Source organism: Desmodus rotundus, chromosome 6, assembly GCF_022682495.2.
Source record: "Desmodus rotundus isolate HL8 chromosome 6, HLdesRot8A.1, whole genome shotgun sequence".
Lineage (NCBI taxonomy): Eukaryota > Metazoa > Chordata > Mammalia > Chiroptera > Phyllostomidae > Desmodus > Desmodus rotundus.
This window is the reverse complement of record NC_071392.1, coordinates 103,212,860-103,501,217: the sequence shown is the minus strand read 5'-3', so window position 1 is coordinate 103,501,217 and position 288,358 is coordinate 103,212,860. Positions and strand designations below refer to the sequence as shown.

The 288,358-nt window shown below is 46.0% G+C and overlaps 2 protein-coding genes across 19 annotated transcripts; one reads left to right on the top strand and one right to left on the bottom strand.

Annotated features, from left to right (window-relative positions):
- The first annotated feature begins 69,959 nt into the window (after nt 1–69,959).
- On the top strand, nt 69,960–165,147 carry NCOA3 (nuclear receptor coactivator 3). Of its 16 annotated transcripts, XM_053927163.1 has the most exons (25): nt 69,960–70,090; nt 96,116–96,220; nt 116,112–116,221; nt 119,710–119,788; nt 136,731–136,835; nt 137,648–137,820; nt 138,333–138,433; nt 140,593–140,767; nt 141,872–142,060; nt 142,233–142,334; nt 145,314–145,454; nt 145,730–145,877; nt 146,583–146,974; nt 147,138–148,003; nt 148,878–149,013; nt 149,962–150,159; nt 150,531–150,788; nt 150,887–151,013; nt 152,283–152,454; nt 158,977–159,270; nt 160,577–160,681; nt 161,986–162,220; nt 163,005–163,179; nt 163,528–163,669; nt 163,965–165,147. In XM_053927163.1, the coding sequence occupies exons 5-25, from the start codon at nt 136,750–136,752 to the stop codon at nt 163,974–163,976; spliced, it is 4,227 nt and encodes a 1,408-aa protein (XP_053783138.1). In that variant the 5' UTR covers nt 69,960–70,090; nt 96,116–96,220; nt 116,112–116,221; nt 119,710–119,788; nt 136,731–136,749; the 3' UTR covers nt 163,977–165,147. The 16 variants fall into 16 exon arrangements, with proteins under 16 accessions (XP_053783138.1, XP_053783139.1, XP_053783137.1 ...); XM_053927164.1 differs by lacking the exon at nt 96,116–96,220; XM_053927162.1 differs by lacking the exon at nt 116,112–116,221.
- Nucleotides 165,148–168,001: 2,854 nt separating this feature from the next.
- Nucleotides 168,002–272,881, bottom strand: SULF2 (sulfatase 2). 3 transcript variants are annotated; one of them, XM_024559772.4, is made up of 21 exons: nt 272,656–272,881; nt 240,881–241,139; nt 225,319–225,558; nt 195,332–195,483; nt 192,140–192,309; nt 187,459–187,609; nt 186,189–186,364; nt 183,736–183,864; nt 182,256–182,312; nt 181,488–181,614; nt 179,902–180,097; nt 174,947–175,175; nt 174,718–174,814; nt 174,147–174,241; nt 173,219–173,278; nt 172,619–172,788; nt 172,236–172,378; nt 171,029–171,152; nt 170,312–170,345; nt 170,007–170,060; nt 168,002–169,039 (listed from the first exon to the last, which is right to left on the bottom strand). In XM_024559772.4, the coding sequence occupies exons 2-21, from the start codon at nt 241,053–241,055 to the stop codon at nt 169,009–169,011; spliced, it is 2,610 nt and encodes an 869-aa protein (XP_024415540.2). In that variant the 5' UTR covers nt 241,056–241,139; nt 272,656–272,881; the 3' UTR covers nt 168,002–169,008. The 3 variants fall into 3 exon arrangements, with proteins under 3 accessions (XP_024415540.2, XP_053783154.1, XP_053783155.1); XM_053927179.2 differs by lacking the exon at nt 272,656–272,881 and adding an exon at nt 272,109–272,236; XM_053927180.2 differs by lacking the exons at nt 170,007–170,060; nt 272,656–272,881 and adding an exon at nt 272,109–272,236.
- Nucleotides 272,882–288,358: the final 15,477 nt, after the last annotated feature.

Genomic DNA, 288,358 nt, shown 5'->3' with positions numbered 1-288,358 from the left:
GTGTTGTGGGCCAAGGTCCCCAGTAGGGGGTGCTTCAGAGGCAACAACACATTGATGTATCTCTCCTCTTTCTCCCTCCCCATCTCTCTAAAAATAAATAAATAAAATCTTTAAAAAAAGAGTAAGATTTTGAACCAAGGGTGGATGACTTTTTGCATAATCTGCAGCGCCGTGGAAGAGGTTGAAAGCATCTCACAACTACCAGTGGGGCTGTGCATATCCCTACAGAATTCAGGGATCTCTTGATAGTCCTGGATACAGGAGAAGAAAGCCACCTGCATAATACTGGTGTCATCGTCCCCCCTGGCACTTAGGCCATCCCTTTGAAGATCAGCCTTCATGATGGGGGAGGGTCTGATTTGTTTTTATCTCTATTTTTAGAGATAAAATTCATTTTAAAAAATCCTGGGGGTACCAACTCTCAAGGAACCCATTAAGAGTTGACTTTGGGGAATGGGTTTTGAATTGCCAAGCAAAATGAAATCATAGCTATAATTATGACATTGTGCTGTTGTGTTTAAGTAGCATAAGAAATGAATCACTGAGGAATGTTTGGGGGCTATAAACAGCAGAAAGTTTGATTAAGAGTGGCTTACATTTTTTCGCCAAACAAGGAATCTGGAAGCAGGTAGCTGCTGTTGCTGGGTGAGTGTGTGAGAGAGCCAGCTGCTTGGTAATCATCCTGGCCTTTTCCTCGTGGAGCAGGAAGAAGGCTGCTGCGGCTCCAGGCATCGCTGCAGTGTTCAGGGCAGGAAGAGGCAGGGGAAGGGCTGGAACCAGTTCTGTTTGTCCCTTTTATCAGAAAAGCAAACATATTCCTGGAAATCCAGCAGCATAGTTGGCAACCACAACTTCGTAGAAGCTTCCCAGCTTTTAAAACACGAGGAAGACGAGAGTCAGAGGCTGGGAACAGTAGCTGGCTCAGCCAAGGGGCTCTATCTGCCGGAGAACATCGAAACAGCCGTAGTGTTTTGGAATAGCGAAACCTCTCATCCTTCAGTTCTTGACCCTGAATGGTGGACGCGGCCATAATTTTTCATGTCTGGATACATCCACAGGAGACTCAATAGTCATTCACTATGTGAGCTAGTAAGGGTTATTAAAATGAGGTATTCATGATCTAAAATTAGCCAGCTTATCCACGGCGGTGTTCTGCCAAGTCCATCTGGCTGCCACTCAATGCTCCATGGCCTTGCCTTTGCACAAATAGCTGAAATTCCTACAATTTAGGAAAAGACACTGTGTTATCGGTGTTATCTTGAATTAGTTATGCTTCTCCATAGCTGCTTCTATTTCCTGTGTACAAAAAAGATATTACACCCTGTTGTGAGTTGAACTGTGTCTTCCAAAAAGATAAGTCCTAACCCCTGTACCTGTAAACGTGGCCTCCTTGGGAAACAGGGTCTGTGCAGATGTAATTCGTGAAATGCAGATGAGGTCGTGTTGGAAGAGGGTGGGTCCTAGCCCAATGACTGGTAGCTGTGGAAGAGAACAGACCTTTGTGCCCTGTCGGTGGGGATGTAAAATGGTACAGCCGCTGTGGGAAACAGTTTGGCGCTTCCTCAAAAAGTTAAGCACACGAAATTATCTTATGATTGAGCAATCCACTCGTAGGTATATACCCAAAATAACTGAAAATAGGTATTCACACAGATTCTTGTACGTGAACGTTCATAGCAGCACTATTCACAAAAGCCAACAAAGTCGATACAGCCCAAAGGCCCACGGCTAGTGGGGGGGTAAACAAATGAGGCGCACCCGCACAATGGAGTTTGTCCAGGCACAAAGAGGAATGAAATACTGGCACGTGCCGCAACACGGGCGAACCTTGGAAACACTATGCTGAGTGATAGAAGTGTACCATGTACTGGTATATGAAAGGCCACATATTGGATGATTCCATTTATACGAAATGCCCAGAAGAGGTAAGTCCATAGAGACAGAAAGTAGATTAATGATTGGCAGGAGCTAGGGGCAAAAAATTAGGGAATCACTGCTAATTGGTAAGGGGGATTTCCTTTTTAGGTGATGAACATGTTTTAGAACTAGACAGAGGTGGTGGTTACATAGCATTGTGACTGCTCAATACCACTCATGGTTAATTTTGTGTTATGTGAATTTCACTTCAATTGGAGGAGTAGGAGGAGGAGGAGGGAGAGGAGGAGGAGAATGAGAAGGAAGAAAAAACAAAGAATGAGCCTTAACAGTTATTGCTGGTGGCCATATGGAGGAAATCCTTCTACATTTGCACGTGGTTACGGCCTTTGGGAAATACGTTTAAAAAAATATCTATTGGTTTCAGAGAGAGAGGGGGAAGGACAGAAAGAGAGAGAGAGACATCAACTTGTTCCACTTGTTTATGCATTCACTGATTGATTCTTACATGTGCCCTGACTGGGGATCGAACCCGCACCATTGGCATATCAGAACAACATTGGCATATCAGAACAACGCTCTAACCAACTGAGCTGTCCAGCCAGAGCTGGGCAATATCTTTTAACACTTGATGGGATGGGTTCCACTCTAAGGGAGTGATATGTAAGAATATGTGTGCAAAAATACTTATATAGTATTGCGCCCTGGTTGGTGTGGCTCAGTGGATTGAGTGTCAGCCTGTGAACTGAAAGGTTGACAGTTCAATTCCCAGTCAGGGCACATGCCTGGGTTGCTGGCCAGGTCCCCAGTAGGGGGCGCACATGAGAGGCAACCACACATTGATGTTTCCCTCTCTTTCTCCCTCCCTTACCCTCTCTCTAAAAATAAATAAATAGCATCTTTAAAAAATATATTTTTAAGAAAAAGAAAGAAGTAAGAAAAGGAGAAAAGGGGAGGGAGTAGCCAACTGGAAAAAAGAAGAGAAAATAAAAAAGATTTCATTAGAAAAGGCACCCCCAACCCATATATGAGGTATGGTCACCCTGATGATTTTATGTAAAATTACAGACATGAGCACGTACACGTAGAAAGACTTTGAGGGCGGGGGGAGAGGAAACTGGAGGAAGGCGGTCAAAGGTGCAAACGTCAAGGTAAATACTCGGGACGTGACGTACAATATGACGACTCCGCTAACACTGCTGTGTGATATACAGGGAAGCTTTTAAGACACCAAATCCTGTGAGTTCTCATCACAAGGAGAACAATTTTTTCTTTTCTTATTTTTTCTTTCTTTTTAGTATATCTGTATGAGATGATGGATGCTAACGGAATCTATTGTGGTAACCATTTCACCCTATGTGTAAATCACACCACCCTGCCGTATGCCTTAAACTTATTCAGTGATGGATGTCAATTATTTTTCAATAAAACTGGAAAAATAACCTTTAAATCATAAATGTATTTGAATGCATTATAACCAATTAAACACAACTTAATGAAGAATTAAATGGAATTGTAATTACTGTCTCTTTGGCTTCATTGTTATCAGTAAAGCCGTGGCACCTTCTTTATGCACAGTGTATAAAGATGCATATTTGCGTGAACAGTATTTCTGGTGCATAATTTTCCACTTATCTGGCATTAGAATATGTATGTATGCATTACGAGTCAAATACGAATTATTCAGACTCTCCCCTAAAGTGTATCCAGAATGACCCATATTAACTTACGTGATTAAATAATTAATATACATCTTTACAGCACCCCCGCCCCCAAAGAAAAGGGCATTCAGTCTTTGCCTGTTCAGCAGCGAGGCCCGCCAAGAAGACTGCTTTTGCCCAATAGTTTCCCTGGACTTTTGTGATCCCGAGAATGAACTAGGAGACAGATGGTGAGGGAGTCAGGGAGCAGGTCTGTATTTTTCACCTGCTGAGCATTGCTTTGGAGGGTGCTTCCGCCCTCATTGCCATTCCCTGGTTCCTCTATTCCACATCTGGGTCCCTCAATTTCTTGTGTGCACGTGTGCCCCAGGTCTAGCCAATCGGAGGACATCATTCATCTGGCCACTGTGATTGGTTCGGGGTTGAACACATGATCCGGTCTGAACCAATCAGAGAATTCACTTCCTGCCTGCACTGCTGAAACTGTCAGAGACGCTCCTGGCTTGGAACTCCCCGCAGCTGTCCTGGCCATCACACGGAGAAAGTGAAGCCCGCACAGAGCACGAGGGAGTAAGAGATTCTGATGGCATCTTTGAGCAGCTGGATCTGCAGTGCTGGAAGATAGAAGTGCTTTGGACATTTTATATCAGTTCTACAAGTCATAACATTTCCAACTTTTTTTTTCTTTAGCCAGTTCGAGTTTGATTGGCTCATGGATCTGAGAAAGAGTCCTAAGAGAAGGGAGGAAAGGAGGATGAGCTAAATCCTAGTCTAGCAGTTTTTAAATCTGGCTGCATAATGCTGGCGCTCGCATGCCTCAATCACAGATTCTGACTTCACTGGCCTGTGGAGTGGCATGGGCATCCAGATTTCTTGCCTAACACGATTCTAACGAGCAGCCCAAGTTGAGAATCACGGACCCAGGTCAGGAGCTTCTTAAACTTTAGCGTGCATGAAGGTCACCTGGGCCGCCTTCAGAGATTCCCATTGAATAGGGCTGGGTGGAGCCCAAGAATGTACATTTCTATCAAGCTGCCAGAAAATCTAACACTGCTGGTCCGTGGATCACACTTTGAGACCCTCTCCTCTAAAGGACTGGGGGGAGAGGGTCTAAGGAGGACAAATGCATGGGCTAGGGGCTGAATGAGGGGCTTGGCAAGGCAGAGCCCGGGAGGGGTGTGGCCTGAAAAGGACAGGGACTTATTTAGTATTTCGGTGAATTTCTTTGAATGTTCTTGAGAGATGTGAGGGGGAAATGTGATTCCTTTTTAATTACTTTTGGCTGTTGAACTGTGTTTCTTGAATGTGACATATCACCAAGACTAAACCTACATAGGTCTCTGAGTTCATCAGGGTTACAATTGTCCAGTTACTGACCATTGTAGTCATTATTTTGTCCGCTAGAAAGTGGATACAGGCAAAGGGATGAGCCACAGAGATTTTGCCCCATAGAGTGGTCACATTCTAGAGGGTTAGCTCCTTTGGAAATGTGGAGGTTGAGGGATCTTGTGGGGCCAGGCAAAATGATCTATCCCACAGAGGCAACGTTAATTGGTTTAACACACCCCCAAGTATTGTTTTGTGTTGTTTGTGGTTTATTAGCTCTTCATCCGGGTTCTCTTTGTTGCTCCTGATGAGTGGTACATCCATCATGGGCAGGAATCTTGAGTTCTGTATTTTTCTCCATTGTTCTTTGTTTCATTGAACATTTCCTCAGCATTTACTATTGCCTTGTCCTGTTTTAGACAAATCAAACCAAGTACTATGGCCGAGAGAGCTGGTTTACCACTAATATCTCTTCTTCCCTCTTTCTTTAATAGTGGAACTTGTTGATAACTACATTTTATGAGCCTCTTTTGGATCTAAGTGTTCTGTGACTAAATTGTGAGATGCCATGTGAGTTTATGTGAGAGGTGAACAGAAATGATGCATGCCCCTTCCAGGCAATTCCATGGAAAGGGAAGGATATGTTTTCTCTTTTCCCTTTCTCCTGTCCTTTCACTCTGGCCAGAATACAGATATGATGGCAGGTGCTGGAGCAGCTACCTTGGACCCAGAGACTGAAGCTGTGTATTAAGGTAGTCAATGCTACTACGCTAGAACCACCTGAGTCTGGATTGTTATATGAGAGAGAAGTAAACTTGATTTTTTTTTTTAGCCAATAAAGAGGCAGTTACAAAAAAATAATAAAGAGTGACAAGTGCTGAAACAGAGATAACCCCCACGGTGTTGTGAGTCTAGAAATTAGGGCTTGCTCAGCATAGGCTGGGATGCCGATTGATGGAAGGCTTACTGGAGAGGATCCCTGAAAGGGATACCCACAGATGGAAACTGGAATAGTATTGGACACTTAGGATTCTTTGACTTTAATAACAACAACTTACACCTACAAGGATTATCTTTAAGGAGTCATTAATTTATTTAACAAACATTTACCTATCATCTATGTTCCCAGAGCTATTTCTGCTGCCAGTGATATGACATTAATTAAAACAGACCCAAACCATGAAAAACTGAAACAAAATTCTACCTTTGTGGATCTTATGTTCTCATGAAGAGAGATTTATCATCTCACAAAACAAGAAATTCAAAGATAGGTGGTCCTAAGCTGGTAGCTACAGAGGTTCAACACTGCCTTCAGGGACCTATATTCTTCCCATCCCTTCACTTTACCATCCTCAGTGTGCAGACTTTGTCCTCAGGCTTGTAACTTCATAGTTGCAAAATGGCTGCCACTGTTCCAGGCATCACATCGCATGATGTTAACTCAGTGGGGTAGAAGAAGCACAGGGACTGCTTCCTCACATGCAGCTCCTTTTTCTTTTTCTTTTTTTCCTAAAAGGAAAAGTTTCTCAGAAGGCCTGAGCAGACTTCAAGTTGCATTTTTCTGGAATTGTATCACATTCTTAATAAATATCACTGGCAATGGAAGAAAACAACCATGAGTGGCTTAAGTCAGTGGTTCTCAAACTCTTAAACGTTGTTAATGACCCCAAAGAGCTTTGGTTTGCATGATTAGAGCAATTGATATTTGCTGTGTTAGAAGTTAAAACTAAAAATTTCAAATATATATATTCATTCATTCATTCATTCACTTAAAGTTACCCTTTACATGTTAACATAAAAAACAATTTTTATGAAAAATAGGTATATTTTCCAAAACAAAAACCAATTAGTGAAAAGTGTGGCACTGTTTTGCATTTTTCTTGATCTCTTTAATGTCTGGATTAATAGAAGAAGCTGGATTCTAGTTTCTGCTTCTACATTCAATCCATTATGATGTGTTGTTTTGCTTGAAATATATGAAGAAATTCTGGCCTCACATAGATATGTTGTTGCAAAAAGGAGGGCCTCATAGTCCCACTGGATGAGTCTCAGGGACCCTCAGGGGTTCTGGGGCCTACTTGGAAAACCACTGGCTTAGATCAATCAAAACCCCTAACGCTACACAGCTCAACTTCCCTATAAACATGTGGTTGCTTCTGCTCCTTTTTTTTTTTTTTTTTAAACATTTTATTTGTTTATTTTTTAGAGAGGAGAAGGGAGGGAGAAAGAGAGAGACAGAAACATCAATGTGTGGTTGCCTCTCACGTGCCCCCTACAGGGGACCTGGCCTTCAACCCAGGCATGTGCCCTAGACTGGGAATTGAACCTGCGACCCTTTGATTCCCAGGCCGGCACTCAGTCCACTGAGCCACACCAGCCAGGGTTGCTTCTGCTCCTGAACAAATTCATAGTTCCCTTAGAAGGAGAAAGAGGGCGGTGCTATTGGGCACTATAGCCAGCCTCAGTGTTTGCCACAAATTGCTCTACAGTGGCGGTTTTCAAACTTACTTGGCCCTATCTCACAGGAAGAAATACATTTTACATACACTGCTCACATGCATACAACAGAAAGAAAAGTTTCGTAAGCAACACTTAGACTTACAACATACAATACACTCTGATATTTTCTGTTCCTTCTATTTTATTTCATTAAAAAAAAAAAAGTGCGGCCATAACCCATTAAATGCGTTTCATGATTCACTAGTGGGTCGTTATCACCGGTGTGAAAAATACTGCTCTCCGAGGGCTTGTTGACAGACCGAAGGGAGGGGCAGGCCCGATGCATCCAAGAGAAGGGAGCTTGGTAAGAATTGTCTCAAAAGTCAGCCAGGGACATTCCCTGAGGAGCCTCTGTTGACCCTGCCTTTTTTTTATCGCCTATATTAATTTCTTTATGTTCGTCAGGGGGGAAGTAGGCTCAACTTAACTGGTCTTAAGTGAAAAAAAAAAAATACTATTGAGTCAGAATAGGAAAGCCCAGGAGTTTTATAAGCTTCAGGCACAGAGGGAACCAGCTGCTCCAATGATGGGCATCTGTCTCTTCCCTATAAACTCTGATATTGGTATCATTCTCAGGCAATAGTAGCCCTCTTCAGTTCCCCGACTTCAAAAGCCACAGAAAACAAGAAAACTAATTTTCCAAGTAGTTCTAGAAAAATGTCCCAGTGCTGATGCTCATTGGCCAAGCCTGGATTACATGCCTACCTTCAAAAGGGCTATGTGTCCACCTGAGGAAGGGGATGTTGCGGTCAGCCTCATCTGAACCACACGGGATAAAAATGCACGGGCAGTGGCTCCCCAATGGAGAATTAAGAAGAAGCTGTTGCTTAGCCCTGGCTGGTGTGACTCAGTGGATTGAGTGCTGGCCTGTGAATCAAAGGGTTGCTGGTTTGATTCCCAGTCAGGGCACATGTCTGGGTTACTTACAAAAAAAAGAAAAGGAAAAGGCAAGTCATAGGCTTAGAGAAAATATTCATAATACATATATATGACAATTGTATCTTGAATATATAAAGAACTCTTGCAATTCAATAACACAACAATAAACAACCCAACAAAAAATTGGGTTAGTTTTGAGCAGACACTTCACAGAAAAAGGTACCTGAATATCCAATAAGCATATGAAAAGATATTTAACATCATTAGTCATCAGACAAATGCAAACTAAAGCCACAAGTAAAGACCATCACATACCTATTAGAATGACTTCTTATTTTTTATTTTTTAAAAAAGATTTTATGTATTTATTTCTAGAGAAGGGAAGGGAGGGAGAAAGAGAAACATTAATGTGTGGTTGCCTCTCTTGCGCCCCCTACTGGGGACCTGGCTGGCAACCCAGACATGTGCCCTGACTGGGAATCAAACCGATGACCCTTTGGTTCATGGGCTGGCATTCAATCCACTGAGCCACACCAGCCACAGCAGAATGACTTTTTAAAAAACAAACAATACCAAGTGGTGTCAAGGATGTGGAGCAGCTGGAATCCTCATTCGTCGTTGTAGGAATGCAAAATGGTACAACCATTTTGGAAAAGACTGGCATTTTCTTACCAAGTTAAACACACAGTTATTATATAAGAACTTCTAGGTACCCTCAGTAAGCCTACCTAGAGGCTCTGTATCTTGACTGTGTTACGTGACCGTATATACAGGGTTGGGCAAAACCAGGTTTACAGTTGTGAGTATGCAAAACAGAGTTATTCTTGTATTATTATTTATTACTTATTGTATTCTTTCTTTGTGCTACAACTTTAAACCTACTTTTGCCCAACTCTGTATTTGTCAAAACACACAGAACTAAACAGGATGAGTCCTACTATATGTAAAACTTCTACAGACCTGACAACTTCAGAATAAACAAACAGGAAACAACTCAACTGACAATAAGAAGTAACGGTGAGGATGTGGAGCAAGCAGAACCCTCCTGTGTTACTGGTGGGAGTAGAAACGGGTGCCCCCACTTTCGAAAACTGTTTGGTGATTTCTTGTTAAACTTGAACACACGTCTAACATACAACACAGCAATTCCACTCCTAAGTATGTCCCCAAAATCAACGAGTGCGGATGACCGCACAGGCTTCTACAACGATGTTTATAGCAACCCTCTTCATCACAGCCCCAAACTGGAAACGACCCAAATGCCCATCAGTTGGTGAGTGGATGAACAAATTGTGATATATTAATTAAGGGACTTTATTTTGTTCACTTCTGTATTCCTTGTACCTAGAATAATCATCTGCTTGGCACACAGTAGGGTTCTTAATATGATTGCATTGTGATGGTTGTTGACTTCAAACAATTCGTATCTGTATTATTATAGATACTGTTAGATTATTATAGATAATAATAATCTATAGATTACGTTAGATTATTATAGATACCATTTTGTTCTATTCAAAACAGTATCTATAATAATACAATTGTGTAAATATTTTCCACTGTAGCATAACACTGTTATTGGACCAACAGAAAGGAAAACGAGACTTCCTCTATGGTCCCATCTCCTACCAAGTGGCCCTGGTTCCAGGGCTCTAGTAACATCTTCTTCTGTTGTCCCAAAGTGTGGTGGCACCTTGCTACCAGTGCTGGGGCTGGCATGGACCAGCTCACACCAATTGGACACATCTCTTCCCAACTCCATGCTCGGTGACCTCATGTTGGTAGCTTGAATGGGCCATGGTAGTAGTATTTACAGCCCACAGTTGAAAAATATAACAAGTCAGGGGTTCTTCCCAAGATCCAGGCATTGGGCATTTATCAGCACGTCACTGTTTACTGTTGCGTCGAATCCCTGGCTGCCTCTCGGTCTCCAGTTGGCTTCTCGAACCTCCCCTCACCTGTGTGACCAATTCTGCGCACCAGATTCCCACCGGGAGTATTTATTCTGCCTTCACTAACAAGACATTAAACTTGTTGACACAAGAGGCGCATTCCTTTTACCTTTTGCTTTTAGAACATTCTAAATCTTTAAGAATCTAATTTGTGTGAAAAAAATCGACTTCCTTCTTTACAACTTTTTTCATAGAGCTCGTTGCTTTCATGTTCCAATTTCTGGTTCGTATGTCTGACCGGGCCTGCCGCCCAAAGGTCATACATTCTTTGGCTAATTCCATCATTTCTTGCATACCGAGTCTTCTGCTTGTTTTTGGTTTCCATTTGTATTTTTCTGGCATACATCTTGAATTCATTTTTGTTACAAGAGTTATGCTTGTTTGATATGGAAATGTAGGTCGAAAGCAGTATTTGCTGAAAAATTGTAGCTCCATATTCTGAAGGATTTCCTTGTGCTGATATTCCCAAACACTAATTTGGTCTTTGGCCATTAATTCAATTTTTGAGCCTATTTATGGACATAAATGTTTTCCAGTAACTATATTTCCAAGAACCATTTCCTGTTCTCTTTCTGATTGCTTCTCTTTAATTACAGCCTGTTCTTGTTCTGTGGTAACACCTTTTTTTTTTTTTTTCTGAAAGAGGTTAAATTTTATAAGCTCTGTTTCTCAACTTTGGCTAATTTTTTGTCCTGAGGTGCCTTCTTTAAATAAAGTTGGAGATGATGAATATCAATAGACAAAATATGTGCAAAAAAGGTTTTTGCACAAGTAATAGTGCAACAACAATCACCAAAATAGTAACCATCTTTCAGACATACTGTGTTGCTGAGGCTGCAGGAAACCAGCCATGGACATCATTTCTAGTGTAAAATCATACGACTTTATGGGGATAATTTACCAATATGTGTCCAAAGTACACTGGCATTTTCCCTTTGACCCAGCAAGTCCACCCTCAGGTGTTTCTATCACAGATACGCCTGCACGCATCCAGAAGAAATAAGTACTAGGGTTTCCATTGCAGCATTCATTGCTGGTTCTCATCTGCGGGGATGACGCAGCCACACAAGGAATAGTATGTAGAAGTAAAGGATGAGGGAGCTCTCTTTTTACCGATAGGGGATAATCTCTAGGATATATTGTTAAATTTTAAAAAGTGATGTGCAGAAAAAATTTATACAGGATGTCACCTTTTGTATGAGGGAGATAAATATTTATGTTTGCTTAAAGAAATACAGGAAGTGTGCACAAGAAACTAACAAAAATGTTTACTAATGGTGGGGGAGAGGGAGGAACTGGGTGGATAAGGATGGGTGAAAGTCAGTTGTCTTGATGTGTTCTTTTTTATATTATTTTTATTTTTGAATGTTATGAATATATTTTCTCTTAAAATTAAATAGAAAAATATTTAAAAATTTTTAATTTATTGATTTTAGAGAGATGAAGGGAAAGAGAGAGAGAGAGAAACATTGATTTGTTGTTTCACTTATTTATGCATTCATGGGTTGCTTCTTGTCTTTGCCCTGACCTGGGATCGAACCCATAACCTTGGCTTATTGGGATGGTGCTCTAACCAACTGAACTACCTGGCCAGGGATATACTGAGGGTGTTCCATGTATCATCTCATTTAAGCGTGATGCTGAAAAGCAGGAGTAAAAACCTCAATTTACAGAGTAGACTGACACTTGGAGAAGTTAAGTTACGCTGGTGAGTTGCAACTGATTTGAACATGGGAATGGCCAATGCGAGACCTTTGCTCTTAACCACCAGGCTGGCTGCAGCAGGAGCACTTCCCAACACCCACAGTTCACCTCCCTCTTGTATATTTTATTTCATTTTCCTGTGTCCCTACCCTGTCCCGCCCAAATGAAGACATAATTGCCATGTACTTGTCACTATAGGGTAGATTCGATTTCATATTTTATAGGTGTTATTTCTGACCATGGCAAAGAGAGCAGAGGAGAGGGGTGGAATTTGCACTCAAAGGCTTGTCACTTAGGCCAGCAAAGAGAGTTGCAGTGATAGATGGCAAATTAAGAAGATACCTCCAGCTCTGGCTGGTGTAGCTCAGTGGGTTGAGTGTGGGCTTGCAAACCAAAGGGCCGCAGGTTAGATTCCCAGTCAGGGCACATGCCTGGGTTGCAGTCCATGTCCCCAGTATGGGGTGTGCTAGAGGCAACCACACATTGATGTTTCACTCCCTCTCTCTCTCCCCATTCCCCTCTTTCTAAAAATAAATAAATAAAGTCTTTTTTTTTAAAAAAGACTCTATTTTAAAAAAAGAAGAAAAAGATGCCTCCAAAGTAGCGATTGGGAAAAAAGTGACAGATCTTGATTCAACTTCAGTTTGAATTGATATTTGAAAAATCAATTCAATAAAGTTTTTGAAAGAAATTGTCTTTTCGTGAACATAAAAAAAAGTGACTGAATTCATCATTCCCTCTTTAGAAATTGTAACGTGTATCAGTTTCCTGTGGCTGCTATAACAAAAATCCACTGTAAACCTGGAGGCTTCAAATGACAGAAATTCATTCTTTCGCACTTCTGGAGGCTAGAAGTCCAAAATTAAGGTGTCTGCAGTTGGTTCCTTCCGGAGACTCCGAGGGAGAATCCACTCCATGCCTCACCTCCTGACTTCCAGTAGTTGCCAGCAATGCTTGGTGTTCCTTGGCTTGTGGCTGCATCACTCCAGTCTCTGCTTCCATTGTCACATGACCTTCTGTATGCTTGTGTCTCCGCTGTTCTCAGGACGCCAGTCTTTGGATTAGGGCCCCCTCTAATCCAGTATGACCTCATCTTTTTAAAAATTATTTTAAAAATAATCTTTATCCTCACCCAAGGATATGTTTATTGATTTTAGAAAGATAGGAAGGGAGGACAGACAAAGAGAGAGAGAGAGAGAGAGAGAAATATCGATGTTCGAGGGAAACATCGACCAGTTGCCTCCCATATATGCCCTGACCGGGGATCGAACCTGCAGCCTAGGTAGGTGCCCCGACCGAGAATTGATCCTGCAACCCTCTGATGCACAGGATGATGCTCCAACCAAGTGAGCCGCCCACCCAGGGCCAGTATGAGCTCATTTATATTTTTTAATTTTAAATATTTTATTTATTTATTTTTAGAAAGAGGGGAAAGGAAGGAGTAAGAGAGGGAGAGAAACATCAATGTGTGGCTGCCTCTCATGCGCCCCGCACTGGGGACCCAGCCTGCAACTCAGGCATGTGCTCTGACTGGGAATTGAACCAGTGACCCCTCGGTTTGCAGGTCAGCACTCAATCCACTGAGCCACACCAGCCAGGGCTGAGCTCATCTTAGTGGTGAGATTTGACTCAAAATTTGGCACTTTGGCGTATTGAATGTCTTAAACTGAAGGAATATTTTAAACTACAGGAAGGACTTTCTAATTTTTCTCTGAAGCAGGTCCTAAGACCCTCATGCGACAGGTGCCCTCCCTGTATTAGAGATAAGGAGCATCCTTACCTCTGAAGATAGAGGGTCACTGAGAGGAATCCGAAGGAACGGGCCTTGCTAAGTTTTCCCCTGGTTACTACTCTTAGCTCATATCGCTTTTTATCCTATCGTATTTCCTCACAACTCTTCAAGCATCATCAAATCTAGTGTAAAAACACACAAGGGTAACTGTTTCTTTGGGCCTCTTCATTTCCTTATAAGGGTTCCCATGTCACGTAAGACTTACATTACTAAATAAATTTGTATGCTTTTCTCTTGTTAATCTTTCTTTTGTTGCAGGGGCCCCAGCTAAAAATTTGGAAGGTAGAATGAGAAGAGATTTTTTCCTCTTCTGCATTAACTTGATTAGGTCAGCAAAGATCCTATTTCTAAATAAGGTCACATTCTGAGGTTCTGAATGGACATTTATTTGGGGAGACACTGTTCAGCCCAGGACAGGGTGTGGCAGTGTTAATATGCTTTCTGTTTTCCCAAAATTCCAGCGTCTGCTCCATGGTGTGTGTGGAGGGGCAGAGGGGTGGGGTAGTCCAATTCTAGTTCTTTCTCTCCCCAAGCACCAAAAATAGTTGCCTGCTGGGTCTTAATAAGATTATGTTGTGATGGCTCTTGATTCTGAAATTTGAGTTATCTACAATGCAATTATGTCCGTTCAGCAGGACCCTGATTTCTCTGGGGAACATGCAGTTAGGAGGAGCTGAGCGAGCTTTTTGGCTCTAGGTGTGGGCCTGGTCAATCGGAACATTCTGTTATCCTGGCCACACTGATTGGTTCCAGAGATGAGCCCATGACCGAGATAGAGCCTATCAGAGCCACTGAACTTCAGTCCTGGGCTTTTTCTGGAGCCATTAGCACTGAGTCCCCCTTGCAGGGGTTACCAAACTGAATATAAAGCTGGAACTCCAAGGCGCCCCGAAGAGAAGAGAGTCTTCCTGAGCATGAAGTCAAAACAAAGGAAAATTTGCCCTGGCTGAGTAGCTCCGTTGTGAGGGCGTCATCTGGATGCACCAAGGTTGAGGGTTTGATCCCCAGCCAGGGCAAATACAAGAATCAGGCAATGTATATATTAATACGTGGAACAACAAGTTGAAGTTTCTCTCCCTCTCTAAAATCAATAAATGACAATATTAAAAAGAATTAGAAAAAATTGGGTCCAAGAGATGGAGAACACAGATTCCTAGTGACATTATTTGAGCTCCTGGATCCAGCTACATCTGAATTCAGCATGTCACCTGGACTAACCAAGGATAAGCCCAGAACTCTCTTTTATGCTTAAGCCAGTATGAGCTGGGTTCTGTTATTTGCAGCTCAAAGAGTCCTAATTGAACACCCTTGTGTTTTCCTTGGATTTCCAGTTTATGTCTTGATGGTGGGTAAGTAGAGAGGGTATGCTAGTGAAGTACGGAAAAGGAAATTTCTTTCCCTTAAAAAAGAGCAATACAGAGATTAATGAATTGGATGGAACTCTGCATAAACTATACATCAGGCTCAAGATGTAGAGTCCTGAGCAAGACAAAATATTGTCACACCTACAGAGCACAAGAGTGTGGGGGAATTACCACAGTTTTTCTGACTTTCATCTTCTCCTCTGTAAGATAGGTATAAACACAGTGCCAGATTCTCCTGTTTGCTGTAAGTGGGAGTTAAGGAGAATTCCATGCGATCAAGAATCCTTATAGAAGCCCTGGCTGGTGTAGCTCAGTGGATTGAGTGTGGGCTGTGAACCAAAGGGTCGCTGGGTTGATTCCCAATCAGTGCACATGCCTGGGTTGTGGGTCAGGTCCCCAGTAGGGGGGCGTGCGAGAGGCAATCACACATTGATATTTCTCTCCCTCTCTCCTTCCCTTCCCCTCTCTCTAAAAATAAATAAATAAAATCTTAAAAAAAAAGAATCCTTACAGATTTTGGTTCCCTTCTTGTAATCTGGAGCTTGCTTTATTTATTTATACACAATACTTATTTATCACCCACTACGTGCCTGTAAACCTGGAGGAAAGGGGGCTCAGGTTCAAATCCCAGCTCTGCCACTGCTCGGTCTTGGTCAAGTGGTGTAACCCTCTGAAGCTGCGTGTCAGTAAAGAGGATGCTAAAACCTGCTTTAAAGTGCGAATGGAAGGAGAGAAAAGAAGCACAAGAAACATTTAAAACATAAGAAGGCGAAAGACGACAACCATACAAGCATACACTGACCAGAACCACACTTTGTGTTTGAGATATTCTTCCTGTTACTTGGCTGAGCTGAACACACGCTGCTTCCTTTCTCCTTAAATATCCTTTCCTCTGGACAGGATGTTCCTGAAGGAGGCCCCAAGGCAGAACATCACAGCTAACTTTAGTTTGCTATTTTCAGCCAGAATTTGTCCCCAGGTTGGATGATTCTTGCACGAAGGGCCAGGGTTTTGTGGGACACAAAAGCTTAGACCTGAGCCTTAAAACCAAGGATGCGTCTGGGTTACAGCACCGTCTACAAAACCCTGAACTGCAGAAGGTAGGGTGTGATGCATGGGTTCCCCACGTTCTTTTTTTGATGCAAGTAGGAAAAGAAAAAACCCTCCTCAGGATCATGCTTCTAGGGAACTAAGGAGCCGGGGTACTTACCCAATGATAGCTTTAATCCCTCTGGTGACGTCAAGTCCCTGGCACTTTTTCCGGGCTGCCCTGGAGACCCCCAGCCTAAGACACCCAGGTGTGTGAGGTAGGAGGCTGAGAACATCTAGCACTGTGCTAGTTGTAGCTGACCTCCGAGGTGCGTCAAGGGGACTCGGGGTGGAACACCGAGAGCATTGACTACAAAAAGAATACATATATAGCTTGTAGCACTGGGCATACAGGGAAAATTCTCTTTTTGGGCAGCGCTGGATCAAGGACCTCGAACAATGCCAATAGGACTTGGGTTCTCACCAACTCTTATTTCTTATTACAAAGGCTTTACTCTCTGCAGGTGGCTCCTGGAAGCTCCAGGCGTAACCTTTCCTGTGCAAGAGCCTCAGTAGCACATCACGCCTTTTTTTCTAATACCTGAGCTGACTCTCAAGGCCTCCTCACGTTACATGCTCAGTCCTCCTCTACGGCCAGGACGTGGTGGCCCTCTGACTGACCAGTTCTGAGTCACATGCCATGGTGTGCTGATAAATGTCTAACAACTGGCCTTTGGGGAAAATTAGCACTTTTATTTCTAGTGTATGCCAATTTCTGTGGTGTAAATACTCTCAGCATAGTCAAGTCAAGTTACAAATACGATATTAACTTCCTTACAAAACTCCTATAATTTCACCATCAGCTCTGGTGAGCCTGTTTGAGCCAGCTGAAACTCACCGCTGGCTCACATGCTGCCCCTGTAGCCCAGGCTGTTGAGCCACTCCACACAATCCACATGGACAGAGAATGGGAAAGGGGTGGTACCTAAAAGGAAAACCAGGGCGCTGGAGCAGCAAAACAACAGATGTCCATCACTTATACTGTAGCCTTAATGGTGCACAAGAAAAGACCTCAAAATCCTATAATATCCTCATGCTCATGAGTCAGCAGGTCTTGGCTGGGCTCGGCCGGGCAGTTTTGCTTTGGGCCGTGGGTGCGCTGAGCTGGGTCTGCTCCACATGTTCTTCATCTTCCTTGGGCCAGTGGTTACTTGGGACATGTTCAACTTGAGGCACCCGTGGGAGATCCAGAGGCCAAGTCAAACTGTGCAAGTGCAGGGAAGGCTCTGCTCACAGGACCTTTGCTAACATTCCATTGGCCAAAGCCAGTCACATGGCCGAGTTCAACAATGAGACTGAGGAGTGCATTCCACCCTCAGTGGGAGCCCTGCAGAGTTACTTGGTGCTCACAGGTTAGTGAAAAGCTACTGTACATATTGATTGTATTATTCTGCAAATCTCTTTGTTCACTTAATGCCTTATACCATTCATCCTGGCCAATAGGTGTAGATCTAAGTGTTCTTATTAATATTTGCATCTAATTCCATAAAATAAACACACCACCAATGCAGCAATTTTCAGCCAGTGCGCCACAAGAAATTTTAAAACATGCACTACCTGACTATTTAGTCAGGGGCACTGACCTCTTTTCCCTTACACTGTCAAATTAAAAAAAAAAAAAGGCAACAGTCAACACAACAATAGCTGTCTGGTGTGAAAGAATCCAAATTATACTTATTTTTTGGCAGGTCAGCAAAAACCACATTTTTTGGTGTGCCACAGAATTTTAGTAATTAGTTTGTGTGCCATGAGATGAAAAAGGTTGAAAATCGCTGTACTAATGAATGGATGTTTATACCAGGTCTTTTGCCTTTTTTTTCCTTCAAACATTTCTGCAATAAAAATCCCAGTGCTTATATCCTTATGTGCTCTCTTTTCTATAGCAGGGGTTAGCAAACCATATTTCACAGACCAAATCTAGCTCAGCACCTATTTTTGTAAACAAAGTTTTATTGGAACACAGCCAAACTCATTCCTTTACATAATGTTGATAGCTACTTTCCCATATCACTGAGACGGAGGCCGGATGGCACATTCAGGATCTGGCCCTTCACAGAGAGTTTGCTAACCTCTGTTGCATAACTGGGATCCCCACTATGGAAGCACTGCTTAAAAGGAAAAGGGTATGCCTGTCAAAAACATTTTAATAGATATTGACGTAATTATCTCCCAGCAGTTAGAATATTTCTTCTTTATTAATTTTAAAAGTTATCATGCTTGTTATAAAGTGTATGAAGAAGAAAGCCCATTCCTTCATTGTAATCACTGTTATTGGTCTGATGTAGTCTTTCCAATCGAGCAATGCAATCAATGCAGACACATAGTTCCTAGCTTCTGAAGAAAGAAAGAGAGAGAGAGAGAGAGAGAGAGAGAGAGAGAGAGAGAAGGGGGAAGGGAGGGAGGAGGGAAGGGAAGAGAGGAGGAAGAAAGAAAGCAAGCGAGGGATCATTTTATTCCTGTAGCTATTATCCCACAAACACTTTTGCATTATCCAACCCTCTCTCCAATGGCCCGTATCCAGACAGGTCACCGCAGGTGTGTGGACACAGACATTCTAGCAGCCAGTGCCCTGAATGACAGAGTTTCATTCAAGTCACCACATTGAAACCTAACATATTTGTTGACTCCGAGAAGCTAGTGACACATTTTGATGCTCTATGTCCCTGAAGAAGCCATTTTCATGTGACTCTTGTGCTTCAGACCATCCAGTGGCTTCCCAGTTCACTGAGTCAAAAATTCAAGACTTATCGTAGCCCATAGGCCGACTGTACCCTGGCCCCTGGCCCTTAGTTATTCCTCTAGGTCTCTGTGCTTTCTTTCACTTCCTCAAAGTTGCATCAAGCCCTTTCCGGTCTTGTCCTGGGTTAGTCAGAACTTTTAGTTATGACAGACGGAAACCAAATTCAACGTGGCATGAGCCCAGAAGAGAGTGTATTGGCTCACGCAGTGAAAAAGCACCAGAGAAGGCTGGATTCGGGAGTGGAGGGCTCTAGTCTCCATCAGTTGCTTTTAGTCTCTGCTGTATAACCTTCATTCTCAGTCTCCCCCAAAGGAATGTGAAGCTGTGTCTAAGCTTGCATCCTCATTAGCTACCCTGGTGGAAGGAATGCTCTCACTTCCTCCCAATTGCAAAGGTCCTGTGGATAACACTCACTGAATCAGTGTGGCCCATCGCTCCCATGGCTTCTGTAGCAGTCACTGCAGAGGGCCTCTCTCAGCTTCTACTCTTCGAACTCTTCTCCTAGCCCTGACCAGTGTGGCTCATTTGGGCATCGTCCTACAAAGTGAAAGGTCGCTGGTTCGATTCCCAGTCAGGGCAGATGCCTGGGTTGTGGGTTTGGTCCCCATTTGGGGCGCTCCTTGCAAGAAGCAACCAATTGATGTTTCTCTCCCTCTCCCTTCCCACCTCTCTAAAAATAAATGAATAAAGTCTGAAATAGCTGAGCTCCTTTTTTCACACAGTGAGTGTGCTTTTCAGGATGACTGTAGGGCATCTTCTCTAGGGTTTCATAACATTTATTGTACTTTAAGCCAAGTAAATATCCAAGCTCCTAAGATGAGAAAACTTTGCCAAAATGAGCATTTGGAGGAGGTAGACTGAGTATATATTTTATTGATTATTAAAATAAAATACATTTTATTGATTGTGCTATTTACACTTGTCCCAAGTGTTCCCCCTTTGCTGCCCTCCACCCAGTAACCCCATTCCCCCCGGCAATCCCCCCCTTAGTTCATGTCCATGGGTCATGTGTGTGAGTTCTTTGGTTTCTCCATTTCCTATACTGTTCTTGACATCCCCCTGTCTATTTTCTACCTACCATTTATGCTTCTTATTCCCTGTACCTTTTTCCCCCATTCTCCCTCTTCCGCCTCCCAGCTGATGACCCTCCAAATGATCTCCATATCTATGATTCTGTTCCTGTTCTGGTTGTTGGTTTAGTTTGTTTTTTTAGATTCAGATAGTTGTGAATCTGTTACCATTTTAATATTCATGGTTTTGATTTTCCTCTTTTTCTTAAATATTTAACATTTCATGTAATAATGGCTTGGTGATGATGAACTCCTTTAGCTTTACCTTGTCTGGGAAGCACTTTATCTGCCCTTCCATTCTAAATGATAGCTTTGCTGGATAGAATAATCCAGGTTGTAGGTCCTTTCTTTTCATCACTTTGATACTTCTTGCCAGTCCCTTCTTGCCTGCAAAGTTTCTTTTGAGAAACCAGTGGACGCCTCTCTGCTTCTCAGCCCCTCCTACCCGTCTGGATGAATGTGGCTTCTTTAAATCCCTGGTTGCCAGACTTCCATACAGCTCGATTTTCTGACAGTTCTGGGTGTTATTTGATTTGAGGTCTAGTTGTAATTCTTTCTGTGGTTGCACGAGGAGGCGAGGCGTATTTACCTACGTCTCCATCTTGATTGGATAAATAGCTTTTTTGTTTAAAACCTCAACCCTCCCAGGGAAGACACTGTGAATAGTCCCCAGTATAGTTCACGCCTTCTTCCACATTATTCAGGTCTCTGTGATTTGTCATTGCTTTCAGTTATGGTCACAATGAATTTAAACTGATTGGTAGCTCTATTTAATTTTTTAAAAATGTGTGCAGTGAGCCCTGGCCAGGGACTCAGCTGGTTGCAGCGTCATCCTGATGCACCGGGGCTGCAGGTTCGCTCCCTGGTCTGGGCACCTGCTGGAGTCAACCAACCAATGCTCGGGTGGGAAGAGCAACAAATTAATGTTTCTCTCTCTCTCCCTTCCCCCCTCTCTCTAAAAATCAATTAACAAAGTTAAAAAATATGCCTATGAAAAAATATTAAAATAATTTTATTAATTATTTTAATTAATAAAATAATAATAATAATGTATTAAGTCACCTCAATACATTCAATTAAAAAAACAAACAAAAAATATTTTATTGAAGGTGTTGATGGTTACACACTTGGACTATAATTACCCAAACATCTAGAAAGATGTACTCTTAAAATGGGTGGTTTTATTGTGTGGAAAGTATGTGTCAAATAAAGCTGGGGAAAGAAGGAAAAAAAAATTAAATGTAAAGAAAAACTATCTATAAGTTAGGATTCTCTAAAGAAACACAACTAGTAGAAGATGTATGTACGGATTTATTGCAAGTAATTGGCTCACGTGGTAACGGCGGCCGGCAAGCCCAAAGTCTGCAGAGCTGATGTATGTCGGTTCAAGTCCCCTCGCGGGAACATGATTTAGAAGACCAGGGTTCAAACCTGGGTGCAGGCCCCCTTAAGAGCCGCGAAGAGAGTTTAGGGAATCAGTTTATATTCCTCAACCTCCCTTCGTCCCTTTCTCACCAGCCTTACTTTCTTGCCGCTCCGTGCACAATGGCCCCTGTCCGCCCTCACAAAGGAAAGTCACACATCCGGTTCCTGACTTTTCCTGGGGTTCACTGCCCCAAGGAGAAAAGCTTCCAGGGCGCTGCACAGAAGGGCAATCCGAGGTCTCACTGGCCATGATTCTCCTTTAATCTGCCCAGAAGAGAATTTGGAAAACTGCTCCATGTCAACACTTTATGGTCTCAGGAAATTAAAAAAAATTTTTAATTTAATTTTAATCCTTAAACATAGTATTATTTCCAAGAAGTACACAAGAGTGATCACAAAAAGACTTTAACACATGCATATGTAATACATTAGGGTAAAAGTGTGAGGCAGGGGAGTGGAATGTACATTAAAGAACCGAAGGGGACAAAGTAAAAGTTCCATTTTGTTCGCAGCTTCTTTTCAACGGGTGATGGCGGAAGTCAAATGATTATCGTACTGATATTCTTTTGGGGTGATTTCAGTGTGATGAAACTGTTTTCGGATGTCAGTATTTACAGTATGCCAACACTACATCCTTTTCATCTATTTAATGTTTTGACTTTTAAGAAATGTGCACGTATTTACATGGTTTTTGAAAATACCTCGAGACCATAAGTGACCGAAGAGCTTGCAGACAAGTAGGAGAGGGGAGGAGGAGGCCAGAAGGCCCCATTTTCTGGCTTGGTGGGTGGTGATGGGGGACTCAACCGTCAGAGGGCTGAAGGCCGGAGGGGACACAGTGTGTGCTGGAGGGGATGGAGGGAGGAGGGCCTTAGCCCATGACGGGTTCCGACTCTGAGAGCAGCGGGGCTCTGAATAGCTGCCCCCGTGACGACAATACAGAGGCAAGACCGGCAGAGAGTGGGCCCAGCTGGCACCCCCAAGACCTTCCTACATGCTCCTGCATGGGGCGGATTGGCCAGCCTCACCCTGCAGTGAGGCTGTGGGGATGGGCAGACTTAACAGGGCCTGGGGTGGAGGTACAGAAACTTAGGGAGGCCCCCAGCCCTGGGCCAAGGTGGGGTGCAGTCCACTTCTTGGACTTAGGCAGCAGGGGGAGAAGGCCCTAGGATGGGCCCCAACCACACTCCTTGGAGGATACCCATCAGCACCCAGCAAAAGACTAGCAGAGGTTGAGTGCTCCCTTTGTCCGCCAGAAAGGACAGATACAGGGCCCTAACTAGTGTGGCTCAATTGGTTGGGCATCATCCCACAAAACCAAAGGTCACGAAAGGGTCAGGGCACATGATTGGGTTGTAGGTTCTTCCCTGGTTGGGGGCTTGTGAGAGGTAACCAACTGATGTTTCTCTCTCTGTTTACATTTTTAAAAAAATTATTTGTTTATTTATTTTTAGAAAGGGGAAGAGAGGGAGAAAGACAGGGCAACATCAATGTGTGGTTGCCTCTCGAGCACCCCCTACTGGGGACCTGGCCTGCAACCCAGGCATGTGCCCTAGATTGGGAATTGAACTGTTGACTCTTTGGTTCACAGGCCAGCATTCAATCCACTGAGCCAGGGCTGATGTTTCTCTCTCACACTGATGTTTCCTTCCCTCTCTTTCTCTTTCCTTTACCCTCTCTCTAAAAATAAATAAATAAAATTTAAAAAATAGCAGTAAATTAAAAAGAAGAAAGAAAAGGAACAAGAAAAGGACAGATACAGGACTTGGAAAAACAGAAAGTCCCCACGGATGTTGACGATGGGACTTGCGGAGGTTAAAGAGGCAGTGTGGCCTCACCTGACCGTGAACTTGGTTCTTTTCGCAGCAGGAATAATCATTCTCATCTTGAGTGCCGTGCACACCCGCTATGAAAATCCAGAAGCAAAATGTTTCTGATTCAAGATGCTCTTTTCTCCTGAGATCTCAGTGGCTTTCCATCCAATTCCCTACGCCCTCCCTCCTTAGACCTGAGGACATGCAGACTGGAATTCCTCCCTCTTTCTCCCCAGATTCCTTCCTGCATAGTCCCCAGCCCGGCTCTGTTCAGTGCCAGTTGCTCTTTCTTAAGGTGCGAATTGTCCCCACATAGTAGGGGCTGGAGAGGAAGGCCGTGCTGGGGGAGAAAGCAGGCATTGGTTTAGGCAGCCCTGAAACCTGAGCCATAAAACCAAACCACTGTGCTCTACTACCACCTGGAGGGAGGGGCTGCTTCTGGGGCAGCCGGAAGTCAGTGGTAAGCTGGGTTTTCCAAGTGTGAGTTCAAGGAGGGTTAAGATGTCCTCTCACATTATGAGATGTAGGGGGGGTGTTGTTCCTGACCAAGGAGGCCATTCAAGACGGATGTCTTTGCTGGTCCACGTAACCACCGCTGTGAGCATTGCTTCCTTCCTGTCAACCCAAGGAAGGTTCGTGCTGGGAGACCAGAGGCAGGAAGCAAGGGGCGCCCTAACTCCATTACCCTGCAGAGATTAGGTTAAAATGCTCAACTAGAGGGGCCTAGGAGCCGAGGGAAGGAGGAGTGGTTTCCAGGCAGCCCCGTCCAGCTTACCTTCCCCGTCCCTGTCCCCCCTCCTTCTCCAGAGCTCAGACCAAATCCTCTGCTTGGAAACTGGAAATGTGAACCCTGGGTGCTTAGCACAGGGCAGGCCCCTGGCCCACCGAGACTTCACCTCACCTCTGACAGGCCTGGGCCCCGAAAGTCAGCTGCAATGCTGGTAACCCTGTGTCGGTAGTTTTTGCTTTTTCTTTTTCGTAATTTGAAAGTGGAAGTGGCTTGTGCTGCTCTCAACCTCCGAGAGATGAGGTTTTTAGCTGGGAAGGCCTCGCCTACTTCCCACTCCACAGCCTTGCTCTGGCTCCTGTCCTCAGCCCCCCAGCGAGGTCGGAGGGGGGACCTTCAGAAAGATGGTGTCCAGGCTTGGGTTCCTCCAGAAGCCGACCACGGACAAAGATTCCGGTGCAACAGTTCATTTGGGAGGTAGTCCTGGGAGGCAGAGAAAGGAAGAAAGCCTTCACAGGTGACCTCTGTGAGCAAGTGGGGTTTCTCTGGGGGCTTTTGGAAGATTCCAAGGCACACAGAACACAGCTCAGGTTTGTTCCCCTTGAGGGGTGAGCACCATCATTGTTGCCGAGAGCTGCTCCTGGGACAGTCCCCAGCACTCCGGCTTGCCCTGAGCGAGGTCCATACATGCCAGAGACCGTTCTCAGGTGCAGAGCCACAGGGGTGTGCAGTAGAAACCCCCGAATCTCGATGGCTCATTTCTGGCTTAGGAGGGGCTCTGGAAACTGCAGTCACTCATGGACCTGGACGAATCACGAAGCGGCCACCACCTTGAACACTGCTGGTGACCCGACCAGAGGAACAGAAAGCTGTTTTGGAGAGTCCTAAATTGGCAATTAATGCTCCAGCCAGAGGTGACCCGTCTTTTCCACTCACAGCTCATTGGCCAGAACTCCTCCTGTGGCCCCACCCAACTGCAAGCAGGGAGGATGTGCCCACCTACCTGAGCCTGGATGGCAGTGAGGGGGCTGCTCTAAGTACTCTGGCCAAAGAGTCCGTAGGATTTTTTTCCGTAAAATAAAAGACACATTTTTCATTTTCACCAATAGCTTTATTGATGTGGATATTCTGAGTATGTTGGCTATTTCCTGTTATTGGCTTTTTGTGAGTAGAGGCCAGGGGTGCTGCTAAACATCTTCTAATGCATAAGACAGCCCCACAGCAAAGAATAATTTGGCCAAAATGTCAGTAGTACCAAGAAACATCCCAAACCACTTTTGACACGTTTGATCAGTCACAACACCTTCTCCATACACTGCACAAATCTTTTTTTGCATTTCAGTTGTGATTTTACCTTCCTTGAAATAATAAAGCATAATATGCCGGAAATGTTGCGCATCTTTCCCCCATCTTCAGTATTAAAATGGCTATACAACAATTCACCAATTTTGAGTTTTTTTAATTTTTAAAAAGATTTTATTTATTTATTTTTAGAGAGAGGAAGCAAGGGAGGGAAACATCAATGTGTTGTTGCCTCTCCCGTGTCCCCTGCAACTGGGGACCTGGCCCACACAGCCAGACATGTGCCCTGACTGGGAACCGAACCGGCGACCCATTGGTTCACAGGCTGGCACTCCATCCACTGAGCCACACCAGCCAGGGCTGATAAATAGTTTTTTAAGGCATGCTGATATGAGAGCTGTCACAATACAATCTAACAAAATTGTTCAGAATGAAGTGAAAGACAACCAGGCACTACTAGAGCGATCCTACAGTAACAGTGTAGTGGACTTTTTGGCCACCCTGATATTATAACTTCCACAGGCTTCAGCAATTACAAGGTAAAGCACAAGCCCGTGAGCGTTGTATACATCAGACCTTCTGAGACCGTCCCCTCCCAGCACCTATTCTTTAAGCAATCAGGTGAACTGGTCGTATTGGGCCCGCATTCCTGCTTTTCAACTCTTGGTTGAGCTGAGCAGTGAGGGCCTCCTATGGGAGTCATGCCTCACCCAGTGCCCTCGTGACCTGCTTCATTCCTTTATGTTTATTGTTCAGTGCCTTCCCTCACCTCTAGAGGGGTCAGGGGGCATGTCTGTCTTATTGCTTAATGTTTCCTGAAACTTTTTACCACTCTCCTGCTCACCTCCACTCCTACACCCCCGCTGTCCCCTTGCTCACATGCCAGGGCTGTTGCACCTGTAGTCCCCTCTGCCAAGAGCACTCTCCCTCCAGAGCTCCTGACTTGGTGCAGATGTGCATCCTTGTGTTGAAGACGACGGAGCCACAAAATGGAAATCCAGGAACGTGGATTCCCTAACCTTCAGTTGGAGGAGAGAGGAGATGCTCCACTGGTCAGGAATTTATGGGAGCATGAATCAAGCTCCTATGGTGCCAAACCACCCAGATGTGGGGCTCATCTATCAATGACAGTGCTGGTACCCTAACTAATAACTGAGCACACTCACATTCAGGGGCGAAGTGTTCGCAAGCCCCCTTGTCCGCACAAGGGAAACCAGGATCTTCAATCAGCTTTATCAGGGATGGCGGTGATCCTTTGTTCTCCCTCGGACACCAGCATTGTCTTTCAGTTCATTCTGAATTTGGGTGAGGGAAGAGGTTGCTTAGTAAGAGCCCTAAGATCCCAACAGCAAGGCCTGACTAAGTGTTGCTAAGGAGAAGGGAGCAACAGGTTCCAAACCCACCAGAGGACATCAGCGCGACTGCACAGTTGTTTCCAGACAAGAGCAAATTGAACTATTTTTTAATGTCAAGAGCTAAATAGCCTGGAGAAAATGTAATATATTTTAAGCAATAAGCAACAGCCCTAGACATAACGTCAATCCCTTTCAATATAAGGGCATGGAGAGTCCTGGAGTAATATTCCTGTAGTATTGTGATTTATAAGAAATATATATTTGATTATTCAGATGACCGGAGTATGTTTCTCATATGTACTTGGTCTTCATCAATGCTTCCTGGCTCACAGCTTGGAATTTCTTCAGTGTTGAGAGCGAAAAGGTGTCTGTTGTTATGTGAATGAGGTGACCAGGAGGGCTGGGAAGGATGAGGGCAGGTTTCCAGTGAAGTCAAGCGTGTGATTAGAGGGTTGTAACTTTCCACCCCCCAACCCCACCTCTGGGGAGGGAGAGGGGGTGGAGGTTAAATCAACTGCCACTGGCCGATGGTTTAGTCAATCATGCCAATGTAATGAAGCTTCCAAAAAACCCCAAGGGGACAGGGTTCGGAGAACTTCCGGTTTGAACACGTGGAGACGTGGAGAGAGTGTTCCATCTGGAGGAGGTGGGGCGGGGAATCTCCACGCTTCTTCCCACTTACCTTGCCCTATGCATTCCCTTCCATCCAGCTGTTCCTGAGTTATGTCCTTTTACAATAACTCAGTGATCCAGTAAGTAACATGTTCCTCTGAGTTCTGTGAGCTGTTCTAGCAAAAATAATCAAACCCAAGGAGGGGGTTTGGGGAACCTCTGATTTATAGCCAGTTGGTCACAAGTACGGGGGACCACCTGGACTTGTCATTGGCTTTCTGAGTTGGAGGGGCTCGTTCAGACCTCCAATCTGTGGCCAGTTAGCCGGAAAAGCACAGGTCACCTGGGCTTGCAGCTGGGCTATGCAAGTGTGTATGTGTGTTTGAGGGGAAGGTAGTCTTGTGGGACTGAACCCTTAACCTATGGAATCCGATATTATCTCCGAGTAGATGAATTATGTCAGTGGAATTGGGTCTAGAAACCCAATTTAATTTCTCACTTCTAAACTAGTACCTTCGTCAAGTTACTGCTCTCCTACCATCTTAAACAGAGTGATGGCTATGCGTTTTTAGGGACTGGAGCCTCTGATTTGAAAGCTTTTCACTAAACTCGTTTCAATCTCTCTTGACTCAGAAATGCTCCAATTGCATTTCCATAGTGGCTGTGTTAATTAATGGCATTGCTCAGACTTAATGGAGGAGGGAATTGGTAGGCCATCCCTGGCCTTTTCTTAAAGAGGAAGCGTGCTTAACAAGTGCTGGTGGCTTGATGTGCAGACCTCACCTCCTTGGGAGCTTTCAACCTGTAGTCACGTCCTGAAACACTACCCCGGAGGCTGCTCTAAGCCCTGGACATTTGATCTTTCTCCGGTAAGGAGGGACATACACACTCAGATTTCTCAGCTGAATTCCTGGAAAACAGAGCCTTTAAGCTGCATGAAGCTTGGGCACACGACTAGGAAAACCCAAGCACTCAGCTCATAGACTCTCATAGTTGCGTTATCATGTAATAGGGGTTGTTGTCTTCTGTGATGCTACATTCTGTTATTTTATATTATATTTTATTTATTTGTTATCCGCCATACAAGAATTAAAACTCTCTGAGTATGAGTGTACAGTAAATATTTGTAATATGTTTTTGGAAGGGAAAAGTGAGTGACGTGCTTATCATTCAAATTCAAAGCCAGAATTCAAAAGGATGTTGTTAAGGTGAATCATTGGAGACAATTTAAAGGTCCATTAACAGGGGAATGATTATACTAGTTATGGTATATCCACGTTTTGCATTAGGGATCATTTAGAATATGTCAGTTTGAAGGAAACAGAAAATCTAATCCCCTGGTTGAGGGGGTCACGGGAAGCAATTTCTTATAGTCCTGGAAAAGTCTCAGAACCGTGGGCCTCGGGCTGGGTTTGGTTCAGTGGCTTGATGATCTCAGGGGAGGGCCTAAGACTGATGATTGTAGTAAAGGACTATTTTAAATGTACCGAGAACAGTGGTCTTCAATCAGAGGCAATTCTGCCCTCCAGGATACGTTAGTCACTGTCCTCAGATATTTTTGGTTGTCACAACTCGGGGGTGGGGGAAGTGCTGCTGGCATCGAGTGGGTGGAGGCCAGGGATGCTGCTGAACGCCCTCCAATGCACAGAGCAGCCCTCACTGCAGACTTATCTAGCCTAAAATACCAATAGTGCTGAGGCTGAGAAACCCTGATTTAGAACATTTTAATTATGGTAAGGGGATGGGACTCAAGAGTTACTTGCACAGTTAAAAGCTGATTTTTTAAAGAAGGATATCGTGGACACTGTGGCCCACTGTCCACATCCCTCAGAACCCAGTCACTTACCCCCCTGGCTGCCGGGACTGTGGGTTGCTATGACTCACATTTCTGATGAGTTCCTCTTCAGAAATTGCCCTTTGCTGAAAGAAGCTGCCTTGGCCAAAATTACGAGTCCTCTCCAAGGGCAGCCTTTACCCTTGAGACATTTCAGCCCCCCACCCTTTTTTAAAGATTTTATTTATTTGGCTTTAGAAAGAAGGGAAGGGAGGGAGAAAGAAAGGGAGAGAAACATCAGTGTGTGGTTGCCTCTCATGTGTCCCCCACTGGGGACCTGGCCTGCAACTCAGGCATGTGCCCTGACTGGGAATTGAACCGGTGACCCTTTGCTTCACAGGCCCATGCTCAATCCACTGAGCTACACCAGCCAGGGCCATTTCAGCCCTTTGACATTGTGGGGTGACACCTCTCTGTTAGGGAGGCCGTCCTGTGCACTGTCGGATGGCTAGAAGCATCTCTGGCCTGCACCCACTAGATGCCAGGAGCAGCCCTCCTCCAGTTGCACCGACCAAAAATGTCCCCGGACATTGCCAAGTGTTCTCTGGGGACAAAACTGGTCCTCCTCCCTGAATTAAGGACCACTGGTAGATGCAGCGGTAGAAAGCCGATTCTAGCCTCAATTGGGATGATCATCTCTATGGCCATCCCAGCTTTAGAGCTCTGCATGGGATGGGCTGAGACTTTCATTGCAATTGCGTCATCGTTCAATTCTCCTTCCACCCAATACTTCTTCCCTAACCTCTGTATAGGTGTCGTTTTCAGGAGCCCTCCCCAATAAATATTCTATCTGCAAATCTCCCTCCCAGAGTCTGTTCCTTGGGGCAATGGCTATAAGACCAAGATTACCCTCAGAGGGGTTAAGTGCCTTCTCAAAGGTCCCACAGCAGATGAGGAGTAGAGCCAAGACTATACCCTGTCTCTTTACACCAGAAATGGTGCTCATAAGCATCCAACTTCGTGGCCTTGTTGATACTGGGCTCGGAGGACACAACCGTTCAGTGAGCTCTGACTTTCCCATCCCCACGCCTACCCCATGGGTTTCTATAACTGAAAGAGCAGGAGAAGAATGCACAGAACGTGAAACCTAATGGCATTAACTCAGTGCGTTTCTCTTTGTGGTTCCTGAGCTACAAACCTTATATGTGTGCTCGTCTGCGGGCTCTTTCAACTGGTTGACGGGCAGCAAGTCCAAACATGGAAACATTTCCGCCACAAGTACGTAACTGCATAGAGGCTTTCTGTTCAGAAGACTTGTTTCTTTGGGTAAAAATATGGATGTGAGATTAAAGGTCCATGGAAAGATCATGGTTGGGACAAGGTCATTCCTCAGTGTGATGGTCTCTTTCTGACAACATGGGACAGTTAGGGAGGTTAGTGTGCCCTGGTCTGGCATGACAGCTCTTACCATAAGAATAATTAACAATAAAATACATTATTATAATTATTGTATAGCATACATTACCATCAATTATTATTGTATGCATACAATTATTATTATTATATAATTGTTATATAACATATAATAGTGATACATTAATTGAGATATTGCTATATGCCAGGTACGATGTGTTTTATATACATATTTATGTATTATATATTTATGTAGTATATATTACTAAATATATTAGTAATTATTTCACAGCATGTACTTTACATATAATATATAATAATTATATATGACATAACATTATACGTCACATATCTCTGAGAGAGTTTTATTTTGCCTACTTACTGATAAGAGACCTCAGGCACAGAGAAGCTAAGTAACTTGTTCAAAGTCACACAGTAAATGGCAGCTATACTTCCAACTTGGAGCACATTTGGTCAATTGAATCCACTTATTAGAAAGACGTAAATAAAAAACCTTGTCTTCTTCCCTTCCTTCCAGTATATAACAGTTCTGGAAAAAAATTGAATGTACAAAAAACCAAAACAAAACAGTCTCTAAGCTGGTCAACCAGGCAACCAGGTTCAGTTAAGGAGCATGTATAAATGCAGAAACCTTACTGCTGTCCTTTGTACCTTAAAAGGAAAATACAATTATGGATTTGGCATATATTTTCTTTTTTTTTAAAGATTTTATTTATCTATTTCTAGACAAAGGGGAAGGGAGGGAGAAAGAGAGGGAAAGAAACATCGCTGTGTGGTTGCCTCTTACACACCCCCTACTGGGGACCTGGCCCACAACCCAGGCATGTCCCCTGACTGGGAATCAAACCCGTGTACCCTTGTTTTACAGTCCGGTGCTCAATCCATTGAGCTACACCAGCCAGGGCTGTTTTCAAGCATTGAAACTGGAAACTCTCTTATAACGCCTAAGTACATTATTCAACTTCTGATCCTTGTTTCTCCAGTAGAGCATTATATGCAAAAAGTGGGGGAGCTGATTAATTACTCAGTGGTGGACCCATTTTTTCTGCTTAGTGTCTCTCTGTCGAAGGAGTGTTTCAAGAACTGGAACTGACTCTGTCACTCATCTTTGTGCTCAGGAGCTCTGACGGGGTTCTGTATTGGTTGTTCTTGCTTTACGACTGACAAGCAGGCTTGATCAGGTTGAACTTCCTGTAGAATATTTCATAGAAAAGTTATTTATTCTTCTTCATCTTCCTGATCTGAAATTAGCAACTTAGGTTAAAGGAAGAGTGTTGAGGAAGTGGAACATAGCAAAAAAAAAAAAAAAAGAAAAAAAAGATCACGATGATAACCAACCTAGATGTCCTTTCTAAGAAGAAACTGTTTGAAATTACTGGCTGAGGAATATATTGTATTTCATGTCTCATAGTTTAAAATATAACAACGAAAAAGAAACAAACAAACAAACAAAAGCTCAACTCTCGGTTCTAGGTTTGAAAACCTCCTCCCTTCCTTTTAGGTTTATTCAAGAAGTCTAGCTGAGGAGCCCGAGGCAGATTATCTGGGTCCACATCTTGCTTCTGCCACTTCCTAATTGGATATCCTTGAGCCCCAGTTTAACTGTGAAGAGTTAACTAAATTCATGTATATAAAGGGCTTAGAAAAGTGGCAGGCTCTTAGTAAACATCGATACCTGTTATGTAATAATAATATGTTAATAGATAATAATTTTAGCTATTATTGTTGTAAAGGGAAACTTGTTTTCCTCACACCTCAACTCAATTCATCAAATATTGGTTTAGTCCTTTCTCGGTGCCTGAGCTTGCTTTTGGCTGGAGGAAACTCAGTTGTGGATAACGTCAGGCTACACAAGTGCTTGGGGTCAAACTGGCTGAGCCGCCGTTTTTATCTGAGTTGTATGTTGGCCTGGGAGAGAAAGGAGATGCGAGGGATGAAGACTTCTGATGATTGGATGAGTCTATGGTGGCTAAATAGCGATGGGTTGCTCTGACAGGTGCAGCTCAGTTTGCTGACCATCGTCCCTCAAAGTGAAAGGTCACCAGTTCGATTCCCAGTCAGGGCACATGCCTGGGTTGTGGGCCTTGCACGTGACCCCGAGAGGCAACTGATCATGTTTCTCTCTCTCTCTTTCTCCCTCTCTTGCCCTCTGTCAAAAAATAAATAAATAAAATATTTTTAACAGATAAAAATAAATAGCAATGGGTCGTTTGCAATGGAAACATGGCTCGTTTGCCATGGAAAATGTGAACAGATTCCAAATTCACTACTTTACTGGGTTGAATAGAGTTCCTCAAATATTCTTGTCCAGCCCTGGCTGGTGTGGCTTAGTGGTTTGAGTGCCGGCTTGCAAACCAGGGGGTTGCCAGTTCAATTCCTATACAGGGCACATGCCTGGGTTGCGGGCCAGGTCCCCAGTGGGGGGTGCGTGGGAGGTAATTACACAATGATGTTTTTCTCCCTTTCTCTTTCTCCATCTCTCCCCCTCTCTCTAAAAAATAAATAAATAAAATCTTAGAAAAAAATTCTTGTCCCCCCAGAACCTGTGAATATGACCTTCTTTGGAAATAGGGTCTTTGCGGATGTAACCGAGTAAAAATGAGGTCATATTGGAATGGGGGTCCCTAAATAGAAGATGACTGGTGTGTTTATAAGAGAGAAATTCAGGCATAGAGGCACAGACTCCCAGGGAAGACGGCCTTGTGAAGATGGAGGCAAAGATTGGAGGGATTCATCTACAAGCCAAGGAACAGCGAGTATAGAAGTGGGACAACCAGAGGCTAGAAGTGGCAAGAAGGCTTCTTCTTAGGGACTTGGAAGGGAGTGCAGCCCTGCCGCCGCCTTGATTTCGGTCCCTAGCTTCCAGAATGATGAAAGAATGGATTTCTATAGTTCAAAGCCACCAGGTTGGTGCTGATCTGTCATTGCAGCCCTAGGAAACTCACACTCACAATGAGAGAAACTAAAATTAAAATTGCACTGATGTGCCCTTTGTAACCTGCTGATGTGTTAAAGACCAAAAGGTCTGGTAACACGCTAAGTCAGCAGGTGTGTTGGGAAATGGATTGCTTTCATTTATTGCTGGTGGGAGCGTATGTAAATTGAAATATATATATATATATATATATATATATAATCTCTTTAGAGATGATTTGGCAATTTCTATCAAAATTACAAATGCGCATACCTTTTGACCCGGCAGTTTCACTTCTAGAATTTATCCCACGTGTGACAAATGAGTGTGGAAAACCACACAGAGGTAGGTTATATACTGCAGTATTATTTGTAATCACAGACATTCATCATCAAGCGGTGGTCAGACTATAGAGCATCTACACCAGGAGTCAAGCTCCTTGTGAAAAGGGTTAGAGAGTAAATAACCCAGGCTTTGCAGGTCAGGAAGTCTGGTGAAGCCACTCAACTCTGCAGTGGTAGCTCAAGAGCAGTCACGGATGATACATAAACAAATGAGCGTGGCTCTGTTCCAAAACAATTTTATTTGCAAAAACAGGCAATGGCCAGATTTGGCCCTTGGGCCTTCGTTTGCCAGCCCCTGACCATGCAATAGAACACTATGAGCTGAAAATTGAGACTGTTTTCTATATCCTGCTGTTCAGTGACTTCCAAGATTAAGTGAAGAAAGCAAAGTTCATAACAGTGTGGATTTGTAAGAAAAAAATGTACTTGTCTTAAAAAATTTCTTTATATATTCATGGGCACTCTCTTTAAGGAACTACGAGAAATTGGAGCCAAGAAACTGTGGCACAAAGACAGGGTTGGGGAGATATTTTTCTGTGTACCTTTTGAATTCTGGACCATGGTAAATGACCTACTCGGAAAACTAAATAAAAATAAAAGTAAAAATATAAAAAAGTGAACAAATGTCTTTCACTACTACAAACATATTCATTGCACAGCCAATCAGCTAAGAATGTTTTGTTTTTAATTTTTTAATTGATTTTTTTTTTGAGAGAGAAAGACATTGATCTGTTATTCCACTTTTTTATGCATTCATTAGTTGACTCTTGCACGTGGCGTGACTGAGGATCGAACTTGCAACCTTGGCGTATCGAGGACAGTGCTGTAACCAACTGCGCTACCCAACCAGGGCTGGTTTTTATTTTAATACGGTTGGGGAAAAAAATCTAAAGAAGAATAATTTTTTCTGACACATGAAAATTATAAAGAATTCAAGTTTCAATGTCCAGAAAGAAAGTGAATCAAAAGTCAGCCATGCTCGTTCATTTATGTTGTGTCTACGGCTACTTCGGGTCACTGAAGTAGAGAACTCACAAAGCCTGAAATATTTTTTCTCTGGCCCCTTCCGCGAACAGTTTGTATTGGTACACCCCTGTTCTAGATCAAAAATCCAAGCAATCTTTCGCATGCTTACAGAAATAGAAAGTTCTTATCTAACATTAAATGACCATTTCATGAGGCCTTTTTAAAAATTAAATGGCTAATAAGAATTCAGAAGTAAATTAGAAATTGTCTTGCTTTTTATAGAAGGTTAAAACATCAGGGCCTCTGTAAACTTAAACAAGGTATCACCCCACCCATCTGGGGCTCCCTGTTCTCTCAGCTGGAGAAGTCATCAGAATGAAAAAGTATACCAACCTCCTTTCCTCTATCTTACTGAGAATTCAAAATGCTTGACGTTCACAACAACAACGAAATAACAAAATGACCCACAATTTCTTACTAAGACTGCATAAAAGCTTTTTGTTGTTGTTTGGATGGTGGGAAGGGCATTTTATCACCGATAAAATAAGTATAAAAGGATACCTGACCCTCTGAAAGGGTAGTTCTTGCTTTATGAGAGAAAATGAACCCGTATAAAAAGTTAGGTAATGATAGGGCAGTCAATAGCTGTGTTTGTCCAACTTTTGGGCAATGATCCATGGAAAAATACATGTTATACTATGACCCAGCGTACACACATGTACACGTGTACTGAAATAAAAAGATTGGTTTCAATATATGTCATTTAGTGCAGTCTGATGTTTTGTATTGTGTTCCATTATTTTCTCATTCCATTTTAGTCTAGACTAGTCCAATAATAAATACAATATAAGTCATAACCAAGAAAATTAATGTTACAACCTACTAATGGATCGAGACCTGAGGTTTGACAGACACTGGTCTATACTCGCTGGGATCACGGTCAAGAGGAATGGCACAAGGAAACTGTTCAAACAGAGTATGGACAGTTTGGCCACATGATCATTAAAATAAATGTGATCGGGAACACAGCTCTCTGAGAGGGGCGAGCGGTGGCCAGCAGTCTGCGTGGCCCTGAGGCCGGAGGGTGGGTGCATTCTGGACGCTGCCCACTGGCCCCATTCTGCTCCAGTGCGTAAATTCACAGAGAAACTCGAATGGATAACAACAGAAAATGATGTTGGAACAGTGGGAATCAGCAATTTTGTGCAGGGAGCTTTGGGAGATGTTTCCTGTCCTCTGCCTGAAACTGGGACAAAATTGAACAAACAAGATGAGTTTGGTGCTCTGGAACGTGTGAAAGCTGCTTGTGAACTCTATTGTCTTCGATCGGAGGAAATAACTGGGAGTAATGAAGCTCTTGCAGAAAATCCAAGGCTTGTCAACAAATCTTGTTATGAAGAGGGTTGGCTGATCAAGATGACCCCCAGTAACCCTGCAGAACTAGATGGACTAATGAGTGAAGAAGCATATGGAAAATGCGGGAAGTCTATCGAGGAGTGACCGCGGAACCTCCCTAAACAAAGTAGTGTGAAACAAACAGAAAAGTGCCACTAAGGTCTAAGTGCCAATGCAGAAAGTTGTCCCCAAACTGTATCTGCAAATTTAAAAAGCTTGCCGGTGACCCCCCCCACACCCCCGCTTTCCCACCTTCCCATGGCTTCAGCAAAAAGGAAGTGATTGGCCATTCTTTCATTTTTTAAAACCATTAAAAAAAAAGGTTTTATTTATTTATCTTAAGAGAGAGGGGAGGGAGGGAGAAAGAGAGGGAGAGAAACATCAATTGGTTGCCTCTTGCACGCCCCCAACTGGGGACCTGGCCAGCAACCCAGGTAGGTGCCCTGACTGGGAATCGAACCAGTGACCCTTCAGCTCGCAGGCCGACACTCAAGCCCCTGAGTCACACCAGTCAGGGCTGATTGGTTATTCTTGAGTCACAGGTCCTTCATCTGGAGTCAGTCTATAAGGATTGAAGGTGGGTGAGAGACACTTGACACAAGAAAGTATGAGTAGTGCTACCCGGAAAAGGGGGAAACCGATGCTACCTAACGTACAGTGTAAATATACACAATATGATCTAAATGATGTTTAAAATAACAAAGGCAAGGCCTGGCTGGTGTGGCTCAGTGGATTGAGCACCAGAGTATGAACCAAAGAGTCACCGGTTCAATTCCCAGTCAGGGCACATGCCTGGTTTGGGGGTCTGGTTCCCAGTAGTGGGGTGCTCGAGAGGCAACTGCACATTGATGTTTCTCTCCCTCTCTTTCTCCCTCCCTTCCCCTCTCTAAATATAAATAAATAAAATCTTTTTTAAAAAGTTAGAAAATAAAATAATATAGGCAAAAATACTAGGAATTAAATATATATATAATGAATGGTTAACGATAAATATCAAAAGGGCAGGAATACCAGGAGAATTTTCACCTGTACAATTTGTGCTTTTTACCACAAATATTTTGCTTTTAGGGCCAATAAAAACAGTGAAAATATTTCCATCAAAAGAAAAGAAGAAATGTCTAGAAAAAGAAACTCTATAAAGGCAAAAAGGAGATTCATGGCTGCTTGGGGCTGGGGGTGGGGTGGGAAATAAAGGGAACTAGATAAGGGTTTTACTGGGATGGTGAAAAAACCGAATTGTATTAAAAATTACTAAAAATCATTGAACTGTACACTTGAAAGAAGTGAATTTTATGGCATGTAAATTATATTGCAATAAAATTGTCTGGGGAAAAAACAAAAGAAAAAGGGAGAGAAAGAAGGAGAGGAAGCAGGAGGAAAGAGGAGGAAGAGGAAGATTCAGAGGCCAACCAATCAGTCCGTAGGATTTGGGATTCAGTATTTAAAACCTGGGTACATTTGCTGGACTCCAGGCTTCCGGCTGTTCTCACTCCACAATTTCCCAAGGATGACTGACAGCGTTTCCTCAATCACATCTGCAAATTATTTCAGTCCCTTGGAATGTAATTCATCAGGTTTAAAAACTTTTTGACAAGGTGAACATGGTAACTAAATCCAAAAGGTGAACGGTTTCCTGGGGCCTCCTGAACCTCTCCCCTTCGTGTTGGATTCTCCTCTGATTACTTCTCCTTCAGCCCGTGTTTACGTTTTGTGATTTCTTAAAAGTGAGTTCCTAGGCAACAGAAAGAGCTGGGGTAGTTGTGCACAGTGAACTAGGAATTGGGAAGCTGGGTTCCCAGTGTGGCACAGCCCACATTCACCATGTGACTGCAGTTGTTTGCAGTTTGGTCAACCTAGCAATCCTGCCTCCCTCTTCTGGTAACTGCACTCCAGGTCTTTTGGGAGGAATTCCCCCTCCCCCACTCTCTGTGATTCTGGTGGGACTGACCCCCCCCACCCTCAGGCTCTGGGAATAAGCAAGTGACTCAGGTCTGGCCCCCATGATTGGCTCAGAGATGGCCGTGTGACCCAAGGCAGTCCAGGGAAGGTCAGTTCGGGGATGTTTACTGGGAGTCCTGGAAAAGAAGTGCTGGTTTTCTACCATGACTGACGGGACGGGACGGGAGGTGGGGTTCTATCTGCCCTGGGCCACCGTAGAGAGAACGCCTAGTGAGAATGAAGCCAACACAAAAGAAAGGGAGCAAGAGAAGGGGAGAGGGCTCTGATCTCACTGTATGAGCCTCTGGATCCCCCCATGACTGATGCCATTACTACCTGAGACCTTTGCAATCAGGTGAGCTGTGATTTCTCTTTTTATAAGCTAATTCGATTCAGGGTTCTGTTACCTGCTCTCAAGAATCCTGATTAATACAGTGTCCTTGGGTGAGTTATTTCATCTGTTGTCGCCTCAGTTTCCTTATTTGGAAAAGAAAGTCCTGATAATGAAATATGGAGAGAATGAAACAATTTATTGAAAAGAACTGGGAAGAATATAAAGCTTATACCAATGCATATAACTCTCAATTATATATGAGAATACCGAGTAACGTCCTTTTTTTGGCCTTTCTTCATATTAACAGAACTCCAATTTCTATTCTAATATACTGTCACTTAGAATAAATGTAAAAATTCCCGGCTTCCCTTGCAGTTAGGTATAGTCACATGATTAATGTCTAGCCAATGAGATATAAGTGCAAGTGAGTGGGGCTCCCTGCTACCTGCTGCCTGGGAGGCAGGTATGATAAATGGTGGTCCAGCCATACCTGTGAGACGTGTGGCTTTAAGAATAGAGTGCTAATGAAGCAGGTCAACAGACAGAAGCCAGGTCCCTGAGGAAAACGCACGCACCGTACCAGCCCTGGACAGCTGACCTACGGATTTCTTTTTTTTCCTTAAAGATTTTATTTCCTTCTTTTTAGAGAAAGGAGAAGGGAAAGAGAAAGAGAAGGAGAGAAACATCAATGTGTGGATGCCTCTTGTGCACCCCCTACTGGGGACCTGGCCTTCAACCTAGGCATGTGCCCTGACTGGGAATCGAACCTGCGACCCTTTGGTTCAGCAGGCCCTCGCTCAATCCACTGAGCCACACCAGCCAGGGCCCTATAGACTTCTTAAGTCACCAATTTCTCATGTCTCTGTTACTTGTTGTAACTTGTTTCTCGGGTGGAATGTACCAAGCGTGATCCCTAGTGTCAGCTATGGACTTTGTTTGATGATGGTGTGTCAGTGTGGGTTCATTGATTATAACAAATGTACCGTCCTGGTGGGGGGCGTTTGTTGATGGTGAGGGAAATGTGTGTGTGTGTGCTGGGAGTGGGGGATTAATATGGGAACTCTGAACTTTCCACTTAATTTTTCTGAGAATCTACAACGGCTCTAAAAAAAAAAAGTCTATTAAAAATAAGAGGGGGTACTGGTCCTGAGTGGATCAGCCGGGTCAGTGGCCCTTTCCGATGTAATGAGGGTAGTTAGGAGAATCGAGATTGTTGATTGATTGGGCCCGCCTCTGGAGTCTTGAGTGGGATCAGCCCTCTAAAATCACTTGGAGTGGGGTGAAGAGGCATAGAACTCTGGAAAGAAAATAAGTGCTTGTTAGAGAAGAGGAGAATGGGTACTGGGAGGTTAAATCAATAGACTTTGACTATCGGACACGGAGGAGAATCAGATTCTGTGATGAGCAGAGCAGCAAGGTCGGAGGCCTGGAGGTGATCAAAGAGAGGGAGCTCGTTCACAGACCAAGTGACGCTTTTCCTTTTAGGTGTCTATTTAACTCCCGTTCACGTCAACAACTTTATTAATTTATTGAGCACCAAATATGGGCCAGATCCTGTGCTTGGAGCTAAACTTCTGTGAATAATAACACAGTGGTCAAGTCCATTAATTTTCAAAGACGTCATGTTTATTCAGCCAACATTTAGAAGACCACGCACGTTTCACCACTCCAAAATTAAATTACATATGGCCTCATTAGCATATCCATAATCCTTCTAAAGTGTTGCAATTTCAGGACTGGAGAATTGGAGGATTCAGAGGAAGCCAGAGCAGTCACCTGACTCACCATGACCCCCCAGGCTCCCAGGACACATGGTAACTTTTGACCTTGACTAACCAGAGTGACCACTTAAAGGGAAGAAAGTGCCCCCCAAGAGCTGCCCATGGTTCCTCTTGAGTAACGGGCCCCCAAACCGTGTGCGTCAATCTGGAGATTTTGTAATTGTTCAAAAGAGTGAAATGCAAACCATAAATTGTTTTTTAACATAGCCTTCTAAAGACAACAAAACCAAGCTTTTAGTACAATGCAAAAGATGAAATACAAACCCTTTTTATTCTGAATTTTAGTCTCTGGACACTTTTGAAGTGGTTTTGTTCGTTTTCTAGGTTTTTCTTCAATAAGCCTGCATTGCTCCACTTCTGTTTGTGACAAAAAGAAGTGAACATCAATTTCTCCGCTCCCTCCACCCCCATGGTTCCTGTTTCTGTATTAAAGAGGAATGTACCTGAATTAGACACAGGCATCCACATCACGAACACTTTCCATCCACTTGCATTTATTAAACACTTAGTGTGCGCTTGGTAGTGTGGAAAACGTGAAACTTGGACACGAGAGCCTGTTCATTAAGGAACCAAGAGTCAGTCTCTAGCTGTGTAATCTTAAACTAGTTACTTAACATCTCTGAGCTTCAGTTTCCTGACCTATAAAATAGATGCAATATCGCTCTTGCAAAGGTCTTATTTACTCATTTATTCCACAAATATAGTTTGGATTTCTGCTCTGTGCCCCATACTCCTCCAGAAAGGAGGGACGTAGAATAGTGCGTGGGGTGGTAGAGGGCTGTTTTGCTGGAGATGGAGGCTGGGCTGCAAGCAGGAAGCATTTGTATGCGAGATTTCTGGTATATGAACTACAGAGAACTCAGAAGAAAAGAATGTGATTCTCCTAAGGCCACTGCATTAGTTGTCTATTGCTACGTAACAAGTCACCTCTAAATTTAGCAGCTGAGAGCAATAAACATTTATCTCACAGTTTCTGTGGGTTAGGGCGCCAGCAGGGTTTGGCTGGGTGGTTCTGGCTCAGGCCCTCATCTGCTCTCAGCCACACTGTCGCAGCCACACTGTCACGGCTGCAGCCACCTGAAGCTCCACGAGGGCCAGTGGAGCTGTTGCTGAGCTGACTCACGTGGTCGTGGGCAGGAAGTTTCCATCCCTCACCACCTGGGCCTCTCCATTGGGCTCCTCCTGACATGGCAGCTGGCTTCCCCTTTAAGCAAGTGATTTAAGAAAGAGAAAGAGAGAGAAACCAAGACAGAAGCTTCAGTCTTCTATAAGTAATCTCCAAAGTGATGCTGTATCATCACTTCTGCCCAACCCTTTTGGTCATACACACCACCCTGCTGCAGTGTATTGTGGGGGGCTGGGGGGGGGCGCTGCACAAGGGAGTGATGGCTGGGAGGCAAAGGATCCTTGGGGCCATGTTTTCAAATCTACATTTAATTTTATTTTTTATTTCTTAGTGATTAGAGAGAGAAAGAGAAACATCGATTTGTTTTCCACTTATTTATGCATTCATTGGTTGATTCTTGTACGTGCCCTGACTGGGGATCCAACCCGCAGCCTTAGCCTATCGGGATGATGCTCTTCACCAACCGAACTACCCACCTGGCCAGGCCACTGGGGCCATTTTGAAGTCTGGCTACCAAAGCCCTCCACAAATTTTTGTGATTTCTCATTTCAAATCAATATTCACCTCTATACTTAATTTTGTACTCAGAATTTTATGCTTTTAAGAAGAAGGCTCCCCTAGATTGTATAAACTTCAGATCCCGCTGAACCTGGACTCCTGTCTGGTCCTGAAACAAGATTCCTTTTCGCCACACTGGTTGTGGAAGCAGCACCCAGTCCCTGGGGGGGGGGAATGTTTGCTGAGGACCTGCCCTGCCTGGGGAAGGTGTAGATTTCAGCTCCTCCCTCCCTGTCTTGGCTCAACATTCCTTTGGAAGTTGAAGCTGCTGGAATTAAACCAGAGGTTTCAATAAATGGCAACGAGATAAAGTCCTGTTTGCACTTTGTAATGGTGTATTTAAACATTTTGACAATGATCAGGTGAAGCCCTTCCCTGGTACTGACTCCGCTCGTTCTGTAAGTGATCCTGCCTGGAGCAGGGCCCCTCTGCCACCACTCACGGTTAATTGACTTGTTTGGTCTCTTTCTGCTTAAGCCACACATGGGAGGGAATGCAATTTTTTTCTTCTTTGTTTCCTTTCTTAATGCACCAAGAAAAAACAAAGCTGGCTTTTAAACTCTACTGCATCTATTAACTTTTGAGGCTCTAGCTATGAATCAACAAAAACAAAACAGAGAAACCAAAAAGAAAAAACCCCCCAAAAAACCCTCTTTTGGTCATTACTTAAATTTTGGTGATCTGAGATCAATCGGGTCTCCTCCTGCCCCACACCCAAGTTGACACTGAATAGCGTGCTGGGATTTGTCTTATAAAAGAAATGCCACCTTTTATTGAATACTTATTTTGTCTCATGGTGTCTCCATATATTATCTCATTTATTACTTATTTAACAGAGTAAGTTTGATGATCCCATTTTGCAAATGAGGTTCAGAGAGGCTATATGACTTGCCTAAGGTCACACAGCACAGAAACAATGACAGTGGGCTTAAATGAATGCCTGGTTTAGGAACTCAGTTCTTTCTACTATGGGGCCCTTCTCCACCCCCAGATTAGGTTGGATTCTTGCATCACATGATTTTATAGCATCTAGTAGCTTTGCTGCACAGTACTTACTAAATTTCATTGTTATATGATAACAGTTGCCTATTTCTGTGTAACAAACTATCCCAAACCATAGTTGCTTAAAACAATTATTTATTATTTCTTATGAGTCTTTGGGTTGGTGAGTGGACATGGGTTTGCTCCTGCGGCTGCAGAATTCAGTGGGAGGGTCGGCTGGGACAGCCCAACAGCTGGGTCTCTCTCACTGTGGTCTTTCATCTGGGGCTTCTCTAACATCATAGACTCAGGGCAGTGTTCCAAGAGAGCGAAAATGGGAGCTGTGAGGCCTTTCCAGGTCCAGACTCTTGAACTTGTGTATTGTCCCATGTAGCCCATTATATTGGTCAAGGCAAGTTCCAATCATCTTCATATAGGTTTAAACCAGGATGGTCTTTTCACAGCTCTCTCCCTAGTGCCTAGAACAGAGCCTGGTACACGGAATATTTCTTGACCTGAGTGAGATTTACACAGTGTGTTTTTCTCTTAGCACAGTGGTGGTAGGCATCCCTCAACGGTGGTTATCGTTTTATAGCTTTCCCAGGAGAGAGAAACACGGATGGTCTGTTCTTTCCAGGGACACCTCAGATTTCCACAGAATGATCTTCACTGTTCTCCCAGCCTATTCCTCATCCCTTCTTATCTGATACTCAGTAAACTGCCAGAGATACATTACCAAATTAATAGAGAGGCGGTAGAAAATAAGGAGGGAGTGTGGTCATGGAGTTCCAACCCTGGCCCCACTTCTTACTAGCCACCAGACCTTGGACCAGTCATTTAAACGCTGTGCTTTTTCCCTGACTGGTGTGGCTCAGTGAGTTGAGTATCATCCTGCAAACCTAAAGGTCATCAGTTCAATTCCCAGTCAGGGCACATCCCTGGGTTGCGGGCCAGGTCCCCTAGCTGGGGACGTGTGGGAGGCAACTGATCGATGTCTCTCTGGCACGTTGATGTTTCTCTTCCTCTCTCTCTACCTCCCTTCCCTTCTCTCTAAAAATAAATAAATAAAACCTTTAAACAAACTCTCTGTGCTATTGATTTTTCTTCTGGAAAATGTAACAACAGTAACCATTTATTGAGATCAATGAAAAAATTAAATGGATTAGTAATTGCGTAAAGTACTAACAGGAGGAGTTGGCATGCAGTTTTTATTGCATAAGAGTTAACTATTACTGAATTATAAGTAAATTATAAGTAACCCACGGGGTCTGACTTCAAGTTTCCAATGAGTCATTTTCTTAAGATACCACATTGATTTTTCAGAGCTGTTGTTCTCTGTCTCATCCAACAATCTTCAGAGAATCAGGAAGCTATCAAGGAGGGCCCTGAACAAGAGGGAAAGCAATCTCGCCCTGTTCATGGTTGGGTAGTTTTAATTTGCCAATTTCTAATTTTGTATGTAGGGTTTAGATTGTTAACTGGTTTTCTATGGGTATGAAAGAAGATGCCTGTGATAGGGAAGGCAGCTTTACGGGCTTAAATAGAAACATTATATTACACTATGGAGCTTTCCTTTACTGTATTATTATTATTTTAGTATGGAGAATTTCTAACATTCAAAAGGAGAGGAAAGAGTATAATCAGCCCCTGTATCCATCATCTGGTGGTTTGAGGAACACCTCGTCAAATATATTGTGGTCTGTCTAGAAAAAGGCACACTGCAGACTTTAGAAAGAAAAAGGTCTATTGTGATGGAAATGATGACGGAGAAAGTTAAGTGAAAAAAAGAAATTGCAAAACACTCTAACATTGTGTTTCCATTTGGTATAAAAACAATATATTTTACCGGCACATATTTGTAACCTTACATTTATTCTTACAGAGCCTGTCGGAACTGGCAGGGGCAGCCCCTTCCCAGCAAGCAGGCAAGTGAGCAAGCTCGCTGCTACCCAAGCCAACACAGGCAGCGAACGGAGGGGGAAAATGGTATCCTCACGGATTCATTTTGCAGTGAATGGGATCAGGGAGGTGGGTTCCTCTTCTCTATGCTCTGTCCTGACTCCAACTCAGGCCTGGGAGGGCCTTGCAAACTTGGGGTTCCCCGGATTTTGTGGTTTGAACCGACAGCACTCTTTTTCTTTTTTTTTCTTTTTTTAAATCCTTATCTGAGGACATCTTTTCATTGCCTCCAGAGAGAGAGGAAGGGGTGGGGGAGAGAGAGAGAAATATTGATGTGAGAGAGAAACATCCGTTTGAGAGAGAAGCATGGATTGGTTGCCTCCCAGAGGCACCTAGACCGGGAATTGAACCCACAACACTTCTTCCGTTTGGTTGTAGGAAGGTGCTCCAACCAACTGAGCCACTCTGGCCAGGGGAACTGGCAACAGTCTTGACTGCCTTGGGAGCTGTTTTAGCAGGAGGCTCCAGACTTCTGAAGTTCTTGGAGTGGAACATTTGTCAGACACACACCTCCTTTCTCTTGCTAATGTTGAGTGCCTCCCCAGGCTGCCCTGTGGTGTGTTATTGTTCTGGACTCAGGTGGGGAGGGAAGGAGGTGTGACAAGGAGAGAGAAATCGTTTTTTTGCTTCCTAGGGACTTGGAGACATTGGAAGTTAACATCTTTGGAGCTGTCACCTTGAGCCAGACACTCTGCTTAGTGCTTTATACTTAAAAACTCTTTGGGTAAGCCCTGGCTGGTGTGGCTCAGTGGATTGAGCGCCAGCCTGCGAACCCGAAAGGTCGCTGGTTTGATTCCCAGTCAGAGCACATGCCTGGGTTGCAGGCAGGTCCCCAGTAAGGAGTGTGCTAGAGGCAACCACACATTGATGTTTCTGTCCCTCTCTTTCTCCCTCCCTTCCCCCCTGCCCCAAAACTAAATTTTAAAAAAATCTAAAAAAAAAACAACCTCTTTGGGTTGTTACAACCATGGTGGGGGATGGTACTATTACTATGCCCATTTTAGGGATGAGGGAGATGCAGAAAGTTCAGGGATGTGCCCAAGGTCACACTGCTGACTGTGGGCTGCCTTTGAACCTCTACCTCTTACCCACTATAAACCATCTGCTTAAACACAAAGAATGTTCTAGAAAGACAACAGGAAAAAAGCCCACAGTAGTTGCCTTTAGGGATTGAGCCTAGCTGGTCCAAGGAGGCTTTTATTTTCCACCTAATAGTTTGGACAGACAAGTGATAGAGCTAACTTGTAGCTAAGATTAGAGCAAAATTCAGGAGCCAGGGGCCTTCATTCAAATGTAGCTTGACCCCTGACTGGCTGTGTGAATGCAGCACTCTGTAGTTCCGTTGTCCCACCGTTTGAGTGGAGATGGCGAAGATCATAACGCCACTGCGTGGGACTGCTGTGAAAATTAAGTGAGCTGACATAGTCTTAAAACATTTAAAACAGTGCCCTGTCACATAGTAAATAACAAACAAATTTTAACTGTTATTATTCTGAGCATTATTGATTGACACTTTGCCACAAATATGTATTACTTTTAAAATAAAAAATAAAGTAGTTCTTTTTTCAAACGATTTTATTTATTTATTTTTAGAGAGAGGGGAAAGGAGGGTGAAAGAAAAGGAGAGAAACATAATGTGAGAGAGAAACAGCAATTGGGATGCCTCTCTCACGCCCCCTACTGAGGACCTGGCTTGCAACCCAGGCCTGTGCCCTTCCTGGGAATTGAACTGGCAACCTTTCTGTCTGCAGTCTGGCACTCAGTCCACTGAGCCACACCAGCCAGGGATAAAGTAGTTCTTTTGAAAGGCCAAGTACAATGTCTAATAAAGTTAGACATGCACCTATCCTATGACCCAGTAATTTCACTCTTGGGTTAAGAGAAATGAGTACACATGGCCACAAAAATACTTGTTCAAGAAGATTCATAACAGCTTTTTTTTTCATAATAGTCCAAACTGGAAACAAGAGGACAAATAAATAAATTGTAGTATAGTCAGACAATGGAATAGTCAACCATAAAAAAGAATGGACTACTGGTGCTTCCAACAGCCGACATGACTGAATCTGAAAAAAAAACCCAACCACCACCATAATTTGAGTTGGAAGCAATCAGATACAAAAGAGATCATTCTGCATGGTTCCATTTATATGAAGTCCGAGAACAGGCAAAAAATTAATGGTGGTAGAGGTCAAAATAGTGGTTTACAAGGCTTGGGAGGGGGCAGGAGGAAACTTTCTGAGGGATGGAAATGCTTTATGCCCCAGGGGACATGTGGTAAAGTCTGGAGACATTCGTGGTCGCCACAACTGGCGGGAAAGGTGAGTACGGCTGGCGTCTGGCGGGCAGAGACCAGAGATGCTGCCAAACATCCTACAGCACTCGGGACAGCCCCACAATGTATGATCTGTCCCCAGCTGTCAGTGGGGTCGAGACTGAGAAACCTTGGTTAAAGTCCATGGTTGAAATTGCTTAAACATGATCAAGCAATATCTGCATCCGTGTGGATACCTGCTGTTATTAGCGGCAAAATCTGAGTGGCAGAGATGGCTGGTGACCCTTAGGATAGAATTGTCACTGGAAAACAGCTGCACAGCCAGGGACATTTCCCAACCCCCTTTGCATCTAGGTATAGCCATGTGATTCTTTCTTGCAAACAGAATGTGAGCAAAAACAATGTATCTTAGCTCAGGGCAAGGCAGCCAAGAAATGCGTCTTCTCCATTCTCCCCGCCCCCCGCCCCCTTCCCGCCACCACGATGCAGACAATGGAGAGCTGTCAATCAACTGGCAAGACAGCACTGGACAGCATTGTGAACAGGAGATAAACTTCTGTGATGCAGACCCTGAAATGTTGGGGTTCATTGTTGCAGCGGCTAGTGTTACTCTGATAGTGTTCAACCAAAAAGTATAGTCTCTGAAGGGCAGATCTTCCAAGCTGATCTATTAAGAGGCAGTTAATCTCGCTTGTAAATTCTCTACAAGCAGGGATCATATGGTACACATTTTCTTAATCCCCCATAATGCTAAGCGCCATGTGTGTGTGTGTGTGTGTGTGTGTTCCAAAGTCATATGACTCTTGAATGGAAGAGAACTGTGTCCTTTTTGTAATCCTTCCAAGGCACTGTTTATTGGACTGCAAACACCCACTTGCACATTCTCATCCCATATGTTTTGGGGTCAGCATTACCTTACCAGTGTTGGCTTCTGATTGGCTTCAGTTAAGCCATGGGCTTTCCCTAGCATCAGTGTTTGGTTCACAGACCAGCACAGAACCAAGCTAGAGCCAATAAGATACAAAAAATTAGCTGGGGCTCCTGAAGGGAAACTGTTTCTTCTTTTTCAAGAGAGAACCCTAAATACACTTTCTTCTCCTAGGTGGTAGTGTAGGTATGTGAGGCTTCCGGCTACTGCAGTGACAATGCCACTAAGAGGGCAATGCTTGGAGCTGTCATGGGTTGAGATGGGGCCCAAACAGCAGCAGATGTAAGTTCTTTCTGCATTTCTTCTCTGCCCCTCTCAGCATGTTGCTTTTGTTGACTTGCAGTGGCAAAATAATACCCATGATCCCAGACATTGAGATTGCACTATCATATATCTCTGTTAATGAGAAAAACCTTTCCCAGAAGCACGCGGCAGGTTTTTCCTCTAGTCTTGTTGCTTGAAAGGACATCACACGGCAATGCCCAAAGCAGTCACTGGAAAGTGTCCAGCTCACCATGGTTGGCTCCTATCTATCGTGATTCTCTTCTTGAGGCTGAATCTGGGACTGAGACCCATCCCCCTGGAAGTACATGGTCACCAGGAGGAAGGTAAAATCCTGGTCATGACCAGAATTCTGATTAAAAAGGGAGAATGTTTCTTTGAGTAGGCTAACAATGGTGACTGCAATGTATCTTGCCATTTATTATAGATATTTACATATGTGGTAGATCAGTCAACTCTAAATAATAGAAAACAGAAAAAAGTTAGGGAGAAATTTATTGGCTTGCACATCTTGAAAGTTCAGAGATGGCAGCTTCAGGCATGGCTGGATCCAGGCAACAACAACATCAATACTTGGTCTCTCTTTTCATCTCTTGCCTGCTTTCCTGATTGCTCACTTTATTCTTAGGGTGAAGCTCCCTAACTGGTAGTCCTAGAAGCTACAAGCTTATTCTCTACTTAGCATCTTCAAAGGAAAAAGTATTTCTTAGGTGACTGTTCCAACAGAAGTTTAAGAATTGAGCCTCAACGACTTGGTTTGGGTCACACCTCTGTCCTTGAAAGCTCTCATTGGCCAAGTCTAAATCTTGTGCTCACGTCTCAAACCAGAAAATAAGGTCATCACCATATGCAAAAAGATTGAGAATGTGGGCAAAGAAACCAGAATGCTACCAAAGTGGACTTTGAGTGACAGGTGACTCTGAGGGTCCCTCCCAGTCCCCAAGGCAGCATTTGGTGCAAACACTTTGCACCAAAGGCACACTTGAAAATTCATCAAGTTCCTTCACTGACTCCTAACTGTGACTGAGACTTGTTCTCCCTCCAAACTTAGTCCCTTAGGCCAGTGCTTCTCAAAGACTAATGTGCCTGTGAGCCAGCTGAGGGGAGCGTTTTCAAATGCAGATTCTGATTCATCGTGTCTGAGTTGGGGCCTAAGGTTCTATATTTCCAGGGACCACACTTTGAGTAACACGGGGTCAGAGTGCTTCCTGGATATTATCTCAGCTTTGCAGAGAACACCACAATTGTTAGGAAGAAAGCATACCACACAAATAATCCTTTTTTTAAAAAAAATTTAAATTAAAAGGTGAGTCTATTTAAAGAAAAAATATTAAATAAGTAATAATAAGGTAGTTTGTGGTTGTGGCAAAAAACCCAAAGGCGTTACGCGAGTAAATGAAAGTTGGCAAACTCTGATACAGCCAGACACCCTTCTGGACTTACTTTGGTTGAACCAGGCTGGACAAAAATTCCTTACTTGAAAACTGGTTCTAGAGAAATCTTTCAAAACACAGACAGTGGCCGCTACCTCCACATAGACCTTCCAAGTCCAAATGGCCTTTATTTGTGACCTTTTTAAACCTGGTGGTGTGGGGGGGAGACTATTTTTTTGAAATGAGGCCTTCATTTCTGGGAGAGGAGGCATTGCGTATACTAATTGCCAGTTGCAAGAACCAAGTGGCCAGGGTGTCTGGCTTTTGAAGTCTTGCAAAACAGACTTATAAAAGTTGGCAGCCCAGCCATCCAGAATCCAAGGCCTTGAAAGATCCCAGCTTGTTTATTTACAGAAAGCTTGCTTTTGCTGACCAGGCCGATTTAAAACTTGCTCAGTGGTGGAAAGATGTGTGTGTGTGTGTGTGTGTGTGTTTCCTCTTCTTTTACCTTGTATAATTATAAACAGCTAATGCCAAGGAACTGTGGCTCATGTCACCTTGAACTTAATTTTTGTTTACCCTGAGCATCAAATATTCATTTCAGAGGGGTGCACAAGGCAGAGAGAGCACTGCTGAGTCCCTAGAGGGGAAGTTTCAGTAGGTTTTTTGCCACACTATTTGCACCAGTGACTTCCCCAAATCATGCCTCATTGGCCTTAATTCAGTAAAAAGTGATAAAGAAAAAAAAAATGCATGTTTTGATTAATTTAAAAAATCTGTATCTGACAACATAGATACTAAATCTGATTAACAGTGACATGCTGCTAAATCTGCATAACGGGGTTGTGGGGTTTTTTTTTTTCCTTCTAGAAAATGGCCTCACTCTATCTTCTGTATCTAGAGAAGAAGGATTAAGAGACCCATGTTAATCCTTTGGCTGGCTCTGACTAAGTAAGTCTTTGGTAGGCTGGCATTCTCTCTCTCGCTTTCTCTGTCACCCTCCCTGTCCCTTCCTTCCTTCCTTTCTAAACATTATGGAATACTTCCTATTGTAGAGCTATCTGTTTGCGATATAATAAAAAAACAAAACAAAAATAATATCAGCTCGGATGGAGTTCAGTTTCTGGGCTGGAGGGACAAACTTAAATGCACAACAGGAGCCAGGGATGTAGTGAATAGAGCCAGCTTGTGTAAGACAAGAGGTGATAACCGTCACTCAGCCTCAGTGTCTGGGAGACATCAGGGAATGGTGGGGACTCCGGTAAACTGGAGAACTCATGCTCCCCTCCAGGTCCTTATAAAAGCTATGCAGGGAAGCAGACCCTGTTTTTCCACACTTTCAGGTGCCTATTTCCAGAAATTGGCAGAAATTCAGATCCTTAGAGGAGATCTACCAATATTCAAATACTGGCAACTAATTTAGACTTTTAAAACATTGTATGGGCCAAATCTGTACCCTGGATTTGACACAATGTAAAAGAGTAGCTTTCAAACAGTTTTTATCTTGATTCACAGTTGAAATCCATTTTATATTGTGATGGCACCCACATACTCCTGAAATGTAAGTTTCCAGGATACTATGTGTGATGCTGTGTCCTATCCCTACCTACTCTTTAGATGATTGGACCATTTAAATGATCTAATGATTGTTTTCGGGACTCCATTGCCAGGTGGCTCAGTTGGTTAGAGCATCATCCCCACATACCAAGGTCCAGGTTTGATTCCCGGTCACGGCACACCCAGGAATCAACCAATGAATGATTAGATGAGTGGAGTAACAAATGGATGTTTCTCTCTCTCTCTCTCAAATCAATCAATAATTTTTTAAAAAAAAAAGACCCATTCATGGATCACTGCATGAATTATGGAAACCTGACTCAGAACAGAAGTAGCAGTTCTCAGCACTGGCTACACACAAAATCAATCAACTGAAGAACTTTAAAGAAATGCGAACACCTGGTCCCTATCCCAACCAATTACATCAGACTGTCTGGGCCTGGGTCCGGGCGTTGGAAGGCTTCCAATTCTCCTGGTGACTCTAATGTGCAGCCAGTGCTGAGAACCCTGTCTCAATTTCACAGTCAGGAGCTCTTAGCGACCTGAATTCTCAGGCCTGGTATTTTCTGGCTGTGCATCCTTAGGCAATTTGCTTAACCAGAGGCTCTCTTTCCCCAGCTGCAAATTGTGTGCAGTAAATGGTACTCAACTTGTTGCATTGCTCAAAGATGAAATGAGATAAGATATGTAAATATTTTTTCCCTGGAACCTAGTCCTATACTCTATACAGGGTGGGCCAAACATAGGTTTACAGTTGTGAGTATGCAAAACACAGTTTATTCTTGTACTATTATTTATTAATCGTTGTATTATTTTCCATACGAACAGCTGTAAACCTACTCTTGCCTCCCTGTATACATGGCAGGTGTTCAATAACTAGGGACTCGTGTTCTGCGTGGGAAAGACAAACTTAAACAAATGAGTTATTCAGGGCTCGGGCAGCCCTTTTATTTAAAGATAGCCCTGGTTTGCTGTTCGTACCTGCTGCCTCGGGCTGCATGGGGAAGTGTTAGCGCTTTGCTAGAGTTACTTACTGGAATTAGTACGAAAGATGCTGGCAGAGCTGCGAGTTCATTTACATGTTGCAGCTGTGTGAGTCTTGTTAAAATAATAGCAGCAGTAATTATAGTAACACTTATGTGTGGAGCCATCCACTGTCCTGGTTTCCCGGGGGCTGCAGGGGTCCAACGTGAGCCTTATATAAGTAGGTGTCCCACTCGTTTCATTTGCCTAAAAACTCCCAGAATTTAGCACTGCAGCCCTTAGGCCGTAGCCAGCCCACCGCCAGTCTTTTGTTTTGTTTTGTTTTTTAATTGAATTTTTTTTGAGTTGAAACTTGAATTGGAATTTAATTGCCATTTTTATTGAGGTAATTGGAGATTCACATGCAGTTGTAAGAAATAATACGGACATCTCTTGTACCCTTTGCCCATCTCCCCCCAACGCTATTGTTATGCAATACTGTAGTACAATATCACATTCCGCTTATTGACATTAATACAATCCACCACCTTGTTCAGATTTTCCTAGTATTACTTGCACTCGTGTGTGTGTGTGTGTGTGTGTATTAGTTCTACACAAATGTATCACCTGTGGTTTGTGTATCTATCACCACAGCCAAGATACCGAAGGGTTTCAACACCACAGGGCTCCCTCACTTTGCCCTTTTATAACCATGCTCACCTCTCTCCCAGGTTCCCCCCTCGGTCTTCATCCCTAACCCCTGGCGACCACCCATCTGTCCTCTGTTCCTAAAATGTTGTCCTTTCAAAAATGCTACACAATGAGAACCATATTGTATGTAATTTTTGCAGATGTTTTTCCCTGCTCAGCATCGTTCCTTGGAGATTCATCCAAATTATTGTATCAATAGTTGGTTCCTTTTTATCGCTACATAATATTCCACTGTAAGGATGTGCTGCAGTGCAACTGTTTACCTATTGAACCTCATCTGGGCTGGTTCCAATCTTTGGCTCCACTTCCTATTTTTGTGTAAAGTTTTACTGCAACACAGCCATGCCCACTTGTTTACGTACTGCCTAGAGCTGCTTTCCAGCGGCTGTTTCCAGTGGCTAGTTGTGCCCTATACACCATATCCATGGCCCACAGTCTAAAATATTTACTATCTGGCTCTTTACAGAAAAAGTTTTCCGACCTCTATCCTAAGCACTTAACATTAATCTACTGAACTGTTCCGTAGATTAATATTGATCTACTGAACTGTTACAATATCCCCGTTATCATTATGATCATTCTCCTCATTTTGCAAAGGAGGAAATTGAGGCATAGAGAAGGTGAGTAATCTGCTCAAGGTCACACAGCAGAGCTAGGATTTGAACCCAGGCAGTCTGGCTCTTGGGCCGCCGCTTAACCAATCCTGCTCTCAGTCAACTCGAAAGAGGGGAACTCAAAACAGGAAAAGCAGGAAAGAGTCTGCAGCTTGAGGTGCAAGGGTTCTCTCTGTGGGCTGAAGGGAGAAGACGGTTTAGCTTGTGGTCATTGTTTTTTTTTATGAGACTAATGTTTGGAATGGAAATAAAACTACTCGCTAATTTGAACTAATTTAATATAATATAGGGCTTCTTACATTTTTCCAGGATTTAACTAAGGCTTGCTGGTCAGCTGGTTTCCACAGCTACATTGGCAATTGGAAAGTTAGCATAGCCTTTGTGGTCTTTCGTTCATATCCCGGGGGTTTTCAGATACGTGGGGTCCCGATCCTAGAGAGATCTCTTTGGAGCAGGGAGGGGCTCAAGGATGGTTTTTAAAAGAAACGCCTTACTCTCCTTTTAGATGAGACTTATTATGTCATGTTGAGAAGATTCGGGTCTCCTTTAGGGCAATCAACTGTTCTGATTTTCCCAGGATTGAGTGGGGTTTCTGGGATGCAGGAGTAGGAAAGACCTGGCCAAACCGGGGTGAGCTGGTCACCCTACTCCCAGCCCAGGTTTGCAGGGGGAGGGGACTTCAGAACACAAAGATTAAAGACAGGAGCATTCCTATTCCTTCAGATGCTTTTGGTTTGTTCATTTTTTTCTGAACAATTTGAGAGCTCCTTGCAAACAGAAGGGCTCTTCTTCACCTGTAAGTAACCCAGCGTCTATTACCTGAGAACACGGGCTCCACCCTACCTGATCGAATGCAGCCATCGAGCTTAGGGAGACTAGTGTTAACACACACTATTTTGTACTGTATCCTCTCAGGCTCAAGTTTTCCCCAGTACCCCAATAAAATTCTTGATAGCTGCTTTTGAAAAATTCTATTTGTTTATTCATTTTAGAGAGAGAGAAAGGAAAAGGGAGAGGAATAGAGAGAAATACCAATTTGTTAACCCACTTATGTATATACTCATCAGTTGATTCTTATATGTGCCCTGACCAGGGATCGAACCCACAACCTTGGCATATTGGGATAACGCTCTAACCAACTAAGCTACCCAGCCAGGGATGTAAATGTTCAAAAAAATAAATTCAGGATACAGCCCTGGCTGGGTAGCTCAGTTGGTTAGCGTATTGTCCCATAAGCCAAGGTTGTGGGGGTCAATGTTTCTCTTTCTCTTTCTTTCTCTTCCTCTGTATCTCTAAAATCAATAAATAAAAATTTAAAAACAATTAAAAGAATAAAAAAAATTGTCTCCTTCCTTTGTGTCTCTTTTAATCCAGATGTAGAACAGCTCCCTAGCCTTTGTCTGTTTTTTTCAGAGTTTAGGCCAGTTCTACACAATGTCCATTAATTTGGATTTGTCTGATTGTTTCCATGGGTTTAGATTCAGGTTGAACATTTTTGACAAAACACTGCAAAGGTGAGGGAGTGTGTGTCCTTCTCAGGGAGTGACTTTTACATTCATAACAGCTGACAGTCTGACTCCTCAGAGGGGGGAAATATTGACATCTCTAAGGGAGAAGTACCTTGCCCAAGGTCATTTCTGCGTCTTGGTTGGTGACCCCAGACTCTAATTCTGGTCTCCATGTCCCTCCACACCTATGGAATTCGTCTGTCTTCTGTGTTCTCAGAAATGGACTTTTTTCCCCCCATAGTCTGTTTGTGTTGGGTGAGAACTCTGCTGAAAAAATCCCTTTTTCCTCATTTCTTTTGCACACCACACGTTTCTCTCCAACAAGGCCCCAACTGCTATTGTTTGCTGCCTGACTTCTTTGCATCCAGTCCTTCCTCTTTTCAAGATAAGGCCTGTTTTTTTTCCCAGGGTTCAGGGAACCCCACCTACCAGAGCTGTTCCAGGCACGTAGAACATTGTTTTCCTTTCTCTGATAAGGCCCCTTTGCTGAGAACACTCCTTTGTCTCTCACCTGTCCCCATTGCACTCGAGACTCACGTCTAGGTTAGCCTGATGGTGTGGCTGTTTGTTTCTGTTGGGATGCTGTTTCCTTGGCTGTGTTGTGCGCTCCTGACGGCCAGTTAGCTGACCATCTCCAGAATCAGGGCTGAAATCAAAGGTTCTAAAACTGGAACCTGCATTCAAATCACCTGGAGGGCTTGTTAAATCACCGATGGCCGGCCCCACCTCCACGATTTCTGTTCAGGTAGCTCTGTGAAGGGGCTGAGGATTTGCATTTCTTACCTGCTTAGAAATGCAAATGCTGTGGGTCCAGGAAGCTATACCTTGAGAATCACTAGCTTAAGCGGGACATTTGTATTATATCAAACTGATGGTGTTGAAATATTTTTAAGTAAATTACAAACATTGTAACATCTACCAAACCTGGCAGCCCTCCATTCCCAGGCGCTCAGACCTTTTCTTGCCCTGTTCCCACATCCAATCTGTCAGTTTTCTCTGTTCTGGCTTCAGTATATACCCCAGATCTGTCCTTTTCTCCTGTACCATCCTAGTCCCAGCTCACATCCCCCCTCACCGGGGACATTGCAGCCACTTTCTATCTGGTGTCCTCTCCTACTCCTGCCTACCCCCTCTCCCCGTCCCCGCCAACGCAATCACCTGAGCAATCTTTGAAAAATGCAAGTCAGATCAAGTCACTCTGCTGAAAACACATCCAGTGGCTATTGCTATTAGAATAAATTACAAACTTCTTTTATGACTGACAGGAGCCGACAGGCCCCCACCTGCCCTTGCCTCGCTTCCTGGCATTATTGCTACTTCTCCCGCTTTACTCGTCACTCCAGGTGCATGGCGCCTGCAGGTCCTGCAGACACCAAGGCTTTTGCATTTGTGATTGGTTGGACTGCCACCTCTCCCCAGTCGCGTGGTGACCAAAGGCTACCTTCTCTATCCACCTATCTGAAGAAAAAGGGAAGTGATGTCCCAGATGTGCTATTAGGTGAGGAAGTGTGTATTGCATGTATGTTACCATTTAAGTAAAGAGCGGAGGATACTTGCCTCTTTGCTTGGGCACGATTAGAATACTTCTGAAAGGATACACAATAAACTGGTAACTGGGTTGCCTCCAGGAAGAGAAACTGGGCAGCTGGGGAAAGTGGGAGGAAGAAGATGTTCACCCTCAGCCTTTTGTACCTTTTGAATTTTGAACCTCGTTAATGTATTGTCTAGTCAAAGTAAACAATCAAACCTGACTACTTCAATAAGCAGTTCTGTGGCTAGCCTAACAAGCTATGTATTTCTTTTATTGCACTGATCACAATCTGTAATTGTCTTGCTTGTGTCTTTCTTTTATTTTCTAGGTCACGAGATTACAAACTCCTTGAGAGCAGGAGTGTCACTGTCCGGCTCGCCGTTATATTCCCAGGAGTGCCTGGTAAGTGGCAGTAAATCTATCCATATTTGTGGAACGAGTGAATCCTGTACCACGGGGACGTGATGTGGGGAACATGCAATAAAATCACCTGGGGGTGCAGACTCAGTGTATACTTGAACCCTACACTGGCTGGAAAGGAACCTCCGAGGGTTCATCACTGTCTAATGCTCTTAGGATGCACCACCATCCTCCGTAAGTCCTGTGCCAAGAGGTCATGTCTGCTGGGACATGTCAGCACAACAATGCTGGACTCATGTTAGCTGTGTCAGGTCTCAGCTATTCTGCCTGAAAAAAATGGGCAGAGTGAATTATAGTCATTCCTATTTTATCTTTATGATACTTGTGATATTCTTGTGCCACTTATATTATTATCATTTTAAGCTATTTATTTATTTATTTTTTTAGAGAGAAGGGAAGGGAGGGAGAAAGAGAGGGAGAGGGACATCGATGCAAGGGAGAAACTTCGATCAGTTGCCTCACATACGCCTGCCCTGACTGGGGACCGAATCTGCAATCCAACATGTGCCCTGACTGGGAATGGAACCAACGACCTTTTGCTTTGTGGGATGACACCTGACCAACTGAGCCACACCAGTCAGGGCTCCACCTTTATTACATTACCTTACATTACCTTATGGTACATTACATCACATTTAAAGTACATTATTTTTCTGGAAATCAACTCACTTATTTTAGTTATAGAAATTTCATTTTGAAGGGAAATGTTATATCAACATGTGAGCAGAAAACCTGTGTCCTTTGTCATTGGCGGGAGGTAGAGGAAAAATAAAGACAGGCAAAACACAATGTGATTACATTTTGGCTAGATCCTGTCCCTTGCTAGAAGCTTTAGGATTCGGGATGGCTTGCCCTTGGTTCAAAAAGGAAATGGAGACTTCCTGCTGAAGGTAGACGAATTAGAGAGTAATTGGAAAAGGGGTGATGTTCTCACAGTGTTGTTTAAAGCTGTACCCAAAACGTCTCACCTTCCTATGGGGTCACATTGCATTCAAGCAGCTCATTTCACAAGTGGGGAAACTGAGGCCCAGGATGGGGAATAGAATTTCCCCAGGATGCTCATTTGGGAATTTAATCAAGCCATCTGGCGTGTAAGCTTTGACGATGGGAGCTGCCCCGGCGCGTGCCTGGGACGTGGTCTGCCACACGGTGCCACGCGAGAAATGCGACCTGACACGACTGCTGACATTTCTCTTGTTGCTTATTTTATGTCACATCTCTGTGGGGCAACTGACTTTTGCTCTCTTTTTGTCCATAACTGAACCTTCAGTTCCGTGAGGACAGGGACTGTACGTCACCCCCCGTTTTAAGTAACAGCTTTTACCGCGATACTGTTCACACACCACACCATTCATCTATTTAAAGTGTACGGTTCAAGTAAATCTTGTTCAAAAAGTTAAAAATATGCAATTCAGTGGTTTTTAGTATATTTACAGAGTTGTGCAACTGTCGTCATAATCAGTGTTGTAACATTTTCATCACCTCAGAAAGAAACCCTGTACCTTTTAGTGGTCACTCTGCACCCCTCCTTCCCCCCATTCGATATAGCCTTCTGTTTTTATAGTTTTGCCTGTCTGGACATTTCATGTAAATGGAATCATACAATATGTGGTCTTTTGTGACTGGCGTCTTTCACTTAGCATACCGTTTCAAGGTTCATCCGTGTCGTGGCATGTGTTATTAATTCATTCCTTACTGTGACTAGATAATATTCCATTGATGGATGCAGCACAATTTTTTTAATCCTCACCTGAGGACATTTTTTTCATTGCTTTTAGAGAGAGAGGAAAGAAGAGAGAGAAACGTTGACACAAGAGAGAAGCATCCGTTAGCTGTTTCCCCTATGTGCCTGGGAGAATCACACATGCCCGGACCAGGGATCGAACCCGCAACCCATGCATGTGCCCCAGTTGGGAATGGAACCCACCAGTCCGTGGTTACAGGACAACGCCCCAACCAACTGAGCCACACCAGGCAGGGAGGATACGCCCCGTTGTGTGTACCCACACGTGACGCAGTGAACACTCAGTTGTTTCCACTTTGGGGCCCTTACGAACAGTGCTGCTGTGAACACTCACGTGCGAGTTTGTGTGTGGTTACATGTTTCCTGTTCTCTCGGGTATCTCTCTACTGAGGAGTGGAAGTACTGAGTCATGTAGCACCTCCAGGGTGAACCTTTTCAGGAGCTAGATTGTTTTCCACAGCGGCCGCACCGTTTTACATGGTATCTCATGTATTTCGTGTCCCATGTTTGTTTGGAGATTTTGGTTGCAAGATATGAAGACTCACTCCATCTACTTTAGGAAAGGGTTTGCAGCAAAGGTATTTGTCGGACTTTACCTGGGGCATCATCCTTATGGAAAGCCAGCAAGACACAATAAAGAGGCTTTGTGGGCGGACCAGAATCAGGGTCATCAGGTTCCTGCCTTCCTGCCGCACCTGGCATGCCCCAGGTGAATCCCCATCTTTGTTCCCTCTGCCCCTTCCTCAGACATTTGGAGGGCTGCTGGTTTGTGTCACCTTGGATGCCATCTCCCTTCGGGAGGCTGACCTGACACTGTCGTAGCCAGCCTCATCAGTCTCTGTTCTTCTACCCTGTTTGGTTTCTCATAGCACTGACCACTTTCTGATATCATTGTGTTTATTTGTGTGTTTACTTTGAGATCACTCATTCCCCTTCTTTGCTCTCCAGCCTGTCGAATGGGAGCTTTGTGGGAATAGGTCTGTATTATTTTACCCTAGGAGTAGTTCCTGTGGGTATGCCACCTCACTTGGTCAAAGGGACTTTGCAGGTGTGATTAAGTTAAGGATTTTGAGATGGAGAGATTGTCTGGAATTATCTGAGTGGGCCCAGTGTAGCCACAAGAGTCCTTATAAAGAGGGAAGCGGGAGGGTCAGAGTCAGAGGTAGATGTGGCAGCAGAAGCAGAGGCCGGAGTGATGTGAGTGCCAGCTTTGAAGATAGAAGGGGCCAGGAGCCAAGGACTGTGGGCAGCCTTTAGAAATTGAAAAGACAAGGAAATGGATTTCCCCCAGAGCCCCCAGAAGAAACACAGTCTTTGACTTTAGCCCCTGTAAGATGCATTCCAAACTTCTGACATCCCACACTGTAACAGTAAATTTGCGTTGTTTTAAGCTACTGCATTTGTGGCAATTTGTTATAGCAGCAATAGGAAATAAATGCAGCACTCCGTAAGTACTTGGCAGAAAGATGAATGAATGAGGAAGGCCTCACAGGCACTCGAAAGTCAGGAGAGAGCTCAGCAGGCCCTGACGCAGGCTTGCTGCATACCGCTCTGCCGCTAGCCAAGTCAGAGCCCAGGTCCTTTCTCTATTTTGGGGTTTGTATGGGCCGTCTTCTTTCCCTTCCTGCTGCCACCCACCAGCTGCCCTTGCCCTGTACTCTGCTTGGTTCTTGGTCAGACTTGCTTGGTCTTTATATATAGGTGATATACAAGGTCTGTCCAGAAAGTATCCGACCATGTACTGTGAAAAATAGAGACGTTTACTGAAGAAGATACAAGATACAAGAAATATTGTATATCTGAAAGTGATGCCTCAGTCCCCTTCAAAGTAGGCACCTTGGGACCTCACACAGTTCTCCCAGTGTCTCTTCCACTGTTGAAAACACTCTGCAAAATCTTTTGTTGGAATCGCCATCAGCTACCTTCTCATATTTTCCTGAATCTCATCAACAGTCTGAAATCTCTTCCCTTTCAAATTTGATTTTAGTTTTGGAAAAAGCCAGAAGTTGCAGGGTGCTAAATCTGGGCTGTAAGGGGACTGAGTCACCCGGGTGATTTAATGTTTTGCCAAAATATTCTGTATGAGACGTGATGCACGAGCAGGTACGTTATCTTGATGAAGCTGCCCATCACCAGTTGCCCATAGCTGTGGCTGTTTTCCTTGTATTGCCTCTCTCAACCAACAAAGAACACTGAGGTAGTACTCCTTATTAATTGTGTGGCTCGGAGGGGCAGGTACTACAGTAGATGGACAATACCTCCCCAGTCAAAAAACACAGTTATCACGATCTTGATCTCGCTGTGAATTTGCCTCGCCTTCGCTGCGCCTTCTTCCAGCAAGGAGAACCAGGCAACTTCTGTGGGGACAGCGGGGCCTTTGTTTCCAGATCGTAGCCATAGACCCACCATTCATCTCTGGTTATGACCTTCTTGAGGAAATCTGGTTCATTGGTAGTAGTTTGAATCAGGTCCTTAGCAACTGCAGCACAGCGTTCCTCCTGCTCTGTTAGCAGAAGCCACAGAATGAATTTGGCCACGACACGTTTCATGCCAAGATCCTGAGTCAAAATCTTGGACACGGTAGTTTTTGGAGTCCCCAGATCAGCGTCTAGTTCTCGCGCTGTCAGGTGCTGATCTTTGTTGAGACTGCACACATTTAACATTCTCAGGGGTTCTGCTGGTCGCAGGCCTCCCAGAACGTGGATCCCTTTCAGTAGGTTCTCAACCATCTTTTTGAAGTGTTTGTGCCGCACTTCGAATTTGCGCTGCACTCATTGCATCGTCCCCGAAAGCCTTCTGAATCATCCGAATAGTTTTCATGAAGGAATGTCCAAGCTTAACACAAAGTTTTTGATGTTCCACTTGCTCAGTCATTTTGAATGTGACAGTGACACAGTACACATGCTCACTCAATGGCTTCGACCACGCCCACTAACTAGTACAGTGAAGTTGTCATTATTCACGCTTGTGCATTCCAGTCCGCTCTCCTTGGCTGCCAGGTTACATCGATGTCATGCAGACCTTTCTCGTTATATTAACAATAGCTGGACTTTTTCTGGACAGACCTCATTATTGTATATATTTGTGTATATTTACACACACATATCACATCTCTCTCATAGTTTTTGTCCTAGTATCTTATCTGCTGAAGTTCCAGGGGTCTAATCCCATCCTTATTTTGTCCACTGACTCCTAGCTGAAGGAGGATTGTGTCTTTGTGTTGCAATTTTCGATTTTATGAGTTCAAGGCCTCATTTCCTGTCCTTGCATTTGCCCTTCAACCCAAGACCCTTGCTTTCTGAGACCCACGGCGCCTCCCCCTTGGCAGTTACAGTGTCAGTTCACACTTGCTGGTTTGGTTTTCGGTTCCATTTTCGTTTTTTGGCTGCTGGGGATTTCCCTTACTTTCTTGTGAACTCGGTTACTGGTTTGAAAGAATATTTATCTTTTACCCAGAAATTTCAGATGTTTTGGTAGTGAAGGGTAGGATGTTTCAGGTTAACTAAATCTGCAATTGCCGGGAATAAACTGCTTTCCCTGTTCTTTTTTTAGTATCTTTTCTCTACCTCCTAGCTCTGAATATTCAGAGATTCTATTCTTCCTGTCCCATCCTAGTCCTTCCTGTCTCACGTGTCCTTTATCCCTGCAGTTTCAAATCCTTTTATTAATCAGCTGATGTACTCTATAGGTTTCAATTTAAATTCACCCCAAATGGAAATCTGGCAAGTCAGCCTGTTTCCTGCCTGGCCCAATATATTCGTGTCCGGCCACCTCAGAAATCACTCTCTAGCCCTTGCATTGGCTGCCCTTGGAGCTGATGCCCATATCTGACCCAACCAGCTGTGGTATGAGCAGAAGTGGCTAGTTACAAGGTACCAAAAACCTCTGCCCATCCTTTAGAAGGGCATGTGGGTGCGGCAGACATCATGATTGACATGTTCAGTGACCTATCCTGAACTGACTCTTCAATTCAGTTGACTGATAATAGCCAGGGGGTGTTTGTTTGTGATTTTCTCTCTCTCTTTCTCTCTTTCTCTTTCTTTCTTTCTTTCTTTCTTTCTTTCTTTCTTTCTTTCTTTCTTTCTTTCTTTCTTTCTTTCTTTCTTTCTTTCTTTCTCTCTCTCTCTCTCTCTCTCTCTCTCTCTCTCTCTCTCTCTCTCTCTTTCTTTCTTTCTTTCTTTCTTTCTTTCTTTCTTTCTTTCTTTCTCTCTTCCTTCCTCCCTTCCTTCCTCCCTTCCTTCCTTCCTTCCTTCCTTCCTTCCTTCCTTCCTTCCTTCTTTCATTTTTTAATCCTAGAATCTTGGCTGTTATATTCATCCCTGGCATAAATATTGTTTTCATGCCTCATGCATCCATTCCTCCGATGTCCCTACTCTGTAATTACTAAATAATTAGAAGAGGGGTTATCCTTTTGAATAAGCTCACTGTCATCACTTTGAAACCTAACTTCATTTAAAAAAGAAACTGTAATCCCAGGGCTGGGGTCAGCCTACCTGTACCCGCCCTGAGACTCCTTGTGATGGGGCTCCACGCAGCCAGCAAAACACAATGAAACTGCTCCGCACGTTCCAGTGTGAAGAGATCTCCCAGATCCACAAGAAACAAAAGTCGGGGACAAAGCAGTGTGTACGGTGTGCCATTATTTGTGTTTCAAAGTTTATGTATATGTTTATATGTGTGTTTATTTGTAAATGCCTCTCTTGAATGACCCTTAAGAAATTGGTAATAGTGGTTGCCTCTAGGAGAGGACTTGGGTGGCTGAGGGACTTTACCTTGTATTGCTTTTGTAGAATTTAAAAAGAAAGAAGAAAGGGAGGAAGAAAAGGAAATGGAATAAAAGTCCCAGGCCAAGGTGGGAAGATTTTGCTGAAGAGTAGCTAGTCTTCAAATGTATCCCTCTCTAGAGGAGAAGAGGTGGGGATTAAACGGGTTCCTCAAAGCTGCCATCCCAGAAACCAGCAACTTCCCACTGGCGGCATGTCCCACTTCACACTTGAATTTGTATTTGCGGGGGAGGGGTGGATATTTGGTTCTCAGTTCTATATAGTAAGCGTGGAAAAAAAGGTTTGAGGTTATGAAATAGAACGTAGAAGCCAAACAAGTCACCTTCCTTGCTTCGTGCCTTCAAGCATTTGACTGTGAATCACGGTGACAAATATATTTCATATTGTGATTCAGTCTTCACACTTCTATATATACTTGAGATAAAAAATTTAAGAAACAATATATACGATGTGAGATCCACTTGGATATCTGCTGAAATTCCATTATAGTTTTTAAAAATAGTGGGCAAATCCCATGACATTGGTTTCTAGACCACGACTGGGTACTGGCCCACCATCTGGAAAGGAGCACTGTCTCATGAAGCCAATGCCGGGATTCCCTTCTGGAGACACACGCTTGGGCCGTAGCAAAGGATGTCCATTCACATCTGAACCAAAAAACTCCATCCGGCCTTGGAGATCTTTCCATTTTGAGACTCTGAGCTACCTTGATCCAAAATACTGCCATTGTTAGACAACTTCTTTGTCCCCTCCCCATGGTCCCCTCTCGTCTGTCCCTCTGCTACTGCTGGGCAGGTCCTCAGCTTGACCTCTCTGAGCTCCTTTAGAAAGAGTTTGTTAAAGAGATCTCTACTTCCTTCTTCATATTTTGTGATTACTAGTACCTGTTAACACATCACTTTTAAGAAAGAGGTATAAGGGCCCTGGCTGGTGTGGCTCAGTGGATTGAGCTTTGGCTTGCGTACCAAAGGGCTGCTGGTTCAATTCCCAGTCAGGGCACATGCCTGAGTTGTGGGCTAGGTCCCCAGTGTGGGGGACGTGTGAGAGGCAACCACACATTGATGTTTCTCTCCCTCTCATTTTCCCTCCCTTCCCCTCTCTCTCTATAAAATCTTAAAAAAAGAGAGAGGTATAAGGAATTCATTGTAATAGTAAAGACAGGAAACAACCTGAGTGTCTACTAATGACATCCACGGACTTCCAACAGTTGTTTAAGTACAGCTTTCTATGGACCTTATCATAAGGCCCTTGTGGGCAGTTTCCATGGTACATAATTAAGTGATAAAACAAGGGGCGAAACATTGTGGACGGGACGCTCTTGTCTGTACAAGAAGCAACACACGTATAAGGTTGTATAGGCATAAAATATCCCTGGGAGACAAGTAAGAAAATAATGACAGTAGTGTCCCTGGAAACAGGAGGATTGGGGAACAGGGGTGGGGGGGAGACTTACTTTTCACTGTTTGCTTTTTAAAATTTCTACCATTACTTTAAAAATTGTCCTTTTCATATCTGTTAAGATACGAAAATTATAATTTCACAATTGTATTAACTGTAATGAACACATAAAAGTAACAGTTTTATTGAGATATGATTCACAAATCATAAAACGTATCCTTTCAAAGTGTACATTTTGAAAACACAAAACAAAGTGTTTTTCAGCATATCTGCAGTCACACAACCATCATCACTGTCTAATTTCAGAATATTTTCAACATCCTGTAAAGAAACCCTGAACACCCGCATGGCCAACATTCTCAAACCCTGATCCTCCCAGCCCTCAGCAACCACGAATCTATTTTCTCTTTCTATAGGCGTGCCTATTCGGGACACTTCATATTCGGTAAATGGAATTCTATAATACGTGACTGGCTTCTCTGACCTCGCCTGATGTTTTCACAGTTCACCCATGTCATAGTATGTATCAGTACTTCGCTCCTTTTTATTGTGTAATAATATTCCATTGTATGGCTAGACCACATCTGTCCAATCATTCATTAGTTGATAGTCATTTGGGTTGTTTCCACTTTTTGGAAATTATGAATAATGTTGCTATGAACGTTTCTGTGCAGGTTTTTGTTTTGACGTATGCATTATTGACATATGGTTTAAATTAGCTTGGGTATATACCTAGGATCGAAAATGCTGGGTCATGTGGCAACGCTATGTTTAACATTTTGAAGACCTGCCGGAGTTTTCAAAAATGGCTGCACCATTTTACATTGTTTCCAGCAATGTGTACAAGTTCCATTTTCCCCTCATCCTTGCTTACACCTTAAAAAAATTGTTTTTTAGCCTTCCTGCAATGGGTACTTTTTAAGCATTTGGTAACAAATTATTATTTTTTTTCCCCAAAGCAAATGCATTTAGTAAGTCAGTCTCAGGAATTTAAAAAAGAAGTGAGCTGGGCTTAAAATTCTTCCAGCTGTGGAGAGTCATTTGCAGGTTGTGAGGCTGGGCAAGTCTGTTGCAGCCAGACCAGGTGCCAATTTCGGCTGGCTTGTGTGCCACATGTGGTATGAAAATGACAGGTCGCCAACCATGATCTAGGTTTAAAGTGAAAGGCATGAACACAGTTACCCTGAGCTGAAAAGCTCAGGCTGCTTTTTAGGACTCCAAATTTGCCTTAAATGTGATTCTTTGCAGAGGCGTTTCCCACCTTTAAGCAAACCAACAAATAAAGCTCTGGTTGGCTCTAACTCTCTTCTGTCTGTGTGTCTGCCACCCTGTCAGGTGTGTGTCCTGCCCGGGGAGTGGAATGGTTCAGAGTACAGTCTGGGGGTGTAGCCGGGACCAGTGCCAGGTCATTTTCAGATTAGGTATTTTGAAACAGAGTCTTAGCCACGTGCAGGGGTGAGGTATCTGCCTGAGCAATCTATTTTCACTTGCAGGAAAATTTCAGACTGTAATAACTATAATGAGGCAAAATGGAGGGAAAAGGAGGAAATCGTCTCTAACCTTTGGATATTAATTCCTACAAACCCCAAGTTTGAAACTGCCATACATAATCATTATTAACATTTATTGTGGGTATACTTTGTGCTTGACACCGCTCTTAGGGCTATCAGTATTGTTTTATTTAATCCTCATTATAGCCCTGTGAAATAGGTATTATCATTGTGGTTCCCCTGTTAGGAAATGGAGGCACGCAAAGTTTAAGTAACCAGCCATTATCACACAGGTTTATAAGGAGCAGAACCAGCTGAGCGAGTCAGGTTGTGAGTGCCAAAGCCCACACTCTTAGCCACTAGGGGATATTGTCATACAATAAAAGAGAGAAGAATGCAGGGGACTGTGAGAGGGGCAGGGACAGAAGCAGATCCTCTGGGCTGGACCAGATAACTGAGAAGCATTTACTTATCCATTCATGGCTGAAATACTAAATGCTTGGCTTTCCAGATTTCCTTGCAGCTAGGGGTAACAATGCATGCCTTACCTTCACTCTAATGAGAAGTACCGGGGCATTTGCCTTGGGGGTGGGGAGCAATGAGGGGAAAGGAGAAACTTTGGGAAACAGTTTTATATATGAAAGAAAAAGGGAGAGAGACAATGTCTTTCTCAACATCTATTCACTCTTCTGCTTCCTGCATTTGGATTTGATTTGTGAGTTGATGTGATGCTTCAGCTCTGGCAGCCATCTTGTGCCCATGAGGCTATAAACTGAGGACATAACGTCAATGTGCTAAAGATGGTGGAGCTGAAGGTCTTTGATGAACACACTCTGAAACTGCTTACCTCTAGACTTGTTAGGTGCAACAGTTAAATGTCTATTGTTTTTGTGTCTATGGAGAGGCAATAAAGAATAATAGTTAAGAATATGAGCTTGTGAGCCTGGGTTTATATCCTGACTTTAGCACTTAGTAGCTCATACCCTTGGGCAAATTACTTGTTCAATGCCTCCATTTACTCAGTTGTCAAATGGAGATAATGAAAGACCGAGAACAGAAAACTTGCAAGAATAATTCAAGAAACACCTGTGTACCTTGAACCTAGATATACTAATTGATAAAAGTTTGCCACATTTACTTACATGCACATGTGTGTATTTTTTTCCCACCTGAATTATTTTAGAGTAAATGGTCGGCAGGCTGGTTGACGTTATTTTCAGTCCGGTAGCCTGTAGTTGCATGTACAACATGTGACCTAAACTAGACCTTTTGGACAAGTTCCTTTTTTGAATTTAAATCTTGGGGTAGGGTGATAGAATTAATAAATTGATTTCCTTTCTTTTTTCTTTCCTTCTTTCCCCCCCCACTCCTTTTCCCCCTTCTTCTTTCTTCCCCAAGTATTTATTAAGTGCCTACTACAGGCCAGCCACTAATCTAGTGCTGGAGACACTGCTGTGAACTAAACAAATTCCCTGCCCTCTTGCAGCTTATGGTTTAGAGAGGGAGATGGACAATTCAAAAAATTCAGATAGGGTTAATCATTCTGAAGAAAGTAAGGCAGGGTAATGTGAATGTGTGTGTGGGCGGAGTGCTTAGATCTACCTGAGGAAGAGACTTTTCAGAAGAGATCTTAATGATAACAATGAGGAGCAAACCAGAAAGGAAAATTTCAGACAGCAAAGAGAACAGCAAAGTGAAAGGTCCCGCAGCAGGAGCATGCTTGGTATGTTCAGGAAACATCAGGAATGTTGGTATCCGGCACGGGGTAAGAAATGAGAAGAGATATATTACTTGAGATCAGATAAGAAAGCAGAGACAAGATCAGTTAGGGTCTGGGTTTTATCTCAAATGCAATGGGATGCCATTGGAACATGTTCAGGTTGGAAGTGACACACGGTAATTTATGATTTTTCAAAGCTCCCTCTAGCTACTGTGTAGGGAGTGGCTTATAGGAAGACTAATGGGAGAAGCAAGGTGTAGTTCAGGTGAAAGGTCATGCAGGATCTTAACATTCCAGTTCTGGATTCTCAACATCTAACAGAGTATCAGTATCTGTTGTTTGGAGGAGTGAATTCATCCTTGCAGCAAATATTGAATGAGTGCATTCTATCGCTAAGCTCTGTAGTGGTTGCTAAGACTACATTTGAGAACAAAATAGACAACCCCACCTTCATGGAGCTTTCATTCTAGTGAGAAAAAGAGATAATAAATACCATAAGCAAACAAAAAATGCGGTGTTTCCAATGATAAAAAGTGCTATGAAGAGAAATGAAACAGAGAAGAGTGGTAGGGAAAGCTGGGACCGGAGTGGGTGGAAACATAAAATAGAGAAATTAGGGAAGCCCTCACTGAAGAAGTGACATTTGGATGATGACCAAGGAGAGATGAGGAAGTGAGAGACTTGGATTTTCTGGAAAAAAAGTGAACTAGGCAGAGGAAATAGCAAATGCCAGCTCTCTGAGGCTAGAGTATGCTAGGCATGTTGGAGAGACCCCAAGGAGTCACTAGTGGGTGGACGAGTAATGACTGATGAATTTAGAAAGGGAAAGGGAGGGGAGACACAGGATGTGTGAGGCTTAACTACAAAGATTTTGGAGGAGAGACAGTAAATGACTTGGTTTTCACCAAGATCATTCTAGCTGCTATGTTGAGAATAGACTCCAAGAGGAAAAGGGGGAATGGAAGCAGGGAGCGGTGAGGAAGCTACTGCAATAGCGCAGGTGGGAAGTGACAGCGGTGGAGCTAGTAAGTGGGTATTTATTGTATTCTATTATACTGAAGCCATTTAATATTGATTCAGTATTATTGTCTAATATATAGTCCATATAAAAATTTCCTCCAAAGTCCTTTCTACATAAAAAAAAACCGACGACAACTTGGATCCAATCAAGGCTCACATATTGCATTTGGTTTCCACCTCTTTCAAGCTGGATGTTTTGCAGCATACACTGCATTCTGGATTTGTCTGAATGTTTTTTCATAGTTAGGTTCAGTTTAGCGCCTTAAAAAAAAACCAAACAAAAAACAAGAGTACTACAAGGGTGGCATTTTGACTTTCCCATTGCATCATACCAGGAGTCACATAATGTCAGTTTGATCTATTGTTGGTGATGTTAAGTGTGGTGATTGGTGGTTGATTACTTGGTTCAGGTTGTGTTTGCAGATCTCTCCAGAAAAGCAAGCTGTTTCCCCGTTGTAAATAAGTACTCAGTGGCATGATACTTTAAGATTGAATATATCGTGACTATTCTACAGCCCAGCAAGCTTTTACCCAGTGACTTGAACATCTAATAATCAGCCCCGACGCTTCTGACCTTGTGCCTCAGTTTGCTCCTCTGAACAATGAGGATAATAGTGGTCCCTAAAGGATGCTCGTTTTGAGGATCAGTTCTACCACACAATAAACAATCCTTAAGTATTAGATATGACTGGACCAATATAAATATGAAAAAATTAAGGATAGAGGTGCATTCCAGTTCTCCCCAGCCCGCAGCAGCTCCCAAGTGGTAAGTGCGCCAGATCCCGAGGAGGGTCTACCAAGCCACGCCCTCGCGTCGCGGAAGCCTTGCCCGGCAGGGGCACCCAGCGCCCAGGCCGCGCAAGGCCCCCTGGGACCGGTAGTGCTGGGCGTGGCCCGGGGACTACATATCCCGGCGGTCCCCGGGGCGCGGCTCCAGCCGCTGGCTGCTCAGCCCTTCTACAGCGACGGCGGCAGCCGCGGTGGCTGGGTCGGTGGCGGACGCGGCGGCGGCTGTGGCGGCTGCGGGCTGAGCAGCGAGTTTCCGATTTAAAGCTGAGCTGCGAGGAAAATGGCGGCGGGCGGTGAGTGCAGATAAAGGAGGAGCAGCAGTGGGCGAGGGAGTGGGTGCGAGGCGGAGGGGAGAGGACGAGTCTCCGGGGCTGCCGCCAGCCGGTGGCTTGGGCTCCGCGGAGGCGCTGAGGGGCGCGCCGAGTGGGGGGGCGCGCTGAGAGAGTTTCGGGGTGCCGGGGCCGCGCCGCTTCCCCGCAGCCGGGAGGCAGCCCAAGCTGGGCGGCAGCCGACTTGGGGCTTCGAGGGGTTCCCGCAGGGAGGGGTCACCTCGAGGAGTTTGGGGGATCGCGGGGGCCCACTTCCCTCTCCTGCCTTTAAAGTTTTATCTTCCTCCCGCCTCTCCAGCCCTTGAGGGCGGCTTTGGGAAGCTGCCCGCGTCCCCCTCTGCCCGCTGCCGTGGCTCCTTCGCAGTTATTCGGAGGAGTTAGGGGGCGGGGGAAGCCGCACAGACCCCCGCCGACCCCCACCCTGCCTCCCGGTCGTATTCAGGCTGGGGTGGGATTTTGCAGTGTTTACTCCTGCACTCGGGCATTTTAAATATTTTTCACACCAATTATCTGCGGAATTTCCATTTTGGGCACGGGTGGGTTCTCAGCAGCTTACTGAAAAGGCATTCTGCTACCTCTGGTGTGAAGGCGGGGATATGGCAAGTGGGAAGTTGGTGGGTACATTTCGGGTTTGGCTGTCTGTATTACGACCACTCCCTCCCCCCTCCCCCCTCTAATCTTCTTACGTACATAGATGCAGTTTGTAGTGATTTAAAGAAACTGTTTGTCTTGCATATGTCTTAAAAAAAACAACACAACAGTCCGAGTCTTCGGAAGGCTCGGTCGCTTCCCCGGCAGCTCGAGGGCGCTCGGGGTGGAAAGTTAACCCGGAGAGCAGTTGTCAGAGGGACCGAGCATCGGCTCCGGATCTCCCTCCGCAGGGAGGTCGGGATTCCCACCCGGACCGGCGCGGAAGGTTGAGATTCTCTGCGAGTCAGAACTTTGTTTTTTACCCCCCTGCCGCACGCGAAGACTTCCTATTTGCAGTTTTCGAGTAGCGCTTCAAAGCCAAGCCGTTTTTGTTATTACGCCTGCCCCGTGAAGAAACAGGAAGGCGAGGACCAGCTGGCGCGCCGCGCCGCGGAGCAGCGGGGCTGAGCGGGAGTGCTGCCTCGCCGGGGTTTAAATGCCTGGCCGTGGAGCGGGCCCCGGGCCGCGGGAGCGCGGCGCTGTTGGTGGCAGCAGGTTGTTGGGAGGATAACGGGGGCAAGAAATCCCAGGTCTCCGGGAAATGCCGCAGAAACTGAAATGTTAAACGGAAATTCGCAAGTTTGTGAACTGCTTGCTCTAATTTAATTATTGCTTATTTAGAATAGGTTACATCAGATACGCTACCCACCTGGAAAGGTACACAATCGTTGGCAAATGAGTCTGTCTCCTCCTCCGACCCCTCCAGTTCCCTTCCCGTAGGAGGCAGCGACTATGACTGGTTTCTAGAGTATCCTTGGTCTTTGGGATAATTATTTTATTAAGCGTTTCATCCGATACACACCCCTGTTGAATACCAAAAGCAGGGAATGAGATGAACAGAAGAAAGGGAAAATGGGTGGGAATACTGTTTTCTTTTTAGTGTCTTAAAAAAATGTTTAGCTATTAAAACTTGACTGCTTATGTTGCCTTATCTACGAACACCCTTAAAGAAATAACAATCTTGGAGGCTCGAGGATGAAGAACCCTGCTGGGTTCATTGTTTGTATGTAAGACGAAGCCTCTCGAACATGTAAAATGATATTGAACACTATAGCTCCTGTCACGGAGGTTGCTTCAGGTTCTGCATTTAAATGAGCAGCAGTCTAGATTGCCAGTGATCCTAAATTATAGACGTGTTTTATGTATGGATAGAAGTGACTTAACTGTTCAATCAGCATTTAAAAAAAGCGTATGGCAGCTTCTGGCATATAAAAAGTAAATTTTGGATGTGAGGGTCATGGACTAAGTGGGAAGCTGTAATGTTTCTAGAGCAGTTATAGGAAATGTTTGTACCATGAAATATTCCTTAACTACAGAGGCTTTGAAAATGCAGAACAACTCCAGCCCAGTTAACAGGGTTTCCTTTTTTATGCTTTAGAATGGTGGTTTTGAGTTGACCGAGATTAACAAATTCATTAAAAGATTCAATGGTATTAGAGCTTTGGGTATTAGGATTATATTAAATAATTTCACTGTCTTGTGCATTTTTCCTCCTGTATAAGGACTTTTTCTATAGATCACCTCCTACCCTCTAAGCAAATAAGTTAGAATTCAGGAAGGACTTAATGTACTGTTGGGCCCTGGACCCCTTTTCTAGGAGACATGTAAATAAAAAATAGTTCTGAAATGGTTACTTACTAATGCTTTCTTGACTGGTCTTTTGAAATAAACTTCCTTACTATGTCAGGGACATATTAAAGAATTTACAAATACATAAAAAAATACAGTCTTTTGTGTATTAACAGTATGATTTTAGAATGGCTCTTTTTTAACTTGAAGACTATTTTGTTTTTGAGAAGTCTTTGAAAAGAATGATTAAACATTCTTATTTTGGTAAGATAACAAGCTATTATTATCCTGTCCTTAATTGGTATTAAAATAAATGGCTGTAGGGTTTTTGTTCGTTTTGCATTTTTTAACCTGTATGATTTCAAGCCTTGGCCAGAGGATGTAGACTACTTTTGAAAACTTAATTTGTTGCAAGTTTGGAATGAATGTAGCCTGCAGTTATTATTTGTCTACACAGCAAAGGGACCACAATTTAACGCAGTTGTTACTCTCTTAATCATGATTGAAGAGGTACTGCGGTTTCTCATAGGTTAAACCAGAGAGAACCTGACCCGGTTTGGTTTGAATTTATTATACTTTGTAGTGAAGAATATTCCCTATTTGCATTGCTGAGTGGTTATGGCTTTGGGAGCAGAAAATTAGTGTTGAAATGTATGTTAACTTTTTCCTCATAGTTCAGATGAAAGAAAGGGATGACTGTATTAGTTTAGATCCTCAGGGATAGCATTGAGGTTGAACGCTGCAGTAAAATGTAGGCATTTTCTTCCATTTTGAGTGCTTTTTGGGGGGTGGGTGGGGTGGTTACAAAATGAACATTTCACAGTTGAAGTGAAGGAGGTGCTGTATTGTGAGAGGCTTATTTCTTCACTTTGTTAATGTTTTCGAGGTAAATTAATTTGGCCCACTTGGTTTTCTGACAGGGTTTGGGAGATTATTTTGGGTTAAGGACGCAATTTATCCAGAACCTAACCTTATTTTCAGCCCCCTGACAAACAATGGGATTGACTTAAATTGAACCGCCTCTCCCTTTCCAACTTCTGGTGGAGAGTTGTTAAATGAACAGGAAAATGGCCAGAAGATACACAGCAGGAGTAGAAGGGAAGGCTGCCAGAGTCCAGGAGGCTGGTTTATCCACACACTGGATAATCTTCTTAGACTACGTGCTGCCACTTCCCCACTTCGTCAGCACTAATAACTCAGTTTGGTAGGCTCTGCTGACCTAGGCCAATGACAGGGGACGGTAATAAAGGTTTACTTTAACTGACTGTAGTGAACTTTGTGGCCTAGAGGTAAAGGGAAGAAGTCTGACCCAGGAGGCACACGGGCTTCACCTATTCAAAGAATATTCTACAGAGCAAATGAACTAGTCTTTTCTCTTCGTCCTTTTCCTTTTTTTCATTAGGAACACCTGTATCCTACTTTTTTTGTTAATTTTTTTATTGCTAAATTGTAGGAAAGAGTGTAACTTTTTTTTGCCTGCTGTTCACCTATGAAGGTATTCTTCTGAAATGTTTGATTTCCCTAGTTAGAGGCTCAGAGGATGACGAAGTGTGACTTTCTGGACAACAGACTGATTTAGATTCCTGATTTTAACCCATCATCGTCCACATCATGATGGGAAGGGAATATTGGCCTGGGTGTTACCTAGTAATGGATAATCCACTGCTCCCTATGGCTTTGCTGTTGGTAGGTAGCCATGGCAGCAGAGTTGGGTTGAGTAACTTGGAAAGTGGTGGATGGATAGATGGGAAATGACTGCAGAAGTCACCGTAATCCTCAATTAGGATAAGCCTCATGGCTAATTTAATGTTGAGTATACAGGTTAAATCCCATTATAACAAACTCCAGGGAAGTAGCTAAATTATTATGTTGTGCTGGGATTGAGCTTCATTGAATGCTGTTTAAAATAAATTAGTCTTTTTGTTAGGTTTGTTAGGATGTGGGAAAATTTTTATTTATTGTAGCAATTTGACAAGTTGTTATTCATGAACCAGTATGTTTCACCTTCATTTTTAATGCTTTTGCCTTTAAAAAGGAAAGAACCCATGATGAGCTGGGTGGATAGTTTATATACCCCCTCCCTCCAGTCGAATAACTTCATTGGTTTATCTTAACAACCAAATAAGTTTATTAGAATAAGTACTACTGCCACCATCAAAGTGGTCAGAGGAAATGGGAATTTCCCCAGGTTTCCAGGTAACTGCTGCTGGTAGTTTTTTCTGCCCTGACAACTTTTTAAAATAAATGAATGCACTTCATTTTGGTGTGAACTCTCCTTCATCAATAATAATTATTGGGCTGAATAATTTCTATTCAACCGATGTAGTTTGAGACCTTTAGATTGTTTTTAAAAAAAGTGGTGGTACTATTATAATCTTCAAGATACCTCCATATAAAAAAGAAAATTTTCAGAAACAGGATTGATATACATACGAGAAAATGCTATTTTTATGCTTGGCCAGAAATATATTCTTTCTGTTTTGTACTTTTAGATTGGTTTTGCCAGACTTGAGACATTTACATCCCACCTTTCGAAGGCTAGCGTTTTATTTTGGGTAGAGAGTTCTGATTGGGTGTATGCAGCAAGACATTTTCAAAGTCATCCTTTTAAATATATGTTCCATGAAGGAGGGAGAAATCTGAAAGAGGGAATTTCAAACAACCCAAGCAATGTTTTGAAGGTTCTCAAGCCTTCAGAATAATGACTGAAGAGTAGGCAGGAAGCCTGCAGTTGCATTGTGGTATTGTCCTCCATCTCACGCGTTTGAGAGCATGCCCACAAAAGAGAAGAAAGCCTGGGGAGGGGGGAGAAAGGGTTTTAACAAAAAAAGGTGGGGGGGGGGACTTTCAGAGTCAATATTCTTTGCTTTTCTGTTTAAGTGAAATCTGAAACCAAATTATTTTTGTTTTGAGAGGAAATTTAGAAGTGTTTATCATAATCTAAATGTCTTAAAGTGACATTTTTACAAACGAGTTAATTGTTACTGCTGTTGGTGGAAAGAGCAGCATGGTCACATACTCAGTTTTAAAACAGAACTTAAAAAAATATCCACACGTGAGAACCTTTAAATATTTGCCTCCTTTGTTAATCGGTATTGTTTGTTAACTTGTTATTTTGAAAAGAATACTTACCAGTGGAGAGTCGAGAATCGTCTGTGAGTTTGTACTGTAAGGCTTGTGCAAATTGCTCTTCTCTTAGATTTATCAAACAAGAGGGATGGAATATGCTGTCTTCCAAGGTTCCTTATATTAGCTGTGCAGAATTTTTGTTTACATTTTATTGGTCAAACAATACGTGGATTAAGCTTTTTATACCAGATAATGGTGTGAAGATGCAGGTTTCTGTGCTGACTCATGAGTGTGGGGACTGGATAACTTGGAGCTCCTGACCTCATCCTATTATGTTCTGTGAGCTGCAGAAGTGAGAGAGAGAGAGAGAGAGAGAGAGAGAGGGAGAGAGGGAGAGAGGGAGAGAGGGAGAGGGAGAGAGTGTGTGTGTGTGTGTGAGAGAGAGAGAGAGAGAAAGAGAGAGAGAGAGAGAGAGAGAGAGAATGAGAATATTAAACCACCTCCTCTGGTTTTAAGAAAATGAAGTGATATTTTCTTTACTCTCAGTAAAGCTGTCATCAGTGAAATTATTTCTAAATTTAAGTCACTTTATAGAGTAGCTATACCAGCTTGATTTTGTTTCCAGATTGAAATTTGGCAACTTTATTTGAAAATGTCTTAAGTATTACCCAATGTTCTCTTCACCAAATTGTGTCTTTAGTTCTACACACTCTCTGCCCTATCCAGGCTCATCTTTCTCATCTTTTTCCTTTTTTACCTGCCTGGTGGTCGTGTTTTCTGACCATACTTTTATCTCAGCCAGCGTGGTTGTCTCCCTTGCTGCCAGAGCAAGTATTTGACTGCATCTAGGAAAACCTAACTTCACCAGTGAGAAAAGTAATTCCACATGCATGTTGCATACATTGGAGGGTCAGTGGTATCTTCTTCCTATAAGACAGAACTTATTACTATATTAAGTTTTGAACTTATTACTATATTAAGTTTTAAAAATCATTTCAGGAATCAGTAAAATGAATTCAGGAAGCCACTTTTCGAAGTGCACAACCACATCTAGAATGGTGGAAGCCTTAGGTGTATTGATTCCAAATTAGGTAAATCTGAGATCGTGAACTTTCACTAGTAACCTTCAGTCCCCCTCTTTTTTTCTCCCAGGGTACAAAATAGCTCCCATATGTGACTTTTTTTTTTTTAAACTGACTTTTCATACCACCATTCTCTTAGCCGTGGGTCTTAAGCTTCAGTCCTCTTTAATTTGTTACTGCTTGGCTGCTGGCCCACTCCCCCATACATAGACATATTTAATGTTTATGAAGCTTTTGCTCTGCAAAGCACTGTGAGAGTTAAAAAGGTTTTGACCTTCAAGTGTGCACAAGTGCTTACATCACTTTAGTCCAAGGCAATCTGTTTTGCCAATTAAAGATCGTGGAGAAGTTCAGAGGAGTAAAGGGAATACCTGTGACCAGGCGATCAGGATGCAGGACTTTGAAAAATAAGTGAGATTTTAATGTGGAGAGAGCACAGTCCTGTTGGTGAGAAATCATTAGCAACAGCTCAGAGGTAAGACATTTCAAGACTTGATTATTTAAATATTCAATTAATGTTGAGTGAGTGATGGTACTGAATAAAATGGTTTTGTTTTTGCAGAATCCTATTGATACGTTTTTCCCAAATGCTCTATACTTCTGCCAATTTAATCTTACTAAGCATCATGTGATCACATATTTCTGCCTAAAAATCTTCAGAGTACAACCCAGATTCCTTAATCTAATATCAGCTGTTTTCACAGGTTTTTTTAAATCAGACTTTTCCATTTTTGTTGCCTTGTTTCAGTCAAGCTGATTTTTTCTGCTGCTTCTCCCTCGTTATCTTGTCTAGTTGTTAAGGTCCAGCTCAGATCTTGTTTCATTTAAGTAAATTTCCCAGACCACAACTGAAAATATACCGTAATTCTTGCTGCCTGGTATGCATTGTAATTATCTCTCTACATAGGAGTCAGTATTTATTGATTGGTAGGACAGATGCAAATTGTCTATTCTTTGAGGTAGAGACCATTTCTTTTATAAGCTTTAAAAACCCTATATGTATTTATATATTACATATATTTTTTGAATTATATTCATTTTAGGTATCCTAATACTTGGTGTTTGGATATGAAAATTTCTGGAGTTCAACTCTCAAGTTAATTTTTCTACCTGGAAATTGAGATAAAATTAGAGCCCTAAGGATTCGCTTGGGACCTGTGTCTCCCTCATAGTCATCCCAGATAAAGCATGCCTGGGCCTTAGAGTACATTCATGTTTCCCAATTGTCTTAGGACTGGACAGTTGTGTAAATTCTGTAAGTTGTGTAAATGTTTTTATTCATTATCACTATTCTTCAAGGAATTGTGCTAAGCATTGTGGGCATAAAAATTCCTTTGTGTTCTAGGAGTTTATAATTTAGTTGAGAAATAAGTATAATTGAAAAACAAAGTTGTAGCAACATAAGTGGTTTGGAAGTTCAGAGGCATAAAAGGTCGTTTTAAACTGGGATTGTTAAGGAAAATTTAATGGAGGAGATGGAATAGATCTAAAGGGAATTAATTGCTGCTCTCATCTTCTCTTTCCCACATCTTTTATTCTGTAGGACTTACAGTAAAAAGAATTTTTAATGGGTTTAAATTGAAAAGAAGGCACAGACATGGTAGAGTCACAGCAGTACAAAAAGGCACACTGTGAAAAAGGAAGGCTCCTGGCACCCTAGCTCTTTGGTCTTTACAGCTACCCTTCCCAAAGGCTGTTACTGTTAGAGAATATATTTTTTAAATTAATTAATTAATTTTTAGAGAGAGGGTAAAGGAGAAAGAGAGGGAGAAACATCAGTGTGTGGTTGCCTCTCGTGTGCCCCCCAGAAGGGACCTGACTTGCAACCCAGGTGTGTACCCTGACTGGGAGTCAAACTGCTGACCCTTTGCTTCGCAGGCCCGTGCTCAATCCACTGAGCCACAGCAGCCAGGGCTGTTAGAGGATGTTCTTTACATCTGATCGTCTCTGTCTTCAGTTTCTTTCTCGAGCGCTCTCTCTCTCTCTTTTTTTTTATTCTCTCTCCCTCCTTCTTTTTCTTTTAAATTAACAAATAGGATCACAGTGGGCTCCCACTATTTTCACTTAACAAAAGAACTTTGGAGAGCCTTCTATACCTTGTATTTTTAAAAGTCTATATAATATTCCACTGTATGAATAAATATGATAAAACTCACTAACTGGTTTCTCATTGCTGCTTTCAGTTCTGAATGATGCTGCAGCAAACTGGCTGTAGTTCTGTGTGCTGGAAGGAGGAGATCTTAGTACAGAAATCTTGGAAGTAAAATTTCTATACCAGAGAAAATGTATGTTTAAAAATTTTAATGGTTCCCTGGCTGGTGTGGCTCAGTGGATTGAATACCAGCCTGTGCACCAGAAGGTTGCTGGTTCAATTCCCAGTCCGGGCATGCCTGGGTTTGTGGGCCAGATTCCCAGTTGGGGGCATGTGAGAGGCAATTGATGATCAGTGTTTCTCTCACACATCAATGTTTTTAAAAAAAGAAAAATTAATGGCTCTATAGTTCTCAAGCCTTTCATAATCTGACTTTAATCCACATTTCCAACATTGTCTCCTTTAATTCTATTAATCTGATACTTAAGTTGCTGTTAAGTCTCCCTTGCCTCTGCCCTCCATTCTCTTACCCCAATAAATTCTCTTTTCTGTGTTCTGATTTATATTCTTTGATGTAAAAGAAAAAAGCTACCATTTGTCAAGTGCCTGGACAATGTTGTGTGCTTAATATACATCATCTCATTTAATAGTCTGAGTTTTTTGTTGTGGAACCCACCACTTTTCCCCCCAGTTGTTGTCTTATTCAAAACCCTGTTCAAAACACAAAAAGGTGATTCTATTACAATTTGCTTTTTAAGGTGAAATTTAAACTGTTTACTCATTATAAAGGCAGCAAAATGAGGCTCATGAATGTAAAATTTGAAAGTGGGCTATGAAGAACTATTATGGACCTAATCTATCTCCGCTTCCAGGTTATTTCTGTAATATTAAGAAAATCCCGACTTGTACGGAAATGAAATGGTCTCAGTTCAAAAATATATTTTGAAATAAGTAACAGGTACACATGGGCCAGATTCAAAAGGTACCAAAGAGAAGTAAGACACCGCCCTCAGTTGTGTCTCAGCCACCTTCTGAGCCCCTGCCTACAGGCAATCATCGTTACTTTAAGTCTAGGTGTATAAATGCATGTACTTAACAGTTTTTAAGGTTAATGAATTTCCACCACATTTTTGGGTAAACTTATATCGATGTGTAACATACACTCAGGAAAGTGCACAGCTATAGTCTGATAAACTTTCATAATGAACACACCTATCTGACTGGACTCAGGAGCCCTACTCTGGACTTTATGTACTTTTTAAATAAACTTGGAGAAGTACTACGTTCTTTCTAATACTCAGTACTCAATTGTATGGGTATATTATAATTTATCCAGTTTCATATTACAAACAAAGCCGTAAGTGAATATCCTTATACATATTTTTTGTTTAAAAAGTTTTGTTAAAAAGCATATAGAAATTTCTAGAAGTGGAATGCTAGGTTAAAGAGTATGAATTAAAAAATTCTGTAGATAATGCAGCTTGCTTCTTGTAGAAATTATATTAATTTACAAATCCAGTAGCCGTGTGTGGCAGTTGCCTGTACCCTCATCTCTGAGTAACATATTGTGGTATCAAATTAAAAAAAAATGATTTTACTTATTTTTTAGACAGGGGAAGGGAGAGAGACAGAGAGGGACAGAAACATCAGTCGGTTGCCTCTCGAACACCCTCAACTGAGGACCTGGCCCATAACCCAGGCATGTGCCCTGACTGGGCTTGGGAATCGAACCAGTGACCTTTCCAGTTTGCTGTATGATGCCCAACCCACTGAGTCCCACCAGTCAGAGAGGGCTGCATGCAGTCTCCTTCTGAGTTTTGTATTCAGCCAACCACTGATCTACTTTCTGTCACTATAGTTTGCTTTCTTCCTTTCCCCCCAACCTTTTCTAGGTATAATTGACGCTTGATTAATTGTATATAGTTAAACTGTATGGTTTGTTTTGACATGTGTCTACCTGTGAATCTATCACCACAGTTACAATAATGGGAACATTACCTCCGAAAGTTCTTTATATCCTTTTGTAATCCATCCCACCCTCCTGTACAGGTAGTTACTGATCTGCCTCGTGTCAATAAAGATTAGTTTGTATTTTTGAGAATTGTATATAAGTGGAATTAACAATATTGGGGCTGGCTGTTTTTTCACTTAGTGTAGTTATTTTGAGATTCATCCATGTTGCATATGGCAACAGTCTTTTTATTGCTTTTAAGGAATATTGATTGCAATGTATGGATATATCACAGTTTATCCATTCACCTATTGATGAACATTCAGGTTGGGTCCTGTTTTTGGTTATCAAAGATAGAGTTTCTGTGATGTTTGTGTACGAGGCTTTGTGTGGACATACACTTTATTTCTTTTGAGTAAATACCTGGGGATGGACTTGATGGGTTATATGCGTAGTGTATGTTCAATATTTAAAACTTTAAGAAACTGACACCTGTTTCTCAAAGTGGTTGTACCATTTTATGTTTCTCCCAGCAATGTGTGACAATCCTGGCTCTTTACCACACTTGATACAGCCAGGCTTCTTAATGTTAGCCATTCCAGTGGGCGTATGGTGGTATCTCATTGTGGCTTCATTTGATTTTACCTATTGACCAGCGATGTTGAGCATGATTGCATGTACTTATGTGCCATCGGTGTATCTTTTTTGGTGAGGTGTCTGTTCATATCTTTAACTCCTTTTTAAGTTGGCTTGTTTATCTTATTTAGATGTAAGTGTTCTTCATGTATGCTAGACATAAAACCTTTCTGAATATATGTTTTAGAAATATTTACTGAGCCTGTGGCCTGTCTTTTCATTTTCATAATAGTGTTTTGAATGAGCAAAAGTTTTTATTGTTAGAGTTCACTTTATTTTTGTAGTTTCTGTTACAATTCATGCTTTTTGTGTTGCATTTAAGAAGTCTTCCTTGCCCTGGCTGGTGTGGCTCAGTTGGTTGGAGCATCGTCCTGTAAACCTAAAGGTTGTGGGTTCAATTCCTGGTCAGGGTGCATGCCTGGGTTGCAGACTTGGTCCCTGGATGGAACATATATGAGAGGCCCAACTGATCGATGTTTCTCTCCTTCTCTTTTTTCTCTCCCTTTGCCTTTCTCTAAGATTAAAAAAAAAAAAGTAATGTTCTTTGCACTTGCATACTTTTGCATATTTTAAAACTGTTTAAGAGAACTGAGGTTCTAGTGATTGTATATATTGTTCTAAAAACCAAATAAAACTACTTAAGAAAATGAAAGAACAAAAAGAAGTCTTCGCCAGACCCAAAGTTACTAAGATTTTCTCTCGTTTCTTAAAGAAGTTTCATGGTTTTAGTTCTTAAATTTAGGTTTATGGCTTATTTCAGTTAATTTTGTATATGGGATGGGCTAAGGGTTGAGGTTCATATTTAGGTATATGGCAATATTTCTAGCATCATTTGTTGAAAAGATTGCACATTTTCCATTGAATTGACTTGGCACCTTTGTTGAAAATCAACCAAATATATGAAGGTCTAATTTTGGAGTTCCTCCCTCCCCGACTTCTTCCTCCTTCTCCTCTTCCTCCCCCTCTCCCCTCTTCCATCTCGTTCTTTCTTCTTCTCCTTCTTCCTCCTTTTCTTTTCCCCTTGCCTCTGTTTCCCCACCTTCCCCTACTCCCGAAATCAGGTAGGATCAGTCCTCCAACTTTGTTCTTTTTTTGAAATTGTTTTGGCTATTCCAGGTCCTTTGTATGTCCATATAATTCATCTTGTTTATTTCTGTAAAATTCCTGTTGTAATTTTGATTGTGACTGCACTGAATTGGTTGATCAATTTGGGGAGAATTGATTTCTTAAAAATACTCTTCTGTTCCATGAACGTAATATATCTCTCTCCATTTATTTAGGTTTTCTTTAATTTCTCTTGGCAGTGTTTTGTTGTTACCAGTGTACAGCTCCTATAAAGCTTTTGTCCAAACAGTAGTTCCCTATTTTTAAAAGTGATTGTAAATAGTATTTTTAAATTTCTATTTCCAATAATTTAATATATAGAAACATAATTATATATACTTAATATATAGAAGCATAATTGAGTATACAATAATTGATTATTGTATACTCACCTGCTACATTGTACCTTGCTAAACTCATTTATTTTTGTAGCTTTTATGTAGTTTGCATAGGATTGTATACGTAGATGACCATATTGTTTTTGAATAAGACAATTTTATTTTATTATATTTTCTTTGTTGTTATGGCTGGTACTTCCAGTGCAGCGTTGGGATTATTTAATTGTGATTGCATTGAATCGATTGATTAATTTGGAGAGACAGATAATCTGTCTTGTTTTCAATCTTAGGGGGTAAGCGTTCGACCTTGTTAGTTATAGGTCTGCTGATCTGCTTCGTATCATAGAGCTTCCTTTCCCCCTTCCATTAGTTATTGAGTTGTAAGAGGTTTTATTTGTTTTTAAGTGTGTGGTATGGAGATATATATATACATATTTAGCAATATGTTTTGCAAATACTTTCTCCCAGTCTTTGGTGGTACATAATCTTTATTTTTTGGTCAGAGATGTCTCTACTAATTTTCAAGTTCTTGCTCATATGTATATTTTGGGGAACAAATGTTTTAAAGCTTGAATAACAGTTAAGTGCCAACACATATTATAGACCCCATTCCTTAATTTGGATAAATGGAAAGAAAAACTAAAATTGTTTATGTGTAACATATCAGTTCTTAAACATAGTTAATTATTTCCTACTTTATTAAACTGTTAAAAGTCATTTTCCATTTCAAATAGTCTTTTGATCTTTTTCTCTTTTTAGTAAGAATGAATCAGGCCCTGGCTGGTGTGGCTTAGTTGGTTGGAGTGTCCTGTGACTGAAGGGTTGCAGGTTTGATTCTCAGTTGGGGTGTGTGCTTGGGTTGCGGGTTCAGTTCTGGTTCCCCATAAGGGTATGTAAGATCCCCCTTGCGAATGGGAGGCGGTGGTTTATGCTTCTTTCTCACATCGATGTTTCTCTCCCTTTTCCCTCTGTAAAAGCAATGAAAATATGTCCTCAGGTGAGGATAAAAAAAAATGAATCAGTAAGTCTTTGTCTATTTCCACATTTATTATTACAAATTAAGATTGAAAACATCAATTATATGGGGCTGATACAATCCTAATGAAAAGATGTGGAAGATCTTCCTAAGAGCTCTGATCCTTTCTTGTGAGGTTTCGTCATTGTTCTCTCTTTAACCCTCACTAAAAACCCCAATCTTTATGGTTTACTTCTATGAGTATAGAATACATTTCTTTTTTTACCAAGTTATATTTTACCATCTTCCCTTTTCACGGTTCTCTATGCTTAACTGTTCTGCTGAGTTGTATTAGCTTTTTAATGCCTCCACATTTGTGCTGTTTTGACATGTGTGATACTAGTCACATTTAGTATTTATATTAAATTATTGTAACCTTAAATCACCTGAGTATCTCCCTGGATACTTTTTTCCCCCTGCTCGAAAGAAGTGATACCTCAATTTATTTACCAGTCTTCTCACCTAATTTGAAGATACATATTTTGATTCTGTTCTGTCTGACTTCTTCTTTCATGCTGGAATTTTGGAACATTTTACAATTTACATTTAAGAAGGCTTGTTTAAAAAAAAAAAAAAAAAGCAGTGGAAATTTCCAGCTTAAAAAAGCCCGACTACTGGTCTAATAACTGCTTTGCAGGAAGAAAGAAATATGAAAAAGAACCGCAGACGTTCTGGATGTCAGCCTGTGAAATTTTCCACTATTTCCCATAATAACATGCAGGCCCGCTTGTACTGCTGGATTCAGTGCAACCACAGTTGCACTCTATCAGTGACAGAATGGCATCTGGCTAGCTTTTAGTGAGCAGTTCATAAATTCACACATTTAAAGCATTATATGTTTGTTTTATCTCTGCCTGAAGTGTGGCCATAACACTGAACTTACAAAATTATTTAAGAGTCTTCTGATTCCAAAATTTCTGTTTCAAGTGAATTTTGGTTTTTTAATTTCAGTAGAGTTACGCATTTGAGGATATAGACATATCAGATCATTCTTTTAGTGATGGTGCTGTATACATTTTTATCTTATAGGATTTTATACTATCTTGAATGCTCAGAAAATTAAAACAAAGTTTTAAGAAGATTTGCATAAGATTTTCACTATTTGTTTGATGTGATTTAAGAAACATTTTAGCCCTGGCTGGTGTGGGTCAGTGGATTGAGTATCAGCCTGTGAACCGAAGCATTGCCGGTTCGATTCCCAGGCAGGACACCTGCCTGGGTTGTGGGCTGGGTCCCCACTTGCGGTCTGGAGAGGCAACTGATCAATGTATCTCTCATACATGATGTTTCTCCCCCTCTCTTTCTCCCTCCCTTAAAAAAAAAAAGAAACATTTTAACGTCTTTTAGGTTCCTGTTAGTTTTTCAAAGGGTTAGTAGATTATAAATACACTGTAACCACCACTTCTGCCATGTTTCATCTCTTTCACAGCAAATGCCTAACAGTGATGTTAAGGAATGAAATTGAGAAATTCATGTTTTATGAATTAACCTTTTAAACTCATGCATTTCTGCAGTGAAGAATTTGAGTGTTTATAGTGATGCAAAAGATGTGCATACATATCTTTGTATGTTTTAACACTCATAAATCACATTTTGGAAATAAAGGCATATTAATGCATAAGTATACCTTTTCCAGTACTGTTAAGTCTTAGATCTGAACGAGAATGGCATTGTGACGTAACAATGGCCTCCACCCCTTCCCTGCAATCCACTCTTTCCTTGTGCAGCCTCATCCTTCCTCTTGACCTTTCCTGTATCTATAACTCTTCTCCTGTCCTCTTCATGCACTTCCTCTTTTCAGCCCTCATTCTATCTTCAACTATTTTATCCCTTTCCTCTCAGCATAAATTTCCTCTGGGTTATAGCCGCCCCCCACCCCCCCAACTTTCTGTCCTTCAAGTCTCTGTTTCTAGCTGCTCAATCTTAACCAAGTCTCTTCTTTACCTTCAGAAGGTTTCTTTGCTCCAAGTGTTCTCTGCTCCTGGCAGATTGATTTTCTTTTAGTCTTTGATCCCTCAAACACATACATCCTTGCACCTTAAATCCTCCAATTTTCATTTTTGTCTCCATGTTTTCATTTGTTCCACAGAGATTTATTGAGTCCTAGCCATGTATCAGGGGATATAACAGTGACTAGAATGGCTATGGAATAAAAAACTGCATAAGGGGACTGGAAACTGGTGTGTGTATGCCTGTATTGTGGAGTTTACATTTTAAATGAGTAGTCATGGTAACCTCTGAGAAAATAACATTTGAGCAAAGAGTCCAGGAAGTAAGCCTAGTGAACATTGGAGAGTTGGGAACGTTCTGTGTAGAGAGAGCAGCCAGTGCAAAGGCCCTTTGGTGGGAGCATTCTTAGAGTGTGTAAAGACCGGCAAGGTGGCCGGTGTGCCGGAGTGCAGTGAAAGGGCTAAGCAGCAAAAGAAGAAACCTGCGAGTTAACAGTGGAGCCTTGTAGGGAGTTGTAATGTCTTTAGCTTTTACTTTGAGCAAGGTGGGGAGCCACTGTAGGTTTTCAACTTCCGGTTATTCCAGAAAGATCTTAGGATTATTGATTTCCTCCCCTCCAATGAAAGCATTTCATTTTATTATAAAAGTAATTAATTTAGGTTCATTTGGAAAATACAGAAAAGTACAAAGAAAATAAAGAACAAATAGATTACTAGTAACCTCATCGTCCATGATTGAAGATTTTGTGTGTATATATGTTCCCACTTGCTTTCCTTTGGGCTTTTATGCATGTGTGGGCGTGCATGTGCACACATGCACACGCACTGTAGGGTTTGGCAGGCAGCAAAGAAACTGACTTAGGCTCTAAAGAGATGCCTCCAGCTGCTTTGTGAAAAGTAGCCTGTCCAAGCAGGGAGGCCTATTAGGAGGCTATTACAGTAATCCAGGTATGAGATAATAATGTTGGCTTAGGCTGTGGTAGCAGCAGAGGTGATAAGAAGTGGTCATAATTCTGTGAATACAGGGTCCAGCACAAATAACACCCCTTTTTTATTACAAAATCTTTCATTACAAAGTCGTAAGCATGTAATTCTGTAACATAAGAATATCACACTCAAGCACACCATGTGACATTTTAGGTGAAATGTTCAAATTGCTGTCCATCTCTTGTGACATTCACATACCCTACCAACCACACTCAAGCAAACCTTACTTCTGCCGGACCCTGTATTTTGAGAGTAGAGCCAAGAGAATTTTGTGATGGATTCAGTGGGGTTGTGTTGTGTGGGGTGGACCAAGAGAGGAGGGAAACATCAAGGGTGACTCAAAAGTTTTTGGCTTGAGTAACCAGAAACCTTTGATTTCATTTTTCATTCCTGTTAAACTGTCCATCCAAGATTTAATTCTGCCTCTCTCTCTTATGATGTGTTTTCCTTGTTCTTTTGAACTTGTGATTATTTCTTTCACCAAACTTCTAGTCTGTTTTGCCTAGCTTGACACTTGGTACCCACCACAAGATGCTATATAACGAATTGTTTCACTAGTATTAGTCTTTTCAACTAGGTAGCGAGCATCCTTTTACTGATCATGCTGGATTTACTTACCTGCTCAAGAACTAATAACTTTCTGAGTACATTTTGGGCATTCAGTAAGTGTTTAATTGTATACTCCTCTGGCTTGAGAATAAGATATGAGGAAACCTTAAAGTAAATGCCTGTTCTAGCTTTACTTTGGCTTACTGGCATCTTTTGAGGATGAATTGTTTTGGATACTTTCCTCAGTTATTTTGGGTCTAAAAAGCCATGAAATACTTCTTCTTTCCATAAAATATTATGTATTATCTTGAATTCTGCAGCATTAAGAAGACTTAAAAAAAAAAAAAAAGACTATTGCTTCCCTGAAACATGGAAAGCATTCTAGGAGATAGAAAGATGAGTGAGAGGACTTCTGGCCAAGATGGAGGCGTAGGTAGATGCACTGTGCCTCCTCTCACAACCAAAGGAAGGACAACAACAATTTAAAAACAAAAACCAACCAGAACTGACAGAAAATTGAACTGTATGGAAGTCCGACAGCGAAGGAGATAAAGAGGAAACATTCATCCAGACCAGTAGGAGGGGCAGAGACAGGCGGCTGGGTGTAGAGGACTCAAGGTGAGGCAGCAGCTGGTGGACCAGGTGACAGAGCCCACATCTCCGGGTTTCAGTACCAGGAAATAAAGCCTCAAACCACTGATTGAAAACACCCATGGGGGTTGAGGCGGCAGCAGGAGAAACTCCCAACCTCACAGGAGAGTTCGTTGGAGAGACCCACAGGGGCCTAGAGTGTACACAAACCCACCCACCCAGGAATCAGCACCAGAGGGTCCCAATTTGATTGTGGGTAGCGGAGGGGGTAACTGAAATCTGTCAGAGAGTGGGGCAAGCACCATTGCTCCTTCTCGGATCCTTCCCCATGTACAGCGTCACAGCACAGCAACCAGCGTTACCCCGCCCCGGTGAACACCGAAGGCTCCACCCCTTTATGTAACAGGCATGCCAAGACAAAAAAAAATGGCCCAAATGAAAGAACAGATCAAAGCTCCAGAAAAATAAAACTAAGCCACGAAGAGATAGCCAACCTATCAGATGCACAGTTCAAAACACTGGTAATCAGGAAGCTCACAGAATTGGCTGAATTTGGTCACAAATTAGATAAAAAATGAAGGCTATGCTAAGAGAAACAAAGGAAAATGTACAGGGAACCAATAGTGATGAGAAGGAAACTGGAACTCAAATCAGTGGTGTGGACCAGAAGGAAGAACATCTAACCAGCAAAGAATGAAGAAAGAAGAATTCAGAAAAATGAGGAGAGGCTTAGGAACCTCCAGGACATCTTTAAATGTTCCAACATCCGAATTATAGGGGTGCCAGAAGGAGAAGAGGAAGAACAAAACATTGAAAACTTATTTGAACAAATAATGAAGGAGAACTTCCCTAATCTGGGAAAGGAAATAGACTTCCAGGAAGTCCAGGAAGCTCAGGAGGTCCCAAAGAAGTTGGACCCAAGGAGGAACACACCAAGGCACATCATAATTACATTAGCCAAGATTAAAGATAAGGAGAGAATCTTAGAAGCAGCAAGAGAAAAGGAGACAGTTACCTACAAAGGAGTTCCCATAAGACTGTCAGCTGATTTCTCAAAAGAGACCTTATAGGCAAGAATGGGCTGGCAAGAAGTATTCCAAGTCATGAAAGGCAAGGACATACATCAAGATTGCTCTATCCAGCAAAGCTTTCATTTAGAACGGAAGGGCAGATAAAGTGCTTCTCAGATAAGGTCAAGTTAAAGGAGTTCATCATCACCAAGCCCTTATTATATGAAATGTTAAAGGGATTTGTCTAAGAAAAAGAAGATAAAAAATATGAACAGTAAAGATGACAGCAAACTCAGTTATTAACAACCACACCTAAAACAAAAACAAAAGCAAACTAAGCAAACAACTAGACCAGGAACAGAATCACAGAAATGGAGATCACATGGAGGGTTATCAACAGGGGAGTGGGAGGGGAAGAGAGGGGGGAAGGTACAGAGAATAAGTAGCATAAATGGTAGGTAGAAAATAGACAGGGGGAGGGCAAGAATAGTGTAGGAAATGTAGAAGCCAAAGAACTTATATGTGTGACCCATGGACATGAACTACAGGGGGGGAATAATGTAGGAGGGAGGGGGGTGCAGGATGGAGTGGAGTGAAGGTGGGGAAATGGGACAACTATAATAGCATAATCAATAAAATATATTAAAAAAAATTTAAAAAAGAAAGATGAGTGAGAAAAGGTCCCTGCCCAGAAAGGAACTTCTGTTATTGTGCAGACAGTGGAACATGTCCAGGTATGTCTCCTTTATGAGCATAACATTGTATTATGATTTAGTGCAGAAAATCAATAATACCTTTAGCATTCTAAAGGTTGTAGAGGTTCTTTGCCTCTTTATACAATTGTGTTACACTTTTGTGTTTTGGGTTCTTATTTATTAAAAAAATTTTTTTAACTTCATCTGAGGACATTTTTTCATTGCTTTGAGAGAGGGAGAGGGAGAGAGAGAGAGAGAGAAACATTGATGTAAGGAGAGAAACATTGGTTGCCTCTTGTACATCCACGACCAGGAATCAAACCTGCAACCTAGGTATGTGCCGTGAATGGGAATTGAACCCGCAGCCTTTCTGTGTACGGGACAATGCTCCAACCAACTGAGCCACACCAGCCAGGCCTGGGTTCTTATTTGTTAAAATAGTTTCTCAGACCTTATTCCTAGCTGTTTCTACTTGCTGATGGGAAGTGTGCTGTCGCCCCCCCCCCCCCCCCAGCCCCTTTCCTTTATTTGCATTATATTTCCTTGTAGCCTTATTTAACATCAGTATTTTTTTAAATCTCCTGTGCAACTTACACTTTTACTATCTTGTATAGGAGCACTTGCTTTCCTATTTATTTGAGAGAGAGACAGACAGGTAGACATCACTTTGTTGTTCTACTTACTTATGTGTTCATTGGTGGTTTCTTGTATGTGCCCTGCCTGGGATCAAGCCCACAACCTTGGCGTATAGGAGCGAAGTTCTAACCAACTGAGTTACTGGCCAGGGCCTGCTTTCCTCATCTTCCATCTTTGTTTTACTTTTACCTGTTAACCTTTCTACCTTTAAAATAATTTCTGTAATACATTCTGGATTCCAGAACACACACACGATCTTCAAGGAATTTTCACATAGAAACTCTGTTCTACTATTGTAAGCAAAGAATAAGTTCTTCAAATGGTCGTCACTTACTAGATACTGTCCGAATTAGGGGATGTGCTATCTACAATTGAGTTCTCTTAAATTTCCCCTGTTTGGAAGGGATTAAATCTTCCAGACAAAGGAGGATAGGAAAGTTGGTAAAAAGCAGTCCTTTCACTTATGTGAGTTGTGGCCATCAACTTAGTTTTGTCTGTGATCATCATTTCTACTTGGTAATGGAATATTTTTCTTTAGAAAGATGGTAGAATATAATTCATATTTTAATGATAATCTAGTTCAACAAACGTTACATATAAAAACCAAGGAGATAAGCCCTGGCTGGTGTGGCTCAGTGGATTGAGTGCCGGCCTGCAAACCAAAGAGTTGTGGGTTTGATTCCCAGTCAGGGCACATGTCTGGGTTGTGGGCTAGGTCCCCAGTAGGGGGCTTGTGAAGGGCAACCACACATTGATGTTTCTTTTCCTATCTTTTCTCCTTCCCTTCCCCTCTCTCTAAAAATAAATAAAATCTTTAAAAGAAGCAAACAAAAAAACCCCAAGGAGATTAAAATGTCCTATTTAGATGACCTTTAGTTGATTTGCTACAAGTTTTTGGGTCTGGGAATACTGTAGTAATTCATGATGTGATTTTTAGGCACGTCATTAGAACCAAAGAAAATATGTAATTTATTTTGGTTGGAGAGTAATGGTGAACTTAAGCTTTAAACATTCTGTCCAAGAGAGGCTGATGTTCAAATCTTCACCTACAATAAGCCACAAATCTTTAACTGCAAGCTTTGGAAAAATGACTTGTTGACACACATTGTTAGATGATTTTTAAAAACATAATAATTTGCTTGGAAAAATGATTCGCTGACACATTTCATATGATTTTTAAAAATATAATTTGTGTTGTCTCTTAAGTTGTTTCATAAACTAAAATTATTAATCCCCTCTTTTAAATGCATCAGTGTTTTATTTTGAGAATCTAGAGATGATGATATATTCCCCCTTTTTCTTTTCTTTTTAAAAAACCTTCAGCATCTGGTTTGGCTGTTCTATTGTACTTTTCTCCAAACCTTCACTTAGAGCAAAAAAAGCTTGGATGCCCTACTTTGTTTCCAGTACTTCACTTTGTATTTGGTAAGATGTTCTCTAAAGAAAATATAGATGATGTTGCCTAGGTAATGTTGTGTTTTTAGTATCTTTTGTGGGTGGCTCAGCTTTGCAATCCTTGGGATGATTTGTTGACTCAGTTTTGATTTTTGACACTTCCTTTTTTGTGCCATGGAAAGTATATATGTCAATAGTACATAAACTCTGTTTACTGCAATATCCTTAGTACCCAGAATAGTGGCAGGTGCATGGTGAGTACTCAAGTACTTGTTGAATGATTATAGAGTAGCAGTAGTAACAATCCCTATTTATTGAGCATATACTATAGGCCGAAGTGCTAAATACTTTGAATGGATTTGGTAGTATTTCCATTTTTTTGTTGAATGTTTTCCAACCCATATGATGTATATGAATAGGTGTGAGGGAGGAAGGAGGAGATGAAGCTGGTATTTATTGAGGATGCTGTTACCAAATTTAATGAAGCCTAAGATGCTGTCAGTTATGCAATGCATTGTTCTATGTACCACTAGGAAAGAAATGTAAAACTGCCAATGAAACTATGGGATATCATCAATAATGTGATACATTGTGATTTCAAAGATATAAAAACATGAAAAAAAAATCTAAGAACTTTTAAGAAATACCAGCAGTTTTACCTAATTCTGTCATTTAATGATCATTAAGTCTTCTACAGGTATTACTACCCTTATTTTAGAGATGAAGAAAATTAAAGTTTTGGGTTAAGTTCATAGGCTCTCAAGATTGAGGATCCAAATTGAGGTCTCTTAGACTTCAGAGACCATGCTTTTTTCCCCATCTCATACTGCTTCAGGGGACAGGGAGCAAAATAGTACATTGGCCTGTCCACTCTGGCTTGAAGATTCTTAGCTGGCATGGCTTTAAACATTTTCTTAATGTAGCTGTTTTTGTCTTTTTTAAAAATCAACAAAATCTCTCTATTTATTGTGTACTAGCTACCCAGTGTTTTTGTGTGGATACAAAACAATATAAGGCCTTATCTCTCTCTGAAGGAATTTACTGTCTATTTAGGGAGATGAGAGAAATAAACATGAAAGATAACTAGAGAAGATTTAAATAACATTTCAGAGAATAATGAAAGAGGTTTAACAAGGCAACGCAGGATTAATTACGAAATAAATTGTACAAATAATTGCTTTTGGAGTTTAGAGGAAGGAGAGATTGCTTGAGGCTGAAGTAATCCAGGAAAGGATTTAAATGAATTCCGGGGAGATAGTTTCAGTTAGTGAGATTATTTACTTACTCTCAAATCATATTAGTGTTTGTTACAAATGGAACTGCAAACTCTTGCAGAACTGTAGTACATTAAGTTTTTTCTCTGTGCACGAGAGCAGGGGATCTTCCTGCCATAGAAAAAAGTAGAAACAATCATGCGGTATCAAGAAGATGGGGGGAAAGTACTCACTTTTAGAAGAAAGACCTTAGGCTGAAAATGAAGGGGGAGCCCCCTGTCCCCCTTCTTAAATGCCTTGAGTGCCACTCTTGCCACATTTACAATCGGTTGCATTTTTTGAACCATTGCCAAGGTTACTTTCTGTGGCTCTTGAAAGCTCATGATGGACTTTGGAAGGTTGGAAGCAAGCATTAACTATGCTACTAGTGTTTTTCTCTATTTTGAAATAGGACCTCTTTTAATTAGGGATGCATAACAAAAAACAATAGTCCACCATGTGTTTCAGACTACATTCCTGAGTCAGACCCTCAGACCTCAACATTGGGTGACAAGGTGGGTTACTTGTCTACAGGCAAGTTGAAAGCAAAATAGTAAAGGCTTGGAAAGCAAGAGAACTGCGTTTTGGACTTTGTTGGATAATCTTGGGCATGTTATTTAACCCGTGGAGACATCTGAGTTGGATCACATCAGAGGTTCTTTCCCTGTTTTTTTGTTTTTTTTTTTTTTAAACATTTTTCTTTCTTATTTAAAAGCAGTACCAATAGGTGTCCATGGCTAACAGTTCAAACTCTACAAAAGGCTGCGAAGTGGTTTCCCTCCCTCTTTCTTCTGTTCCCTAGTTCATTCCTCAGAGGCAATCACTGTTACCCTGTGTGTGTGTGTATTGACAAATATATTTATGTCTTTTTAAAAATAATCATTTTACTGTTGTTCAATTACAGTTGTCTGCATTCCCCGCCCCCACTCCCACCCCACCTCAGCCAAACCCACCTCCTCCCCTTGCTACTATCCTCCCCCCTGGTTTTGTCCATGTGTCCCTCATAGTAGTTCCTGAATATTTATATGTCTTTATATCTTTATATTCCATATATCTCCTTTTTATATTTACAAATTATAGTATATTAAAAACATTGCATCTGGTTACATTTAACACTGTATTTTGAAAATGGTCCTATCAATAAATACAGATCTAACTTTTTTAGCAGATTGTCATTTTATTAATATGCCTTTATAAGATTTTATTCATTTATTTTTAGAGAGAGGGAAGGGAGGGAGAAAAGAGAGGGAGAGAGACATCAGTGTGCCTGACATACCCATTGCCTCTCGCACACCCCCAGTTGGACCTGGCCTGTGACCCAGACATGTGCCTTGACTGGGAATTGAACCAGTGACCTTTCAGTTTGCAGGCCGGCACTCAGTTCACTGAGCCATAGCAGCCAGGGCCCTTTGCCTTTTATGTAATATTCTGTCTTGTCTGTTTTCGGTTTAAAAAAAAACGAGAGGTTTACACTTTTGTTTTAGCTATTGCCTTTATATTAAAACTTCAGTGTAATATCCTTAGTATCTCTTATCCTTCCTGTTTTTGATTATTGTCTGTTGGTTTCTTGCTTTGAGTGCTACTGAAATTACCTAGTAACCCCTTATATCTCTTCCCCACATCGATTTAAACTACTGTTTTACTTTCAATTAATATCCATAAGACAATCAGCATGTTTATTCTAATTTTTATCTCCTTTCCCTTCATTTTTGATAGATATGTTGTATGTACATTGTCAAGCACATAGCCATTATATATTATAACATGCCCTTAGCAGTTTTCAGTTTTTAGCTATATATTTATTTTTCACTGTTTTAATGATGTGGACTTTCTAGTTATTTTGGTTGTCTGAAATTCATTCTTTAATAGATTTCTCAGGAAGAGCTAATGGGAACAATATTCTTTAGCTCCACTGTGTTTAAAAGTTTGTCTGTAGCTTTAACATTTGAAAGCTGGTTTGGCTGATCGTAAAACTTTTTTCTACTGTGTGTGTCATTCCATTGTCTTCTGGTGTAGAGTATTGCTGTTACAATCCGGTTTTCTTAACCAGTGACTTAGACTTTCTGTCTTTGCCTGAATGTTCAGAGGAGTGTTTTTCGTAGTCCCTTTATGTACTGGTGTTGGCCATTCTGATTCATTTTTCCTCGGGCAGGTATGTAGTCAAGTCCTTTCAGTATGTGGTTCCAAGTCCTCTGCTCACCCTCCCCTGCCGACATGAGGAAGGTTTGCTTGACTGGTAGTGTTTTTTGTTTGTTTGATTTCTTTTTGATTTTGTTGTTCCATTGGTTCGGTTTTCTTCTTTGGAACATTTGTATTCTATACATATGTTGGATCTTTGCATATTGTGTTTAGTAGAGAGAGAAAACTCTTTACTGTGTTCAGACCTGTATACCCACCTGTCTTCTCAGCCTATTCATTTGGATTTCCAGCAGGCCTCTCGAGGGCAACGTGTCCGAAACTGACACGTGGATTTTCCAGAACTGAACTCCCTGCTAAATCTTCTTCAAGAAGCCTTCCTTGTCTCATTTGCTGGTACCTTTCATTCTTTTTCTCTATTCCTCACTCGTGATCCTGTGCTGTTCGTCATCTCATGTGGCCGAGCTCCTGCCTTTGGGTGTGCCCTCTCTGCGGGGTGTTTTTCATCGTATGTCTGTCTGACTGACTTCCTCACCACTCTTAACTCATCAAATCTCACCCTCTTAGTAAGGCCCATTTTGATCACTTTATTTAGTACTGGAACCTCTCTCCTCATGAAACTAACCCTCTAATATACCATATAACTTACTGTATTTAATTATGTTTTTTGCTGATAAAATATAAGCTCCATAAGGACAGGAGTCTTGGTCCCTGTTGCTCACTGATACATCTCAAATGCTTAGGTAAAAGCCTGACATATTAGGTAAATAAATATCAATTGTTCATGTGAATAAATATGTCCTTCTCAAACTATTCTGCTACCTCTGCCTGTGGAATTAAGATGTTTTTTTCTGGGGCATAGCTATCTTTTATCTTCAAACTCCATGGGACTGCATTAAGGAAGTTTCTGGTCTCTGTTTTATTTTAGTTTCTGGTTTATTTAGGCTGGAACTGTTTCTAGAAATGCAGCCAAGATGGAAATTGACTCTGAAAATAGGGTATTATTAATATGAAGAAACTGTGAGTAGCAGTTAACCATTTATCACATATACAAGGGAAGTCCTTTTTTATTTTCTTATTCTGCCAGCCTAATAATAAAAGGTTTCTTTCTTTTACTGAATTTTCAATGGCAGTTTGAGGAGAGGGGATGGTAAGTATAGGCATTACTTTGTAATTGAAAGCTGCATAAATAAAAGCATATATGCATATCGTTGTCTCACTGTCCCTGTAATTTTGTTTCAGGAAATTGGGAGAGTTGCAATAGTCCAGAACAGATTGTGTCCTGACAGTTCATGAGTCGTCCCTCCAGGAAAGGCTACTGTATTCTGTACTGCTGTCAGGTACAAGGTGCGGGATTTAACAGTAGGCCTTTCAATTGGAGAACATAATAAAATTAATTGATGTTATAATAGGTCCCAAAAAATACCATGTAGTGAGATTTAAAAAAATTGTTAGTGAGTTGTTATTGAGAACATTTGTTAAATAAGTATTACTTTTCTCTGTTTGAGTTGGATGTGATGCATAAAAAACTTTTCTTCTTACAAAATTAATACATGTTCTGTATAGGTGATAGAAAATTATGATGTTAAAAAAACCCACCCAGGAAGGATCATTTTGGTGTGTTCCTTTTCAGTCTTCATCTGTGTATAAACATACTGTATGATACACACATTACATAAGAAATGTGATAATGATACCACATTTCCAGTATGTTATGAACATTTTTAGAGGCTGTATAGTATTTTATTGTATGAAGAAACCAATTTATTTAATTTTTCAGATGCGCATTGAGGTTTATTTTCCCGGTGCTGGAACCCTGGCTGGGTTGCTTGGTCTTTATCATTCCCCAGTTGTTTCTCCAGTTTTTACCCACATGTGAACGTGGGACTGCCCACGCAGCCTTACCACGTGTCCTCTCCCCTCCAGGCTGCCTGTCTGCACCCCTCCCACTAGGCTGGGAGAATGTTTCTTCTTTAACTCCTTGATTGTTGGACCTCCACGCAGTTCAGTTTTCTGGCAGTTGTGAATGTTTTTTGATTTTAAATTGGTTGTTATCCTTCTTTTGGTTGTATGAGAAGATGAAGTGTATCTACCTACACCTCCATTTGGCCAGAAGTCTGAGTTAAAATTCTTTAGAAGTTTAATTTAGCATTTACAGTTATGAGTTCTTACTGTACGTACTGTAGTTTCATTTTTGATCTGTAAAACATGGGAATGAAGGTATGCTTTAGGTGAATAATCAACACGTTCTCAACCAGCTACAGGGCTTTTTTAAAAAAGTACTTGAGACAGTGCTGGAATAACGAATGAAAGTAAGAAATACTTGTATAATAGAATAATGCATTGTTATTTTAGTCAAGAATTTGTACTGTGTCCCTGTCTCTTATATATTTTAAAACTCTCATTTGGTACCATAAAGAGATGATTATTTTTGTTTTAAAATTTTAATAATAGTATAGAAGTTTATTTTTGGAAAGAGGTTCAAAAGTTTCCATCCAATCTCATTTACATGTTTATTTTATACATGCTATTTATTAAGCACAGTTAAGGAAAAGTGATTTGTTCTTTTCTGATTTTATAAAAAGTAGTAAAATGATGGATGCACATTTAAAAAAGAGGCTCAAGCAATGTAGAAAAGTGTATCTAGAGATAGCTGGCGCCAAGAGTTTTGTGCGCGTATTTCTACGTTTCTCTGGATGGTAACATACGTTAGACAAGAGGGGTTTTTTACTTGCTGTCCTGTAGTCTTTTAGTGCTCAGTCTTATGTGAGGGATATCTTTCTAGGTTAATACCATAAGTTGAAATCGATAATATTTTTATGGTTTCTACTGTGCATGTGACATCTGTTTTCTTCTGTGTGTGCGTCATCTTTTAAATAATTTGTGCTCTATCGATAAAATGTTAGGTTGTTTCCAATTAGAAGCCTTATGCTTTAAATGCCTCACTAACTTTAAAAAAAAAAAGTCCTCCCCGGAGATATGTTTGTTGATTTTAGAGAGAGGAAGAGGGAAGGAGAGAGAGGGAGAAACACTGATAGGAGAGAAGCATCAATTGGGTTGTCTCTCGTGGGATCAAACCAGCAGTGCTTTGGTGTATGGGACAACGCTCCTACCTGCTGAACCACCCAGCCGGGGCCAATCTTACTTTTATTTATTTATACTTTCTCTTTCCCATATTATATCTTGAAGCAAGTCCCAGATAATATCCTATTATAATTGTAAAAGTTTTAGTAAGTACAGTAGTGTCCCTTGTTTGCAGTTTTTCTTTGTGTGGTTAGTTACCTGTGGTCATGTACGGTTTGAAAATATTAAATGGAAAATTCCAGAAATAAACAATTCATAAGTTTCAGATTTCCTGCCACCTGAGTAATGTGATGAAATTTTGCATAGTCCTTCTGTGTCCTACCTGGGACATGAATCATCTCGTTGTCCAGTATGTCCATACTGCATATGCTGTCTGGCTGTTGGTCACTGAGTAGCCCTCTTGGTTGTGAGAGAGAGACAGACACAGAGAGAGAGACCACATTCACGTACTTTTTAATACAGTATAGTGTTGTAATTGCTCTGTTTTATTATTAGTTATTATTGTTAATCTTTCACTGTGCCTTACAGATTTATAAACTTTATCATAAGTATGTATGTATAGGAAGAAACATAGCGTTTGCTACTGTCTGTGATTTCAGGCATCTGTGTTGTGGGGGTGTGTCTTGGAACTTATCACCCTCAGATAAGGGAGGAATACTGTATCTTTAACAGTAAGGATTATTAAAAACATATTACCTCACCTTAAGAAATTCCTTAATATAAAGTATCCAGGCATGTTCAATTTTTCAGTTGCTTGAAACATAACTGTGTTTATAGTCAGTTTGAATTAGATGCCCATATTGTAATTTGTTGTCTTTTATACATGTATTTTTATTTAGGTTCCTACTGCTTCACTTTTTCCCCTTGCATTTTATTTATTGGGGAAAATGGGGTCATGTCCTGCAGAATTTTCCAGACTGGATTTTGCATCTGAATAGTGTCATTTAGCACATTCTTCTGCCCTCTGTATTTTCTGTAAATTGGTCATTGGATATATAGTCTTTAACACATATCATTTAAAGAGAATCAGTTTCTAGATTCATAAACTTTCATTCTTTTAAATTCTTAAGTTGGTCTGCCTGAGAAAGCTTCGCAGAGTCTTCCTCTCCAGATGTCTTCTTTCATGGTGGTTCTTCTAACTGCCAAGAGAGAGGAGCAACTCTTTTTTTACTGTGTTGCATTTACACTGGGTGTTTAAAAAAAAAAGATCAGGTTTGAGACACACGGGCAATTACTATTATTGGTGTCACGGTTTAAAAAGTGAATGACTCTTATGGCTGGGTAACAAATGGTCCGGTGCTTCTGAGTCTGTTTTCATCAAAATCAAAATTGAAGGAAGAGTTAATCAAATTGCTCTCTGAGAGATAATGAAAAGTAATTTTTGATGATAGTTCACTGAGATTTTTGTCATGTAATATAACTGAGATTGCATTGAAAGAATTGAGTGACATTTCTTTCACGTAACTCCTTTTACTTACCTACTTATGTCAGCAAGTTTTACTTATAATTTTACAAACAAAATATGAATTGATGGACTGTTGCATTTTAGCAGTATTATTTATTGTGGGTACCTGGGTGCAAGGGTTCGTGTATCTTGAACAGATTCACTTAGATGAAAAATGTACTTTTTACACAAATTTTATCAAAATGTGTTATTCACTTACATTTTGAACAATTACATCCTAATATCAATTAATTCAGAATAAAATGTATTTTCAACACTTAAGAGCCTATGATCAGATGGTATTTAATTATTATTTCAATTTATATACCCCTTTGTTGCAGAGATAGGATGATCAATAAAATACTTTCAAGCATAAAATGATATTCATTATCAAATACTTTGGGAGAATAGAAATTTGTCTTCTGGGAAAAAGGAACAGTTCCAGAATTTCTGGTGGTTAGGATGATGATAATTCATGTTTCTTTGAATACTTAAGAATATAACTTTATTAAAAATTCTAATACTTGATAATACCTTGGAAATTACTGCTTTGTAACTAGTTAAGTTTTAATTTAAATGCCAGTTTACAAATATTCCAGGGTACATATTTTTTTAAAGATTTTTTTGGCAGGTATGTGAGCAAAAGTTTGAAGTCCTTTGGTACCCACTGAGTTCAGGCTCTGTACTCAGTTGCTGATAAAGGACTACAGTGTTACATTTGTGGCTTTTAAGGAGTAGGTTTTCGAGAAAAAACTACAAAAAATACTACGTCTGTGTCTGAAACAAAGACACGCAACTTTATAAAAACAAGAAATGTAAAGAAGCTTGTTTACCTCCCCTGCCCATTCTTGGGATACAAGCAACTGATCTTTTGTGTATATAAGCAAAATTATAAATCCATATTTTGTATTTTCAATTTTAAGTAAACCTTCCCTCCCTTGTGTTTTCTTTATTAAAGTGCAGGCTGGAAAACAAATGTTCTCGTTGAAATGAAAAAAAACTTACCAGTGATTAAAAGAAAATTTTAATAGTGTGATTCTGTCGAAAAATTTCAAACATGCATTTTTATTTTAATTTGCTAAAAAAGAAAAGGAAAAAAAGAATTTTGTAGGCTTAATATTTCATCATTAAGATAATGTGTGTATCCCTTCCATGAAGAATAAATAAGACTAAAATAGAAAGGATAAAGTAAACAATTCTTAAAACTAAATTTTTATTTATTTTTTTGGCTTTAAGAAAGCACTGTTTCCCTTGGTTTTTAAATTCTCATGTGCCAGGTTGGTTCTTTTGCTGAGGATGAGGCACTTTTGTGGTAGTGTTGCCATGGTGACTGCCTTCCAAGTGCTGCCTCAAGGTCACTCATCACTCATAGCCCTGAATACTTGGATTTTGTTAAAGAAAAATATCAACACTGAGTGGATAAAATGAAGTTAATTATCACATTGCATTACTCAATCAAATCTAGCACAATTATATTTAAAAACAGTATAAGTGTTGACAGTATTGATAAACTATATTTTCTTTGAATATTGAATTTTAATTTGTCAGATTAGAAGGCTAATAGCATACCTATAAATTATCCTTAGCCACATATTGTAATAATTTGACTTTATTCTATTTGTGACCTTTTAAAAAATATAGCAGATTTATCGCCTTTGTATTTGTGTCTAAACATACTTGCCTCAGTATTTGTTTTTTTGATGAGACAAGGGCACAAATTCCTTAACATTCTCTTTCTTTTCAGTAAATTTAGCTTGAAGCTGCCAGTTTTATCAGTCTTCATTCATATTAGAATGATCATTTTCCCTCCAAACTAGATTTCAGAGATCTATTGTCTACCTGGCTTCTATTTCATGCACTCTTTGTTTCACACTGTTGTTAGTTTTCCTTATTGTTACTTTCTGGATTGTTATCTTTTAGTTAAATTTAAGGTGGTATACCACCAGAGGTTTTTTATGTATTATCATCAAACTGGTTTTCATTGAAGGAAAATACGAGAAGTGCCTCCTTGCAATGTTCTTTATTTTCCTCTGAATCTTGTCCTGAGGACAGAGGAGTCAGAGCTGTGTGCTTCCGTTAAGCTAGAAGGTGACTTTGAAATCAGAGATGAGAAACATTACTTTAAGAAGGAAAGTGCCACCAAAACAAACACAAAATTGCTATTCAAACATACATAGCTAGAAAATTTGGTCTGTCAGCTAATTAGAGTCTAACTAGTTGCTGGACCTCCAGGGGAATTGGATAAATTGGTTCTCATAAAGCATTTTCGTCTCTGCTTCTGTAGAGCAGCCACCTTTGCAATGTCTGATCAAGATATTGTTTTACATGCTTGAAATTTTAATGAATGCAGAGCTCTATACATAGTATTGGAAATCTGCCAGGTGGTATATGCCATCTAATGTTTGTTTCACTTATGCATATTTATGAAACCAAGTATGTTATCTGATGCTATTTTTGCTAATTTACTCGGAAAAAGGAATTGATTTAAAATTGTAAGCTATGATGTAAGGCGGTACAATCTAGAGACAAGAGTGTTAAGACAAGGCGGTCGGGGCCACGCACTGATCTTTCTCGGTCTTACTGTGTGAGCTTGGTCAAGTCATTTTTGTGCTTCATTTTCCTCATCTATGTAAAACAGGGTGGTTCCATTTCCATTGTGACCTTTCATGACTCCAGTCTATTGTTTTGTGTATTAAATTTGAATTATCTTCCAAAATGGAGAATTGCAGTTCCTACTTACTAAAATACTGAATCTTTCCAAGTAATCTGTTGGATTTTGGATGGAGATATATTTTGTTTCCTGAGGTAAGCTTAAAGCAATTGTGTTGTAGATGCATTTTTAGCTTATTTTGAAAGGAGGGGAGAAAGTTTTGAGTAGTACTGGTTATGTGGCAGATAATTAGCAGTTTTTAAAGTGTTTGCAACTGTACACAGGTAGAATTGACTGTAGAAATAGGATCTGAAAAATATCAAATGGAAATTGATTTTGAAAATCTTGAACATGGGCTTAATATAACTTTTAGACTTTTTCAGTGAAGAGGAAGGGTTCAAATGCAATATACTTTTCTTTGAAGTTTTCCTCCACATATCTCATTTGATAGCACAGGGAGGCCTTAGTCTCAAAAGATGGTACACATCCATGTTTCTTTTGTAGTAGAAAAAAGTTATTATTACGAGTTTTTTTAATCCTGTTTTTTTAAAAAAAGATTTTATTTATTTATTTTTAGAGAGAGGGGAAGGGAAGGAGAAAGACAGGGAGAGAAATAGCAATGTGTGGTTGCCTCTCACACACCCCATACTGGGGACCTGGTCCACAAGCCCAGGCGTGTGCCCAGACTGGGAATCGAACCAGCGACCCTTTGGTTCACAGTTTGGTGCTCGGTTCACTGTGCCACACCAGTCAGGGCTATAAAAACAGTTTTTACTTTACTGTATCATGTAGTACTTATTCTGCCATTGTCATCTTTTTGTCAGTGCACAGAGATCTACTTCATTTAAAAAATGACAAATAATGGATCTAGTGGAGTCTAATATTAAACCAGACCTGGTTTATATTGGTTGGTATATTGATTGACTAGTAAAACAGTGTCACAAAGAACATCCTTCTACTTCCATTTTTACCTATGTGGGCAAATATTTCCATAAAACACATTCATTAGGTTGAATTTCTGGGTCAAGGGATATCATTAATGTTTGGATAGATATTTCAAAATTGCCTTCCAGAAAGGTTTAAAAGTTTACAGTTCTGTTAACAGTGACACCTACTTTTCCTGCACATTTTCATTGGATGATGGTCTTATCATAGCTACTATTCATTTAGTTACCCACTTGTGTTAGGAATTGTGTCAGGTGCTTTAATTGGTCATTTGGGAAGATGATGTTTTTGTCCCCATTTACAGTTGAAGAATTTGAGAGTCAGAGGGGTGAAATAACTTCCTTAAGGCCACATAACTATTAAATGGCAACACTGGGGGTTAATTCCCTATCTCTGTGACTCCAAAGTATATTTCTTTTACCCCAAAACAGTGTTTCTGATTTTGCTTAGGCTGAGAAAACTCTTTCACGGGTGCACATAAAGTTCACAATGTGTATTTTTCCTCAAAACCAGTGATATAGTCACATAATACATTACATGTTAATAGTGCTTTTAGATCATCCATAGCTTAAATGTCATAGCTAGTGCACTTTATTTAAAAAAAAGCATGTGTGATATATAATTTCTGATTCTGACTTTAGGTGTTTGATTTTTATTTTTATTTTTTTTGACTTTCGAAATGTGTCTAATTCTAAGTGGTATTGAGATTAGCTTGAGGAACCAATGACTACAACTATAAATATATTGCCAGTTTATAAACCCAGTCTAGTTTGAGGAAGACTAGACTATTAGTTTGCTAGGGTTGCTATTACGAAGTACCACAGACCAGGTGGCTTAAACAACAGATTTATTTTTTCACTGTTCAGGAAGCCAGAAGTGCAGGGTGAAGCATTGATTTCTGCTTAGGCCTGTCTCCTTGGCTTGTTGATGGCCATCTTCTGTCTGCGTCGCAAGGGGTCTTTCCTCTGTGTGTGTCTATATGCTAATCTTTTTTTTATAAAGATACTAGTCATACTAATTTAGGGCCCACCCTAATTATCTTATTTTAACTTAATTACCCCTTTAAAGACCCTGTCTCCAAATACATTCACATTCTGAGGTGCTGGGGGTTAGGACTTCAACATGTGAACTTTTTTGGGGGTGGGGCGGGAGGATGGGCATGATTCAGTTCATAACATAGGCCATATTATTTCTGTCTTCCATATTTTAAGGATTTTGTAATCTTTATGTTTATAATGTTTAAGGATATGATTTTTAAGTGTTCCTTATACATTTGAAATGACTGCTTTAGTATTATGAAAATGCTAAATCCTTTAAATTTTCTGCTCTACTAAATGTAAACATAGTTTATTTAGCTAATAATTAAAAATTAATAACAAATTTTTATAAGAAAATTATTATTTTGGGGAGTGGCAATTTAGAAGAAATAAAGTGTATTTATTGTTAGAAAAGAAGCTAAGGTCAGTGATGGGAAACACCTTAACTCTCAGAATGTAACTTGCTACCCGGACCTTTGCTCGTCTGAGATTCTTTAGTACTAATACCCGAAGTTACCATTTATTGATCACTTGATACATGTATCAGAATCTGAGTATTTTAAGTTCTTTATGTAATTCCCATATAATTCTCACAACCACATACGGTATTTTTTATGTTCATTTTAGGATGGGGCCTTCAGTTGGGTGGACTAGTCTGTCTGTATCCAAAGTTGTAATATTTACTGTACTGCCTTCTCATTTTGTACTTACTTGAAATTCGTCATTTTATAACAGATTTCTTTACCATATTATACATGATTTCATCTTTTCTGGTCAGGAGCCAGAGGTTTTCTCCTCTGTGTTGGGCAGAGTTCCAAAAATCATTCCTGGAACAGAAAATTGAAGGCATTTGGTGTTTTATAGCACGGCATTAAGTCTTAAGAGTGTGTGTATGTTTTAAATTCCCGAAAATTGTAGTAGCTGTGTTCACTTCCTTTTTTCTTTTCTTTTTAAAAGATTTTATTTATTTTAGAGAGAGGAAGAGAGGAAGAAAGGGAGAGAAACATCTATGTGCCAGAGATACATCAATCGGTTGCCTCTTACACGTCCCCAACCCAGCCATGTGCCCTGATTGGGAGTCAAACCCCTGGCAACCTTTCAATTTGCAGGCTGGTGCTCAGTCCGCTGAGCCACACCAGCCAGGACTGTGTTGGCATCTTTTAATTATTGGGTCGGTCAAAAAGTGCATTGTTTCTTCTGTAAAATTACATTTTTCATTTTCACCAATAACTTTATTGATTTGGATATTCTGAGTATGTGGGCTGTCTCCCTCTATTGGCTTCTAGTGGGTAGAGGCCAGGGGTGCTGCTAAACATCTTCCAATGCATAAGACAGCCCCATAGCAAAGAATAATTTGGCCAAAATGTCAGTAGTACCAAGAAACATCCCAAACCACTTTTGACACGTTTGATCAGTCACAACACCTTCTCCATACACTGCACAAATCTTTTTTTGCATTTCAGTTGCATTTTTACCTTTCTTGAAATAATAAAGCATAGTATGCCGGAAATGTTGCATATCTTATTCTACCTTCAATATGAAAATGGCCGCACAGAAATTCACCAGTTTTGGTAAGTGTTTAAAAAAATGCACACTGATTTTTTTTAATGCATGCTGATGTGACAGCTGTCACAGTTTAATCTAACAAAAATTGTTTCGAATGAAGTTAAAAACAAGCGTACTACTAGAGCCATTGTATAGGAAAAAAACAATGAACTTTTTGGCCAACCCTATATATTTTAACCTCTTGAGTTGAGCAGATTTTATATTAATGCCACAAATAATTTGATCTTACACTTACTCTTATTTTTATAGTGTTCCACTTTATTTTCTTTTGCGCTTGTAACCAAAAAGATTATCTATGTCTAATAATAGAATATCATCTTCAGAGAATTTTTAAAATATGGGATTTTATGTAAAACCTTGTTATATACAGGCATACCCCAGAGATATTCCAAATTTGGTTCCAGACCACCATAATAAAGCAAATTGTAATCTTTTTGCTGGTAGAGAGTCCCGCCTTCAATTTGTAAAAAATTCAGCATTGGTGAAATGCAATAAAGCAAAGTGCAAGCAAACAGGGCCTGTATTGGTAAGCAACTTTCAGATGTTTTCACCTCTTTTTGGGGAATGATTCTCTCCTTTAAGATCTCTGAGCGTCTTATGCATATTCACCTGTATGAATCTTTCCGCTCCTTACTTAATCTGTGAAAATTTTGTGTGACTGCTATGAGCTAACTGTTAGTGCGGTTAAAACGATACAGAGCCTTGTACTCTCCCTTCAAGAGGGGGAAGAAGGAGAAGCACTTACCAGGCGATAAGCACAATAGGGATGTTCAAATGTGTTAGTTGTCCACCTTCTTGGAGGAATGTATAACCTAAATTGGGATGGGGAGGGTGGACTGTAAGGACAAAGTTGAAGCATCTGGGAAATCTTTCAGGAGAAGGAGTGTTATAAGGTATAAATTGGAGGTGAATGGTGGGTCGATAGAATAGCATTCTGACCAAGAGTAGCTTGTGTGAAAGACTTGAGCAATTGAGGTGTTCTCTGGGAAATGTAAATTATTTAATGTGGACCCTTAGGTACAAGGATAGGTCTTTAGAAATGAGCCAAGAAGGGAATTTGAACTTTATAGGCAAGAAAGAGTGTAAGTAGGGATATGGGAAGATTGCCCTGATTCATTTGAGGATTAAGTGGAGAATAAAGGTAGACTTTTGGAGTAATCCAGGGGAAACATACTACCTGAACTGCTGCTAAAGGATAGTAGTAACAAAGTTAGAAAGAAATGGATAGATTTGAGAGATACTAAAAACTAATGATGCCATGGTACAGGACATAAACTCTTAAGAGCATCTTTTGTCTCCAGGTTTTGAGTTTACTTATCATACAGATTATACTAGGCATTTAGTAACCATTTTTTGAATGAATAAATGGACAGGATAGGTAATTTTGCTGATGATCAGAGTCTGTAAGTCTAACCTTCTCTCAGTTCTGCATTTTTTTAGACACCTGGGTGTTGCCATTATGGGAATGTAGTGGTGGAATTTTCACATAAGTCTATATAAAAAGCAGTTGAAAGACAAATTGTCAAATTACTTCCCCCTAAGGTCACATAAGCGGCAGACTTCCTGATAGAACTCAGGTCCGAGTCTCAGTTCAGGTGTTCTTCGTGGTGTTTCATGGGATACTTTTTCTTGTGGCCACATAATGCTTAATTGAATCATATTAAAATTTCGTTCAACTCCTTTTGAAGGCTTTATTGGTATATTTTGTTCTAAAGGTAATTAGCCATACTTTGATGTCATAGGAAATATTTGAATATTTATTTTGTTAAAGAGTAATTGTTTTTAAGAGAGTAATTTGTGAACTTAAGTCTGTGAGGTACTCTGACAGAGCAAGAAGACATGCAGGCCAGAATTTTGTTTGCTTTTATTTTACAGTCAGTATTTCCTTTTAGCTTGTTGTTTTGGCATGGAAGTTGCATTGGTACAGGAGGACCAGGCAACTAGCTAGCTGGCTCTAGTTTAGTTTGCCCTGTTGTCAAGTGAGGGACAGGTTGGGTACCTGGATAAAACCAGGGGAGAGAATGATTTAGTTGGAGATGTAATGAATGATCGTACCTCCCAAGCCCTGGTCCATGACAAGAACCTAGCTAACAACTACTTACCCTGTGCTTTGTTCTGATTTACTTTTGGATTAATTCATGTGATAGGAAAAAAAATATAGAGAGGCTAAGAGAAATTGAGGAACATTTTATACCTCTGCCAGTGCCTCACAGTGTTTCCTGGGGAGAAGGAGTATGAATAACTAATTTAATTTTATCCTTTGTCCATTTTTAGATTTTGTCCCAACTCAAAGGCAGGTAAAAGGTCTTGCTGAATTCTTTTGAATGCCTTCCTTTGTTATACCAGCCACTAGATTCTCTAAATTTAGGGACTTCTCACAGTACTTTCTGTTTGGTTGCCTTCCTTTTCCTAAAAGGATTTTTTTTTTCTTTCAGCATGCATTTATTTATTTTTATTTATTTTTAAAATATAATTTGTTGATTATGCTGTTATAGTTGTTCCAATTTTTCCCCCTTTGGCTCCTTCTTCCCAGTACCCCCATTCCCTCCAGCAATCTTTCCCCCCACTTAGGTCCTGTCCATGGGTCATGCATATAAGTTCTTTGGCTACCCCATTACTTATACTGTTCTTAAAATCTCCCTGTCTATTTTGTATTTACCAATTTGAGCTTCTTAATCTCTGCACCTTTCTCCCCATTTTTTCCCTTCTCCCTCCCAGCTGATAACACTCCAAATGATCTCCATATCTATGATTCTGTTCCTGTTCTGGTTGTTTGCTTAGTTTGTTATTTGGATTCAGTTATTGATAGTTGTGAATTCATTGCCATTTTAATGTTCATCGTTTTGGTCTTCGTTTTCTTACATAAGTCCCTTTAGCATTTCATATAATAATGGCTTGGTGATGATGAACTCCTTTACTTTACCTTGTCTGGGAAGCACTTTATCTGCCCTTCCATTCTAAATGATAGCTTTTCGGGGTAGAATAATCTAGGTTGGTAGGTCCTTGCTTTTCATCACTTTGAATACTTCTCGCCAGTCCCTTCTTGGCTGCAAAGTTTCTTTTGAGAAATCAGCTGATGGTCTTATGGGAACTCCTTTGTAGGTAACTGTCTCCTTTTCTCTTGCTGCTTTTAAGGTTCTCTTTATCTTTACCTTTGTCATTTTAATCATGGTGTGCCTTAGTGTGGCCCTCTTTGGGTCCATCTTGTTTGGGACTCTGTGCTTTCTGGACTTGTATGTCTATTTCCTTCACCAAATTAGGGAAGTTTTCTTTCATTATTTTTTCAAATAAATTTTCAATTTCTTGCTCTTCCTCTTCTGGCACCCCTGTGATTTGGATGTTGGTACATTTAAAGATGTCCCAGAGGTTCCTAAGCCTGTCCTTGTCTTTTTGAATTCTTTTTCTTCCTGCCGTTCTGATTGAATGCTTTTTCTTTCCTTATTTTTCAAATTGTTGATTTGATTCTTGGCTTTATCCCCTTTACTGTTGGTTCCTTGTAGATTTTTCCCTTACTTTACTTAATGCAATCTTCATTTCTGCCTGGGTCTTTTTTATGCTGTTGAAGTACCCAGTGAGTTTCTGGAGCATCCTGATAACCAGTGTTTTGAACTGTGCATCTGATTGGTTGCTCATCTCCATTTTATTTAGTTCTTCTGGGGTTTTGTTCTGTTCTTTTATTTGGACCATATTTCTTTGTCTCCTCAATGTGGCAGCCTCCCTGTGTTTGTTTCTGTATGTTGGGTAGAGCTGCATTGACTCTCTGTCTTAGAAGTGGGGCCTATTGTAGAAAAGTGCACCTGTTAAGTCGTATGGGGCAGAGTCTTAGGTATTGGCCAGGGCGGTGCAACTGCTCTGTTGCTCTGTACGGGGGAGGGTTTGGAGAGTGGACAGTGCCTCTGCCTGGCCTCTGGCATTTTGCCCAGGAGGAAGCCGTCTCCCAGCACTTGCCCTGATACTGGTCACTTCCCTTTCTCCCCATATGCCACTGGTGCCCTTCCAGCTGTTGCCCTGGTGCTGAATCCCTGAGGGGGGTGGGTCCACATGAGTCCTGAGTTGACTTACATTGTAGTCCCTTTTGAGAATCCCACAGTTTCTTCTGCTGCTCCACCCCCCATTGGTTTTTACAGACAGAAGTTATGGGGACTTATCTTCCTGACCCTGGAATCCTGGGCTGGGTGGTTTGCTCTGGGGCTAGGATCCCTCGCTCCTGAGGTACCCCTCCCATTTTTTATCCACCACATGTGAATGTGGGACCACCTGTTCCCATCTCCGCCCCTCCTACCTGTTTGGATTAATGTGACTTCTTTAAGTCCTTGCTTGTCAGACTTCCACACAGCTCAATTTTCTGAGTTCTGGGTGATACTTGTTTTGTAGTCTACTTGTATTTTTTTGCTATAGTTGTGCATAGAGGCCGGGAATGTTTACCTATGTCTCCATCTTGACTGGAAACCTCTCATTCAGCATCCTGAAATGATTTTTTAAAAAGCCCTTTAATCCTGGCTGGTGTGGCTCAGTGGATTTAGCACTGGCCTGTGAACTGTAAGGTTGCTGGTTCAATTCTCAGGGCACATGCCTGGGTTCCAGGCCAGGTCCCCCCACATGGGGACATGTGAAGGTGATGAATCAATGTTTCTCTTGCACATTGATGTTTCTCTCCCTCTTCTCTTCTCTTCCCTCTCTCTAAAAATAATTTTTAAAAACCCCTAAAACAAACCCCCCAGCCCTTTACATATACAGAAAACTATGTGCCCATTAAATAATAGCTCTTTCCTGCCATTCATTGGAGTATAAAATGCTTAAAAGACATTAAGCAGTAGCAATTTGTTTGAACTTGAGTATCCAGTATTCAGTTTTTTTTCTGTTGAATTTATTGAACCCTCAAACTTCAATAAAAGGATGGGAGCATAAGGGAGGAACAAATTATATACTTAATTTATGTACAAAAGAGAAATACAATGGCTTTGAACATGCTGACAATTTAAAAAGAAAGACCTCAAGTTTTGCATTTTTTTAATACAACCATTAAAAACATGGAGGTGCTTTGCTCATTCTATATCTCTGTGGAATATCATGTTTTAAGAATAACTCCAATCTGGTAGGTAGGAAAAAAATGAGGCACACAAATCAGTCTGATTTATCCAAGGTTACATATAGAAAATTATAAGGAGCATGTAGATTTTACGATTCTACCTAATATTTTATCCAGTTAGTTGAACTATAAACAGAACCTTAAAGAGAATAGGCCAAGTACGTAATAGGGTTTTCTAGCTGTCCCTAGTAACTGCTCAGTTAAATCTTGCTAATAGTCATTATTTAGGGAAGGGTTTGTTTTGGTCACTGTTACAGTGTATTTTGATGATGTTCGGTGTTTGAGCGCAGAGATGTAGTTAATGATGGTGAGAGGAAAATTGAATTTCAGTGCACAGCTTTTACAAACATTTTGCAGTGTAGGCTTTTGTGTTTTGAATTCTACTTTCATGACTTTTACCCCACTCTTGGTTTTAGCTGAGAGAAATTCGAATCTCTGATTCAGTTTTCTTCAAGGGCCTGTATCTTCCTTTGTAGGCGTTTTGCATAGCAAGTACAGGTCGTACGTATAGTGTTGAATACTAAGTTTACTTCCGTGTTGGCATTAGACGATTTGTATAGTATTAAGTAAAATGTTCTAATGCACTGTAGCAGTGAAGATAGCTGATATAATTTTGACATGAGTATTATACTGACTAAAATTTGTCTTTAAATATTGAGGGGAAATATTTTAATCTTTATATGACAGGAATTCTGGGATCTTCCTGTTCTCCCCTTCCTACATAGCTGCCGGTGGAGATGGAAGCCTACCTCAGTGTTAATAAGTGCCAGCACCCATTCCCTCCCCCCAGCCTCGTGCGGAGTCTAGTTTGCCTGCAGCTGCAGTGGTAGGCATCTTTCAGGAAGTGACCTTGGCTTGTATTAATCAAATTCAGAACACACAAAAAAGCTGCTTGCTAACATGCTGACTTGATGTAAAATTTTATTGCATCCATTTTCTTTCAAAATGAAGCCATCTTGTAAAAAAGAAGATACACAGAAGACGCCTCTAATTTAATGTGTTTTATTAGAAACGCTTCTGCAGGCCATTAAAAAAAACTCCTGCATTTTAAAAGGATAGACTTTTTATTGACAAATAATGCATAAACTTAAATCATGAAGGTTTGGGAGTTTGTTTTTCTTTCCTTTAACCAGAAATTTAATGTTGAATTAAAAAAATCCTATATCAGCATCAAGTTTTAAATTTGCTATCTTAACAACTGATGTTAAATTGCTATGGATACTTTATACACTATGAATTTTGGAGGGACCCTGTAGCAATGTGTATTAAGTAAGGCACATTGGTATATAGTTTACCTTTGGGTGTTCAGAAATAACTGTGGCGTCTTACTTTGCTGGTTTGGATAACAAAATGAATTTCCTACATGAAGGAATTTTCTTAGGCTGAAGTAGTGCCTGCAGCAGCTTCTAAACACAACCTTAAATTTAAGCCAGTAAGCCTGCTAAAATATGACCACTTGTTGTGTTAATGAGAAATACTGCTAACTACAAGTTCACACATCTGCTTATTTAGAATTTAACTGATCATTTTGATAGGGTAGTTAATGCAGATATTTCACTTTTATCATGTAAGAAATTTCGTTTTTAAATGTAGGATAGTTAAAGTGTATATAGTACTGACCTTCATTTTAACCTTAGTCAACATTAAGTATAAAATGTTGGCAAGAGTATTTAATGGATTAGTTTACTGATGTTTTGTGCATTTCGAAGAAATTTACATAAAAAATGAATCAGAGAGCAGTTGTGTCTATTTCCGAAGGGCTCCTCTTGAGTTTAATGTGTAGGGGGTCACTCCTGGGTACTGGTGTTTGGAGAGGAGAGAGAGGAGGAGAAAGCTGAAACCTTAGGAGGTATATCTGCATTTTGGTAGATGTGCAGTAAGAAAAGGACAGACATGTTGTTGCATTTTATGTTAAATGGTTTAGAGAGGAGGTGGGGAATCCATGCAAATAAAAATTTGGGGTGTAGATAAATACTTTAATTAAATGTCTCCATTTTTTGAAGACATTTTTTAAAGCATTTACTGGAAACACAACCAGCTATTACCTTTCATCATATTGTAAATTATTTTTAGAATTACAGCTTCATGGAGATAAATCTGTTGTTTTAACCTGTCTAAATTCACTCTGTCTTGATACTAGCATTACTGGTTGGTTTGTTAGGTACTACAGGATAAAGAAACTAATTTCAAGGAGAAAGATAATTACTCAGTTATTTCTCCCCTCAAATACCAGTTCAGTGTACATGGTCTTAAATAAGATTGTTGCCTTGAACTAAAAATATTCTTTGCCTTCTGCTTCTCCCCTCCCACCCCTCGCCCCCCAATAAAAAAAAAAAGGAAAAAGGAAAAGCTGGATAAGAAAAGGAATATATATAATCCTGGTAGCCAATGAGTTAATGTTCATTTGCAGCCTGAGGGGTCAGCGTGCAGTCTCTGTTTCCTGATTGGCTGCTAAAAGGTGAAATTGAAACCACTGTAAACTTTTGACCCTGTAGCAATTCTTGTGGAACGCCTTCCACTGGTGGAGCCCAGAGCTTTGCTAACCTCCCCACCCAGGCTTCCCACCCCCTTTCCTGTATTTATTTTGTGTGATCGTGCAGCAGTGCATGCAGTTTTTCCAAGAGAGGGGCGAGAGAGAAACCGAACAAGCACCGGCAAGCGGCTCGCCTGCCTGCCTGTGTTAGTAACCATGTCATTACTAACTACAACTCAGCCAAAGATGTGGGGCCTGTTAATAAACTGGTCTGCCAACTGGAGTTTTTAGTTTTCTCCTTAATCTCCAGGTAATTTTAAAACTACCGAATGGTTGTATTTACTGCCATTGTTCATCAGTGGATAGTGTCGTTGTGTGAGCAAATTTCCTGAGTATGTTGAGTTAAAAATAGCTTTCATTTTCAGCAGCCGTTGTATACACCCCATTAATGTTTTCTGTGTCTCATGTAATTTTACACAACTGGATAACATTTTTACAAGAGTTTTTTTCCTTTGCCTTTGCCTTCTATTAGAAAGAAATTCAAATGGCATTTTGGATATGATAACTATGGATAATAATTGCAGAAATTATCTGTACATGCAAATATTATCAGTAATTCTGTTTCTTTGTTTTGTTGAGGTAAATGGTTTTGGATTTGTCTTGCATTCACATTTAAATAGTGCTTTACAGTAAATTTATCACAGCAAGTCTGTGAAAAAGGCAGGACAATTCTTCTCTCATCTCTCCTTTAATATTACTGCTGGATTCTGTGTCTTCAGTTTTTGGTTCCTGTGTCTGTCCCTGGTGTCTGGTGCAGTGTAACACATAGGTGCTCAGCAAATGCTAGCTGAATGAACCTAGTTTTCATTTTGGGAACTATAGTGGCTATTTATACCTGCTGCTTTCCCAGCTAATGACAAGAACCATATTTTGCTTATAACTTCTGAGTGCCACTGCAGCTGCTGGCATTTAATAGGTACACAGTGAACTCACACAAGGTCACTTCAAGAAGGTGGACTTCCAAAACGGAGGTTTTCTGAAACCAAGACTTCTGTTTTTACTGCATCATTTAAATTTTCAGGGTGACTCCATATAGGACTAATTAAGCATTTATTATAATTTATTAAATGACTGTGTGAAGTATTATAAATCAGCTTTGGCCCTTTACAGTATATACCATAGTAGACGTGGTAACACATTTCAGTTTTTTGACCCTGTCCTTCCTTTACTAGACATGCATATACTGTAAATTGAAATAATTCCTACCCGCTTTGTCAAAAAGAAAGCTTCTCATCAGTGTTTTACTAACATCCTCAGTGCACTAAGTAATAAATAGTGTTAAAAAAATCTTTTTACTGAGGTAAGTTTATTCAGTTTCAAAAAAGTGGTGCCTTTCTCTATAGTATTAAATCTTCGTATGATATTAACTTGGATTTGTTTCCCCCTTTCAGTGTAGCTACAGATTGGTTGCAGTTGCAAGTAAAATTGTTGTTACTGTTTTGATAAAGGATATGTTTATATCTCTTGATAAATCTCTACTACTAAAGAATGTTAAATTTAATTTACACCAATATCAGGTAGCCCTTAAGTAACTTGAAATTTACTTGGTGCACAAACTTATTCTGTAGCGCTTTGGAGATGGGTGGGCAACCACGGGCTTTTCCCAAAGATGGTGACTCCCTGTCTCTCTGGTTTTAGGGCGCTGAGGAAGGAGTCCCTAGGAGGAGCACTGCCCACAGCAGCATGGAAAGGACAGTGAGTTTAGGATGACTAGTTGTAGAGTCCTTGCCTCCTTTCATGTTCAGCAGCAAAAGACAAGACATGCTCATAACACTCAGTGGCCTCTTCTTGTTCATGTGGTGCTTCCGAGCATTGGCATTGTATAGTTTGGGTTGTCCTCTGTTAATTCCCTCCCCCAGTCTGAGTCTTTGTCTGGCTCTGAGGAGCATCTTCTCAGACAAAGCTCAGTTTGATGCCCCCTCTGCCCCCCCACCATTAGCTTTCTAGTGATACAGGTTTTGATAATGTGGATCTCATCAGTAACCTTTTTGTTAATTCTAGTAGAAAAATTAATGCCCCACCCTTCTCAGATATCTAGTATTTTGGGATGTGTCATTCAGTTTTTATGTCAGTGTGATTTGATTTTTGTATGTGTAATTGACTAAAGTCCAAATAATGGCAGGTGGTAAGAATAAGCTTATTTTTGATAAAACTAAGAAATACAGTTTCAGGAAGTCTTCTAGGACGATGCCTTTGCAGAATCTTGCTTTCTAGACACACTAACTGCAGTTTTCATAACAGTGTTTTCATACTTCACGGGATCATAGTATATATACTTTGTAGACAGTATCTACCCTCTTGCAGGTTACTGGTAGGCAAGCCAATCATCGATGTATGATTTGGGGACCTCTCTAGTTCAACTACACACTTCCGGGAGTGGAGAGTTTTGTAGATGGTGTTTCTTTGGATCCTGGGGAGAAATGGGGTACAAATTGGGTGGGTCAGCACTCCTTTTTTAAGTAGGTCTCAACCGCAGTACAATAATACTTGAGTATTAATGCAGGCTCTGTTTGCCAACATTCCATACTAGGCAGCAATACTTGTTCCTGGGCCAGTTGTTAGGGTACTAGGTACATTGTGAATCAAATTCATTTGTCTTCCCACTGCTGCTGTTCTCCAGGCACTTGCCCACCCCAAACCCTCACCTGCCCCTCCTGTAAAGGACCATCACCAGAAGAAGCATTTCTGAAGTGAAACTGGATTTAGAACCAGGGCCAGAAAACCTCGGATTTACCTTCCCCCCCTTCATCTTCTAATTAAATTGGATACCAGAAAAATTAAAGCCATAAAGCATTGAATTTATTTAAAAACTAAAACTAATGATTGTTTTTTCCCTATTTTTCATTGTGTTTGGAAATTCTTTTAAAGGTTTTTATTTATTCATTTTTAGGAGGGGGCAGGGGGTAGAAAAAGAGGGAGAGAAACGTCGATGTGAGAGAGAAACTTTCATCAGTTGGCCCTTGTACATGGCCCTGACCGGGGAGCAAAGCTGGAACCCAGGTGTGTGCCCTGACTGAAGGGAGCCGGCGACCTTTCACTTCGTGGACAGTGCTCAGCCCACTGAGCCACCCTGGTCAGGGCGGAAGTTCTTACCTGTCAAGTAGTCTTTTGTTTGGCTGGTAATATTTTTTATTTACTGAGCATTTATATATTAGGTACTTTAATAAGGAATGTAACCATTTTCAGTCTATTTTTTTAAAAATATATTTTGTTGATTATGCTATTACAGTTGTCCCATTTCCCCCCTTACTTCCCCTCTGCCCTGCATCCCCTTCCCACCCGCATCCCCCACCCTTAGTTCATGTCCATGGGTCATGCATATAAGTTCTTAGGCTTCTCCATTTCCTATACTGTTGTTAACCTCCCCCTGTCTACTTTGTACCTGCCATTTATGCTTCTATTCCCTGTACTCTTCCGCCGTTCTCCCCCTGCCCCCTCTCTGCTGATAACCTTACATGTGATCTCCATTTCTGTGATTCTGTTCCTGTTCTAGTTGTTTGCATAGTTTGCTTTGCTTTTGTTTTTTCTTTAGGTTTAGTTGTTGATAGTTGTGAGTTTGTTGTTATTTTACTGTTCATGTTTTTGATCATCTTCTATTTCTTAGATAAGTCCCTTTAATATTTCATATAAAGGCTTGGCGAGGATGAACTCCTTTAACTTGATCTTATCTGGGAAGCACTTTATCTGCCCTTCCATTCTAAATGATAGCTTTGCTGGATAGAGTCATCTTGGATGTAGGTCTTGCCTTTCATGATGGAATACTTCTTTCCAGCCCCTTCTTGCCTGCAAGGTTTCTTTTGAGAAACCAGCTGATGGATGGTCTTATGGGAACTCCTTTGTAGGTAACTGTCTCCTTTTCTCTTGCTGTTTTTAAGATTCTCTCTTTATGTTTAATATTTGGCATTTTATTTATGAAGTGACTTGGTGTTGGCCCTCTTTGGGTCCAACTTCTTTGGGACTCTCTGAGCTTCTTGGACTTCCTGGAAGTCTATTTCCTTGGCCAGATTGGGGAAGTTCTCCATTATTTTTTTCAATAAGTTTTCAATTTCTTGCTCTTCTTCTCCTTTTGGCAGCCCTGATTCAGATAATTTGGATGTTGTAACTTTTAAAGATGTAAAGGAGGTTCCTAAGCCTCTCCTCAAGTTTTTTGATTTGTTTCTTCATTCCATTCTGGTTGAATGTTTATTTGGTCCAAATCAATGATTTGAGTCCTGGTTTCCTTCCTGTCACTGTTGGTTCCCTGTACATTTTCCTTTATTTCCCTTCTCATTGCCTTCACATTTTCCTCCATTTTGTGACCATACTGAACTGTTCTGCGAGCATTCAGATTACCAGTGTTTTGAACTCTACACCTGATAGGTTGGCTATCTTTTCATCGATTAGCTGTATTTTTTTTGGAGCTTTGATCTGTCCTTTCATTAGGGTCATATTTTTTTTGTCTGGGCACAGCTGGTATGTTGTAAGGGGCTGAGAGTCTTAGGTATTCACCAGGGTGGGGCAACCCACTTTGCTCCTTTGTGGCACTGTGGGGGGGAGGGGTCAGAGAGGGAACAATGCTGCTTGTTTGGCTTTCAGCTGGCTTTCAGGCACTTCCCCCGATGCCCACAAGCAAATTGGGCCCTTCTAGTGCTGATTCCCAGGTGGGTGGGTTTGTGTACGTTCTAGGACCATGTGGTTCTCCAATGAACTCCTGTGAGGCTGGGAGTTCTCCCACCACCGCAACCCCCACAGGTTTTTACCACCAGAGATTTTAAGGCTTTATTTCCCCATGCTGGAGCCCTGGGTTGCGCAGTCTGTCTCGCTCCCCAGTTGTTCCTCCCGGTTATGGTTATCTGTATGCAAATATAGGACCTCCCACTCTGCCAGCTGCAGTCTTGCCTAGACTCCTCTCCGCCCCTGCTGCCAGTCTCTGCCCCTCCTACCTGTCTGAATGAACGTTTCTTCTTTAACCCCATGGTTGTTGAACTTCCATACAGTTAGATTTTCTGGCAGTTCCGGTTATTTTTTGTTTTGAAATTTGTTGTTGTCCTTTGGTTGTATGAGGAGGCAAAAGTGTATCTACCTATGCTTCCATCTTGGCCAGATGTCCCATTTTCACTCATTCTTTACAAGAGCCTTCTGAGGTGTGATTCCCACTTTAAGATGAGAACTCCTGGTCTTTAAGAAGTCTTAGGTTGACTCAGGGGTACCTAGCAAGTAACTGGAACAACTGGGGAGTGAGACAGACTGCGCAACCCAGGGCTCCAGCGTGGTGGACTTCAAAGCTTCTGATCTTTATCCATTGTGCTAAGAAGAACTAGTTAGGCTATTGTGGATGGGAAGATGTATTCCAAGAACCAGCTTATTTTTGGCATATGTCTCAATTATAAGCAAGAGATTATACTGTGACTATAAATAGTCATGTTAGTAGATACATCAGCTGTTTATAACTAATTGCCTGGCATTGATAGACTACCTGGATTTTCTTCTTTTGCATTTGTCTGCCACATATGATGTGCTTTCTCCCCCGACCCCCAATTTTCTTACCTTTAATGTGGGTTTCAAAAGTAAAACAAAGACCCCTTACATCATATAGCTATATTGTGGTGGTTGGGGGTTTGCTGTGGCCGTGACATATTCATTACTTGGAATTTAGGAATATCTTATTTTTTTCTTCTACCTCTCCCCAACAGACCTGCCAATTCCACCATGAACGCTGTTAACTTTGGGCTTAGTTGTAGTTGTTGTCTTGCTATAGATGCTACTAGAGTTAGTGAGAGTCAGATTGCTGCTTTATTGTTGCATTTAGAAACTCATGAGGTGAAGGTGAGTATTTTTATTGGCTTGCTTTGTTGTTGCACCAGAGCCGCTCCCACATTCCCCTCAGTGCAAACGTCTGCCATTTAGATGCTCGTGCATTTTATTACAGATTAATTTGAAGAACTGCCCCCTCCTCTCCCTGTTTTCATTTAAAATTATTTCTTCTTGGTGACTTAAATCTTGTCTTTCCTAGGAGGGGGAAAAGTACAGGTTTGTTTTTATTTTTTTCTTGCTTGCTTACTGTCCATTCATCCATCCTATGGATATTTACGCTTTAGCTTGTGCCATAAGGATACTAATACTGTCTTTAATTGTTATTTGTCAAACACTCCTTTTGGACAGATGGGGATGTCCCAAGTTCAGATTACCCATCTGGTTTGATCACGTTTCAGGACTTGGAGCCGATTTCCTCCATCTCATTTTGTGTGATCCATTTTTATAAACTGTGACAAAACAATGTATATGCCATGCCTGAGTTTTTAAGCAGAGCAGTAATATATGGCAAAATAAGGCATCAGCTCAAATTTCTAGAAGAGGCTTCTTATTTGCTAGCCTTTTTTGTTTGTTTGTTTCATATGTCTAGGGAAAGATAAATGGGAAAAGTTAATTTGTGTGTGACTAATACTAATATTAAGAAAGGGCAATGAAATTCAACACCCTTTTTTTTTTTTTTTTTTTTAAATCTTCAGGATCAAAATACTTGCTGAACAGTGGAGTCAGAGACCGATAAAAATAAACTACTTGAACATCCTTTGACTGGTTAGCCAGGTAATTCAGGGTTTTTTTTTTTTTTTTTTTTGACTCGATCTTTTGTAATTTTTTGATTTCACCCTCTGAAGATACTGCCCTCTTTAATTTATGATTTGACCTTAAGTTTCTTTTATATTTCATGGTTTTCTCTTTAATGATAGTATTAGTTGAATGAATGCACAGTATTAGAATGAGTAAATCTATATGTATGTATGTATATGTGTGTATATATATGTTAACACAGAAACGATAATTTTTGGGGAGGAGGGGAACTGTATGCCACGGTTTAATATGAGACACTACCCTCCTGCCCATTTTGTCTTTATGTGACTGTTTTAATGGCATTAGTCAAAATCTGAATCAGCCCAACCTATTTTTACCTTGTGAAGACTAGTTTTCCCAGGTTGCTTGTGTTGGCATATGACATTTCATCCGACTCCTCTCCTAAATGTTGTTATTGCATCAGAATAGGAAAGTGAGTATAGAAAATGCTGTCTGATAGACGAGAAAGTGATAAGGCTTTGTGTAGCTATTTAAATTTTTGTTAGAATGCCATCATTCTCTGGACTTGAAATTTGAGTATTTGAATCCCACTCCCCTTTGATACATTTTAGTAAACAGGCCTTGCCTGTCTTTACATTTTCATGTCTCCTATATTTGTACCACTTTCTGTTACTAATCTTTGCTTCCTAGGCCAAGACCCCATAATTTCATGCTTATTTTTCTCTAATATCCCTTTACTCTGCTCCTTACCTACTGTTTTCTACCCACTTGAAATGTGTGTGGGCGGAAGGATCCCTACGTAAATCAGTAGAACAGAACAAAGTCCAGGAAGGGAGCCTGATTTTGAGTTACCAAAGCAGTGCGATGCCAAAGGGAGTCTGTCCACCAGTAGCTCAGGGACGAAATGTCCACACTTAATAAATTGATCCTCAGTGCTTTCTTCATACTGCACACAACGTTTAAATCACAGTGGTCGCAGACTTAAGTACAAAGCTAAAACCATAAAACTTGTACAAGAAAATATAGGAGGAAATCAGGCAGCCACTAGTCTGTTTTAAGTCACTACAGTGTTGCCTCTTCTTGACTTTCATATAAGAGTATTATTATCCTTATGCATATATTATATCTTTTTTAATTGTTCCAGTTCTTGGATATTTCTGTCTTTCTCTTTTTTCTCTTTGTATTTCAGTTCTGGAAGTTTGTATTAGTGTATCTTCAAGCTCCTGTTTTTTTTTTCCCTCAGCTGTGTCTAGTTAGCTGATGAGCCAATCAAAGGCATTCTTCATTTCTGATCTCTAATATTCCCATTTACTTCTTTACTTTCCATCTCTCTGCTTACATTACCCATCTGTCCTTGCATGTTGTCCACTTTTCCCATTAGAGCCCATTTGCTATTAATCACAGGTAAAACTGAACATCTTTCCTGTTTACTTCTTTACATATATGATCGGAATCTGTGTGTGTGTGTGTGCTTTTTTTTATTTTAGTGCTTACGATTTCTCATTTAAGAATGTACACCTCATGTAAAAACTTGTATATAAATGTTCATAGGTACATTCATAATGGCCCCAAATGGAAACAACCTGAATGTCTGTCAACAGATTGATAAACAAAATATGGTATATCCATACAATAACGTATTACTCAGAAATGAAAGGAGGTAATGGTATATGCTGCGACATGGGTGAACTAGCAAGAATTATGCTTAGTGAAAGAAGCCAGTCACGAAGTCCTAGATACTGTATGATTCCATTTGTGTGAACTGACGAGAATAGGTAAATCCGTAGAGATAGAAAGTAGATTAGTGGTTGCCTGAGATGTAGGGGTGGGGAAGAGATTGTGTGGGGTTGGAGAGAATTGGGAGGATTAGGGGAGAGATAGCTAGGGGTACTGGGTTTCTTTTTGGGATGATGAAAATGTTCTAAAATTGATTGTTAACAGTTGTCAATTGACAGTTGTACAACTCTGAATACACTAAATGCCATTGAATTGCATGCTTTAAGTGTATGGTAAGTGAATTATATCTCAGTAAAGCTGTTTGAGAATATAGCGGTTGTATTGAAGAATAGTAAGAGCTCTATGATGCCATAAGGAATATTATGGAAAAATATTGTTGCCTTTCTCACAGCACTGACCTAAGAAGGTTTGCTGTTGCAGATATTCCTGGGCTTCAAAAATAATATGTTAATTGAACTCACTTCAATTTTTCTAAAACCTCACTCAGTCTTTGTTATAGTAGTCAGCCTGTAATTATTTAATGTTAATTCCAGCATAGTATATTTTTCTTCCTTAATTTTTTCTTTTAAAGATTTTATTTATTTATTTTTAGAGAGAGGGGAGGGGTGAGAGGAAAAGAGGGAGAGAAACATCAGTGTGCGGTTGCTGCTTGCACACTCTGTGCTGGGGACCTGTCTCACAACCCAGGCCTGTGCCCTGACTGGGAATTGAACCATTGACCCTTTGGTTCTCAGTCTGGAGCTCAATCCACTGAGCCACACCAACCACAGTGCGTAGTATATTTTTCATGTGTTCAAGTTTATATTGAAAATAATTTATTCTTAAAAAATAAATTAAAAATCACACCTAGATCTATCTGCACTTTTCTATTATCCATTAAATGTTGGTGAGATATGGGCATTGTACAGGAGAATGTTTAGAAATCAATTTTTGTTCTCAAACTTATAATAGTAATTAAAAAAAATTACCAAGAAAGCCGTAATTTTCATGGATCTGCTATTTAGGGTTAATGAAGTGCTGTGGTTACAAGTGGAAAGATCAGGTTATTTTACTTGAGGTAATCAGATCACACGTAGTCCTTCTCGTCCCTTTTTATTTTCTTCTTAGGTTTTAAACTTAGAAAAATCTCCTATGGAAAGAAGACTGATGACTAGTGACATATTTAAAATTCGAGGTACCTGGTGCTGTGATGGTATATAGGAGAATATTAATGGCATTAGTAATTTTAAAAGCTAAAACATTTTGAATATAATGTTGATCAAACAGCCCTTTAAAAAGTTTTGTCTCTTTTTTTAGCAGAGGTCACATAAAAAAGATGCTTTTAACAGAAAATTCCTATCGATAGTTGTGTTTTATTAAAGTCAAAGACTGACTGAAGGTTAAACTTAAGCTTTGATGATGGAGCTTTCAAGATACGTAGAGAAAACTGTTCAAGTTCTAAGGTCCGTCTTTGACAGGAACAGCAAATGTCTGAATTGCTGCGCTCACCCTTTTTCTGCTCCTGGTGAGAAAGTGGATTGAGATAAAGTTCTAGTAATTGCTCATAGTCAGGATTCATTAAAAGGGCAGTTTTATTGGACTTGGAAAATACAGACATAAAAGTGGTCAGATTGGCAGTAATATAGCTCTTGTAGTACTTAATTTTGTAACTTAATTAAGAAATATAATTGGCCTAAGTATCAGCTCAATGATGTAAAAGTGAACTGCTGTATAAATAGTCCAGTTTATTATAAATGGCTCTATCTCTTGTGTGCCAGACTCTTAATTACTTTCTTAGGATTCTGTGTTTGTTTCCAAAGGCTGTTTTACTAAGAATATGTTTTTGAATCTGTGTAATATTTGACATGTAAAGCCTGCATTATTATGAAGCTGATATTGAAAACCTCTAAACTTCTAACCTTGAATAGGATTTGTTATGTATAACCATTACATGCTGCTACTGGTGGATTCAAAATTGCCTTTTCTGGGACTCTGCTTTGTGAAAAATAGTATGTATTGGGCATGAGTGCATGACAGCTGACATTTATCAAGGATAACAGGAGCTTTACTCATTTTCACATTTTAAAGTAACTTTGAAAGCTTTGCATGTGCACATGTGGTCAACATATGTTTCTAAGATTTAAATATATTTTTCATCATGTATCAGTGAAACTCTCAATCTTTAATGAGCTTCATATATTAAACTTATACTATGTTAGTACGCAAGCATCTAAGTAAGTATACTTTGTGAATACATAGAGATCACTTTAGGGTATTCACTTCTGTAGAGTTTTATCTTATAGCTTTTAAATTATAACAAGTAAGAATGTACCTAATGTATTCCTGGTAGCACCCCGATTGATTACACAATGTGTGATTTGGCACTCTTTCATTCCTCTGCTATAAAGTTTGACCCTAATGTAGAAAACTGAGTTACAGAAATTACTCTTTTCTAAATCAATTACTAGTGTTTTGCTTTTCTGTTTGAAAGACTTAGCAAGGTATTTTACTGGAGGGTGACATGAAGAGAATTGTCATCGCATAACTTTTTAGTATTGGTTCTTCGCTTTTTAAAATTTTTCTTCAAAATTAGATTGTGATAATAATTTTAAAAGTTATTATAGAATAAAATCGCAGAGTTCTTCATGTATTGGCACACTTGTTAATTAAAATAACACCTTTTTATAGTTGGTACGGGTTTCAGATACGGCATCCCTTCTGTATATTTGTTGATATGCAGATGACATGCACTTGCTGCAAGGTAACGGGAGACACCTTTGACCGCACAAGGGAAACCGGCCGTCCACAGCTGTAATTCTCCTGTCTTTTCATTTTTAGACATGATTCAGTAGTATATGGGCCTGCGAAGTAAGTTAAATTTTGAGTGTAAGAATTTTTACTTGGACTTTTGATAAGCCTGTTTAGTGGTATGAGGGTACTATATAAACTGTGGCTGTTAAAATATCTCTCTCCCAATTCAGTTTGAAATGTAAGAAGCCCAAGTTCTATACCTTTCTTTCTTTTTTTTATTGGCAGTTGAAAAGGAAGCCATTTTATTAAGAATGATGGAAGAGTGAAAGGAATTTTAAATTCAGGCTAGTTCAATTGCCATTGTCTTTATATTTTAAGAAATTGCAGAGCAATTAATTATGAATTTTAACACAGGTTTTCAAAGTGTAAATTGTCCTTAATGACTTGTGACCCGAGTGCCCTTTGTAATAAGAAGTGCTGTTTCAGTACATTATTTTGACTGAGAGGTATACAGTATCACAGAGGTTTGAAGAACATATTTGAAGTGTTTACATAAGAACACTTTAAGACCACTACCAAAACTTTATTTGTAGATCTTAGCAGAATTTAGTACTTCCCAAAAGATATCTTTCTAGCCCTCTCCTAGGTACCAAAGTTTAGGTAATTTGCTTAAGGTATTCAGCTGATGTAGGAGTTAGAAAACACTAATACTACAGTGTTTCCAGAATTTATCTGGATGGTAGATGTAGTTACTTTGTAATTACAGAGGCAGTTTTTTTTAAATAACCTTGATTCTTGAGGAAGCCATTTTTAAGCCTATTGTTTGCTTTTTTTGTTTTTGGTATATGGTTTTTAATTCTTTTTTATTTTTAATTGATTTTAGTGAGAGAGAAAGATATCAGGAGATCAATTTGTTGTTCCACTTATTTATGCATTCACTGCTTCCTGTGTGTTCCCTGAGTGGAGAGGTCAAACTTGCAACTTGGCGTATGGGGATGACACTAACCAAGTGAGCTACCTGGCCAGGGCCTGGTTTTTAATTCCTTAAGCAACTTTGTAGAGGTGATAGCATATCCATTTTAGAGAATAAGAAATTGAAGTTTAGAGATTTAAATTTGTTAATATTATACTGGGGTTTATATACACTCTGAAATCTTTCTTTCCCACTCTTTACTTCACTGTGCTGCATTCTGGTTGGCTTCATCAGTTTTCTTGTCTAATTCGCTGTGTGTGTTGTATAGAGTCTAGGAATGAATCCTGCCTTGAGTTTTGGTTCCAGATAGAGGTTTAAGTATCCCATGTTAACCAAATCTATTCAGAGTTTGGATATTTGATGCTCAGATAGTAGGTAATACTATCTTTTTTTAAATACTTTATAATATCTGAAGGTTTCCACAACCATTTTGTTTTCATATTTTTGTCAGTTCTTTATCATTAAAAATCATAAACATTTTAAACTTCAGTTTCATTTTATTGGGTAGTGAGTTTATCTTTAGATATTGATGAATTTATTGGCCATTTTTCTCGGTTCTGTTTTCAAATACACTTGGGAATTTTAGTTTACAATTTGCCACTTGAGTAGGAAATGTGTTTTTCCTGTCTTTCTTTTGGTGCCCTCCATGTATACCCCTCTCCCTGCCCCTGGCATTCATAGCTCCATTTTTGTTGACTTCACCCATTTCTACCATAATCTTCAGTCTAGGTTCAGGATTTCATTCTGAAGTATTAATTGGCAATATCAGAGATATACGTGTATGTGCCTCAGGTTTTGTATGTATTACCCTTTTCAACTACAGGTGGCAGTTTGATACAATCGATAACTAGCTGTTAATAATTGCTTTTTTTTCCACCTTCCTTTCAGGGCTTTTTTGTTCGGTGTCTACCTGTGAGTCTTGCTTTTGGTCCTGTCATCGTGTACGTGATTGGATTTCCTGACTGCTTTCGCTAGTTTCCGGTCCAGAGCTCTGTGGGTTCATGGAGTCATACGTTCCTTGCTGTGTGTTCGCTCAGTGCTTTGGTCCAAAGACATACTTGTTATACTCGAGCATAGCTGTGTCTTTCTAAATTAATAAAATTAAAAAAAAGCTGTCATTGTGTTTGGAGCAGGGGGAGAGTGTGTCTGGTTGAAAGCAGTAGTCCGCTGTGTTGTGTTATCAGGAAGGCCTTCGTTCTTTCCATCTTACAGCGTGGCTATTTTTATACAGATGGTCCCGACTTTGTACAACTTAAATTTTTTCTTTACAACTTAAATTTTTTGATGATGCAAAAACGATGTACATTCATCAGAAATGTACTTTGAATTTTACATTTTAATCTTTTCCTGGGCTAGTGATACGTGGTATGATACTCTCTTGTCATACTGGACAGTGGCAGCGAGCCTCAGCTCCCAGTCCGCCACTCCACCACGAGGATAAACAGCCGATGCTCCACAGTGTATTCATTTTGTTAGATGATGGTGAGCAACGGGAGGCTAGTTAATGTGTTCTGAGCCTGGTTAAGGTAGGCTGGGCTATGATGTTTGATAGGTTAAGTGTATTAAATGTATTTTTGAATTAAGATATATTCTATTTGTAATGGAGTTATTTCAGTTTCCGATGGGTTTATCGGGATAGAACCCCACTGTGAGTTGATTGATGAGCAGCTGTATAGGTCCGCAGATAGTAGATACTGAAATATTTATTAAGTGAATGTAGAGGATCTTGGAGAAACCATAGCAATTTCAAAACCTCAATTCCAGCCTTCTTCTAGTCCAGTGGTTCTCGCAAAGTGTGGTTCATGGACCCTTGAGAGTCCCTGAGAACCTTTTGTGGGGTCCCCACAGTTAAAACTTTTTTGCGGTGTATGTTGTTTGGCATTCTCATCCTGTTGATGTTTGCACTGATGGTGCAGAAGCAGTGGTGCATGAAACTGCTGGCACCTTAGCTCTGGTTATTTGTAAAAGGCTGTTGAAATTGTCTTTCCTTTTACAAGTACAGGTCTCTTTGAGGCTGGGTTTCTTTCTTATGTTTTAACCAAAATAACATTGAAACAGATGGAATGGAGAACTAGATGAGAATTAAGCTGTCCCTTATTCAGACATAAGATTTGTAAAAATGTAAAGCAATGCCACCTCTGTTTCTGAATTGTTTTATTTCAGAAAAGTTATTTTTCATAAAATTGCTCATGTTAACATATAATGGGGTTATTATAAAATGAATTAGTATTTCAAATATTTTCTAAGTTTGAATTTATAATATGGTAAATGTTGACAGATACAACCTAAGTAACAAAAGCTTTTTGGGGTTCTCAATTTTTAAGAAGTAGAGGAGTCCCGATATCAAAACGGTTGAGAAGCGCTGAACTAGTAAATTTGTTTGGAACTCTAGAAGCATTTGATGTAACCCTTTCCCCTTGCTGTCTGTATTAGTTGCCTGTAGCGCATCCAGTTCCTGCTACACAGCTGTCTCTGTTCTGTCCTGCTTGAACATGAGAGGGACCTGAGAAAAACCAGCAAAGTGTGGCCAAGTTCACGGACACATAGTTGTCCTTATCCTGAATCTCTCTCCTTTAGTAGTAAGAACCAGATTAACTGTGGATGGTTAGGACTTTGAATGCCTATGTGACATTGTGCGCTGTGTTGGTACTCATTTGTTCCTGCCTTTGAGTTACAGACCATGCATTACTTTTCAGAGGAGACCTTTTATATAGCACATAGTACATTTTGTGATTCTATACGTACAAGATCAGCGTTTTTCAACCAGTGTGCTGCAAGAGTTTTTAAAACATGGAGTACCTGAGTATTTAGTCAGGGGCACTGACCTCTTTTTCCTTAGGTTGTCAAATTTAAAAAAGAAAAAAAAAGACAACAGCTAGCACAACAACAGCTTTCTGGTGTGAATGCCCTGTCTTGAACCATAAATATATAGGTCATATAATGGAATTATATTTTACTGGTCACATCACATAATAAAGTTGCATCTGATTGGTTAATTCTTGGTACCAGAAATCCTATATACAAGTATAGGCACCTGATTTTTTTATCTTCATCTGAGGACATTTTTCATGGCTTTTAGAGAGAGGGAGAGGGCAGGAGTGAAAGTGGGGGGAAGGAGGGAAAGAGGAAGAAGGAGAGAGAGAGAGAAAGAGAGATATCAGTGTGAGAGAGAAAAATCAATTGGTTCCTCCCGCACGTGCCCTGACCAGGAATTGAACCCACGTGACCTTTCGGTCCCTGGGACAGCACTCCAACCAGCTGAGCCACGCCTGCCAGGGTGGCCCCTCATGTTTTAAAAAAGTCTCTTTGGAGTAAAAAGGGTAGGTAATTACAGTTGTTTTTCCTTTTTATTGTAAATTAATAAAAATTACACCTATTTTTTTGTCAGATTATCAAAATACATTTTTGGTGTACTGCCGAATTTTAGTAACTGGTCGATGTGTGCCATGAGATGAAAAAGGTTGAAAATCGCTGCACTAGATTGTTGATTTGACTCTGGGTCATCAGCTCATTGAAGGCAGAAGCCGTTGCTTGTTTTGATCAGCAGCTCATCTCCAGCACAGGGCATAGGGAATTTGACTCCTTTGTTTATGTGGACAACCCTCAGTACGTGGAATGGTGACCGTCTTTAAACCGAAAAAACAAACAAAAACCTTTTTCCCAGTTTTTAGAAATGATTGACATGTCACTGCATGAGTGTATGGCATACATCATGGTGGTTCCATTTACATGTGTTGTAAAATGGTTACCACCACAGATTCAGCTAACAACCGTCTCATATAAATATGATAAAAAGAACAGTCTTTTCTCTCTGTGATGAGAACTCTCAGGATTTACTCTCTTCACAGCATTCCTGTGTATCGTACAGAAGTGTTAACTACAGTCATCATATGGTACAGTCATCATTACATTCCTACTGATTAAGTGACCACTCTTACGATACTTGCTCAAGCGGGTTTTGATTTTAACCAGTTTAGTTGTATGAGTGATTTCATAAGAGTTCATAATTAAATTTTTGCTTGGGATGTTCTCTAGCAATAATGACGTGCCCCCGGTTTCATTTCCTAGACACACGCAGGTAGGTTTTATGAAGTACAGAAAGAAGCTCTTTAAAGTCATGAATCATGAAATTGACCTTTGAAAAGCAACAACAATAAGAAAAAACCAAGCTATTTTATTGTAAATTATTTGGGTGATGCTCTTTTTGTCCTATTTCTCAGTATTTTATATTCTTGCTCTTTGAAAATTTCCTCCCTGGAACAATTGTGACCTAGAGGCATAGATTTTTAATTCCACTTGGTAGAGTGGCTACATTTTGAAGGGGAATGGGGCGTCAGTTGTTGAGATTATTGTTCATTTTAGACTTTGATGCTTTAACATTTCTGCTGGTGGTACCCCACCCTCCAAGGGGTAAATGAGGTTAAGAAGTGCCCTTTATTTTTTTTAGACTTTGATATATATGTGTGTTCTCAGTCATCATTTGTATCATTTTGATCCTGAAACCAGTAGTGACTTGGAGATTTATTTGAAGAGAGAAATTCTATTGCCAGGCATGTAACTTCTAGGGAGATGGAAACATCATTTTCAAGAAGGATTCATTTGAATGTAAAGTTATTTAGGCTAGGAGTGGAATTAGAGTTGGTGAAGAGTAACAAGCTGTGAGGTCAGGAAAAGTAAAAAAAATAACAATGGAAACAGCAAGAAAAGAGCTACAGACTAACCTGAAGTAAAGACGGTGACCCATTCCGGAAGTCTTATGAGTCAGACTCGCCATGTCTGCCTCGCCAGCGTTAGAGACCATCTGCCCCAACCCCTTCGCTTTTAGAGAAGGACATCTTGCTAAGATGTGTTTTTCCTTTGATACCTTCCACTCTCAGTATCTTTTCTCTGAAAAATTAATTCAGAGGGCTTTAATCAGTCTAACATTTTCACATTGTTAATTTTTGTAATGTTCGTGTCACAAGTAAATCCATTGTATGTAGCTTCTTTATGTTTTTGATACTGGTGGACGGACTAATTTCAATACTGTAGGGATAGTGTCTTGTTATGCTAAGTGTTTAACCCTGCAAGCCCTCCAGTATAGGAATAGCTGTTTTGAAGTTGACCCATGCTTACCATTCCCTATATCATTTCATTCATTGCTTGCTTAGTGCCACTTTCTATAGCAGTTCTGCTGCTCTCTGCCATTTGGTTACAGGTGGCTGATGTTGACAGCTCTTAAGTTTTAACAGTTTTTCTAATGTCTTTCTCCTCTGAGGCAGATAGAAGGATTAGGAGAGAATGGGTCACATGTTGTGATCATGTCTCCTTTACATCTTTATTGCTTATTAATTACATTTACATCAGATTTCATTTCTTCTCTGTACACTCACGCCCCTAACTCCTCACTGCTTAATGTAGTGCTTTTACCACTTACCTCAAGGGGGCTAAAAAGTTTGCTTTTCTCGTCTTCCTCTCTTTCTTTGTTACTTCGATTTTCGTTATGTGTCAAGGGACAACCTTAGGTATAAACAGTACTTTTGGTGTAGAGATATTTATGTCTATCAAAAAAAAATTAAACCACAACTCTAGATGTAAAAGGAGATCATAAAGGAGAACGAGCAGTGTACCTAGTACCTTTGAAGGTGCTCGGATGACCTCTTCAGAGTCTTCTAAAATGTGCCTCCTTATTCTTTATACCTTAAGATTCTTTATCTCAAGAACACATATATTTATGACAATATTTTTTTATTTTCATGGCATTATGTTAGCTAGTAGCTATAGCTCACCACACTTTTTTAGTGGGAAACTTTCTTTGAATTATAATCAGTTGATTATAATTCAAAAATTATATGTTGAGGTTAGTTTGCATAGTCCTGGCTGATTTATTTGTGTGAACCTTTTTGATTTGTTGCCATATGGGATATTTGTAGCTGTTTGTTTGTCAAATGAGAGCCAAATTAGTGTTGCTGAGCATTCATCATCATTCTTGGTATGGTGTACTTCCGAGGGGTCACCGTTATTCCCTGTGATTGTTTTGTACTGCTTTTCATCCTCACAACAAACATACGAATTTGTGAGGTGTGAGTATACCCAGTTTTTACAGGTGGTAAGCTTTTTCCAGGTGACAAAAGTTTACCTTTCAGTGAAGGTGAGATTCAGCTCTCAAGCTTGATTCCAATAAATCCCCATCATCTTTTTACTGTATCATAGTCCGTCTGCCGAAGGGTTCGAACCCTCGAGTTTTGTTCTGATAGTCAGCTCGAAGGCACTCCATTTTTTGGGAGTACCCAAGTGAAAATGACGTGTCAGAAAGAAGCAAAAACATTCTGCAAAGTATTTTTCCCCCAACCCGCTGCCAAATCTCTGTATTGTAGGAAGATTTTAGAGTTGGTCTAAAGTACAGCTAATAGGATGGGAAGGAGGAGAATGGGAGATGGAAAAAGGAGCGAGGGTGGGGGAGTGAAAAAGAAAGGAAGGAGTTTGTAATAAAAGTCTCATACACATTTTTATAATGGATTAGAGTTTATGTGAGAGAAGTAGAGACAGAAAAGTGAAGAGGAGTGGAGTGCGATGTTGGGAAATGCTGTAATTGAAGTCAAAAAGTGACCAGCATAAAGAAGGAAACTTCTAATTGGGAGAATTGGGGATGCTTTCGCCAAAGGCGACGGTTCAGCTTGGTCTTGAAGGATGAGTTAGGGGTATTCTACATAGAAGAGGGATGAAGGGGAGATTTAAAGAGAAACCAAGGATTTAAGATAAAAACAATAGGAAATATTTCAGTGATCATCCTTTGTCAAAAGTTTCTCTCAGCATAGGTAATTTGACTGGCTGCTGATAGTGGTGGTGATGAGGAGGAAGTATGACTGATAGTTTGTTGTTTAGAATGAAGCTGAAATCGGGTTCATATGAGGCTTAAGTTTAGGTCTGTTCTCGTGTATAAGAGAGAGAGAGTGCATAAAATTGTAGGAGTCAGTGTAACCTTTAAAGCAACTAAAGAATTACCCAGCTAGTTAGTATGCTGTCAGGAGAGGGTAATACGATTTGGATGGAATTGGCTTGCTTTACTGCCTCTGCACAACGTGTATTTGTGAACTTCAACTCTGTTGCTTACGCAGGGGCTGAAAAGTCTCTTGGCAGCAAGCTTCTAGTTGCAACCAACACCTGTCTTGGCTAATTGGGATGCCCAGTTCTGGCGGTAGAGCCTCTGGGGAGTTTGTGTTTGAGTTTTTCTTCATTGGATTTAAACTGGAGCATGAATGTGAAGGGCCTTTGGGTCAGCCTGTTGGTTGAGAATGAAAAGGCAAAAGGAGTGTAGGGAATGAAACCTTGTGGGTAAAGTGGCTGTTAATGTACATTCAGATGTTTTTCAGCTCAACCTATGTATTAAAAAGAGGATATTTTATTTTGTTGCTCTCTGGTAGCCCCTTTCCAAAATTGCTGGCATTATAAACTGTAATAGATATAGTTTACATATATATAATATAGATACAGGAAGAGAAATGACCAAGACCTGAGATTATAGCATTTTCTGGCATATGTCTTTACCGAGATAGTTTATTGTAGACACCTTTATGTACTTTTTCTCTTTTTTAAGAAAACTGTAGGTTGGTAGGTTTCCTGTCAGATGTGTTCCCATGCACTTTATTACATTGCGTTCATGCGAACACTCACCATATTATTTTATAATCGTTTATACGTTTTCCTCTTCTGCTAGTCTGTGCGTTTACGCAGTGTGTGATGTCATTCTTTTGTTTTCTGGACCTAAAATGGCTTTGGGCATGTAAATGTTTGAGCTGAATGGAATTAAATTGAAAAATGGATTGCATTAGGTAGTTTATACTTTATCCTACGAAACATAACAGGTTATCAATAACCAAACAAAAGGATGTTGCCAGTTAGTTTTTGTTTGAAAATTTCCCTCTTCCCTTCCTAGTCTCTTTTCAACTCTTGTTCTTTTTCCCAAGGTGGAGCTACGACACAGGTAGGACACACACACTGGAGGACAGAGCTTTCATAGTGGCCCTGTGTTTGTGGACTGGTCTCTTCCCTTGCCCCCCCCCCGCACCCCGAAAATACACAGACTGTATTTTGTTCAGTTCTTTCCGCCGCGGTGCTGGTTCTCTTGCAATTGCACAGCAGACTGAAATAAAACCTTTGCTATTTTAGAAAATACAGTCTTGTAGGAGTAAATGTTTAGACTGACTACTGGGGACTGTGTACTACAGCGGCTTGAGTAAGAGTATCAGCTTGAGTTTGGACAGTGCCTTCACGTACAGATGTCTCAAAATGTTGTTCAAGGGCAATTTTTTGTTCTAATTGGCTTGAGCAGTATCTGCTTTTATATAGTACTTCAAGCAGTTTTTAATAAATCAAATCTATAGTTGTTTGAAAAATTTTGTTAAGTTACTGTGATTCTCAGGAGATACCCAGAAGCACTCCCTGATTCACATATTAATCATATCTCATGTAAGTCAGGGAAACAGGCCTGACCAATGAACTAAATTACTGGGGGGATAGTCAGAGTTCTCGCCCGAGCATTTACTCTCACAAAATCCAAGAATCAAAATACTTGACAGACTATTTTAGGGTACAGTTTGTGCTTTTCTGGTCTCAAGTTTTTTTTTCTGGCTGTGTAAGCCATTGGCTGTTCGTCATCTCAAGTGGAAGTCAGGGTCATAGTTAATTAGACCATGTCAGAGGGCATTTTATTTGGTGACTTGAAAACTAAATTTAGTTTTTAGGGGCTTGAAGGGAGTAGCAGCATTTAGCACCTGCTGAACGTGAGCAGTTCCTTACCTCTGTCCCCAATACTGCATGCCCTTAACCCTGGATGTAGTAACTTTTCAGTGCTCCGACTGATCAGCCCAGAAATTTTCTGGTTCACTGGTTGGAGATGGGGTGATTCAACAGTATGAATGGTTAAATGGTGAGATAAAGTGCCCAAGAAATATTTGATATGTATATATTTTATTGGTTATGAAGTTTGAAGATATTGTAGTCTTAGCTCTGTCATCTCATATCTGTGTGTGATGTAGTGAAAAGTTATGTAGCTATTTCTGTATCTGTACAATGGGAATGATAAAACGTACCTTGGAGAGTCGCTATGAGAAATTACAAAAGAATATGCGATATGCCCAGCACTGTAGCCACAAAAGTTACACCCTTACTAATTTAGAAAAAGTAAAATACTTTAGTTCGTCTCTGTCCGTTGAGATTTACTGGGTAACCTATCTCTTCCCCATTTTGGCATGGCATGGCTTTTCTTAGGCCCCCACCAAATGACTTTTCGCTTGCCTAGTGACACTAGCATTGTTGATTATTATCTTTTCCTTTTGGACAGGGAGTAAGTACTTCCTGTATCCTTGTCTATCTGACTGGTTTGTTGTACACAATCAAAATTTTCCCTCCTGTCTTAACCTCAAATAACCAAAAGGAAAGCTAGTTACTGTTGCTAAGCCATATATAACATTTTTATGGCTTTTGAGCTGACCAGTGTAATTCTTTGCTGCTTTTTAGCCCGAATTAAAGCTTAGGAATGTTCATTTTCTAACAGTTTGTTTTATTTTGTTCATGTCTAAGCTTAAACATGTACCATAGCTTGGTTGTTTCATACAGGAAAGGCCTATAGTATTTATATGAGAAATTCTGTTCAGTTGCTATGAGATTCTTGCTTGTGTAAAATCGGATTTATCCTGCATGTACCTCTGATGTTTTCCAAATTATACAGACGTAGGTAAAATTAGATTTTGATAGCGTTGAAAGTTATTCTAAATTTCAGCTATTCTGTGCTTGAAGTAATTGCATAGAATATCTTGCTTAACCTTATGGTTGTCCCCCCATATCTGTGAGTTTTGTATCCAGCAGTAGTTTTGATCCGTAGTTGGGAATCTGTGGATGCAGACTGACTGTTTGCCCTGGTCTGTGCCATTTTATGTAAGGGACTTGAACATCCATGGATTTGGGTGTCTGAGGGGGGTCCTGGAATCCATCTCCATGGATACTGAGGGGTGACTGTAAAGTTAATGTGCATTTTCATATTCATATATTTAAGTGGTATAGCATAGATCTCTTCAGTAGAAATATTTCACACAAGGAAAATAATAATAAAAATGGCTCAAAGATCTACTCAGTTGAGTTCATATTGAATACATTTTGGGCCTTTGGGTTCTGATTCAATGAAAAGTCTACTGTAGTCATTTTCTGTGTCAGGAGCTTGAGACTGTCCTGCGATTGGATTGCATTCTGAGTGTGCTTTAAAATCATAACATTAAGGTACTATTAATCAGTTATTTTAAGTTCTTTTTCTCTCCTTTATTTTAATTTATGTTGTGATGGAAGAAAAGCACCAAGTGTTGAAAACATCTCAGTATTTCAGCCTTTATATTTTACTATCAAAATTATAAATAAAATAAATTTTGTTGGTATTTATTTCATACCTATAGCATCTGTTAAGACAGTAGTGTAATCTAGAACTCATGATTACTGATTGTGTGATTTTGGTTTTTTTCAAAGCTCTATATTTTAAGTTTGATCAGCATTGTGTATGAAATTTTACATTTTTATTTCATTTCCCTTCTTGGTAGTATTGCGCCACCTAGTGGAAATTGATGTCCCTTAATGTATGTCTCAGAATGTAGATGGAACGCAAGATGCATTATAACATGTTAAGAAAACATAGTTTGGAATGTTTGAACTTCTTGGTTGACTTGGAATTCTTTAATGATTGCTTTCCTGAACAAGAGTTTAGGACAAATAAAGCTCTTACTAAGTGAAGGTTTAGTAGGTTTAGTTGATGTCTTAAAATTATGAGCTCCTCAGTGTTAAAATCTGTTTCTTTTTCCAACAAGAAATACCTTACATTTAATTTCTTTATTAATTAGTGAAACTTTAATCAAGGCATATTATATTTCCATCAGTTAATATTAAAATAATTGTTGCTTTATGGATCTTGTCAAAATGCCTCCTTTCACCTGGAGTTTTATTGTTGTGCACCTAAGTAGAATGCAGTGGAGTTTACATGATATTTACCAATCTTGGTTTATTTTCAAATAACATGAGAAAAACATATTGGATGATAAATATTAATGAAATCTAAAGAAAAAAATGTTCTGCCTTGAAAATAATCTGAAATAAATTAGACTTTTATCATTTGAACACTTCTTACCAAATGATGAGTTCTTATTTGTGCTTACTTGGGTATAAATAAAATTAGGGTTTTATCAATCAAAGAGTTGGTGGTCTCTTTGTCTCTTTAAGTAAATAGGAAGAAAATGACTAATTCTTTGTGAGCTGTTCAGTGTCTACATTTTTAGTAGCACTTGAGAAATATTTCTGTCTTGGGGTTGGATATTCTGTATAATCAAACTGGAATATGAACTCTGAGGGTGTCTTCAGAATGCTCATTTATTACAAAGAATATTGAGAATTATCTAACCAGTTAGGGAAAGTAGTTCTGAATTATATGAGTCATTCAAGCATGTAATACCTTTATAGAGCCACAGATATCTTACAGTGTTTTTATCTTATTCTTTTTAGTTGCTGATGTGCATTCACAATGAGTGGATTAGGAGAAAACCCCTTGGACCCACTGGTCCCTGATTCACGGAAACGCAAATTGCCATGCGATGCCCCAGGCCAAGGGTAGGCAGTTTATTTTCTGCTGTTTCGCCAAGATGTCCTCCCCTTACCCTTATTTTTTTGGTTTAAAGATAACATTCCAACCTTCTGTTATTTACATTCTCTGGGAAATTTTTATCTTTTTGTCTTTAAATACTGTTGTTTTGCTTTGTATAAGTAGAGGGATTCAGTGATGATATGGACATCTTTATGATGTACTTGAAGCTTTATTGCTGACTTAGATTTAGATAGAAGGGAGAATATTATACTAACAGTGCGATACTGTAAGAAGCATTTCTCAACAGAAGAGGTAGGAATTAGGAGTAGATAACCAAGATTATTATAAATAAGGATTTTTAATATCTTTTAAGAACATGTTATAAGTTGATATTTTGGCATTTGTGAGGCTTAATCATTCTTATCCTGAATGAAGTTAGAAGTTTAAAATATAGAAATAAAATACTGAATTTTATGCAGTGATACTCTATAGCCATTTTAGTATTTTCCAAGGTGAATATAATTTGAATTTTAATGTGATAGTTGCAAAATACAATCTACGGTTTGTAATAAAACTGCATTATTAATACTTATCCCCAATTTCCAGATGATGCAACTGAGATTAACTTTTCCCAAGGGTACCGAGTGAATTTAGGTTTGCATGAATTTTTGCTGTACTGTACTACCTCTCCGAGGCAATGTTTTCATAGTTTTTATTGGCTGAATTCAGTTTATTTACATATGAAGATAATGGTGTTGTGTAGGGACTGATTCTGCCCGCCACTCTCTTGTGATAGATATATTCATGTTTTTTTCCCCCCACCCCCTCCTCTTCACAGTCTTACCTGCAGTGGTGAAAAGTGGAGACGGGAGCAGGAGAGTAAATATATTGAAGAATTGGCTGAACTGATATCTGCTAATCTTAGTGATATTGACAATTTCAATGTCAAACCAGATAAGTGTGCAATTTTAAAGGAAACAGTAAGACAGATTCGACAAATAAAAGAACAAGGTAATACAAAGTAAGAAAAAGACTCAAGTCTTTTAGAAGGAACTTGTTAACTGTATTTACATTTGTCTTTTTGCCACCTTGTTGCTTAGGTGGGGGCTACTACTAATTGAGGCTAGCTTCTGTGGGACCCGGACAAATGAGTTGACCAGCTTTACTCTTTAGGAAACTGTTACCGAGGAGGATTGGAAGAAGGCCAGTGTTGCTCACCATATCAAATGTTAGTTCTTTTTCAGGAAGCCATGGGACAGTAGTACATTTAGTAGTGAAAGAATATTTAGGGTATTTTTATCTTCTGCCCTCCTGGGCAACTCTGAAGTTTAATTTTAACATTTAAAATTGATAGCATTGTCTTATCAGGAAATATTACTATTTCCTGATAAGGACATAATTGTGTGTGTGCCTAGGCATGCGTGAGTGCGTTTCTCTGTGTCTGTTCTGGGGACTGTCTGAAGGTGGATTTAATCTGTCACTGGTATATGTGGTATTTGTAGTACTGCTTTCTGTCTTTTTAGGAAAAGCTATTTCCAATGATGATGATGTTCAGAAAGCTGATGTATCTTCTACAGGACAAGGGGTTATTGATAAAGACTCCTTAGGGCCACTTTTACTTCAGGCAAGTATATGGCTTTAGCTGTCCTGTAAGCTGTGTTGATTTTTAAATGATTGTTGAAATTTTGGTTAGGTAGTGAGAACAGAAAGACATAATTCCTACTTACGAGTCAGAACTCAGTATGTTGAATATGATGATAAAATACTCTTTATTTTCACAAAATATGTACCGTATTTTTCAGACTATAAGACGCGCCTAGGTTTTAGAGGAGGAAAATAGGGGAAAGGAAAAAAAACAAAACAAAAAAAACCCCTGCTCCACTGCTCCCCCCCCCCCAAGTGAGGCACGCTACATTTGGACTATAAGACGCACCCTCCATTTTCCTCCCAAATTTGGGGGGGGAAGTGCATCTTAGAGTCTGAAAAATACGGTAACTCAGGAGGTTTGCGGGCGGGGGGGGGTTTGGAGGGAGTGCCCCTTATATAACGTAGTTGCAGACTGAGAAAGCAAAGAGAGGAGAGGAGAGGTAGCACATAATGTCAGAGGTAATATTTGGGCACATTTTACCTCAGACTGCATTTTTGTGGGATTGATCGTGTAGCATATTACAGTTCTGTATTCTTGAGGAATTTCAGATTTTTAAAAGAAACTTCAGTTACAATTTACATTCAGTACTATTTTGTATTCATTTCACGTGTACAGCCTAGTGGTTAGACAAAAGACTTTACAAAACGTTCCCCCTAGTTTTACCCACCTGGCCCCATACGTAGTTATTACAGTGTTGTTGGCGACATTTCCTGTGCTGTACTTTACACCCCCTGTAACTACCCTGTTTTGTAACTGCCGATCTGTACTTCTCCATTCCTTCCCCTTCTTCACCAACCACCCTCCCTCTGGCAGGAATTTTTAAGACATAATGTGCATTGTTTTCTAAGTAGTTGTCTTAAGTAGATATGATTAACTTACAGTACTTACATAATGTTTCTCTTACTTGAAGTCAGGGTCCGAAGCCCTTCATAAAGTTCACTTTTCAACTTTTGTGTTTCAACCTGATTTGTTCCAGCTCCTTTTTAGTTGATCAGTTCATTTCTCTTTGTAAATTCTCATTAAGGAATAGTGTAGTTCCTGTAGCTCCACTTGGTATCAAATGGACACATGGGAGGTGCTAGGGATGATTGCTTTTTATTTCTAAAAGCTTTGAAGACATAGTTCTTCAAAAATCAGGTTAGACATTGATTTTATTTTGACATAACTCGTCTTTATTTTTTGAAATTGGCCTTCTTTATTTTTTGAAATCCTTACCCTAGGTTATGTTTATTTATTTTAGAGGGAGAGGAAAGGGTGTGGGGTGGGAAGGGTGGGGGGAGAGAAAGAGAAAGAAAGAAACAGAGAAACACTGATGTGAGAGAGAAACATCAATGTGAGAGAGATTGGTTGCCTCCCATACATGCCCCAACTGGGGATTGAACCCACAACCTAGGTATGCTCCCTGACCAGGAATCAGACCCACAGCCTTTTGGTATATGGGATGATGCTCCAACCAACTAAGCCACTCAACCAGGGTTGTCTTTTTATTTTTTGTAGAGTCCTGTAGTAATGGTGCTAAGGTTAGTAGAAATGGTGCCTGGTAGTTGTTTGCAGTGAATGTTACATCAACAGTAGTTTTTTAAAATTCTACTTAGTACCAAGGCTGGTGTCTTAGTCTTCTAAGGCTGCCATAATAAAATGCCACAGATTGGGTGGGTTGAAACAGCAGAAATTTATTTCTTATCATTTTGGAGGTTGGAAGTCCAAGATCAAGGTGTGAGCAGGCCTTTTTTTTTTCCTCCACCTGTCCCCCCCCCCCCCCCCCCCCCCCCCGCCCATACCTCTCTCCTTGGCTTGTGTAGATGGCTGCCTTCTCACTGTCTTCATACAGGCTTCTCTTTGTGGGTGTATATCCATGGTGTGTGTGTGTGTGTGTGTGTGTGTGTGTGTGTGTGTGTCTGTCTGTCTGTCTGTCTGTCTGTCTGTGTGTGTCTCTTTCTCTTTCTCTCTCTTTCCCCTTCCTCCTTGTAAGGACACCAGCCATACTAGTTTAGAGTCCTACCTTTATGACTTCATTTAACCTTAATTACCTCCTGTAAGCCTTGTCTGCATTGAGGGTTGGGGGTTCAACATGTGAGTTTTGGTAGGGATAGAGCACAGTCCATAATATCCAGTATTAACATACCCTACTTTAGGCATTGGATGGTTTCCTGTTTGTGGTGAATCGCGATGGAAACATTGTATTTGTGTCAGAAAATGTCACACAGTACCTGCAATATAAGCAAGAAGACCTGGTTAACACAAGTGTCTACAATATCTTGCATGAAGAAGACAGAAAGGATTTCCTTAAAAACTTACCAAAATCTACAGGTAGGCCTTTAATGTGCATTTTCTTAATAAGTTGAAAAAAATGTTTCATGTCTTAGAAAATTGAATGTACCTTTTAGGAAGCCAAGTGATTAAATTTACATAGAAAGGCAAATGCTTAATGGCAAAATTTTCAGATATTAACCTTGGCGAATTTAGAATACGGTATACATTTCAGATGGCCAAAATTATACAGTGAGAGTTCTGTTTCAGTTGAGATTATTTCAATGTTTTATGTACAGTAGTCTCCCCTTATTCTCAGGGCATATGTTCCAGGGCCCCCAGTGGATGCCTGAAACTGGATAGTACCAAACCTTATATATACTATGCTTTCTTTCTATACATGCACACATAACTTTTTCACTTAAAGGAAACATTCTATTTTATTTATTTATTTTTCCTCACCCAAGGACTTTTTAAAAAATTGCTTTTAGAGAGAGGATAGGGGAGAGGGAGAGGGAGAGACAGAGATTGAGATATAAAACAGAAACATTGACTGGTTGCCTTGAACATACCCTGGCTGGGGATCAAACCTGCAACCTGGGTATGTTCCCTGCCCGGGAATCGAATCCATGACCTTTTTGGTCTTTGGGCTGATGCTTCAGCCAACTGAGTCATACTGGCCAAGGCACGGAAGCATTTTATATCTTTTCTCTGGCATATCCAAATCGTCAGCGTCACTGCTCTCGTATTTTGGGGCCACTACTAAGTAAAGTAGGGTTACTTGAACACAAGGACTGCGTCTGAGCCGCTGGATCTGATAACCGAGAGAGCTGGCAGTGACCGACAGGTGGGTAGCGTATACAGCATGGGGATGCAGGACAGAGGGGTGGTTCATGTTCCAGGCAGGGTGTGGTGGGAAGGCACACGGTGGAAGGCTTAGGAATTGTTTATTTCTGGGTTTTTCATTTAATAGTTTTGGACCATGGTCACCCGCAGGCAACTGAAACTGTGGATGAAGGGGAACTCTGCTGTATTGCCACCTTGCACTGTTAGTGTAGACATTACTATGGAAAACTAATGAGAAAATGTAGCTTGAGTTTTTGATGATGGTCGTGGACTGAATTGCCAGCTTTTAAAAAACCCCTTTCAATTTATTTTCCAAAGTTAATGGAGTTGCCTGGACAAATGAGACCCAGAGACAAAAAAGCCATACATTCAATTGCCGTATGTTGATGAAAACACCACATGATATTCTGGAAGACATGAACACTAGTCCTGAAATGCGCCAGAGATACGAAACCATGCAGTGCTTTGCCCTGTCTCAGCCACGAGCTATGATGGAGGAGGGGGAAGGTAAGAGTGATCACACGTATGTGATGCTTATCATCGATCGGGCACATAGCAGGCAAACTCCAGCTGGGTGAATTCCGTTGTTACCTTGCTTACTGAGTTGCGTGTCCTTACGCGTTGAGCAGACGTATCTGACAGCTCCGGAGGTTTCTCACTCAGTTAAGTTTTGTCGTAGACTTGCAGTCCTGCATGATCTGCGTGGCCCGCCGCATTACCACGGGAGAAAGAGCGTTCCCATCCAACCCTGAGAGCTTCATCACTAGGCATGACCTTTCAGGTAAAAGCTTCGTGTGTTTACGTTTCACTCATTTAGAAGATCTGTAGAAAAGTTGACTTTAGCTTCTTTAGATTGCACTGTCAGGCTCCATCCCCTGTGACGAATGCTTTGCATAGATTATTTCCTGTATTTCTTATACAACCCTCGGAGAGACTCAGTAAAACCCTTGGCATGTGAGAGAGAGCACCTGGTTTTCTTTCCCAATAGCATTTCAAATCAGAGATTAATGTTTTTTTCTCTAACTTCAAGCCCATTTTTCATAAAGAAAGAAATTTTCAAAGATATGGGTAATTTTAATGAGAATTACTGGGAGTAATTCTTGACATCAACCTTGGACTGCCCGTTTTTTCACCACAGGAGTAAAGACTCGAAGCTGGTGTAGTTGATAAGGCGCAGTGATGAAATTGAACGCAATGCCAGTGTTTTTCTGTAGTCACCTTCAGGGCCAGTCGTACAGTCCCTTAAACCTAAGTGGTGATGCCAAGGGTTTATCACATAGGATGCACCTCACAGATGAGGAGACGGGACTGGCGACGGAGCGGTTGTGTTACTTGTCCAAGGTCATGGCTTATGAGAGAATTTGCAGATGGCTCTGCCTGATCTCAGAGCCTGAACTGTTTGTTTAGTGTTCTCCTTGTAGACCCTCGATAATTTGATAAAATGTAGTAGGTTTAAATAAACATAACAAAACTATAGTTTTATATGTTTTTATATATGTATATATTTACACATAATAATGATATGTATACTGTAAAAAATACCTGTTTTCACAATCATCATTTCATGCCAGGCTCAGTTACTTATCTGGAGGTTGCTTGAGATTAATTTTCACAGAATTAATAAATTCTATGGAATTTATTAATAAATTAATAAATAAATTTTCATATAAAAAAGCAAAAAAGTTATTTGTATTCTAAAATCTTAATCTGTTTGCACTGATGAATATTCTTTCTATTTGAAAATTTTGTCTTACCCTGAGATAATCAGACCTTAGGACAACAATTTTTATGTACTATTCTTTTAGAATGTTTGTTTGCTGCATCTGTTATGATTTGTCAGTCTAAGTTTTCTCCCTAGATAACAATACTTTATCTTTTACTGAAAATACTAAAAAAAACCTCTTTACCTAACCAGTGTAGTGAGGAGAACCTTTACAAATTCTCATCAGTATCTTCCCTTAGTACAGAAGCAATACATTGATTATAAAAGTCAGAAGTTACCAAGCAGGAAAGAATCAAGGACTTCAGTTTGGTTAACATCTGAGAGCCATCTTCCTATAGGTACAGTCGGTACCTTCCAATTGCTGTCTGTTCTTCCTATAGGAGGTTTGCTTTCAACACAGTGCTGTTTTTGGCTTCTGGAGAGATTTTATCCTCTGTCCCTCATGTGTTTAATAATTTTTTTCTGAGCATCTATTTTGCGTTTGTCACATGGCTTTCAGGGCTAAGTTCAGGGGCGGTGGTTGAGGAGAGATCGTTCTAATTCTTGGCAGAGCATACAAGTGTTTACTCTTTCTGGACTGCATTTCTCTCTTCCACCTAGTCATGTTTCCTCCATTAATAAGATTTTTATTTGTCGCCATTAAAGATCTGAATTTTAAACAGATTCTTGGACAAGTGGCTCATATTCTTCAGCTTATCCAACATTAGTGCCGTTTTAGCTTTTCCAGAACTATCTTTGGGTGTGAATCTCCATGAGTTTTTCCAATCCAAACTTACTTTCTTCATTTTTACTTTTCTCGCAAAAATACCGTGGAGGGGTAAATAGATTGGCACACCTTTTCTACATCTCTCCCGTGCTGCCAGGAACCGAGTTGTTGACGACTTCTGTACTCTTGTGTCTTAGTTTCCATCCTCTTCTGGGTTTGGTGGACCTTTTGTGCTGAGCATAAGAAAGTGTTTGGATCTGAGTATTGCATTTTTTTAGTGCTGTCTCTGCAGAACAGAGAAAACAGTCATTGATAGACTTGACATCAACATGAGCTTTAGTCATGGTCTGACATGTTTTTTACCATGGTTCATATTTTGTCACAGACATCTGTGTCGTGGATGTTGATCACACGCTTTCTGCCCTGGACATCATCACTAATTATTTTGAATTTTCTAAATGCAACTTAAATGTTCTGTAGATCAGCAAGGCTCACTTCAGTAGGACGACTCTTGAGATCACTGGAGGCAATTTTGGTTCCGTGAGTCCTTGTGATTAGTGTCTGCCCAGTATTTCTGGTATTGAACAGAGCTGGTGCTTTCGTGTCATACCAATTATTTGTTGGAAATGGATGAGCCACTTTTATTCTTGGCTTTTTTTTTTTGGCCACTGTGGGTAAGGAGTTTTTTTTCCTTGCAATCTACCTGGTACTGCTCAGAACTTGAGAAGGCCTAGCCAATTTTTAAGGACTGTCTTCATGAAACCTACTTTAATTTTACAGCATTTTTGAGTTGTATGTATTTTGTTTCTTCAGTGTATTTGATGTTAAGCAAAAGTTGTCAGAAACTTTCAGATTTGTGGCCACGAATGGTTAACCCTCCTAGTTTAGATTTTAAGTGTCCAACAAATGCAGTCACCTCTGAGATGGGCAGAAGTGTTCCTGCCAGCCGGTTAGGCAGGTTATTTTTTCTTGCTTCAAGTTTCACAGGCAGTGTCTTCAGGTATGAACAATTTTACTGTTTTTGGTTTTGTTTTTTTTTTTTTCTTTAAATGAAAATGAACCTCAGGTTATCCAGCCATATTTTCTGTGCATTAAGAAAGTAAAAGGAATTGTGTTATACACTCTTACAGTCTATATAGCAAAACATTTAATTTAAGAGTTTCCTGTAGGACTCTGCCCTTCAAGAAGAAAGCTCTGGATACAGCAGAAATTTGGATCAGAGAAGGCGGAACAAAGATTTAGTGTATTTTATTTTTTAGTGCTAAGCCATGCAGTGTGCAGCATGTAAATCCTTGTAGGTTGGATTTAAATTTTTATTTTCTATTTAATAGGAAAACTTGTCAACATAGATACAAATTCACTGAGATCCTCTATGAGGCCCGGCTTTGAAGATATAATCCGAAGGTGCATCCAGAGATTTTTTAGTCTTAATGATGGGCAGTCATGGTCCCAAAAACGTCACTATCAAGAAGGTAGAGAATTTTAAGGTTCATTCTTGATGCTGTTTGTGGCTGTGCTTGATGTGCTGTAAAGCAGTGATTATATACATGGCTGTAGTCGGTGTTTGGTGTGGGGGGGCAAGGAACATGAATTATGAGCACTTTAATTTAGCCTGTTCATAATTTTGGTGCAGGTCCAATCTTTCACTGGATTTTGAAAATGTTGCATTTGAAATATATTTCTTTTCCCTCCTATATGTGTCTGTTTGCAATTGTAGCTATTAGTAATGGGATATTTTCCCCAACAGCTTACATTCACGGCCATGCAGAAACTCCAGTGTATCGATTCTCTTTGGCTGATGGGACTATAGTGACGGCACAAACAAAAAGCAAACTCTTCCGAAATCCGGTAACAAACGATCGTCATGGCTTCGTCTCCACTCACTTTCTTCAGAGGTAATGAGAAGTGCCTGTGTGTTCTCATTGTGAATGCAGCAGTGTTCTCAGGGTGCTTTGTTACTTGTGTAAAAAGGGAAATTTAATGAGACTAAAAGCAAAAAGGATGTTGGATTTGCCAAAGTGAGTTTAGATGCCTGGATTACAATATGTTTTCTTTAAGGTTTTATTTTTATGTGAAAATGAGTATTTCTTCATTAAATAATTACTTCCTGGGAAATCTTGTAAATGGGAAGGCTACTGGATAAAAGCATGTAAAATCTGACTACCTCTGTTACTTTTCATTTCTAATATCACATTGCCTTAAAGATTAAATTTAAAATTTGAAGGTAGACTAAGAATAGTTACTATTGCTGTTGCTAATGGTAACAACACAAAATTCACTCATTAATTACCTTGAGTAGTTGGCAGGCCCCTCCAGGTTAACCTCCTTGGTAAACAGCAACGCTAGTAAAGCCCTGCCGGCGGGACTCCAGCTAACAGAGCTTTCGGCCATTCACAGTAAATGGTGGCATCACTCATTTAGATTTTGTGGCCTATTAAAAAGTATGTTATTAGGTTAATAACTGATCAGTATCTAGATTGGAATTGTTACTCGGTATCAGAATGACGCCTAAGAAGTTAAGTTCCTGGGCACTTCATCCTTTTTAAAAAATCTGATTCAGGGCTTGAATGCATGCCTGTAATTTTTTTCTTTGTTTGCAGGGAACAGAATGGGTACAGACCAAACCCAAATCCTGTTGGACAAGGCATTAGACCTCCAGCAGCTGGATGTAACAGTTCAGTAGGTAGTGTGAGCATGTCACCAAACCAAGGCTTACAGATGCTGAATAGCAGGACCTATGGCTTGGCTGACCCCAGCACCACAGGGCAAATGAGCGGAGCTAGATATGGGGCTTCCGGTAACATAGCTTCAGTGAACCCTGGGCCGGCCATGCAGTCACCACCTTCCTACCAGAACAACAGCTATGGTCTCAACATGAGCAGTCCCCCCCACGGGAGCCCTGGTCTTGGCTCCAGCCAACAGAGTATCATGGTTTCTCCTCGTAATCGCGGGAGTCCGAAGATGGCCTCACATCAGTTTTCCCCTGTTGCAGGTATTTCTGTTGGCGTTTTCTTCTTTGGTGTTCCTTTCTTTCCATGCCACTGCAATTCTTGTGAAGTTAATTCATTTTATAATAGAAACTCTGCAGAGTTAAGTGGTGTTTTGTTACAGCATTGGCTAGTCTAATTCTTTTCCTCACTTTTCTCCACATTCAGGTGTGCACTCTCCCATGGGATCTTCTGGCAATACAGGGAGCCACAGCTTTTCCAGCAGCTCCCTCAGTGCCCTTCAAGCTATCAGTGAAGGCGTGGGGACATCTCTTTTATCTACTCTGTCTTCACCAGGTCCCAAATTGGACAACTCTCCCAATATGAATATAACTCAACCAAATAAAGTGAACAGTCAGGATTCAAAGAGTCCCATAGGCTTGTATTGTGACCAGAACCCAGTGGAGAGTTCTGTGTGTCAGTCAAATGCCCGGGATCACCTCAGTGACAAAGACAGTAAGGAGAGCACTGTCGAAGGATCAGAGAGTCAGCGGGGCCCTCTGGAGAGCAAAGGCCACAAAAAATTACTGCAGCTACTTACCTGTTCTTCTGATGACCGGGGTCATTCCTCTCTGACCAGCTCCCCCCTGGATCCAAGTTGTAAAGACTCTTCCATTAGTGTCACCAGCCCCTCTGGGGTCTCATCTTCAACATCTGGGGTGTCCTCCACATCCAGTATGCACGGGTCACTGCTACAAGAGAAGCACCGGATTTTGCACAAGTTGCTGCAAAATGGGAACTCGCCAGCCGAAGTAGCCAAGATTACCGCAGAAGCCACTGGGAAAGACACTAGTAGCACGACATTTTGTGTGGAAGGTAACATCAAGCAGGAGCAACTAAGTCCTAAGAAGAAAGAAAATAACGCCCTACTTAGATACCTGCTGGACAGGGATGACCCCAGTGACACACACGCTAAAGAACTGCAACCCAAGGTGGAGGGAGCGGACGGCAAGGTGAGCCAGTGCAGCAGCTCCGCTGTCCCCAGCTCGAGTCAAGAGAAAGACGCTAAAATGAAGACGGAAGCAAACGAGGAGGTAATCTGTTCTCTCTGCATTCCAGCTTAGTCGTGTCTCATCATTGTTTTTTATGTAAATTATCTTCTGTTTTAGATTTATGTAATGGAAGTTAGTTTTCAGCTGTCATTTCTTCGTGATTTTTTTGAGCATCAGTAAAGCATATTATGATGCAATTTTGAAATATCACACGTATATGCTTTAAAATGTGACTATAACTCGTTAGTAGCCAATTTGAAATTTCTTACGGATGTGTTTATTGTTGGAATGAGCAGCTGGGGTCATTAAGGGTATGGTAGAAAGAAACTTGTTGAGGGGGGACTTTTGTATTAAGCAACAGCATTTTGATTTTTATCTAAAATCACATCATATGTACACAATCACATTTTGTATAAGCACTCTCCAAATTTTGCTTGAGGAGCACTTCTGGGAGACATTAATATGTGCTTGAGAAAATTAAAGTCTTGGAGGAGTCCCACTGTTGGGATGTCTGTTTCACTTTCTTTAAGCTAGTATTCTCCAAATTTATTGATCAAAAGCCCCTTTTAAAGCATGCCTATGAATATTATGTTGAACATCAGCTTGTTGCTTTTAGTATTAATTGTATTTGTTTTCAGAAGTTATGTACGGATGCAGATATCTCTGTCTGCTAATGATCCTGATTAATGTTAGCTGGAAAATATCCTACAGTTTGAGAGTTAAACATGTAATGTAAATTCAGGAAATGTCCCTTGGAAAGCACTTCCAAACCCAGGGATTTATCTAGGTAGTAGGAACTGTTCTTTCAAGGAAGAAGACAAGGTGGGGTCATAATCAGCCAGCCTTTAAGTAGGGAATTATTTCAGGTACTTATTTAGTAATGCACACAGGTTCATTTTTAAAATTTTATTTTCAGGGATCTGGAGATTTGGATAATCTAGATGCTATTCTTGGGGATCTGACTAGTTCTGACTTTTACAATAATTCCATATCCACAAATGGTAGTAATCTGGGAACCAAGCAACAAGTGCTTCATGGACCTAATTCTTTGGGTAAGAAAGAATTGAGTTTTATTCTTGCTGTCTTTTAGACTTTTCTGTGTACTTGTATGTCCTGTAACATTAAGAATAAGGATCCAGCGGGTATATAGGACTTCAAAATACATACTCTGCCTCTCAGTTTCTTATACTAATTTATAATCATGTGTTTATAAAAAACTTGTGGGACATTTTCCTACTTTAAAAAGATTTCCCATTTCTAACTAATGATGTTAGTGATCATAGCACTCAACAGGAAAATGTTAATCTTTGGTTGGTCCAGATGAGTAGTAGCTATGAGGACGTATGTTTCTCTAGGCACTGAGAATTGGATTAGAAGGCAACCAAAACTGTAGCTCAAAACCGGTCCTTTGACACTCACAGAATCTTGTCATTTCATTATGAGACTTTTCTTCTCTGGTGTTTGCCTGTTCTTACCTAGCCTCTTCTATAGCCATGTCTTTCCTTGTTCGACAGTTTAATAAGGATATATTATATGTATCAGTTGAAAAAGTAATTCACAATTATCTGAATGGTTTGCTACTTCTTTGATTAGAAGGCAATAATATCTGGTTACACTTAATTGTAAAATTTTAAACAGAGGCCATTTAATAGGTAGACATATGGGAAGAACCTTCAGGATTTTGAAACATTGGTAACATTTTCAGTATTAAGTGAAGCAGAATAGGAATGACCACATCAGGCAACAAGTCAGTGCCCATTACTTTAGCCAATACTGAAACTCTTGTTTCTACTTTGTTTGGAATACGAGGTTGGGTGGTTTTTTTTTTTTTTTTTTTTTTTTTTGGTACTTGGTGTTTATGTTGTAAAGGAAGACAGTGTTTGTTTTAGTAAGAAGGACATTCTCGGGTGGGTGGTATTAGCATTTGTGCCTTTTCCTTGATTGTTTATGTACTGAATCATCAGAGGATATTTGCATGTGTTGTGCTTCTGTGTTTTCAGCAGGTTTGAGGAGTCCGCAGTCTGTGCAGTCCGTTCGGCCTCCGTATAACCGAGCAGTGTCTCTGGATAGCCCTGTTTCTGTTGGCTCAAGTCCTCCAGTAAAGAATATCAGTTCTTTCCCCATGTTACCAAAGCAGCCTGTGTTGGGTGGGAATCCAAGAATGATGGATAGTCAGGAAAATTATGGTTCAAATATGGGTATGTTATTTCTAATTAGTATTTGTGAATAAAATTCTCTTTTGGGAAAAGCAAATTTAACACTTAAAGCTATTTAAAGAACTTGGTTCATGTAATAGGTTTTTGAATAAAAGTAGCATAAGTTTCTTTCATGATTATTTGCTTCATTTATTCTGTGTCTTGGTTATTTAAACTCTGAAGGAGGCTTTTGGTCTCAGGCATTTTCTAACCTGTGAAGAATACATGGCAGCCCATCAAAATTATTCTTAGGATGACAAAGCGCTTTTTTTTTTGGTCATGGCTGATGTTATGTATAAATGATTGCACCTATATGATATAAGAAAGATTTCATTATAACATGGAAAAGACCTAACCATTTCTACCTCTTGTAGGTGGACCAAACAGAAATGTGACTGTGAATCAGACTCCGTCCTCGGGAGACTGGGGCTTACCAAACTCGAAGGCTAGCCGAATGGAACCTATGAGTTCACCCGCCCTGGGAAGACCAGGAGTGGATTATAATGCCTCTTTACCCAGACCTACGTTGGGTGGCTCGATGCCCACCTTGCCTCTTCGGTCCAATAGCATTCCAGGTGCAAGACCAATGTTGCAGCAGCAGCAGCAGCAGCAGCAGCAGATGCTTCAAATGCGTGAGCATCCCCTTCATAGCAAAAGAAAATTAGATGTTGTAGGGTAATTTTTGCTGTTGGATTATTTTAAAAATTATTCTTTCCTGTTGTTCCCCCAGGGCCTGGTGAAATTCCCATGGGAATGGGTGTCAGTCCTTATGGCCAAGCAGCACCATCTAACCAACCAGGTTCCTGGCCAGATGGCATGTTGTCCATGGAACAAAGTCTTCACGGGGCTCAAAATAGGTGGGGGTTTATTATGTGGCTCTGTAGAAAATGTTAGCATTGGATTACCCAGAAAAGGGTCAGAGTGCAGGAACCAACCTGACAGAACGAGAAAAACTCTGAAATTAGGTACTTGGTGTGCAACCGAGCATTTCTTGGATAATTGTATGCAAAACAAGGCTGAGGCGAGGCCGCCCTGGTGGCACTCACAGGGGAGGCAGGAAACAGCGGCATGTGGTCCAGCTGCCGGGACTCCTGAGTGGCCAGACCTGGGAGCCTCCCTCCGAGGTAGAGTCTCTCTTGATGTAGTAGCCCTCCTCCCCGAGGAGGGGTAAATTTGTACCAGTTCGACGAGATAAATGGTGCTCAGAAGATAAGTCTAGTTTTTATGGAAAATTAATTTTTCAGGATTGGATAAGTCTTTAGCCATTTCTTAAAAGACGTTTCAGGAATGTTGGTGATAGTGAACTGTAGCCCTCCTTTTTGTAAAAGAACAATTGTGGATTATGTGTATATTTTATTTTGCTTTCGTGTGGTCAGTAACTTGCTTGCATGAAGGAGGCTACCTGTCAATGTCAGTTCTAACTTGAATGCTATAGTAAATTAAGCTAAGAAAAAATGAATCGATCTATTGAGTAGTCAGTGATGTGATCACATGAATTTATTAACTTGAGTGCTTCCCTACCCAGTAGAGAACAAGTAGTTTCATCACTGCATTTTTCTGAGCCAGGAGAAGTGTCTAGCTCCATGCCTTTGTCACGTGTCGGAGAGCTGGGGCACCTTGCTGTGGGTGTTTGGAGTTTGTATTGTGCTCACCAGTACATGAGCTCTGTGGGCCAAGTGTAACAAAAAGTTACTTTGGGAGATTCCCAGGCTCAGTTCATTGATAGTGCAACCTTGCTGTCCTTTTTCCTATTTTTTTTTTCTCTCAACTTACTTGACTATTACCACCTCTAGTCTTGTAGGATCTTGAAAATTGCACCCCTCTTTCTCTGCTATCCTTCAGATGCCTAGGGGTCTAGCAGTGAGATTTTGGTGGTGGGAGAGGTGAGGCCTAAGCTAAATTTGGTGGTCGGAGATGGCCTGGTGAGTTTAAATTGTGGGCCTTAAATTTAAGTTGATACCATTTGCTAGTCTCTGTTCCTCAGTTCATTATATATGCTTACAGTGTTTGAATTATTGTTGCACGTTAAAATATTGTGTGTGGTTATTGTGGGTTTTTTTTTTTTTTTTTTTTTTTTTTTTGAAGAGGAAAAGCACCATTGAGATTGATCGCACGTCTCTTTTTAGGCCACTTCTTAGGAATTCCCTGGATGATCTCCTTGGGCCACCTTCTAACTTAGAAGGACAGAATGATGAAAGAGCGTTATTGGACCAACTGCACACTCTCTTGAGCAACACCGATGCCACAGGCTTAGAGGAGATTGACAGGGCTCTGGGCATCCCTGAACTTGTAAATCAGGTGGGTAGCACTGACGTGGAAAAAGAAGTGAGTGTGTGCACATCTCGGGAGCTGTGCACAAGGCCGCCTCTAGTCTTTGCTGTTTCTGCTTTCAGTATGCCAGCGTTACATTGAGGAAATGCGCTTTATTAGGAGTGACGCTGCTTCCAGCAACCTGTTATGTTATAAAGGTGTTACATTTTAGGCAACCATAGAAATGATCCACTAAAACTACCATGTAGTTTTTAAGATGATGCTTTTTACTTAATGCTAGTTAAGAGTTTTCATTTTTATTTTACTTATTTTTAAAAACTATCAAGTTAGTTTACATAAGAGTCCTCAGTTTTATAATTACCTCTCTCTAGCCAATGGTGTGTACTCCGAGGAAGCAAGCTTTTTATTATGTTAAACAAAACCCATCTATAATGGTAAGTACGTGATTATCCCAGCACCATCGTCTCCTATTCACAGTTACTTGTGCATCCTTATGAAAACATGCTATTCACAATCTGTGTTTGCAACAGGTACCATATTTTGTTGTGTATAATGGGCATTTTTTTGCCCAAAATTTTTAGGGAAAAATAGCACATTATACATGGGTGTAATGATGACATAACCATGGGTATAATAACCCCGCGTGTAGTCTGCACAAAAATGTGGGTGCACATTACACATGGCAAAATGGGGTACGTTTTGTAGTGGCTGTGTGATTGAAAGGCTGTGCAGGGGAGGCTGGTTGGGTTTGTGCATTCAGTGATAAGCAGGAGAGACCCTTGAGGGTTTCTCAGTCCTTGTTGGGGAAACAGATGTGTACACAAAATACATGGTGTGAATAAGCAAGTCAGAGAACCAATACTGTGCGTGATTAGTCCTTTAAATCTTTGCCAGTCTGATGGGCAACAGGAATCTTGTTTTAAATTGTATTTCTTTGATTTGCAAGATTGAACATATTTTGCATTTTTTGACCATTTAAATGTTTTGAAGTAGTTTTCTAATGGGATTTTCATTTTATCTGCAGCAATACTTTATGTTTAGTTATTGATCTATTTGTTGATTTTTCACTTAACAAATATTTGACTTCTGTGTGCCAGTCAGTCTTTTATTATTAGAGGATGAGGAGCCATAGTGAGCAAATTAGTTCCTGCTCCCAAAGCTTGCATCCCACTGGGCAGGGCAGACATCAGACAAGGAACTGCACAGTTAGAAGTAGGCATGGTGTGATAGCAGTTATGAGAAAAGACATGTAATGCTGTGAAACTATATCATAAAGGGACCTTTTCTTAATGGGCATGGGATGTCAAATTTTTCCTCTAAAAAGTCTTGTTTGAGCTGTGATTGAAGGATGACTATTATCTAATATATTGCAGATATTTTTTCTAGTTTCTTTTTAGTGGGGGTTTGTAGTTCTTTAGTTTTAAAATGCTTGTGTTTTCAGACTCTGGATGATGAAATAAAGAATAACTGGGGACTTACTTGAATGGCCAGGAAAACTTTTTCTGGGGAAACGACATACAAGCTGACACCTGAAGGAAGAGAAGGAGCCAGCTCTGCAAATAGCGGGGGGAAAAGTATTCCAGAAGAAGTAGAGCTAACTCAAAGGTCCTTTTAGCAGGACAGAGCTTGGGGGTCCCAGAAAGAGAGCAGAGAGGGACTGGTATGCTATGAGGCTAGAGGGACAAAGCTAGGTGCCATGAAACCATCTTAAAGGAGTCTGGAATTTTTCTACTTTATAGGGAAGCCTTGGAAGATTTTAAGCAGGATAGTGATGAGACCTTTCCTTTTTAATTAATTTTTATTTTTAGCAAAGTAGTCTTTGTAACTTAAAAATACAGTGATACAGAATATACTTACTGAAGAACCATAGTCCTTTGCTTCACTCAGGGGTAGTGAAACTCAGCTGTTTACTTTGGTGATATTTCTGAGTACTGTGCTTTGTGGAGCTGTTTCGTGATCAACTTCAGTCTGTATCTGTTGCATTCGTGATATAATAATTGACACATTCGTAGTCTCTCATCTGAGAACCTTGGGGTCAGATGTGCTTTGGATTCAGGAATTTTGGATTTTAGAAAGGTAAATGATACATGCGTACTGCGCACTACACGGTACCCCTGGTAGAGTCTTGAGCAATACTAGTTTTGGGCAGTAGCCTGTGATCAAACATGTTAATACTTCTGCAGCAAGGTGCGTAGATAGTCACACCAGGTGGAGTATATAGAGATTATGTATTGCTTCATATAAATTCAGATCAGGTTTTACTGTTAAAAAATACATTTGGTGCTAATAAAAAACTTTTATTTTTTAGAGCTTTACTGGGTATTTGGAATTTCAGATGAGAAATTGTGGGTTGGTTTTTACCCCCTTCCTCCAGTGTGCACTCGCACACCCGTGGCCCCCACTTCATACCCCCAGTATAATTACGCCTTTCGTCGTTAAATAGATAGTCGGTATTTACATTATTTTGACTCATACTGATTTTAGGTATAGTTTGTATAGGGTTTTGTGTGTGTTTGTTATGAGTTAAATGCCTTTTTAAAAAAGATTTATTTATTTTTTATTTTTAGAGAGAGGGGAAGGGAGGGAGAAAGAGATGGCGAGAAACGTCAATATGTGGTTGCCTCTCGCGGGGCCCCCACTGGGGACCTGGCCTGCAACCCAGGCATGTGCCCCGACTGGGAATAGAACTGGTGACCCTTTGGTTTTCAGGCTGGTACTCAATCCACTGAGCCACATCAGCCAGGGCTAATTGCCTTCTTTTTATTTGCTTTGTTTTCTGTACACTTACTGCGATTTTTCTTCAGATACTCCAATAGAAGTACAAAATTTCTCTTATTTTTTCCCTCACATGTTCAGACACTTCAATCCCTTCTTTCCCCCCTATAGTCCTCTGTCCCTCTGTTTTACTCTGCCCTTGAGAGGCAGGTCTGGTGATTAGTAATTATCACTCTTCTCCTATGTTGGCGCCCTAGTTCTTGAATCCTAGGTCATTTTCCTTTTTTATGTACTCCTTTGTTTTTCTGAAACAATTTCCGTTACCTTCTTCATCTCTGCTGCACGAGATCCAATGTTTTAGGTCCTTGCATGTTTGAAAATCCCCCCATCTCCTGCATGCCTGGCTGTGTTAAGTTCTAGGTCGAAGGTGATTTCCTGTCTGGGAAGAAGTCTGTATTTTTCTGGCATCCACTGTTGTGTTTCATTGAGTTGTGTTCCAGTCTGATCCCTTTTTCTCTGTGTTCGAGACCTATTATTCCCTTTGGAATTACTCAGGAACCTTGTTTCTTTCCAAAATTCCGTGATGCCCTCTCTGGTCTGAATCTTGTTTCATTCATTCTGCTGTGTTAGACACACGGATACTTCCTTTGATTTGGGGGCGTTTTCTTGTATCATTTAAAAAAAAATTCTATCTCTTTTGTTTTTTTTCTTTCTGGGATGTCTGTTGACATGTGGGTGTTGTGTTGATTCTCTGTATGTGTTTTTAAGTTACTTTGTACTTGTTTGAGGCATTAATGTTGGAAGCATCAGCATCAAATATCTGGTGATCCTGCACTATCTTTTTATATGTAAGAATGATGTATTAAAAACCAGGATCAGTCTTATTTAAGGACTCCCCAAATTGTAGTACGTGGACTTGTTGGCACCCTTGCCCTCCACTCTCACTACACAGTTTTTCTAGAGATGGTCCTCCATTTCTTGCTGTAATTTTTTTATTGCCTGGTTGCATTTTGGGAGCTGGGCGAGAGAAGCAAGTTGATGATCCCATAGTGTTAAGGTGTAAAATTCTACTAGAAGTTTATAAGATTTCCTGTTTTCAGTGTCTGTCCTGCTCCTGCCCTTTGCTGTGCTTGGTATCCCTGAATCCAGGCACTTGTGGGGGTAGGTAGAAGGCACAGCTGTTTGGCTGTGTGGAGCTGGGGAGCAGGCTGCGGGAAGGGAGGTAGTTGGCTCCCTTGCTCTATACACTCAGACTCCTGCGCAGCCGCCTGCGAGGGCACTGTGCCGGACCCTCTCCTGTCCCAGGGGAGTCGGCTCTGTGGGAGATGTTTGCTCAGTTCTCGTGTGTTTTCCTCTTCAGGCACCTGGGTCTCAGTTTCTCTGCTCTTTCGAGTTATTGGGTTGGCCAAAAAGTCCATATGGTTTTTTCCCCGTGAAATAAAGGACACATTTTTCATTTTTACCAGTAACTGTATAGATTTGGATATTTTGAGTATGTCAGCTATCTCCCATGTGGTATAACAGTGATTGATCTCAAGATGTCGATTTGATTGCTCCCAACTTCAACTGGTCTTCCCGACCACGGAGCATCGTCCAGCAAGAAGTCTCCAGCACGAAAGTTTGCAAGGCACTTTGACACATTTGATTGGTCACAGCACCTTCTCCATACACTGCGCAAATCATCTTTTGCATTTCTGTTGTGTTTTTACCTTTCTTGAAATAATAAACATAATATACTGAAAATATTGAATATTTTCTTCCATCTTCAATATGAAAATGGCTACACAAAAATCCCCAATTTTGATTTAAAAAAAAAAAAAATGCACCCTGATATGACAGTTTTCAGAATATAATCTAACAAAATTGTTTTGAATGAAATTAAAGACACCTAAGCTCTACTAAATCTTACGGAAAAACTTAAACCACCTTTTTGGCCCACTCAATACTTCACCTTCCACTTTCTGTCTCTCAGGTGCCCATTGAACAGTTTCGTCTTGGTAGCCTTTGTCACTCTCATTGCTCACTGGGTAAAATACTGCTTAAATTATTTGTTGTCATTTTAGTAAGGTTAGCAAGAGAAAGTTGGTAAATGTGCATGATCAATCTGCCATGTTAAACTTAGTATTTTTTACTGTATAAATTTCTTTATGAAAACATACTGCAGCTCTGACTGGTATGGCTCCGTTGGTTGGAGTGTTGCGCTGCAAACCAAAGGGTTGCGGGTTTGATTCCCGGTCAGGACACATGCCTGGGTTGCGGTTCGGCCCCCATTTGAGGCACGTGCCAGAGGCAGCTGGTGGATGTTTCTCTGTCACATCCATGTTTCTTTCCCTCTCCTTCTCCCCCTCCCTTTTTCTCTAAAATCAATAAGCCTATTTTCCAGTGAGGATAAAAAAAATAAAAAGATACCACAGATTGCTGTCTGAAGAAGGGAATTGGTGTGATGGGACAAAGCAGAAGCACAGGTGCCCACACTACAAGGGCCTGAGGGGTGTCTTGGGAAAGGTCACGGCAATGGAGGAAGGAAGGAATACACCGCATGACAAGGAGGCAGAACTGATGGACTTGGTGGACTGAGTACGCGAGCGTGTGCATACACACGCTTTTCAGGGAGAGCGTGAAGAACGGAGACTGCCAGCTTTCAGTTCGGGCTGAGTAGAGATGACGTGTATTGTAACATAGGAGAGATTGGACGAGAATCAGGCTTTTGTGGGGGGAGGCTGTTGGGAATCACAACTGTTTTCTGCATGTTAAGTTTGAGATGCCTGAGACATCTAGGTAAAGGTGTTAAGTAGATATGTAAGGTATATAAGTAAAGTTAGAGTTCAGAGACATTTGAGCCGGAGACAAAATATTTGGCAGTTTTCGCTAGTGGATGAGAACATCGAAGTGGAAAATGTAATGAGAGAAAAGAAGAGGGCTAGCATTCCCTCATGGAGAGGCAGGAGAGGTGGGAGAAAAGCCAGCGGGGTCCAGTGTGTCCAGGCAAGCCTTGGTGAGGGTGTGGACTGCACACTTGGCATTCTGTGTCTGTGGGTAAGACTGTATAGGTGAATGCAGTACCTGACAGGTGCTTCTTAGCATGGCAGGCTCTTTCCTCCTTTAGAATATTTTTTTAAAAAGCATTTTATTTATTTTTAGAGAGATGGGAAGGGAGGGAGAAAGAGAGGGAGAGAAACATCAACTGGTTGCCTCTTGTATATGCCCCAGTCGGGGACCATGTGCCCTGACTGGGAATCGAATCAGCGACCTTTTGCTTTGTGGGATGACACCCAAACAGCTGAGCCACGCTGGTCAGGATGCCTTCAGAATATTTGTACTATTTCTGTCATCTGCTGGACATTATTTTGTACACATCCTCGGTAGAAGTGATGGCTGGCCCATAACAGGTTCTTAAAAGTAAATCTTGCCCACAGCCAACAAATAGTAGTACCTTTAGGTGAGAATATTCCAGGGGCTATGAGCCTTTGTTGATGTACATGTCTCTACCAAAATCACCTTTTTTTGCAGACTTCAACAGCATTCTTTTACAAATTACATTAGAATTCATCGAGCACAGTATTTCTCCAGGTACTTAATACATTGTAGACACTGGGCTCAGAAAATATTTGAGTGTTTTTGTGAAACCTTGTGCTAGGCACCAGGACACAGCTGTGAAAAGATGGGGCGTGGTTCGCGCTCTCATGGGGCTTCAGACAGTAAACTTGGTTTTGCTTTTGGAACTCTGCAACATTATTGTTCACATATTAACTTATTTCTCACCTCCTCTAGAGCATTTGATTTGTTGTTTTTCCAGATGTGCTCCACGGTTCATTTATGTGTTTGATGTTTAAGGGACAAGCTTTGGAGCCCAAACAGGATGTTTTCCAAGGCCAAGAAGCAGCAGTGATGATGGATCAGAAGGCAGCTTTATATGGGCCGACGTACCCAGCACAGGGGCCTCCACTGCAAGGAGGCTTTAATCTTCAGGGACAGTCACCATCTTTCAACTCCATGATGAGTCAGGTGAACCAGCAAGGCAGTTTTCCTCTCCAGGGAATGCACCCCAGGGCCAGCATCATGAGACCTCGGACGAATACCCCCAAGCAACTTAGAATGCAGCTTCAGCAGAGGCTGCAGGGCCAGCAGGTAACCAGTCACGTGCTCTTCCTTGGCTGAGGTGGCTTGTGCTTCGGCTTCCTCCTCTTCAGTTTTCAGATTGTGCTTCGGAGCTCGTCAGTGGCTCTCCATCCTTGTCAACTAACAAAATTCCTTTTGGTTTTACTTCTATGTAGCATTTTATTTGTACAGATAGTTCTTGTTAGGATGTGGTGTGCTAGACTTCAATACCTTTTTATAAGAATATTCTGTTGTAAATGGTTAAAAAGGTTAAAAAATCAATGTCAGAGAGGATTGCTCTTGGGCGAGAAGAATATTTCTCGATGACTTTGTAGTCCTTGAGGTAAATCACTTCTATTTTTAAAAAAGTTCTTAATAGTACTAACAAAATATTTAAACTGTTTTGATATCAGCATTCTTTTTTTTTTTCCGATTTTGTTTTTAGAGAGGGCATAAGAGGGAGAGAAACATCAGTGTATGGTTATCTCTCGCACGCCCCCCTACTGGGGACCTGGCTTGCAACCCAGGCATATGCCCTGACTGGGAATCGAACCAGTGACCCTTTGGTTTGTAGGTCGGCTCTCAATCCACTGAGCCACACCAGCCAGGGCAGCATTCTTTTTATGGAATTTCTGCTTTCTAAATGTTTTATAAAACTTGAGCTCTTTTAATATGCCAAGATAAGACATATTTTTTTCTCATTGTTTGCTTAATCCTCAAGAAATACTTTAATCTTAATTGTTTATATTGTTTACAGCTTGGGTGTGCTGAGTTACTGAATGTGGCAGGCAGACTGAACTATATAAATAGGCAAGTGAGTTTAGAATCCAGTGAGCCAGAGATGCTTCTAATGTATGAAGAGTCCTAAAAGTCAGTTTAGGGCTCAGGAAATGCTGTGTTAATGTGCTCATGGTATCATTTTACATTTTATCCTTTCTTCCCAATGAAATTTATCTGGAAGAGGTAAGGTAGTTTAATCACTGTTAGTCTGACAAAGTAAAGCTGTTCCCCTAATGGCCTAAGTAATCCCAGAGAACATCTGACTTTACAATCTTTTGAGTTCCTGTTGTAGATATGCTTTAAGCTGCAAAATTACACTTTTATTTTTTCTTCTGCTGCCAGACCATAAAGCTTCATATGTTTGCTAGCCAAGAACTTTTCAGCATGAACGTTTTGAAGTGTGAAAAGCGTACTGGTACAGCTTAGATGTGACTTAACCACGTTAGTGGGTTTGGAAATACCATTGTGACTTCACTGGGTGGGCTGAGGATTTGGAAGGATGTTTAGGGCTCATTCACATGTTCTGTTGCATCCCAGCTAATCTGTTTCTCTCCAGTTTTTGAATCAGAGCCGTCAGGCACTTGAAATGAAAATGGAAAGCCCTACTGCTGGTGCAGCTGCAATGATGAGGCCCATCATGCAGCCCCAGGTGAGCTCCCAGGTGAGAACAGTACGTCTCTGTATGTTCAGTTTCACCGTCCTCTGCCCTGCACGGTCTGGTGCAGCCTGTGGTTGGCTCTCAGTAAATGTTTGTTAAATAAAGTAATTCCCAGTTTCTTGTGTAAGAGACCATCCCATGGTCCCATCACACTTTTTCTTTCATTCTCTCTCTCGCGGATGACTGGGAAGAATCAGAAGAGGGGATGTTCTTTTATAAACACTACTGAATCGTGTTTTATAAATTAATTCCCACTTGTGATCAATTACTCTGTTGTAAAAACAGCTATCACTTACTTTTTAGGAATTTAAGATAATCTATAAACTTTTCTCTGTTGGGATTATGAAACCATATGCTCTCTGGGTAACACCTGAAATTGTAAGGACTATAAAGAAGAAAGTAAATAATCTCACTCTCAGTAATAACCTGAGATGCCCTGTTTCCCGTAGTGGGAGGGATGGTATTAAAGTTCTGTCCCTCCAGTCCAAGCTGGAGACTGTATTAAGGTATTTTCTTAATGTGCATGAGGCAGATGATACCATGAAATCCTTTACTATGGTCTGAAATACTCATAATTGTTATTAAAAAAACAGCTGTGAAAATGCCCAGTTTTCAGTGTCTTAGGTCCACTTTGAAGTACCAGTATCTACATTTTTTCTTGGAAATCAGACATCCTGTGTAAGCTAAGCTAGGGTGCCCTCCAGAAAGGTGAGAGAAGTTTGCCTTTGGAGGCGCTCTCCCCCGGCTGGTGGAGCACCAGCCAGCTTCCTTGTTCAGTGCTTTGGTCGCTCCGCCTCCTGAACCTCCCTCCGCACAGCTGCTGCTGCTCCGTACCCCTGCCCCTCCTTCAGAAGGGGTGAAGAAACCGGAAGACTTCTGGGGTGGATTCCTGCTCCCCTCTTGTTTCAAATCCCCTTCTCCCTCATACACTCTCAGTCTGCCCCCTTTCATGTTGTCGTTTTATTTCATAGTTTTTGAAAAGTTTGTCCTCAAAATGTACCTCTAAATACCCTCTCACTTTGAGGAATGTTTTCTAACTATTTAAAGCTTGACAATTGTCTGGTTTTGTCTCTTGACCCCAAATGATTTCTAGGTCCCTATTCTGCACATCTTCATCCCCTACCCCCTCTAGTAGCCAGAAAGCCCTTACAATATGAGAATTCTACTTTTTCCCTTTGCTTGTCATTACAGAGAAAGGGCAATGGGTATTTTCTCTGATACCTAATGTATTGTGGGGGTACCATATGCATGAAATCAGCTGGTTCTTACACAAATATGTGTATAATTGCATTCTTCTTGGGTGTCAGCAGGGCTTTCTTAATGCCCAGATGGTGGCCCAGCGCAGCCGGGAGCTGCTAAGTCATCACTTCCGACAGCAGAGGGTGGCGGCGATGATGATGCAGCAGCAGCAGCAGCAGCAACAAACCCAGGCCTTCAGCCCACCTCCCAACGTGACCGCGTCCCCCAGCATGGACGGGGTTTTGGCAGGGCCCGCCATTCCACAGGCTCCACCCCAGCAGTTTCCGTATCCACCAAACTATGGTAGGTTTGACCATGGAAATGAAATGTCTGCCTCAAAGTATAATTTTACTGAAGACATAAAATTCACTAGCTCTGTTGCATATTAAAAACAAATGAAAATAACTATTCACCCCCTCTTCACAAAAAATGAAATTAATTAAAAATAACAGAACAAAGATGTCTCCCGCATTGCACAGGTAATGGTAATTGAGGAAGATGATCTATCATCTTTGAGTATTTTTTTCCAGGTTTTTTCCCCTGGTTCTCCACATCTTAATTGGAAGATGACCAGGTGTCACCCCCCGACATGTCTCTACAGTCTCCAGATGCTGGTCGCGTCAGTGAGAGTGGTGTTTGTGTGCGCTTTTGAGTTCTGGTTTCGGTGGCCGAGACGTTACTTACAATACTGCATGTACCTCTTGGGGGCAGCAGTATCCACTGGGGAGATTCATTTTAGAATGCACTCCTGCTAGCCAGGACAGCAGCTCTTCTGCCCTCTAAAGAGGACAGAGTGATGTGAGTTGGGTAACACGGAGTCCCTTTTATACAGAAAGCTCATTGCAATAACTGCCCCTCAGGTGATCTGCTTGGTGTGTTTTTCTGTAGTAAGTCTCTCACTCCAGTTGGTGTCTTGGTGAGAAGCAAGAATAACTAGCAGGCAGCGTCCTGTAGCATTTTGTGTCTTAAGACTTCTCCCCTCCCCCTGCCTTTCAAAGAACCTAAAATTACTATAGAAGGGTGATAGTCTGAGGAGGTAGCATTTGAGCATTGTAATTTTTTCTTCTTCTTTCTTTCTTTTTGAAAGGGATGGGACAACAACCAGATCCAACCTTTGGTCGAGTGTCCAGTCCTCCCAATGCAATGATGCCGTCAAGATTGGGTCCCTCCCAGAACCCTATGATGCAGCACCCTCAGTCCGCACCTGTGTATCAGTCCTCGGAAATGAAGGGCTGGCCATCAGGAAACCTGGCTAGGAACAGGTGAAGAACAGGGACTTCCAAGTCAGTCATATCCTATGCCAAAAGTTTAGGCAATCTCTGCATTTTTGAGTTAAGCCTGTTTGGATGGAGAGAGCGAAAGGCCTGGGTTCATTTTAGAAAATGTTATTTTGGCTCATCCGTTTTGTGAATCCTTCCTACCATGCACGGACCCATGAGACCACTGAATACAGGCAGCTTTGAAAAATAAGAGGGCAGCCTGTCAGGGGGGGTTCTTCTCTCGTGGTGTTTTCTGCTAAGTACATTGACACTTGGCAAAACTGGGCAGTCTCTGTGTGCATGTGCTGTTACTGAAGTGACCCAGGAGGTAACGTCACCCTTCCTTTGCAGCTCCTTCCCCCAGCAGCAGTTTGCGCACCAAGGGAGCCCTGCAGCGTACAGCATGGTGCACATGAACGGCAGCGGTGGTCCCATGGGGCAGATGAATGTGAACTCCATGCCCATGTCTGGCATGCCCATGGGCCCTGATCAGGTATGGGGGCCGATTCCTTCCTTTCTCAGGGAGTTCTTGTTCTCTGGAAGGAACCAAAGCCTCAACTATAATCTAAAATCCTAGGTAGATTTTTAACTTGGATGTAAAACTTAAAAATAGTCATTGAAAACATTTTTGGCTTGAAGGCATTGGGCCATGAGATACTTTTGGTAATTTGAGATCTAAGGAATCAGCCAGCCAGCCAGAGCCATTGTTGCCAGCCATCAGGATAGATGTATGGATTCTTTTCTCTTGTGCAAATCATTTCACGCGTGTTTCTTCTGGTTGCTCACAGAAGTACTGCTGACGTCCCTACACCAGGACCTCCAAAGATCACTGTACAAATGACACTGCACTGGGATTGTTGGCAGTAAAGAGTCGCCATTCTAGGCACCTGTTTCTGAAGGACCAGCTTTGATCTCCATCAAGGGTATTCCAAGTGATGTCGTTTGAATAGGACTGGATTTGAACAGCTGAAGTATGATGCCTACCTTTTTCCCCTCCTCCTATGTATCATGGTGTTCACAGCAAAGAGTTTTGGCATTCTGCCTTTTACGGCTATGATTCCGGAGGTAACAGAGTGCTAGTAATCACAAGACTCTCCTCTGTCCCTTCTGTCTGCCTGGCTGTCCAGTCATTCAAATACATGTAGGTGGGACATTGAACAGAGAGTATTGGGAAAATCAAGAGATCAGAACATCTGGCTTCTCTAGTTGCAATAATGGAGGAAGAGCAGAGTCCACCCTCCGTTTGTTTCTGGCACTGCCGGGCAGTTCTGTCCCGCAGGGTTGGAATGTCTGAATTTCCTTTAATGATCGTGTTGAGTTGCTCCAGCCCTGCTCTTGGTTGACCTAGGCCTTAACTAGGATTTTCATTTGCCCCCAATGTTTCGTCATACTTCACCTGCAGGAACGCTCCTTGATGTCAAATGGCTTTGTAGAAGGGAAAGTGAGATGACAGTATTCAATTGCAGCAGTAGCGAATTTTCACATGCTAATGTGCCGCCGAGTGCACTTTATTTAGAAAGTAGTGGATAAATGCAATATTCTTGAGGTCTTGAGGAATGATGAACCACATTCCTGGTTTTTGTCTAATCTGTTGGATAAGAACTGTGATTTTCTTGTTGTTGACAGTACTGGTGTCACCCTTTGCCTATATGGTAGAGCAATAATGCTTTTTGAGAATAAACTGCAGAAAACCCAAGGCCAGGTACTGCATTCTGAATCAGAATTTTGCAGTGTTTCTGTGAATAGATTTTCTCTTGTAAATATGACCTTTAAAATATTATATTATGTAAAATATGTATATACCTTTTTTTGTAGGTCACAACAACTCATTTTTACAGAGTTTGTGAAGCTAAATATTTAACATTGTTGATTTCAGTAAGCTCAGTGTAGTGAGGTTACAAACAGAAGAGACATCCCCTGGATTTTGTGGCCTGGGGGAGGGGACAGAGGTCCAGAGCTCTCCCTTCCCTCCAGCCTCGCTCTTTTCAGTCTCTTAACCTAAAAGCTTTTTAAAGAGATCATTAGTTTAGATGTAGACATTTAAATTTTTAAGAAAATTCTTCTGCCAGAACTAAGCACTTTGTTAATTTTGGGGGAAAGAATAGATATGGGGAAGTAAACTTTGAAAAAAAAAGTCAAGAACTTAAAAAGGTCAAGCAATTCAATTTAAAAAAGAATCTTGGAATTTAAGCAGTCCATAAATTAAACAATAGTAATTCATTTTTTAAAAATTGAATATGGCATCTTTTCGTGTATTTGAGGATTGCTGTAAGGTTTTGGCTACTGGGACCCAAATCCAGCGTTGAGCTCTCAGGAGTAGAATCCTTGATGTGTGGTTTCTGGTGTCTGCTCAGCTGTCTTGTCAATTCACTAACGTGGTGTTTCCACCATCCCTGAGAACAAGAATAGTGTCCTGGTTATTTCCTAGGGACTCAATCCCAAGAAGTCAGTTTTGCGTGATTCACAGCTGCAATCTGAGTGCCTTTGCACTCCCTCCCTCTGCTGCCCAACCCCCTGTCTGCTGTCACTGCTCCCTGATACGTGTTCTGGTCAGTTAGGGGTGGGATGAAAAGATCATGTAATTCCCTCTGTCTGCTTTGCTTAACTAGGTTCAAAGAATTGAATGAGATTGGGTTTTTGGAGTATCTCTGAATTTCAAATGTCTCAGCTAGCTTTGGTGTCATTTTCTAGCAATACGTGAGAGCCACTTAATTTTTATTTCACACACATGAAGCTAATTTTTCTAGGTGCCTCTGAAGGTAAGATCATTTAATTTCTTTGACTTGCTTATAAATAAGTGAAGCCTGTATTTCCAGAACCACCACTAGCGTGGATTTGAGTCTGACACCCCCTCCCCGCCTGCCCCATTCAAAATAAATCTAAGATTGTAAATCCATCATCTTCCATAATACGGCCTGTACTTTTCAGATAACATAGCTTCCTGTCCACAGACAGAGACACAGCTGAGTCAGAGCGTCTGTCTTTCCAGACAGTTAGCTGTGCTGGGCACGTCCGGACCTTTCTCGTTTTGGTCTCGTGTGCGTGGGGGGAGAGAGAGTGGTGCTCTTACCTTTCCTGACTTTTAAAAATTAAAGTTTTATGATCTTTTTCCCTTAGTCCTGGTTCCTCGCTAACTGGAAGGCAGCAGCATCCCTTTTTATATGACAAACAAGTTTATTATAAGTTTTTATATTTTCTACGTGTTCACTTTATTGGTACAAACCTAAAATTCTGATTTTTCTTTTAATAGGTGCAGTCTTTGAGATAATTTGTTTTTAACCTTTACTGCCCTTCTATCTTTTTTGGGTAATTCTTTGTATTCCTGCTGCCTACCTCTCCTCACCCCCCGCCCCCAGTTTTTACACCTTGGTATCTGTCGGGTGAGCAGTGTAAGTAATCTTTTCATCTGCTTTTAGAGTGTGAGGTGTTTCCAGTATACCTGCTTTTTTGCTGAATCCAAAGATAAAATATATATATATTTTTTAAAGATCAAAATGATATAAAGGGGATAGGTTTCTTCCTTTAAAAAAGCAAATAGAAATTCTTAATGTTCGTATTATGATGCCACTTTTCTAAATGGTGCATCTTGATGGAAAGGTGTAAATGTCAATCAACAGGACTGCTTAAGCATATTTGCTAAGGTGAGTTGGGGGCTTAGCGGGTGAGGAACTTAAGAATATAATTGGCTTGCTGTCCTAGAAGTTCTTTGATCCAGAGATGCAGCTGGGAAGTAACAGAATGCATTGCCAGTTACCAATATGCCTGTCCAGTTCCCTTTTTATTTGCAGAAGCCATGAGTTTTGTTCACAAGTGGGAACTTCATAGCAAAACCTCTAGGACGGATGCGAGATCTCCTCCTGCTGCCAGGAGAGGGCGTGGTCGCTCAGCCCCACGCAGACCGGTAGCGGGCAGGGTGTTGCGTTCGCTTTCCTTCTGTCTCTTTCTCTTTCCGATGTGTGGGATTTTGAAGAAGATGGAAATGTCATTCTGAGAGCAATATTCAAATTCTCAGGAATTGACTTACAATTCTGTACTGAGAATACTGTACTTACAGTACTGAGAATGAATTCAGTTTCAATCAAGTTTACATTAAATGTTGCTTTTAAAAAAATCTAAGTCATTCTTTACACACCGCAAAGACTCCAAACCACACGGGATAACTTATGAGATGGTTGTGTGGTAAGCTATGACTGTTTTGTTGATCATTTTGGGTGTCATTGTAAATAAAGGTTTCTATTTAAAATTGAAGCCTAAGAGCTTGCTTGCTTTATTAAAAAAAAAAAAAAAAATTCCCCATTGGATTAAGGGTTAAAAAAAAAAAAAAGGTTAAGGTCTCTTATTTCAAATAATTGTAGCAGTTTCTGTGAGGTTAAAAGAAATTTCCCCCTCCCCCAAATGCCTTTTATTGTCTGCAGCAACAGAAAGAGCAGAACTGGAGATTATACTCTGAAAACATGTCCCAAAGAGAAATCTCAAAAAATGCGGAACTGTTCGTAACAAAGGTGAGTGCTTAGGGGTCGTCTGTGAAATGAGGACTGCGTTGGACTAGCTGATGGCCGAGGTTCCTCCTATTTCCCCCGTCCCCGCATTCTGACAGCTGCCTTTACTGGGTTAGACTGCCTGGGACACACAGAAGGGTCAGTGAATGCTTTGCATTTCATATGTTTTAAAAGTAAGGTCCTAAAGCTGGGGTGATGTGCGACTTACCTGTCAGGTCCCTGAAATATGGTAAATTTTAGTCATTAATTTATCATTATTCCCCCACAGGTAGATTTTTCTTTTTTTTAAGTCTAAGGTGTCACCTTCCAAAAAAGGTATTATTGACTTGTAGTGTGTGTGTGTGTGTGTTGTTTTTTTTTTTAAAGAAATCAAACTAAAAAACTCCCAAGGATGGCCTTTCACAAAATGTCAAGGGTTACCTCATACCAACCTCTGGTCATTGGCCGGAGTTTTGAACATTGTTTGACAGTACTTGGACTACAAAATTTCTTTACAAATACAATTTCATTAAAACTTGGGACGTACATGAACTTCATTTCTTTTCAGTACTTAAAAACATTAGTTCTGGGAGCGAGAACAAAAGAATAGTGGGAGAAGTGGCGTCTGGTCAGGAGCAGAAAGGCCCCCAACTGCAAGGGCTTTTCTCTCTCACTGTCCGGAGTGTTCGTCGACGCCACCACTCGTGAAAATGGGGTTCCTTGTAGTCAGGTTCCCCTAAAAGTTCCACACTGGTTACATGTAAATAGTCGCCTATATACAGTGAAGTCAGCTTCTTCAGAGGCAGCCAGGGTGGCAGTGCCAGATGAGTCACTTCTTCTGTGCTAGCGACTCCCGGTTGGACTTGTGCGCCATTTCCAGCATCTGCGAGGTGCCTCTGTCCTGCTTCTTCGCTCGTCTTCGTGACAAACCGGAAGGTGAGAGGATTTAAACAGGGTTGTTCTTCCCCTATGACCTAAAAAAAAAATTCCAGTGTCTTTCCACCCTTTGGGGAAATTTCCAAAAAAAAAAAAAAAAAAAAAAAAAAAAATATCTGTTCTTTCCCTCTTGTGAGCCCCTCGTAGAGGGTTAGTGGTGACTTTCTGACATGAAATGCATTTTGTGCCGCTGGTGCGGTGTACTCCGGGGTGAAAGCAGGGGTGAAAACAGACTTCCCGAAGCATCACACGCCACTCCTGGCGGCTCTCTTCCAGAATTTGCCGTTAACTGAAAGCGGGGTCTGTGTCTTGCAGGTCTCTTGGCTAACAGCACAGGTCTGCTTGAAGTCATGCAGGGGTCTGCACTGTCTGTCCAGCCAGACGTTGCCTCTGCTGTGGGAGGTCCGTCTCGCACCGCTTAGCCTTCCCAGCCTTCCCACAGTTGTCCCCTGCGGAACAAAGCAGACTCCTCTCAGTACCTGATTGTCATGCTGCTTGCAGATTGCTCCGTGGGCCCTAAGGCTGAGTGAGCTTTGCTGCGAGGGTGTGGCTGCTGAGAAGGTGTATTTCTAGGTCCCTCAGAACGGGCTTGCTACCAGCTAAATCATCCAGACTGAACGTTGTTAGCAAAGGTGGCGTTTAAAGATAGGGGTAGAATAGTGGCCAAGGAGAATGTGAAATGTAAAAATTATGTGCCTTAATTCTGGAAGCACCGAAGACATGCTTAGTTGGCCCATTATTATGGTCCTATTTAAGCTGCATAGCATAGGTTTCTGTGCAGAAAAAGAAAGGGAGGAATAGGCCAGAAGTTGCAAATGGGAGCTCACCAAGGGGTTTTGTTTCTCTGCATGGCAACTTAATTGTAAATTAGTTGCCAATGTTAAAAAGTTCTCACATATTTGAGTTTTGGGGTTTTCCTGAAGGATTAAGAAGATTCAAATTGCAGTGCGCTCATGCCATTCTCTTCAGACTAGAGGTGGCCTTTCTGTGTCACCACAGTCTCTTAGCCCCTCCCAGCCTCTGCGGGCTCTGAAGTTTGTAGGAGGGATGTTCTGGAAACCATTTATAATGAGGCCGCTCTGCTGATGTTACGGACCAGGTAACACTTCTGCAGCCACAGCCTTCAAGGTGTCTGGCAGTTACAATATTTAAGTGCTTTTCAGCCTCTGAGGAAGACCTTGAGTTTACCAGGGACAGATTATTGTGTATAGAACAACAGTGTATATAGACAAGGTATTAATCTAAAACATGAAATGTACGAAGTATGTTATTTACAGGAAAGACATTATTGCTTCCCCTTGCATTACAGGAACAAATGAGAGTGATACATAGGAATTGGCATGCACACAGGTAGCCTTGGCAAAGCAAAGCAAGCCAGAACCAGGTCTCTGTTTGCAAACTGATTCCTCAACTCACAGTGATTTGGAAGAAGGTCTCTTCATTTCTGGCCACTTTCGACGCTGAAACTGCCTATGTTTTCAAGTGCCAAAAGGAGAAGGAGTGTTAACCATCACCAAGAAAGAAAAAGTCACCCCCAAAGAACACTACAAGGAAGGTCTTTTCAGTGACCCCTATCACTGGTGGTTGATCCAGGCCCTTGGCAGACTGCAAAAAAAGCCAAAGGGCAAGGCTCAGCCTGACACAAGGGACCTCGGGGGTTCGACTAAAGGACGGGCGTAGATGAGGGACTGATCCCGGGCTTCAAAAACGAAACCAAATACCTGTATTGCTCATAGCTTCCTCCATCTTTAAGTCCTAAATGAGAGAGGGGAACAAAATGGAAACAGTTTAGGGTACATGGGGCACAAGCAATGACAAACTTCACAACTGCCCTTTTTTCTGTTTTCAGACACCTTAGGCATTTTGTCCCCCATGACATCGACAGTGTCCCCAGGCGGGTACAGTGGGCTGAATTAGGAGGTGATCACTCCTTCCAGCAGCCTTACAGGTTGCCCACACTCGAGTGTCACCTTCCCAGGTTTAGGGCCCTGATGCATTCGTTCAACACTGACCTTGGTCATGGTAGGGGAGGCAGATACAGGCATGAACACCTATGTTACAGAGGACAAAACCAAGGGCCCTGAGAAAGGCGGGGTGGTGGGGAGATCCGGGTCTTGTTCAAGAGCGTGGACTTGGGAGTTGGCTGAGCCAGTCACCGAGGACACGTAGGTCCACCTCAGAGGGCTGCCGTGGGATTGTCACTGAGGCATATAAAGCTCAGCACAGCAGCGGGCACATGGTGATTAATATAAGTGATGGCACTTAGGGACATAACAGCAGCACTTGGTGGATGTTAGGAAAGTGATATTTTAGCCACTCGTGAGACTTCAACTCCCGCTGATTCTGGGTTCACTTTTCGGACTAGACATGATCTCCAAGATTCCTAACTCTGGTAAACCCTGCCAGGTTACAGGCCCCATGTTGGGGCGCCTACTCACCCAGGTCCATGTTTCGTGTCCGGGGGTTACACTGCTTATAACCCTTGCAGCTCCTCAGCTCCATGAGCTGTACGTGTAGCTGGTTGAGGACGTCCCTGTCCAGTGTATTCACTGCATTCATCAACTGGTTGGGAAAAGGTGGGTTATCAGTAAGGTGAGTGTAGGGACCACCATCCTCTGCTACCGGCCACGGGACTGCCTTCAGGCAGGGTGGGAGTAGCAGGTGCTGTGGGGCTGGTAACTTCTGCTTCTGACAATCCCACGGCAGAGTTTGGAACAGTTAAAACCACTTTGTTTCTAACGCCACCAGGCTCGCTGTCTCTGAGAGTAAGAAAAAAACCCAAAAATCACTTCTGTACCTAACATTGAACTCCGGGAGCCGCTGGTCAGGAGACTGACCAAGCTGGGAAAGAAGCCCTTCTAAGCCTTGCGTTTTTAAGCAGCCTTCAGTCCCAGTCCCTCCGTTCCTCTTCATTGGGAAGCTGCCGTTTGGTGACGGGACGGAGAGTGTGACCTGGGTTCCTGCCTGGCCTGGCAGCTACTAGTGACTGAGGAACCTTTGTGCCACACCCTTGTGTAAAATACGGGGATGACCTACCTAAGGGGAGAGACTGGCAGACCATAGAAATGGCATTTCAAAATAGGTTTCATATAAAGATTGTCAGCCTTTTCTTAAAACATTGGAGACAGGGCCAGGGCCACACCACTGACGCTGTAGGGCTGAGGCGCAGTGGCGGCCATCTGTTGTGGACACAGGCTCCGTGGCTCCTGTTGTCTTCCGTGTTCTGGGCCCCTTTAGTCATCACGCGTGTATCCAGGTGCCTTAATCTATGGGAGCCCTTAGGGAGGCACCTGGCACATAGCTAGTGCTGCATGAGCGTTGGCTGTTGTCCCTGTGGGCCCCTGAGGGCACTGGGCTTGGTCTGGCCTGGCCCCAAGGACCTCTGCAGTCTAGGGGTCTTCACAAGTCCCCACACAGCCCGCTTTGGTTTAACCTTGCCGGGGAAGAGGCTGCACGGGGCCTAGATTGCAGACTGAGGAAGCTGCAGGCAGCGAGGGGCAATTGCACGTGGAGTCCCGAAGTTCTCGGAGGCTTCACAACTCACTTCTGGCTTAGGGACTTGGTCAATGTATTGATTCCTCGGTTGGGGGGGCCCTAACTGGCAGAACCTGTGCACCCCATGCCCCCCTTGTGGGTTGTCTGTACCTGGTAGGGGTCTGTGTTGAGATCGAAGTACTCGAGGAAGCCAGTTGCAAATTCACAGAAGAGGAAGTTGTGGGTCTCATTGATTGTCCTCATGCACCAGTACGTGTTGTTGTTGGCGCTGGTGCAGGCACAGAAGGGCCCCACTGCCAAGGGAACAGAGAGCACGCCCTGAGTGTGCCTGCCTGAATTCCTGTCCAGGATGGTCCCCCGAGTCATTTCCTGTGGGGGGCACTTGTTGACCCCTCCCTGCAGTTGTCAGGGAACCCCTTCCCGAAAGACCTGCAGGGTCTGGCAAGGAAGCACTCGCAGGCTGGGGGCAAGGGGAGGCCCTGGAGAAGCCCCTCTTGTCCATCCTGCCCCATGACTGCCCCGGGCTCGCTCACGTGTCCAGAGAGGCGCAGTCTGCCAGTGCTGGTTGTCGTGGGTAAAGCATGTGAGGCCCGGCATGCTGCACGTGTCGTTGTTCTGCAGCCGCTTCAGCAGCTTGCGAAGTTTCTTCTTGCGCTTTTGCTCCCGCAGCAGCCACACCTTGTCCTTCTCCTGCAGCCCCTTCCTATGGGGACATAGGGCCACACCTCTCTGGGCTCCTCACCTTGGAGTCTCCTAGTGATCAGTGACCCTGCCTCTGCTCTTCCTGCCAGAGAGCTGTGGGCACAGCACTAGAAGAGTCCCAAAGGGAAGAACCTTTGCCACTAAAGTCCCACTGCAGGTCCAAGGTAGCACAAAGGTGGAGAATTAGAGGCTGCTGGGACTCCTCACACTGGGGTTTGTTGGCCTGTGTTCTGCCCTGCATGGTGAAGTTGCAGTAACCCCCTCCAGCCACATGGGAGCACCTGGAGACCTCAAGGTTGATCAGGGAGTCGGACCTCTGCTAGGACTGCCTCAGACCTCCCAGGGAAGGGGCCAGGACTGCTTTCCTTGCTTGTTCTAAGTTAAGGAAGGGCAGCCTTTGCATCTCTCCCCTGGACCTTAAGCTGCCTTACCTGAAAGGATGCAGACTGGAGCCTTTGTGCTTGAGTCGGCCTTTGTGCTGGGTGTAGTAACTGTAACAGACCCCAAACCCCAGGTTTCAGAAACTGCTTACAGCATAACACTCCTGGGCGGGTGCAAACTGGGGTTCCCTGGGACCCTGTCCCTCTTTCTGATGCAGTTCTGGGGATAGTATTACCCCGGGGCGACAGCTCCCTGCCTGCCTGGTTCCTTCCTTGCAAGTGTGAGCTGGGAGTCCCCAGCTGAAGGCTCGGGCCGGACGGAGAAGGTTGGGGTGGGTGGAAGTTAGCCAAGGCTGGAAGCTGGGCCTGGTTTTGTGTGGCTTCAGCCTCAGCATCACGGGATGCCCACCTCATGCTTGGTCAGGGGCAGCCCTAAGGGGATCCATGTTTGCAAGCCCTTTCCGGGAAGGTAGCAGAGATGCTACAGCTGGGCTTTGGTATAGTTGCCACTTGTAACTTTTCAGTGTAAATAAAACTATAGATGTAATTGCTCGGTTTCACTGCCCCACGGGGCCACCCTGCTGGGTGGCAGACCAGCCCTCCCCATCATCACAGAAGCTCTGTTGGACAGTGCTGCTCTCGAACTTCCCCCCCAGGGCCGGGGCTTCCCCGAGCTGGTGACGCGGCCTCGGGCCTCATGGGCAGTTCGTGAATGGCAGTCAGCACAGGCCTTTTCCCTCCTGGGAGCCAGCCCCCCGTCTGTAAGCAGTACGTGAAACCCAGCATCTGGCTGGCCACCTGGGGGGGTGGTGACGTCCCCAGTGGCTGACAGTGGGGATGGGAATGACTGATTTTTTTAACCCCGAGGGAGGAGACAGATATAAAAGTAACAGGCATCGTGGAGGGAATGCTGTGTCCCCAGGAGTGGCCCTGCAGGACCGCTAGGGGCCTTCCTGGGCTCCCTTTGCTTCCTCCTCACCTCATTTTGTGACAGTCACATTCTTCTGGCCGCTTTTTCTTTAGGTGACCTCGGACTTCCCTCAGGTTCTTAATTTTATTCTGCAGGGTTTCGATCTGGAGGGCAGAGGCGAGGTGGCTGTGAAACCCCGGGGCTGGGGAAGAAGGGGTGGCCTGGTGGCACCCCTCCATGGCCCACATGTGCGGGCACTGAGGGGGTTCCTTGGCTCCACCTGAAGTAATGAGGCTCCAGCAAAGGAACTGCGAGTCATTTTCCTTCTGTCCTGTCCTGCCTGGGAACCAGCTGCACCCACTGAAGACTTAAATGCCCCTGCCTGCCCCAGCCAGGCTTGTAGAAAGGACAAAATGGGGTGTGACTGGTACATCAGAAAGGGGTGTTATCTGACCAAGCTGGCCGCCTTCCACAACCGGCTGTGGGGAAGCTAATGCTGGGACAGGTGCTCCTGGCCCTGGGTCAAGGGCTCTGGGGGGGCCTCTGTCCCCAGGGCCAGGCCTCACTTCACTCCCAGTGTGGCCAGTGGCCCCGCCAAGTGCAGGGCAGTGAGACACTGCTCCCTGCCCAACCCTGTCACCTCGTGGTCGATGTGCAGCTTGTGGTCCTTCCAGGCCTGCAGGGACTTGTACAGGTCCAGGTCACACTGCACTGTGTCGTTCTCGAGGATGTAGCACCTGCTTGAGACAAGGGACCATGTGTGGCCTTGAGGGGGTGAGGAGGGCCCAGCCACGGGCCTGAGAGGTGTGGGAGCCCCGGCCAGGGCCCAGCCTGTCCCTTTCCCCCCCAACCTCTGCCTGGACTCTCACCGATGTGTGACTTTAATGGGGTTGGGAGCTGAAGGGTCCGGAAGGCCTCCAGTGCCACTGAAGTCCCCACCGTCCTTGTCGTCTTGGTCCCGAGGGGCCCCTGGCCAGTACCGCTTGGTCAGGTTGCGGGGCTGGGATGCCTCATCCAGGCTTATGTGGTGCACCTCGCCGTCCACCTCGATGGCCACTGAGCGGATGGAGCGGTTGCGGGCATAGCTGGCCTTGTACTCTGTGGATGTCCGAGGGGTGGCTCAGTCAGGAGGGCGTGGACGGCTGGCAGGGCTTCCTGGGCGGCAGACCCTCGATCTGGGTGGGGCAGCGCTCCCGATCAAGAGGCTCCTTCCCCACGTTGCCCGAGACTCAGTCTCCTGTAACCTACCACCTGGGAAGCAGGACCTGCACCCCAGTGGGAAGGGCCTCAAGGTGATTTAACTGGGGGAACTGAAGTCCCAGGGCTAGGAAGGAATCGGCTTAGATAATCTCAGAGAGCTATGACTGGATAAACCAACGGGTCCATCCACACTGTGGCGTATTTGGCCTCAAAGGGGTGAAGCGGGAACACGTGCTGCAGTGCGGACGAGTGTCAACAACTCTGTGCTGGGCGGGAGAACCCGACACAAAAGGTCTGTTGTATGAGTCTGTCTGAAATACCCAAAGTAGGTAACAACACTGGAACCCAAAGCAACTGCGTGGTTGCCACGGGATGCGGGAGGGGGGAGTGCGGTTTCCTTCGGGGGCAGTGGAAAAGTTTTTAGACCTAGAGGTGGTGGTTGCGCTACACTGTGAGTGTATTAAGTGCTGCTGCCGAATTGTATACTTCAAGGTTGTAAAAATGGTAAGTTTTATTTTCTGTGAACTCTACTTCAATTTACAAGAAGAAAGTAAAGTGGATGTCAGAACGTTAAGGAGATTGGATTAGTAAGCAGATGAAAGTCCAGGACTAGACGGCTTCACTGGTGGATTCTACCAGACATTCCAAAGAAGAATCAACCGTCCAAAGGGAGAAGAGGGAGCCCTTCCAGGCTCATTTTACGAGGCCAGCATTACTCTGCGGCCAAAAGGAAAGAAAGGAAAAGACAGTTACAGGCCCATGTCCCTGATGAACACAGAATGCAAGAATCCTCAGGAAAATATTAGCAAACCGAATTCAACAATACATTAAAAGAATCTCACACCATGATCAAGTGGGATTTAGTCCACGGATGCAGGGATGGTTTACTCTCAGCAAACCAATGCGATACATACGCCACGTTAACAAAATGAACGATAAAAATCATAGGATCCCAAAAGATGCAGAAAAAAACATTTGACTAAATCCAATATCCATTTATGATTAAAACTAAGGGGTTACCATCCAAAAAATGCAAAATGATTTATGTAAATCAATAGTAAAAACACAATCTGATTTAGAAAACAGGCAGAGGATCTGAACAGACGTTTTTCCAAAGAAGACACACAGACGGCCAACAGGTACACGAGAACGTGCTCAGCATCACCGATCATCAGGGAGATGCAAGCCCAAACCACACCTCACACTTGCTACAACGGTTATCATCGAACAAGCGTTGGCAAGCCTGTGGAGAGAAGGGAGCCCTTGTGCCTGACTGGTGGGAAGGTGAATTGGTGCAGCCGCTAGGGAAACCAGAACACCACGTGATCCAGCAGTCCCACGTCTCACTATTTATCCGAAGGAGACGCAAACACTCACTCGGAAAGGTGCCTGCGCCCACGTTCCTGCAGCAGCATTCACAATAGCCGAGACACCGACGCAGCGGGTGTCCACGGGTAGCCAAGCAGATGAGGAGGACGGGTACTACACATGCACATACACACGCACACGCACACGCAATGGAGGGTCAGCTCAGCCATAAGAAGGAAACCCTGCATGTACAGCACGACGGCCCTGGAGGCATTCTGCTCAGTGAAGTCCGTCAGAGAGAGACAAAGCGTATGATCTCGCCTATATGTGGAATTAAAAAAAAAAAACAGCCACACCACAAAACCCAAAACCCTGAGGTCATAGGTGCAGCGAACAGATTGGAAGGTTGCCAGAGGCGGGGGATGGGGAAGAAAAGGGAAATGGGGAAAATGGGTGAAGGGGGTCCAAAGGTGTACTGACTCCGAGTTGTGAAATCTCGGACGTACGGTGTGGTGGCTGCCATTAGTGACGCCACGTTACGTATCTGTGTACGGTGACGGACGCTAACTGGACTCACCGTGGGGATCATTTTGCAATCTATACAAATACTGAATCAGTGTTGTACACCTGAAACCAACCTAATATTATCTGTCAATTATACCACAATAAAACAAAAAACAAAGCCTATCAATTTCCATTGGGGGAAATGAAGAGCCAGGCAGCTCCTCCCAGATAGAAAAGGGAGTGGCTTGGGGGGGTCACTCAGCTCTCTGAGTCTCGGCTTCCCCAGCTGTGAGCTGGAAGCAGCTCTCCACCAGGCGGGCACCGTTTCTAAACTACATCAGCTGCTGAAAACGGCACGACGGCTGAAGTCAGAGCTCAGATTTCCTGCATCTTCTAATAAAAGACAAATTAGATCAGATTACCAACATTAAGAAAAAAGGGGGTGGGCGGTCACGTAGGTGTGCGAATTTCCAGCCTCTGAGGAGGAGCGGACGTACAGGCCCACCTGGGTCCGCAGGCCCACACAGTGGGCCCCGCAGGAGCTGACGCACCTCCCCTTCAGACGGGCGGTGTGCTCTCCATCTGGCCACGCCCCCCTTCCTTTGTGCTTTAAAAAAACTAGAGCTTCACTCAGGTCTGGCTCCAGCACGCACAAGTCCTTCACACCCACCCCCCCCAGAGAAGGCCTGGGGCTGGTCCCCGCCCAGGTATGTTTGGCTCTGTATGACCACCAGAAGGAGCCCATAGCTCGAGGACTGACTGGAGGCCAGAGATGTGGCACCCCTGGGAGGAAGGGGCCCCTGCACCCGTATGGCCCAGGCCCAGGCCCAGGACCTCAGGACCTGGTCCTGCTGCCCTGTCTATTGGGACAGCTGTTGGCATCTCTCATTTCTCAGGCTCGATGGATCACAGGATCCAGGGTCCAGGTCCAGGAGAGGCATGGCCTCTCCGGCAAAGCCTCAGGCCTTTTTGACCCTGGGCAGCTTTCTCCTTGGCTTCTTCCTCCCTGAGTTCAGTCTCCCTGAAGCCACAGTGCCCGGCACCTGGTTTACACACAGTGCTGAGCTGATCCCTCTGTGGGAACAGGTTACCTGCCCAAGAGGCCGTGAACTAGACCCCACCTGGTTCTCTCTGCTCCTTTGTCTTTCTTGCTTGGGAGCCAGTGGCCATATATCTTCCCACCCTCCACTCCCAGCCACAAACCCAGGCTGCCCCAAACTATCTGGCCCTCTGCCTGATGCTGTAAAGAAGCCAGTCTCCCCCAAGTCTGGGGCTGTTTTTTTGCCACAGCGACAGAATTGAGTAGCTGAGACAAGAAACCGTGTAGCCTGCAAGGCCCCAAATATTTACTCTCTGACTCTTCACACAAGAGGCTGGCCAAGCGCCTGTGTAAACCTCTCCCCGGACTGGGGCCACACCACTCTCTCTCCATGTCACCCTAGCTGTCTGTTTGCAGGGTCCCTGCAGTGCCCTCCCTCCCACACGTCCTGGGAAGGGGGCTGCTTAACCCAGTGGCCAAGAGCTCAGGCTCTGGACTCTGATGGCCCAGGTGCAAATCCTGAGCCAAGGTGCGACCAGCACAGACTGTGAGCCATGGTCTTAGGACGGTGCCTGCCTTACAAGGTTCTCTGGAGGATGACACGCAACAGAACCGATACATTTCCAGCATCCGGTGCGGCACTGAGCCGCTGGTCTGTGGCTACAGGGGCCTCTGCAGCTGTGAAGTCCTCGCCCAAGGCCACACCCTGCGCCCACCCACCACATGGGCCATGAAGCCCTGCGTGGCTTGGCCTGCTCTCCAGGGCTGGGAGTTGCGGTGCCTTCGTGCTCCCTCCTCCCCCAAAGTGCCCGTTCCTTCTCCACACTTGGCTCTTGTGTAAACAACAACTGACCACCCATTCCAGAGCTGCCACCCTCTCCACTTGGTCACGTCCCCACTTCATTTCCTCCATGCATTTTCCACCGAGGGAAGTGACCTTCCTGTTCACTAGCTTACACTTCGTCTTGCCCACGAGGTCTGCAGGTTGTGAGGAGAGTAAGTGCATGAACACCTGTCTCCTGGGCCCGTCCCTAGAGTCCTAAACATCTCCTCCCGGTCCAGTTGGCTCTGCCCGGCGTGCCAGGGCTGGGGCCGCTCCAGGCCAGGGCTTCTCAAGTTCAAACCCAGTGACGTGGGGCTGGACAGACCTTTGTTGTGGGAGGCGGACCCGTGCCTTGCAGGGTGTTGAGAGCACCCATAGCGTCTGCGCACTAGACGTGAGCGCACCTCCACTCCCACACAGTCACGCCAGCCAGAAAAGTCTCCCCACTGCCAAGTGTCCTCCTGGGGGTCAAGGTTGCCCCCAGTTTAGAACCCCAGCTCCAGGCCGGCTGCTTAGAAAGGAAGCACAGAGAGCATCTCGTTGGCCGCACTTGCAGGGGAAAGGGTGTTGGGCTAGCTGATGGGGCTTAATCCCCAAACTGGCTGTGTGACCCAGTCTTTCCTGTCTGTCCTAAGAGTGACCGTCTGCCTTGCTTCTAGGTGGCTGTGCGGTGCACATGGCCTTGATGTTCCACTGTCCTCAGGTAAGGGCTTGGGTTGAGCTGAGTCTCGGCTATTCTGGTGCCTTTTTCTTTCCTCTACACATTAACAGGAAAAGAGAAGGCTTAATTGAGTCCCACGTTCTCATATTATTTAAAGATTATCCTCTGTGCCCCAGGTTGAAGCAAGGAGATGTTTAGCTGTGTGATTCAATCTAGAAACCAATCATTTTACTTGCTAAAAAAAGATTAGCTGTCCCCCTGCCCGAACCACCCAGGTCGCCACACTCACTCTTCTTGAAGAGCTTTTTCCGGCGTCCGGCCAGGCTGAGCTGGTCGTCCCCGCCGCTGTCGCAGGTGCAGGCCTCGCCGCCCTGCGCGTAGTACTTGGGCACCAGGTTGGACAGGGCTCTGCTGCTGGGCTGTGCCGGGCCCTTACACTTGTGCAGCTTCAGCGTCCCCGTGGCGTCCTCCACACACTGCCACTTCTGCAAGGCACGGCGGGGGCCTCAGGCTGCGAGGTGCGGCCAGCCGGCCCATCCATATTCCCTGCTGCCCCCGTCCACCCCAAGACTCCTCTCTCCTGCCCTCGTGGGGACATGGGCTCACAAGAGCTTTGTACCTGGAACTACATGCTCCCAGGTGTCGACTGGACAAGAAGCACAGCAGTGGCACCAGGGGGGACACTGTGTGACCCTGTGGCCGAGTGTGAGCCCCAGGCACGGGAGGCACTGCGATGCAGGGAATGCTCACAGGCAAAGCGTGAGTGAGACGGGCAACGGCACTTGGGGTTGACTTAGCCAGCAGGGCCAGGACTGCGTGCCTGCCCCGGTGGATGCACAGCTGGGACGGGGATCCTGGAGGCCCTAGGGCTGCTGGTCCCAGGGCCCTGGACTGGGACCGATGCCTCCCCAGCTGGCCTGGGCCCCAAACCCCACCTCCAGCGCTCTTTCCGCTTGGGCTAAGCAGTGTGCTCTGGTAGTCTGTTCTGAATAAGCAGATACCTGCCCCTCCCCTGCCCCGGGTGGCCTGACCCTTAATCCGGGGCACAGGGTTTGACAACAATCCCAGGGGGACAGAGGCCCCTTGGACTCATCGGCTCTTCCTTGTAGCTCAGAACAGAAATCAGAACCGGCTGTGGGCTCTTGGCACAAACCCGAGGCTGAGCTCCCCCCAGAGCATCAGTGCTGTGTGTGGATGGCATTCAAGGCTGTCGCCCCAGTGCCTGGAACAGTGCCTGGAACAGTGACCGGCAACAGAGGTGCACAGCATAAACCGCAGCAGCTCTCCGGCCTCCTGCTTGGGGTCCTCTTTACAAGACCGCGCCCCCAGCCCCCTCCAGGGCCCATCTGGGCCTCCCAGGCCTCAGAAAAGCCTAGTTCAGATTCTCAAACATCAGTCAGTCTTCGCCATCTCTAAAGTACTATTAAGAGTACAATTTCCTTAATGTTTCTTTTGAAATCAACTCACTTTTTTAAAACCTAAATTTATTTCAAAAGGCGATTTCCTATCACTCCTATAAATGGAAACTCGGCCTCAAAGAGGAGGAGCCTGTGAAGGGACTACAGCAGAAACGGTTCCTGACCTTCACCAATGCCGTGCAGAGGCCCACTGAGCCTCCCTTAAGGAGGGGTCAGGAGCTAAAAACACGCCCACCCCACGGGAGACTTTTCCTCCCACGTGACCAGATCCACAGGGAGCTGAGAAAGAAACCTCTTTCTGAGCATCACCAGAATCCCCTCGCCTCACCCTGGGTGTCGCATGTCAGCAAAACACCATCTCCTGGGGACACCGGCCCCGAAGGGCTGAGGAGGGGGCCCGGGCCCCTGTTTGGAGGGCCCTGCGCCCAGCCCCAGGCCTGCAGCCGCGCCTCCTCACCTGCCCCAGCTGCTCACACGCTGTCTGGTACTCGGCCCGCTGGCACAGGTCCTTCACGCGCTGGTACTTGGGCAGGAAGTTCTCCTGGGCGTCCACCTTGTCGCTGTCCCTCTTGTGGAGCAGTTTGCTGTGGGGCAGAGAGCGGGACACGGGGCTGGCCTGTCTGCTCTGGAGGAGCATGCAGGTCCAGCCTGGCCGTGTCTTCTGGTCGTTCAGAGACTTAAGAGATGGGACCTTAGGAGGAACCTCCCAGAGGGCATGAGTTGGCAATAAATTAGAAAACGTCGTGCAGGCGGCAGCAAACACGTGCCCTCCAGATGCAAATTCTGTGTCAGCCACAGGAACGAGGAACGGCTTCTGTGTCTAGATCCCGCATTTTCCCATCACTGTTGAAGGTATGATGATAATCTCCCTCCGTCCCCGATGGTAAGATCTCTATTTGTTCTTTCTTTCTTTGATCCTCACCCAAGGACAGTTTTTCATTGCCTGAGAAATATCGATTGGTTGCCTCCCAAATGCACCCGGACAGGGGACTGAACCCACAACCTAGGTATGTGCCCTGACCAGGAATCGAACCTGCAACCTTTTGGCTCTGGGACGACATTCCAACTCACTGAGCCACCCAGTGAGGGCCCCACAGTGAGATCTTTATACCATGGGTGCAGGTGGGGCTGCCAGGAGCTTCCTGGGACGGTGCAGTTGTGGGGGTACCTGGGTGCTGCTCAGCTCAAATGCCCTGGGTGTCTCCTCCCAGGGCCCAGCACTCACCCTCTCTCCACCAGGAAGGAGTCCCGCCAGACCCTCATCTTCTTTTTCAAGTGAAACCTAGGGAAGGAAGCACACCTCCATGTTCCCCTCAATGAGGGGACCTCTCATGTCCCCTGCCCATTCTCCCGGAAGTAGGCCGATGCCCAGAGAGGCTTTGCTTCCAGCACAGACCCCAGGGCCCCAGGGAAGGACAGGGTGAGCTGGCCATGGGAAAGGCTTTGCCGCCCACACCCTCTGCCCCTGGTGGGCCTCACCTTCCCAGAGACTCACGTCTGGAGGCCTGTGGCAGAGGTGACTAGGTCAAGGCCACACGCAGTCACGTGCACACGCGTCTGTGCCTCCCAGGAAGCCCAGCAATCCCCCAGTGTCGGGCGAGATTGCTTCCTCTCAGGCCAGTACCAGAAGGAGTGGCCGCCCTGACTTCGGTGAATTACACTGTGTTTTTTTGGGTGGGGAGGGTTTCCTTCGACCCTTTACGGTTGGATTCGTGTAATTTAAGTGCGCTTTTCATGCCGTGTCCATCTCCCAGACAGGGACTCAGGCTGACAGGCAGCTTCCATCCTGCACCTGATCCCAGGGATTCTGGCTCCTAACCCAGAGCCCCTGCTCCCCAAACCTGCCCAGTTTACACCCTTACAGCTTATAAAGCCTCACAGTTGGAGGGAGGAGGCTCAGTGAAGGTGGTCCCCCCACAGGGCAGTCAGATGTGGATGGACAGTGCCCATCAGGACTGGCCCTTCTGAGCTGCGGGGGGTGCAAGTCTGGGTTGCAATAGTCAGCTCTCTGGGGCTGTGACCCCAGTGGGCAGTTACAGTGTTGGCCACCAGATGTCGCTACTGCCACACCAGTGGCTAGTCTCCCTGCTTTCCTGTCCCCACCAGGCTCAAGTCACCTTCCCACCTGCCTACGTTTTGCTCGCCATCCCTGTTCCCTTTTCTGCCTCCAGGACACTAGGAATATGTTTCCATCATGCCATCTGGCGTGAAAGGCAAGGAGCGTGGCGATGGGGATTCAGCCTCTAGTCTGGAGTCTGCACGCTGGACTCGGAGCTGCCCGGAGACCGCCGACAGGTCGGTCACTCGACCTCGCCAGGGCTCAGTTTCCAAACTCGTAAAAGGGGAGCATGATAATGCTTGCCTCCCCAGGTTACCGTGACGATCAACACAATTAAACCCCCAGCCAAGCACTCAGACAGGGCCTGGCAAGTGGGAAGTGCTTCCTGAGTATTAATTCCTGTTGTTGTTATTCCATGTTTTACACAAACTTAGGGTCTGCAACTGGCCTCCCTGGCCATATTCCAGATGGGAAGCTGGAACCTCAGAGGGACCACCCTTCTCTCCCATGGTGGGGAAGTGGTTGAGATGAGGAACCCCGGAACCCCAGCTCCTCACTCTTAGAGTCGCACCCCCTCCTCAGACCCACACGGTTTGGCCCCAAGTTCATGCAGTGGGGGGAGCTCAGCATCCCAGCCCCTCCTCACCGATTCACTGGCCGCTCCGTGTCCAGCAGCTTCAGGATGGATTTCCCATCCATGTCCGAGGGGATGTCCAGACCGGCGATGTCCAGGATGGTGGGGGCCAGGTCGATGTTGAGGACAATGTGGGGATTCCTGTGGGAGGGAGGTGGTGCAGTTGGAGGGACAGAGGTCATCAGGGATGCAGGCCCTGGAGGTGGGAAGCTGGGATCACATCACTCCCCGTATCTCAGCCCTCAGTGCCCCCTGTGGCTCAATTCACCTGAACTGTGCCCCTCCTCCCTCCCTCCCCTCTGTGCCACAGACACACTATGGGGGTGGCAAGGAGTGTCAGGCCACACCTGACCTCTACTTAGCTGTTTCTTCTGCCAGGAATGCCCTCCCTGCCCCCTACTATCTGAACAAAGGACGCCCATCTTTAAGAGCTACTCCAATCCCGGGCTGTCCCCTGGCCCTGGCGCTGTCCCTGACAGGCCAGGCACAGTCTGGCCTCAGGGCCTTTGCTCTTGCTGCCAGAATGTTCCTCCTCCAGATACCAGCATAGCATGTTCCTTCCTTTAGTCCCTTCAGTTCTCTGCTGGAGAGGGAGCCTGTGAGACTCCACAGGGCCTGTGGTCCCTGCCCTCTGACGTGCACACCTTTGTGTGATCTGTTCCCAAGAGTGGGCCAAACTGACACAATGTGGCAAAGGTGGTGGATGTCACTCCACAGTTATGTTACATGATGTGTGACCCTGTCTTGCCAGCGGTGCCTCCCTCACCTCTTAAACCCTCCAGCAAGGATGCTTGGTGAACAGTGTGGGGGGCAGGCCGTGTGAGCTCAAGTCCCCTCATGTGCTTGCACAGCCTTGTGAACGGGGAAGCGGGACACGTGAGTTGAGACAGGCCAGCGTCAGCCAGCCTCCAGCTTCTGTTCAAACCACTGTTTGGCTCCCTGAGCCAGACGGCTGCAAGTCATGGCGACTCTGCCACCACAAAGGAAAAGCCTGTCCAAGAGTGAAGTCAATTCAGAGGAAGCAGGGCGGAGAAATGGAAAGTGAGAGCTTCCCCATGTCACAGTGTGACTTGACTGCTGGATCCAGCCATGCCTGAAGGTAGACCTAGCCTTGGACTTCCCAATTACTTTAGTTGATGCATTCTTTTTATCTTTAGTCTCATCCAGTTTGCTGGTCATTTCTGCTTGCAGCCAAAGGAGTCCTGGCTGGTTGACCCCTGTGCATCTTCAGCCCCCAGCCTGACATTAGCACTCTCTCTGTGGTGTCCACGTGGGGTTGTTTTGGGTCCCTGGAACCAGATCACAGACTTTGAGGCTGACCAAGCCCATAATGGCAGTGCTTACAGAGCCCTCTGGGGGTCACGTTCTTGCTATTTACCGGGGTGGTTCAAGGTCACTGAGAGGCCGCAAGGAGTGGCAGACAGGAGCAGAGACTCCCTCCCTTACACGTGACCGCAGGCTGTTTAACCTCTCTGGGGCTCGGTTTCCTCAGGCAGGAAGGGAACGATAGCAGAATCTCCTTCACAGGGTGGCTGTGGTGTGTAAATGAGCAGCTGGGTGTAAAGAGCTCAGACCTGACCTGAACAATGACCGCTGCGTAAACACAGTTACTGTTACAGCGATGATCACAGGTGGGGACCCTGAGACCAGAGCAGGGGCGGGACTTGATGAGGGGGCAGAGGAAGAGGGATGGGGCTGGGCCGGCGCTGGGAATTGTCACCAGGTGTCCAAGGTGGCGGGATCATGTAGGTCCCCATGGGGAGTGGGACCCGCGCCCTGTCAGTGCCTGTGGGTGTCTGGTCTGGACTCTGAAGTCAGACCAAACAAGTGACTACGGAGCGATTTACCTGCATTTCAAAAAACTGTTCGAGTTGGTGTCCATAACATCACCAAGGATCCGAGGTAGCGGCCTTCTACCTCTCCCTGCTCGAGACATGGTTGTTTTTTTTTTTTTTTTTTTTTTTTTTTTTGCTGCCAGAACATGTCATCTCAAAGGTGAACCCTCTGAGAAGGCTGGCCCAGGGCCATGGGGCCCTTGAGGAAGGATGGCAGGGGAGCTGGCTTCCCTTTGTGCTGCGGCCTGAGCTGGCTCAGCCCATCCCCCGACTCCCCCATCCCTTCCCAGAGGTGTCAGGATTCCTCCCAGCAGCCAGCAGACCCCAGGGCACCCAGCCAGACGGAAATCAGGGTGGCATTTCCACCTGCTGGTGGCAGCACACGGGCCAGCTCCCGGATGCCCTGGCACACCGCCCGCCACGAACCTTCTGTTTGCACAGGTGCTAACGGCCCCTGGCCTCTCCTTCCCGAGACCGAATCACTGTTTCACTTGGCACCGAGGTTCACCTGTGAGCACGGGAGTCACCCTGGGGTGAGACTCAGGCTGCACGGTGGCGCTGCCTGCTTCTTGCCTGTCTGGGTGCCCACAGATCCTAGAGGCCTCATTGGAGGGGGGTGGGCACACTTACAGCGAACCAGCCTCCACGTTGGGGCCCCGCACGTAGAACGGGACCCTGATGTCGAACTCATACGGCATGGACTTGCCCTTCACCAGGCCAAACTGGCCGATGTGGTAGCCGTGGTCGGCGGTGTACACGATGTAGGTGTTGTCCAGCTCGCCCGTCTCCACCAGCATGTTGTAGATCTGAGACAGAGGACGGCAGGTGAGGGCGCCCGGGTGGGGAATGGGGGACAAGTGGGCTCGGCACGCGCTGCCCGCTTGCTCCCCGGCTGACGGTCTCAGGCCGTCCCCTCTCCATGGGGCCCCTGGGGCTGTTCCGCTGACAACCGCAGCTTCCCCAGGGGCTGTCCCCTCTTGTCCCCTTACTCTTCTTCACGGCAGTGCTCACTGTCTGCCTCTTCTGCTTATGTGTGGGCTGTCTGTCTCCCTGCTTTAGCACGTTTGCCAGCCCCACCGGGGTGGGGGTTCTGCCGCTCAGCAGGTGCTGATGAGTGAATGAAGCTGACCGTGGCAGGAGCCTGTGACCTACCACGCTCCCACGGAGCCTTCTGCGGTGCCCCCGGCCACGTCGATTTCCATCTAGTCCAACATGGCGGCCACCAGCCGTGTGTGGGGACTGGGTGCTGCCGTGCGGTCGGTGTGACTGGGAAACTGAATTCTATTGCATTGCATTTTAATGAAATGTAAATGTAAACAGCCGCGGGTACACACAGTGTACGGGGTGCACCCACACCATGGACTGTTTCTCAGCAGGAAAAAGGAATGACGCTCTGATATTGGCCACCAGGTAGGTGAACCTGAAAACATCCCGCCAGTGGAAGAAGCCAGTCACAGGCCACACTCTGTGTGACTCCGTGCATGTGAAATGTCCACGTGACGAGATGCACATCCACGGAGAAACAGTGGGCTGGCGGCTGCCTAAGGATGAAGGGTGAGGGGGGCTTGGCGGGGTGGGCAAGGCTGTGGGGTTTCTCCTTGGGGCGGCGGCAATGCCCCGGAGGTGACCGCGGTGACCGCGCACGTCTGTGGATGCATCGAAACCACCGGGCTGCGCTCTCTAAGTGGGTGAGCTCTGTGTACCTGAACTTCATCTCGATAAAGCTGTTGGAAAGTGTGAACAGCCACACGTGGCCATCAGAACAGAACACAGCAGAGCTAGGGTCTCCGTTTCCCGAAGGCAGGGGTGGTCTGGGCTGCTTAGAGCTGTTCTTCCCAGGCCCCTGCCCGCTGAGACACGCAGGAGAGGGGGAAGGGCAGGGGGCGGGGTGGCGGCCTACCGTCTCCATGGAGTCGTCCACAGACATGAGGGTCTGCAGGCGCTTCCGCTGGAGCATGTTGGTGAACTCCATGTGGATGGGCTTCATGGGCCCTGTGTAGCGCATGATCCAGTGCTTGTCGGGGTTGGGCGCGTAGTTGTAGCTGGGCGTGCTGACAGGAGAACACACAGGCAGAGGTCAGGCCAGAGGGTGCCAGGTGGCCCCCAGCCCGCCCGGGCGCCCTGTCTGCAGCCCGGCATGAAACGCCCCCACCTGGGGGCAAGTGGACACGGTGTCACGGCCTCTGCTACGCGTTAGGTCGGCATTTCTCCACGCGTGGAGCGGCTGCACGGGAAGACCTCGGGAGATACTGTGTTAAATGACCCAGGGCCACAGACTCAAAGTCCTTCCCACTCCAACTCTGTCAGCACAGCGAGACGTCAAGGCCAAAGTCTCAGTCTGGTGTCCGTCTTCCTTGGACACCTGTCTGGAATGGGCTCATTTTTCTTTTTAAAGAAAGCGAGAGGCTCCTGTTCGGAGGCACAGTGCCCAGCTCTGATTGGACAGGATTGCATTTATTTTCCAGTTACCTTGGGTGGATGGCAAGGGACAGTTAGCACAGTGAAGGCACGCCTGCCACATTTCCTTATGCGACAGGCAGATTTTGGCTCCCAAGAGAGAAACTGGTTAAAAATTAGGTAACTAATAGACACGCATGTACGGCTGGCGTTGAGGGGCTGGGGCCTGCATCTGAGGCCTGCCAGGTCCTGTGACTTAGTTGGCACAATTATTCTTCCGGTTGGATTTACCCTCCCATTCACAAAAGAGGAAGCAGAGGGTCAGAGGAGTGTGGGGCCCCCGCCTGCGAGGGAGTGGGCAGGGAAGCCACTGACCTCTGAGGCTTCTGCTGAAGGGTCAGCTGTGATGACTAATGACAAAGGAACAGCCTTTGACGTCTGCAGCGCTTACCGCATGCGGGGCACAGCTCAAAGGATTCGCCTTATACCATCTCATTTAATATTCATAACAGCCCTAGGAGCCAGCGCTAATTTTATTCTCCTTGCGTGAGGAATGAGGATGCTGAGGCCCAGCGAGGGGACTAAGCTGCCAAAGGCAGAGCCGGGGTCTGAACCCCAGCGGCGGGTATGGTGGGGTTCCCTGCTGGAGACCCTCGCATCCACAGCGTCTGAGCAAAACTTGGATCCGAGCTACTGAAAACCCCACCAATGTATTGGGGGATTTGGGGTGGGGGTACCATGGATAGGAAGTGCTCTCTTTAAAACCCCACAAACAGTGGGTGTCCCTTGACCTGATGGTACTGGAGGCCTCCCCCCTCCCATCTTATCCCCTCTACAGACGAAACTGCACATTAAGGTTAAGTTTGCAGTGACAAAAGTCTTTTCAACATGGCCATTAAGGGGCAAAGGGTTGCAGGGGCGGGGGCGGGCAGAACAGGTCTTGCCAGAGGGAGGGCCCACCTCCCTCCCCTCCTGAGGGCCACACCAGGACTTTTACAGCCTCTTGAATGTGGTCGGAATGTTCTGGGGCAGAAGTAATAACACTGCGGCTTTGGGCAGCTGGGCCGTTATGGAGACGGTTGCTATGCAGAGCCGGTGAGTCACAGCCTCTCCGGATTCCCGCTGGACTTCGCTTTCAGCCCCTGGCCAGTCTCCTGCTGCTAAATCCAACCCGGCCCAAGGCCTCCTTTGATTAGGAGAAGCTGCGCGCTCCTGCGGACTAGCTTGGGGCCTGACCTGCCTGTCGAACATTCCCAGGAACAAGCTCCCCGCCACCCCCTCACGGAGGGACGGGCTCAGGGCTGCTGGCCACACTGCACAAAGAGCCTCTCAGAGCTGCTGGGCGGCGTGGGAAAACGGTTCCCCAGGCCCAAGGGGCCACATTCCAGGAGGCAATTTTGAGCAATCATCCCTGAATCTATCACATACTGAGGCTGCTGTCTGTCCTGAGACCGGCGAGGGGCAAGTCTGTCGGGGGTCTGCAAGGGATGAGCCCCGAAGCCCTTTCCCAGAGAGGCAGAGGCTGCAGGGCCCGGGCCACCGTCGCCTGCACCAGGCCGGGCCTCCGCGGAGATGGCGTCCAGGCATTTTCGTGGGAACCCAGCTGCAACCCTCACCTCCTCAAGAATCCCAGGAATGTCTGGTGTGTTCACAGCGGGGCCTGAAGGAGGTCCCCCCTTCTGCTGGGGGGCGGTGGGGGGTGGCTCTGCCCTCTTGGCCCCTCGCCCCAAGGCTGTCGACCGGCCTGGCCCCCACGGGTTAGAGAAGGAGCGGCCTGGGGACCCACAGTCAGGAGCCACATGTGAGGCACGGCTCTGGGGCTGGTGTCTGCATGTTGTGCGTTTCTGTGCACATGTGCCTGTGGGTTGGCGTGTCTGTGTCTTTGCATGTTTGTAGGTGTCCGTTCGGATGTGTCTTTGTGCGTCTGTATGTATCTGTGCCTTCGTGTGAATCTCTGTGTATCTGTGTTCATCCTTAAATGTGTGCCTGCATTCGTGTGCATGGGTGTGTGCGGACACTTGTGTGACTGTCTTTGTGTGTGTGTCTGACCTGTGTGCCTGTGAGCACACATGTCTGTGTATGTACATGTGTGTGTCTATGTGTGCACATCTGCATCTTGGTGCTCGTCTCTGTACCTGTGTGTGCCTGTGTCTGTGTGAATCTGAGTGTGTGTGAGTGTGTGTGGAGTGAGAGGCGGGGACAACGGAGCATCAAGCAGCATTTCTCAGAACCCACAAGGCCCAGCCCAGGAGCAGGGCACAGGCTTGATGGGGTCAGCGTCTCTGACAGCAGCCTCCTGATAGAAAGATCTGGAACGCCGACCCAACCTGTGGGGCTCTGTCCCCTCCTCACCGCTCTGCCCCCTCAACTGTCATAACTAAACATCCCAGCTGCAGAACTTTCTGGTTTTGTTTTGGAAATGATTACACCCCAGAGATAAGAGAGCCTTCCAAGCACACCCCTAATAGGGCGAGGGGGTTCTCCGGGTAAGTCATAGCAGGCGCCGCTGGAGCTCACTTTCTGTAATTTCCATTTCAGAGGGAAAACAAATGAGCAGGCAATGTCAAACAATCTCATCCCGAGACACCAGGGCTGCTGGGGCGGGGGAGGGGCAGTGCCGGTGCCACTTTTAAAGGTGAAGCCACAGAAGCCAAGTGTACCCCCCTCCCCACAGCTGCTCCCTTAGGTGGGACTGAGCTGGCCACAGGCCCCTTCTGCACAGGTGAGCCATTAGTGGGGTGGGAGGAGAGGCTGGCATCCCTGTGGGAGGAGTGGGCTGGGGGCAGGCAGGCAAGTCCACTGTGCTGAGAGGCTGTGCTGCCCTCTAGGGGGTGAGCCCGGGGAATGCAGTTCATCACCTGTCAATCCTCCTCCCCAGAGACCAGGGGATCAGAGGTTAACACACCCTGCATCCTCTGAGCCACTCTGGGTGCTGTCAGGAAGTAATTGTAGAGAGGGGCCTGTAGGGGGCGCCTTCTTAGTGAGATGAAAGTTGAACGCCCAGAACGTGCAGTAGGGTTCCAAACCGCCCTGTCCTTGTCATCCTGGTATCAAGGCAAGGGCTGCCAAGTGTCACTGATAAGTGGGAGGTGGTCTGAGGCAGAGTAAAGCAGAACTTTCCAGAAATATTTACTCGTCAGCTGGAGGGAGGAGGACTGGCAGGGTGGGCAGAGAGAGGGGAGGTGGGAGTGTGGGCCACATTTGAGCCCTGGCTCTGCCTTTACCAGCTGGGTGCCTCTAGGCAAGTGACCCCACCTCTCTGTGCCTCCTCGGCCTGGCCTGTAACATGGGAAAGCCATGTGTGGCCGACAGATGGCCTCCAAGGGCACCCTCCATGGCCCAACCTGGTACCACACGTGTGGGTAGTCCACCCCCACACAACAGCAGCAGTGTCTGTGTGACCAATCGCAGCAGCATCGGGGTCTGTGTGACCAATGGAATACCGCAGAGCGCTGGGGTGTCACTGGAGGTTAGGTTATAAAAGGCCACAGCTCCCGCCTTGGCCTCCCTGCACCCTCCCCATGTCTGTCCGTCTATCTGTCTGTCTCTCTTCTCTCTCAGATCATTTGCTCTGGAGGAACGCAGCTACTACGGTGAGGAGCTGGTGGAGCCCAGGCAAGCCTCAGGGGGCTGCAGCCCCTTCACAACAGCCTTGGGAGAGCCTGAGCCAGAACCTCCCGAAAAGGCCTCTCCCCGACACTGTGAGACAATGCACCGTTGTTTGGAGCTGCTAGATTTCGGGGTGCTTTGTTAGCTAATACGTCAAGGGTCACAGTGCATATTCAGTAACTTGGTGCCATGTCAGGGGCCTAGCACCGAGCCTGCCACACAGCCGATGCTTAATAAAGGTGGGTGAATGTGGTATTAGTCTGATGAAGCTATGGACCCCTTCCCAAAAGAATGTTTTAACATGTGTACCATGAAACGCATGGAATCCCAAAGGAAACCCATTATACTGAAATGCAGTTCTAGGCACAGACCTGCCGGCGGGAGGAAGTGGGTCCCAAGTTAGAACTTGTCGCCTGCTTTGGCAGCGTGGCCAGCTGGGCTGGGTTTGTATCTTGCTTTCCCCGCAGATGAGCTGCATGCTCCCGGGGTCTCTCACCCAGCTCTGTCACTGCAGAGCTGTGGCCCTCCCACCTCCATGCCCACCGTGGGCTCTGCGGGCAGGAGCCGAAGCTTACATGTGCTGGGACGCGTTGGGGAAGAGGCGGGAGTACTGGGGGGCTGAGTCCTCGGGGCCGTGGGGGGCTGCGTGGCTGATGACCATCAGCACAGGCCTGTGCGGGTACATCTTCTTGGATGTGCGGAAGAAGCTGACGCTGTCGTTGGTGATGAGGTCTGTCAGGTAATCCTGGGGGCGCGGGAGAGACAGGGCAACGCGTGAGGAGCTGAGCATTGGTACTGAGTGTGCCAGGTGCCGGGCTGGGCATGGGGACACAGCAGAGACGGAGCCAGCCAATCCCTGCCCTCGGGAGCTGACGGTGTAGGGGGCAGACAGGTAATAAGTCAGCAGGTAAAACATGAATGTCAAATGGCGCTATGCATAATGGAGGGAAAAAAAGTAGAGAAAAGTTTAGGAAGGATGGGCGAGAAATTGCGATCTGTCATTCATTCATGGTAGATACTGAAATAATAATAGCTTCTACCACCGAGTGCTTATGGTGTGCCAGGAACCGTTCTGGGTTTCCTTGCGTTAGCTCGTTTAATTCTTACACAACCACTGGAAGTGTGTGTGACGCCAAGCCCTGCTCTCCAGAACAGGAAATGAAAGCACCGGGAAGTTATGCGACTCGATGTCACGCAGCTGCAGAGCGTTACAGCCAGCCCTCCTGAGTCTTGGTTCCTAAGCCTGAAGTCTTTGCGAGGCTCCAGGGGCTACCAGCCAGCAGGGCGGGTGCATCCTGCGTTCCTGGAGTGCCTGCGTTGGGGGCAGGAGCAGAGGAAGATGTGAACAAAACCCCAAGGCAGTGACAGGGCGCAGCAGATGAAGACAGACAGGCAGGACGTGACACAGAGTAACTGAGAGCAGGGGTTGGGGGCACGCTTGAGCTGGGGCAGTCAGGGAGGGCCTCTCTGAGGAGGCGACATCTGAGCTGAGACCTAAGTGATGAGAAGGAGCTGGGCATGGGAAGATCTATGTTACTGGGGTTCATCTTAGCTGCTGGCATCCTCGGGGGAGCTTCCCCGATGCCTGGGCCCACTCCCAGGGTTTCTGGTTTGACTGTTCAGCCTGGACATTGGACTTTTTAAAAGCTCCCCAGGGGATTTCAGTGTGCGGCCAGGACTGAGAACCACTGATGCAGGGAAGAGTTCCAGGCAGAGTGAACAGCCAACGCAAGGGCTCAGAGGCAGGGATGAGCCCACGACGTGCTTGAGGAACAGAAAGAGGGGGAACTGGCAGGGGCGATGCAGGGGTGCGCTGAGGGTTAGCAGAGAGCCCTGTGCAGTGAGACCCGCTTCAGTACTGGGCGGCAGAGAGTGGGGGGGAGAGCGGGAGGAAATGGGAGGGCAGAGCCTGAGGGCGGCCCAGGCTCAGCCCCGAAGCTGAGATGCGCCTAACACTCTCCTTGACCTTGGCACATCTTTAGCTGCTGATCTCTCTGGAAGGTAGTGAGTTCTTGAAATGTACCCACTGCTTCCCAGGAAGCAGCTCTGCCTGAAATGATCGCTTTCAAAATAGGATACAATTTTGGAGGGAAAAAAGGTGAGGAAGTGGCTCTGGCTTCTACCCTGAGTTACACTGTATCACATCCCCCACCCCCCACACTGGTGTCTGCGTGCATCCACAGGCACACCTTCAGGGACACGCGGACACTATTTCTACGTCACCGCAGTGCTGCTGTTGGTAAAGCGGTGACCAGCAACGGGAAGACGGGTGATGGGCTGACGCTGCGGTCACACTATGTGGGGTTGTGCAGACAATACCAGGGTCGTTGATGTGCGGTCACTGAGGTGGGGAGTTGTCCAGGATACACTGTTAGCAGAGAAAGAAGGCTACAGAGTCAAACCCAGGGGAGAAGGGAGGAAGGCAGAGAGGCAAGGAGAGGCCAACCCCCACTTTCATATGCTTTGGAGTGCCCAGGAAGAATCCTGGACAGTCGCTGGGGACCGTAAGGAGGGGGGGAAGGGGAGAGAGCCCCTTGCTAGTTCACATGCTTTTCCTTGAATACTTTCTTATGAGTAATTTTAAGAGTACAAAAGGGCCTTGTAGAACCTATGGCACAAAAATAATGTTCCATCAATCGAAGAGATGCCGGTCTAGTCGTGGACCACGATCTAAAGGTGTTAGAAAAACTCTTCACGCGACAAAGGTAACTAACAGTAGGATCTGAAATGGTGCAAAGCTCTTGGGTGAAAGGAGGGGTCGGATCCCAACAGGAAACCAACATCAGTGCCTCTAGGGGATGAATCTGAATCGGCAGTGAGATCCCTGGGGACCACCGCTGAAGCTCGCTGTCTACAGCCAGTGGGGAGGGGTGGAAGAGCTCTTCATAATAAACCCGTCTTCACGGTTGGATATTAGAACTACGTGCCCCGGCCACAGCCAATGAGAGGCAGTGAGACTCGCTGGGAATCCTGGGCGGGAGACTCCCACGCACGCAGCAGGGCAGGAAGTGGAGAGGATGGAAGGGGGTCGAAGAGAAGAAAACAGCGCAGCGGAGAGAGAAACCACCGCCCGAGCCATGTCTGAGCTGCAGGCCCAGCTTTGCCTGGCGCTGTCACTGCTGGATCCCTTAAATAGGAGAATACACTTCCTCTTCAGCTGAGCCCCTTCGAGTTCAGTTTCTGGTCACAGCCGAAAGAGGCCAGTCTGATTCAAGAAAGGATAAGTCCTGCCGTTTAGGGCAGTCCAGGAAGGCTTTCTGGAAGAGAAGGCAGGTGAGACCTGGACAAATTCAGGGCAGGCGAGCACTTGTAAAGATGCGGGGAGGGTTGTAATAACCGGAGTGGAAGGTGTGGCTGAAATGCCTCATTCCGGGGCTGACACAACAGGAGAGAGGGCGTGTGAGTGAGTGTGCAGCACTGGCACAGAGTTTGGCACACAGCAGTTTCTCGATAAACACTCGTGAGGGAGTGGACAAGTAACGTCATCAAATTCAGCCGGTCCACTCACCTCGTATGACCGTGGTGCACAGCAGAGTCGCACCTGAGACTCCCAGCACCGTGCCGGGGCCCTAGGGGGTGCCCATTACTAAGGGTGCAAGGGTGCGCCCATTTCCCAGATCTGAGGTTCTCAGGAGTAGGTAGAAGAACCAAGGGCACAGAGTAGGTGCCAAGACTGGGCTGTGAACACTGGCCCACGGGCTCACTGCATGGGCCCTGGAGGGCGGGCCGAGGAACCATGCAGTGGGCTGGGAGGCTGCTGAACTTACCTTGGAGTAGTCAAAGCCATGCTTCTCCTTCACCCCGTTCCGACAGAGCGTGTAGTTATAGAAGCGGGAGTTTTTAAGGAGGCCCACCCATTCCTTCCAGCCTGGGGGCACGTAGGAGCCGTTGTACTCATTCAGGTACTTTCCGAAGAAAGCTGGAGGGGAGAAGGGACCGAGAGGCCAGGAGACAGCAGTGAGCGAAAGCCTTTCCTGGGCACCACCCACCCGTCCTGTGCTTCAGGCCTGAGCACGGGGCCGCTGCAAGCAGGTGACGTCTGGGACCCCCTTCCGAGTGTTCTTACACATAGAAAACAAAATACACAGGGTTACAGAGATTCAATTATTTTGAAACACAGTTATTACCAACACATTAAAATATTTTGCCATATAACCATGGGCGTCTTTAAAAGTTATTTTTAACTAAGATAGTAAAAGCAAGACATTGTGGGGAGTGATCAGAGCAGTGACGCGTGGAAATACTTCGTTTTGCAACATCCGCAGTGACGGCAGTGGAAAAGCAACAGAAGGGTGACTTCTGCAGATGAGAGTTAGAGATTCTGCCCACCCGCAGGGGTTCGTGGCCTATGCTAACGATGGAAGCGACCACTAAGTTTCAGTTGTGCGTTAGTGAAAGGAAGAGTGAATTTTTCCTGTATTCATGGCTCTGGGCCCCTTGAATTCTATCTACGACACAGTGACCGGAATGGCTAACGGTAAGAAACGGACAATACCAAGTGTTGAGGGGGGTTGTGGGACAATTGGAACTCGTGTGGATGCTGGTGGGCGTGCAAACTGGTCCACCCACTGCAGAAGGCTGTTTGGCAGTGTCGGCTGACCTTGAACGTCACCTTCTGACCCAGCGGTTCAGACCCTGGGCATTTACTCAACAGAGCTGCATCCCTGCGTATGCTCACTGAAAGTCAAGAGCAGGACGTGCTCACGCAGCGGTCGTCATGACAACCCTCGGAGAGAGGCCCATGCCCTCCAGCCTGGCCTTTGTCAGATTCATCAAAGTGCTATTTTGGCTTCTGTTTGCTGACTCCTTAGTTTTATTTCTCAGCTGGTTCAGAACCTCAACAACGAAGAGGGTGAAATTTAATAAGACCCCCTCACGGAGCCCTGGCGCTTTCTGTTCGCGGCAAGTAACACTGGTGGTGATGTGAACAAATGAAGGAAAAGGAGTAAAACAGTGGAGAGAAAAATACTAAATAATTAACAGAACCCGTGTGCCAGGACACAGTAAAAATCAATATATCCATTCACCAGCCATTTATTAAACACCTATGGTATGCCGGGAACTGTCCTAGGCGCTGGAGACACAGCAGTGAGTGAGACCAACAGGATCCCTGCCCTCAGGGGGCTGACGTCTGAGTCGGGGGAGCTGTGACAAGTAAAGATGGTGTTGGTGGTGGTAACAGTGAGGAGGGACATAAAGGATGATATGTGACCACGTGGCCAGAGATGGACCCTGGAGGCACCACTGGGCCACGTGCTCCCCGAAGGTCTCTTTGAAGAATGATGAGAGGGAGTTGTAAGGAATATGGGAGGACAAGGCACATGGCCTCAGGCAGAGGGGAGGGCACGAGCAAAGGTCCTGAGGCAGGAACAGACTTGAGGGCGTTTGAGGAACCCAAGGAGGCCGGGGAGGGAGGGAGGAGAGGATGGGAGGAGATAGCGTTACACAGTAGAGGGGTTAGATCCTGTAGGGTCCTGGCGGCCACAGCGAGGAGAAGCAAAAGGCAGCCTGACGGGGATACTTCAGAAGAACCACAGGTCCCCTGAAACATTACATGCCAGACTTTGCATTATATGTGCGTTTTCCAGGAAATGGTCGTGGCTTCTGACATTTGAATACTCTGAAAGGAACCCAGGACCATGAGGAAGTTAAGAAGCACAGGACTTCACTATTCTGCACGACCTCCTGAGAAAGAGGCAAACTCAATTCCCCACTGGGGGAACTCAGTTCTCTCCCCGGTCTCCCAAGACCCTGGCTTGTGATCTACGGGTTTGTCCCTGAAGATTGGGACCAAGGTCTTTCTGATAAAGGTGCAGTATATAGAATGCTAAGAAGCTTAAATTCTTGGCCCGGGGTGGGAAATGGGTTTCCCTTGGAAGCCCTCCCCTGCTCATTATTGCCAAATGCTCTGGGTGTCGAAGCGTTGGAGCTTCCTCTGCTGGAATCTCCTCTTTCACATCTCTTCCTTCTCTCCAGCCCCCAGCCCTTAAAAAAAATCCAGAAAGGGTTTATTATTCAGGCTCCACAAGGCCCTAGAAAACAGGGCTTCAGTCAAAGGCTTTTAGTGCCAAATTAGATTTTGTTCTCATTTGATTAGATTTCCCCAAGGCAGTTTTTAAAATGGTTATTCCGGCACCAGATGAGGTGGGACAAGCAAATTAGCGTGGGCCCCAGGGCTCTGGGCCGGGAGATACAGCCAGGAGAATGAGCTGGAATTAAAATCAAGATAAAAAACACAGCCTATGTCAGGGCTGATGTCACTGAGTTTTTCCAGGCTTGGATGGTGCCAAAGGAATCGCAAACTAGGGGCTGGTGCGGGGGATGGAACATCTTGGCAGGCAGATTAAGAGGAATTAAATGCCAGGACAGGAAAGGCCATTGAAAATGTGCTGGTGACAGCTGCCCCTAGGAAGCAGGGCTGGCATCAAGTGAAAAGACGGGGCACTCACTGCCTCCCATGTGCCAGGCACTGGATGGAAATTCACACCTGGCAGTGGAGACTTTTGTTTGGCTCACCTGGTCCTCTGGGTACCATCACTTCTTTACTTAAGTACATGTGAACTAATCTTAATTCAGCCTGACCAATCAGAGCACCCCAGTCGCCTGGCTACTGCCATTGGTTCACAGATAGGCATGTGACCCAAGCTAAACCAATGAGAGTCAGCCCCGAGATTTTTAAAGACCTACTGGCAAAGAGAAATTCTTCTACAGGGCTTGAAGCTGCTTGCAGTCATCTTTCCTTTTTTTAAACATCTTTACCTAAGGACATTTTTTCACTGCTTTTCAGAGAGAGAAGAAAGAAGAGAGAGAACGATTGATGTGAGAGAGAAGCATCAATTGGTTGCCTCCAATACACGCCCAGACCAGGGACTGAACCCACAACCCAGGCATGGGCCATGACCAGGAATCAAACCCGCAACCTTTCGGCTACAGTACCATGCGCCAACCAGCTGAGCCACACTGGCCAGAGCTGCAGTCACCTTGCCACCAGGGAGGGGAATGGGGGGAGAGTCTACTTGAGCTTGAAGCAACATGGAAGAAAGCAGCAGAGGTGGGAGACGCAGAGAGGAAGTAGACTCGGAGCTGGGCCAGGGCAGCGAGGGGGCCCGACAGTGCCAAGGAATGACACGTGGCAACCCAACAAGGAGGACAGCAGTGACAACCTGCAGAGGAGCAGCCACTTCCAGGCAGCCCCCACTTTGCATGGCGCTGACACCCACACACGTCAGTTCCCACAGCTCATTTAAACGCCCGTTTCCCCCACTCAGTTCACATTTAGCCGCCGCCGCATACCCACTGTAGTGACATTAAAGTACAAACTTCGCAGCTGGCTCTCCGGTCCACAAACAGATGTGTGAATAACATATGCGCATCGCGATCAGTGGCCAATCACGTCACTTCTGGCAAAGGTCACTGGTGACTGGTCACAGCGCACCTGCCGTTCTGTTCACGCTCAGATGGCAAGGCCGCCTCACCTCCCAGGGATACGTCTACAAGACATTTTGCAGACGCGGCTGATCAGAGCAGAGAACCGGCCAGCAGAGATCAAAGTGCAGCAAAGAAACCAGAAGTCGGAACACTGTGCTTGAAACCCGAGTCGCATGTAACGCCGTGCTAGGAGAGACGGAGCTGCCCCTGGGAATGCGGACACTTACGCTGAGGGAAACTCGAGATGAGCAGCCAGAAGAACTTAGTGGAAGGGGAACTTAACCATGGACATAAATGAGGACGTGTGGTTGTGATGAAAAGGAAGCAGATGTCCCAGAGGAAGTGACAAAACACTCCCCGTTACAGGGGCCCGTGGAGATACTCCACAACAGCACAGGCTGTGTGTTCTTGGGCAAATGTTTAATCTCTTAATACCTCAGTGGATCCCTGATAGAATGGGGGGTAATAACAGTATTTATCTCCTAGGATTGTTATGACAATATTTGTATATTGCTAAGATCCAGCCCCTACCACGTGCCCACGAAGAGTCCAGTTATGTTGTCACCTTGCTCGGTCACACCTTGTCCCATGGAGTCACTGCAGAGAGAGATGCCAGGATCCCCCCTCGCTGCCTCCCCCCTTTGAGCGGTTTGTTAACCTGTAAGTCCTTTCATGAGACTCTGCCCGGGGCGTGCAGGCAGCTCTTGGTTGGAAAGCTTCGAGTCCACTTCCCTTCCTGGCTGCTGCTCTCCCCATCTGTCTGAGTGAAGTGCTGCCGGGGAGCCATTCCGAGTCCGGTGTGGGGGGGCCAGGCCCTTCTGTTCTCTCTCCCCGCCCTGAATCTAACTGGAACTGCCTTATGATAATTGCGTTTGTGGTCTGTAAAAGCCGTGTCTTGCTGCGACGGGGGACCAAGCGGAGGTACCCCTGGCGCAGGCAGGCAGGCAGGCAGGCAGGCAGGCAGAGAGGCCTCGTTTTGGATCCGGGAGAGATGGAGGCTTTCGGCTACTGAACACAAACAGGAATTCCAGGGTCGCTTCTCTGTGCTGGGGAGCAGGTGGGCCAGCATGGGGGACACTGTGTGTAGCACCTGCCAGCAGCTATTCCCCTTTCTCTGGGTGACACCGGACAGGACAGGGGAGAGCAGCAGACTGTCTGGTTTTGAACCCTGGTCTGCCGCCTCCAACCGTGGGACCCCAGGCAAGGGACCTCACCCTCTGTGCCCACGGTCACGTAAAGTGGAACAATGGAAACAATGCTCAGATCCCCAAGTGCCTAGCACCAGGCCACTAGTGGGACCTACAGCACGCACTGCCTTGGGGGAACTTTCTCCCCCGTGGGCCATCTGGGTGGAACTGTGCATAAGGCTGTTTTAGCACACACCCCTCCCACACCACCTCCACCCACATCCTGCATCAGAGATGATCGATACGTAACAAAGAATCGAAATATTTCAGAATTGACCGGCTGAAATCATGCTGCATTTCATTATTTCTATTCAAATATAAATATTTCATTAAATACCTTATTCATTTTGATTTGGCAGTTTCCCCCATATTTTGAAGCCAATATACCAATACACACACACACATAGGCACACTTTCTGCAAGGTAATTCCTAAAAAGCCACAGACACTGCCCCCCTGATTCCTCCCAAATACAAAGGCCCTGACTGTCAGTCAAGGTGCTCTTCCCCGCCCACAGGGTGGGTATGTGACTGAGCTCAGCCAATCAGAATCTACCCTGGGACTTTGGCTCTGGAGCTAGGAAACTGAAAAAGGGTTTGGAGCTCTGTAGGAGCCCCTGATGTGACAGTTGCTCAAAAGCTGTGACCTGAATCCTCAGATCCAGCGTTTGAAAATCTAAATGAAAGAGGCAAGGCCATCAGAGCAATGAAGTCGAAAAAGAGGAGCAAATCTTGCTTCTTCATCCTTACTTCCTTGCTCAAAGCAGAAATGGCCTCTACCTGGACTATGCCTTCTACCTTCCTTCCCTTTGCCTTCCAATAACCTAGTTACCCCCAAATGGCCAGAGGCACCCTTCTGGACCCAAGACCCTCCTGCCATTCCTGCTCAGTGACCCGCCTGCCAGCCCTCGGCCCTCTGCTTGCTCTGTTCCAGCCCCTCTGGCCTCTTGTCCCTTGAACATGCCAACTCACTGCCATCTCAAGGCACTGGCTCCGGCTCTTTCCTCAGCCTGGGACATGGGCCTCCTCCCTTCTCACGGTGATGTCTTGGATCAGACGTCCCCTCCTCTGAGAAGTTGTCCTTGATCCCTCCCGACTAAAGCCACCCACCACTTCTTACTCATCAGGCTGTCGATCTTCTCCCTCGCACTCAGCACTCTCAAAATTATCCTGCAGATTGTTTTCTTGTTTACCATCATCTCCCCACCCAGGACGGCGAGTCCACAAGGAGGGGCCTTCTCTGGGTGCTGTACCCCCACCCACTACTTGGCCAAGAGTGGGCACCCCGGTAATCCCTGCCGACAGGGGGACTGTGGGTCGGTGGATGTGGCTGAGATGTGCAGGCCGTGCAGGGCACAGCTGCCCCTCTCGAGGGTCTTAAGGCTCTGGGAGGCTACGAGGGCTGGAGAAGCAGCAACTAAACATGCTGTGAAAAGGGGTTTCTATCGCAGGACCTGCAGGAGGCAGCACTGCGTGTTGGGAAAGGTGGTGGGTGTCGCAGTGCACGCCGAGCAGGTGTCAGGCCAGTGGGGGCCCATCTGCCCCCAGGGGCCACGGGGGCAGTGTCTAGAGCAGCCACTTCCCACCTTTTCCACTTCACGGTACACAAACGAATCACTAAAATTCTGCGGCACACCGAACAATAGAGTTTTTGCCAGTCTGACCAAAAAGTAGGTATAATTTTGATTCATTCACACCAGATGGCTACTGTTGCCATTTTTTAATGTGACAATCTAAGGGAAAAGAGGTCAGTGCCCCTGACTAAACGGTCAGGTGTTGCGTGCTTTAATAATTCTTGCGGCGGGCCGGTTGGAAAACTCTGTTTAGAGACGTTTTGGGTTGTCACAGGTCGGGGAGGATGTGGAGCACCGAGGCCGAGGAACCCCGTGTGGGGCGCGCGGTTTCAGAAGCTGCGCCCGTCTCCAGCGACGGCGAGGGAGCGGGTGTGGCTTGGAAGACTCAGGGAGCCAGGGTTCGAGCCCTGCCTACCTGGGCGAGCGAGTGTGCCTCGCCAAGCCTCAGTGACTTCATCCGTAAAACGGAAGCAGCGGCACATGAGATCATGTCTGGCACAGAGTAAGAATGCCAAAAAAAAAAAAAAAAAGAAAGAAAGAAAGAAAGAATAAAAAGGAACTGTGAGTTCCCCAAATACAGCCTGCTTTTCTTTTTCAGGGAGGGAGATGAAAACTCGGGTCTCTGGAGAAAGGAGAATGGTTGTTAGAAACCAGATGTGACGCCGTCCTGGAAAAGGACAAGGCCCCTCTGAGACTCCAGTAATGAGCTCGGGAGGGATGTTTATGCTACGCAAAGAAGTCGGCTGAGCATGACACACGGCTATTAGCGAAGAGGGGCCGGAGCGCAGAGCCGAGCCAATGGCAATAAACAATGTTTGCCGAAGCGATTCGCAAAGGTCAGCGCACGGCGAAGTCGAGCCCGCCGTCCAGCCTGTCCTTCCTGAGTCAGCGGCTCCATTTCACAGGCAAGGAGTTTGGGAGACAAAAGAAGGTCTCTGCCCTGCGTGACACCCTCTACATCCCCATTGTCTGGGTGTCCCTTTCACAGGTTTTGCCTTTTTTAGGTGTTGTTCCGTTACAAACGGAATTCTTCAGATCAATTCATTTGGAGCCAAATGGGCATTTCAAACTGGACTCTCGGTCAGTCCTGGTAAACCTGCTTCCCTCCCAGCCTTCCTGTAGCTGCCGGTTGCTCTGGCCACACACCCAGAGGCATCTTTCGTCTGTCTCTGTCCCCTCATGTCCCTGATGACACATCATAGTAGCTCTGCCTTCAGAACAGACTCAGGACTGAGCACTGAGCACAACTCCCTGTGATCAGCTTGGCCCTCCTGCCTCCACTCTCCAGCGCAGCCTGCACAGCAGCCAGAAGGATTCTGTTAACGCACACGCCGCAGTTTTGCTCAAAACCTTTCAGTGGCTCTGCCTCACACTTCGGCTGAAATCCAGAGTCCTTGTCGTGGCCTGCAAGGTCCCATGCGCTCCGTCCTCTGCCCCCACCCTGACCTGGGCTCCCCTGCTTTGTCCTGGCCCATTCTGCTCCAGCCACAGTGGCCTCCTTGTGTGCTCCCAGCCCCGAGCAGCTCATTTCTGCCCCAGGACCTTTGCCCCTGCCATTCCCTCAGACATCTTCATGGGATGCTTCCTCCCCTTTCCCAGATATTGGCGCAAATGTTACATTATTGGGCTACATGCCTACTCATCCTATTAAAGTGGCTTCTCCTCAGCCCCGATTCTCCTGTTCTCCTGACTTTGTTTCTCTACAGAATTTAGCACCACCTGATGAAGTTCCTCCGTCTTCTGGTTTTCGTCACCTGCCTGCCCCACTAGAACCTCAGCTCCTTGGGGCAGGGTGCTCTGCAGGCCTCGTTCCCGCCCGTGTCCCGCATCTAGAACAGAGCTCGGCGAGCGGTTAGGTCCTCCACAGACGCTTGTGGGACAAATGGGTAAGTGGCTCAGCCGATGGACACCCAGGTTCTGGGAGGCCCGTGGGAGTCACATCCGGCTCGGGGAAAAGCAGGGTCTTGCTGCTCATCAGCCAGGGCACGCTGTCTTTTGGGGGAAAGAACAGGTCGAGTCGTTCACCTGCGGTCTATTTGACTGTGGGGCACCTGGTAGGTTGGATCTGGACCGGTGTGACCCCCAGGGGACATGCCTTCACTGCGGGAGCGCTTTGCAAGGCTGAAGCAGGGGCCCAGGCCCGTGTGAGTCCACAGCAGCAGCTCTCAAATGTCGGGGGCAGGGTCCCCTTAGACTCTCAGCAAGGATTCAGAGCCCCAGAGAGCTTCGTTTTTGTCGGTTATACCTAGTGATAGTTACCATGTTAGAAATCGAAACTGAGGAATTTAAAACATATTACTTCACTTAAAAATAGTAATAACCTACTTGTTTAGTATGTGTTTTAAAAAATGGTAACTACACCTAGAACCAGTCCTGGTACATTAGCAGTGTGCTCCTAATGTTCACTGATAAATGACTCAGTGAATGAATGAATGAATGAATGACATCACGGTTCAAGGGTGGGGCAAAGGTGGGTTCACAGTCGTATGTGAAACAGAGTTGATTCTTGCGTTACGATTTACTAATTCTTGTATTGTTTTCCATACGAACAACTGTAAGCCTGCGTTCGCCCCACCCTGACTGTTCCCCAAACGAAATAAAAATCGGGGAGAAGGGCTGTACTGCTTTATGTTTTTGCAGGTCTGCTCCGTGTCTGGTGTAACGGGGGAACGGCTGGATTCCTGCCTCTGCTTCTGCATCCAATCTGCCGCAATACGTTGTTTTGGTTACGCTTCATGAAACACCCAGCCTCACGTAGATCTACGCACGTGGAAAGGGGAGGAGTATTTAAACCCCCTTTTAATAGTTGTGGGTGTGTTATGCACTCTAGAAAAACACTGAGCACCTGAAAAAAAAAAGAGGGTGAAAAGGCAAACGTGTCTCGGTGTTATCACAAACCCAGTTCCGGGTCCAGGGATCCTGGGGCCACACTTTGAGAAGCCCTGGGTGAGAGGACGGTGATGTTCCACAGCAACCCGGTGAGGGAGATGCTAGTTTTGCCCCCATTTTACAGTTGGAAAAACCAAGGCACAGAGAGGTGAAGTCCCTTTTTGCCCAATGTTCTCCAGCTGGTGAGGGACGGCGCTGAGATGCAAACCCAGGTGGCCCACCTGGGTTCCACACTGAGGTCGCTTCCCCGGGATTCAGCTGGCTGTGGGCTGTACAGGGACAGCCACTCCCAGAGCCTCGGCATGGGGACCTGGGATGGAGCCACAGACCCCATCTAGATCAGTTTTGCAGAAGTGTGGGCTTCAAGGGATGGTTTTTATCCTGGAAGGCAGCCGGGTGTGGAGGGGAAGGGCTCTAGAGCTTCCAGTCGGGGTTTAAATCAAGCTCTCTCTACAAACTGGTAGTTACAGAGTAGTCGCGGGGGTGTAAAGCACAGGGAATACACTCAGTAATATGGTAATAACAATGTAAGGTGTTGGGGTGATCACTTACTAAGCTCTATAAATGTCCCATCACTGGGTTGTACACCAGAAACTAATATAATATTGTATGTCAACTGTAATCGAAAGATAAAAAATTATTTACAGTAAAAACCCAATAATTTAAGCTACCTCTTCCTACCTGCTCAGTCTTCCCAACTGTACAATGGGGGCAGATAATACAACAATAGGCTTACCTAACAAAGTCGTTGGGAAGGATTCAATGAGAAAACGTAGGGAAACGGCACCCCAAATTTTGATTACCGTTTTTATAATATTATTGATCACAGTGTTATATTATTTATCATGACGGTCATTAATTTACCTACTCATTCACTCAACAAACAGGAGAAGCACCCTGCTGTACCAGGCATGGTTCTAGGTACTGGGGATGTCATTGAACAAAACAGAATACACTAATAAACAGACAAAAACCATACCCGCGCGGAGTTCACGTTCCAGCATTGAAAACAGTAGGAAACAAGGAAGTGAGCACTTGGGGCCGTCACAGTAACGCAGGAGAGGGAGATGGAGGGGCTTGAACCAGGTGAGGGCAGAGGGCTTGCTTAGTTTCGGGCTATATTTGAAGGTGGAACTGATGGGATTTGCGGACGCATTAGCTGTGATGCGGGGAAGACGTGAGTCAAGGGTGATCTCGAGGTTTCCGGCCTGAGCGGTGAGGACAGAGCCACCGACTGTCCTCTCAGAAAGGGGCACCGTGGGGGCAGGAAAGATGTGTTGTCCTTGAGATGCCGGTTAGACATCAAGGCAAAGACAGGGTGGGCAGCCCGGGACAGGCATCCAGGCTCAGGGGAAAGGTCTGGGCTCAGGTAGAAGTTTGGGAGTTGTTGGCACTTAGCTGGCATTTAATGCCACGGGTCTGAACGGTCCCACCTAAGGAAGCGGTTCTCAATCCGCGGTCCAGGAACTTGAATGGGGAAACTACATCCTTATTTTTGTCATCCTCGAAGCAGCCTCTTCTTCAATAACGAATGAAGGTAAAAGCTCACAGAAACAGTAGTATCTGTGCCTTTGTCACCAAAAGAAGTCACAGATATTTTCACATCATAACAGTTAACACAGACGCGCTGAAGTACCATTTATACCAGCACCCCTTTGAAATCACAGAAGTTATCAAGCTTATCAGTCACCAGCTAAATAACCACTACTCACGTTATTTAATGCGTAAAGAAGCATACACATCGCAGTTTATAAAGTATTTCGATGAATGTATTTGGATCTCACCGGCTTCCTTTGTAATTCTGCATATTTTCTCCTACGCGTCTAATTTGAAAATCGTCTGAGAAGGATCCACAGCCTTCGCCAGATGCCAAGGGGGCCCCGTGGCACTAACAGGAAGAAAACACCCAGTTAGGGAGTGAGCCCAGCTGGAGAAGATGGCCCAGGCTCTGGGCTCCAGAGTAACAAGTCAGGAGGATGGGGCACCCGCCCAGGTGACTGGAAAGGAGGTGCGGGTGGGGTAGGAGGAGAGCCAAGCGAGAAGTCAGATGTAGGAAGCCTTTCCAGAGCGTGGCGGGATCAGCTCAGCTCTATGCTGCCCAGGCCGATGGGGATCCCTACCCCAGGATGAACGAGAATACTGACCTCAATCCCCAGGGGCACTACAGCACCCAAAGTGCGTCCTTCCCCCGCCGCCCCCGATGTTCTGAGCACTGGATCTGGGAGCCCATTCGGCCCAACCATTTCCTGATCACTAGCTTATGTACCAAGGGGACATATTTTGCATGGTTCCACACCTGCCCCCTTTCCTCTGCCCCCGGAGTTCATCAGTTCCCCTTCGTCCCTCCACCCCGGATGCAGAATAGACATAATTTACAACAGAGCACAAGACCTGCAACAAGACTCAGGTGATTCTGTGAATGAATGAGATGGACCAAGGATAAGAGAAGGCGAAGTGTGTGGTGAGTGGGGATTCTGGCCCTGCCTGTGAAGAGCCGCGAGCCGTGTTGGGTCAGGCCAGCGCCCATTTGCTCCTTCTCCCCGGAACGAGAATGGCTAGCTGGGCCCGAGGCGGCCCGGAGGGAGGCTGCGTTCTCTGCCTCCCTGGTAGCTGGATGCGGCCATGGCCAGCCCACTTCTGGTGGAGCAGCGGGCGGAGCAGTGTGTTCTGGAAACGCCCCTACGGGTGGTGAATGTGCCTCCCTCATCTTCCACTTCCTGCTGGCTGGAAGTGGACGTGGTCAGTGATTCTGGACAAGGGCGGGCCCCCCCGGATGGCAGCGCATCACAGAAGGCACCGATTGCCAGCCCCACGTGTGCCTGCCATCCCTGGGCTGCTAACGCCCCAGCTGTCAAATGAGAGAGAAATAAGCACCTATCATCTCTAAACCACTATTACTTGGGAACTGAAGAGCCCTCGGCTGTGACACAACGCCAGCTGGCCACTGCTGTTTAGCAGGGGTCAGCAAACCTTTTCTGCAAAGGGCCAGACTATAAACATTTTCGGCTTTGTAGCCGTGCGGTCTCTGTTGCAATTATTCAACTCTGCCGAGCGGAAGCAGCTCCACACAATTTGTAAAGGAGCGGGCGTGCCTAAGTTCCAACAAAACTTTATTTATAAAAACAGGTGACAGATCCCTGAGGGCTGGAGTCTGCTGACCCCTACCATTTGGGAATGTGGCCAATATTGGCAAGGTCATTATCAACATCAGCAGCAGCATTTTTTTTTTTTTAAGAAAAGCTTGAAATCTGGATTTTTTTTTGGGAGGGGAGAGGGGGGGTGAAATTTCCAGGCTTTAAAAAACGCCTTCTAACCCAAACATAACTAGGGGTGAGGTATGGAATCAGGCTGCTGGCTGCCACGTTGCCAGCCCTAAATTTGGTCCCAAGTGGTACAGAGTCGAACCTGAGCTGGTCCAGACCCAGTTTCAACCCCATCCCTACGTGGCCTGAATTGTGAGACCGTCACCATCTGTCATTTGGCTTTTGGGGCCCCTGGCTTGGGCAGAGGAGAGCAATCCACTAACTTTCTGGGGGTGGAGCTGGGGGCTCTCCCGAGGAACAAGTGATAAATGAGAAGGAATTGCTTTTGCAAACTCTAGAACACTATAAATATTAGATGCGAAATGCCACAGGACTGAAGTCTTTGTTTTTTTGGCAGACAAATTGGCTGAGGAAGCAAGGCCGGGAAGAAATGCATTAAATAAACCCAGAGCCCCAAAGCTCTTAGGGCTGGGGCATTTCTGATATTCTGTAACTGGATCCATTTAACTTTGGGCTGCTCGCAAGGTTACAACATGAATCTCTTTCTTCTGAAAAGACAGCAAATGCAAATTGCTGTACAAAGTGATAAATCAATGCTGTGGAAAGTTCTGGATGCCAGAGAGGAGACCTTGCCAAACAGAGGCCTGTGGGAAAGCAAATGAGGAAGGTGGAGGCTGGGAGAAATACCCTCCTCACACTTGCCCCTTGAGAGGGAGCTGGGTTGGATTTCTGTAGTAGACATCTGTTTCATTTTGTGGCTCAGCGTCCTTTCTCCTGTCTTCTAGAAACTATATCTTCTGAGGGAACCAACTTTCCTCTCTCTCAGTCTTACCTATTCAGGTGAGGTTGTTTCTGTCCCCCGGATACTGTGTGAGGCATATGATCTGGGCCTGACCAATCAGGGTGTCCCATCTCCCCTGGCTTGTGTGGTTGGGTAATGGAGGGACACATGACCCTAGCTGAATCAATGAAAATCTCCCCTGAGACTTTTGCTGGAGAACTGGGAAGAGACCCTTTTTTTCAACCAGGTTCAATGACACTGGTGAGATGGGACCCATGGGGACGATCTTCACATCACAAAGGAGAATCTTCCTAAGAAGAAAGTCAACCGAAATGGAGGAACATTCAACAAGCAGAACGACAGGGTTCCGAAGACAACGTTTAAATACTGGGACTCAGCTAAATTTGCCTGAACTAATTTCAAATGCAGTTTTTAATGCTAGAAAAGTGAGATAGTAATCCAAATTCCACTTTGTTCTCATTTTCTGCTTACTAAAGGCCTAAGGCCTAAGAGTCACCCATTTGTTCAAATATTTAGTGAGTACCCAATACCTGCCAGGTACTGCTCTTGGATATGGGGACATAGCAGTGAACAGAACAGGCAAGAAATAAGTTCAGAACACCTGAGATAATATCAAGGGTGTGTGATAAATCCTCCAAGGAACAAAAAACAGATTCACGGTGGAGGGTGTCAGGGAGTGGGGAGGGCTAAGTGATGCAGAAGGGATGTTAGCGATGGAAGGTGAATGGTGACTCAAGCAAGCTGTGGGAGCAGGGCTGAAGGCAGAGGCAACCACAGGTGCAAAGGCCCTGGGGCAAGTATGAGCTCGGAATGTTAGAGGAACAGCAAGGAGGCGCTGTTAGAAAGGAATGGAGAGAGGCAGGAGATGTGGAGAGGTGCCTGGCCGAGGCCGTGCAAGGCCTTGGCAGCCGTGGCAAGAATGTAGGAGTTTGACCTAAGGGCAGTGGGCAGCAGTGGAGGGTTGTAAGCAGGGAGTGGCATGATCAGATTTCCATTTTTCAAAGCTTCCCAGATCTGGAGGCTGGGCGGGAGAGGAGGGATGGCTAACTGCCTGGGGGAGACGCAGGGACAAGCAAATAACCAGAGGGAAGGCTGAGGGCTGCGGCTTGCCATGTCCCTTCACAAACTCCTGTGTCCTGCCTGCCTGTTTGTGGCAAGGTCACTGCTACCGAGGGAGGCTGGGCTGTGGATAACCCCGAGGCCCTGGGCTTTATAAGCTGTCTGTGAAGGCACGGAGGATGGGCCGCTTGTGCCTCTAAATAAATGTGAGCCACCCACTCCTTGGGAGGGTCACTTGGCTCCAGCAAATGAGGACCAAGGTCCATCTATTTCCTGGAAACTTGATTAGTGTTGGGGAGGCCTAAGGGCTCCCGCAGCCCTAGCGACAGGTTTTATTACCTGCTGAGTCGACATTGAGATGAGTTGTATCTGAAAATCTTTTTGCCCCTTTTACATGTGGTTTTGGTGCTGGCTGGGTGTCTCAGTTGGTTGAGGTGCTGTCTGGTACACCAAAAGGTTGTGGGTTGGATCCCTGGTTGGGGCACCTACAAGAGGCAACCCACTGATGTTCCTCCCTCACCCTTCCTCTCTCTCTCTCTTAAATCAATTAATATATTCTCGGGTGAGGATTAAAAAAATTAAAGTGTGTTTTTTTCCCCCCAGAAGGATGGGACAGAGGAGGGGGAGAGAACCCCCCACAGACCCTTAGAACAAGGCCGAAGGAGACCATCAATCGATGGATATTTAATTATCGCCTTGGAGCAACGAGACACTAAGCCGATCCCTCAAAGAGCTGTTCTCAACACCATTAGACTGATGTCCCATTTCTATGACAAATACTGTGTAACGCTCCTTATTTTCCTGAAAGGAAATTTATAGGTGACAAACGGGGCCTATGCACATCATTCCCCCCAAAATCAATACCATGCCCTAGCTGCAATCTGTAAGAAAAATAAAAGGAAGGCAATTTATAATAAAGACAAATTTCAGTGGGGACCCTCGAGCACACCCATCAAGGGGACATGATGGAGCAGTCAGGTGCCGTCACCAAGACGCGGCTTCTTGGCGAGGGTGACGCTTGGAGCACAGACTGGCTGGCCAGCAGCACCTGTACTTCAAACGTGGGGCTGTCAGTAATGGATTCGCAGTGATGGGCAGTAACTCCTGGGAAAGTTCTGTATTCAAATATAACATTTTCTCCATTTACTTATTTGATTCCCTGGAAAACTCCGGCCATATTAGAACTGCAGAAACACCTTCAGTGTTCATGTAAACTAGACGTAGGGTCAAGGTTCAGACAACATGAAGTAATCCACTCGTATAACGATCAGGTAAGGACACTCCGAAGCCACGTGGAATGCACGGCAACGTGGGGGCCGTGTGGGGCTCTCAGTGCAGAGCAGGAAAGCAAAGGTCCCTGGTCCTCGCTCCCAGGAAGCCAGCAGCATCCTCCAACCTTTACAACTACCAGAAATGCCTTCATAGATTTTAACCCCTAGGGGGCGGTGTGCTCCCTTGAGAAGGACCAGGTTACAAAAAAGTGTGCAAACTGGTGGCCTGCGGGCTGAATCCATCCCACAGGTGTGTTTGCTTTGGGCCTGACTGGTATATTTATCTGTCCTTCAAAAGTAGAGCAAATAGTCCACATCTGAAAACCAGGCAATTTCCTGTAAAACACTGGATGTCGCACTTTTAACAAAGCAATCACCCAATGGGCACATCTGGCTGTGCTGCGTGGCTCTGCTCCCTGCCCCGCCACCCAGCCCCTCTGTGCACTGGGCTCCCTGGATGGACAGGGCTCCCACATGGCAGAGCACCGACCCCTCCTCAGCCTTGTGGAGAGGGATGCATAGGGCGTCCGGTTTCCCCTCCTTTGCCGAAAGTCTTCTCACCCGCTACTCCGATCTCTCCCAGGCCAGCGCAGGTGGATTCTGAAAGGGCCCACAGTGTGTGCTGGTAATGTGCGGCTGGCCAAGGAGGGGATGTGCTGGGTGCTCCGAGAACGAGGCCCTGTCTGTGGACAGGTGGGACCCACAGGCCACCGGGGGCGTGTACCTGTGCAGCAGCCCTGATCCTGAGACCCTGACCCACGACACAGCCGCAGGACGGACTGCAGGAAAGGCAGGTAAAGAGACTTAGAGAGGCAGGTAAAAAAACTAGATGCCCATGCTCAGGGCCTGAGAGATGACACAGGAATAAGGAGGGGGCAGCACTCACCTCCTTGGCTTGTGTGAGCACCGGGCACGAGGGCTGGCCATGGTAACTGCTTAGTAATAAGCTGCATTTTTATTATTGTTTATACTACTATTATGTTCTCAAAGGTTTGTGTGCCCCCTTCCAAAAAGATTTTGCTTGCTTTACACTCTACTCCAAGGCCACCCAACAGAACTTCTCGTCATGATGGAAACGTTCTCTCTCCTACTGTTCAATCCGGTGCCCACGTGTGCCCAGGGGCACTTGCAACGTGGCTAGTGCAACTGAGAAATGGAATTTTTAATCTGATATATTTTATTTATGTTTTTTAAAATATACTTTATTGATTATGCTATTCCAGTTGTCCCATTTCCCCCCTTTATTTCCCTCCACCCTGCACACCGCCTCCCACCCACATTCCCCCCCTTTAGCTCATGTCCATGGGTCATACATGTAAGTTCCTTGGCTTCTACATTTTCTATACTATTCTTACCCTCCCCCTGTCTACTTTCTACCTACCATTTATGCTACTTATTCTCTGTACCTTCCCCCCTCTCTCCCCCTTCCACTCCCCTGTTGATAACCCTCCACGTGAGCTCCATTTCTGTGATTCTGTTCCTGGTCTAGTTGTTTGCTTAGTTTGCTTTTATTTTTGTTTTAGGTGTGGTTGTTAATAACTGAGTTTGCTGTCATCTTTACTGTTCATATTTTTTATCTTCTTTTTCTTAGATAAATCCCTTCAACATTTCATATAATAAGGGTTTGGTGATGATGAACTCCTTTAACTTGACCTTATCTGAGAAGCACTTTATCTGCCCTTCTGTTCTAAATGAAAGCTTCGCTGGATAGAGTAATCTTGGATGTAGGTCCTTGCCTTTCATGACTTGGAATACTTCTTTCCAGCCCCTTCTTGCCTGTAAGGTCTCTTTTGAGAAATCAGCTGACAGTCTTATGGGAACTCCTTTGTAGGTAACTGTGTCCTATTCTCTTGCTGCTTCTAAGATTCTCTCCTTATTTTTAATCTTGGGTAGTGTAATTATGAGGTACCTTGGTGTGTTCCTCCTTGGGTTCAACTTCTTTGGGACTCTCTGAGCTTCCTGGACTTCCTGGAAGTCTATTTCCTTTGCCAGATTGGGGAAGTTCTCCTTCATTATTTGTTCAAATAAGTTTTCCATTTGTTGCTCTTCCTCTTCTTCTTCTGGCACCCCTATAATTCAGATGCTGGAACATTTAAAGATGTCCTGGAGGTTCCTAAGCCTCTCCTCATTTTTCTGAATTCTTGTTTCTTCATTCTTTTCTGGTTGAATGTTTCTTTCTTCCTTCTGGTCCACACCGTTGATTTGAGTCCCAGTTTCCTTCCCATCACTATTGGTTCCCTGTACATTTTCCTTTATTTCACTTAACATAGCCTTCATTTTTTTCATCTAATTTGCGACCAAATTCAACCAATTCTGTGAGCATCCTAATTACCAGTGTTTTCAACTGTGCATCTGATAGGTTGGCTATCTCTTCGTCACTTAGTTATATTTTTTCTGGAGCTTTCATCTGTTCTTTCATTTGGGCCTTTTTTTTTTGGTCTCAGCATGCCTGTTATATAGAGGGGCGGAGCCTTAGGTGTTCACGAGGGCGGGGTAACGCTGGTCGCTGGGCTGTGACGCTATACGTGGGGGAGGGTCCAAGAGGGAGCAATGGTGCTTGCTCCGCTGTCTGCTGGATTTCAGTCACTTCCCTCCGCTACCCACAAGCAAACTGGGCCCTTCTGGTGCTGATTCCCAGGTAGGTGGGCTTGTGTACGTTCTAGGACCCTGTGGGTCTCTCCAATGAACTCTCCTGTGAGGCTGGGAGTTCCTCCTGCTGCCACCTCAACCCCCACGGGTGTTTTCAATCAGTGGTTTGAGGCTTTATTTCCCCGTGCTGGAGCCCTGGGTTGCTCGGTCTGTCTTGCTTTCCAGTTGTTCCTCCTGGTTTATCCTCACACAAATGAGGGACCTCCTGCTCCACCAGCCACTGCCTCGCTGGGTCTGCCAGCTGCCGCCTTGCCGCGATTCTTCTCCATCCAGCTGCCCGTCTCTGCCCCTCCTACCGGTTTGGATGAATGTTTCTTCTTTATCTCCTTGGTTGTTGGACTTCCATACAGTTCGATTTTGTCAGTTCTGGTTGGTTTTTGTTTTTAAATTGTTGTTGTCCTTCTTTTGGTTGTGCGAGGAGGCACAGTGTGTCTACCTGTGCCTCCATCTTGGCCGGAAGTCCACTAATCTGATATATTTTATACTGAAGTTAAAAAGCTCCCAGTGGCTATGGTGTTGGGCCCAGCAGCCCTGTCTCAGCCTTTCCGGGATGTTCAGGGGGGTCAAAGCTGACACCAGAAAGGGCTGCAAGAGGTCACACTCATCCTGCAAACTCCCTGAAAGCCACCTGCAGCTTGGCAGGTAGGGTTTACACATCCATCCCACACAGGTGTCCTGCCTCTCGTTTTTGTTTTGATTCCCATGGTCACTGAGGTTTGAGTGAAAGCAAAGCACGGAGCTAATGCATCACGCAGCCACAGTGCTCTGCACTCGGGACCAGGGCGGGTGGGGCAGGCTGGGCGCTGGTTTCCTGAGAGTTCCTGCTTGCCTGAGGCGGGGGGTTAACTCCAGCTCAACCACAAGACCCAGCAGCTTTCATGGAGGTTAACGCGCCTTCGTGAGCATTAAATAAGGTGGTGTGTGTGGAAGAACCCAGCAGGAGTAGGTGGAATTGTGGCCCTGAAAACGTATGTGCCAGTTTGAACCCCGGTACTTGCGCAGGTGACTTTATTTGGGAATAGGGTCTTTTTAGATGTCATCAGGTTAGAATGAGGTCATACTGGACCAGGGTGGGCTCTTGTCCAGTGACTGGTGTCCTTGTAAGAAGAGGGACATCAGGACAGGGCACGCAGATGGAAGAAGACCATGTGAAGGGCAGGGACGCACAGGAGGAAGGCTGTGCAGAGGTGGTGGCAGAGATGGGGGGAGGGCAGCCGAGGGCCAGAACACACCGGGGCTGCCAGGAGCCACCAGGAGCTAGAGGAGGTGAGGAAGGGTTCGCCCTGAGAGCCTTCGGGGGGAAGGGGTGTGTGGCCCTGACGCCCCTTGATTTGGGGCTTCCGGCCTCCAGAACTGTGGGAAAAGACATTCCTGTTGTGTTCAGCCGCCCAGCTGGTGGAACTTGGTGAGGGTGGCCCCAGGAGACACACTCCCCAGCTCTTGGGCTGGGACACAGTGTTCTACAGTGCTGCCCGGTACGAATAGGAATCTAGCCCTATCAGCCTCACACCCGGCCTTTGACAAGCTGAGACACACGAGCACCTCCTTCCTCTTTCCAAGTGGCCTTTCCTCCAGAGCCCCAGGGAACCTGTCTGAGGCACTGGGTGACTTCATGTAGCAACTCTGTTGCACAGATGGGGAAACTGAGGCCCAGAGGGGGCTGGATCTCAGCTAAGGTCACAAAGGAGTTAGATGCAGAGCCTAATTCTCTGCACTCTCCTGCCAATGTTTTACTTGTTTCAAAAGGTGAAGGTCTTGGAGAAAGGGGGTGACTATTAACTTGGAGGTTAAAGAGATTCAGCTTGAAGATGTATGTGGAGGTGACAAATGTTTGCCTCTCAAGGACACCTTCCTTGGGCTAGCCTGGGTCCTGGGAGGCACTTCTGGACTCCTGCAGATGCCCAGACTTTCACGGTGGGGAAGGTGGGGTCCTGGGTGGCAGGAGAAGGACAGGGATGGCCCCCTGCTGCTTGAGGTGGGCCCCCTGCACGGGGCGAATGAAGACAGTCTGCGGTGATGCCCACCGGCCAGAGAGGGGGCAGGCAGAGGGGCAGCTGGACAGAGGGAAGGAGGCAGCTGTGCGTGTGTGCACACCCATGCTTGTGCACTGGAGGGGAGAGGAAGGGAGTGGGGTGCAAAGGCAGGAGAAAGGCCAAGCAGAGAGAAGGCCGCCATTGTGAAGGCAGGGCAGCTGCACGAGGGGCCCAGGGGAGGGGGCCCCAGAAGAAGCGAAGTCCTTTCTTCTCTGTGTGTGCCGAGGGGCCAAGAAGAAAAAGGAGAGGCCAAGGTGGTGGGGGCAGGGGGGAAGAGAAACAGGAGAGGAGAAAGGAGCCTAGAAAAGATGGGGGAGGGCAGGGGCTGCTGGCCCTGGATGGTACATGCAGATGCAGCCACACATCCTGCAAAGGCTCACTGAGCACCTACTCTAGGCAGGCCGCCTTGCGGACACGGGGACGGTGGAGAGGACAGACTAGACAGCCCTGCTTCCGCAGGGCCGATGCTTTCTTTACAGCGAGACAACAACCAGATAAATGGCAAAGTAACTAGTCAGTGGCGGAAAGGGCCAGAGAGACAGATAAAGCAGGAACCAGGGCAGGGAATAGGGGAGGAGACCAGGGACATAATTTAACCTGAGAGGTCGGACAACAAATATATGTTAAGTGTTGACAAGGGCTCCGAAGGAAAATAAAGTGGGGGTGGGAGGATAAAGAGGGGAAGGGAACCCTCTTCTGGGTGAGATGCAGGGAGGCTGGGGAGGAGGAGGAGGGGCAGTCCAGGAGAGAGGTGATGGTGGCAGTGCGGGTTCTGGTATATTGTGGAGGGGGAGCTGATGGGTTTTGCAGATGGATTGAATGGGGAATATGAAAGGAAGAAAAAATAATCAGGAGTGACATTCAGGTTTTGGCCTGAATGACTGTACCATTGGAGCCGCCAAGGGGAAGACGGTGAGGGGCACCTGGGGAGGGAGGGACAAGATCGGGGAGTCATTGTGGACACGACAGGTCTACAGGTGTGAAAGGCTGGGCAGATGTCCAAGCGGAGGTGTCAAGGAGGCAGCTGGACGCTGGTGTGTGGAGGTCAGGGCAGAGGCTGGGGTGGATCCGAACAGAGTGGTTGAGAAGGGAGGCGCGCTGAGCACCAGCCCTCACGTCTCTGCGGCCTTGAAACCACTTTAGGGAAGAAACACCTCACGCACACCTGCCTTCACACGCCAGCAGTGAATGCCCGAGTGCCCAGCTGAAGCCATTCCTCCCTCCTGCGAGAGGGGAGGGCAGGATGTCCCAGCCTCCACCAACACCCCACGGGTGGCTGTCCAAGGCCGACAGCCAAGTGTGCAGGTCCTCAGCTGACCTCCCTCCCCAGCACTGTGAGAAGAGTGAAAATAATCGGGGTGTGTACTTGGGGACAAATCTGGCATAGTCTGGGTGTGTGACAGGGGACATGCTCCCTTGCCCCTAGTGCATCCTGGAACAGGACGAGGGAGAGGGAGAAGGCTCCCCATCAATGCTCACGTGTCCACAGAAGTCTGCGCCAGATGGCAGGGGCTGGGCGGGGAAACAAGCTGGGAACGGCCAGACTCGGATGGCCGTGTGGAAGAAAAAGCGTCACCCTGATGAGAATAAAATGGGCTCTCCTGTCTGCCTTGCCAGAAAGGGCTGGGAAAGATGGAGTTTGTATTATTTATTTATTTATTATTTATTATTTTACCAACAGCAGTGCAGTGGAAATTCGCGACACCGCTGCAGTAGGTCTTTTCTCTCTGTCCTTCCCAACAGCCCTCCATTTCCATTTGGGGATCCAGCTATTGGGGGGTCACTGACTCCACTGGCTGCTACACGAACAGGTGATGTAGGCTAAGCTAATTGGCTCATCCCATCCACTCTCCATGGTGACTGGTTCAGGGGTTGGGCTGTGATCCAATCACAAAGCATCTCCCTACTTTAGCATTCTGGGAAGAGGCACCTAGGGCCTGGATGCACCAGCCATCACCTTGAGACCACAAGCTTTACAATAAAATCGTGATACTGTTATACCTCAGTCCCTCCCTCTGCCTGCAGGTTACCTTTTCAGGTTAGGGAGCAAAAAATTCAGTATCTTGCTGAAAACTACTTAGAGTTGGGGTTTCTGTCACGTGGATCTGAAGACTATCTATTGGCCATGAAATCACCAGGAAGTGTCCTCTCCTTGCACAAGCAGAACTCACACCGAGAAGAGATGCTGAATGGAAAGATGTGCACATTTTCAGCTTGGCTAGAAACCGGCAAATTGCTCTTCGAAGTGGAGGTGCCAGTATACATCCCCAACTCTAGCGTACGCGACTTCCTGCTTTCCCACGCCCCCCACCATTTGGTGTGCAGGGCCTCTGCATATTCGCTGTGGTAATGGGTGAAATGTGACAGCCCATGGCTGGCTTAATTTGCATTTCCCTGATTACCAGAGAGGCTGAGCGCGTGCCGCCACATTCTGATCCACGTGTACCACTGGTTTCCACTGTCCGAGTAACATATTGTGCATTGTGGGAACACGGGGCTGGGGCGGGCTGTGTGATGCTGTGCTACCCACGCAAATGATCATCATCATCACTGCTAACATTTAAGTGTCTACTATGTGCCACTGGCTTAACATATTTAATCCTCGCAAAACCCTATGAGCTAAGGAACATTATTATCTTTAGATGAGGTAACCAAGATGAAGAAATTAAATAACTTGTCCAAATTCATTCGATTAGTAAGTGATTGAGCCTGTCCTCACGCCCAAGCAGAACTCTTGCTCTCAACGACTTTGCAAAGAAGCAACTCACTCCAGGGACACTATATAACTTTGCCTCGTGGGCATATGAGGGACCACAGTCAGGGTAGTGTAAATGTGCTAGAAGATGACTATGAACATTTTCTAAAAACTGAGCATGCAATGTATCCTTTCAAGGGTCGTTACGTTTGAGATCCACGTGCCCAAATTTAGAGGAAGCCAACACGCAGAAATATCCATGAACAAACTGACATTTATCCTGCTTAAACTCAGCAGCTCCCCCTTCATTCTTGGTCAATCTCTATTGCAAACATGGCACAAAGCAAGATCACTGCAAGATAAAATCGCAAATCTTGTAAATGATGCATGGTTTTGTGAAATTAATTAAAGCGATGCTGAAGGACAGCTTGGAGCACCAGCAAATCCACTGACAAACAATAATCTGGGCTATGAGATAATTAACGGAGAGACCACTGAAAATGCCGGTGAGGGAATGAGCACTTCACAAGGGAAGATTCAGATGTCAGAGGATTAAGAGAGGCCCTGGGAAAACAGATCAAATCTGCAAATCATTTTGCAGAAATGACTCCTCATGATTCTGCTGTGAGAACTGAAGGTGAAGAATACCATGTTATGCTACCATCTAAATTTGTCAAATTACACCCCATCCCCAATTGACATTTCATCAATTTGTTTATGTAATCAACCTGTTAGTGACGATTATAACCTGACCTTTGTTGAATACTGTTAGATGTAACATAAAATAAGGTGTTTTTCAAAATTCCGTAATTTCATTTTTTCAAGATAAAACTACCCAACTAAAGACATAAAAAAACTACTTACATGAAATACTGGTCAATCGTTGGTCTACTTAAGGGAGATTTTTTCAGTTCTAGTCTTCAACAATTCATGTTGACGTCCTGTACTCAAAATGGTATCACATACACAAATAGTTGAGGACTTTAACTGAGGTTGTGACTTAAATCCTCCCTCAGTATTCATTTTCTTCTCCCACAGTAAAAGAATTAGCTGGGCAAATGGCCACCCAGAAAAAAGACTACATTCCCCAGGCTCCTTTGCAGTCATGTGTGCTCATGTGACTTATTTCTCATCAATGGGAAATAAGGAGAAATAGAAAGAAATTGAGTCTCTGATCAATTTAGGAGCACCTCCCCTGGTTGGTGTGGCTCAGTGGACTGAGTGTTGGACTGAGAACCAAAGTGTCACCGGTTTGATTCCCAGTCAGAGCACATGCCCGGGTTGCATGCCAGGTCCTTGGTACAGGCAACCACACATTGATGTTTCTCACCCTTTCTTTCTTCCTCCCTTCCTCTCTCTAAAAATAAATACATAAAAATTTTAAAAAACGTAAACAATTTTAGGAGCACCTAAATATATAAAGCAAATATTAATAGACCTAAAGGGAGAAACAGACAGCAGTACAGTAATACCCCACCTTCATCAGTGGGTAGATCATCTGGACAGAAAATCAATAAGGAAACATCAGCCTTAAACAACACATCAGAGCAGATGGGACTTAATAGATACACACTGAACTTTTCATCCAAAAGCAACAGAATACACATTCTTCTCGAGTGCACATGGAAAGTTCTCCATGACAAAACATATGTTAGGTCACAAAATGAGTCTTAACAGACTTAAGAAAACTGAAATCATATCAAACATCTTTTCTGACCACAATGGTAGGGAATCAGAAATCGATTACGAAAACTGGAATATTCAGAAGCATGTGGACACTGAACAACCTATACTGAACTAATCGGTAATAATGAAGGCTGCATATGAAAAGCTCATAGTGAAATCATGCCCAACGGTGAAAGTGTTTCCTCTAAGAACTGAAATCAGGCAAGGGTGCCCATGCTTACCAACACAGTATTAAAAGTCCTAGCCAGGGTAATTAGGCAAGAAAAAGAAATAAGAGGCATCCAAATTAAAAAGGAAGAAGTAAAACTGTCACTATTTGCAGATACAATAATCTATACAGGAAGCCTTAAAGAATGGCTATTCAAGCTCTACAAAAAAACTATCAGAACCAATAAACAACTTGGGTGAAGTTGCAGGATGCAAAATCAATATGCAAAAAGCCACTGTGTTTCTATACACGAATAGTAAATTATCAGGGAGAGAAATTAAGAAAGCAATCCCACTTACGACTGCATCAGAGAGAATAAAATACCTAGAAATGAACCTAACCAAGGAGGGGAAAGACCTCTGCTGGGAAAACTGTAAGACACTGATGAAAGAAGCTAAAGGAGCCACAAATAAATGGCAAGGTATTTTCGTGTGCTCATGGACTGGAAGAATTAGTATTGTTAAAATGCCCACACGACCCAAAGGGATCACACAGATTCAATGCAATCCCTATCAAAATTCCAATGACATTTTTCACAGAAGTAGAAAAAACAATCCTAAAATTTGTATGCAACCACAAAAAACCTTGAATGCCAAAGAGATCTTGAGAAAGAAGAACAAAGCTGGAAGCATCATGCTGCCTGATTTCAAACTATACCACAAAGCTACAGTAATCAAAACAGTATGTTGCTGGCATAAAAACACACACTTAGGTCAATGGAACAGAATAGAAAGCCCAGAAATAAGCCACGCATATATGGTCAATTAATTTATGACAAAGGAGCCAGGAATGGGGAAAGGACAGTCTTTTTAATAAATGGTGGTAGGAAAACCAGACAGCTACGTGCAAAATAATGATACCAGACCACTATCTTATACCAAACATAGCTCAAAATGGACTAAAAACTTGAACATAAGACCTGAAACCATAACCTGACATCAGCCTTTGTGATGATTTCTTTTGGGATTTCTCACCAAAAGGAAAGGCCATAAAAGCAAAAACAAACGGGACTCCATCAAACTAAAAAGTTTCTGCGCAGTAAAGCGAACCATCAACAAAATGAAAAGGCAACCTACTGAATGGGAGAAAAGATCTGCAAATCATATATATATATGATAAGGGGTTAATTTCCGAAATATTTAAAGAACTCACACAGCTCAACAGCAAAACACCAAACATCCTGATTATAAAAATGAGCAGGGGACCTGAACAAACATTTTTCTGAAAAACAGCTACAGATGGCCAGCGGCACATGAAAGGATGCTCAGTATCACTAATCATCAGGGACACGCAAAACCACAGTGAGATGTCACCCCACACCTGTCAAAACGGCCGTCAAAAAGACAGGCAGTGACAAGCACTGCTGGCAACGTGGCATCGGGGAACCCTTCTGCCCTGTTTGTGGGACTATAAATTGGTGCAGCCACTGTGGAAAAACAGAATCCTATGGCGTTTCCTCAAAAGATTAAAAACAGAACTACCATGTGGTCCAGCAATTCCCCTTTCGGGTAGTTATCCAAAGGAAATGAGAACACAACCCGAAAAACATGCATGCACCCCCGTGTTCACTGCAGCATATTTACCCGAGACGTGCAGACAACCTGTGCCCGTCCGTGGATGAATGGATAAAGGCGCACACGCACACATACACACAGTGGGACATTGTTCAGCCATAAAAAGGAAAACCTTGCCGTTCGAGACAACATGGATGGAACTTGAGGCCATTATGCTGAGTGAAATAAGTCACACAGGGAAAGACAATTACCTTGTGATATCACTTCTATGTAGAATCTAAAAAAAATTAAGCTCATAGATGCGGAGAACAGATTGGTGGTCACCAAAGGCAGGGATCTAGGGGTGGGCAAAGTGGGTGAAGGGGGCCAAAAGGTACAAACCATGGGGATGTGAGGTGCAGCACAGCGACCACAGTTAATAACACGGTTCTGCATGGAAACTGAGAGAGCAGATCTTCACAGTTCTCATCACACACGGAACAGTTTGTAAACGCACACGGCGACAGGTGCTGACTAGCCTCATTGTGGTGATCATTTTGCAATGCATACAAATATTGAGTCATTATGTTGTACACCTGAAACTGATATAACGTCAATTATATCTCAACAAAAAGAAACTGGTTGAGTCTCTGCTCGATTCCTGACTGTGAGTGGGGCAGCCCCCCCACAAGCAGTGTGGACTTTTAACTGAGAGTAATGAACAGCCGCTATCCTGGGAGTCTCACACACAAACTCAAGTCCAACTCAACCAGCTGCCCTGCCCGAGAATGCAGGGTTTCATGTGTCTGCAGACCCAGCAAGAATAGATAACGACTGGTTTTGGGGGGACTAAAAAGTTATATTTTCTTTTCTTTTTTTTTTAAAGATTTTATTTATGTATTTTTAAAGAGAAGGGAAGGGAGAGAGAGGGAGAGAAACATCAATGTGTGGTTGCCTCTTATGTGCCCCCCACTGGGGACCTGGCCTGGGTTGCAGGCATGTGCCCTGACTGGGAATCGAACTGGGGACCCTTTGCTTTGCATTTCAGTGCTCAATCCACTGAGCCACACCAGCCAGGGCAAAAAAAAAAGTTATATTTTCTAATATGAGTCACAAAAATCAAATTAATTTAAGAGGAATTTTTGAATTTATTATAGTTTTCTTGTTATTTTCCTCAATCAAATAGCAGCGACCAACATAACTAATATTAGGTAGTGGTAGCTTTAAAATGTTTTCACTTTAAGCAGCAACTTAACGTAAAACTCAAATATGAGTTTCCTAGCTGCCAGGGCAAAGAGGGAAAGTATACATGGGGACACGGGTCTTGTTAGTTAACGACTGGGAGCATGCCAGTTCCAAGTAAGAACGTTTTTCAGGGTCCTCAGTTCTGAGAGTCAGGTTGGAATGGGGTTCCTTGTATGGAGGGGCCTTCTCAATACAATGAATAAAATTCTCAGTGACACTTTCACAAAAAGCCAGTGTTCTGTGTATAGAAATTTACAGTTGACATTAGGTTCCCAGTCTTCACCAAGGGTACGGTAATTAAGCAGAGTCTGATGAAAGCGGTTCTTTGGGGAAACAGCTTTTGGTGATTTGTGTAAGTTTGAGGATAAGAAATCAAATTAGAAGAGTATTCCTGAGAGATGGTTCCTTTCCTCGCACCGGCTGTATGATTCCGAAACCCTGGGCTCCGGCTCCCACCACGAGCCCCTAGATACTGCGAGATATGCGTTGCCTTCCAATGTGACCATGCGGGGCCCATGCCTTTGAAGCCCCCCAGTCTCATTTCCATTTTGATGAAGCCAGAAGCACCCCATTTTATGGCTCTGGGCAAACCTGTTTTCTGGGTTGCCAATGTCCTGGCCGTCGGAGAAGGGGGGTTGATGTGAGCACTTTTAGGGTCCTTATGCTCTTTGGCACTCAAAGCTGAAGGTTCCCACACAGGCCCTTTGGCCCGAGGTTGTACAGGGGCCTGTGAGCCACCCTCAGCCCGCAGACATGTTTTGTTTGGCCCACAGTTAACACTGAGTTTTGCCAACATTTCTGAAATCAGCCAATTTCAGCAGAAAGTTCAGAGTAGATACATCTGAAAGTTGGCAACCCTTAGCACCCACGGCTCTAATTAAGTCAGTTCTCACTTAACGTCATCGGTAGGGTCTGCAACTGGAAGGGAAATAACGTATAGTGAAGCCAGGCTTGCCATAGGCTAATTTATATAAATAAGAGTTACGTTCTTGAGGCATCTAACCAACATTATGACGAAATGACATTGAACAAAGGGATGTTTTTCGAGGACCTGCTGTACCTGGACTTGAAGGGCAGATGCCCCTTGCCATCGGCTCCCTCTGGTCTGCCGCAGCCCACCCTCTCCCTCCATCCTGCCTTTTGCATCTACATGCAGGTCCCCGCAGCCACCTGCATGGTGGTCCTCGGTGAACTGTGACATGTGACTCTCTGCAGAGACCCAGGGCCAACACAGCCCTGAGTTCGGGATGGAGGCCTTCCTAGTGCTCTCTGTAGGAGCCACTTTCTGGGTGACGCTGGCGGTGGAGTGAGTCGGCAGGAAGTCTCACCTCACCAACTTGATCCCCCCCATGTGCTCACGGCCACACCCTGTGACTGAGGGAAGCCGCAGGGCTCCGGCTGTGACCAGGGCTGAGAGAGGCATTGGTCCTTTCCTCGTGTCATTCCACCCCAAAGGTACCTGGTCCCCGGGACACATTTCCTGGAGTTGCAACATCCAAGCCACAATATCTGATTTCACAACTGCCTCAGCTCCTTAGCCAAGGTGGGAGTGCTTATTTATTTTTAATTAAAGCAAACCAAATTAATTGAGTTTGGAGGATTGTGCAATGGTGTCGGAGGTGAGTGGTGTTGGAGGTGAGGTGGTGTCGGAGGTAATTGTGCCCTTGCTTCAGGCAACCAGCCTCGGAGCTGAGTCTTCGGAACCCACCCAAACACCTCTGCCAAGGCACACAGACCTCACTCCCTCTAGCCCGGGATGCCGCACTGGGCGGGTAGTGTGGACAGCCAAGCATGGACACACAGTCCCTCACCATATCAGCTTCTGGGCTGTTCCACAGTGGCCACATGATCTTCACCTGCGCCCCTCTCCATCTGCTACAAGAGTCTCTCACTGTCCCCAGCCCCACGTTCTTCTGGAACTTCCTTCTGTGCTAATGGTCTCAAGTCACTATATCAGTCCCGACGGCTGCAACAACCTCGTCACAGAGAACGAAAACTCGTGCAGGGGACTTCTGCCTTCTCTCTGTGCTGTATTTCATATTTTAAGTGGACTCTCAAATGCCTTTGAAAAGGCCACTTTCTACCACCACTGTTGGCAAATCAGTCCGTCTTTTTCTAACGCATACAGAAATAAATGCACAACTTTGAGATTAAAAACGTGTTGTCGGCGCACTACCCAAAGTCATCCAGGGCGGCCCCGCGGGACAGGCGCAGCACTGGGAGAGACACACGGCCACTGCCGGGCCGTCCACCCGCGGCAGCGGCTTCCCTCACCTGTCCGGTAGCCGGTGCTGTTGAGGTACACGGCGAAGGTGCGGCTCTCGTGCTGCGCCTGCCAGGAGGGCGAGGAGCAGTTCTCGTTGTTGGTGTAGGTGTTGTGGTTGTGCACGTACTTTCCGGTGAGGATGGAGGACCGCGAGGGGCAGCACATGGGCGTGGTCACGAAGGCGTTGATGAAGTGCGCCCCGCCCTGCTCCATGATGCGCCGGGTCTTGTTCATCACCTGCATGGAACCTGCAAGCAGAGCGGAGGTGAGAGGCAGCCAGGAGATCCTACCTCCTGCACGGGGCGTGCTGAGTGGCTCTCAACTGGGTGGCACCCCCATTCCTGAGGATGGGGATACATTTTAGAAATCTCCCGGGACAGATAGGGGGGTACTACTGGCATCTGCGGGCAGCGGCCAGCAAGGCACTGTGGGATGGACCGTCACTATGAGGGAGCATCCTGAGCCCCCACTTACACTGGGCGTTTGTAGGGTGTAGGTAAAAATCTGTTTATAAGTTATCTGAGCCTAGAATGGAACTCTATTTTATAAACAGAAGACTTTTTTTTTTGCAGAATATTAATCCACACTGATATAAATATAACTATATGTATATTTTGGAAGCAACCATTATGTAAACCGAGGGAAGATTACCCTTTGTTTTCTTTGGAACCTGCCCAAGAATCGTTTGCTCTTTTCAAAATCTGGTCACGCCAAGCCCCTGGCCCACTTCCTCTGTGACTTATTCTCAGCCGAAATGCGCTACGTCAGCCCTGAACCGCACTCGCCCCCTCTGTCCCCACACTCCCCTGGCTGGGGAGCCCCTTCCCACCCGCCCCCAGATCTAACCCAGCCGTTGATCCGCGCCTCTTCTGGCTGCCCTCTGGGATCACTCTGGTTTCTAACTCCCCGGAGCTCCTGTCCTACGTTCAGCACATGTTATTAGGGCTTAATTACACACCGCCAGGTACGGCGGTTTCCTTCATGCCGGGTCTTGTTTCTCCAGGAGGCTGCAGCAGGGTAAGGCACGTGGGAAGGAGAGAACACTAATGTGTGTGGATGCCCCGCCGTGGGCACACGCGTCCCACTCACGGCGATGCCCCACGAGGGCGAAGACTGCGCCCTGCTCACTGCTCATCCTCACTGTCCCTGTGGTGTGTGACAGCCAGCAGGTGCACAGTCAGTGTGTGATGAGCGGATGCATTATGGCTGGTACCCAAACGCGCACTGGTCATGGAAACAGTGGAATTGCTCTTCCTTCAGGGGCCATCCTCAGCTCTCTCCCTCTTCCCTGCAGTTCCTGCGGTCCATAGGGGTGAATGACGGCCCGCCCTCTGAGGGTGCGTCTGTGTTCTAAGCCCTGACGTCTGTGACTGTGACCTGATTTGAAAAAAGGGTCTTTGTGAATACACTGAAGGGTCTTGAGGTGAGATCGCTGTGGATTACCCAGGTGGGCCCTAAATCCAATGACAAGCGTCCTTCTAAGAGAAAGAAGGAGGAGACACATGGACACAGAGGGAATGGCTGTGAGAAGATGGAGGCAGAGATCAGAGGGACACAACTACAAGCCAAGCAGCATCTGCAGCCCCCAGAGGCTGAAGGAGAGGGAAGCATTCTCCCCTAGAACCTCTGGAGGAGCCAAAGCCCTGCCCACTCCCTCGTGTTGTTCCTCTGTCTCCAGAACCGCGAGAGAGTGTGCTTCTGCTGTTTTAAGCCAACCCGAGTGTGGCGATTTGTTCAGACAGCCACGGGAAAGCACCATGGCATCCACCAGGCATTTGGGGCTCTTGCTGGGGAGTGGCGGATCCCAACCACAAGAGTCCCCTGCAGACCTGGAAACACCCAATCAGGCCCTCAGCACTCTGTCCCTAAACCCCAAGAATGAGGAGGTTTACATGGCTCTTTATCCCATCTTTCTGCCAAGAAACAGAGCTGGAGCTCCCCTGAGGCAAACACAGATCCTCTCTCTTCATGCTTAAAACCACCCAGTAGCTCCCCACTGCACTCACAAAAAACACTCAATTTCCCCCTGTGGCCTGGAAGGCTCTCCAAGACCTTCCCTTCCTTGTCAACCCTCTCCCCGTGTTTCTTTGACCTCATCTCTGTCCCCTTTGCTCAGTTGGCTTACACTGGCCTCCTTGTTCCTCAAATGCTTCAAGCTCACCCCGGCCCCAGGACCTTTGCACTTGCTATTGCCTCTGCCTGGGGCTCTTTCTGAGATTTCGCTTTGGCTGGCTTGTGCCATTATTCAGATGTCAATAATGAGAGGTCACCGTCTCACTATCTGAAGGAACCCCCACCCTGCTTTCTTCCTATCACACCGGTGTATGATTCTTTTTAGTACTTGTCTCCTTCTGAAATGGTCTTTTTTACTGGTTTGCTTGTTTAGGATCTGCCTCTCCTTCTGGTGTGAGAGTTCTAGGTGATCCTGTGCTGTCTACCTTGCCCACCCCCAGGAATATATAATCAATGCTTTGAAAAAAGTCACTGAATGACTGAAGAAAACAGAGCAAAGCCTTTCAAGCCCAGCACAGAGGGGGTTTTATAAGGGACACCCTCCTGGAGCCCGCTGTTTCCCGAGTCTTGTGGCCAAGGTTGCCCCTGGTGGGTGGAGGAAAGACCAGGCTTTGTGTTTGAATAGGAACTGTCAGGACCTGGGACTGCATGAACATCTGTACCAAGGTCACATGCCCTCTTAAAAAGTCCCCAAGGGTCCCAGCTTTCCACCGGGCGTGAAGTGCTCCCACTGGAGGAGATGCAGGAGGTGGGTGTTTTGAAGCTTCCCTCAACCAGCAGGTGCTGCCTCACTGGAGCCTGATGGAGTGTGGCACAGTCTCAGGGCCCCTGTCTTGGTCTGGCAGAGCCCTGGGGCCTCATCAGCCTCAGGCTGCTCCTGGGGACCTGGCCCCTTGGGATCCCAGGCCGGCTTCTCCTGGCCAATCAGTTCCTGCCACTACAAACAGAGATAGCAAGGTCAAGGTCATGCCCTTGAGGCCCCAAGCTTGAATGGCGGCCACATTCCCACCTTATGGTGTTTGCCTGAGAGGTACCCTTCACCGGGGGTGCTCCCTCCTGGCCACCTTCAGGTTAGTGACCAAATGTCAGACATCTCAGTGACACCTCCCCTGGCCCAGCACTAAAACTGCCGCACCCCCCAGCCCCCCTCACTCTGTTTCCTGCCTCCCTTTTCCCCAGGGCAGTTGCTGCCCTGAGGCCCCAAAGTCACTCCTAGTTCACTTGTTTGCTTGCTGCCTGTCGCTTCCACTGGAACAGCTCCATGAGGGCAGGAGTTTAGGCCTACTTTGTTCACTGTCATATTTCCAAGCCTAGGACAGTGCCCAGCACATAGTGGGGGCTTAACAGAGATCTGCTAAAATAACCAAAAAATTGTCTTACTCTTTGGGTTTCCATATAACTCAGGAGCCCAAGCTGGTTTGTGTCCATGGACGTATGTATGTGTATGTGTGTGTGTGTTTTATGCAGTGGATTTTAAAAATCTGACTTTAAGTAGCACTAAACAGATCACGTGCTCTCTGGTTGGCCACACTCCCCAGCATTCCCTATAGCCTCACACCAACTTCACGCATCCCCATTACCTGCCTGGTCCCTGAAGGCCTTGGTTTTGCAACTCCTCTCCTCAGCCCCCTCATGGCTCCTGCTCACTCAAGAATGAAGTCCCTGTGGTGGTCCACAGGCCCTGTGGGATCCAGCGCCCCCTCCCTCCCCGTTCCACAGCTAGGCTCACTCCCACCTCAGAGCCTTTGCCTGTGCCGTGCCCCTTCCCTGGGACTTCTTCCCCCAGCTCCCCACGGCCTGGGCCCTCACCCCCCTCTTGTCTTCACTCCAAAGTTCTCTTCTTAGTGATGCCTTCCCTGCCCACCACATCCACAATTTTACTCCCCCATCCCGACTGGATATTTCATATCCTCTTCCTTGTTTTACACGCTCAGCTCCAATGCATTAGCTCACACACAATGCATGTGTACACTTTCACTTTTTGCTCTTGCTTGTCATTCTGCTGCCGCCCCAGATGTCAGGCACACAAGAGCTGCCATTGCCAACTATGCCTCGCAGCCCTGGCCTGGAACAGTGCCTGGCATACAATAGGTACTCAATAAATATTCCGTGAAGAAATGAATCCAGGGCAGTCCAGGCAGAACCAACCCTCTGGCTGCTCTTCGCAAACGATGAAGACAAAGGAGGCAATAAGATCACTGCTTCTCTCGGTCTGCAGCGACTGCAGAAAGGACAAAGCCGGCCACCTACCCAACCCTCTCTACCCTTCTCCTGGACAACGGAGAGGCCGTCACCTGGTGAACATTCAGCCCCGAACGCTGTGTTGGCAAAAAGCACACAGCCTGTAGAACCGTTTCTTATTTTTAACCTGTGCAAAACCGGGGTCTCCAAGTGCTCACAGCTCCATCCCACTAATTTCAGAGGAAGTGAGCGATCGGCTGCCCTTGACTGGTCATCGTGGCCAGTGCGTGCCTGCTCGGTGCGCCCCGCCCTGCCGGAAGAAGGCAGCGGAGGGAGAGTGGTGTCGGTCCGCTATGAAAGTGCAATCCCACAACGCCAGAGATGACAGCAGCATCTGTGCGTAAGCACCACTGCATGTTAAGCCTCCCCTTGGGGACAGTAACCTGCTTTATTAAAACTGCCACGGCGACGAGGCTCTGGAAAGCCACATCTGGAACTCGAACACGTAAGAGCAAACCTCCTGGCCCAGCACAGCCCTAATGCAGACGAACGGCACTGGTGGGAGGGAGCAACCTCGAAGACGGGGCCACACAGAAATAAAAAGGCCTGGTTTTGCTATTTTCAACAAAGCCGAGCCAGCCAACCAAAACTCATGTCGTCCAACATAAACCTGGGACAGGCAGACAAAAACAGACGCAGTTTCTTTCCGTGATCGAACCTTCCTACCTCGCTGGGCCAGGAATTAAGTCACCCTGACACCACTCTGTGACTCTAACGGGCCCAGGGAGCCCCACCCCTGCCCTGTCGATGGCACTGAAGTTTCGGTGCCCAAACCACTCACCTGCCAGGAACGCGGCATTTCCCCCATGATACCCAGTTGCCCTCCCCCCGCCACTTTGTGATTGCCTTTTAGGGGCCTCTCCGTGGGCCGCCTATGCTATTACTTACTTGATATTTTGCTGTAAGGGACTTTAAAAAATCAACTTGAAGCTCAACCTAAGTCCTATGTGACATTCTGGATTTGAGGGGCTAATGGTGTATTTTGGATGCACACCAAAGTGAGTCTGTAAGGGGTAAAATCGGCGTGTGTTGCCCCGTCACCTGATCCCGTGAATCACCTGGGCATTGGAGGAGATGCCGAGGTCATTTGCTCTTCTGAAGTTCTGGGTCAGAGCAATCGCTACCCATGGGGTCTTAGCAGGTGCTGGGGCTTTCAAGATTCAACATGTGACCCAATTTTTGTCATTCCTGGGACTTAGGTGGCTCATAGCCTGTTTCTGCCCTAAAAACCCACGTCAGTTGGGAGCAGGTGCACCCTGAAGCCCTCCCAGACGCACTCCTATGGCCCCCAACCTTGAAGGCACAGGGGCACTGGTTTGGATGAGGAACTAAGGACGTGATGCCTTCTGCTGTTTGTTTTCTTAAAATTACATGTAAATAATTAGAGTCTGGGATGCCAGGCGCTCCGTGGGAAAGTGGTGACAGTGGGCTATGCAGGAAAAATAAAACCCAGTATTTTGACTTAAATCTGTGTCCACGCACAGTTGTCTCTCACCTGGACTGAGGCAGCATCCTGATTAGGAAATAAATAGGTGAAGCCTTTCGTCCAATGCTTGGCCCACAGGAGGCACTTCATTCATGCTAGCTTTTAAAGTTTTTAGTTATTGTGGCTCCCAATTATAGTGTAACACACACTCACACACTGAGTGTGCCTCCGGACAGAAGCTTGTCTGCACAGGTGTTTGATTTTTAGATCTGCTTGAAAGTGTTCAAAAATTTGAATTAATTGCTAACTTTGTATTTTTAATGGGGAGATTTCACATCAATCCAGCTTTGAGGCTTTGCTTGAAAAAACACAGAGACCCGGCCTTCATGGGCCAGCAGGCAAGTTTAAGCAAAGGCTGGCTGTAGAAGGGCCCCACCCGGTTCTCCTTGGTCCCCACTGTGCCCCCTTCCCTCATCTGCAACGCCTGCCTGGCCCCGTAGGTGCGGAGTTTGCAATCCTTAGCTGATTCTAGTCCAGCTGAAGGGCCCAGCTAAGTAAACCCTCACTTACTGTGGCCTGGGGACACCCTCCTCGAATAACCCAAATTTGAGTGTGCCCCACATTTCTTGCTGAGATGGTGTGGCTAGGGAAATAAGCTCTGTTTTGTATGTGATTGTCTGGCATAAGGTCCTTAAAAGGAATGAACTTGAAGGTCCATCCTTTTGCCCTTCTGCTTCTTCCTTCTTAACTGCCTGGAATATGGCGGTGATAGGAACTTAGGCAGCCATTGTGAATCACGAGGAGACCTTGAAGATGGGAGCCTTGCAATAAGCATGGTAGAACAGAAAGGTAGAGAAAGAGCTTTGGTCTCTGATAACCTTGAAGCCACTGTGCCTGCCTTGGACTGCCAGCTTCCAAATATTTTTTATGTGGGTGGGAAGCAAAATTCTATCTTGTTTAAGTGGCTGCTATTTTCTATTCTTGCTTGAAGAGGAGGAGGGAGGAGAGAGGCTGTGGGTCTGGGCAAAGGCTGGAACTGAAGCTTGACCTAGACAGGTGGGGGGCGGAGGTCCCTGAGCGCAGGCCACAGGTGGGAAAGTACCTGTGTCCAGTACCATCCTCCAGCTACTGGTGTCCCCCCTCCAGGCTGGAATGCACAGGCAGCCCTCTCCTCGTCCTCGAATGCCCCTGGAATGCCCACAATGTCATTGGACCAGACTGTAAGCTGTCTGCCCATGGCTGTCACCCCCGCCCCCCCCCCCCCCCACAGAAGAGCTCTGTCCCTAGCAGGAGGGTGAGAGAAACGCCTGGGGGACAAACAGCAGCAACCCGAGGCCACATCTGAGCAGAAGGATGCCCCTGTTCCCCTAGTGTTGCTTGTTGGCAGCTCAATTCAGAATAGTGACACTGGATTCCTGGGACCTGCTTCCCCAACAAGCTTTCCTCGCAGTGGGGGCTCAGGGGAAACTGTTCCTGATTCCTGATTTTCCAAAACGGAGTCACATGTGATTTCTGTTTTTAGTGATGAAAAGCTAAGGCTTGAAAATGGTTCCTAAACCCGAATGAGTCGAGCAGATGTCGAAGAGGCAGTATTGGAATTTCATTAATGAACGTTGGGCTGTCAGATCGTGAAGTTAATTTCTCCTCTTCTGCCTTCTGCTGGCTCTGGCGGTAGAAGCTTCAGGGAGAAAATTCTGTTACTGTCTTTCTCTATGGAGGGGAGGTGGCAGAGGGACCCCGGCAAAGGGCAGGTCACCCTTCTAATCAACGGCACTGAGCAATCATTGGTCATTTCCTCTCTGAGAAGCTTCACCCGTAAATGTTCCTTTCACTTGTAATTCTCCAATGCACTCCCTTCGGTGGAGGCTGTTTATTCCAGCAGCATGTTTGCCCACTGTTCTGGGTGGGCTACACACAGCCAGTCAGCAGCCTAGCCCCTGGCCTGGTGGGTGATGTTGGCAAAGCAGCCTGATGTCGGTCATCAGCCCAGACACCCGTTCCTCCTCCCCCAGTCTCCCATCTCTGTAAATGCCACCGCCATCTGCCCACCAGCTCAGCCAAAAACCTAGGAGTCATCCTTGATTCTCCTTCACCCCCTCCCACTTGCAATCCATCGCAAGCTCTGCCTGCCAGGCCTTCAAAACAGAACCTGCTCCATCCACCATCCACCCCATTCCCTCTGCACCCCTATCGTCTCCCACCTGGACAACTGGTCTCCCTGACCCCGCTCTTGTCCCTGGGCCACGCCCTTTCCACCGTGAATGGAAACATAAGTCAGGAAGAAACACTTGACCTGCTGAGAACATTTCAGTGACTTTCCATTGGCCTCTCCTTCTCCCTTCTGCCCTCACCTCCAGCTCCTCCCGCTCACACCCCAGGTCCTGCTGGCTGTCCTTTCTGCCATACAGCTCTCCCACTTTTCTTTCGGCTCCTCCCCTAGTTTCCATGCAAACGACTCCTTCTGACAGTGCAGTGCGGGGCACACAGCCAGGCCGCCCTGCTAGAGGCGCTGCCCCTCACTGGGCCCCTTGCTTTTGATTTCTCCTGTGGCCAAGACCCTGGGTTGCCCACCAGTATCTATCTGCTTCCTTTTCTTTTCAACACATCCTGATTTTGATCTTGAATGCACTTAGCTAGGAGACCACATTTTTCAGACTCCTTTGTGGTCATGCGTGGGAGTGGTCCTCTCTGGCCTCCAGAGACTCCCTCTGCCCAGCTCCCCAGCCCAGGGAGCTGACCAGGAGGAGCTGCACCCACGCGCCACTCAACTCTCTGGCTTTGGGCTGGGTTTGGCCAATGCAGTGCCTAGTAGGTCAGTGAAAGGTGAACCAAGGTTGGGGTATAGATCCCTCCATCTCCTTCCCTGTGGTGTCACCAGAGGTGACAACTCCTGTTGGGTGGCCCTTTCTGTCTCTGGTTCCCAGTAGCCATTTGCTCCTCTTGGTCTCGGGTGGGAATGACCTCACGGTTGCTAACTCACCTTGGGTGTCACTCCATCACTAGTTGTTTCCCTACATTTGCTTGCACCTCAGCAAAAACAAACAAAAAACACCTTCCTTGAATAACTCAAATTTGAGTGTACCCCACATTTCTTGCTGAGATGGTGTGGTTAAGGAAATAAGCTCTGTCTGTTTTGTATGTGATTGTCTGGCATAAGGTCCTTAAAAGGAATGATCTTAACTTGAAGGTCCATCCTTTTGCCCTTCTGCTTCTTCCTTTTTACTGCCTGGAATATGGCTGTGATAGATGGAACTTAGGCAGCCATTGTGAATCACAAGGAGACCTTGAAGATGGGAGCCTTGCAATAAGCATGGTAGACCAGAAAGGTAGAGAAGGAGCTTTGGTCTCTGATAACCTTGAAGCCACTGTGCCTGCCTTGGACTGCCAGCTTCCAAATATTTTTTATGTGGGTGGGAAGCAAAATTCTATCTTGCTTAAGTGGCTGCTATTTTCTATTTTCTTTTACATGTAGGCAAACTTAATCCCGATATACTTAGCTTCCAGAATTTCAGGGATTCCCCGAGTATTGCTGAACTGAAAAAAGAGTCTAGCAGGAATGCGCTTGGCAAGTTGAACACCAGGGCGGGTCCAAGCGAGCCTCCCTTCTTCCTGAGATAACCTGCATCTACATGTTTTTCTAACTCTGTTGAGCAGCGGCGGGAATGTCAGGAGTGGATATCCCAGGGAGGCCGAGTTGGAAGACAGCACCAATCTGGTGTCCGGAATCCGGGCACACTGTCCTGGGCTTTCAGCCACTTGGCCCGTGCAAAGCACCCGAGCCTGCAATTTAGAATTGATTTCTGGATATTAGTCTGCAGCCCAGGGTGTGGTTTCCTTGCGTTCACAGATGGAAAGCTGAAAACCAGGGCCTGGCCAGAAACCCTCCCAGGCCCTTCTCTCAAAAGCCTCTGTCTGCTACAAGCAGCCCTCCCCCCTGGGGCCTGCAATTTTTAGGGTCATAGGCCTCTCTGAGACTCTAGTGAGAATCTCGGACCTGGTAAAGCCCCAACGGGCAAATGTGTGCGTGCTCTCCTCCCCCTGCCCCCCAGGCCCACGCAGGCCCGGGCTCTTCCCTGGACAAGCGCCTCGCGGCGGTTCGCAGGTGTCTGCACTTTCCCAGGACCCGACCTCCGCTTTCCTGTCTCCACAAACAGAAACTCCGTCCTTGCAGATGTTTAGATCGGCATCTTGGAGTTATTCTGGACGCGTTTCTCCCACTCCACATCACATGCACCAGTACATCTTATCAGCTCCACCCTCTAAGTATGTGCAGAATCCGACTCCTCTTCCCCTCTCTGGTCTGAGCCTCCCTCATCTCCTGCCTGGATCGTTGCCGCAGACGCCTCACTGGGGTCCTCACTCTTATTACCCCCCTTTAGTCTACTCTTTATAGACAGTAGCCAGAAGACTCAAGACATAAGTCAGATGATGTTCTTTCTCTGCTCCGTGTTGTCTACTGGTGTCCAGCTCGCTCAGAACCTGCAGTCCTCTCCCTGGTCCAAAGGCCCTGTGTGGGGCCTCCCCCCAGCACCCGTCACCTCTCTGACCTCACCTCCTCCTGTCCCCTGGCTCACAGTGCTCTGCCACTCAGGCCCCTCGGCTACTCTGTGAGTCTGCTGGACTGCTTCTGCCTCAGGGCCTTTGTACCCACTGTTCCCTCTGCCTGGAATACTCTCCCCCAGGGGAATCCCTTTGCCTGGCTCCCTTACCTTCTGTGCCTTCCCAGTGAGGCTACCCTCCATAAAATCACAGCCCTCCCTTTCCCCATCCCTCTCCTTGCTGACTCCCCTTCCTTGCTTTCTTCTTCTCACCACTTTTACTATCTCATGTGCTATACACTTGAGTGTACAGTTTTTATTAACCCTTGCACTAGAGCGCTAGCTCCAGAAGAACAGAGGTTTTGCCTACTTTGGCTGCTGCTGGGTTGTAGGTGTCCAACGAAGACCTGTGAATGAATGAGTCTGGTCCACCCTCTGGGTGCCCTGTTCCAGAGAGCCTACTGAAGGAGACGTGGGCGTCACCTGGACTTTACACACCTGTCCTCCTGTCTTTTCTGGCCCCAGCTCTTGCCTTTTCCTTTAGAAACTTGCCCCTCCTCCCCTCTCCCAGTCCTCAGGCCAGCCTTGTGGGAGGCAACATCTTGCCAAAATGTGAAAGCATTGCTGTGTTCGTTGTACTGGGTTTGGCAGTGACCTTTCCCCAAGGGCTATGGATCCTGGTTTTTCATTTACAGTCATAATTTAGAGCTTCCTTTTAAAATAATATTGAAGTCTCAAAAGAGTAAGTCTGGTTTCTCGAAGAAAATTTCAAATAGAACAGATAGCACTGGGAGGCTGCAGAACCTCCCTTGCTCCGGGCTTGGACCAGCCTCTCTCACCTTTGGGTTTTAGAGCCTGCCTGAGTCCCCAAGGTCACCGCAGGTTTGTCTGGATTGGACCAAACCACTAAGTCCTGGCACAGTCCCCAGGGTCATGGGCTCTCTGACCCAAGGACACACGTGAACAAGACCTTGGCTTCCGTGTGCTTCTTCCTCTCCTACCTACTGGCGAAGAAGCCCAGCTGAGACCATGGGGGTCTCTGAGGTCACCCAAATCCAGGCATTTTCCTAATGGCTTTGAACACGTATTGATGATTGAGGCCACTTATTGACTACTATGCCCTGGGACCAGTTCCCCTGGGCATTTGATGCTTCTGGGTGACAACTCAGGGAGGTGTGTCAAAGGCAGGGAGAGAAAGGAAAAATGAACCTACACCTCTCCCCCCCCACACCACCTTGCAATTAGGAAACCAGATGAGGGGCCCTTCTTCTGGGCTGTGTCCCATACCAGTTCCCCCAACCAGACCCTAATTAGGATCGAGGGCTGGTTTCCATCCTGGGACTGGAAGAAAGCCTGGCATTATCTTAGGGGCGAAGTCTCCAGCCCCGAGAACATCAGAACTGACACACGGATGGGCAGAAAATAGCAGATGATGAATTTTTTAGGACCGCCCTCTGTGTGCCCGTTGTCGTGGACTGGGAGATAATGTGCTGGCCTTTCTGGGAACATGCATTATTGATCTGGGTCTGTCTAGTGGTTTATAAAAAGCCCTTCCTCCCCCAGCCCCCCACTGCCACCTTCCCACCCCTCACCTCCTGAAAGAAAGGCAGCCTCCTCCCACCGCCGGTTCTGCCATTGGAAGGCTGGCTCGCTAGGGGGAAGGGAAGGCATGCAGGCGCCGATCTATGCAAGTTAGTGCTGAGGGGTGGGGACTGACAGATGCCACAGGACAAGAGGGCTCTAAACTCCCCACCCACCATATCCACTTCCTGGAATGTACCTTTCAGAAACACTTTTTATCTTGGTGTGTGCAAAGACGCGTGCATAAAGACATTTCCGGCAACAGTACTTGTACCAGTGAAAACTAACACACACACTAACATCTAGAAACAACAGCCCTCCCAGAGGGCTGGTTAATAAGCAGAGCAGTGCTTAAGACTGCGGGCTTTGGGTTCAAATCCTGTTCAGCCACGTTCTAGCTGTGTGACCTTGGACAAGTACCTTCATTTCTCTGTGCCTCAGTCTCTTCGTCTCTAAAAACGAAGAGAGTGAATCTGTGTACTTGAAGTAAGCCATGACTTCCTCTGCTCTTCTCTCTCCTGGGTCCTCATCACACCCACAGCAACTTCTCCTCCACTTGCATATTCTCTTGGTTTGATTGGTGAGTCACAGACGCAAACTTACAATCAGATTGTGACATGATTAGATCCCGCTGCTGCAGCCAAAATGTGCTGTTTCTACAAATGGGTGTTCGATTACTTCCCCGGGTTCAGGCTGGATATTTACGAGTCACCCTGAAGTCCTCTTTTCCTTACCCCCCACCTGCAACCCCTTCTTCACAGTCTTTCCCCTTCTGCTCTGCTCCCAGCCTCCATTGTCACCTGCCCAGTCATGCCACTGGCTTCCAAACGGGCGTCCCTGTCTCTGCTCCTGTTCTCTGCGATCTAATTTCAACCTAACAGTCAGAGGGATGCTACCGAAACCTAAGGTAGGTCATACCCCCCACCCCCCGATCTACATCTCTTTCACTAAGAATAAAACTCAAAAACCCTCACCATGCCCACAAGGTCCCCCACGACCTGGTCCCAGTTGACTTCTGGCCTCTGGTCTCCCCTCCATTCGGGCTCACAGGCACCCTTTCTGTCCCCAACCACCAAGCTCATTTCTAACTCAGGATCTTTGCCTTTTCTATTTTCTCTACCTGGAGCGATCCTTACCCAGCCTCCTGGGACAGTGCACTGCACAACGTAGATGCTTCATAAATATCCGTGGGATGCACGCGTGAATGTCCAGGGCGCCTGGATTCCCAGGCATAACTATGATCCAAATAGCCTGAGGAGCCCCAGGGGCAAGACAACGGTGCTCCGAGGTCCAGCTGCTCCCTGCACTTGCTGTCTGCAAAATTCTGCCAGAAACACCACGGGCTTCCCTATGGCCACGGTCTGTAGACACCCCGTGGTTATCAAGCGGCTCAGGCCAAAGAGTGCTGGGAAATAGGGGTCGTGTGCGTCAAACTGCCAATAAAAGCTCTGGGCTCTGCTTACCTCTTGGCTGCATATTCTTTTTGCACTGATAAGCTCCCTGAGAAAAATCTATACCTGTGATCATTAATACAAATCATTACAAGGAATGACTTGGGTTGATATAAATCACCTTTGCTTGGCAGTTAAAAGACTGATTCACGTTTTTAATAATGGATCCAGAAAAGGGTGTAGACCCGAAGCTGGCTCTTCAGCACAGTCCTACACGGCGTTGCAAAGGCTCACCCCGTAACCCTTCAACTGGATCGCCACCAGTGGTATTGGGTGGTGCTCTGAGGGGGAGCCGAGGCTGAAGGCCAGTCCCTCGCCAGGTCACTACTGGCACTCCTTACCTCAGCCTCGGACAGCCTCCAAGATCCGGCTCCACCCTCTCTCTCCAGCCTCATTTCCTCCTTCCCTTTCCCAGGCTCCAGCCACATCTGTCTCCTTGGTCTTGTGCCTCAGGGCCTTTGCCCATGCTGTTCCCGCTGCTTAGAAGGCTTCCCTCCAGATATTTACAATATACACTAGTATTCATGGTGAGAAGGGAAATCGAATTTCTAGGAGAAGGAAAATGTGCAGGGCTCGAGTGCTGTCCAGAATGGCGGCCATAAGCCGAAAATGTCCCCTGGGCCCTGGAAAGGTGGACTAGTCCTGAGATATGTTCTAAGCGTAAAATACAGGCCAGATTCTGAAACCAATATAAAAGACACAAACTATCTCGTTAATGATTTCTTATGGTGATTGCATGTTGAGGTGATAATAACTTGGATGGAGTGGGTTAGATAAAATATGTCATCAAAATGAACTTCACCAGTTTCTTTTTACTTTTTAAAAAACATAGCAATTAGCCCTGGCTGGTGTGGCTCAGTGGGTTTAGCATGGGCTGCAAACCAGGGGGGTCGCTGGTTCGATTCCCAGTTGGGGCACATGTCTGGTTGTGGGACAGGTCCCCAACTGGGGGGGGGGGCACGTGAGAGGCAACCAGATATTGGTGTTTCTCTCCCTCCCCTCCCCTCTCTCTAAAAATAAATAAATAAAATCTTTAAAAAAACCCGTAGCAATTAGAAAGTTTTAAATCACTTATGTCATTTGCATCTACGGCTGGCGGTGTAATTCCACAGGGGGGCGCTGGTGTGGGTTTTAGTGTGGAGAAATGTCTCCCACAAAATCAGACAATTCAACAGGGAGAAGACACAGGTGAGGAGAGGGAGGGGTCCTCCTTTGAGAAAGCCTCACAGGTGAGCTGGAAATGGAGCTGCAGCGGGAGCCAGGGGAGCAGAAGGCCAAGCGAGACTTTCTGGAGACCTCCCTCTTGGTGGCCTCAGTTATGGTGTTTCCTCCTCATGCAAATGAAGGCACCCACAGCGTGGGTGGAGGAGCCCAGGGTCTGGCTCGGGAGGGCAGGGAGGAGTCGGGATGTTTTACGCAGTGAACCAAGGATGCGGTCCAGGGGTGCTAGAGTGGGAAGTGAAGGGGAAGTGTGGAGGCCCTGAGCTGGGGAAGCCCTTGGGCACCGCAGCTGGCAGTGGCTGCCATGCCTGCCAACAGTGTGAGTGAGCTACGCCCGGGCAAGCACCTCTGTCCTTACCTGCTCTACCTGGAGCCCACAGTGCTGTGTGGGGAGGCAGCTCAGGACTAGCAATGACCAGGCTCCTCCTCCTGAAGCACCATCTTTGGGAACTGGGTCAGGTCACTGCCAATGGGGACAGCTTCCTGCCCCTGGATGTCACCAAGGAAAGCTGAGCCCCCTGCCGTGTGGAGCAGGGGTCCGCACGTGGATGTGTGTGTTTACATGCACGGCAGGGGGAGGGCTCACCTCCTCTGACAGCCCCTCCCCGATGCACAATCCAACTGCCACCCCATCCCACCCCGCGCCGCCTTCCATTGCACGAGAGCATTTCTCAGGATTATTTTACACATTGACTTGAACTTGGACTCGCAGGGATTACGTGCCTCCCTCACTCCCTGAGAACAGGCGTCGTGCCTTTCTTACTCGTTATCGGAGTCCTGGGCCCTAGAGCACTGTCTGGTCCTCCTGAACACATGGCAGGTCCTCCACAGAAATGAGATGAAAAACTGGTCTTAACACGTCTTCTTCCTCAGACCTTAGAGGAACCCAGGAAGGTTCTGCATTAGGAAAAGGCTGGAGACCCCTAACCTTGAGGAGCCAGCTGCGAAGCCACAGGAGTGGGGCAGCCCCTGGGACTTGGTTAAACCCCTAGAAATGAACTCTACTGGCTGCATGAGCATCTGGAGGCAGGAGACTTAGTCTCAGCAGGTGGCCCTCGTGATCCCGGGTAGGTGCCCCCTGCTGACCCGGGGTGCTTACCCAGCTCCACGTCCTGGTCGTCAGTGAGTACCAGGATGATGTTGGGGCGGATGTTCCTGCGGTCCCTCTGAAACCTGCCTTTCAGGCGGTGGTGCGACAGGAAGGAGGAGCCCCCGCTGAGCAGAGGGAGAACAGATGCGGAGAGCAGGCACAGCAGGAGGCTGGGGCGGGCCATTTTATGTTTCTGGCAGGAGGCAGGAGTCTGGAGTTGCAGCTGGCTGACTCGCTTCTTTGCCCTTTTCTCTCACTGCTCACGGATCTAAAGCAGCAGGGAAAGAATCAGGTCAGTCTCTATGTACAGGCCTGGCTGCTCGGACTCACACAATGACGGGCACAGTGGCCCCTGGCAAGGGCGGTGACAGTTTCTCTGATCAGGGACAGCTGAAACATCCTACTCAGGTCAAGCGACAAGAAAAGCACTTGCAATCTGCTCAGGCAACACGGGCTGATAGGGAAGCCTTCTGTGACCACTGCTGCACCTGGCTTTGTCCCCGGGACCGGGGAGCAGTCACTGGATGGGTTGGTGGCCGCTCAAGTCCCAGATCACATCAGCCTGTCACTGAGCCACTCTGACAGACAAATCACCCCCAGAGAAAGAAAAGGAAGCAGCCAGCTTTGGGGGGAGCAGATATTCCCGGGTCACCCCCTCTCTACAGGCCCCGTGGGGGATGATGCAGAGGGGAGGCAAAGCTGCAGCCTTGCTGGAGCCAGCGTGGGGCTCAGGCAGGGGGTCCAGACGGCAGGGCAGGAATGGCGTCCGCTCTCGGCGGGATGCCTCCTGTGTTTCAGTCCTGGCTCCATCACTCACCAGCTCGGTTTCCCCATCCATCAGTCGGCGGGAACATGGGGAGACATGGCTACTACAAAGACCCAGCCCGTTGGGGATGTGTGTGAAGGCTGCCTGCCAACAGCCCCCGGAGCTGGGTGAGTTCTTCATGTTAGTTTTAAGTGGTCGAATAAGGAAAATGACAGAAGAGACACTTCAGGGCTGAAACTCTGAGGAGGAAGAACAGTCACATTCCACTGTGACCTGGGTCATCCCCCCACCCCACTCGACCCCAGATCAGGTGGCAGGCAAAGGTCGGGGAGGGAGGCGGGAGGGCAGCGCTCGGCTGGGGCGGGTCTCTGCTCTCGCTCTGCTCTTGGGTCTCTGCGGTCATTTTTCTACTTCTCGAGGAAATGAGCCTTCAAGTCTGGTCCAGATATAGACTTTCGGTCTCATTTATTTAAGAGGAGAGAGAGAGAAGGAGTGAGCAAACAGACGTGTTGAGAGGAAACTGAACTCATTGAAGTCAGGCTGAGTCACCGTTCTTGTGACCTTGAAGGACCACGGGGAGCCCCACCCCAAGTCAAAGATCAGGGAACTCGGCGAGGGCCCCAGTTTCCACAGAGGGGAATGTGCTGCCTTCATCATCTCTCCTAGGGACCACTAAAGCCTCTTACGGACTCCCCCCGCCCCCAACACTGCCTCCTTCCATTCCCCAGGGCAGCCAGCATGAACTTCCTAAAATTCAGACCAGTTCATACCACTCGGCGATGTGCTTAGCGCACAAAATTAAAGGAGCACTCACTCCAGGTGGCACAAGTGCAAGGTACTCATCTCACCTTAGCCCCAGCCCTGTCACTCACCTGCTCAGACCCTCCCCTGGCTTCTCCTGGCTTAGGGGAATGATGCAAATTCCCTACTAGGGTCACCAGGGCCTCGGACCTGGCCCCTGCCCACAACCTCTCCACCTTCCTCCCAACTGCTCTCCAGCCCCACTGGCTTCCTTCTGTTGCTGGAATAAGTCTAGCTTATTTGTTCCTGCCCCAGGGCCTTTGCACTTGCTCTTCCTTAAACTTGGAGGAGTCTTTCCCCGAATTCTGTATGATGGGCTCATTCACCTTTGACAAGTCCTGGCACAAATGTCAGCTTCTCAGAGAGGCTGCAGCGACACCTGTTTACATATGCCCGCACCCCGGGCATTCTCTGTGTTTTATAACCTGTTGTATTTCCCGCATAACCCCTACTGCAGCCTGCAACTGTCTGATTTACCGCCCACTTCTCCCCACTGGAGGGTTGGCTCCATGAGGACAGAAGCGGGCCTGTGTTAATCACAGCGTGCCTAGCATAGGGCAGGTGCCAAAGACATATTCGCATAAATAAAGGAGATGACGTCTTGTTGTGGTCCCTGAGTTCTGCAGAGTGAGGGGCGCTGGGCTCGGCAGGGCTGCACAACCTGGCTACAGAGGCTCAGAGGCCTCACCAGCGACACCTCCCCATCACCCCTCCTGAGTCACCAAGGAGGAGCTGGCCACTCTGAATTCTCTGGGCCTGCTACCGTGGAAAAGACCCCAGGAAGGGTGAGCGGCTCATGTGTCCTGATCCGTGCTCCATCCTCTGTACCCCAGGAAGCAGAGCTCTGCAGAAGGCATCTCTGGCTTCCTGCTGGTTCTGCCTGTGGAGGGCCTGCTGGGAGGCTGCAGGGCAGGCGCAGGCAGCCAGTCAGCACACTGGCTCTCCTTGCTCCCTCTCCGCATGCAGTGGCTCCCAGTCCCTTTGTCTCTCCAGTCTGGCCTCAGTTCCAGTCTGGGCCCTCCCAGCTCTAGTTCTCCCCCATTTCTGGGCACCAGTCCGTCCTCTTGCCCCTTCACGCTTGGGGTAGTCATGCCTCCTCTCCCTCTCTAGTTCCTGGGAGTTGCATCATTCCTGTCTGCTCCCTTACCCCCACCCAGTCTCAGAAAACAGAGCCTTCAATCCCCTCTCCCTAGGGGAGGCTGGGAGCAGAGGGCAGGCCCCACACAGGACGTCTGTGCAGAGAGACAAGAGGAGAGTCACGTTCTCAGGGGAGCTGACAGAGAACCGTGAACTTCAGGGGACTGGAGGGCAAGCGCCGACTTCCACCTTCAACCCCAGAGTCGGTTGAGACATGTACCTCTCGGCAGCCTGAACCCTGCACTCGCTGTGTACCGGGCACCTGCTCTGTGCCACATCATGTGACGGCCACAACAGAGACTTTGGAGTTACTTGCTGGTGACCCTGCAAGTCACTGAACACCTCTGTGCCTCAGTGTCCTCATCTATGAAATGGGTGTAAGGGAGGGCTGAGACTGGTGGTGCCTGGCACATGGCACCACCTGGAACATATGACCGACAGTGTGAACCGTCACTAGAGTATCAGCTTCCCTGCAGGTGGGTCTGGCGCCAGGCACTCTGTCCACAGCATCTGGGGCAATCCCCACACCCGCCCTGTCACACGGGTGCTAGGACCACCCCCTTCTACAGCTGAGGATGACGGAGGCCTAATCCCTGTCCTGAGATCACCCAGAGGGAGAACGGCAGAGACAGGGTTTGGCCTCTGCGGCCCCCCCCCCCCCCCCCCCCCCCCCCCCCCCCCCCCCCCCCCCCCGCTCAGTGTGGGCCCCTTACCCCTGCACTCACGGTTCCCAGCTCCTTCCATGCGGGCGCCCCAGTCCCAACTTCTGCCTCCTAGCCACAACCCTTTCCTTATATGCGCTTCTTTAAATGACCTCATTTGAAAACAAAAACACAAATACAGGTTTCTGAAAAAGGAAACGTTGGGTCCAGGGATACACGGAAAACCAGCAAACCTTCCCTGCAGAACCAACCACACAAATAAAGTCAAAGAAAACGGACGGACAGACACGGTGTTACTCAGTCTGACAGCACCTAGTTCGTGGTGAAGGCTCCAAGCCCTGTGCTCACCTGTTCTTGAACTTGCCCTCTCTCTCTTCAGGGCAGATCAGCAGGGAGCGTGTTAGCACCACCTCTCCTGGAGGTCAGGGAGGCTTTGGAGGTTTGAAAAGCAGACAAGCTCTGGCCAGTGAACGGGCCCCTGAGTGACCCCAGACCACAGGGTCCTCAGATCGTGGGGTTTATCGGCCCATGTCCCCCTGGGGAAACACACCGGGATGCTTCATGCTTTGCACATCCACAAAAATGCATTCATGTCCCTTCAGGTAGCCGTCGAGGGACGGAATACCCAGAGGACTGCGAAGAGATGCCCTACAAATAGCAACTCTCCTACTCCAGGAACAATAACAGCAAAGGCTTACCGAGAGCTTGCAAAGCTCCCGCCTGCTCTGGGCATTTCACTCGCATGGACTTATTTCACCCGCACATCCATCCATCCACAGTATTATACCCGTTCTACGGATGAGGAAGCTGAGGCCCAGAGAGTGAAAAACTCTCTCACGATCACATGTCTCAGTGAGTGGTGGAGACCGAGTCTGGGTGGAGCCAGCCTGCTCAACCAGAATCTCCTAGAAGCGGGTCTCTGGGCAAGTTCCTGAGTCTCCCTCCCAGCCCTAGTCTCCTTATGTGGCACATGAAGTAGCAGAAGGCCACCAGGTGCCCCCCACCCCCCACCAAGGGTCTTTTGGCTCTGTGGTGTAAGGTCCAGGGCAGCTGGGGGCTGCAGCCTGCCTTGGGAACCCTGGGCCAGACGGCGGGTGGAGCTGGGACTCTGTTCCTGACACCTGTATTGGCCCTCTTAGCGTACCCCCTGCCCCGCCGCCCCCGGGCAGCTATCACCAGCCGGCCAGGCTGCTCCTCCTCTGGGTGAAAGTAAAGCTCTGGGACCAGAGACTGGAGAACAGGAGCTAATTATTTCATCAGATCAAGTCATCAATAGGTCGATTTTTGATGAATTGCCGGGCTCCAACGTCCCCGGGCCTTGTGCCAGCCTCTCTCCAGATGCCGAAGGAATCAATTAAAACTGACACAAGGGATTCTGCCTCCATTTTTCTTCTTCTTGGTAAGAGATTCAAAGTGGCTGAACCGAGAGAGGGCCTGGTGAATCCGCACAGCTGACCGACGCTCTGTCCGTCCCACGACGCCTCTTCATGTTCCCACCAGCTCATGCCAAGGCCTACCCGCTCCTTCTCTTCATCCTGTGATTTCCCACAGACCTGCTTCCCATGCCAGTGACATCTCTGCAAATGCCTAATGTCCCAAGCATCGCCTCTGCTTCTGGATCTACCTGCCCATCTGCAGAAAGGAGCAGGTCTCAGGGTGACACCCCCCAGCCCTGCAAACTGTAACTTCAGGAAACACCCGGGACCTCCCCCAGGCCTGTCTGGAAAGATCCAGAGAGCTGCTTTCCTCCGAGGACCCCCAGATCCCACGAGAGTAGCCGAGAGGAGTGTGGGAAAGATCAGGCAGCGGAGGCGGCTGGGAGGGGCAGACATGGCCAGAGGGAGAACCAGGAATTGATCAGACAGGAGAACTCACATGGGAGGCGGGAAGAAAGGAAACTGTGGGGGTATGCAGAAGTGCCCCAGGTGCTGGGGCCAGAGCCTCTGCAACCCACTGGGGGTCCTCCCTAGGGGGTCCAGGGAGCCAGGCCACTTCTGCCTGCCTTCATTTACTTGACAAGTATTTATTTAGGGCCAAGTATGTGTGAGGCGCAGTGTTAAGTAAGGGGTAGGATAATCCTGCCCCCTAACTGGCTTCCCTGCCTGCTTTCACCCCGCCTCCTTCCATCAAGCAGCCAGAAGAACCCTGTTAAAAGTAAGAGGTTGTCCTCTCCTGCAAAGCCTTCAAGGGCTCCCATCTCATGTTGAATAAAAAAGATCCCAAACCCTCCAAAAGGCTTACAAGATCCTACACTGTCGGCTCCATCCCCTCTCTGACTTCACCACCTTCTACTTTCCTCCCTGCCCACTCAGCACCAGCCCCATGGGCCTCCATGCTGGTCGTCAAACATGCCACCCCAGGGTCTTTGCTCATGCTGTTCAAGCTGCCTGCCGCCTTCATCCAGGTGTCTTCACGGCCCCTTCCTCACCTCCTTGAGGTCAAAATCGAAATCTCTTCCCTCCCCAGTAGCACTCACCTCTTCTGACTAGATATTTTGTCTTTATGGGTTTCTTGGACTGAAACATCAGCTCCCTGAGGGCATGGATTTCTGTCCACTTTGTTCCCATCTGTACCCCCAACACCTGTAACGGTTCTTAGGGACGTAGCAGACACTCAAGATACTCACTGACTTAGCAAGTGATTTTTTCCCTCCTGGTCGCAGTACTCCAGTTGTGGTTGGGGGTACTGCTGCTCCCTTATTTGGATTATGTGCAATTTCAATGTAGGGTGGGACATGTGACCCAGGTGGAGCCAATCAGCACACTTGAGCTCCAGCTCCTGTGATTGGCCCAGAGATAGACACGTGACACAGGCTTGGCCAACGAGGAAGAGAGGAGAAATTGTAGGGTGGGTTGCTGGGTGCTGGGAAGGGGTCTGAGCCGGGATGCTGGTAACAGTAGGCCAAACCAAGACGCACCCTGCAGCCAGTCACAGGCTCAAACAGGGGTCCCTCGCTGCTTAAGTGTGTCTGAGCTGGGCTGTCGTTTGCAACAGGAAGAACTAAGACCAACACAATAAACTCCCGAAAACAAGAGTGATGAGGGGAAACGAAAATTGATGGTGTGCTTATCTTGGGGCCTGCCCAATCCCAGCACTTTTCCTGTGCTAGCTCCTGTCACCCTAACATTATGAACTGCAGATGAGCCAGCGGAGGCAGGGAGAGGTTCAAGAGCTTGCCGAAGGTCGCACCACCGGAGCGCCGAATACCAACCTTCGATCCACCCCTCACCACCCTCTCTTGTGCCCTGGGGGATTCACTTGGACCGACCACGTTAATGGGCTCCCTACTCTCTGCCTCCTGGTAGAGTCTGGCCCAGGGGAACGCCACCAGGGGAAGGGAGAGTGGGGAGAGAGAGGGGCCCGGGTACCTTCCAGATGTCCTCTTTGCCCGTTACTGGGAAATGATCACATCCCTGCCTTGCCTTTTAGTGAGGGCCGCAGCTCCTGGGGGTGGCCCTCTCCAGGTTCCAGCAAACGCTCCCTGCCGCCCCCAGCCCCAGGGAACCTGTATTCCTCATTTTCTTACACTCTGCTCACACCTTTGTTGGCGGGCACCACCTGTTCCCTGCAGCACTTACACAGCAGGCAGACAGCTCAGCTGAGACTTGTACCCAGACATTCTGACCCCAGAGCCCCCTCTTGACTCCTACACTCACTTGGAAAGTGACCAGTGATACCAGAAGCTGAGGTTAAGTGTGTTGTACAAGCAGGAAAAAGAAGGGGGAAACTGCTGGCCTGGGGGCAGTCTGGGAGGGCTGCCTGGAGGAGTCCTTGCAGAGTCAAGTTGGAGAAGTCTAAGAAGAACAAAGGACAGAAGTGGGTAGACCCTGAAGAAGGGGGTGCAGTGCAGGGTGCTGCAGGGAGGGGAAGCAGCTGGAGCCAACAGCAGGCAGAGTGGGTGGGGTGGAAATGTGTGGTCCCAAACCTCACAAGCCCAGAAGTTGTCTAGACAGGGGATGACACACGCACATCTGTTAAACCTTACACTCCTCTGGCGTCTCCCCGTCCTCCTGGCCACTGTTTTTTTTTAGCCTCCTCTCCTCCTCTCCAGGGCTCTCGACAAAAGGGACAGGAGAAGCTCCTGGGACCTACAGGCCACAAACCCTCCCTGTCTCCACTACCTGCTACCCAGGCCCAGGGTCCCTGGTGCCTGTCTGCCTGTTCTTGGAATTCCAGCTGGAGGTGGAGAACCAAGCCAGCTCTCTGAAAGCAAGGCAGGGGACAGAAAAAGGGTCCCTCAGAGGGAGGGGGGATAAGATCAGATTTCAAGACAAGGGGTCAGGATAGGGAAAGGAAATTAGGGCCTGAAGAGAAGGGCTTAGGAACCCAGTAGCCCACAAAACTATTCATGCAACAAGAGATTCTCAGGCACCTATTGTGTGCTAGGCACCTACTGTGTGCCAGGCACAGTTCCTGGTGCTGCAGATCAAACAGTGGGGGAAAAGTCCCTGCCCTCGTGGAGCTGAGGGGTCTGGATATCAACAGTTGGGGTTGAATGTATCCAGCTAAAGGTGAGGAGGGTCAGAAAACAGGATCGGAGGGATGGCCAACCACAGGTGAACCGCTAGATCAGAACTGCTAGAACCGCTACATAGTCAGAGCTCAAAGAAAGTTCAGAAACAAGGAATTTGTTTGAAGTCTTGGGAAGCTGAGTATCACAAGGGTTTGCATGTCAAGTGAGCAGGCGTTTGAGAGGCCACGTAATTCACACCCTCAAATGTCTGAGTGTGTGTTCCACACCGTGTACTGTTTCATGGCCAGGGGGAAAAACAGACACAAATCTCTGTTCTCACGCAGCTGACAAGAGTAGAGAAAGGCAGGCAGATGGATGAATAGGTGCTGGGGGAAACACAGCTGGTACCAGGCCAGAGAAGGGGTCAAGATGGCAACTGGAGCTGGATGGCCTGGGTTCGAATCAAGATTCGAACTCCACGGCCTACTGGCTGTTTGGTAGGTCACTTAACCTCTTGTGACCTCAGTGTCTCCACCTGTAAAGTGGCACCAATAACAGCACTGATAGAGAGGTGAGGATGAAATCGCTTAATGCCTGTGAAACCTTTACAACAGAGCTGTATACAGTAAGCACCCACTAAATGTTGGTGTTGGGCCATCTAGCATTTTCTCACTCTACTTTCTATAACAGTGCCCAATTTTCCTTTGGGGTCCTATTCTCCCCGATCCATGGGGTCCCTCAGGTTCAAATTAGGTCCCAGTGACAAAGCTCCAAGGCTAGACCAAGGGACCCAGACCTGAGCCAATCAGGGCCTTCCAATCTCCTTTCCTCAGTGACTGACCAACCAGAGTAATCCAGGCACTTTGGCCTAACTAGACAGAGGCACTGACTCTTTCCAACTGGCTAACTTATTCCACATCTTTCCAACACAAGGGCGAGGGAAGGCTCTGACTCACCTCGCCTCACATGGAGTTGGAGGGAAGCCAACACACAGGAGAGAACAGAGCTGCGGAATGGAACATCCTTGGTTCCTGACAACTTTGGGGACCTGGATCCAGCTAAGCTTGAAGGAGGTTTACCTCTGGGTCCTTTGTTCATTTCTTTGCACCAATAGATTCTTCTATGTCCTTCATCTAGTTTTCCTTCTTTTTTAGGTCAAGTTTCTAAACACTTTGACTCTTCAGGGACGTGGTTCAAATTCTCTTTTTTCCCAAGGTCCCTCTGAGTAGCTTTCTCTGTCACTTGCAACCAAACGAGGCCAAACAGTAGGGCAAGCTGGAGGCAGAGTGTTAGCTCAGGGGGCATCCCAGCCACCTTCTGCATAGACACACCTGCCAACACAGCCTTCTAGTCCTGGGCCTGGGCCCAACTCTCGGCCTTATCAAAGGCAACCTTCCCTCATTCTTATCTGTTATTTGATAAAAGAAGAGAGGTGCAGAGAAGTGGAAGAAACGTGGGCACGGGAGCCATGAATTCTGGTCCTGATGCGGCCTCAGAGTTTCTTCATCTGCCAAGAAAAACAGGCTATTCCCTGGGCACAGCCTTCAAGTCTGGGGTGCGTGGAGTCTGGGGGCATGGGGGGGAGAGCCTTCCCTGGCCTTCCTGTCACTCCCGGCCTCGACCCAGCACCCATCACAGCCTGCGGTCCCTTATGCACACCTCCGTTCTGGCTTTTCTTTTGTGGGGGCTGTTTCTTTCTAACTGCACAGCCCCAGCCCCTGGCGCAGCCTGGGTCCTAATTCTCCCAGTCAACAAGTATTTACTGAGCACCTACTCTGCATGGGCCCTATGCTCCCTGCTGAGGATCCAGAAATGAAAATCTCTCATGGATCAGCCACCCAAATAAATGACAGGCACATGAGGTGATAAACCCTAAGGAGAAGAAGCAGGAGAGGGAGGCTGAAGCTCTAGCAGGCGAAGGCTGCAGTTTTAAATGGGGGAGGGTCAGCGAAGGTCAGTCTCGGAGATGACATTGGGCAGTGTCCTGAGGGAGGGGGAGAGATGTGCCTAGCAGATATTCAGGGGAACAGTGTTCCAGGCTTAGGGAAAAGCAAGTGCCAATGTCCTGAGGTGGGACCATGCCTGGGCATTTGAGGAACATACAGTGAGCAAGCATAGCTGGGGTGGAGCAGAGCGAGGAGAAGGCTAATATTTGAAGTGAGGGAGACCAGGCGGGTTCTAGCCCAGGGGTGCCGAGATCAGATGCAGGTTTTAACAGGGTCCTCCTAGCTACATGTGAAGAATAGACTTAGGGTGTGCAGGTGGACGCAGGGAGGCTGGTGAGACACTGCCATGGACCAGTGTGGAGACAATGAAGGGGTGAGAAGTGAGATTCCGGGTGTTGAATGAATGAATGAATGAATGGAGGGAAGACTGGCATGTGCCCAGGGCTCCAATTACTGTTTCTGTACAATGACTTACCCCCAAGCCCGGAATAAAAGCTTTGCTTTTTGTTTCTTATTTTTTATGCTCAGGGACTCGTGCTCAGGAATTCAACAGGACAGGGCAGGAGTGGGCAGGTCTCTGCTTTATAACATCTGAGGCCGCAGCTGAAGGACTGAGGAGCTGGGGCCTTCTGTCCTCTGGCGGCTGCTGCCAGCCATTAGCCGGGACCTCAGGGGGCCACTCTGCGTGGCCTGGCCTTCCTCACAGCAATGGCGGCCTGAGGGTGGCGTCTGGTTTCTTACGCGGCAGCTGTGACTCCAAAATCAAGGGTCCCAGTGGCCAGGCGGCGCTGCCCCTCCTTTCCCACTGAGCCTCAGACACCCCCCAGTAATGTTTCTACCACATTCTATTGGTGTCACGCAGTTCACAAGCTGGGACACGGACCCCTCCTCTCAACAGGGGGTGTCCAGGTCACACTGGAGGTGAGGATGTGGGGTACACCGCGACCATCTTGGGAAACACAGTGGCCCCCACCAAGTCATGGAAGCCGGGCTCCGCAGGGGGACAGAGCCTGTGGGTGCCCCGCCCCTGCCACTGGGAAATGAAACTCCATGGGCATCAGACTCCACCTTGCTGCCTCTGCCTTGCTCCCCAAGCCGAGCCGAGGTCGGGTTTTCAGATCCCTGCCTGGGGAGACCTGAGGGCTGCCCCAACTCCACTCCTCCTCATGCGACCCAAAGGCGTTAACTCAATGGGGCTTTTGTAGAGGGCTCCGAAGGGAGCAGAGAGGCAAACAGACAGGCTTGCGCTGGATGCAGATGCTGCAGCAACCACCTCCCCTCTTTACACCAGAGAACGTCTTCCCTCATTATATCTGCGCTGAAAACATTTCTTTATTCTCACTTAAAAGCAAACAAACCAAAACTTCCCTCTTTCTTGTTCTTAAGTAGAAAGGAAGCCACCTAATGAAGCCAAATAGAAGTGTGGGAGCTGACTGGGGGGACGTGGCCCTAACTTCCCCAGGCCTGCCCCGGTCCTTCCCTGGGTGCTTTGAGAAATGACGCCCTCAGGCTCTGCCCTTTGGCCCTATGAGCTCAAGGCCACTGTGGTCGTGGAAGCTGTCCAGGAGGGGAAGCGGCTGTCTGTCCCCAGTCTCACCAGGTGGCCGCTGGCTTGTCTGCGGTGAGAGACACCAGGACAGGGCTCCAGGGCCCGGTCGGGAGGGAAGGTGACAGTGCCTGGCTGGGCAGGAGAGGTGTCCACAGCCCCGCCCTGCCGGAGCTCCCTGAGAGTGCAGCTTCCCCGCCTGGCCCAGAATCAACTCCTGGGAGTTCCCAGTGGCAGGGGCTTCTGGTGTGAAGCAGATGGTCTGGTCTGAAAGGGGGGCCGCTGACCGACCTTTGCCCCACACCCTTCAGCTGTATGTCAGGATCTCAGGAAGTTCTGCTTGTCACCTGCACTCTCAGTGGCCCCAGATTTAGCTTTCACTCACTCCCTTGCTCATTTCAGTACATTTATGGTCAAAGGAAGGGTTCTTCTCCACGGGGAACAAGCACCGGGCTCTCACTGGGCCATGCTGACCATGGGGCTGGGCCACTCAGTGCCGCGTGGGTGCTCCTGTGCACCGTGGGCTGTTTAGCAGCATCCCTGGTCTCTACCTGTTACAGCCACACCCAGCTGTCTCCGGGCATTGCCAAATAGCCCCCACATGATGACACTGCCGTAAAAGGATAGTGACACTAAGACACAAACCCAAGATGACCTTGTGGTTTAATTCCTGCTGGCCAAGGGCACAGAGCTTTTTCTTACCAGGGGCGCAGGGCCCCTTGAAGGCCAGGGAAGAGGGATTAATGGGGCTTCCTCCTTGATGTCGGGCTCAAAGGAGAGCAGAAAAGGGAATGACCTGCTCCCTGGGATTCGAAGTCATTTACAAGCATCCCTGCGCCCCTGGAAAGAGCAGTACCCCTCGATCCAGACAATGGACTGGGTGCCTGGAGCCCAGCAGGCTGGCCCAAGGCTGGGACTCATAAGAGGTCTGGATATTGTCTGGTCACCTTTGGAGAGAGACACCTGCCTGCAGTGGCCTTTGTCTGAAGTGGGGACACAAAGTCAAATGACTGCAGGGCCAGGGAGGAGAACTACAGGAGTGGCCTGAACTTAGGGGTACAGGGAAGGGTGGGGACAGGACCACACTGGGGACACCCAGATTCCAAAGTGGAAACCCTTCAGCACCTTTTAAAGATCGAGCTGGCAAAAAAAAAAAAAAAAAACCATCTGGAGTTGGGCTGGGGGACTCTTTGCAACCCTTCAAAGCCATCTGGTGTTTTCTGAGCACCTACTGTGTGCCAGGTGCCGTGTGGGATGCTGGTTAACAGCAGTGGACATGAGGCAGACCAGGCCTCTGTCCTCAGGGAGCTGACATTCTGGTGGGGAAGACAGGCAATTAACAAAGATGAAGTTCAGGTTTTCTTAAGAGCTTTGAGGGACACTATCAGGTGACAAGACAGAGTAAACTGGGGGAGGCCTTTAAGAAGAGGTGATGTTTGAGCTGAGAGCAGAGGGTGGGTGAGAAGACAGCCATGGACGAAATGCTTTTTAAGCAAAGGAAAAAGCCGTGCAAAGGCCCTGTGGTGGAAATGAGCTGGCCCGTGTGAAGAACAGAATGAAGATCAGTTTGGAGCGGCAGCCTGGCCTCGGTGAAGCTGGAACTCGCCTTCGCCTGCCCACGCCTGCCAGGTAGGTCACACCTGCTGCCCTTCCTGGGCGTTTAGGGAAAACGGGAATCAGATCAGAAATGCCCACTTTTGTTCTTTTGTCTTAGCTGTGGACAAAAGCTTCCCTGGCAGCAAGTTACAAAGTTATTTCTGCAAAAGGCCTTTGGCCAAAAGCAATAAAGTTGGACCTGAACAGAGCCATTATTCACGCCTAACTGTGGGCCGGCTCCCAGTGCAGGCTGCCTCTGCCAGGCAGACGGTCCCAGGCACCCGCCCCCCCCCTTTTAACCCCCCACTCTCTCAGAGTCCTGTTTCTCCCCACAGAACACATACTTATGTTTCCAAAGATTGCAGTTTCCTTCAAGAAGAACATAAAAGGGATAAAGGGCTGTTTTGACTGGCCGGTATGAATAATCCAATTATTTCCTCCTTTCCACCCCATCCACAGCCGCGTGCTCCATCCTCACCCACCATGCCCCTGCCATTAGCAGATAGCGTCTCATTAGCTCACCTTGGAAACGGTCCGATGCGGACAATTATTTGAGAAGCTTGTACTCACGGGCGGGGAGGGAGTCTGGAGCTACTTTTACCAAATAACCCGCTAAATATAGAGATGCAAGTTGGGAGAATTTGGAATGACAGGTCCATTTCCAACACCGGCGTGCTGTGCAATCTAATTAGCAGCTGGAAATAGACCATCAAGCAGGAGCACAGCCGCGGGTCAGAGGTACTCTTCAAGCCGGGATCAGTGTCTCCCACTGGCGGTCTCCCCGCCGCTGGGGGCCTCACTGGGTGTCTCCAGGTGTACTGTGTGTACAGTGGCCGCAAGAGAGGGGGTAGAGCCAGGCTGCCAGTGTCCATGGGGGGTGAGGACTGGGGAGAAGGGAGCACACCCACTGTGCCAGCTGCTCCCCCGTTACCACGTTTGCTGTCCCTTCCAGGCGTCAGCTCAAATAATCCCCACCCTTGGGGCGGGGATGCCGAGGGTGGCAGGGATTCTGGGAGTTGGCTTAGCCCCATCAGGTGAAGAGGGCCCCCAGACCGCCAGCAGTGCCTGAGCTACGGAGCCCTTGTCCCTGAAAAGTTGCCATACAGATCTGGGCATTCCACAAACACTAGACTTAAAAATTCATTCATTCAGCCATCCCCCCTTCCATCCTCCATTCATTCATTCATTCATTCACTTAAAAGTGTTCACTGCTCATCCTGAGGCAGAATTGATTACTGGGGGGCCATGGAAGGCTTTCTAACCCCCTTTTGCTTGTCCAGCATCTGGCCCCCTTCTTTTGACAATAGCACCCCAATTTCTTTTTGAGGACTCTCTCCCCTGCTAAGAGGCCCTATCCTCTCTTGCCATGTGACCAAGAGGTGATCATGTGACCAAAATTGGCCAGTCGGACTCTCACTGGGGCCCTGACTCTCAAATGGAGTCAAGGGCAGCAGGAAAAAGCAGGGGTGTGTTCGACCCATTGAACCCCTCCTGCAGGAGGCAGCCAGCAACTCTTGCCCTGAGATCCCTAGAATATTCTAAGTGAAAGAAGCTTAAGAAGGCCTGGCAGCTCTCCTTTCTGCAGGCTTAGAAGTCAGGCGACCCTGAGACCCCCATACCGTGAGGACGCCCAAGCAGGCGTGAGAAAAGGCCACGTGGAGAACAGGGCCATTTAGCGGATGGCCCCAACCGAGTCCCTGCTTTGTGAGCAGCACGAGCCACCAACCACTGGAGTGGAGCCATTTCAGACCCTCCAGCTGATATCACACGAAGCAGAAGAAGCCCCTGGCAACCCACAGACTCATTAGAAATAAATTGCTGTTGCTTTAAAACACAGCATTAGGGGAGCTCCGTTGCGCAGCAGAAACACAACCAAAGAGTCCCTGAGAGACACGGACTAGAGCCCATTCCTCCAACTGGAAGGGCACCAGTGACCTATGATGAGTCAGCATTCTTGGTCTCCTGGGGCCGACAGCTGTAATCAGATGAACCCTTAGAAGAGCACGTCATTCATTCATTCTGAAACAGGGTGAAGCCAAGAGGAGGGCCCCTAATAGGGATTTGTAATGGGGTCCAGAACTCAAGGTGTCCAGGAAATATTAGAAAAATATATATAGGATGTCCTCACTCCCACAAGCCTGAGCTGGGGAAAGGGACACATGGAGGAGGGTCATTCAGAGCTGTTTTGTACAGCAACAGCTTTGCAGCTAACCTCTGGCGTGGTCATTGAACATATCTATAATCTTTAACTGGTTTCATAGATATGTTAAACAGCTGTGGGCATGCTTTGAGCCAGGGAGCTGGGAGTGACTTCCACCCAAGATGTAACTGGGAGGCAACTCCCCCTGGTTACAGGGCCTGTGTGAGAGCTTGGAGATGATTGGCTCCATGCCATGGGGCCACACCTGCCCAGACTTACTATGGCGGCCTAGTAAAGCTGGAAGAATACGGGGATGCTGGCAGGTGTAACTGATTGTAGGAGGAGTTGGAAATCGGGCTGCAGAGGAAGACGGGCTCTGGGATTTAAACCCAGGCGCTGCAGCCATGGAGAGAGAAGACCATGTGGTTTTGGAGGAGAGGAAGGAGGACCATGTGGTTTTGGGGTGCTCCTTTTTGCCACGCGGCTTAGGTAGCAGGAGAGACTTTGACAGGAAGAAAAAGGGGAGAAAGGACTCTTGCTGGTGGGCCATGAGGTGCCACATGGCTTTGGATTAACTGGAGATTTCAGCAGCCATACAGCTGATGGTGCCGGGAGCCTGAATCACGGACTTCTACTTCTTTCCCTGAGACACGGTACCCCGGACTGGGCACAGGGAGAGGGAAGGACTGTGCATCTGTGGGTATTCTAGAGGACTTTAGTATCTTATTGAAGACATTAAGTCACTACTCTGAGTCTGTGTAACTTTTAAATAAATAATTTCTTTCCTTTTCACCAGTCTCTGGCATTGAGAGACGTCTTTCCTCTGGCAGCAGGCTATGCGGACCTAGTGGGTGTGGGGGGGGAACCCCCAGAGAGAGAAAGGGGGGATCCTTTCTGTAATAATATATCGTGAACCACCCCCCACCTGTTCTGTAAGTTTTTGGCGAGCCGGCCAGGAGCATAATTGCCCGCGGCAGACCGACCCCTCGGGTGTGGGAGAGGGCGACTGCGGAGCTCTCCCAGTCTCTGAGAATGTCTCTGCGCCCCTCCTGAGGGCGTCCGCCTCCTCATCGCGCCCGGAAAGGTGAAAAGGAAACGGAACGGGGAATGAAGCAGAGAAGTGAAGTGGTTTGGCTGAAAACTTGTTTCTGAACACAGCTTTGCGATAATGGAGTTGTGGATGATGGTTTGGTTGGTGAGCTGCTCCCAGGTTGCTCCCGTCTGCTCACTTACAGGTTCAGTGAGCCCAGGCGGTGCTAAGGGAACCTGCACTCAGGTTTGGGGAGGAAGCGAACCCCCAGGCTCTGTAAGCCCAGCCTGCATGAATGTTGGGGACTGGACAGCAAGCCATGTGGGTGTGCCGCCATTTTGGGTACGATGGAGGATGAGCCACATGAGTGCCCCACCTTGGAGGACGGGTCACGCGTGTCCGTCGCCATCTTGGATGATGGTCACGTGAGAGTCCCGCCACCTTGGAAGTGGGCGAGGAGGTGGGCTGAGGGTTGTCTTCAGATTACGGGCTGTGTGTTGCTGCTGTGGGCACTGCACCAGTCAGGTTCTCTGTGCAACTGGCTCTGATAGGGAGGGCTCTGGTTCTGAAGGTCATGGACTGTGTGGTCCAAGGGTGACCATCTGATGTATAGGGTGTTTGCAGGGTCTGAGCTTCAGAAAGCTGCAGGATGTCCCTGCAAATCTAGGGACTTTCCGTGGAAGGTGCCTCTAGTGCTAAGGACTCTTGGCTGCCGGATACTGAGTTTAAGTGCTGAGTTTAAGTACAGTCCTTCCCAGTGTGGGAAAGAAACGGATTAAAGGTGAACTGTGGTTAAATCTGGATGGGCAAAAATATGTAGAAAGGTTGTGAAAGTTTTAAACCTGGAGGAAAGGAAACCTCAACTACTTGTTTTCTGGTTTTATGGGAATGTGGTTTCATTTTGATTCCATTTCTGATCAGAAACCCCCTGTATCTGAAGACCTGTTTTGGGTCACCTGTAACTGGTTGGGGAGATGCCTTTGCCACTCGGGACCCAGGAAGGGTCATTCGGGCCTGATGAGTGTTTCAGCCTGAGGCAGAGGAGCACGTCTCTGCCGAGAGACTGGACCCGAACGGCATGTCTCTGCGGAGGCCCCAGTGGACGCACTGGTGCAAGAGAATGCCTCCACCTGTGTACTGTTCTTATGGAACTCTGTGTTTTGGATTTTGCTCTGTATCTGCTCTGAAAATTGAGGATTCCAGGGACGGTTAAAACTTCGCACTCTGTAGAAAAGTGAACAAGGGAAAGTGTTACATATGTAAATGAAGAAGGTGTATGAAAGGACACAGAAGGCCAGTGGATGTTGCAGAAGGTCTGTGGGAAGCTAAAGATAGAAGAGGGTTTGTAAGAAGGTGTGTAAAAGGTTATAGAAGTTTGTGAGAGTTTTGGAAAGGAATTACGTGGTGTTGGTAATGGAAAGTATAAGGCATGGAGATGCAATCTTGGTGGATATCAGAAGGAAAAGGACTTTCCTTTGCACTTGGAATTTTTCTCCCTACCTGATCCCTCCAGAACTTGGCATTCTGAAGGAGTGAGTGATGACGTCAGGTTTCTCTGCATAAACCCATTAAGACCAGTCATTAATGGTGGTTTGTTAACCAATACTTCGACTGGAATGTCACGCCTGAAGGAGGCATGTCTGGGTTCTGGTTGTCACCAGGAAGCCCTGAGGAACTGGGACTGACTTGCAAAGCTAGCAAAAGCCCACGAGAAGAAGCCTGGTACCTTGGTTGGTTGTGCGGTTCGTGGCAGTCTTTCCAGGGAAGGAACGAAGGTTGCTTTCCTGAAAGATGGCTAAAAAGGAACCTGCAGGCACAACGGAAGCCTCAAGGATTTAAGTGAAACAACTGGTACAGGTGAAGCCAGGTGGCGGATGTGTGGCTCTGCTTCTGTGCCCTGAGGGGCGGACTAAAAAGTCAGTCTAAAGGTTCCCTGTGTGAGTTCCAGCAAAGCGAACTTAAAGATCATAGGTAATCCAGGCCGCTCTTGGTGTGTTTATGCAAACACACAGGCAAAATTGAGAGCTGGACTTAAAGTAGTTGCTTTAATAACGACGAGGGTGACCTTAAGGAGAAAAATTATGGTTCGAGGAAAATCACAATACTCAGTATTGGATATCGGAATTGTGCAGCTGTCTTGAAAGTTTGTTTTCATTTGAAAGTTGAGACTGGGTTTGTAACATCACCAAAGATGTTCAATTTACAGGCACGAAGGGCCTGTCAAATTGCTATTGTTAGATGTCATTGCAGCAAGGGCCTTGCAACTGGATGTCTTTCCAAAAGACAGTCTCGCAGACACAGAGGCTGGTTTGGGGATTGTTGAGTGAATTAACCTGTGTGTTCTTCCTTCTGTTTTCATAGGGCGTATGCCCATGACCTCATTACCTGAGAGAATGGTTGCAATATAGGCCTCACTTAAGGAGCCCACCTTCATCATCGCCCCCTGAGACTTGACGGTTTGGTTAAACTAAGTGGTTGGGTTGGTGAAGGGTTCGGGCGGTCTGTGGGCTTCACTTCAGAGCTGAGTCTCCCTTTTCTGTCCTAATGGCCTGGACAGAAAGGGTCCAGAGATATGAAAGGAGGGAAATCCTGATATATTCCCCTCAGCCCGAGTGAAGTGTAGTGAGCCACAAGGGTTTTGGATAGGTGTGGCATGCTTGTCCACCTTCCTTCAGATAAGCCATTCTTTACCTAAGTGCATGTCTTCGTTATTCAGTGGTTATGATTTAATTGTGCCTTCCAACTCTTGCCAAATCTGTCACCTCCAGAATACGACAAGGATGCCAACTGTCCAGTAATGCCAGCCTTTGGACACCAAGCCTGCAACTTCCCGGTGACAGCCAACTGACTTGGATTCTGTGAGGTCCTTCCCCTTACAGGAAGGACTCCCTCCGTGCTGCACCTCCCTTTCAGGGCACCCCTGACCGAAGGTTAGGTAGGACGACGTCCATGTCCAGCCAGAAGTAGTTACAAGAAGACAAAACCTTCATCCATTGTCCTTTATATGATTATAAAGGGGTTGTATATCTGAAAGGAGGGATTGAAACAGGGTGCAGCCAAGAGGGGGGGCCCAAATAGGGATTTGTAATGGGGTCCAGAACTCAAGGTGTCCAGGAAATATTAGAAAAATATATATAGGATGTCCTCACTCCCACAAGCCTGAGCTGGGGAAAGGGACACATGGAGCAGGGCCATTCAGAACTGTTTTGTACAGCAACAGCTTTGCAGCTTGCCCCTGGCATGGTCATTGAGCATATCTATAACCTTGAACTGGTTTCACAGATATGTTAAACAGCTGTGGCCACGCTTTGAGCCAGGGGGATGGGAGTGACTTCCACTCAGGGTGTAACTGGGAGGCAACTCCCCCTGGTTACAGGGCCTGTGTGAGAGCTTGGAGATGATTGGCTCCATGCCATGGGGCCACACCTGCCCAGACTGACTATGGCGGCCCAGTAAAGCTGGAAGAATATGGGGATGCTGGCAGGTGTAGCTGACTGTAGGAGGAGTTGGAAATCGGGCTGCAGAGGAAGACAGGCGCTGGGATTTAAACCCAGGCCCGGCAGCCATGGAGAGAGAAGACCATGTGGTTTTGGAGGAGAGGAAGGAGGACCATGTGGTTTTGGGGTGCTCCTTTTGCCACGTGGCTTAGGCAGCAGGAGAGACTTTGCCAGGAAGAAGAGGGGAGAAAGGATTCTTGCTGGTGGGCCATGAGAAGGTGCCACATGGCTTTGGATTAACTGGAGATTGAGGCAGCCACACAGCTGATGGTGCCAGGAGCCTGAACCACGGACTTCTACTTCTTTCCCTGAGACACGGTACCCCGGACTGGGCACAGGGAGAGGGAAGGACTGTGCACCTGTGGGTATTCCAGAGGACTTTAGTATCTTAATGAAGACATTAAGTCATTACTCTGAGTCTGTGTAACTTTTAAATAAATAATTTCTTTCCTTTTCACCAGTCTCTGGCATTGAGAGACATCTTTCCTCTGGCAGTGGGCTATGTGAACCTAGTAGGTGTGGGGGGACCCCCAGAGAGAAAAAGGGGGGGACCCTTCCTGTAATAATATATCGTGAACCACCCCCCACCTGTTTTGTAACAATTCTGTCTTTGATTCAAATCTCCGCCAAGCCAAGCACGGACGAAGGAGCTTCAGGAGCTCCAGTTTGAGCAGGGCCGCTGCACACAGTGCCCGAGCTGCCTCAGTTATGAAAGTAACAGGCCCTGCTTAGAAGGGCTGTTGTGACGACCCAAAGCTTGGCAACCAATGAAGTCAGTGCTACTGGATTCCACTGTTATTGTAAACAGAGTTGCAGTGCATTGTCCCTAGAAGTGCAGCCCTCTGGTGCGAACAAGGCATTGGAGGTGGTGTGTCTGGGAGGTGATCAGGCCAGGAGGGTGGAGTCCTCGTGAGTGGGATTCGTGGTCTTATGAAAGAGGGCCCTCACCCTCTGCCATGCGAGGACACATCTAGCGAGGTGGCACACGTGAGCCAGGAAGCAGGCTCTCTCCAGACCCTGAATCTGCCACCATGTTCGTCTTGAACTTCCCGGCCTCCAGAAGTGGGAGAAAGGAGAAAGCCACCAGAGCCTGGTACCGTTACAGTGGCCCCGGCGGGCTAAGACACCCTGCGTCATCGTGGAATGTCACGTTATAGGAGCTGGCAATCAGAACACCGCCGGGCACTCAGAAAGTGCTCAGGGAATGTGAGCGGTAGGAGTGTGGGTTGGGAGAAGAGATGAGACAGGCTGGTCTCCTGCTCTGTGACAGCTCCCCCCAGGGAGAGGACAATGGAAGCGGAGAGTTGTCTTTCTGAGGGCACAGGCAGAACGCTTCGCTCCAAGAACACGCATTAGCCTGTCACCACGCTGATCTCCCAGATGAACTCTCACATCCCATGGGGCTTGAGACTGGTCAGGGCCGGAGTGTCTGCCAGCCCTCTGCCGGGCGTGATGTCCTTGCTGTGGCCGGAGGGGATGATGTGAGCACCAAACCCAGCCCAGCGGAAGCATCCCTCTCCACTCCCACCTGTACTTCCTAGGAAGGACAGACAGGTCTTCACTCCTCTGACCTGAGCGGTCACCTCTGAACAAGGCTCCCCAAATACTACGTTCAGACCCACCAGGAAGCTCCAAGCCTCGTTCCTTGATTCCTTCAACCAAAAAATACTTCCTGAGCATTCGGAATGCTAGGCTTTGTTCCAAGCGCTGGGATGCAGGGGTGAATGAGACAGACAAGGTCCCTGCAGTCACGGGGCTTACTTTTTAGGGAGAGGAGACAGGACAAAGGGCCAGTAAGTAAACCGAGATAACGCGAGAGAGGGGTAAGAACTGTAAACATAAAACAGGTGTCATTCTAGGTGCATCTAAGGATGTGACATTTGAGCTGTGAGCTGAAGGATCAGGAGACGATCTGTGACACTACGAAGGAAGAGCAGGGGGAATAGCAAGTGCAAAGGCCCTGAGGTTGGAACAAGCTTTGATGCAGCCGAGGAACAGAGAGGCGGCCGGCATGACTGGGCGCAGTAAGCTTAGGGGAGTGTGGAGGGAGACAGAGGCGGGGGGGGGGGGGGCTGTTGGTGTGGGGAGAGAGAGCACACAGCAAGAAGGGAGGGAAGGAGGTTTTATTCAAGGAGCTGCCACCACCTAGGAGCCCTTTTGGGACTTTGTAGAAGTGCCTGGCTAAAGGCACCCCATCCGGCACCTCTCTCCATGCTTCAGGTGAACTCAACTTTAGCTGCACATTGGAATCGCCTGGGAGCTAAAAAGCACCCTGATGCCCAGGCCGCCCAACCACCCCTCTCCCCCTCCCACCCCAGTTGCCGATTTAATTGGTTGGCGTGAGGCCTGGAACTGGATTGATTCTTCAGAGTCCCCCCAGAGACTGACTGTTAGGAACCTCTGCTCTCCTCGGGCTCCCGGTTCCAGCCAGGGCCCTGTCCTGCAGGTCAGTCCCCAGGTGTGCTCTTCTCCGGAGTTGGCTTCGCTGAGGCCTGAAAGAGGTGAGTGGGGCAGGCGGGGAGTGGGGCATGGTGTAGCTCATCGACTCAGGAAGCCGGGGAAAGAGCGAGCTCTAAGCCCAGTTACCCCTGCGACTGCTGTCAGCTCTCTGAGCTGGAAGTTTCCGCATCTGTAGGAGCGACCAATGGCCTTTCTCACGGGCAGAGCGGCCTCAAGGACCAACCGAAGGCCAGGTGCAAAAGCACCTCAAAAAGCGACAAGGACTTGGTGCAGCCATTATGGAAAACAGTATGGAGGCTGCCCCCCAAATTAAACAGAGAACTGCCATATGATCCAGCAACCCCACTTCTGGGTATTTATCCAAAAACAGAAACAAAAAAATCCCCAAACAAGAACACCAGCTCGAAGGGACATCGCGCGCGCCCGTGCCCCCCGCAGCACCCTTCCAGTGGCCAGGGCGTGGGAACTTGGAGTCCACTGGCCAAAGGACGGGTGAAGGTGTGATGTACGCACACAGCAGAACGTTACTCAGCTAAACAAAGGAGGAAGTCCTGCCATCTGCGACATGCATGGGCCCCGAGGGCATTATGCTAAGTGAAATAAGCCACAGGAAAACAAATTCTGGGTGATCTCACTCACATTAGGGGAGGGGTGTGTGTGTTGGGGGGGCGAGTAAACTGGGTGAGGGAGGTGAAAAAGCACAAACTTTCAGTAATACGACAGGTAAGTAATGTACAGCACGGTGACCGTGATTTACCCTACTGCTTTGTACATTTGAAAGTAGCCAAGAGTGCAGATTTTAAAAGTTCTCGTCACCAGAAAGCAAACTGTAGCTACGTGAGGCGATGGATCTCACACGTATTCTTGTGATCACTTCGCAACATATCCATACTACAAATCGTTATGTTGCATAACTAAAACCAACACAAGGTGTCCACTGTATCTCAATTTTTAAAAAGCTAAAGAAAGGATCTGGAAGTAGGAGCAATAAGAACTAGGATGGCAGTAGTAATGATTCTTGCCTTTCTGAAGCAAGCTCTCCAAGCCCACGTTCTGTTCTGGTGTCTCAGAAAACCTCTGGGAGGAAGCTACTGCGATTATCCCCACTCACAGAACACGGATGGAGGCTCAGACAGGGTAAGCAACTTGCCCAGCTCCACCCAGCTACAACGTGGCCAGGCGGGGATTTTGACCAGGAAGGGTGCTTCCAGAGCCCAAGCTCTCAGCCACAATAGCACGCTGATTCTCCGAGATGCCTCCTGTACTTTGTTCAGCTCCTGCCTGCGTGGAAGCCACTGAGACCTAGACCGACCCCAGGACTCTTAACCCCATCCACTGGAGAGGTGGGTCCATGCTAATCATGTGGGTCTGTCTCCCTGGCTGGACCAGGACATTGCAGGGTCGAGTCAACAAGGAGGAGCTTGGGGACAACTCTGAGGCAGAGATGTTGGGTGGCCCTGGGGTGACAGAGAGAATCCCAACTTTGTTCAGGACCTTCCCCTGCTCTGGCAAAAACCCAGTATTAGTCTAAGCCCGTGAGTCTCATGGCGTGAAATCACTCCCTCCAAGCGGTGTTCTCGGAAATTTGGGGGTGTGTGACACCAATCAGCGGTGTCACACTGACTGGTGATGCTTCTGGCATCTAGTGGGAGGAGCCGGGATGCTGGAGAATTTACAGTGCTATGTCCATTTCCAGTACGACCTTCTAACGTCCTCCATGCAGATAGGTGAAAGAGCCTTTGGAAATTTCAGTAAATTGCTCACTATTCTGGAAAATCACATTGTTGATGGCCGTACCATTTGCGGCAGCTGAGCTGCCAAAGCCACACATCCAAATCTCACCGCGTGTGGAGCCATCGGATTGATGTGATTCTACACTAATGTGAGCATCCGATTGCTTCGTTAAGTCTCCTAACGTAGCCGTGCCGAAGCATTTACATGCTGCACACACATGTTTAATTATAAATCCCTTTCCCTTTAAATTATAGTCCAGGTATTTTACTGATGAAAAAATGTGTGGATCGGTTATATTACCTATAAATTTATTTCAGGCAAACCTGGCAAAAATATTTGCTATAAGAGGGTGTCTGACCTGCTAATTCGGGGAACCACTGAGCTAAGTCAAACATGAAAAGCTCATTTCCTTTTGTGTTTGGTTTAGAATTAACTACAAAAACCAACCCTGGGCCAGTGAGGCATGAAGCAAAGTCTGCTGGGGTAGGGATGCTCCTGGAAGGAGTTTGCTCCCTGATTAAGAGAGAGGCAGCAAGGAGTCCTGCTCTTTATTCCCACTTTTTACGGGGGGTGATGCCTGGAGCCGCAGCAGCCATTTTGAGACTGTGAAGCAGTGAGGCCAAAGGCATGCTGAGGACAGAGGAACTAATGACAGGAAGATCCTGGGCCCCCGATGACATTACTGTACTGACAAACTGTCCCCTGGGCTCTCCCGCTTTGGACTCTGTTATGTAAGAATTAAATGTGTCCACTGTGTAAGCTACCCTCAGCCAGGAATTCTAACTTGCAGTGAATCCATCCTGATTCACAGCGAAATGACTAGAACTCCAAGTTGCTAAGAAGACTAGCAAGCTTGCCTGTTCTCTAAAATGCCCAGGTAAGCGGCCTGCATTCAGAAGTCCGTGGTGAGGGTTTGTCTCCAGAGCAGGCCAGAAGCAGTTTGGATGATCTGGTTTTCATCGGAGCGTGAACGTCCTCTGAACTTCTGTGGGCCGATAGTGTTTTCAATCTCTTTTCAAAGAGTCCTCCTTTTCTGGCCACCGCGGCGGGTCAAGTCACCCCCCTGACCGGGAGCCAATGAGAGGGGCTGCTGGCCACGATCTTCCCCCGACACATCTGGCGCCCACCTGGTCAAACATAGCTGGGGTGCGGCTCACGGTCCCCCAGAATGGCCCCCTGCCCGTCAACTTTCACACACACACGACTTGCTCATAATGACTCTGAGTTTGGGACAGAATTAACTTAAGGTTTCAGCAGGGCCTAGGTGTACAAAGCAGTGGGTCAGGCCTTTTATAAGATGAAGCTCCATGTCCGAGGCCGGGGTCACCGGGCAGTGTGTGTTCTGGAATCGTATTAAGAGACCGTGGAGAACTCAGAACAGTGGTGGTCCCTGGTCAGAGGGAATTCCACGACGTTTGGGTCTGGGCTGGAGAAACTCCGAAGACTGTGCCAGCAGGAGGCATCCTGCGGCCCGCGAGGCCCAAGATCCTGCATATGACCTTCAGCAATTTCCCAAGGGCATCTGTGGCAGAGTTCTGCGTATTTAGTTCTGTCTGCTAATCACTGAGCAACGGGGAGATGGACAAGGAGAGGCTCGGCCTGAGCCTTTGGGACTTTCTCAGGAGTGCCATAAAGAGGTGAGCATGGGGGATGTGCTAAAAATATTCATCAAATAGACGTATGACAGGCCCGGGGGGCGGGGGAGTGGGGGGAAGGGGGAGAAAACCGCACCAGAGAACAAAACACATTCTCCCTGGATGATGGTGTTGGTCCTGTGCCTTAAAATGACACAGATGCACCCATGACTCCCAAATTTAGGTTGCCAGCCCCAACCAGCTCCAGACTTGGGCATCCAGCACCCACTGAGCGACCAGACACCCAGGTTGAGCGTCCTTTCAAACCTCCTGACGTTTCCACAACTGAATTCTGGATCCCTGTCCCCCAAACCTCCGCTCCCAGTGTTCTGTATTTAGAATTCACCACACAGCAGGCTGCCCCGTCACCTTCGACTCCTTGGGACGAAGAACGTTTGCTGAACACCTGCACTGTGAGGGGTTTAGCAGCATCTGCTGGAGGCCTCTTCTCACTAGATACCGGTAGCACCTCCTCCTGCAGTGTGACAATCAAAAATGTCTCCAGACGTTGCCCAATGTCCCCTGGGGGGCAGAGTCTCCTTGGTTGAGAGACACAGTTCTTTCCCTCATCCTGAATACTCAAACCACCAGGAAGTTCTGCTGGCTCTGCCTTCAGCCTACTCACTTCACCCTGATGTCCACTGATAGCACCCCCATCCAGGCCAACATCAGCTCTCCGCTCCCCACGTCCCACTGGCAATGCGTACTTCCCCAGGCAGGCACTGAGGTCTTTTCAAAAACGCAAATCCTGTCGTCTTTGACTTGAAACTCTCCAATGGTTTCCCGTGTCATTTAAACTAAAATCTGAGGTTCTCACCATGGCTGGTGTTTCTCATCACAGACCTCCCCTCCTCTCCTTCCTGCTTATTCACTACCGTCACCCCACTGGAATTCTACGTGTGCTGGAAGAGGACAAGCCTCTCCTCTCCACCCTGAGGACTTTGCGCCGGCTGTTCTCTCTACCTGGAATGCTCTTCCTCCAGATCTTCCCAAGGCCGACCCATTCTCAAAATTCAGGTCATCGCTCAAAGGTCCCCTCTTCTGAGAGGCCTCCCCTGACCGCCTGCCACAATTCCCGCTCTCCCCCCCCACCCCCCCGCCAGGCAGTCATTTTCCAGCATGTTTTGTTTCCACCATAGCACTTGTCACTTTCTGAAAGAGCCTCCTCTGTGGCCTTGTTTGCTTGTGTATTAACCGCTTCTCCACTTTGCGATGCAAGTTCCATCATGGCAGCGGGTCTTCTCTTGTGCATCCCAATCCCTAACACACGGCCTGGCACACAGTAGTTCCTCAATAAGCCCGGGCGTGCTGACGAATGAGAGGGATGCTGTCTTACTCTGCCCAGCACTTCCTCCAACACCTTTACATCTCTGATCTCATCTGCAGCCTTTGCCCTGCCTTCCGGCGGCCCCTGGTAGGAAGACAAAATATGCACACTCCAGGGCCCTCTTTCCCAGACCTCGCTGCTGGTATGAAACACCGCGGTGTTCTGGCTCGCTCCCCAGCATCCAGGGCTGTCCCTGGGGGGTTGGGCTCAGCAGGGTTGGGGCGTTTCATTTTTTCGACAAACACCAGCAGGTGATTCCCATGGTGGAAGGTTGGGCAAACACTGCCCCTGGCCACTGGCAAGTACAGAATCAAGGCCAACCTGCGTATTTCAGAGACTAAGGCAGAAACATCAGGCCTCCAATGCCTGCTGACCTCAGTGGAGAGAGGGAGGGGAAGCTGCACCCCCTGCAGCTGTTTCCATGGTCCCCACCTTGACCAAACAGAGACAGGTCCATCTGCTCATCATCTCTCACATTAGTGTCCCTCTCACTCTAGGTATAGGCTATCTGCCTCCCTAGCAACCAGGCTCCCTTTCCCTGGGACCCCCTACAGGGCTTTAGGGACCAGTCAGTCTGCCAGTCAGCTCCAGAATGGGGCTTTGGGAGCCTGGCCCAGGCTCATTGTTGGGGCTTCATTTTCTCAGCCAGTGATTGGTTTGGAGAGAGCACTTGACATAATATAGTCCAATCAGAGAGGTGCTCAGGGCTTGGGTGGGCAGTACCTGAAAAGTGTCTTGTTCTTTCCCCTGGACTTACACCAGAGAGGACACCTCAATTATGGTAACAACCAATGTTCACTGAGGGCTGGCCTGTGTCAGACGCAGGGCTAAGCACTTGACATTGATGATCTTTCATCCTTTACCACGAAACAGGAGACAGGTGCTACGGTCACCATCGTTTGCTGATGAGAACACTGGAGCACAGAAAGCCTCAGTAACACTCCAGACCCTACTGCCGGGCAGGCAGCCAGGCGGTCTGGTTCTCCCGACCGCGGGCCGAGGCCTGCGCACCTCTTGGGGCTGGAGGGAGAAACCAGCCCCCTGGAGGGAGAGGGACGGATTCTCACGGCAGTATGAGACCTGACTTCAGCTGTGCCTGAAGCTGGACCTTAGTATTTTTAGTTACAAAAGCCAACAAGTCCCCTTCTTTTCTCCGTATGCTCGGTCGGGTTCTTCCCTCTTTCTGTGCTTATGGCAGAAAGGATCCTGATTACTTTGTAGTCCCGATAGGAAAATGCCCCTGACTGATGTCCATGTGCAACTTGGACACAGCAGCTGCTCAGTAAATGCTAGCAGATGTGGGCAAAGCCTGCACTCCCTTCCCACGAGCTGCTGGGTCGGAGCTCTACTGCCCAACTGCGGCCAGCCCACGGCCTCTTCCGTTTTTGCCTCCAAGTGAGGCCTAGTTCCCTAGCAACCACCCCAATTAGGCCATCGTGCCATTTATCAGGATGCCAATTAATTATAATGATCTTAATGATCTTCCAATTAGATAGCGCCTTGAGTCCAGATCAGGAGCATGGCAGGTTTCCCACCGGGCTCTATCGCAAGGGGCCCCCACCCCTGGGGGAAGGCAGGGAGGAAGGGGCCTGCAGGTCAGCCTGGAGAAGCTCCACCTTCCACATCCACTGGGCACACACGGCCCACTCTGGACCCCAAGTGCCCTGGACTGCCCCACCCCCACCCCTCCAGGGACAGGCCCATGAGACTCCATCACCCACCACAAGAGGGCTGCACCTCTGAGAGAATTTTTACCCTCTTGCCATTGTACATGTGTTTTGCGGGGGGTCGGGGGGGGGGGGAGGCATGAACCTTCATCCCAGACCTCGTGCCCTTGTTCTGGCAGCCACATTTGCTATTTCCTTTTGCCTCTTTCCCTCAGGGCACACCTCCCCTCCGCAACAAAACACAAACCCAAGACGCCCCCAAACGGTGGAGGTTTGGGAGAGAAGTGGGATTACTGAAGGGCCTCTGCCTTTCAAAGTTTTATTGTCTAAATGTGTTTTCTTCTGCCGCACATGTGTTTCTTCCAGATTTGGAAAAAAGGCCAAGGTCATGGAGGGTGGAGAGCGTGGCGGGTCGGAGTGAACTCTGGAGCCAGGGCCCCTTGAATGCCGGCTCTACCACGGAGCAGCTGTCTGCCAGCCACGGTCTCCTCTGTGCCTCGGTCTTCTCATCTTTCACAACAATCAAAGGGCCTACTGCTCAGGGGTTTGTGGGGATTAAATGATTTATGACGGGCAAGGGCTTAGAACACACTACCTCATAACCCGCAGTGACATCTGTCATCCTAAGCCTAGACTCAGCCCTTTCCCTTCACTACAAGCTGATCAGACATGCTGATACTCTCCTGCAGGATGCGGCTTTGGTCTTTTGCTAAGGGGGCGAAGGCTAAGAACAGACTTGACAGAGTTGTGTGATATTCCCAGTCTGGCTGACTCAGACCGGAAGCTGCCCCCTTGAGGCAGGTCCAAACAAATAAACTGAAGATACCCAGGGGGGAAAAAAGAGGGAAGTGCCACCCCCAAGTCAAAAGGTGCACTTCAAGCATGAGGGTGTGCAACCACGCATCAGCTAGGTCCCTGGGACAGCAGCCCAATGGAGCAGTGGAGAGGGGGCCACACATGTATGCGTGTGTGCACACGCACGTGCACGCGTACGGTCTCACACGTAGCCACCCTGTCTTCCTCTGAGCTCAGCTTTTTAATAATCAACTCATCATTCAAACCTCCAGTCTGAAAGCCTAACATGTTATTAGGGTTTTAGAAAAGCCATAAATTCAAATTAAAAAACCCAATAAATATAAACCAAGTCCAAAACCCAAACCCACAGTGACCCTCAGCTGTGCAGTTAGACCAACATCATGCATTTATGTACGTAAACTTGGCCCAAGAAAGGAAGGTCCTTCACATGCAAGTGTCCAGCGTGCCACTGGCCAAGCTCGTCCCCCCCCCCCCCCCCATGCAGCTGCTTACTACAGCACTCCATTACACCCCGGGGCAGGCCGCTGTGGTGAGCTTCTCTTCTCCACGACCTGGGACGAGCAGAGCTGGAGAACCACTCTTACTAGGTGAGCCGCCTTCAGTCTGTCCTCCCCACCCCCTTTCTATATGTAATGAATGGCTTTAACTTAATTAAAACCCTCCAGTGGTTCTGTAATGGGGAGCGGAGATGCAGCAAGAAAGCTCTTCATTATTAACTACAAGACAGAGTAAGTCTCCCTGCTCCGGGGAGAGGCGCCGGGAGTCCTCCAGAGAAAGCCCATCCCACCTGCTTCTGGGTTCCCCCAGAGAACCTGCTCCAGAGCAGCCTCCTGTGTCTGTCCCAAAGGAGGAGGACCGCTCTGTGGGAGAGAGGCAGGGGACAGATGGAGGGGCAGGAGAGAGGGTGTCCTGACACGCACAGATGTGCAAATGCCAGATTCAAACATAAGCTGAATGTAATTACTTGGTTAATTAAATATTGACTTTTAACTCAAAAAGTGATTAAAACAAGCTGCAGGAAAGACCGGCCAGAGAGGAGAGGGGGCAGGAAATGAGTAAGAACTTTCAAGAAGGGGGATAAGGAGGATGAGGATTGTCAAAATGAAGGTCTTCGCTGTCATACTGTGTGCAGGCACCTACTGTGTGCAGGGGCTGGGCGTGGCCTTCCGACTTCCGGCAGGCGGGGAATTTCAGACAGATGTCACTGTGCCAAACTAATATTTGTGGGTGTCTCCCTACTCTTTTTCCATCTGAGACTGCATTTTTCTTTCAGGCTGCCCTCAAAGTGGACCGACAGCTTTTGGTGCTCAGGAACCTGGCTCTGCTCCTCACGTCTCCCTGGAACAAAACTCAGTGCCTGGAACCACGAGCCGCTCCACTAATGCTTGTAGAACGAATGAATGAACTACTACAAAGAATGTTTGTTTTTTAAAGTGCACTCCTAGAAATCGCAGCCACACTTCTAAAACCTTCAGGAGCCTCAGGAGGGGGGCATACCTCTATGAGGCTTTGAGAACTGGTTGTGACCCACACAGCGAGGAAGTTTGCCTTTTCAATCCTGTTTGCCTTTTCGGTGTCTGCGAGTTCCCAGTCACTCCCAAGCTCCGCTCCACCGCTTTACCGTGTCCTGCCCGGACAAGCCCCACGTGGTCTGGCTTCTGATGGGTTTGTTGGGTCTAAACTTACAGGGGTCAGGGAGGCCATTCCCTTGCAGCTGGCGGGCTCCGACGCGCTTTTCCCGGGGCCTCCAGGGCTCCGCATGGCGCGTCCTCAGGTCAGGGGTGAGGTGGGAAGTACCCAGTCCGCTAGCGGGGTCAAACGGGTCATTCCCCCGGGGCCCACTGGCGCCGGAGCCTCCCTCCCGCTCGCCCGGTCCCACCTCCCCGCGCGGAGCTGGGGCCCGACCGGGCGGTCGGAACCAGTCCTAGCTCACCTGGGCGGCGCTCGCGGCCGCTCTCACCCCGGAGTAGGCGCAGGCCGTGGGGAGCCCCTGCCCCGCCCACCTGGCCCCGACACCCCACTCACCGGTGCGCACGGCCTCGGCGGCCTTACCCGGCGCGGGGCGCCGCCGCCTCTGCCGCAGCCCGTCCGGGCCGCGGGGCGCAGGGGACTCCGCGCCGCCGCCGCCGCTGCTGCTGCTGCTGCTGCTGCTGCTGCTGCCGCCGCCGCTGCTGCATCCTCAGCGAGTGCGGCTGCTGCTCCTCCTCCCGCCCTCCGCCTCCGCCCGTCCCTCCGCCCAGTGGCTCCGCGCCGCCACCGCCCCCCGGCCCCAGCTCCGGCGCGCCGCCCTCGCCAAAGTCCGGGTCCTCGCCCCGCCCGGGCCAGTCTTACATCGTCCCGGCCGGCCCGCCGGCCGGCAGCGCTGCCCGAACCAGCCTCTTGGCACAGCGCGGCGCGGCCCGGCCCCCCGCCCTCCTGCCTGCTTTCCCGCGGTGGGGGGGTGGGGTGGGGGGGGAGGCGAGTGCACGCCGGGGCGGGGAGTGCCAGACTCTGAGCCGCGGGCGGCGGGAGTCGGTAACCAGGGACCCCGCCACGGCGCCCTCCCTAAGTCCCCTGCGCGCGAGGCTTTTACCTCTGGCAGGTGGGACCTGCGGTCCGCCTGGTCCGGCCCTGCTGCCCTCTGAGCACGGCCCTGGCCCCCAAGTCTGGCTCAGGACGGGGCAGTGGCGGAGAACTGTGGTCCCGGCCGCTTTCGGCCTCCCGAAGCCGCGGGACCTGGCTGGCCGCGCTCCCGGCGCCGAGCGCGCACCCTCGCCGGGACATAGACGCACACTCACCCGACACACTTGCTCCCGCTCGCCTTTGGCGGAGAGTTGAAACAGCTGTGAGGCTCGCCCAGGAGCTGGAAATGAGGGAGGGACACGAGCCAGAGTCTTGCGTGCGAGTGTGTGTGTGTGCAACACACACACGAGCGGGGTGAGTGGGAAGCATCGCTAATAAATCAATTATCGCAATAAAGTCAGAAGGGCCATCGATCAGGTCCACTTGGCTGTAAACGAAGAGAATCTTCGCCTCTTTTCTGCTTTTTTTTTTTCTTTCTTTTCCCTCTGAGCTGGAGGGAGCCAAGTATTCCGCAGGGCTTGAAACAGCCCCGCTGGGGGCCCCCCTCGTAAAGACACGTTAATAAATGTTTTATTTTATCTGCTTTCAGAGGGCTCGCCTGGGTCTGAAAACACCGGCCACCTTTGCTGGAAGACCTGCCCTCACCTCTAACTACACACTTGCCTTTGGAGACGCGGGCTCGAGCAGGGCGCTCAGCTAGATCGCGGGGTGAACTGCCCACGCGCCCGGGACCTTCCCACGCGCTCGAGAAGCTCCCCGATACATTAACTTGAGCTTAAGCGAGAATAGCCTCGTTGCCCAGAAATGGTCCGGGAATAAGAGAGAATGGAGAACCGGGCTTCCTCCGAATGGGGAGGAATTCGACTCAAGGGGGCGCTGTCTACCGCGGTTTCCATTGTCCCCAGAACACAGGAGGGACGGAAGGGAGGACGGGACTGACGACCGACAGTGGCGGGTGTGTGTGTGTGCGAAGACCCTGCAGGGAACAAACGGGCAGCTGCAGAAAACACAGCTGAGTAGCTAAGGGGAAACAGACTTTGTGGTAGCTAAGTGTACTAGAGTGTACTAGTGGGCAGCAGTAGCTTACTTTAATATGGTACGTTGTAGGATTGTACGCACGTTACAGAGGTGGAGACCTAATCACAGAGGGGTTAAGTCATTGACTCAGCGTCACACAGTTTAAATGGCCAACATAGGATTGGGACCCAAGAAACTCGGCCCCAGAGTTATGTTCTTAAAAAGGCCATTGCTACTTTTTCAGCCCAGCATCTCCTTTCTCTGGTGTAGGCTTTTTTTCATGCTAGTTAGGGTTGTCACGTTTAGTAAATAAAAATGGACAGTGGTCCCTGGGGATACACTTACATAAAAACACTCTGTTGTTTATCTGGAATTCAAACTGGGTGTTGGGACGACCTGGTGGGGGTCTCTACATTCCCCCAGCCATAATCTCCTTTAGCCATCCCAGATCAATTTACAATCTAAATAAATCAGAAAAACCTGGAGCTTGCTTTTCCAAATTAGATTCTGGTGCTTGCTTTCAGCACCGCTGAGGTTGCTGATCTACCTTCCCTGGGCCTTGGCACAGTGTCAGGCTTACTTCTCCACCATCACCCACCAAAACATAACGGAGACCCCCTTCCCTCCTGCCTCCTCTCTGTGGAAGGAAGGACACACTCGTGGCCAAGCTGCTAGTGCTGTTTGGTAGGAATGTAAGACTGGCCATGTATGAAATGTAAAATTTTCTAGTAGCTGCACACAGAAGTAAAAAGAAGCAGGTGATATTAATTTTAATAACACAGTTCATTTAACCTCGTATATCCAGAATATCATGTCAGCATGCAATCAGAATAAAACTTATTCATGAGACAGTCTTTGTTTCTAAGTCTTTGGAATCCGGTGTGTGTTTTGTACTTACGACACCTCTCAATCCGGGCCAGCTGCGCAGTGCTGCACCCCCCTCAGGCTCTGTGCTCCCCTGCCCGGTGTGTCTACCAGGTTCCTCATGTAGTCCTCTCAACTGTCAGTCTTTCAGGAGAACTGAGAAAGTAAAGGGATCGATCAAGTTTCCAAAGTTGGTGAGTGGGATTTGAACTCTTGTGAGGGGACATGTGTCCCCTGTGGCCGCAGTTTCTCAGCTGGGGCCTCAGAGGCCCATGGGGTGCCTCGGGGACCTGGGGTACAGGAGACAGGTGCCATCTGCCTTTTGCTTCCTTTTTATGTTGGGTTCTGGACAATATTTCAGAGGAGGGGGGATTTCCACCTTAAAACAATGTTCAAAAACACATGGCCTTCCTTCGGGCCTCAAGTTCACGAACACGGCTCTCCCTTCCTTGTCTGGGCTCTGCCTGCAATTTTCTCCTCTGTCCTTCTCTCCTGGTCAGGTGCCCAGTCACAGAGGGGCTGCTCATGATCCCCTATGTGGGGCCGCAGGTGGGGTGGAGATGATGTCATTTGATTATTTTTTTTTGATATTTATTCTTTACATCGCTGCTGTTCAAAGACCAAATGTGGTGATGTTTGTGTTTCGCCCCTGATTCTTTGTTAGGGGGGAGCTGACAGATCTCGTGTATGTCTCTTTGTGCATGTTTACCCGTGTGCATGTGGGGGCGCACATGGGGGCGCTCCCCATGGACGGGGCTGTGGATCGGGTGTCAGGTCGGAACTTAACTCCCCAGCTCGACGCTCATTGGGTTGGAGAGTCTGCAAAGCACTCTCTGGCCCCATTTCTTACTCATAATTCACAGCGAACTCCGTGGTCCTCTGGGTCCCAGGCTCGGCCTGAGTTTTCCAGGTTCTTTCCAGGCAGGTGGGGCCGTCTGGCCCCATGTGGGAGCTCAGTGACTGCCTGGGAGATGAAAGGGGCTGCGGGGGCTCGGATGTCCTCCAGCCTGGGAAGTCGCTCAGCCACGGCTGAGCTGGGCCTGGGTGGGGCCTTAGCAGAATTCTCAGGAGCCTGTCCTCCAACCACACCGTCTGGGGCAGCCTTTCTCCTCTTGTGTCGCTCGTCACCCTGATGGCCTCATTCAACCAGGATCATTCTGCCTGGATAACAGGGTCTTTCAGGCCACTGCCATTTCCCCCACCCATTGTTGGTTTGACCTGGAGGGACCTGGCTCTTGACACCCGCCTGCCTTGTGTCCTCCTTCTGCCAGGATCTTGAGGCCCTCTGTGCAGATCGCCCGTCTGGGTCTGTCTCCCTTGCAACGCCAGAAGGCTGTTCCAGTTTCTGAACTCCCATGCCGCAATGAAACCAAACAAACAAATCGTTCCTGCTGTGTGTTTCTTTCTCTCCACCAAGAGGCTGAAGCTCAACCTGAGGGTGCTCGCACTTCTAGTTGCATTTGGGTGGGAGTAGGTGGGAATTTACAAGGGTTGTAATTGTCAAGCTTTTAACGTGTCTCAAACCAACTGTCCTGTGAAGGAGAAATGTTCAGGTAGGAACGTGGCTGCAGACTGGGGGCCTGGGAAGGTGGGCCACAAAGCCGGGGCGCCGGTGGCCTTCATGACCCACACGCATTCGGCTGTAACTTGCTTCTTTCTACAAACGCAGAAGAGGCTGCAGAATCACTCACAGGGGTTTGGGATAAAAATTCCCCGTTCCCGAGTGGGGACAGTTTTGCCCAGGCTTTAAAATACATCTCCCAGAATCATCCATAACATTCTACATTTGTGGTTAATTCTGCTGAGTTTTTACTTAGGCCCAGCTGTCTTGTTGGTAGAAATGCAACTGCATTAGGGAAAAACTGTTTATACTTCTTGAGATATTGTGATAATGAAAAATAGCACCATAAACCCCCATTAAGTGGAAAGAACATTAATTGTGCTCCGCGCTGCCTCCCCGGCCGGCACGCTGACATTGACGTGCTTTCCTTCAGCAAAACAGGGCGGCTCATCTCTGTGGCACGTACCTGTTTCGCCCCTAATTACATGTAATTGTAGAGTCTAATTTATTTTAACGCCCGACGCCTAAAAGTGCACATTCATGAATCAAGGGTCAGATCGGGAGGTAGGAGAATTATAAACGGGTATAATTGCAGCCTCCTGGCGGCTGCTTAGGGCTGATCTCAAAGAGCTGTGATGTTTATTCTGAATTCTTACAAAGGAAAGACAGTCGGGCTGCCTGCAGTTAAGAAAACAGATAACGCTGACTGTTTATCTAGTTGCTTAACCATTCACCAATCATTCCCTTTCCGTGTGTGATGAAGCACACACGCAGAGTTGGTGCGTGTGTCTCTGAGTGTGAAAGTGAGTAAGGCAGCCCCAGCGGCCCACTGGGTTTCTGGCTCTTGGGTGGACATTAGTTTGCTAAAGGGGAAAAGCAGGGACCATTTGACCATATGTACAATTCAATTTCGTCTCTGTGACAACACATCTGTTTTTACCATCGTCTCCTAGAGAAATCGCTTTTGAGCTTTGATTGTCATTAATCAATGGTGCTGCACGGCGGCCAGCCGTGACTCAGGAGAAGCGGAATGATGACTTAGTGCTGCCCCAGGGATGAAGTTCTAACTAACCTGGACTCGCGCACCTCCCCTCACCCCCCCACCGCTGGCTGGTGGCTCCTTCGCTGATCTGCTGGGGTCTCAGTTTTCTCATCTTAGGAATGGGGAGAGTAGTACGGACACTGCAGGTTGTCACATGGCTTACCTGTGATTGGCGAAGGTAAAAATGCCGGCTTGGCAGCCTGGCTGGAAGCCGCACAATGGGCATTTATTGAATCAGAAATGGAAACAGGCTGCCACGGGTCTCTAGAGAGTCTCCTCTGTCATCTGCAAAACCTGACTGTGAAAATCCAGGGCCGGTGCTGGGATGACGGGAAAGCAAACGAGATCATGCCATTTCCAGGCTTAGAACACCCCCGCTTGGATGGCAATCCACATTCCTGAGCAGGACCACGACACCTACACAGTCCTGACCCCGCCCGCCTCTCCACATCTTTCCTGGCCCTCTTCTATTTTTATTATGAAAACGTCACAAGAAATATTTAAAAAGTAGTACAGTGGATATGCTATACCTTCGACCTGGTTGCTGATATTTTGCCGTGTGTGTTTTACATGTTGCTGAACCGTTTGACTGGAAGTCGCAGACATCAAGGTGCACCCCCGTTAAGAACACGAGGGAGCATCTCCTAGAATAAGCTGTTCTTTCAGGTGGCCTCCCCATCGTTAGCACACCTACAGAGACGAACACTAATTCTATAACACCCCCCCCCCAGCTTGCTCATAGCAGCAGAGCTACAAGGGTGCCTTTGTCTCAAGCCTTTACTTGCCTCAGGGCCTTTGCACTTGCTGTGCTCGCTCCCCGGAATACTCTTTCCCTAGAGTTTGCTCTGCCAGCTCCTTGTAGATCTCAGCTTCAATGTTACCTGCCTGAGAGTTCTCCCCTGTTTTACCTAAAGATGTTCCCTCACCTACCTCCCTCTCTATCTTCGCCATTTTATTGTTTTCCTATAACGCCACTATTCTGTGTCTGTGACCGTGGTCTGTTTGCTCCTCCTCACCCCCACCCGCCCTAGCTGCAGGAGAGCAGGGGCTGTGTCTGGTTTGTTCACTGTTTTAGCCCCAGTGACTAGCAGAGTGCCCAGCATACAGTTGGTGTTCAGTGGGTATTTGTTAAATGAATCAGTGAATACCCCTGTGTGCAATGTTTTCAAACAGAAGATGTGGTAAAATGAAGTGATTGGGACCCCAGTGTTTAGAGACAAATCTGCAGGGGTTAATTTCAGCGCTATTACGCACCAGCTGTGTGTCCCTGGGGGCCTCTGTCCCTTAAACTTCTCTGCCAAATGGGGACGAGGACCACTGTCTCTACTTCCTAGGGTGGTTGTGAGTTATTCATGAGGTTATGTACAAAGTACTTAAGACAGGGCCTGGCACATAACCATCAGCCTTCCTTGTGCACTTGTAATTAATTTAAGTCAGCTATCCAGAGGCCTGCGATATTAAGCACCACTGGGCACGCACAACTGTCTCCAAGCACAGTGCCCCGTGGAAAGCTTGGAAGCGCCGATGTGGCCGCATTATTGGCCACACGCTGCCCTGTCCGAGGCCAGCCTGGTCAACACGGGCCTGGAAAAGGCTCTGGTTGTTTACAGCAGGCATCTGGGCTGATGTGTCAGGGCCCCGTTAAATATTGTGACCCTCACCCCTGAGACCGGCCCTTGGAGGCTCACACAGAGGCTGAGGCAAGGGGACCTGGAGAGGAGGGGACAGAGCAGACCCTTCGCCCTGGAGGAGAGAGAACCCAGTGATGCGCACTGTGACTCAGCAGGTCCCCTCCCACACCCCGTCTGCTCGGTCTGACTGTTACGAATTTTTACCTTGTTACTGGCCTGCAGGGGCATGTAGGGAGACATATGTTTTTCAGCTGAAGTTGCAATAAAAAATGAGGTAGGAAATCAAGAAAATTCCTGGAAATTTGGATAACTTTGCATCTAACAGGAGATAAAATAAGGTAGTCTATCTAGAAGAGTGGTATGGAATTTAGATATTTGCTTTTTCAGGGAGAAGGGAGGGGTGTTTCTGTTTGTGCAGTTTTTATAACAGGAGTGCTGCTTTCATTTGATGAAATGATCCCCACCCTATTTTCAATGTCTGAGCCTCTGGTGGAATGTCTTTGACGTATGTTCCAGATTTGGGCATGTGACTCAGACCTGGCCAATCAGTGTATTCCAACTCTGACCGATGATTGGTTCAGACATGGGAACACGATCCATTTTGAGCCAATGGGAATCAGACCTGGGATTTCATTTGCTCTATTGAGTGGCAAGAGCTTTCTTTCCTCTGGATTTGAAGTGGGCGATCATTGAAAAGCCATCGGAGCTCACGCTTGGCCCTAAGTGAAGCAAGAGCAGGGCCATGAGGTAGATGACGTGTACTGTGACTCTAAGATGGCCCTGAGCACCCCGCCCTTCTAGTACACTGGCCCTGTAGAATTTCCTCCTCTGGAGGGTGGGCAGGACTGTGGACACGACGGATTTCACTCCCATGATGAGGTTAAGGGGAAGGGATTTTGCAGATGTAATTAAGCCCCCAAGTCAGTAGAGTTTGAACGAATCAGAAGGGAGAATATCCTGGGTGGGCCTGACTCAATCAGGTGAAAGTCCTTAAAGGGGACTGGGTCCTTCCAGGAATCAGAGACGTTTCAGTTGGCCTTGTAAGGGCAAATGGCCATCTCCTAGGGGAGGCCACTTGGCAGGAAGTGGCTTCTGCCGGACGGAGAGAAAAAAAGTGGGGGGCACTCTCCTGAAACTGTAAGGAACTGAATTCTCCCACAGCCAGGGAGTATGGAAGAGGACCCCGAGCCTGAGACAAGATCACAGCCTCAGCCACCTTCAGCCAAGGACACTGAAATCATCCTTAATGTCAGCCTGCAGTGACCCTGAGCAGAGAGAACCCAGCCAGCCCACACCCAGATTTCTGACCCAGGGGAGCTGTTAGATAACACATCTGTATTGGTTTAAGCTGCCAAGTCTGTGGCACTTTGTTAAGCAGCAACAGAAAACTAGTATGTGTGTGAACACCTAGGTCAAGCTGTACTTGAAGCCACAAGATAACACTGGAATTTTCAACTATGTGAGCCTATGTAAGGCCACCCCTTCCCTCCTTTACACTCTTAAGCCTGTTTTCTAGCAGAAATCTCACTGACCTGGCTTATTTCACTCACTCCTCCCTGAACCAGTCACTAAGCCTGGGGACGTGGCACGTGGTGCTGTGATTGGCCCCGTCTGGGTCGTAAACCTAACGTGGTTTGCCATCATTTCACGTGCGTCTACACCCTGACCCTGAAGACAGAGACTGCAGCCTGCAACCTCTACCTCCTTTCTGGTTCTGGCTTGGTGGCTGTGGAAGGCGGGAGAGGCTGGAGAGCATCACGGTCAAGGGCAGGAGTCACCAAAGTTTTAACATAAAGGGACAAGTAAGGAGTTCAGGCTTTGTGAGCCACATGGGTCTTTGTCACAGAGTCTTCTTTGTTTTTTCTTTCTTTCTTTCTTTTTTTTCACAACCCTTTAAAAATGGAAAAGCCATTCTCAGCTCATGGCTCATACAAACACAGACCAGGCAAGGTCAGTTTTGGTTTGTAGGCTGCGATGTCCAGAGCTCTGGTTTAGGGCACAGGCTCTGGGGCCAGACTATGGGGCTCGGACCCAGTCCCCTGCCTCTTACAAGCATTGAGACCCTGGGCCAGGTACTTTCTCCTCTGAACCCTGGTCTCCTCACCTGGAGAGCAGGGATGATATGAGTACCTGCCCCATGAGATGGCTGTGGAATGAAATGAAGTGATGTGTGATGCTGTCAGACAGTGTTTGGTTCGGGGCTGGGCTGTGTGCTATTCTTAGGGGTGATCATTAATCATGATTCTCCACCTACCCCCACCTTGTGATTTGAAACCAACCGAGAAACAGACTTGAGGGTCTGGCAGGTGTAGGTGACCTTGGCAATGTTTTTTCTGGTAAGGCTGGATTGCATTGGGTTGGCCGAAAAGTCTGTCACAGTTTTCCATAAAATAAAAGATACATTTTTCATGTCCACCAACAATTTTATTGATTTGGATATTCTCAGGTCGGCTGTCTCCCGCTATTGGCTTCTAGTGGGTAGAGGCCAGAGGTGATGCTGAACATCTTCCAATGCATGAGACAGCCCCTCAGCAAATAATTATTTGGCCGAAATGTCAATATACCAAGAAACTTTGCAAACCACTTTTGACACATTCGATCAGTCCCAGCACCTTCTCCATACACGGCACAAATCTTTCTTTTTGCATTTCAGTTGCATTTTTATCTTTCTTGAAATAATAAAGCATAATATGCCGAAAATGTTGTACATCTTCTTCCATCTTCAATATTAAAATGGCTGTGCAAAATTCACCAATTATGGTAAGTTTTTCTTAAGCACATGCTGATATGGCAGCTGTCACAATACAATCTAAGAAAATTGTTTCAAATGAAGCTAAAGACAACTAAGTGCTACTAGAGCCATCATATGGAAAAAAACGTGATGGATTTTTGGCCAACTCAGTATAACAGGACATGACCCGAGGGCTTTCCTGATTCCCATCACGTCTAGGAGCCCCCCCCCCCCCCCCCCCCCCGCCCCGGGGAATCCCCAGAGCTGACACTAACCTAGATCCCACCATATCACACCTGCACAGGTGGCCCCCGGAGGGAGATGGGCCTCAGGACTGCTGCTTGGAGGTGGCCTGGGGTGGGGAAGTGGTTACTGCGGGAAGTGGAGAAGGGGCCTGTCACGAAGCTGCCTGTCCTCGAGAGGCTGACCGCACCCTTGTTTCTGCTCTACTGGGTTGAATGCCGTCCCCCTGAAATTCATGTCCACCCCGAGGCTCCGATGCGATCTTCGCAAACAGGGTCTTTGCAGATGTAAAGACAGCTGAGGCCACGCTGGGTCAGGGAGGGCCTGACGCAATGGCTGGTGTCCTTGTAAAGAACACGGGAACATAGAAAGAACGCAGGGAAGAGGGCCAGGTGGACACAGAGGCAGAGATGAGAGGGATGCAGCTGTGAGCCAGGGGACACCAACTACTGCTGGCAACCGCCAGAAGCTGGACGGGCAAGGAAGGATCCTCCCGGGAACCTTCGGGGTGGGCACAGCCCCGCAGACACCTGGCTTTCAGACTCCCGGTCTCCAGATGGGGAGAGTAAAGTGTTATTGTTTTCAGCTGCCTAATCTGTGGCTTGGCAATGACAGCCCCAGGACACTAACTGGGGGTCACTCCTCCTCATTCGGGGTGGTGGAAAGAAATGTCCCCATGACACCAAAGAAGGGGTCACAGCCTAGGCCCTAACTGGAGAGTCTGATTTCATGGGTTAGCCATGTCCCTAAACATGGGTGTTTGTCAAAAACAACTTTATTGAGGGGTAGTTTACGTACCATAAAATTCACCCATGTTAAGTGCACCATTGAATGGTTATAAAGTTCCTGAGTTGTGCAGCCAGTTGCCATAATACAGTTCTAGAACTTTCTCATAGCCTTTCAAAATACTATCCCTTGTGGCCATGGGTTGTTTTAAAGCGCCCGGAGTGATTCTCACCTGTGATTGGATGAGAGCCCCGCTCAGGGCTGGAGCCTGGGGAAACAGGAGAGTGACAAAAGGTGGCCCCTTGGTGCTGAAGCACCCAGCTGACACTGGAATAGATGTGCATGGAATTTAAAGGAAGGTAAATCAGCATTCTCAGAGGCAGTTTTAGTGTGGGAGTAGAGGGAAGGGTGAGGTGGGGCAGGGGGAACGATACAGGCTGGCTGCTGAGATGCGGTGCGGAAGCCCAGGCCCCAGCCTAGAAAGGCTTGCTGGGCTGTGGATAGTGCTGGGGAGGAAAGCAGGGATAAGGAAATAGGGGGCACACCCCACTTTTCCCCCAGAAAGAGAAACCTGTGCCTCCTCCCCAGTCCACACCTCCTACCTCTGCTGGAGATGAGTAGGGGAGGCTGGAGGATGGGCACCGGGTTGGGTGTGGGAGCCTGCAGACCCCCTGCATGGCCCAGGGTCATGTACTTGGGAGTCACTCTTGTCAGAGGGGTGAAACCCCATCCCTGAGGACACACAGTGGGGCAGAAACAGAGGAGAGTGAAGGACCCAGGGGTTCTGCTCTTCCTACCTTGGCACAGCCCCCTGAGCCTGTTCCGTTCTGCTCAGTTTCTAGGGCTGGCCCCTCCCTGGACTCTCCAAGCGCTCCCTGGCCTTCCTTCCAGCAGGACCTTGCCTTGCCTTGTGGCTCTGCCTCCCGCCAGTCGTGGCACCGTCCCCTGTGTGTCTTGGCGGAATCTCCACCCCTTGGCACTCAGGAGCATCGTCACCCTGTCATTGTTCCTGGTGACTCATATGTTGGTGCTTACATCCGGTCGTCTGTGGCTCTGGCAGGCACTGGTGCCCACAAGGGCTGGGCTGCCAACCAAGACGGCAGCAGAGGCCTCTGCGGTGTGCCCAGTTTATCCCAGTCTGTCCCCTTCACCTTGGAGAGAGTGACTTAGGAGTAGAACACCCTCTGGGCAGTGATACTTACTGTACATATCTTGGAACCTGGTTGCAAACAATGGGCCGACCATGGCTAGTTAAAGCAAGAAAGGGATTTGTTAAAAGACATTGTGTTCCCAAATCCGTGGGAGGGTCAGAACACAGGTTCTGGAGCCACGCAGCAGGAAAAGACAGCGACCATACCACAGCTGCTGTGTCTGTTCTGATGACGTGGTGCCTGGACGGTGAAGGCCGGGCCCCGGGAAGAACCAGCAGCCTTTCTGAAGCACAGATCCCTTGGGCACAGCCACTATTGCACAGGCTATGTTGCAAATCCCTCTCTCACATGCCTGATTGGCAACATCTGGGCCATGTGACTGCATCCTAGCTGCAAAGAAGTGTGGGGCTTAAGTTTCTGGGATTGACCTGGGAAGACAGCATTCATTATGTGGAGTGGTAGCAAAAATGTGGAGAGGGCACTGGGGGGCCACAAAAGACAGACACCTGCCGCATCTACAGTGCCAGGGAGCAGGCGAGGACTCAATGCCTCTCATTTAGTCCCTTCCTTATTTTTTAAAGGGAACCAAGGATCACAGAGGGGAAGTCATTTGTCCACAGCCGCCTGGAGCTCCAACTCCAGAACCTTCACCAACCTTCCAAAGGCAGGACGGAACAGAGAATGGCACAGAGCTCCCAGGCCCCAGCCATGCAGATGCCCGACTGTTGGCCGGGGACCCAACCTCGCATGAACCCATTCCGAGTGGCCAGTGCTCCACGGGATGGGCTCTCTGCCCCTGCCCATTGAACCCTTCGATCGAGGTGGGAAACCACTTACATTTCGCCCATTTATAAACAGCCAGGTTGTGTAAAATTCATTGGTGTGCCACGGCCAGAGGCCTTATGTTCTGGGCCCAGCTTCCTATTGCGTGACCTTGGGTCTCGTTCATTCTCGGAGCCTCTGTTTTCTCGCCCGTAAAATGGGCGCCGAAGTCTCTCCCCACCTTGCTCCCTCCAGGGCTGTTGTTCGCATCAACCGTGAACGTGAGTGCAGAATGCGAGGGCGAGCTCTAACGCAGGACAGCTCTCCTCTTCATTGGTCTTATTCCCCGCCAGCCACCTGTGGGTAAAGGAGTATGTGGGCCTGTGCGTAGCTGCATTCACTCAGTTCAGAAGGAATCGTAAGCTGGGCTACAGGAGCTCTCAGGCTTGTCTGTTTTAGGCAATTAGTGAACAGAGAGCCCTTTGTCTTGAGCAGGGACCACACTCCCCGCGGGCCATGAACAGACATAATGTGGGACTGATGGTCTGGCCACAGGCAGACAGCCTGGGTGTTCGCAGCAGCAATGACATGCAAACGAGCATCGTTCTTGGTGGATCCACAGGGGAGTTCTGATCCTGGGGGCCCTGCAGAGCAGGAGGAGATGTTGAGAGGGAAGCCGCGTGAGCTGCTTTGGGGGGAGCTGTATCCCTGAGTCCTGTGGGGTGGGTATGGCCCTGCACCTTGATGCTGCTGAAGAAGGTGCTCTGATCAGGGCTACCGGAGCGTGCAGCAGCCTTGCACACCTTCGAGAGATGCTCATCCATTCATTTATTGGACAGACCTGTTTCCAGCTGCCACTGAGTCTCAGTAACTAGGTGTCCGATGCCAGGGCCCACGAGGTGACTTTCAGGCCCCTGCTCCTAGGGGCTTGGAGTCTGGCAAGTGACAAAGACACAACTGACTCATCAGAGAGTTTGTGGCAGAACGTCGTGGTTCTTAGGTGACTTCTTTTTTTCTCCCCCTTGCCAACAGAAACTTGACTTTGCTTTGGGTGGCACTGCACCCCCCTCAAGGGGTGGTTCAGGGTCATTTTAAGCCAGAGGTTCTAAAAGTTCGGTCCCTGGACCAGCAGCATCAGCATCACCTGGGGACTTGTTAGAGATGCAGATTCTTGGGCCCTCCCCAGACCCCCAGGCCCACCAGATCAGGTAAATCAGAAGCTCGGGGGGTGGGGCAAGCAATCTCTGTTTTAACAGCCCAGCTTCCCTGGGGGCACCAGTCATAGGCATGGGCACTTCGTGCCCATGAGATGTAAGGAGGTGTCTGCTGGGGGCTTTGGGGACAAAGTTTTCTTCCTGTTAAACAACATTGACGAGATGGGGGCAATGTCACTGCTGAGGAAGTATGGAGGACATTGGGTGTCTAATGTTGGTGGCAAAGCCTGGGAGATGGAGCCAATTGCACGTGTACAGGTCACCCCAGGGGTGAGGGAGCACCACTCCTACAAGTCATCTTTGGGGGGCATTTCTGGAGGGGCTGTTAATTCGCTGGCGCTCTCTGCCACCCTGTGTGGGCAGAGTGGTCTGCCGAGGCTGTGGACAGGGGCCTTACGGCAAAGGGAGGCAGGAGTGGGCAGCTGGACGGGGGTCTCAGCCCACTGGAGTGCTCCAGGGCTCCGTGCCGGGCATGGCAGTGCCCACTCCCCCTGGAGATGGTGACGAATGATGCTCACAGAATGTGGGGACACGTGGATAGAAAGTTGGCCCTTTCGAATTCTTCTCTCCCTCGAGGAGAAAAGTCTCAGTCTGTGCTAATAGGTCTGAACTCTTTCCTAAAGCTTGATCTCCCTTTAGACTGAGAGAGAGCCAGCCTGGGGTGCCGGGCCTTCCCAGGCAACTGTACCAATTGTAGCTGCAATTTAGAACATTTCTGCGGTTTCTTATTTACTTTTCCAGTTGACTCAAGTATGGAAGGTTCACTTTTAAAATAAATGTACATAATTAAGACATCTGATTTAAAAGAAAGTTAAATGCACCCCAGGCTGTGCTGCATCAGACAGGCGACGGGGTGGCTCCAGTACAGGGAGGCTGGCCCGAGGATGAAGTTCCCACTCCATGGGCTCTGGGGACTTCATACCTTCGGGTCGCCAGACACCTGTCTGGATCTGATTCTCGTTTCTCGCTGACCCCTCTGCCCACGGGAAATGCCTTCTCACTCTCACTACAGCCTTGTCTCTGTTGTTGTCCCAGCTGTTCCCACCACCTGCAATACCTTCCTCCTTTCTTCTTCCAATGTCCTTCCTGGTCACGCTCGAGGTGCAGCTCCGTGCCCCCTCCTCCTGGGCTCCCTCCCCTCCTAGACCCTCGACTTCCCTCAAGGTGGAGCTGAGTGCTCCCTACTGGGTCACCCCTCCCCCCCAGGATTATTGCATCCTTCTGCACACATTGAAATGTGGGTCTCCCACTAGCTCAGAAGCTTTGGGACAACAGGGCCCTGCCCCTCGCTGCCACTCATGGTGAGTCAGCTGATGAATAAGTGTAAGAACAAGGGAGTGATCACAGCTTCCTTCTCCATGTCCCTTGACCTCCTCGGAGACACTAAACAGCCAAGGTGCTCAGCCTGGGGAAGGATCGTCCTGGAGTGTGACTGTGCCCCGCCAGCTCAGCGTTGACTTAGCTCTTCCTGTCCCTGGCTGAGTGGAGCCTGAGGAATTCTTGACCCCTGCTCTGAGTGAGACCAGAGACCAGTCTGCTCTGGTGGCTGTGGGGGCTGGGAGCCTGGCCTGGCCTGACAGCACTGCCTGGCGTCTCCCGGTTGGGTGTAGGGAACCATCAGAGGCTGAGGCCTGAGCAGGAGGCCCCTGGAGGGTTATGAAGAGGACAGAGCTGGGCATGGGGCGAAGGGAGCCACACAGACCTCATCCAGCCCCTCTCGGCCTGTCAGCAGGGGAGCGAGTCCCAGCAGGTTCCCTCGCAGGGGCCCTGGCAGGCACGGGCTCCTCTGGGTGAGCACGTGGGCAGGTGGGAGGCCCGCAGGGGGCCAGGGGCAGGGCTGGCACGGTCAGCTGGGATTCAGCCCCTTACTGTGAGAGCTGGGGGCTGTGTGTGTGAGTGAATGAGAGTGAGTGTGTAACGTGTGTGTGTGTGTGTGAGAAAGACACAGAGCAAAGAGGTGACTTCAGAAGAGAGGTTTCAGGTGGACAGAGGAGCCTGGAAACGTGGGCCTGGGGGCTGTGACGTGAACCAGAGGGAGCAGGTGAGTTAGGGCGACTCCCAGGTTCTGGTCTTACTCTGTCATGAAGAGCAGCCAAAATTCACGGAGTGCACACAGGCAGCAAACACTAGCCTGCGCACTTTCCACGCATTTTATGTGTTTTTATTTAACATACTCATTGTGCTTGCTCTGTGGAGGCACTGCCCTAGTTGTTTTACAAACAAAAACAATCAAGATTTTCAGCCATTTAATTGTGAAGCCACTTACTCTCCACCAAGCCCTGGGGTGTTCGTGCCATTGTCTCCATTTGCAGGGACAGCTGGTGACTCTCCCAGGGTCTTAGAGCGAGGGGAGGAGCTGGTGGCGTGACTGTGGTCTGGCTCCCGAGTCGGGGTCTCCCCATGGTGATGCCCGGATTTCATCAGGCCCAGAAAGGGGGCATTTATGCCTATTACCCGTTCCCCAGATGGAAACATCGAGGCACACAGGGACTGGCGACTTCTCAGCTAGAAAGTGGTGGAGCCGGGACCCAGCCCAGGCTGCCGGCTCTGGCCTACACTGTAACCACCTGGCTACGGCCCCACAGTAATGAGCCCTTTGAAGGAGTGTGAGTCACTTACTTTGGCTGTGCCTCAGTTCCCTCATTTGCCAAGTTGGGCTCTATGAATCCTGCCCTACTGACTCACGAGGAGTGCTGAGAGAAGCAGTCTGGGCCCAGGTTCCCAGAAACTTCCACTGGGAGGGTGCCCTGGGCGGGGAGGACGCTGGTCTG

What these genes read in the sequence shown, in the direction of transcription:
- NCOA3 (XM_053927168.1), top strand. Translation starts at nt 136,750, where the DNA reads ATGAGTGGATTAGGAGAAAACCCCTTGGACCCACTGGTCCCTGATTCA. An exon ending in AGCCCCAGGTGAGCTCCCAG is followed by an intron (nt 160,682 to 161,985) that starts GTGAGAACAGTA and finishes CTTGGGTGTCAG; the next exon opens with CAGGGCTTTCTTAATGCCCA. An exon ending in TCCGTATCCACCAAACTATG is followed by an intron (nt 162,221 to 163,004) that starts GTAGGTTTGACC and finishes TCTTTTTGAAAG; the next exon opens with GGATGGGACAACAACCAGAT.
- SULF2 (XM_024559772.4), bottom strand. Translation starts at nt 241,055, where the DNA reads ATGGCCCGCCCCAGCCTCCTGCTGTGCCTGCTCTCCGCATCTGTTCTC. An exon ending in GACTGCGCCTCTCTGGACAC is followed by an intron (nt 172,379 to 172,618) that starts GTGAGCGAGCCC and finishes TTCCCTTGGCAG; the next exon opens with TGGGGCCCTTCTGTGCCTGC. An exon ending in GGAAGCTATGAGCAATACAG is followed by an intron (nt 170,061 to 170,311) that starts GTATTTGGTTTC and finishes TTGAAAACATAG; the next exon opens with GCAGTTTCAGCGTCGAAAGT.